Raw genomic sequence first — 288358 nt, forward strand, 5'->3', positions numbered from 1 at the left:
GTTCATGTCTCACCTATGTAAATGTCAGACAAACCTGAGAGTTAGGAATTACTCCTTATTTTATGTTTAATAATGAGAACTGAACCCAGTACTCTTGCAGTTAGCTATATCCTCAACCCTTTATAAAATGCTTTGTTTTAAGACAGTGTGTTGCTAAGTTGCTAAACTGCCTATACTGGGCTTGACGTGTGATTTGCTTGTCCCAACTTCTCAGAGTATTGAGATTACAGGCAGTTAGCACTACACCCACTGGGAGTTACTCTTTTATTCTTCTTCATTTTGAGCATTCAGAAAATTTCAAAATAGAGAGATGGTAACACATTGGAAAAAAGAAATACCTATAAGCAGAGGTTATTACATGGGCATAAATACAGAATACTCAAAGTTTATTTAAAGTTAAAATCCACTATTATCAATTAGAAAGGTTCACTGGATATAATTAACATACTGTATTTTAATAATTTTCTGTACAAAAAGATATGCAATTTTAACATTAAAAAACTATGTATTAATATTTAATATTAATTTTAATGGGCACAATTATAAGAATTGGAGAATAATACCAAAAACAAACAAAAAATAAAACCCAAATCCCAAACTCAGCATGTTAAATTTGGAGATCAGAATGTTACAGTTCTAATAAGAACCAAGAGAGATTATGTAAAGGTGCAAATTTCCAATGATGAATGTCATTATATTGTATACCTAAAATGTACCAATGATTAGAATGAATAATTGATAATGTAAAATAGGAAGAAAAGGTCCAAAGGGGTAGGGGTAGTGGGAGGGGCAGGGGAAAGGAAAGAAGGGAAAGGACAAATGATGAGAAATGGAAAAAATGGAAATAAAGTCTTTGTACATAGGGAAGGGTGGAGGAGGTGAAGGGAGGGCTAGGAATGGGGAAAAAATAAGAACCAAGATGCATTATGTAAAGGTACAAGTTCCCAATGAGAAATGTAATTGTGTTGCATACCTAAACTGTACCAATAAAAGAATTTAAGAAAAAATATTAGAATGTTACAATTCCAATTACATATAGCGCTGAAAGGAAAATTACAAATGTAAATTTGCCTGGAAATTAGGCATTCTCAACGTGGTTCAAAAGAATATTTCTTAAATATTACTTCTTTATTGTTTTCACACACTAGTAGTTTGATCATCTGGCCTTTCATTAGGATGAAAACTACAATATCCTGTTCTCAAAACCTTAGGGAAAATTCTTAATTATCACTACCAAAAATGCACAGTTAATTTACAGTAGAAGATTTAGGTATATCTGATGAACTTTGTTTGCTTACCTTTTAACCACTAAGTCATTTTCTAAAACAATAAAGGTTTTCTGCAAATGTAAACAATATACATATAAAAATAAATGCATTTTTCAATTTTTACAAGTATTGAACTTGATTTAGCACTTCACCTCCAGCACTGTGTAACTTCACACTTCCATTTAACTAGATAAGAATCAAATGCCACACTGTATTGCCAAACATCTCACATTCTGATGAAAGGATGACACTTCCTCCCATTGGCAAACTTGCCACCACTGAATGCTATGAAACTTGAAAAGTGTTACTACACATTAGAATTGCATTTTCATTCAAGCAATTTTCTTACAATCCACCAGAAAGATGCAAAAACAGAATTTAAATACAAGTCTACAAAATAATGTGAGCTTTGGTTAAAACATATAATGTGAAGAATCTTCAGTAAAAGAAGAAAGCAATAAATTTACTTTATTTCCATCTAGGGAAAAAGTAGTTAGAATGTAGTAGGCTTTTCCTTTATAGAATTATTTCTAGTTATAAGATACTAGAAATAGTTTTAATTCAGTAGAATGTATCATAAACATGTATTTTTTATCTATCATATCTTAAATAGGCAGGGTAATTTATATCACCCTCCAACAATTACTAGTTTAATATTCATAAATCAATACAATCTCCAACAACACTGAGCTGGAACAAAACTAGCTAAGAGGAATTCAGAAGGCACATACCACACCAAAAGAAAGAGCAAATTTTGCTTATAGAGATCTCAGAACACAGTGATGGTGATTTGCTCATGGCTACTCAGCTTGTCCAGAAAACAAGATTAAATACTAAATCTTTTATTTTCTTAAAACAGTGCTTTACTCTTACTGCTAATAAAAAAAAGACTAAAGAAATTTACCCAGGAAATCTCTCTTTACAACCTTCTCATTCCCTCCATTACACTCTTCCACACTGCATCCCTATAAATTAGTCAGACGTAGATATTATTTGTTTTTGAATAAGTGCTCCAATATATTTCAGCGATGAAGGCTCCACATGTCCTGAGTGCTAACGTAGGAACCTATTCACTTCAAAGCCACTGGAGGTGGCTGACCAAAAAGGTTAACAACACTGGCTCATTTTCAGGGTGAAACAGCACTGCAGTCAATTATTTCCACTTTTCAAAGTAATTTTTACCACTCTCACCTCTGGTTTTAAAATAAATTCTAAAATCTAAGGAGCAAAATACCATGAAGACAATTTCTTGTTAATGCCATTTGCAAAGCAGATAATCATCATTTTAAAATAAAGGTACAATAGCATCTGGGGCATGTGCAGATCTGTCATTAAAGATGCCAAGCTGACTGAAAAGCTGGTCCTTTCCTAAAGTAGATAACCCAGGGAACCTGGAGGATAAATGAGCAACACCTCTAACTACATAGTCAAGAATGCAGCACAGGTCACATTCCTCCTTATTCTACTTTACATTCCTCTAAAACAACTGGAGAGAAAAAAACATTTCAGCGTTCTCCTTAGCCAATATGGTGGCTGCAATACATTTCTCAGCAGGTAAGCAAAGAAGATTTCTCACCACTAAAATAGAGTAGATAGTCATACTAAATTGATAACAAGGTTCAAATGAATGTGCTGCTATAAGTGAGCAGATACATCATGAAGATATGAGAGAATACATGTCTTAATGTCTGCATTTATTAAGAAAGTTTTCATTCTCTGGGTGGAAGAATAGCTGTGAAGTCTGACGTTGCAAAGACAAAATTTTAATGAACAGTATATGCAACAGAAGCAATGCATGATACCCTGTTCTCTTTTATTGTTATGTAGACTAGAGTATTTAGTAGTGCCTGTTTTCATTTAATGTCAAGTCTTTTCTAGGTCAAATAGTAGCTCATCAAAGCTCTGTTTCTTACAGAAGCCTGATAATTCTAATCAAATATAAAGCTTTTAAATTCTAGTACTAATGAAAATGTGAAAGGTTTCCTAAAAGCAAATAAAGTACCACATCCTTTTATTTCTCAAATCAAATTAATGATTTTCCCACATTTGAGCCTCTTTGAAGAAATTAAGAGAAAAAAAAAGTAGAATTGCTCAGTCAGAGATTATGTGTAATTTTATGGCTTTTGATAGATTCAAGTACATGCTTGGGAAATGTTTTACTTCATCAATAACTAAAACTAAATCAAGGTTTGATTATTAGCCTGCCATCAATATGACAGGGCAAATCAGGCAAAAATAAACACAATGCAATACAAAAAAAGTATAAGTATGTCTTGATATATTAAATATTTTTCCTTTGATTATTTTTCTTTATTCCTTTGTTTCTCTGAACCAATTCTTAAATATGTCACCTAGTACCCTGTATTTAGAATATTACTATCTGTCCTAAAGAAATATTATTTAACTTCTGGTAATTTTAAAAGATCGATGTGACTCTTTTCCTTTTCTCTTTTAGTGGATTCTCCTATATATTGGAAAATATCTGCTTCTTTGTTTGGGAAAATTTAGTCTAGCTTTTGGAACTCTGGCCTTTGAAAATAGTATAGAATGAAATAAAGAAGTTGGGGCAACAGATGGCAAATTTAGACAGAGGGAAACAGTAAATTCTTACTATTCTGTCATGGATGGAATAAATGACAATTTCATTCCACTTGATTTCATTATTTCCTGTCTCTCTAGTTTTCACAAGGCTAACTCTTTTCTCCTGGACAAGAAGTAAATAATAGTCATGTAAACAGGTAAAAAAAAAATATTTATTTGTTAATATAAGCATTTCAGTTGGTACTTTAAAAGCTGGTAAAGTTATAACTTTAGTCTATGAACCTAAATTAAAACTGTGGGTTTAATATTTCCTAGAATCCTTACTACTATGTATTTTTTCCAATGCAAAGCTCTGGAGAATCTAATACCTTTGGCAAAATTATCAAGTTTAAAAACTGGTATCTGAGGGCCGGGGATTTAGCTTAGTGGCAACACGCCTGCCTCGTAAGTACAAGGTCCTGAGTTCGATCTTTGGTACTGGGGGAAAAAAATAAAAATAAAAACAAACTAACAAACAAAAAACTAGTATCTGAAAGTAGGTTCTAAAAGGCAAAAATAAGACTAATAATTTTAGAATCAGAAGATAGATTGGGAAGAATGTAATTTTCTGTATCTGCACCTGAAATTAATACTCTTATTTTCCTCCCAATACAAAGTAGAGATTTTTATAGAGAGATTCAGACTAGCAGGACTAGATAATTTATTAAATGTATCATTCAAGGGGAAGTGGAAAGAGTCTTTCAGTAGCAAAGATGAGAACAGTTGAGCACTAGTCTCAGCTATTCTATAAATTCAATAGATGTCTTAAAATAAGTTACTATCTCTCTTTGGGCATCAGTTTCCTCAACTGCAAAATAAAAATATTCCTAACTTCAGTATTTTATATTTCTGTAATATAGATGGATCTAGAAATTTTCTAGCTAGCATAAGTAAAAGAAAATGTTATGAGCATCAATTTAACGATTTGTCTGATTGGTTTGTTTAGAAAAATCACTAGACAGCTGGTATAACCACCCTTAAAGAAAAAATTTAAAAACTTTTTGTTAAAAGTTTCTCTCCTTAACGTAAAGATCATTCTTCAGAACCAGCATTATCTATTTATGGCAAAAGTCCTTTCATTGTCTAACAAGCCTCTTGCTAAGTATCACACAATTTAAATCCATTGACTTCTGTAAGTATTCAAAGATTGATTTGGGAAGTTACAAATAACATGGTTATATAAATTGTATCACTTTATCCTATACCTGGTCCACTGCATTTATTCCTTTTTTAAGTTTCTATAATAACACAGTTACCCAGCTGATATTTTCAAGTCACTAAATGAAGAATTACCAAGCATTTCATTTTTACATGAAATTATTTTTAAAAAGCAAACTAAGCAAAAAAAAAAAAAAGCAAACTAAGCTCCAAATGTACATAGCTATGTACTATGTGTTTACTTGACTACATGTGTGTAGTAATGTATAAGGTCTTTTAGTATTATTTATATGTAAAATCACAGTCTTCCTTTGCATAAATAAGGAGATCGAAAAAGACCAAAAACTAATGGAAGATACTAAATTCTTTGTTTTGGGACATATAAAGAGCATTCTTTGTCCACAAAGTGAATTTATTAGTATAATACTATAAAAATTTTATAGTTTCTTACAAAAGAAAATAAATGCATGAGTTAAAGTGACCTAGAGTGATAATCATTTCCCCCCAGAGGTGGTTCTTGCTATGAATGACTGTTTGTGGGCTCCACAAACTTATATGTAATGTGTTGTGTTTCACCCTATGCATGCTGAACGTTCTTGAAAAGATATGCTATCCAAAAAAGGTAAAGTACAAATAAGAAATCTAAACCTTAGCATAAGTCATTAGCCTGAATCACACAAATAGTCCATGACATTGATAGCACAAGAACCCAAATTCCTAAAATTATCATGCTAATATTCACATGAATTCTAATTCCAGATAAATAGATTGTGTTTCTTAAGCCTGCACTGTTTTGTGAACAGATGTTGCTGCTTTATTTGCTGCAAAAGTAAGGTGAGCTTATAAGACCTTTAAGGACACCATTTCAAATTTAATATTTATTGCTACTAAAATGAGTCACTTAAGACATTTAAGACAAGAATTATTGCCATGAAACCCCTCAAAACAATGCAAAGCTGTGTGATAAATGTGTGATGGCCGGGGATTTAGCTCAGTGGTTCCGCCGCCTGCCTCGAAGCGCAAGGTCCTGAGCTCGATCCCCAGCATGAAAAAATAAATAAATAAAAGCAAATGTGTGATGAAGATTTAATTTCATTCCTATCCATAGCAACCAAAATTAACTAAGTTTAACATTAAACATTTGAACATCTACTGGAATTTAGAATTGGAAAGGTTGTTCATCTAGCATAGCAGACCTGCTCTGAAATACCAGCTTATTGAAATTAGATGCTTTAATATAATTATACACATAAATTAAAATCACTAAAATGTCAGTATTGCACATCAAGCCTGGATAATTCAAGCTTCTTTTCACTAATTATTTCTGCTATGTTTTTTCAAAACAATTCTTGTTAATCTAGAAAGTATAACCAAGATGAACTGGCTATTAAATATGCCTTCAGAGCTAAATCTGTAGGAACATTGCACATTTCCCATCATTTTTTTCTGACTTTCCACAGAAGGGAGAAGAAGAAATTCCAAGGAAAAGAAGAAATATGGACAAGCAAATATGCTTATGGTCATTCAAAGCCAGGTGGTTTAGCATGCTTGATTGCTATTGGTGAGTCAAATAGAAAATGACAGCACCATTTATCATATTATATTATACACAAAATTTTAACAAAGGCAAGGCAAATCAGACTGCTGATTTCAGCGATATGATATATTTGATAGGAATTCATAGATGTGTACTACACAAAATCAATAAAATAAATGCCTTAATTCTTTTTTTTTAAATAAGCCCTGTTCCTTTTTTTTTTTTTTTGGTACTGGGGATCGAACTTGGGCCCTTCCGCTTGAGAGGAAGGCAGTGGAACCACTGAGCTAAATCCCCAGCCCGCCTTAATTCTTAAGGTAGAAAACTGGATTTTTTTTTCCCCCTCTGAGAAAAAAATATAGTCAAGGACCATAACCTCATAGGATCACACAGCATGGTCCCAATGATAACATTAGGCCTAAGAGTACTACAAAAATATTCTTTGTTCTAAGCTTAATTTGAATAATCAATAAAGTATTTGTTTTTGTTGAAAATAAAATAGCATGAGCCTGTTCAGGAATGTGATTACACTTTCAATATCTCCATTATAAGCTCATGTGTGACCAAGGAGAGAGAGCTTATATTTCAGTGCCTGCTGCCAGATATGTTGCTTTTTGGTGCAAATTAAAAGTGCAAATTACAAGAAACACTTTAACAACTTCAATACTAAGACAAACTATACCTTGGGGAAAAAGTGAAAAAGACAAAATGCTAAAAAACGGAAATAAGTCGTTGGCAACCAACAACTTATTTATAAATGATATATATGCGTCATTTTATAATTTATAGTAATATTTCCATTGCTATGCAATAGTAATAGGTTAAATAAATTGAAGATGAAAAGGACTTATTAAATCACTGTGTCTAATGCATGATATGGGAGGGCAGATTTCCCTAGACAGATGAAAGAGAGAGAGAGAGAGGAAGGAAGGAAGGAAGGAAGGAAGAGAGAGAGAGAGAGAGAAAGAAAGAAAGAAAGAAAGAAAGAAAGAAAGAAAGAAAGAAAGAAAGAAAGAAAGAAAGAAAAAGAAGAGAGAGAGAGGGAGGAGGGGGAAGATACTATATCAATACCTACAGAAGGTTCAATCAGCATACACTCTACAGACATCAAGTAGGGGTATTAGCATCAGTAGTGAGGAAGATTAGATATCAATACAAAGTACCCGTATGAATACAGAGTTGTATGCTGCATTTTCAAATACTGAATATATTTGCCTGGAGCATTTCCAAATTAAAGATACTATGCTTATATACAATGTAAAAAATATGAGTTTCAGTGAATTTTTAATTTTGTTCAACCAAAAACAATTTAGAGAGGACCACAGCTATCATTTTCAGAGTAAGCTAGTTCAGCTCCTCACTAGGGAGTTCTTGAATCTGCCATAAAAATCAAGTGTGCATCTAATCATGGTCTTTTAATTTGATCATCAAGAAGTGAATCACCACATCGCATAGTCTTCAAGGCCTCTTTGGTTTCCAGATTAAACATGTAATGTGACCTGTCATCTTACCACATTCTCTGCATTTTCATTTTAAATAATCATAAATAAGAAAAAACAACTGTCTGATTCAGCTGAGTTCTCAGTCTTAAAAATTGCACTTATTCTCTCTTTAGAGTCTTAGTTCAATCAGAATTTTTCAGCTGAAAGATTCTTTATTGTATTCAAATTTTGTCCCATATGAGTTGTTCTGGTTACTCAGCTTATGAAGAGTCTTGGAAATTGAGTTGGGTCCACAGCAGAAAACACCAACTGTTTTCCTGGAAAGAGAGCAAAAGAAGTGAGAAATCAGCAGGAAAATTAGGTAGAGCATAACAAAAGGAATGTTTTGTATGTATGAGTTTAAGATACTAACGAAGTTAATTTTTGTTACTTTGAATAAAGAACCCAATTTTCCAATTATTTCCAAATGTAAATAACCACCAGGAAAAAATGTTGTATTCATATCATGCTCTTCATATTAGAATTCAGAATAAAATTTTAAATATAACTCTAAGTACAAATTTTCTCATGGTCAGACAGAGACTGAGGAGTGTGCTTCAGTTTTTTTCTCATTACATGTTATTGGTAAGGCCAGAAACCATATAAAGAGAAACAAGTGATAGAGGCTAATTGATAAACACACTTGACACTATGTCAATTTTTCTTTCATTAGACACTCAACACATATTTTTTCTTAACTTTCCTCAAGGATTTACGTGAGCAATAATCAAAATGAGGTGAGAGAGAAAATACATCATAATTCGGAAGGATAATTTTAAATGACTAATTTATATTCATAAGGAAGTATAACATTAATCTGGAGACATTTACCTTCTTCTGTATGCACTGTAATAACTGTAACAAATGCCAAGCCAATTTTATTATTCTTTAACATAAAATTTTAGTAGTCAAATAACACATATCCCTAACAAATAGACTTAATAATTCTCAAGAATTAATAGTATTTCAAGCTGATCTTCCTCCAGAGTCTATTGATTTGCATTAGCTTCTTCCTATAATATCAAAATGATTAACATTTTCTTAGACAAATACAACATGTACTCACTGAAAATAATTGGTGCTGGGGAGAAAAGACAATGACTCCATTTAAATGCATATGAAAACTTTATATTAAATACTGAAAATATGTTTTCACCTTAAAAAATGAAACAGAAACTATGAAAACAATTTCTACTTATAGCCATGATGAGCAAATATTTATATTCTGCATTAAAAAAAACTAGACAAAGGGCTTGGGATGTTGTTAAGTGGTAGAGCATTTGCTTAGCATGCACAAGGGCCTGGGTTTCATTCCTAGAATGGCAAAAGAAAAACAAACAACAAGCATCACACTCCTAGAAAAAAACCTACATGAAACAAGTATTTTCAGACACTGGGGAAGAGACACCACATAACCATGACCACTGAGGTGGAGTATGGAGGGTTAAATCTCTACTCATGGCCTAGAGAAAATCTCCACACTACAGCATAGACAGGGAAAACCCAAGGACTTTCATTAAATTGAACAAAGAATGGAGTTCATAGGTTCACGGAGGCCAAAATAGCTAGAATCTGTGCGGCAGAACATGAAAGAGAAAGGGGAGCCATTGAAAGGAAGTCAAGAGTCCTGTGGAGGCTAGTCTTTGACTGAATATTGATCTGTTCATGGGTAAGAAGAGACAACATGAATTTGGCTACAGAACTACAAGGCTTGTACATGCACAGAACAAAGGTCATATGAAGAGGCAGCAAGAGGGCAGCCACCTACAAGATATAGAGCCCTCAGAGGAAACCATCTCCCTAGCACCTTGATCTTTAATTTCCACCCTAGAAGGTATAGGTAAAGTTGTATTTAGAAGGAAATTTATAGTAGTAACTATTTTTATTAGAAATGAGAGGTCTGAAGCCCATGATCTATGGTCTACCCTTAAGAAACAAATTAAAGTGTTAATTTAATTCAAAAAGAGCAGAAGAAATAAGTATGAAAATTAATGACTTTATATTTAATAAAACTTGGATTGCTGTTAAAACCATAGTGTGGTTTTCATTAAGATGAAGAAAGAGTAATTTTCTTTGTATACATTCTGTTACACTACCTAATTGCAATAAGGTGTCCTTATTTTCTTTGACAGGGTAATTTACAGTTATATTTTTTAGTTTATTTTTTAAGTTTTTCAGATTTCCTAAAAATCTTCTTTTAAATACTAGATAATTAAGTCATTATTTGTGAAACATTTGTGATGAGTTTTTCACATTTTCTTTTCAATTGTTTATATTTTTTTCTGTGATTTGATGAGTTCCTAAATGTCACTTTCACTAACATAATTAAATCCTACAACATCTTTAATATCTACAATTAATCTTTGCAATCCATTTGCACCATCTTTGCACTAGATTACTGCAGTCCAAGGATGATCTAGAAATTTATCTACAAAACTTCAATAAGAATGATGGAGAGAGATTCAAATATGAAGTGGAGAATGTTGTTGAATAGTAAATACTATAAATTAGTTTTATAAATGTGCAATATACTTGTGTATAATTTTCCTACTATGTCAATACTTGCATTTCCACATAGATTTGAAAATGTGAGATTTCATACAATGAGAACTTCTTTGCCCCAAAGAGAATATCACTCCTTGTATTACTGAGCCAGAAAGTTTTGAGTAACTTGTCCCAAGCTCAGGAGCAAATGTGAAGGGTCAAATCTCAATTTCCTTAACTTGTATTGATTTCAAAACACTTTGAGGCAACAAAATAAAGACAGTTTCAAACATTTTACCAAAGTTAATCTTTTCTTCCTTTGCATAATGCACACGTTCAACAGCTTAAAATATGATGCATACTATAATTACAAACAATAGAAAATTAAATTTGGGTTAGATATAAATAATTTTTGGGCAGGTTATTAAATACTAAGTGGTTTACAAAGCAAGAGTATATTTTTGAAAAATTAGTTATTAGTGCTTTTACTGTATTATAGTTAATATTCTGCAGCAATATAGTGAATGAGTTTCTTATAATGAGAGTTTCTTATAATGCCTTACTGCCAACCCCATCTTCCAAGACAGACACGAAAAATAAGATTAGCGATCTTTCTATGCCCTGCTATAAAACTCATATTGTACCTCCACTCAGGACATTTAGATTCAAGTCTGAATTCTGATGCATTAACTATAGCTTTCAATAACTCATTATCTTTTGGGGGTTCCACTTTCATTTGTAAAACAATGATGAAGGCAAGGTCACTTCAAAAGTTCTTTCACTTTCCATCATCATATAATGTCATCACGTAATTCATTTTCTGAGTTTAATACAAAAGGAAGGAATCACTTTTGTATACATGTAGAAAGTAAATTAACTTGTCTTTTTGGTTTGGATAGGGAAGTATTTAAGTGTACATATATTTTGAGCCAGTAATTCCATTGTAAGTTTCGAATCTACTATAATACTCTTATAGGAGAAAATCTATACAAAGATAGTGATTTTAGCACTGTTTATAAGTGTAAAGAACAAAAGGTAACCTAAAATCCATAGTTAAAGTAGCAATGGTCAGATTATTCATATTTTATACTATTGTGAGATAAAATTACATGGAACTTATCCATGATCAATATATACAGGTATCATTTAAAAGTAAGTCAAAGAATTGTAAACTGTAGATTCATTTAATTTTTTGTTCAAAAACTACAAGGTTTATATTTTTCAGATATATGTACCTATACATACACATATATGTATATAAACATACAAATCTTTACAAATAGGAATATATATTTACACATTTCTGTAAGAATACGTTATCATGAATTACCAGTTGCTTCTTTTGGACCCAGCACTCTTTAATTTAAATTTGTACTGTACGTAGTATACTAAATAAATGCCTACAGATTTAATAGTCACTTTCTTAAGATTAAGAATTGATGCCCAGCATACAGTATTTAAAAAGTTTAATTTATATGCCTCTCATCCTTATGTTTATCTCTATACGGTCTTTCAGCAATTTATGTGCATGAAGTTAGTCAAAATATTATATCATAGATGTAACTTTCTATTCATATCATACTTATTGTCCAATTAATGAAGCCTTAAGATATTGATCTATTCTTTTCCTAAGTATCTTATTCCTTCAAAAATAATGGACTTCAGGTGCTTATCCTAGAACAAATACACATAATGAAGAACTGTGCAAAATTTCAACAATAGATGGTGCACATTTACTCTTCTTAACTAGCTTTGTTGTTTGAAGAAAAAACAAACAAGCATGTAAAGTCATTCTAAAACATGATCCCTATAACAAATGAGAATTCTTACAAACTGACAAAAAACAATAATCCCAATCTCAATTCCTATAAGTGATTCTCTACCGTCTGGGCTTTGGTTTCAAAATTGAACAGTCTTGCCAAAGTTTTCTGCAATGTTCTATGAAGACCAATAAAAGAACGCTTATCAGAGGTCATTAAATGCCATTAAGAGGAACATGTTGGTGCTGCATAGCAAGAGTCAAATGAGCATGAAAGGATTATCCACCATAGGTACATGATACTGGAGAACGATGGGAAAAGAATTTAGTCAAAATTGGGTTTGCACTGTTTACTCTCTACAATTCACCTTCACTAGCACCCTGAATGTTACAGAAGATCTCTGCTTTGTAAATACTCCTTCTCTTCATCACAAAAAAGTTCATAAGAAGAGAATGCTATAGAAGTGGTTTCAAACACAGCTGCAAGTAAATGTAACTTTAATTCTTTTAAAATTTTTCATCTTGAACTTCACTTAACAACTTCTAAAACAAAATCTTTGAAGGTGGACCCAGAGGCCATCTTGAAACTGATCCTTTCGGTGTAAAAAAAATTTTTTTTCAATCCAAGAATTTAGGATTCAACACTTTCCATTTAATGTGCTGGCATGTGCATTTACAGTCAACCATCCTTTGATGTTTATTAAAATATATTTTAAAAATTGTGAATTGTTCACTACATTCATATGCTGCATATTCACATTTCATTCAAGAACGGATCACATATATGATGGTGGTCCTGTCTGATTATATTACTGCACTCACTGCCAGTCGCATAAAAGTATAGCACATACAATTTTGTTTGGTACATAGTATGTGGTAAGGATAATAAACAACTAAGTTAGTGGGTTAAGTATTTGCTATATTATACTTTTTGTTATTTTTAAATGTCCTATATATTAAAAAAAGTTTAGCATAACACAGTATGCTGCATTACACCACCATTCACAGATCTCCTGTTTACTGTGAATCTTATTTGCATCCTTATATCTTGATGTTGATTTAATCTAGTGTTGCTTGTTCAGCAAACAACAATAACTGCCAGAAGCAATAAGCTATTCTATATGTGTATATAATTAGGTACATACATAAATATTGATACTATATGTACAATATACTATACAGTATAGATATATAGTAGGCTATACCATTAGTTTTGGGTAAGTCTGTTCTGTGATGTTTACACAACAATGAAATTGCCTAATGATATACTTCTCAGAACATGTTTATGACATCAAGTGAAGGTATATACTAATTATCATGGTAATTCAAGTCAAAAGAAAAACAACCCGCGGGCTTTATGTTCACAGGTGAAATCATGTATGTGTATTCTTGTCACAGGATGATTAATTTACCAATATAAGTATGATCAGTTCAAATGTAAAAATACATTGAATATTGATAGACTTCTCTGGATTAATAGAATAGAAATACAAGTTCAAAAGAAAAAAATATGATGTACAATTTCCAAGTGCTAATGAGGAACCTATTTGTGCATCTTTACAATAAATGATGTTGATAACAAGTATGATATTTATATTCCAGGTACTATGTTTAAAGGAATTACTTTGACTGTAAAATACCAATATCTACAATATATTTGAAATATTTGCAACCATTTAAACTTATGATGAAACTATTTACATGTAAACTTAAAAAGCTGTGATGGGCATACAGTTTCCAAAATCCTTTTAGAATTCTTTTATATCACTGCTCTGAACTACGAAAATTTTACAGGAGATGAATGGGTTGGCCAGTGTGTGTCATAAAATAAATGCTTTTGCTTAAACAGTAATTTATTCAGATCATAAATGTGTAGTCCATAATGCTAAGCTTCTTGATATAGTTTCCAAGAAAAAAAATTATGTTTGGAAATATTTCTGCTTTTGAGACTTCATTTTACAGTGAAAAGATTTTTTCATTAATATATCATGATAATAAGGTGTGAATATTTAATTTTTAAATATATACACTGTTATATGTATAAGTGAGTTTGCCTTTTTGCCAATATGATTTTGAAGAGCTTTTCCGTAATTACCTAATATATGCTGTAGGAATCAATAACTATTTTAAATGAGTCTACCTAAATTGAAAAGTAAGAGTCTCATTCATAAAAATTTTACTATTTCTAAGGCAAATTTTAATTATTTGGCATTATACATATGTAGGGCAATATCTTGCTTTTTCTTTTGATTATAAGAGAGTATTTAAATGACTTTGTAATTTGTAAGTTTATTGCTAATTCATCTTTAAACACTGCATGTGTTGATTTTGTAATATTTTAATTTGATCATTAGCCACATGTCAAGTATTTTTGAACCATAGTACTTACCCTCTGTTACATTTTGCTATTTCCTCAAACAGAAGTCTCCACTGAGGACGTCCAACACATAGTCTTGAATTCAATGCATGATATTTTTCTCCAATTATCTTCTGCCAAAATGAAAATACTATGTTTTATATGATTCAAATTTGGATACACAACTCATTTCTCTAACATCAGTTTTGTTGGTGCTATATCTTCCTATCAAATTGCTGTGATAGAATTACCAAATGGAAACCTATTAAGAAGAATAATTTCAAAGCATTGTTTCCTTCTTTTCCTTGAAAATCCATTATCTTCTTGAATGCCAGTTTTAGAAATGGCTGATTTTCCTAGACTTTATTTATTTAATTTTTTTGGTACTGGGGATCAACTCAAGACCTTGCACTTTTGAGGTAGGCAGCAGAACCACTGAGCTAAATCCCCAACCCCCTTTCCTAGACTTTAGTTAGTTGCTTTATTTAAAACAAAACAAACAAACAAAAAAACCCCTGCAATGTATGATGGAGGATGCTTTCTACTTGGTCGCTCATTCTCAAAAGGCTCAGCACATAAACTTCACTGAAGTATTTTTGCACACAAATTACAGTTGTCATATTTGACTTATTATACCAGTAAATTACTACAAATTATTATCATAAATTTGGGGAAACAATCCTGAAGAAGACAGCCTGAGACAGCAGAGTTCCAAATCTGTTTGAGTCCATCAACAAATAACAGTTAATGGTCAAGTGTTTGCAATTACTAGAACATTAGATTGAAATCCACAATTCAAAAATGCAAGCAGACGAGGGGAGAGAGTTTCAGGCAGATAAGCTGAGTATCAAATATAATTTTACTCTGTAATTTAATTATAATTATACCATGAGGAAAAATGGTACTGACTTGCTTCATGAGTGTGGAAAAATGAAATAGTTTTTAACATTGCAAATAAGGTAGAAATCTGACTTGTTTAGAAGTAACTGACAAGCATTCATATTTTTATTCAAAACATTGTGAAAATGTATGATGGAAAATCCTATTATAAAATCTGGAAAGCATACACACCCAGATTTATCACTTTCCACAGCTCTTTAATATTGTCTCTAAATAGTTTCTTCATCTGCAAAATGGGGATAGTAATATTAACTGTTCAAATCTGTTGTGATTATACCACAAGGTAATGCACGTGAAATTTGTACCGAGTCTAGCAGAGTAAAATAAGTAATACATGATGGCTATTAATTTTTCTAGGAATTAACTATACTTAATTGTACATGACTCATCTCTCTCCAAATTTAACCTCTTACAGATGAAAAACATCACAAGGTTGTGATGATCTCCACAGGCAATAAACTTGAAGCGATAGTGAAGAGTGAATAGAGGGACTGCAAAGGTCTGCTCCAGACTGTGCTGAGGAGGACAATTGAAAGGCAGAATAAGTTTGACTTCAAGGACAAGCCAGGAGTTTGCTGAATGGATTCCAAAGGAGGCTTTCCTCAAGGAAACTCCTGCACAAACCACCTGCAGAGCTTTTCTTCTAGCGCAGCTCCTACAGAAAATCTTCTGTTATCATGAGGCTTGTTTAATTAACAATAACATCCAACACATACCTGTATCCCATCTGTTTGACTGAGGTACAGCTGGATATTGACATAGTCAGGTCTGTTCTCTTGCCAAAACTGAGAAGACATTAAAATGAATAAACTTATTAAAATTCTTTCTATATACCCAGGTTTTCTTCTTTTCTAACACATGTGATTCTATAATTTAACACATAAATTTGCTTACAGTGAACATTTAAAGCCAATGAAATGTATGTGTATATTTATGTATGTATATAGTATATGAATGTATATAATATGTATATAGACCAAGGACAAATTTAAACATTGATAACTTGTCCTACCTTGCTGACAAAAATTACTTACAATGATGGTGATGGATATAAATTTCTATCTTTATTGATACAGAAGTTATCATACTAATATTCACCTAAGTCCTTTCTAAATGTTCATATTTTATTCCATAAGGATCTCTAAATTTCAATTCAGGAGTAGATTACTCATCAAGAACATAAGTTTCTTTTTAAAAAGACAACACTGATATAGGATACAAATTCTAAAATTCCAAAACAGAACAAAAATAAAAATAAATACTATACATTTTTTTCTTATTCCTGATTTCTACTCATTCAACACTGATTTTCTTATGTAAAAATGTATGAGGCAAGAAATATACCTGCACAAATGAGCAACTTGGAAAAAATGTCAAACAATTTTCCATTTCTTCCTTCCTTTCTAGCAACCACCATTCTACCTTAAGTCACTGTGAGTTACATTTCCATAGGTGCCACATAAATAGGGATCATGTAATACTTTCCTTTTGTGTCAGCTTAACTCACTTGGCCTAATGTCTCCAAGATTCATCCATGTGGTAGGATGTGTCAGAATGTTTTTTTTTTAAGGCTAAATAATATTCTATGCTGTGCACATACCAAATTGTGTTTATCCATTCATCAGTTGATAGACAATTAGATTGTTTTCATTCTTGGTTACTGTGTAACCACCTTCCATAGACATCAATGTACAAGTATCTATTAAATTCCTTGCTTTTGACTATTCTAGGTATATGTCCCCAAACCATTTTTTTCTTTTACATAAAATCCAAAGGCCTTCTGTAATCTACTTTTCCCTGGAAAAGCACTCACACGCCGCCTCTCTAATTGCCCTTCTACTGTTCTTGCCTTTGCTCATTCTGCTTCATCTGCACAGACCTCCTTTCTCTTCCTTCAACATATCACACTCACTACTGCACCAGGGCTCTGTCCTGTGAAGTAGTTTCCTCTGCCTTGAATTTGACCCCCAAGGTACTTGACTTCTCTGCTTGTTCTCTCAAGTCTCTGTTTAAACAGTATTTCGTTTGGTGATCATTCCTGAACTCATGACATAAATGAACTTGCCTTCTACTGGTAGTACTGCTTTGCCCCTGCTTGCCTTTTCTTCTTTGTCCTACTCAAAATGTTAGAATCTGATACCTTGTGTATTTATTGGCTCGTTGCCTACCTCTCCCACTTATAACACTCAAGAGATCACAGACTTGGTTTTATTTTGCAACACGATGTATCTCCAGCTTGTAAAACAGTTCCTGATTCACAGCAGGCTATTAACAAATACTTGTTGAATGATAGCACCACTGACTGAATGAATTCCTGTACAAAGGGGCCTGTGCAATGATTCACTTCAGCAGTTTTGTAGTAAGGAAATATCCACTGTGAAGGAATTGCTAAATAAACTCGATATACCTGTATAATGAAATTTTCTACTGCAGTAAAAAGAATGAGCTAGCTCTATGTTTGCTAACACAAAAAATTTCAAGACATAGCAATACATTTATGAAAAGTAATTTGAAGAAAAAGTAAATAGCATAATAGGACACTCATAAGACAACTGGTTACACAGACTTGGTAGGAATATTAAGAGAGATTTTAATTTGAATTGCTTGTGGTATTTGTGGCAAAAATCAGTATGTACATTACTTGCACAATTTGAATATAATAAAGATAACTAAATTAAATGTTACAGGGATTTTTGAGTTGCTATAGTGTTTCAAGAAGTCTAATGATAGTTTATTGATTATATTAAATGCTAAATGAGTATTTTTATGTTAAAGTATATTAAATACACACATACAAATATACATATAAAGATATGTAAGCCTAATTATTAACCAATTTAATCTCATTTTCTAGATTTATGAGAATTTTTATTCTCAAACAAGAATATATTGCTTTTGTAATATAAAATAAAATAATTATTTTTAAATAAAAGTTGCAAAAATAAAATAAGTCTTAATATTACCTTGTCATAAAACATACAGAGTAAATCTGCAAACCAATGGAAGGATTGAATGTCTCTACACACCCAAATAAAGTACAGTCTTCTAAGCTTGTATGGTTTCCAGTCATCTCTTAAAAATTAAAATAACATGGTAGTGATTAGCATTATAAAAAAGTTACAGAGTTCCTATATTCTTGAAGATTTACTTTTCATTAAGGTAACCAGTAGAACAACTAGTCACATTCTGGTACTTGATATAGTACTTATTATTCTCAAATAAATGCAATATGCAATATACTAATTCAAAGGCATGGTATACATTATTAAGTGTTTTACTTCTGAATGCTACATGAATATCACCCATTTTCATCTGAAGACCATAAACTGAACTTTTGAATCAGAATAACCTTGGGCCTCGCATCTCAGAAAAAAAAGTTTTCTATTTTCAATAAATTCTACCACTGAGCAGGGATCCAAAGGTCATTTGGTCTTGTCCTTACTTTGAGGCAAAATGAACGAAAATCATTCCAGAAGCTTGGTTGTTTACCCCCTTTTTAATAATCATTAAAGAAAAGATTTCACAACCACCTAATATGTAATGCATTCCAGACACTCTTAATTCCAAGTCTGGTTTCCTATTTATAACTGAATAGACTTGAGGTTAAGAAAATGTTCTTCTTTTTTCATAACATTAGATGGCTAAATAACTTGCAATGTGTTGTCAGAAAAAAATGATTTCTGGCTTGGAATACAGTTATTTTTGTAAGAACCTTCAGAAAGTCTTGAAATCACTCTAGTATTGAAAAGTGAAATAAAATGTCATTAATACACATTGCTTCAACTTCTTTTTTGATAATCTATAAACATATTTCAATACAAATTGTGTTTATTCCATTCACATGAAAAGGAATAGATTAGAGAGCAACTTTTTGCTGTCAGTGTGTTTGTATTTTTAAGACAATCCATCAACTATTTGCTTATTATCCTGGAACTAAAGTACCATAAGAGTGTTTCCTAGTTAGGTAGTGTCACCTTTGAAATTTCTTCATTCTGTTGTAAAATTGCTAAGTAATAAACAAGGAATGATGTATTTATCTGCCATCTTCTCAAAAGCTTTGCCTGAACATGTGTCTACAATACCAATCCTTTATTTCTGTATCCTATTAATCTGTCTTCTTTTCCTCATAGTTCTAATATTTTCTGAAATAATTATCTTTATGAATTCTTCACTGCTTTATTTTTTACTTGCCAAATTTGAATGTAAGCTTTTTAAAATGACATACAGCAGGGTGTTGAGTATTGACGCAAATGGAGTTACTCCGATGCCTCCAGCCACACAGAGGCTGACCTCATAGTTGAGTGATTCCTCAAATGGACTTCCAAATGGACCATCGATGTATACCCTGTAGAGAAGGCAGACAAAGATTGGAAGACTCAAAATAAGTTAACTTAATTTTAGATAGTATATATCAAATACAATGAATCCAATTTCTAAGTATTGTGGTGGTTCAGGCTTTATTTTATTTTTTCTTACAGTGATAAGCCTAAAGAAATAAGAAATGTTACTGTATCAAAACAAGCACACACGTTTGTCAGCATACCTTTTCTGAAAGAAATTTTAATTAAAGTGTTGGGAAATAGAAATAGAATCACACTGGATAGGTAGGTAGGGACTGGTTAAAACTCTGATTATAGGGGCTGGGGCTTTAGCTCAGTGGTTCTGGTGCTGCCTTGCAAGCATAAGGTTCCAAGTTCAATCCCCGGTACCAAAAAAAAAAAAACAAAAAAAACTCTGATTATATTGTATTAGTGTAATTGACCTATTAAAATGCTCACCAATTTACTATGTTTAATTGAATGGTATTCCCTTCAATGGCAAGGTGTGTAGCAGAATTATTTCCTTACACATTTATTATGGGAACAGAAAAATAATAGGAAGAAAGAAAGTGATCTAACACTCTCTTCCCCTTGTCCCAGTTAGGTTTATAAGTATAGAAACAGCTGAAGAACAAAAAAAGTTAAGCTGTACTTACTCTACATATATTCAACATATGTGACATTTCTTTTATTTCTTTTTATACATTTTTATACATGATAAGAAAGCTCTCTACCCCAGAACTACATCCTTACCCCTTTTTAAATTTTATTTTGAGATAGAGTTTCATTAAATTGCTCAAGCTGGCTTTGAACCCATGGTCTTCCTGCCTCAGATTCTCAGGTAGGTGGGATTATAGCTATATACCAACGTATTTGGCTTGAAACTTTTCTTATGCAACAGAAATTGCTAACTGCTCACTTAATAGTCATCGTCCCTTTTCTTAGTAATACAACACTAATTTTATTCAGGAAAGCAAAGTGTCCAGCCAAAACATTCCATATCTTAGATTCCATTCATGTCTTTGGGCTATGTCTATGTTCGGGCCAATGTGATATAAATGGAAGTGCAATTGGAAAAACTGGATAGGTACTTTGGAATAAGCACTCTGAGATAAAAGTTGTATCTCCTTATTCCTCTATATATTTTCCTCCCTAGTGCCTGGGATATTGACTTTATTATGGTCTACCTTTGATGACTGTGGAATCATCATATGGACCACTTAGTTCCAGACATAAAAATCAATCCTTAATGTATAGAAGACACTGCCATTTTACTGTTTGATATCCATTATAAAAATAACTTTATTAAAAATTAGTGACATTTCAGAAAACTACACTTGTGTAGTAAGTCTTACAATATGCATGTTCTTCATGGTTAGGAGCCATTAGTAGATCAGTTAAGATTATGCATCTGTGGGCTTAGTATTTGATGACTGGTAAATGTTTTTTAAATGAATTAACAAATGGACATTCCTTTGGAATCTGACATTTAGTCTGTGTAACTATCAGTTGTTGGCAAATCTAATTTTCTCTCATTGACTCTGGAGGGTACACTTCACAGGCTTTTGAAATTTACATTGGTTCATATGTCTGGTTCCCACCATTGGGCTGTCACTTCCAGAATGGGGTAGGGAAAAGTTATTTTCCTTCCATGGGGAGCAAAAGCTGTGAGCTGAACCAGAAAAAAGGAACACTGAATCCTTGAAGCATTCTTACTTGAAGGACACTGTCCTAGGGATCCACCAGACTCACAGATAACACAGCATGAGCAAGGAATATATCTGCTTATTGTTTCATCACATTTTCAGGGATGTTCCAAAGTTAATGAGTTACTGAAGCAGAATTTAGTCTATCATGATTAATACATGTACATTGCATATTTAAGTCTTACAGAGAAACCTGCAAGGGTGTTAAAGTAGTATATATACTAGAACAATATAGTCCTTTCTTTTTTTTTTTTTTTTTTTTGGTACTGGGGATCGAACTCCGGTCCTTGCACTTGCACAGCAGGCGGCAAAACCACTGAGCTAAATCCTCGGCCCAAAATATAGTTCTTTTACTTCAAGGAACAAAAACTGAAGCTGATATGTTTAATGTAATGATGCAAACACAGCAGAAATTCAGTAAGTACTCATAGACCATACAATTACAAAATGTACAATTCTTATTGCATACATTTAATTCACATTTTAAAGCTCACTCATTTAAACATATACTTTGGGCCAGTTATTTGTGTGATACTATTTTCGATTCAAGAATAAAAATGACATCATATATGCCATAAAGAATTTTTATTGTGAGTTTGAACTACAGGCCAGTCTCTTTAATAAACACAGATGCAAAAGTTCTCCATAAGATACTTGCAAGCAGAATGTAGCAAATCATCAAAAAAGTCACACATCATGACCAAGGAGGATTCATTCCAGAGATGCAGGGATGGTTGAACATACACAAAGCAATAAATGCAATACACCACATAAGCATGCATGTTTATCTGAAAATCACACTAAATGGGTTAAAAGAAAAATGAGTTACATCAATGCATTGATCTTTTAAAAGATGAAATCTTAAAAATTTCATTGATAAAATCGATACATTATTGACCAACAAAAAATGAGAAAAGAAATGAAAACCATCTCTTTCTTACTTCTCCGCTTTCCAACAAACACCCTCCCCATTCCCTCCACAGATTTTCTTTGGTTTAAAATAATTTGGATTTGAAGACTAGAACTTGAAGTTTTAATCATTTACAGAAATGGGGTCACAGACAAGTTACTTGTCCTCTCTAAACTTTTCCTTCATCTTTATCAGGGTCAACAAGACATATTGATGCAAAAAACTCCTGCTAAGAATTATGGAGTCATATAAATATCATGATGTGACTGAATGGCTATAGTGCCCCCTCAAGCCAGGTGAGAGATTCAACAGATGGGAATGGTAGTTGGCAATTTGATTTGAAGAATCTTAGAGGACCAGCTGCTTTTCACTTGAAAAGGAAGAAGGAAAACAAAATTACTGCTAATTTATTACTCAGCAACTACTAGTTTTTTGAGAGAAACAAAAAGAAATGAAAATGACTTCAGTCATTTTTTATATATTTGAGTTGACTAATGTGCAAAATACATTGCCTTACATTTACAAACAATGAACTTATTTTAATACCTGGATTTCAAAAGAATGTTTTGTTATTATTGTTGCATGTGTCAAGATTACAGAAATCAAAAGCAACTATTCAGTCTTCTAACAGCATAGTTCAGATGAGATCAACTTGATATATTTTTAAATTTCTATTGGTAACTAATAAAAACTCTTTCGTAAAGATTTCAAGAAAATTCCAAGACAAGAGATATTCTCTTCCCTCCAAAGTATATAAACATATTTTGAAATTTTAATAAGTTTTCCCTTGAAAGCAGAATTCATTAATATTTTCTAAATTGGATTGTTTTATTGAGTGTGATTTGATTGTGAGAGGTCTTCTCTCTAAAGAAATTCATCAGCCAAAAGCTAATTCAACTATATTAAAGATCCAAGTTTTAGTTGGATATGATGGCACATGCATGTAATCCCAGGCTGAGGCTGGAGAATGGTTGTGAGTTCAAGGCCAGCCTGGGCTACACAGTGAGGTCATGGCCAGCCTGAACTACATATCGAGACCCTGTCTCAATAAAAACAATAGGTATCCTATCTCCCAACATTTGCTACCACCTCTACCCTAAACACACCAATATTATAAACACTAAAATAGGCAACATGAGGAGAAAGTTAATCACAGCTTTAAGAAAATATCTTAAGATTTTAAAAATAGCTACTAATTATACCAGTACTTGTTAAAGAAATTTTTACAAAACAATATTACAAGGGGTGAGGAAGTATGTCATGTTCAAATAAATTCAGAAAATCTATTAAACAAATATTTTAATGTTTGAAAATTTTATTTATTTATTTATTTATTTATTTATTTATTTATTTATTTATTTTGGTACCAGGGATCAAACTTGGGACCTTGCGCTTGCGTGACAGGCGCTGGAACCACTGAGCTAAATCCCTGGCCCAATTTTTAAAAATTTTAAAGGACCAGCAATGCAATGCTCCAAATTGGAGGGTGTAGTTATAGTAATGCAGCCACATAAGAGAAAAAGGGAGAACTACATTTTCTAGCCTTTCTTAAAAATGGTAGTGACATGAGTTCAGACTAGTGAAATGAAGTAGTATTTTGTGCAGGGTTTCTGAGGACCTTCTGTAAAGGGAGGCCAACTCAGCTGCAGGCACCTTTCCTGACCTTTGGCCCCAACTCACAAAGACAGGCACAAAATACAAAGTTCTTCTTCCAGACTAATCTTGCAAACACATCCTTTTGCTTCCAGCTATCTCTATCCCGCAAAACAATGATCCCCTCCACCTAGACAGAAGTGGTGAATTACAACAGCCACAAGGTAAAGACTTTCCCTTGCCCTGAGGCAAGACACTTTGAGAAAAGGCAAAACAGAGCTGATGAGGATGTTGCTGATGAGGATTCACTTCTTTTTGTAAAGGTCAGGTGCTAGGTAGGTGTTGTGGTACAAGACTATAATGTCAGGACTCTGGGAGGCTGAGGCAGGAGGGATCACAAGTTCGAGTCCAACCTGGGCAATTAAGAGATTTAGCAAGAGTTTCTTAAAATTAAAAAAAAAGAAAGAAATGGGGGAGTGTAGGACAGTAGCTCAGTGTAAAGGCCCTGGGTTCAATCTCCAGTTACACACACACACACACACACACACACACACACACACAGGCTAGGTGTTTTATTTCATATTTATTTAAATACAGTAAAGGTGCACAAAGTAAAATTATGCCAGGCATTATGGTACTCTCAAAGCAACAATAAAAGGAAAGGTGTCACCATTATTTCCATTTAAAATATAAGAAACAAAAGAAAAAGAAAAGCAGAAAGATTCTCCGAGAGACTTCCACTCAACCCTAATCATGAGGACAGTAAACCAGAATGCAACTCAGATGAAAAACCTTGAAATCACCTAAAGCCCCTTTTTCCATCTCTCTCATCCTCCCTTAACTAACCCAGAAGTGTCACTACATTCTGTTGATTGTGCCTTCTAACATCCTAAGACACCTATCTGATCTTTCATGTTACTATTAACACTTTATTGCTTCCTACCCTAACAGAAAATTGCCAGCTAGAAAATCGCCTGGTGTCATGTGGTACCTCATGTCTCTCTCTGGCTCTATGATAAATCTATGAAAATGTAGCTCTAACCTTCTCCTTTACAGTTCTCCACTGGCTTCACAACAAAGCCCAAATTCTGTTAAATGTCAATTCTGGCCTTTCAGGACCTGGCTCTATCTCCATTTTTCTTTGCACTTCAACCCCTTGAGTGTGCTTTTGTATATGTGCATTCACTGGCATGTATGTGTTTGCATCAACAAACACAGTTTTTGGTTACTTGGTGATGATCCCTCAATGATCTCTGAACTTTCATGGCTCTGTATGTTGTTAAGCTATCAGTTTTATCTTAAAATCCTCTTTAACTGGTTAATTTTATTCAAGAAAAAATTAACAGCATAAATAACTTAGATGAGCACTTTATTTTCTATTCTCCTGTAGAATTTAGTTTATTTCTTTGTGTGTACGTCTTAACACATTGCTATAATTTTAGCCACTAAACTCTGATTTTGCTTTTCCCCCGACAGGACACTAGGTCTCTCAAAGCCATTTCATTATGTCCTAGTCACTCTTATATTCCCAGTAACTGTAACTGCTTATGCTACTCGCTAAGTATTTGGTTAATGAGTCAGTTGAATGAGTAAATGAGAGACAGTATAAGAGAGTTAAGCATAATTTGGTGACAAACAGATCTGGGTTTGAGACCCAACTGTGCCATGTGATGTTGGGTGAGGGAATATTTATTCAAATTTCAGTCCTCTAATCTACAGAAGTGGAGACATAAAACTTCCTAACTCAGAGCAGTATAGTAAAGATTAAACAAAATAATGCATATAAAGCATATAGCACAATTTCTGGTATGTAGAGGATTCAATACACACTATTATTATTTCTTTGTTATTATAAATGAGGGTAACTTAGCTCAAACCAAGTACATTAAATATACACATATTGAACAAAAATTGCTGAAGAGAGAATAAGGGTATCTTTGCTAGGGAAGAAGAAGGAAAATAAGCTGGAGAATAGGGAAAATCTGGAAAGGTCATATGAGGTTTTGCAGTTTAAAATATTACCCAACATCACCATTTGAAACCATTCATAGCAGCCAATTGGAAATGAGACCGGGTTGGGACACTGTTCTTATTGTCCAAACAATCAACATTGTTCTTTGGCAGCAAACCAAGCCAAAGAAAAACAGTTCTAATTTTTGTTATGAATAGTATTCTTTTCTCTACCTGTTCTGATATTAGGCAGCTCAGAGAACTTGATACTGATCTTTGCAAAGAAAAAATATTTTATGACTCTGTTTTCACAATATTTTTGTACATATTTTGATTAAACTTTCCAGTGATACTGGGTCATTTTTTTTGGAATACTTGCCAAATTGTTGCATGTTGTATATGAGTAAAATTATGCAAAATGTCCTCAACCATCTTCTACATCCAAATTACATTTATAAGGATAAGAATATAACTGACTCGGCCAGGGATTTAGCTCAGTGGCACTTTGCCTGCCTCGCAAGCATAAGGTACTGAGTTTGATCTCCGGTACCAAAAAAAAAAGGGAATATAACTCTTCTAGTCTTCTAGTGTAAGTATATTATAAACCTGAGTCCTTCAGAGTTAATGAAAATAAGATCAGTATGGATAAGATCAGTATGGATGAGCTATAAAACTTGTTACTGTAACTCCCTTTCCATTGTGTAATTGCACAAGAAATAACAGCAAGAATTAACAAATGAGATTATATCAGACTAAAAAGATTCTGAATAGAAAAAAAAAAAAAAGCAAACAGTAAAGTGAAGAAACACCCCACAGAATAGGGAAAAAAATTTTTCCAGCTACTCCTCAGACAGAGGACTATTATCTAGAACATACAAAGAACTCGAAAAAAATTAAACCTTCTGAAATTAAAGAGCCAGTGAAGAAATGGGCAAAAGAAATGAAAAGACACTTCACAGAAGAAGAAATACAAATGATCAACAAATATACGAAAAAATGTTCAACATCTCTGGCCATTAAAGAAATGCAAATTAAAACAACCCTAAGATTCCATCTTATTCCAGAGAGAATGGCAATCATTAGAAAATCAGTAACAAACATTGGCACAGCTGTGGTTAAAAAGGAACCCTCCTGCGTTGTTGGTGGGAATGTAAACTAGTACAACCACTATGGAAATAAGTACAGAGATTTTTCAAAGAACTGAAATTAGAAATTCCATATGACCTAGCTGTCCCCCTACGGGGGCTCTTCCCCAAAGAGCTTAAACCATCATATTACAATGATAATTGCATACCAATATTTATAGCACCACAATTCATAATAGCTAAATCCTAGAAGGAGACTTTATACCCATCAACAGATGATTAGATAAAATATGGTATCTCGCATGGTCCTGAGTTCAATCCCCAGTACAAAAAAAAAACAAAACAAAAAACCAAAACAAACAAAAAAAGAAAATACAGTATCTATATACAAAGGAATTATACTCAGCTATAAAGAATGACAAATTTGAGACATTCGTAGAAAAATGGATGCACTGGGAAAATATAATATTGAATGAAATAAACCAGACACACAAGCTTAAATACAGTACAGTATCACTCATTTGAGTGAGGCAAAGTACAAATAAAGAAAATGATAAAGAATGGATAGAAAGGGTCAAAGGGAAGTCATCCAAAGAAGCAAGGGCAAAGGATGAAGAGGATGGGAAAGGGAAATAAGAAGACAAAAGAGGGCCAAGGATTTAGCTCAGTGGTATCTGCACCTGCCTTGCAAGCACAAGGTCCCGAGTTCGATCCCCAGTACCAAAAAAAATAAAGTAAAAGAAGATGAAAGATATGCCATGTAGAGGAACTTAATCAACCCAATTAGTGTAAACAAGATATCCCATAACATGAACTAAGACGAAATTTCTCCAGGGCCAAGCCACCTCCCTTTTGAATTCCCAGAGAAGCCCTGAAGCTTACTTGGGATAATTTCTAGATTGAATGAAGGGCAGAATCTCAGACTCTTGACTAGATGGAGGCAGCAGCAAATCTCGGAATCGTTCTGCCAAAAAAAAAAAAAAACAAGCTGTGAAAAGATAAAAGTCATAAAAATATTTTTGTGCATAATACTATACAGATAAGATTACAAGCATATACACACAGACACACATATATAGCAAAAACAAAGAAAAGAGATCATTTATACAGCTACCCAAACTATAAAAAAATCTATAAATAATATTCATGTATTTGAAATATTCTTTAACAATGATACAATGATATAAAAACTGCAGATAGTAAATGAAAATAAACAAAAGTCCTTGAATAGCTATCATGACTGTCAAAAACATTCACTTATACACAAAAAAAATATACAACACATAGCTTGAAATTATATCCTTCGTCAAAATTATATTTCTTTCATCATAAATTTCCAAATGTAAACAATAAGTTTTAGTCCATGATGGTATACAAGATTTTAAATTTTTTATTTATGAGAATAAAGATAAGTGATAAAAATAACCTTAGAAAAATCCAAATAAATAAAAAATTGTTTATATTTTATGTATTAGTTTTTCTTTAGTCTCTCAAGTTTCTTCCTGTCAGTTATTTAATTAGCATCTCATTCTTATCTGAGTCTGGAGAAAACTCCAAAATGATCAAGTTTTTACTTTGATTACTAACAAAAATTGTGGAATGCTCCTTTTCTTCAGCCAAATGTCAATCCAGATGACCTACTTTCTCAGCAGGCCAAAATTATTTCTTAAGACACTAGCACAGCTGTCCAATACTAGAACTGAATCCTTTCATAGGGCTTCTTAATATACTTTCATTAAAGCCAATGAAAAAAACCCAGGATTTTCTCCAAAGTGATATTGTGATGAGTTGACTGATACGATATCTGAACTTGACTTTTTACTAGTGTAGAGATATATCTTAATTAACACCTACAACTTTTGCAGATTTTCTTTCTCTCTTTCTCTCACTCAATTAACAAAAGGATTCTGAAGCTATCAGACGTAGATGATATACTACATACAACTACACTAATTTAGGTTCTTTGGACAATCAATTGTGAGACAAATATTTTATTATTTAAATACAAAGATAAGAAAAACAAAATACTCTTTTCAATTTTACTGAAACATTTTGGTACATTTACTGTGACCCACTTTCTTCATTTTTCCCTTAAAAAAAATTTTCCCTTTAAGAAAAATCAATCTCAACCCCCACAAACACAGAGGAGGTGAGCTGCTCCCAGGGCACAAGAGGAGGCTTCTGGGCTGCCATACCACCCCACAAGCATAGAGGAGGTGAGCCCCATAGGCACCAGCAGCACACAACTCCCTCCCCCAGTCGAAATGAGAAGACACATAAACAAGTCTCAAAACCAGACTTTCACATCACCTACAGCAATCCCAAAGGGAAAAAGAGATGGAACACTCTGATATTCAACCACTTGGACTCCCTGAACTGGCAACAAAAGAGGAACTGGAAAAAATGAAATCAGAAATAATTTCTCAGATAACAGCAGAGATTGTGCTCATAGTGCAAGACATGATTAATAAATCTAGAAAGGAGCTCAGAAACATGATGGAATCCCAATATAGAAAACAAATGAAATCCATAAAACAGATGCAAACAGACTTCCAGGAGATTAAAAACTCTATTGAAAGTCTACACAGCAGAATGAGCCAATGTGAGGACAGAATTTCAGATATAGAAAATAAGATGGCAATTAGTCCTATTTATTTCACTTAAGAGTATGGCCTCAATATGCATCTATTTAGCTATAAATGTCTCTAGTTTCTCATTCTTTATGGCTGAGTAGTACTCCATTTTATAAAAAACCTCATCTTCTTTATCCAGTTTCCAGTGGATGGGCACTTGGGCTGTTTCCAAGCTTTAGCTATTACAAACTGTGCCACTATAAACATAGGTGCGCATATATCACTGTGGTATGATTCTTTTAATTCTTTGGGGAAGATTCCCAGTAGGAGAATAGCTGGGTCAAATGGGACCTGTAGTCCTAGCTCTCTGAGGTATCTCCATACTGATTTCCACAGTGGTTGCACCAATCTACATTCCCACCAACAACGGAGGAGGGCTCCTTTCTCTCCACACCCCCACCAGCATTTGTTATTGATTGATTTCTTGATAGCAGCCATTCTTTGTGGGATGAGGTGGAATCTCAGTGTTGTTTTCATCTGCATCTCTCAAATGACCAGTGATGTTGAACATTTTTTCATATATTTATTTGGTGTTTTTACTTCTGTGTAAATACCGAATAGTTTCTCTAGTGTGAGAAAGTGAAAGTCTAAATAAGGATGAAAATGATTAAAATGAATAAGTGATAATTTGAAATAAGAAAAAGTCCAAGGGTTTGGGGATGGTGGGAGAGGAAGGGGAAAGGGAAGAAGGGAAAGGAAAAATTATGAGAAAGAAAAAAAAATGGAATCAAACTCTGTGTAAATAGGGAAGGATGGAGGGGGTGAAGGGTGCACAGGTAATGGGAGAAAAAATAAAAACTAAGATACATCATGATCTGGTACAAACACCCAATGATAAATGTAAATGTATTTTATACCTAAAATGTACTGATAATATATATATAAATAAAAAAATTGCAATTAGTGACCAAGAAAAGAAAAACTGCTTTAAAATTGTAAGGGACCACAAGAAATCAATCCAGCAGGTGCTAGACAATGCAAAGAAGAATAACATAAGAATTATTGGAGTCAATGAAGAGACAGGAGAGAGTGCAGATGACATAAAAAAACTGTTCACAGAAGTGATGGCAGAAAACTTCCCGAGCAGGGGAAAAGAACTTGACATACAGATAAGGGAGGCACATAGGACTCCAATTAGTCTTGATTTAAAAGGAATCTACACATAGGCATATAACTCTTAAGATTCCAGAAACCCAACAGAAGAACAAAGTTCTACAAGCAGTTAGAGAAAAGAAACAAATCACATACAAAGGAAAGCCCATCAGAATCACAGCAGACTTCTCAATGCAAACCCTCAAGGCAAGAAGAGCTTGGAGTGATGTATTTCGAGCCCTAAGAGAAAACAGCCTCCAACCCAGATTGATGTACCCTGCAAAATTATCTTTCAAAATTGATGGAGAAAGAAGATACTTTCATAATAAAGAGCACCTTAGGAACTTCATGAATACCAAACTGGCACTCCAAAAAAATTTAGACAATGTCCTAAGAAAAGACAATGAGGATGACAATCCCAGGAAGCACAGCAGAATAAATCCATCAGGCATGACAAGAAATTAAATGCAAAGGGGAGAAATCCAACAAAAAGAAAAAGTCATGACAATGATAAGTCAATACATATCAGTTATAACCATCAATGTTAATGGTCTCAATTCACCAATCAAAAGAAATAGACTGGCAGAATGAGACAAGAAGCAAGATCCAACAATATGCTGCATACAAGAAACATTTAATTCAAAAAGAAACTCACAGACTGAAAGTTAAAGGGTGGAAAAAAAAATACTGCAAGTGACAGGAACCCGAAAAAAAAAGCAGGAGTAGCTATCCTCTTTGCAGATCAAGTGGATTTCAAATGAAAATCTGAAACACTCTGGTCCCAAGAATGTCAGACAAGGGATAGTAAACTTGTATGTACAAATCTATTGTGAACATGAGTTTTCATTCCTCTCAAGTAAAAACTTAAGAACAGGACTGTCAGTTCTTAACAGTAATACAAGAAATTTCTGTTGTTTTCCAAAATCGTTTTATCATTTTACATTCACATTAGCAGTATTAGAAAGTTCTAACTGGTTCACACCTAAGCTGACATTGGTTCTTTTAAAACTTTTAACTTCATCTCCCTAATGAGTGTATAATTCAATCTTGTTATTGTACTGATTAGTATTTTTCTGATTCTAGTGTTGCACACATTTCCTTGTGCTGTACTAGCTATTTATCACCTTCTTGTGTCTAATTTTTAATTGGGTTGTCTATTAATGAGCTGCAAAATTTCTTTATATATTCTGGTCATAGGTTATATGCATTATAAATATGGTCTGTTTAAGGACTACTTTTCATTTTCTTAATGATGTCATTTAAAGTTCTAAATTTTGACGGTATCTCATTTATCAATTTTTTTCTTTTCTACATCATGTTTTTTACATCCTAGGAAATTCTTGCCTACCCTAAATTCATAAATATTTTCCCTTATAATTTCTTCTTAAAGTTTTAGTTTTAGACTTTCATATTTAGGTTCATTGATCCTTTCAAGTTATTTTTATGTATGGAAATAAAAGGTTAACATTTTATATATGAACGCCAGGTGTTCTAGTGCCATTTGTTGAAAACACTATCTTTTCCTCTGCTCCTGAATTGAGTTTATGTTCTATAAAATGTTAATATTCTATAAAATGGTAATGTTAAATCATCTTTCAAAACTCAGTGGACCATATATGTGTTGTTCTATTTCTAGATTCTCTGTTTTATTTAAATGATTTATATGTCTTTCCTTACACCAACACTGCCTTGATTACTGTAGCTTTAGAGGAAGTCTTAAAATTAGGTACTAAATGTCTTCCAACATCGTGCTTTTTTTTTCTTTTTACTTTTCTAGTTCCTTTCTACTCCTACTTAACTTTTAAATTTCAATATCCAATTATTCATTTATAGCATAAATAAACTTGAATTTTTATATATACCTTGTGTTTTCTAATCCTGCTAAAGTCAAATACAAGTTCTAGGGGCTCCTAGAGATTTCTCAGCATTTTCTCTGTAGATGATCATTTCATCTACATATAAAGATTTTACTTCTACCTTGCCAATCCTATCCTAATTGTGTCATTTTATTGCCAGACTATTTTGGTTTGGGCCTATGTTTCAAAGTTTAATGGACGGATGAAGAGTAGGCATATCTGCCTTTGTTCCCCACCTTAGGGAGAAAGCATTGTATCTTCTCCATTCATATAAGACATTTTTGCTGAAAGTATGAAGTACATGTCTTTGATCTGTTAGAAGGTTCTGTTCTACTCCTGATAGCTTTTACCATGAACAGCTGTCGAATTTAGTCGTATACTTTTTCTCCAACTATTGACAGGATCATATGGCTTTTTCCTTTCCTCTGTTACAATGATGACTGTTGGGGGTGGATCTTCCAGTGCTGAACCAACACTGCCATCCCTATAATAAAACCACTTTCTACATACTGCCAGATCTGACTTCTATTAGTTCGTTTTGTTAAACAAATTTCTCTCTATGTTCATACTTTTTTCTTCTATTATCTTTATCCAGTTTTAGAGTTAGCAAAACGTTGATTTCCTAAAATGAGGGGAGAAGTGTTCCTTCTTTTTTCTGCTTTAAATGTTTGATATAATTTATCAGTTAAAATGTATATGAGCCTGTTGTCATATAGGTAGGTTTTCAAGCTAGGAATACACTTTCTTTAATAGGTGCTATTCAAATTTTATATTTCCTCCAGAGTCAGTTTCATTAATTTGTCTTCCAAGGTACATCTTAGAAGTTGTCAAATTTATTTCAAAAAAGATTTTTGTAATATGCTTTCTATATCTTTTTAAATTTTGTAAAATCTGTGTTAATGTCTTCTAGATCTTGATATCATAATTTTTAAAAATGTATAATTGATATTGTGTAACAGGAAGAAAAGGTCTAAAGGAGTAGGAGAAGTGGGAGGGGTAGGGGAAAGGAAAGAAGGGAAAAGAAAAAATATGAGAAAAGGAAAAAATGGAAACAAAGTCTTTGAAAATAGGGAAGGGTGGAGGGTTGAAGGGAGGGCAGGGGAAGGGGAAAAATATAAGAACCAAGACACTCATGTAAAGGTACAAGATCCCAATGATGAATGTAACTGTATTTTATACCTAAAATGTACCAATAAACTTAATGGGAAAAAAAAGAAAGAAAAATCAATCTCTAAATAGCCCCAATATGCAGAACACACCAAATTCAATAATAATTTACATAACAACAAAAAGCATATAAATATACTGCCTTGGTGTCAAGAAAATAAAATCTATTATTGCAAAAAGAAAGAAAAAATAATTTAAGGGGACAATGATGCTAATTAATGTCATTCTTTTATAACCTAGAAGCCCTTTGCATCTAAAGGTGAACTCACAGTGGATGCTCTAATTAGTTTCCTCAGTTAACAATGCAAGGAGAGCTCTTGGCTGCAGAGGACTCTGTCTTACAGGCTTTTCCAACTCCATCATTGTTTTCTTGCATCTGATTCCCCATTGTCTCTCCATTGTATCTAGTATGTACATTTCAGTTACTCTAATTATTAGACTATCATGTGCAGGAAGAAAATCAGATAAATACCTCTAATGGGTGACAGTAGTGCCTTACAAATGTCTGAAATAATGTATTCACATTTTTATTAAAAGGTAGAAATTTTCTTTCTTTTAATCCTTTTATCATACTCAATTTGCCATTTTAATTTCTTTTCAGAAAGCAGCAAAACAAACTCTTTACGGGACATTAAACATACCTACAAGATTTAGTTTTAAAAAACAGCTAATATAATGTAACCTCTAGCATTATAAGTTATGTGGTTAGACATGCTATACAACTAAATCCTAAAATAAGTACATCATAATATTTTTATAATTTTACATTTATTGTGAAAAAGAAGCTGAGTACTATTTTATAATACTGGAATAATTATAAGTAAGTATAGATGATAAAATGACAAATCTTTTCTACTCAGAGTCTTCAGTACTAAGAAGCAACAGACGATAATAATAATAAAAAATGCCTAAGTCTTTTGTAGTCACTATCTATCAGCTTCTAGAAAACAACTTGCAAAAGATGGGATTGACAGACATCTACTTAGTACTGAGAGCTTCTGGTACATTCTTGGCTATACTGGGTGAGACACATGTGCATATAATTAAGGAAAGTTCATCAATAAACCGCTTCTCTTCTTCCAGCTTTATCCAGATGTTTCATAAATAGAATCTCTAGTGCATATGCAGGGGCTCATAGTTAAAACAAAGTCTTCTCAGACACAGGTTCCTTGGGACAAGTAACACCATCTGATATGGTCTGATGTAGGTAAAATAAGCAAGTATCCCTGCAGGCCACATAATATGTACTAGTTCATTGTGCCATGTCCAGTGTGGTACCTCATGAGATGCACACAGCCATCAGGTCTCCAGGTCATGTAGTCAGTGGAAATGTACAAAATTACAATATAGGTTGATGTGTAAAATGTGAGAAATACAGGCTATACAGTTTAGGCTAAAGTAAACATTCTTCTGCATTTATTATGACAATATAAATCACTTCAACAGCAGGAAGCTAAAAAGAGAATGCTTAATTTTTAAAAAAAACCTACACGTTAAATTTATCTTTCCCTCTCTCACAAAAGTAGATAATGAACAGGTGACATTTAAACATTTGAATAAAATGTTTGTCAATATTTCCCATTTTGCAAGATTTCCTATGAGATTTACCAACATGATTTCACTGAAGATATGAAAACACTCAAATTCTTGATGAATAATCAATATCTACTTCAAAAATGATTCATTATTTTATGAAAACTATTTCCAAAGACGACAGTTTATTACCGAGATACAGAGAAGAGAAATGGGTAGCAAATGTCATGAACATAAAAAAAAAAGTAACCACAATATATTAGGAACTAAGAGGCCTGGGCCCTGTGTAGAGGGTCCAGTTAATCACCATTCATTCAAAATAAAAGAAGACAATTCTAATATTATAGTACTACTCCAAAACCCCCATTAATATGTTGGAGAGTACGTGGAAGTGGGAAGAGAATGCATTCTAAGTGTCTACAAATATCCTTTGCTTGCCCCCAAGTCCTTCTCCCACTGACTCTAAACCTCAATATTTCTCAAGTAGAAGGCAGCAGCCACTGCTCTCTCCCCATCAAAGGCTGCTATTCCAGTTCATATTCTCAAGTTATGAAGGATAGACACTTCTTTCATTTCTCCTTATTTTTTCTTACACTTTCTCCCTACCTTCAGTTATCTGTTCTTAGAAAAATTCTCTTCAAATGAAAATTCCCCTCTTTGTTTAGTCACTTTTCTACCCATCCCTTTGAGTATACACCACAAAAAACCCAATCATAGCACACAAGGCTACTCTACCTTAGAAGGTGAATTAGGCAGAAGAAACTAGTTTGCACTTTATCAATTCTTTTTTTTAGTAAATGTTTGCAAGTACATAATGATTACATTCATCATAGTGTGATGGTACATGTACGTAACACACCTGAATACTTTTTACTTCTTGTTCTCTCCCTCCTTCCTCCTTCCATCTCAGTTCTCTTTCCATTTGCAAAAGTTCTATCTCCCTATTTCCTATTATGCATCCTTTCTTTTGCTCTTTAAATTACAGTATTTACATTTAGGGTTTCTCACATAAGAGAAATCATGTGATATTTAAGTTTGTGTGTCTAATTTATTTTACTGGATATTATGGTCTCAAGATGCATCCACTTTCCTACAAATGACTGAACTTTAGCCTTCTTTATGACACAGTAGTATTGTGCATAAATACCATATTTTCTTTATCCATTCATCTGTTGATGGACATATAGACCACATTCAAGATGTAGCTATTATGAGTTGTGCTGCTATAAACATGGGTATGAATGTACCTTTATAATATACCTTTAACTCTTGGAAAAAATCTAGAAGAGAAATAGCTGGATCAAATAGAATATTATTTTTTGTTCTGTATTTGAGGAATCTCCATACTAATTTTCATAATAGTTGTACTAGTTTACATTCTCACCAACAATGCAGAAGGGTTCCTTTTCCTGCCACAGCCTTGTCAGTATTTGTTATTATTTGATTTCTTGATAACTGCCATTCTTTCTGGAGTAAGACAGAATCTCAGTATTGTTTTAATTCACATTTCTCTAATGTTCAGAGATGCTGAACAGTTTTTCATGTACCTATTAATGATTTGTACTTCTGAGAAGTACAAAAATTTATTTCAGTTGTCCATTTTTTTAATCAGGCCTTTTCTTTGGGGAGGGTCTAAGTTTTTGAGTTCTTTATATATTCTTTCTATATTCTAGTCCTCTGTCCAAGGAACAGTGGACAAAATTTTTTTTTTCCTATTCTGTAAGTTATCTCTTCACTCTGTTAGTTGTTTCCTTTGCTTATGCAGAAACTTTTTGATTTGTTAAAATCCCATTTGTTGATTCTTGGTTTTACTTCCTGTGAAATTGGGGTTCTGTTCGGAAAGTCTTTTTTTTTGCCTATGTCTTCAAGAGTTTTACCTATTTTATTTTTTAGCAGATTGTTTTAATATTCAGGTATTTGACATATTTTTACATTACCTTAGTACATTGTGTGACACATGCATCTAGTTTCAAACTTCTGCATGTGTATAGCTTGTTTTCCTGGTACAATTTGTTAAAGAGGTTACCTTGCCTCTAGCATATGTTTTTTGTCTCTCTGTCAAACCATTTTAACAATTTTTATAGAAATATAAAAGAGTAGTGTCTTACTATGGAAGTTAAAGAAGAAACAATGTCACAGATGAATTTTTAAGAACGGCAATAAAATGGAAGATAGTATAGGAAAGATTGCTATTCATCTAAGAGTACATGTTAATAGTAGAAGAAAAGCATAAAGTAAAAGGAGAAAAAGGAAAGTGCATGGAAAGGAGATTCTGACAGTTGTTGAGTAGATTTTCTCTATGCATTCTGAAAATGGGGAAATAGCTGTGGGATGGATTTAGAAGCCACCTAGGCTTATGGTGACATCAAATTAAACCAAAACACAATTAATTTCCCTATAAGCCTCTGTGGTTACTACCCAACAATAGCAATGTTTTGCTTTCTAAGGAAATAATGACACATTAGAGAAAAGGTTAATTTTTGCAAAGACTGAATATATTTCTTTCTACAGGACACAGTTGAGTTGCTAGGCTATAGGTTGCTTTGGGAAAGGCTAAGAAGAGATTTCTGCAGTTCAATTTTTGACATGTAGAGGAGCCTTTTTCAAAAGAACTTTTACTAAAAAGGTTCAAAATCTACGAGATGGTTCATATCTGGGAACTGGACAATGTGCTGCAACTCTATTGAGATGATTCAGGCTATGTCTCTGTTGAACAATTCTAGAGTTTATTTCATTTATACCAATCAAGTAGGATTTTACTAGATTGTTCATTTATCTCGGTCTTAAGAACACCAGTTTTCAATATCAAAGATATGTACAGGTCAATCATTCTTCCAGTTATGCTACCCAATATGGTGACCACGTCCACTATTGCTCTGTCACTGAGGTACTACCCTCCTGGACCCTGCCCCTTGGGGACTGGATCGTCCCTTGTGATTCCAAGGAGCCTATTTCCATAACAGCTTCTCTAGCTATCATTCTCAGACTACAGGGAACTTACAAGGGTTTTGGAATGCATATCACCAGTGTATTTCTGAAAGTCTCTGTGAGAGGAGCCTTTATAGGAATTTACTTAGGGGCTGACAAGTAGTTACACATTTAAATTTTTTTCTTTAGTATTCTAGTCTCTGTAAATTGTTGGTAACTTCATCTGCAAACATCTAGGGAATATAAAATCTGCATCATTGTATATCAGTCAAGAATGAATATGGCAAGAATTTAAAATTGAGGGGAAAAAACATTAACTTTTTATATTCTACTTATTGCTCTAAATTTTATTTATTGTATCTTCTTTGAAACTGGAATTTTTAGTGCCACCTAAATGTTATGATTTGTTTAAAAAGTAGACATAGTACAGGATGTGCCCACAATAGCATGTGAAGATGCGTCTAAGGATAATCATCATATACTGGTTCCACATTATAGTTTTGCATTGCTGTCCACTCCTGTACCTCCTAAGGAAGACACCACACCAGTGCTGACGCACACGCACACATTCATGCATACAGTCATGCACACATACATAATGCTTGAATGAAACAGTAAAAATTAATTTTCCACAACACCTAGGAAGAACTCTTTAGGTATAAAAACCTAAAATGTGCACATGTAAAAATTATTTTTTAAAAACATTTATTGACCTGTTATGGTTTGTGTCTAGATGTCCCCACAAAGCCTCATATGCACATCGGTTTTTGCAGAGGTAGCTTGATCTACAGTGTGTCATGCAGTCACAGGTGGGGGGGAGGGTATTAAAAAATAAAATAAAATGAAAGGGTAACAATCAAAACAGGATGCCCTTCTGATTCATGCTGCTGGTGAAGTCAGTATTTTTGCTAATATTTTTGCTTTACAACCTACATTAGTGGCGATCAATGATCTCTAAAGGAAGAGAATTTAGAATTGGAAGTATGAGCGACACTTTCGGCAGTAGGAAATTTACCAACTAAGTCATATTTTATTCATTTGGTTACTCAACAAACTTTTATTGAGTAGCTATTATTTAATCATCCATTATGAATAAAACACATTTTTATCAATGTTCCTCTGCTTATCAAAAACAAATGCTAAAATACAAATGAATTGCAATGCCATTACAGTTATTTGAGGAAGGATTTGAAATGCAATTACAAAATTACTTAAAAAGGAAAAGAAGAACATTAATTCCTTGGTTTTAAAAATTAATGGTTTGTCAAAAGTTGATGTTTTATTTTCTTTAGAAAAAGAAATAATGCACATTAATCTTAGAAAAACAAATTACTGCAAACAATGAGAATTAAAGTACATCCATACTAATGGGAAAGCTGAAAAGTCAATTTTTCTCTTCTGAAAATTCTGTTTAAATAAAATGAATGTTCTTTATTACCATGGTAACTAAGTATTGAATAACAATAGTTGCTATTTAAAATATTGCTTTCAAAGTAACAGCAAAAGCATTCAAGTTAATACTACTTTAAAAAAAGCAAGAAATCTAGCTGGAGAACAAGAATATTTTCTCATTAAAGAAACAGTCAAATCATCTGTGACAGAATTCAAATGCAAAGTCTATAATTTTAGAAAAAATAATAAGCTGGAGGAAAAGGAATAAATATGAGAAAAGGAAAAAATGGAAACAAACTCTTTGTAAACAAGAAGGGGTAGAAGGGTTGAAGGAAGGGCAGGGGGATGGGGAAAAAATATGAACCAAGATGGATTATGTAAAGTTACAAATTCCTAATAATGAATGTCAGCATATTGTATACCTAAAATGCACCAATAAAATAAATGAATGAAAAAATATTTTTTAAATAAAGTCTTAGGGCAATTACAAAAATAATACGGTACATACTCTGATTTTTTAAAATTTTCTTTTCCACAAATATTAAGACAAATGTAAAAGTAATATAAATATATTTATATATATAAAATCTTAGTCTTATACAAGGAGAAAAACAAGCCTCTATATGCAACTTTTGGAAGATAACATAGTGTAGCAGGATGCATAACTAGAGCTATAAAAAAGCAAAGGCACTAACAGGAGGTAGGTAACAAAAACTCTGCACTTGGCATATGTTCCCCACAGTATTCTTGTGAGATTTTCTCAACTATACCACCATAGGTATGTTACCATTCCCATTTTATGTGGCATTAAATTATCCACATCCTAGATTACTTTTCTGTAATGATTTATAGTTTTACAGCAATAATGAGCTGAGAAATGAGGAAACAACTCCCTCGATTCAGTATTTTGCAGGTGAGGAAACTGAAAACCAGACAGCTATGACAGTCCCCAGGTAATGGTGGCTAGCCAAGGGCAAAGAAATTAAACATTCAAAACCAAAACACAACTCACAGTCCAGTGTCCATTCCTTTGCACCATACTGCCTCATTCTCTAGAAAAGATTGTACTCCTTTTCTCTCCCCTTTCCCTTTCCTTTTTTCTTGCCCAAGAATTGCATAAGAGAAAGTCCCAGCAGGGTCATACACAATCTGCATGCCTCAACACTTGGTACTTTTAAACAGTGTAATGTCAAAAGGTAGACAATGGAATATTATACAAAAGAAAATTATTTAATGGATCCTTGTATTTTCAAGGGAAGCAAAGTAATAAAAGTGTGTTCCTCTGACACTCATTATTCTGCTTCCTACTTCTTAAACATAGTATTTAAAAACTGAAAAACAGCTTTTAACTACAGACTACAGACTTCTTAGCCTCTAACTACATCAATGAATCAATTTCTACAACTGGCTTTCTTATAAAACAAAAATTCTCTTTTACTGCCATGGAAGCAAAGCTATAACAAAAATTGACAAAGAAAAAACAGAGGTTCAAGGAAAGTGAAAGCAAATACAGGAGGCATTTCTGGATGAAAACATTTTATCGCTACTAAGCTTTCCACTACACAATCCATCTCTTAAGGAAAATGCTATATTTTCATTTGTCACAGCAAATGCATTCTTTAAACAATGTTGGCGTTCAACAAAAGAAACACCTCAAAGTGATCAAAGCTCAGCTTGATACTAATTCAGTTCCTGCTTTCTGCACAAACTGAATACCCCCTAAATGCATACTGAAGGAAGAACAGGCAATTTTATCCAAGACTCAAAGAAAATACAGGTTTTTCTTTCATGCTTATATAAAGTTTTAACCTAAAATCTGGGCAAACAAAAGTAATGCCATGCAATCTATGTTTCCTTGAAAACTGTCAAACCCAATCATATCATGAGTCTTCTCTGTTCTTAAACAGAACATATCAAGGCCAATGATCTACCCTATGGAATATGTAAAACAGGGAAGAGCAACAATCAAGTAGATGAATCCACTTCCTTTGTTAGTTTTTTTTTTTTTGAAGTGGAATAGAAGAAATAAAAATAGGTAGAAAAAAGACAAAGAAAATTGTAATTTTAAAATTACATTTTTAAGAAGACTACAACTTTAGAAGTTATCCATGTCTATACTCCATATCTTTCTGCCTAGGCTGATATATTCTTTGTAGGCTTGTTTCTTTTCTTTTCTTTTTTCTTCTTCCATGCCCATCACACTCTATATTCCTTACAGAGAGCAAAGTTGACAATGTAGTGGTTAGAAACCTGACCTTAAAATAAAGAAGCAGATTAAAGGGCTCAAAGAATGTTTTAGGCAAAACATCTTAGACCACTCATTTTAAAAAAGATATAATAGACTGGGCCTGTGTCTTTCTCTCATAAAATGGCCCATCCTTGCACCTGTAAAGTGAGTTATTATTTTTCTACGTATGGACAAAGTTTTTTCCCAGTAAACCACACCCAAGCTTTTTATAGATTCACAAATTCCACAAATCCCCACCTCCCCAAACATATAAATGCTTCCAGCCTCAAACCATAATGTGCCTCTCTCGAGGGCCTGAGGTCTATTTTTTCTGAGTGTGTATTTTAATTTCTGTGCCTATCAATGATCATCTTGAATATCCCTGATGGAAATCAGGGAAGCTATACCTGATCCCTCCTGGTGGATTTCTCATCTCCACTGTGGAGAACCTCCTACAACCTCTCTGGAGACAGTTTCATTGGACATAACTGGGTTTTCTCTGACTCCTCTGATTTCCTGTTGCATATGTTTTCCCACTGTCAGGACCTTTGGTCCTTCACTTAACCAAATCCTGACCAAGATTTAAGAGCCAACTCAGGTACCTATTCCCTCAAAAAATCTTCACAGACTGTGCTAAATTTCATTCAACTCTTACAAGCTCACACTTATTTCATAAAGAGCCATTACAATACTCATGCACTGGAGTGAGGTTCTTCATCTGCCGTAAAATAGAAAATAAAGCCCAATTTCTTTGGCTTAATATTCTAAGTGTAAAGAAAATAAGAGCTGCTACACCTCTCTGCAGGCTTTTATTTCCCAATAGTTCTCCTTATGAACTCTATCTTTAGCTGTATTAACATAGTATTGTTTCCTAATCAGCATAATAATTTTAACATTTCCTTTTGATTCTTTAAGTTTCCATCTACTACATTATCCATCAATTCTTGCATGTTGTCTACTTTTTAATTATTAAAGTTCTTATATTACTATAGGTTTTTTAAATTCCTGGTATTGATAACTCTAACATTTCTACCATATTTGACTAATTTTGAACCTTGTTTTTGATGCTTCAAGGTTTTTACAAAATAAGCTCTATTATTATAGACAGCTAAGTTAGATAGAACTTAATATGCAGTCAGAGAGGGATGGGGCCCTTGGGGAAGTCAGCACAGAAGAGGAGACACACCAAGATTGTGGCTGGAGGTGAATCTGAAGAAAGCCAGGCCTCAAGATGGAAACACAATAACCAGGCCTGAAGCCTTCCCTAGAGGAAAACAACAACTTGAAATTTTACTGTAAGTAGCATCACCTGGTCCAGTGAGCCCAGACAGATGTCAGACACACAGTTGAGTGACCAGATCATCTAGACCCATCACTTTCCAAGAATGCCTTTGTTTTTTTCACAAACCCTTGCTACATGATTCATTTCCCTAGTGGCTCAGTATTAGCTAAGTGACTATACTTGTAAACCTATGGGTTGATTGTAGTTTGGCCCATGTTGAATCCATATTGTGATTTTTTTATCACATACGCGTGAGGAAGAGCTTCAGTAGTCACCCACTCAGAATCCCTCCCACATATCCAGGAGCTATTCTTATTATTTCCAATAAAACTCTTCTAACATCCTCCCTTGCTTTGAGACTTCATTTCTCAATGCTGTGAGATGACAAACTTGGGACATCTGACACCCTGTATTTCCAAAACTAAGACCTAACCATAAAATAATCAGCCTTGAAAATTGGAGATCAAAAATGTCACCCCCAATCAGCCTACCTTTACCTTACCTGTCATCACTATTCTCTTGCTTAGTGGCTACTCTGTAAGGCAGGTACCACAAGGGTAGGCTGATCGGGGCTAATATTTTTGATTTCTAGTTTTCAAGGCTGATTATTTTATGGTTAGATCTTATTTTCACGAAAACACAGTCTCTACTAGGTTGGGAGTTATTTTGCCCATAACATTATACTCTTGCTGAAAGCCAGTTATGATGCACTGGGTAAAAGGAGCTCTAGTCAACAGGCCTTTAATAATGCAGCAGCAAAGTATGGAGCGAAGGGAGAGTTCCTCAGTCCAATGGTTGGGTCTTTCTTTTGAGGAGTTGTTGTCTGACTGTAAATAAACTGTACCAGTGCTGCTTAGTACCTCCCCCTTCAGCTGGACAGGATGGCTGGAGGAGGCTTGTAAATTTCCCTTCTCTTGGATAATTAAGCTCTAATATAACTCCAGCAGATTAGTCTATGGTGAAACAGTTTCTCCTAAGGGCAGGCCTTTTTGTGAAAAGCAGGATGCTCCGGCATATTTAAAAATAGTTCCTTTTTTCCTCCCCTTGCCTGATGTCCAAGAGAATTTTTTCCTCTGATATTCACCAGGATGACTTCATAGAGTTCCTGAAGATAAAATTCACAGAAGCATGAAGGTTTTTATCTCTCAGCCTTGTCTACATGGAGCTTCTGTCAATGAATCAATTCCAGTTCCGGTTTTCCTACCCAGGCATTGGTTCCTGTGGAGGTTTCTGCTCGTGGGCTTCTATTCTGGGAAGTTATTATTCTCTGTATCCACCTACCTACTGCTCCAATTTTCAAGTGTCAATTTACCCTTTTACTTCACTTTTCTACAAGAATTTTTTGTTTTTCAGTGTTTCTCTTTTTACTTGTTAGGACGGAGCAAAGACTGCTAAGCTCCTTAAGTGCTAGATCAGACTTGACTGCCTTTAAATACACAGAATATAAGTACTATTTTTGGTTTTAATAATATTATTATCTTAGATATATTCATTTTGATGACCTTAAGAAGCTCAATTGCATCATTATCATCAATCAAGTTATAATTCTGCTTTAAAATTACAATTTTTTAGAGAACAAGTGCTCATTTACGTATCTTCCTTTATAAGGTGCTTTTTAGCAAGTGCATCCAAAAAAAGAGTACTTAAAAATATTTCTTATGATGATAATAATAATAGCACTAACTCTTTGATTTTCTGCCTACTTCAAAATTATTTAGACCATTAATAGTAGGCTGACTTAACAAAGTGCCAAATACCTTTTGGGCTATTCAGTAAATTATTGCCATGTTTTTGACACTGATTAAGAAATTATTACCAAGAAAATTCTTCATTATTCTCATTTTCTTTCACAATATATATAGTAAAATTAAGTAGAAAATATTAGAAAACAGAGTATAATTTTCCCTTAGAAACAGAAAATTGAAAATAAAAATATAACAATCCATGTAAACAAATCACTTTATTATACTAACAACTTCTAACTCCAGAAATTACTATTTTCAAGATGAAAGAGTAACATTTTTATTGGATATAAAACAAAAAGAAAGTGTTTTTCTCATTGTTTAGGGTTGGAAAATGCCTAGACTAGAATGAAACATAATGAGTAGCAAATTCTATCATTTGCTAAACAGTTTTTATATTGCTGTGGCATTATCTGTAAGCTATTACCAAAAAAAAAAGATTACACAGATGTTATGTTCAGATACTGAAAAAGCAATGGGAAAACAATTTGTCCTCTCTCCTGAGAACAAATGGTCCTTTAAGTTATAAGACACATACCATGTGCTTCTCATTTCCCTGACACAAACTTCAGTGGATTTCTTAGGCTGTAAAATACGGAATTCAAGCCCAGGTCACATTTATTGAATGGTTTATTATAAAAGCAAGTAAGTTGTGCTAAGTTTCATTCTATGTTAACTAATCGGTTGTCTTCAATGAATTCCACACAGACTAACTTGAAGCTAGAATTAGGGATTCATAATACAAATTACAGCTACTTTAAGATACGGTAGGTGAATGTTCTTCCTGACCCAGATCCACCTAGATATACACACAGGACATATATACAAGGTAATTGTATTTGTATTTATCACTTATCTGCCACTGCTAGTGATGGGCCAGATCAGTGTAATTTCAATCACTTTCAGGGTTCTGGGGAAACTTAGAGATAAGCCTATTTCCTATATGCTGCTTTCTGTACACTAACTCTCTGTACTTAATGCTTTCTGACTTAGTAATTCACAACCATCTGTACTATTTATTCCCCTCGCTCTCATACATTTTCCCTTTGAGATGACTTTTACCAGTAATTTCCTCCCATTGTTCTTGTTCTGTCCTATTTCACTGGAAACTATAGACAACCTCATTTTCAGAATTTAGGAGCTAAATTATCTGCTTTCTTGACACTGTGAGAAATATTTAATTTGGTGTTTTTGCCTCTAACCCGCTCTTCCTCCTTCCCATTGAGTAGAACATTGGCAGACGGATCCATATTAAGTAAAATTTGATTTCAGTTCCAATTTAAAACTCTTTAATATTTTACTAACATCTTTAGGTGAAAGATTAAGTTTGCAGCAATTCCCTCAAGCTCCTCACATCCTCACCTCTCAAAAGGACCCCTACCCGGACCCCAACAGCAGGACATTTTCCTGACATTTTATGATAGTTCACTCATCTGAACTACCAACTATTTCTCTCCCTGGAATAATCTCCCACTCTGGGAAAATCATACACATATACAGGAGTTCAACCCAGACAACTCTGCTAATCTCCCTATCAAAACTTCTGCATCTTGTATTTTAGAGAGTACTTACTATATTTGTTTATGTACCTGACCCCACCTCCACTAGCTTTTGAGTTTTCATGAGGTAGGATATGCATGTCTTTCGCCCTTCTTCCCTCCTTCCCTCTCTCCCTCCTTCTTTCCCTTAACAAATATTTAGTTTACAGCTGCTTTATCAGGGCCTTTAATGTAATGATGAGTATAAAGAGACATTGAACTCTAACATGATAATGCTTACAGTCTCCGATAGTAGACTCAGTACACAAATATTCACACTTTGTATAGTTATGAAAGGAAAGAGTGGTTTTAAGTATGGAATATATATGATGCTAGAATATACACAACACCTAACCTGAGGGCTGAGAAGTTTTTTTAGAAGTGATTTTTGAGTTGTGATTTAAAGAAATTGGGTATATATGTGAGTGGGATAGGGCAGGGGTGAAGATCAACATTCAAGATATAAAGGTCAGGACATACAGAGTGGGAGAAAGCCAGACAGATGAAAAGACCCAAACGCCAGTGTTACTGGTGGGCATAAAAGAAGTCAATCGGATCAAAATAAAATGTAGATAGGGCCAGAGCATAGAGACCTTTCTAGCCCATGATAAAGATTTTTGTCTTTATTTCTACAAGCAATAGGAAGCTATTAAAGGCATTTAAGCAAGATGAGTAATTTAATTTGATTCACGCTTTAAAGTTTCTATGGCTGCAGTGCAGAGGAATGAATTGGAGATGACAGCTATAATGAATTTAATAAGAAGTGGACCAATGCTGATTAAAATACCTGCTCAATTGCTAACCTGGAGCAGTGGACCATAACCATAAACATCACAATTATTCTGAAGGATCTCTTTAAATTTCACAACCCATACTAGGAAGATTACTCGGCACAATTCAGATCACTGTGCTTCAGTTATCAGTTTATTACTTCAAACGATACATTATACCTTCTTCCTTCATTTCAAAATTCTAACACAGCTTCTCTCATCCTCATTCTCAATGCAAACCTATTACATATTACAGTGAGAAAGGAGAAGGAACCAAAATAGAAATCCCATTTCTCCCAACGCAAATCCTCCAACCAACCTGGAGCCATCTTCTCTGCTTCCCTCCTGGTACAATGCATGAAGTACCCATGCTGCTTAGCCAAGGCTAGTTCTTCCACTGACCCTGGATCATACACTGGGATCCATTGCCTCCGAGGTGCATTAGAAGGAACTCACAGACTTTGTTTCTGTGACTACAGTCTATCTGTCCAGCACTATAAACTTTTCTCTGCCTATATCATTCTAATTATTCATGCCATTCCTCAAAATACATAACTGTTAGGTTATATGATTTTAATATACTTATAAGAATATAATAATATGTTCTTAACATATCTTTTTTTCAGCTACTGACCTATTTCTTACTTTCATTTGACATATACATTTCTTAAAATTTTTCCAGTGGTATTCTGGCAAGTTTTCTGGCATCTGTTTAGCCAGATCTAAAAATAAATAAATAATGACATTTTAAAAAGTCTTTCTTTACGGTTGTCTTAGGCCATTAGTAATGCTATGACAATATACCTTGGGCTAGGTAATTTATTAACAATAGAAATTTATTTCTCACAGTTCTGTAGGCTTGGAAGTCAAAGTTCAAGACTCCAGTTTTCTGTTGAAACTACTCTCTGCTTCCAAGATGGCACTTTGTTGTTGTGTCTGTACATGGTGCAGAGCAGTGAGATTAAAGAAGGATGAATCCTATGTCTGCACATGGTAATGCAAGAACAGAAGAGAGTAAACCCTCACAATCTTTCATTAGGGCCCTAATACCATTTCTCTCCTAAAGATCCCCTGTCTCTTAATACTATCACATTGGTGATTAAGTTTCAACGTGTGAATTTTAGGGGACGGCTTCACATCATTTCTGTGGAATAAAATGCTTCCACTGTGAATGATGAAGTGACCACACGACTTCACTGAACACAGAATTGGCAAGAGAGGCCTTTCTTACATGTTCACCTGTGCCAACCCCAGACCACTGGATTTCTCTATATTTATCAGCTCCACTTGCTTTATTACTGTCATTATTTCTTGAACTTACTTCAGTTATGGTTTTGTTCCCAGTGTGCCATTATTTAGTCTTTATTTTACTCCCCTTCTCAATAGCATTTGATGTAATGAGTCAACCCTTATGTCTTGAAGCACTATGCTGTGGTGTCTAGGAATCAAACACTGCTTATTCTTTTTTTACCTGATGGCCAGTCTGTCTTAGTCACCTGTGCTGAACATGACATGTTGAGATGTTTCACAGCTCAGTCTTCTGTTACATCTCTTTTCTAACTTTGCGCATTCCTTAAATTATTCTTGCTGGGACAGTGCCACCTTTTAAGGGAAGTTTTGAGGACTTGTGAAAGCAATTTTGTTCTCACAATGATGATTAGAAGTTACTGAAATTGACAGGGTAGGAGTCAGGGACACTAGACATCCAACAATGTTGTGAAGAATTCTATGCAATAAGTAATGTTCCCTCTTCTGCATGCTTTTCAAATGACTTGCTGGTATTCATGTATATATGCATTTACAAAACACAAAGTTTTGTATGATTTTAATATGTAATTAAATATGATTTAAATTTCTAGGATTACAACCCACCTGTAAATTGAAAGAATATTGTATTCTATTGTGCCCAAAACTATGCCAAAAAATGTGCACTATTATGGAAAATCATACATATCTTAAGTGCTAATTATGGTTTATATCTAGATGTCCCTCCAAAGCCTCAGGCATTCATAAGTGAGGCTTTTGGGAGGTGACTGGACTCAGCGATGGGTTACTCCACTGATGAGTTTATAGCTAAATGTGATGTTGGAAGGTGAAGCCTGGTAAGAGAAGGTGGGTCACTTGTGGGCCTGGCCACGAGTGTATTCTTACTTCTTCCCTTGATTGTTCTCTGCTTCCTCTCCCCATGCCATGAGCTGTTTCTCCTCTGCTATGCTGCCCTGCCTTGCAGCCAATTGGCGATGGTCTGACAAACTGTGACCCAAAATTAACCTTTCCACCTTTAAACTGTGCATGTTGGATATTATGTCTCACTGATGAGAAAGCAACTAAAACAAGCTGAGAAATGAATTTTGTCTTACCCCTCATCCCCACCATTTATATGTTGAAGCTCTAACCTCCAATGTGACTGTGTTTGGTGACAGGGCTTTTAAGAAAGTAATTAAGGTTAAATGAGGTCACAAATGTAGGGCTCTGATCCAATAGGATTAGAGTTGTTATAAGAAGAGACAGGAAGTAAACCATGGTAGTGCACACTGTAATTCCAACACTCTGGGAGGCTGAAGCAGGAGGATTGGAAGTTCAAGTTCAGTTTGGGCAATTTAGTGACTTAGTGAGACTCTGTCTTAAATAATTATAACTAAGTAAATAAATAAATAAATAAATAAATGAAAAAAACAAATGGCTGAGAATGTAGCTCAATGTGAAGGTTTTGTGTTCAATCCCCAGTACAGAGAGAAGACAGAGAGACATAGAGACAGAGACAGAGAAATAGAGATACACAGAGAGAGAACATAGAGCTTGCTCTAGCCTCTTCACATCTCACGTATGTATTGTGCCTCTCATGAGGGCACAATGAGAAGATGACCTTTCATTATTTGCATCTAAGTACCCACTTCATTATGACTTCTAGTTTAGTCATGCCTGAAAAGTAAAGTACTAACATAAATGACTCATAATAATTTATTTGATAAGCACCTTTATACTAAATTACAGCATTGTATTTTTAATTACAATATAATGTCTGCAAATTTAATTTTAAGAATGTAAAATGTGTATATAAAGTTTTATAGAACAAGGTGTTGGAGAGGATTTGAGAGCATAGAGAGTTACTGTAGTAGGGTATCCCATCCAACTTCAAGACATTAAATCTAGTAATGTATTTCTGTGGTTTAGAACTAGAATGTCCCCTTAAAGCCTGAGGGCTTCAAAGGTGGAGCTTTTGGAAGATCACTGGATCACGTGGGTGCCATACTCAACAGTGGGTTAATCTGTGGCTAAATCTCTATTAGGAGCTAGGGCCTGGCCACAAGAAGCTGTCACCTGGGCATGACCTGGATCTGTCTGCCTCCACTCCTACCTTCTCTCACTGCTTTCTGCCTGTAGCAATATGAGCAACTTTCCACCCCCAGGATCTTCCATGATGCCATTTTTTTCCCTTGCATCAGGTTGACCATGGATGGATCTCTGAAACTGTGAACCAAAATAAATTTCTTCTCCCCTCCTTTAAAGTGTGGGTGTGAGCAAGTAACTAAGATATTTACTAATGATTCCGAAATTTAGTTATAAATTTAGTTGTTAGTCCAGTCTTTCCTCCAACTTCCAGATGTACCTTGTTTCACTTTATTGCACTATGCAGCTATTGCAGTTTTTGATTTAAAAAAATGAAGGGTTTGGGGAAACCCTACACTGAGCAAGTCTATTCGGCCTCATTTCTCTGATGGTACATACTCATTGCATGTCTCTATGTCACAGTTTGGAAATTCTTGCAATATTTCACACTTCTTTGTTATTATTCTGTTTCAGTGATCTGTAGTCCATTATCTTTCTCACTGCTATCACTGTTTTCGGGCACCACAAAACACATTCTAAAGACAGCAAATAATCAACAAATGTGTGCGTTTTCTCTACTCCATTGGCCAGGCATTTCTCTCTCCCTTTCTTTCTTCTTGGGCTTCCCTATCCCAAGACACAACCATACTGAAATTAGACCAATCACTGATATTATAATTGCCTGTAAGTGTTCAAATGAAAGGAAGAGTTGCACATCTTACTTTAACTCAAAAGCTAAAAATGATTCAGCTTGGTGAGAAAGGCATGATCAAAACAGAAACAGGCTAAAAGCTAAGCTTCTTGCACCAAAAAGCTAAGTTGTGAATCGAAAAAATAAAAGTTCTTGAAATTAGTTAAAAGTGCTACTCCAGTGAACACATGACTGATAAGAATGTAAGACAGCCTTACTGCTGAAAGTTTTAGTGGCCTGAATTGAAGATCAAACCAGCCACAGCATTCCCTTAAATCAAAGCCTAATCCAGAGCAAGACCCTTATTCTCACCATTCTGTGAAGACTGTGAGAGGTGAGGAAGCCACAGGAGGTAAGTCTGAAGATAGCAGAGATTTCCTCACAAGGTTTAAAATGAGAAGCCACCTTTATAAAATAAGTGTACAGTGAAGCATCAAATGCCAATAGAGAAGCTTCAGCAAGAATCTAGGTCCATCCAGGTTCGATCCCCGGTACCAAAAAAAAAAAAAAAAAAAAAAGAATCTAGGTCCATAGAGGTCCCATTTGACCCAACTATTCCCCTGCTGGGTATCTTCCCAAAAGAATTAAGAGTCATACTACAGTGATATATGTGCACCCATGTTCATAGCAGCACAGTTTGTAATAGCTAAAGCTTGGAAGCAGCCTAAGTGCCCATCAACTGGAAACTGGCTAAAGAAAATGTGGTTTTTTTAATAAAATGGAGTACTACTCAGCCATAAAGAATGAAAAACTAGAGTCATTTATAGCTAAATGGATGCATATCGAGGCCATACTCTTAAGTGAATAGGACACACATGTGTAAATACTGAATAGTTTCACTAGTGTGAGAAGCTGATAGTGTAAACAAGGGTTAAAATGATTAAAATGAATAATTGATAATTTGAAATAGGAAAAAAGGTCCAAAGATGAAGGAGTGAAGGGAGAGGAAGGGGAAAGGAAAAGAGGGAAAGGGAAAACTATGAGAAAAGAAAAAAAATGGAAATGAAATCTATGTAAATAGGGAAGGGCGGAGGGGGTGAAGGGTGCACAGGTAATTGGGAAAAAAAATAAGAACCAAGATACATCATGTACAGGTACAAACACCCAATGATAAATGTAAATGAATTGTATACCTAAAATGTACCAATAAAGGAACAACAACAACAAAAAGAATCTAGGTCCAGCTAACATAATTGAAGACAGTGGCTACATGAAACAACAGATTTCCAATATAGATGAAATAATTTTATATTGGAAAAAGATGGCATTTAGCTTTTCCATAGGTACAGAGGAGAGGTCAATAGCTGGCTTCAAAGCTTCCAAGGACAGGCTGACTGCTTAGGTGGGTAATGCTGCTGCTGATTTTAAGTCAAAGCCAATGTTCATTTACCATTCCAAAAGTCCTAGATTCCTTAAGAATCATACCAAATGTATTCTACCTATACCCTATAAAAGGAAAAGCAAAGACTGAATAATAGCACATTTTTTACCACATAGTTTAATGAATATCTTAAGCAGATTGTTGAGGAGAACTGCTGCTCAGAAAATAAAATCTCCTTGACAGTACACTTAGTCATGTAAGAACTCTGATGGAAGCCTGGTATTGTGCCACACGCCTGTAAGCCCAGCACTTCGGAGGCTGAGGCAGGAGGAACACTGCAAGTTCAAAGCCAGCCTGGCCTATATAATGAGTTCAAAGCAAGCCTGAACTACATAGTGAGACCTTGTCTGCAACAAAACAAAACAAAACAAAACAAAACAAAAAAGAACTCTTATGGCGATATTCAATAGCATGTTGTATGCCTGCTAACACAACATCCACTCTGCAGCTGATGAATCAAGACGTAATTTCAGTTTTTCAGACTTTTTAACCTAAAAAATGTATTTTATAAGGCTATAGTTGCCATAAAGAATAATTCTTCTGGTGCATCTTGGCAAATTAAATTAAAAATCCTCCTGGAAAGGGCCCACCATTCTATATACCAATAAAAACATTACTCATGAAAAGAGATCCAAGTACTAACATTACCTACAGTTCATAGGCAGCTGATTCCAACCCTTAGAGATGACTTTGAAAGGGTTTGCCACTGCAGTGGCAGAAGTAACTAGAGATGTAGTAGAGACAGCAAGAGAACTAGAAGTGGAGCCTGCAGGTGTGATGAAATTGTTGTAATCTCACAACAAAACATTAACAAATGAGGAATTGCTTCTTGTACATGAGCAAAGAAAATGTTGTTCTGAGAGTGCATCTACATATGACAAAGATGCTATGAACATTGGTGAAATGTCAAAAAGGATTTAGAATATTCCAAAAACTTAGTTGATAAAGCAGCGGCAGGGATTAAAAGGACTGACTCACAGTTTGAAAGTTCTGTGGGAAAAAAATGCCATCGACAGCATCAAATGCTGCAGGGGAATCTTTTGAGACAGGAAAAGTCAACATATGCCGCAAACTTAATATTTTCCTATTCTAAGAAATCCCCACAGCCACCCATTCAGTAACCACCCTGCTCAGTCAGCAACCACCAACATGGCAGCAAGATCATCCACTAGCAAAATAGACTACTACTTGCTGAAGGCTCAGATGACCCTCAGTATTTTTTAGCAATAAAATATTTTTAAAACTTAAAAGTATATACATTTTTAGACAATAGAGTGCAATATAGTGTAGACATAACCTTTATATGCAGTGGAAAACCCAAATATTCATGTAACTCACTACTGCAATACTTGCTTTATGGTGGTGGTCTAGCACTGAGCCTGTAATGTCTTTGAGGTAACCCTATATATGCAAATATATATATATATATATATATATATATATGTGTATATAAAACCTCACCTCCTGAAGGTCCAAAAGATATCTCAAGCTTAATATGAGCAAAACTGAACTATGAATTCCCACTTATGCACCCTAAGTGTGCTATGGCTATTCCCAATATCACTAATGGCAGCACTAGCCACTTAATCAGCCTAAAAACTTTAGTTTTCTTGATTCCTAATTTCCCTTACATCCCAACTCGGAGTGTTAATTTTTATTTTGAATAAAGGTCTCTCTTGAGGGAGACCTGGAACCCCGGAAAGCACCGACTTTTAAAGAAAGAAAAGGAGACAGCCTGGGGGATGAACAGCAGTTTAATTCCTCTGGCACTATTCGACAATCACAAAGGAAAGAAGCAAGGCTTTTATACACATAGGAAAGCAGCTTAGTTATTCTGGCTATCATCTTTCTGATTTTAACCTCTGGTGACAAATGACTTTAAGTGACTCATAAAAGCTACAGGCGAATTCACAAGTCCCCTGTTTCCATTCACCAATCCCGTACATCAAAGAGCACACTGCAGCCCTCTTCTTATCAGATAGTATCAAGAGAGCAGGATTTCAGCCAAAATCAAGCCCACCAGCCCTCCATAAACATCACAGAGGTGCATAGGAGTCGTATCTCTCTTACCACCCATAGAGTCATTGGGTCGCGGTCCTCTGATCCCAGAAAGTGGTAAATGAGAAAACTAGGAAAATCTGTTTTTCTCCTGAGACTTTTACAAGGTCTCAAAGTTTTCTGGCATTCTTTTAACAAACAGACTTGTGGAATTTCCCAGAAATGACTTAATTCTCTTAGTTAACAAACTTCTTGTGATCTATTCTTACAACTAGATAGCTGAATTCTACCATTTCCCACAGGATGCATCCACAAAACCTGTCATGTATACCTGTAAAATCCAACCACTTCTCACTTTTCTCACTTCTAATCACTACCACCCTAGGTCAAACTAGTATTTTGCGGGGGGGCGGGCTAGACCTCAGCAAAAGCTTCTTTGAATTTACCTTCCAATTCTGACTTTTGCTTAGCCCTACCATACTATCTAATAGCATTAAGAGTTACCATTTTAAGATGTGAGTTATACTCAGCCTTAATCTTCCAATATATTCCTCTTGCATTTATAAGTTGTCCTACAAGTGCCTATGTGATCTGGCACATATTTCAGACCTTATCAACTACAACTTTATCATACTCACATACTCACCCAGTGTCAGCAACACTACTGCTTACTTGTCCTTAAACACATGTATTTGACTTCTTTTTTTATTATTATTTATGGTAATGACAAATAGAACCCAGTGGGTATATGACTCAGCTATATCCCTAGCCCGTCTTTTACATTTTTATTTTGAGAAAGCGTCTTGCTTGCTAAGTTGTCCAAGCAGGACTCCAACTTACAGTGTTCCTGCCTCAGCCTTCTTGAGTGTGTGTCACCACATCTAGCTTCTTGGTTTCTAATTTGCTCTTATTTCTGACTGATGTGCCACTCTCCCATATACTACTCTTCTCCATTCAGTGCTCTGTTCAGAGCGACTGGGAGACTTCCTTTATCTGTCCAGCTGCATTAATAAACACAACTCTCCAAAATTTAAATGGAAGAAATATGATACTAGGAATTAATAACTCAGCTGAGGGAAAACTGTAAAGTCAAGTTGAGGATAATGAAGAAATCTAGAGAGAAGCAAGAAGCTACTTCCTGCTACAGGATGGCAGGTCACCATATGTGGATGAAGTTACCTCCACTCAAAAAGCAGGATTATAGGGCAGGAGGCAGAAACACCATGAAAGAATTTCCAAAATGAAGACTGAACCCTCTCCCCCAAAAGTGTTGATCTATTCTCTCCAATGCTCAAAGAAATCACTCCTTTCACCTTTTTCTTAAACTCAGTTCTTTTTAATAACTCAACCTTCCAAATACTAGGAATAACAGAATCATTCAGACAGACTTCAAAACCAAGACTTTGACCTCAGATTAAAATCTGAATCATCCTCTAGCCTTTAGTACATGACCCTCACCCCACTCTCCTCTGATCTCATTGCCCACTTCTCTCCTCACTGTCTTCATTCCAGCTCCATCCACTGGCCTCTTGGCTCTTCTGATACCCAAATTTATTCCCTTCCCAAAGGCTTTTCCCTTGCTGTATCCTTGGCCTAAATCCATTTCTTCCTGAAATATTCCTGACTCATTCCTTCACCTGCCCACACAACTTTATGAAGTATATAACCCAACACCTTATCTAAAATAGCACAGCCACCCCATTAATTCCTGTTCTTTTACTTCTTTTTCTCTTCACTTCACTTATCACTATCTGACAGGGACTCTATTGATATTTGTATTAGCTATTGGAGGTCCTCACTGACCAGAATACAGTTTCTATGAGGGCAAAAACTTTGTTTTGGTCAATGCTGTATCTCTAGAAAGTAGCATGAAATCTAGAATATAGTAGGCATTTAATACACATTGGATTGGGCCAGAGATTTAGCTCAGTGGTACCGCACCTGCCTCGCAAGTGCAAGGCCCTGAGTTCAATCCCTGGTACTGCAAAAAGCAAAACAAAACAAATACACATTGGATTATCAGCCACAGTAAAAATAGTTTACGTATTATCTTTCACAAATGACTAGCCTCTATAATTCACAAGGCATAGCAACAACAAAAAGTGTACTTTCAGTCATACTTTTGTGGATGCAGCAGTTGATAATAAATATTCATTATGGTCTTAGACTAATGTTTACATGGTATGAACATGAATTATGTAAAAGCTTGACATTTTATACACTCAAATATGATTTCTGCTGTTCAAAGAAGTCAAACTGCTCCAACATATTTCAAATCTCCTTTTTCATGCCCTTCAAAATGGATTCAATATTCAATGGAAATACTGTCTCTCTCTCCTTTTTTTTTTTTTTTTTTTGGTATTTTGCAGGAACCAAAAGCTGTTCACAGTTGTATCCAGTGTACTGTGGATGATACTGTGGTCTAAAATATTTTATAACCATAAAATAATAATATTAGTGCCATTTAGTGTTGCCATGATTTGACCTTCAAAGAATGCCAAACAATAAAAATTTAAATACACAGTACATGCTTTGTTTTCATGTTTTCATGAAAATTCAGCTGGGCAAAGTTGGAAACATGTCTGGCTTAGAATGTGATATAGCAACAGAGAGAAACAGTTTTCACCACTTTTTTCGTTTTATTTTGGGCCAGTCCTTACCTAAAGCAGCATTTCTAAGTACTCTGCACTGTGAGTAATCAATATGCTCCGTGATCAAGGTAAATCCATGATGTTTTATGATCCTGTTTTCTCACTTCTAATTCTCAAAGTTAATCATATCTTAGGACTATAGACACTATGGAAGATTTATACCCCAAATCTAAGGATGAACCATCACGTGGCATGCAGAAGTCCTGTATTTTACCTTTAAGTACAATTATTGCCTATTAATCATTGAATGGGTCGCTATTTTAGATTAAATATACTTTATGTGGGTTTTATGTATATAATACTTTTGTATTAAAACTCAAACTTCTCCAGAATAAGCTGCTATTTAGACCACCAAAATAAACAAAGGTATAACACTACCTTAGACATCATTGTTGTAGACAAGACATTTTTTAGTAGTTAGAATGACAAGCCAACAGGCAGTCTGTGACAATATGTATGGAACTAGAAAACATGATTGATTCTAGATCAACAAAATATTAATTCAATTAAAATACCAGAGGGGCCCAGGGATGTAGCGCCTGCCTGGCAAGCACAAGGTCCGAGTTCAATTCCAGGTACAAAAAAAAAAAAAAAAAAACCCAGCATTACTGTAAGTACAATGGAACTTGTGCTTAAGGGGTTATAACAGTCTTCTAAACTTACAGAGTATCTCACACATAGATGAAACTAGAGGTCTGGTGAAAATAAACATCTAGACATTCATGAAACTAGCATGCCTCCCTGTCCAGTGCTATGTAGCTGTTTCATTGGCTTTTTGAGCACACAGGTATGTATAGTTGATTTGTGCTGAAAGCATCTTTATGGAACAGACTTGTACCTGTTCTTTGTATCTTATACACTGCCCATCCAGAATTTACTTTATTAAGAGAAGTCATTATTAAAAATCTCTAAGTCAGTTGAGAAAAATAACGTCTGTTATTCAAACTCTTAAACACCTCTTTTGTATTTCCCGTACATACTGCTCCTTTTAGAGAGAGGGAAGGGTACTGGGGATTGAATCCAGGGCCTTTATACTGAGATACATCCCCATCCCTTTTTTATTTTTATGTTTTATTTTGAGACAGGGTCTCACAAAGTCTCTAAGTTGCCCAGACTGGGCTGGAACTCATAATCCTCTTGCTTCAGTCTCCCTGAGTGTTGTGATTATGGGCATTCAGCACCACACCCAGCCCTACTGCTCTTTTGTTTGGTTGGGGGTTTTTTGGCTTTTTTGAGACAGGGACTTGCTATATAATTCAGGCTGGCCTTGAACTCACTATGTAGCCCAATCTGGCCTCAAACTCAAAGCAATCCTCGGGTCTCAGCTCCCCCGCCCCCCGCCCACCAAGTGCTGGGATTACAGGCATGTGCCACCATGCTCAGCCTCCTACTGCTCTTAATACTGAGTTTTCATCCATTTTTTAAATAATAAAAAGAAGTGACCTTTGATCTCAGAAGTAATTTTTCCTTCAATAATTGTAATCCTATTTTTTAAAAGCAATTTGGTCTACTTTTTAACTAAAGGAACAATTATTTAAGGATTCCCTGCATGAATACTTGACATTTTTTTCCCAAACAAACAAATATTTCAACAATAAAGAAATTCTATTAGTTGAAAAGCATCTGACTGGAACTTTACTCTCTGAATAGAATGATCTTGTTTTTCTCTCAATGAGACAGTACATTTAAAAAGTAGAATACAATTAAAATTATTACATATTCCTAATAGAGATGATTAAAATAAATGTGGAAGTAATCGTATTTTAAAATATTTATTTATTTTAATGAGCTACTGCTGACAGAAAATAACTGTGAGAAGAAACTCAGAAACAATAGCTAGTTTAAGCCATCATATATAGCTGCTACTTAACCTTATGAATTAAATTACAGATTCATTGTTCCTATTTTCCTTCAGATACAGCATTCTGTCAGTCTGCTGAACTAATTCCTACTATATTAGGATTCTTTTAGTTTATCTGCTTGCTTGCTTACTTACTTTTTTGAGGCTTGGTCTCACTTTGTACTTTAGGCTGGCCTTGAACTCACTATGTAGCCCACTTTAGGATGACCTTGAACTCATGGTGATCCTCCTGCCTCATCCTCTCGAGTGCTGGGATTACAGATGTGCACCACCACACTCAGTTATGTTGAGATTCTTACCAAAATAGAATTCCCCTTATTCTTTATTTTCCCAAGTAGTCCCAAAGCAACTGTTAATCAACTGATTCTGGACATATCATAAGAATTCATTATTCTACAATACTTTAGTGTTTTTCTATCGATGGACTACCATGTTTTCTTTTGAATGGTATTACATGAACATGTCTATTTAAGCTATTTTTTAATGATTCTAAGTCAATTATTACTGCTCAAAGATATTTTTAATTCATTATGTTATTTGCCCATTAAATCCCATGTTACAAATTTTCTTTATTTTTTGTCTCCAGTTCCAAGATATTCACTTTAATTACAGCTGCTTTCTAATTTTTAAATTTTTTCTTTTTTTTAAGAGAGGGTCTTGCTATCCTCCAGACCTAGGATTGGAACTCACAGTTCTACCTTCACCTCTTCAGTGCTGGAATTACAAGTATGCAGCATCATGCTGCGTAGCTAACTGCAGAGAATCTTATGCACACTATTAGTCTTTAAGTATATGGTATAATTTTCTTACATCAACTAGTTTTCTTCTCACCCTCAAATACTACTTTCTTATTATCTACCATTTCATCCTTCTCTGATTGTTAAATAAATTAGGTCCTTTTTTCCAATATTAACTTCTTAACTTATGTTCACAAATGTTATCCTTCCAATTTCCATCTACACCCCTCCACTACTTCTTTCCCATCTGCCTTCCAAGAACCTACAAATCTTCCTTGATTCTAATCCACCCAGCTACTGTAGGAACTTATTATTAGCATTTTCATCACAGAGCTTCAAATCTTTCAAATGTTCCCTAAAGCATCTAGGTTATTCTTACATCTTGTGGATGCACTCATAATCTTCAACACACTTGATCCCAAATGTTTTTTCTATATTATTTAGCAGAACAAAATCTTTACAGTTGTTGACTATTTTGTTTGGTTTTACTGACTTTGTTTTCATTTGATCTATTGTAGGTGGAGTGTCTCATCCTACAGATTATTTATTGCTTTTATTGATATTTGACAACACCAAATTTCATTTTGTTACCTGTATCTTTCTTCATTTTCTTGATTTCCAAGGTTTAACTCAAATTCTATTTTCTGTGTGAAGCTACTCATGTGGGCCTAGACTACACTTTTTTCTGAATTCCTGTAGATTTTATAAGGTGATTCCTTGTTTAGCATTAATTATAAAATCTATTTTAATTTACATTTTTATGTTTATATTTTTATTCGTTCCTTCAAACAACCTAAACAACCAACCAAACATCCAGTGTTTAGTGACTACTCACTTGTCAGTCACTGGTGGGTCGAGGCATCATAAGAATGAATAATGTTTATTTTATTTACTCAAAACTCAGTGTAATGCATCTTTCAGAAAATGTGATATATTTCTTGAATAGATAAGTATCACTGACAGTTCCGCTATTAAAAGTGATCATTCTCCCAAATATGTAGTAGTTACTATATGTACAGATCCAATGCACAAAAGATCATTCAGGAACGGGAATATTAACATGATCTAAATCTCAGGTGTTGATTACTCTTAGAGTCAAACCACCCATGAATTTTACAATCATGTTTTCAAAGAAGTACTTTTCAGCAGCCCCAGTATTGCCAGTACATCTGACAAGCAGGTAGAAACCTGCAATTTGTAAACACACTGAATAATACATTATTAATAATTACTAATATCCACGGTATTCTGATTCCAAAAACACATTTTACAAGAAACACTTAGATGTCAAAACTTAGATGTACAAGCAAAGGAAAAAATAACACTTTGGAACACATACAAGTCTCCATGAATGCCAGTAGTTCTAATATCCAAACACATACAAATTATTGCTCTATCCCATTACCTTCAAAGCAAGTATATTAAAACTTTATGTTCTACATACCTGTCCAGTCTCCTACTATTTTAAGATGGACCCCAAATGTTGCTTTGGTTTCAGTAGGGCACTGAAAGAAATATACATACTACAATCAATTCTGGTTAATAATTACATATTACAAGACTATGATTCCATTACAATTTTTATTCCCATAACAAACCAATTATTATAGGAAAGTCCTCCAAATCAATAATAGGAAAGAACAGACTAAAATCTATACAGATCTTCATTTGTAGAAGAAAAAAGAAACAATATCAATCAGTAAGTAAGACAATTATATTTGTCTAGGAACTCAAATATTTATGTAAAACAAAAAATACACAATCTAAAATTGCTAGGATGCTGCATTTAGCCACAAAATCTGGTAAAACATCTTCCAAGTGAAAATATATGAAGAACCATCTTCCTTCACAAAGGAAGAAAAGAAGACTAAAGATTTTTATGTCTTTTTCTCCCCAGATATATATACATACTTCACAGCTAGGCAAGATACAAAGGAAAATGCTCAATGTCACATTAATTTTCTATGCCCAGTTAAATATGTTTTTCCTTGAAACAGTTCTATTTCATTTCCTTTTAATTCTCAAAACAATCTGGGGAATAATTGTAGAGGAGAAGGAGTTTTGGAACTGAAAGTGAGTCTGTGGTCCCATATTTAAAAAAAAATTTAGAAAACACCCAGAGGGTCAAAATAAAAGGATACATTTTATTCTCCAACAAAAAAATGAAGAATTCCTTCTTATTTTCTAGATTCCCTACCCTTTACTCACAGTTGTGAAACTTAAAAGTTTGAATAATAAGTTCTTTTGTAATTCATTTGGTAGTACCTTCCTGACCTGAATGACAGAAAGAAGGCTGATTCTGCATACAGAATTCAAAGGAAATTATTCGTATAGAATACCCAATTTGTTAAAGTATGTTGAGTCACACTGTGCTGGAAAAATTAAGTAATGTATGGAATATGTACACCTGTTAAAGACCATACAATTCTGAATTCTGAAAATATATTTAACCTAAGGACTATGGATCATTTTCCTATGACAACTCAACATTTATCAAGTACCATCTACCAAGGACAATGTTGTTATATTTCCAAAAATCTCACAATAACCTTGTAGAGCTGTCTTTTATAAATAAGAAAACTGAGTAATGGAAACTTAAAGATATTAACCTGCCAAAGTCATACAACTAGCATAAAAACTTAAGATAGACTTTGTACTGGGTCTAACTGGGCTACATAACTACAAGCAAGCGTCTTCACTAAAGATACAGTAAAAGAGTGAGGATTACATAAAAAATCAAAAGAGTAGAAAGAAAAAATATACTTGTTGAAGAACAGCAGAACTTGTGGGTAATAGTACGAATTAGGGAAAAGAATGGAGGGGGGCGAAGGCACAGATTGAAAAAAAATAGCAGTAGTTCTGAAAAGCTCCGTAAGTAGACTGGGTTCCATCAAGGAAATTCAACACCTCGAAGTTCACCAGTTTTTTTGGTTTTTTTTTTTGCATCGGGGATTGAACTCAGGTCCTCCCGCTTGCAAGGCAGGTGGCAGAACTACTGAGCTAAATCCCCGGCCCAAGTTCACCAGTTTTTAATGTGAGGAGATAAAAAAGATAAAGCTACTTTGGAGGTATGTTAACTCACCAAAGAGGAAAAGAAAGTTGAAATCAGTGAAAAGATTAAATAAAAAGGTAGATATTAATCATCTGCTCATAATACATTATAAACAAGCCAAAAGCGTATGATCTATGTTCAGTTATGAGATTTACTGTAGCCTAGAATTTCCAAACTACTACTTGAAAGTTTTATTATTCCTAAGATTAGTATGAAATATTAAAATAAATTGAAATATTTTATAGACATTGTTTAAACATGACTAATATTAAATTATATGATAACATGTATAATTATGATTCTGTATTTATTTCATTTACATTCTGATTTTAATAATTCTGAGAGCAACCCATTTGGTCATTAGGAACTTTTCCAATAAGATAATATCATCTGTAAAAACCACCCACCATTTTTACTTCATACTACTTGAAGCTGGTCAAAAACTCTGTAATAAAAGTTGTAGCTTGGAGAAAGCAAGAATTTCAACAGGGTTCTGAGTATGATAATCTAAATTTCACTTGATGTTTCCTTCACTGTAAACTAAATCTTAGGTTATGAGAAGATAATGTAAGCCCAGAAGATATCAGAATAGGAAGCAAAAAAACTTCATTCTTGTGTGTTTGGCGTTCATCTGGCTTGATTTTATCTCATAATGCATTCTAAAAGAAAACGCACATTTTGCCAAATAGTCACATCCATGTTCTGTTCTTTCAGTACAGGAATTTAAATAGATAACTACATGTGATGTTTAACACCCCTTGGGTCTCTAGGAGACTGAAGACCTCCCTCTTCTAAGTGATGCCTTCATGTGTCAATGTAGCTTCAGAGACTCCTCTGGTTTTGAATGCATAAAACACAGTATTATTCCTCTCAACATCTTGGAAATGATACTTTTATAAGTCACTGATACATCTCCAGAGTAGCTAAGATTAAAAAGACAGACCTGAACATAATTTTTACCTAAGCATGTCAACTCATTTGAAGGGGGCTTTCACAGACTAACATACAACATAACTTTGGCATATGTGATACTAAAAAAAGGAATGATGATCTTAGAATTACATTTTAGTGTCTTTGCAGAAATAATATTCAGATTCACTGATAATGCCTAAGGAATAGTATGTTAGTTCTTTTATATTTTCTCAGTGATTTTTAATAGTTTTAGAAAACTTCTCAAAGAGAACAAAAATTGCTATCTTTATCTGTATTGTTTCTCCTAGAACATTAATAAAAAAATATGCCTATGACAATATTTCAGGTAAACAAATTACAAAAATATGTGTGGTTAAGCTCACATTAAAATAAAAAAGCTGAAATAAAATAAAAGTGAAATGACAAGGAAAAATAAAAGGCTGATATTCATTAATGTTTCTCTTAGGTATTTAAAAATTGAAGAGAACAATTAGGAATATTAACTCCTAGTACAATTGGATATAGAGAAAATGGGAAGTCTAATAATTATTTCATACACATATTTTTAATTTATCATAAGCTTTTCTATGTTTATAATTTTAAAATATTTAAAGGTTTAATTTAAATGTAAACATTAAAATATTGCTGCATCATACTTTAGTTTCTAAGTTGTACAGAATGGAGTTTAGCTCCTTTGAACCTTAATATAAATATCAATATATGTATCACCTAAGTTTAAGGATAGAAGAAACAAGTGCTAGAATATCAAGGAAATAACAGATCTATAGAAATGTGTACTTTGATATAGTAGAGAAAATCTCATCTTATGCTTCCAATTATTTGTTCAATAAAACACTGGGTTTTTAACTTGCACAAATGATTAGTGATTTTAAAAGTGTCACAAAACATAAAAAGATATTGTATAACTCTTCTTATGTTTGGGAATTAATGTAAAAATGATGTCACTGCACCAAGACCTGCTCAACACTTTTTGTTTTTAAATCAAGAGCTTTGCAATAATGAATAAAAATGATTCAAAAGAGTAACGTAAGTTTTCAATGTATCCAAATCTTTCATATCAGAGAAAATGATTACATGTTATTTTTAAATCATTGTTGACAGTTCATTTTATCTTTCTTTTCAATGTCTAATTTCACACTTTCTACTGTCTGCTAGACATGTCTACCTGAAATTTACTCTAAATTTAATACATCTAAAACTGCTGTTATCTAATTTCCTAAATTATCTTCTCTTCCAATCTCCCTATACCTGGGAATAGAACCTACATCTTTTTCATAACAGAGGTTCAAATAGCAGAATAATATCTAATTTCTCTTGCTGCCAGGATTCAATCAATTTTCAAGTGCTTTCATATAATCTTCCCAGAAAAAATGTTGGATCACAGCAATCTCAGTTTGATTAATTTTTTGTGTCCCCCTATGGAAAAACACCCATATTCTTTCTTTCCTATGACCAATAACCAAATATATCTGTTCCACATTCTTCCCAGCTTTATGTTCTATGTTTCACTTTCATTCCTTTTAATCCAGCCAAGCCAACTTTATCACTGAATTTCTTTTCCTATCTCTTCATCACTTCACTTACAGTCTACTCATTTAGAATGATTTCCATTTTTCATGTTGAAGTCTAGCAACTCTTTAAGACTTACCTGAATGTCACTGTTTCATGAAAACTTTTTGAATTCCCATTCCAATAAAATTCATTTCTCTGAACCCTCAGATTATCGGCGTGACTTTTACGCCACCTTATTGTAGTCTGATTTATTTAGTGAAAATTTTCTATATTAATAGACTGTAAATGGAGATCAAAAACTTTCAAAATCATTATTGTTTGTTCCACAACACCTTATTCATAAAAGTGTCAAGGGAATAAATACATATCAATTGAATAAAGTGAATATCAGTTGCATAAAATAGGGAATTAACCTAAGAATAAATAAGAACTTCAAAGTTGGAAATTAAATAAAGAATAAGTAAGAACTTCAAAATTGGTTCTATAATTTACTCATACACTCTTAACAAATATTTATTTCACATCCAAAATGTTCCAGAGAGTGTGCTAGGAGCTCATGTTATTTTACAAATGAGGAGTGTTCTAAAAACACAAAAGGAGATAATGAGCCAGGAGCACAGAATCCATTACAATTAAGGCAACATCATGACAGTAAAGATTTTGACAAATAGAAAATTTAAATGTTTACTTGAAAGTAAAAATACTGTGTACTTACTATATTTGTATGAAAATTACTGAATATTAAACCTCAAAATCTGGGAGAGATATTTAAGTGGAAATTTTCTTAAATTGAATGTTATATTTACCTCAAAACTTTCAGGAAAGCAAAATGCTAAAATGACTAGGTTAAGGACATAAAAATACAAACCAAAATGGCAAAGATAATATCGAGAGTGATAAGAACAATAGAGACATGTAACAAATTTTTGAAAGGTGAAATGATGGTTTGGGAACTGACTGAAGCTAAAATTCCACTACTTTTAGATAAGGACCACCTTGAGAAGCAAGTCCAACTTTTCATCGCAATATTGGAAATCTCAGGTGTCATAGGTAACACCTAGGGAAGAAGACTGGATTGGTGCTCATTACCAAATGTGTACTTGTCTGTGCATGCGTGAGTGCGTGTGTCTATGGGGTAATTTAATCCTCTGATTTACTTTACCCAGAGCACAAACTTGGCAACTACTACTCCACAAACCCAAAGTCAAGAAGAAATAGAGCAAAAAAGGATCTAGATGCAGAAATTACAAATACTATATATTGGAAAACAAGACTAGGATGCCAGTCATTCATTGGATAAATTTGTAATGCAAAATTCCAAAATTCCACCTCAAAAAAACATGGTCAAAACTGAGTTCTATACATTTCTTTCAGAACCTGCTCCCCAGAAACAGTCTTCCCTATTTTACTTAGTGGAAACGCTCAGATTTTGGAATCAACCCTGACTCCTGTTATGGTTTATACTGAGGATGTCTCCGAGCCCACATGATCTCATAGGCAGGACTTTTAGAAGAGGACTGGACCACAGGGGCACTGTAGCTGACTTGCTGTTAGGAGGTGCATCAGGTTGTGAGGCAGGTCCCTGGGGGCATGACCTGGAAGGATACATATATCCTTCCCCACTCCTCCCTTCTCTGTGATCCCTGGCTGCCATGATGTGAGCCGCTTTCCTCTGCCAGGTCCTTCCCCTCTGCCATCCTGGCCTTGGAGCCAGGTAACTAAGGATTGAAATCTCTAAAAAATATAAGTCCAAATAAATCTCTCCTCCTTTAAGCTGTGCCTATCAAGTAGTGTGTCTCAGGATCAGGAAAGTGATAAAATGCTTTTCTTTCATACTCTATATTTAATCTATGGAGGGAAACCTGCTAACTCTTAACTTTAAAATTCTGAGAGTTCTCACCACTGCCTGTGCCACCATCCTGGTCAAAGCTACCATCGTGCTTCAACAGCCTCCTAATTTGTTGCCCTGCTTCTACTCTTGCTCCCTTCATCTACTCTCAACACAGCAGCCAGAGAGATCCTGTTAGAAAAAAACAAGCCACATGACATCATTTCTCTTCTCAAACCCTCCAAAGACTTCTTTAGTGTCCAAAGTAAAAGCCAACACCTTAAATGTCTAGCAGACATCAGCTATATGGACCTAAATTTCAGGGCTGGAATCTGAGCTGGAAATGTAAATCTGGGAGATGATAGCATATAGATGAATCAGTAAAACTGGAGAGATTTCCAGGGATATGTGTACACCTAAAGAAGAAAAAAGGTTTAAAGAACAGACAATGGAGCTCATGGGGATGTCAAAGAACTACAAAAAGAAAATACTGAGTAATATTAGTCATAAAATTAGAAAAAAGGCCAGATGAGTGGATGTCCTGGAAACGAACTGAAGAAAATATTTCAATAAAAATGATCAGTACTAAATGCTGCTGATTGGTCGAGCTCATTAAGCACTGGAAATGAATGACCTGTGGATTTGGCAATAACATGGTCATTACTTATTTGGAAATGTTTTAGTGGAGTGCTGCTATAGGCAAAAAGTTGGTGGACTTAAGAGAGAATGAGAGTAAAGGAGTTGAAGGGCTGAGAAATGGGGTGGTAGCCAGAAGTGAGTCAATAAAGGAGCTTTTCTTCATTTCCTCTGGTACCAGGTAAAAAGAGGCATGCAATAGGGCTGGGGATTTAGCTCAGTGGTTCCACCACCTGCCTTACAAGTGCAAGGTCCCGAGTTCGATCCCTGGTATCAAAAAAAAAAGAGGTATGCAAAAACATCAAATGAATAAGTCAAGTTTAATATCAAGCAGATTTTCTCTGAATACTATTTAAGTTTATACTTACTCAGGCTATCATTAGGCACTGAGGTAATATTTTATTTTCCCTTAAAAATAGCTGAATTAGAGCAGTAAGATTATGTTTAATTGTTAAAGAACTTGGATGTCCTATTATTTTCTACAAACACTGGGGCAATCTCCATGACTGTGCCTGGTCTGTGATCATGACACACTGTTACAAATTCTGAGATTTCTAAGCGAAATACCTGTGGAACCTTAGAATAATGCGATTTTTAAGAGTTAAATAGATGAAAGTAAGACCAGAGATCAAAACAGCTGATGCAAACTTTCTGGATGTAGTTAATCCCACAAAATTAAGTAAATAACAACAATAAAAATTTTCAAGAGATCCATAGCTACTCTTGTCTGGTTTTCATTGAAAACTGGAAATAATATCCCCACAGAGACTGGTTGAGAGATTAAGAACCCAAAACAGAAAAATGATGGCAAGGGCAGGCGTGCTATGTAAGTATAGACAATAACAAACTAGAAGCTAGACTTTCCTCTGACTCATGGAAAAATATGTGAAGTCTGGTTATCCCAGCTTAAAAATAATAAATCACACAACTGAGACTACAGATGTTAGAAAAACATGTGTTTGTTCCTGAATAAAAGTAACAGTGGAAGGATATAGAGGTATCGAGTATGCTTCAATCAATCACTATAATTAAAAAGGTAGATTCTTCATTATTTCTATGATTGAGAATCCATGAAAAATATCAAAGAGCATAATGTGGACCTCAGCTAAATATGCAAGATGCTAAATTTTGGAGTACTAGATCTCATATCTTCTTTAATTTGAGCTATTACATTTTTAATACTGGGGATTGAATCCAGGACCTTCACACTGAACTCTATCCCTAGCCATTTTTAATTTTTCTGTTAAATTTTGAGACAGGGTTTCAATAAGGTTCTGTGAGGGACAGGCTGAGCTCAAACTTTTGATCTTCCTGCGTCAGCCTTCCAGATGCCAGGACTATAGGTCTGTTCCACTACGACCAGCAAATTTGGGCTTTTAAAGAGTCATCTCCGACTTATACTTCTAAATTTAGTGTAAATCTTAATAGGAGGTGCTTTTTGGTAGAAAATCTAACATTTTGGTAATTACCAAGCCCAGTTAGAAAACACTTGTCAAAGTTACATGAAGACAAACATGTAAAATTTAATACAAGTTTTAAGTCAACAAAGAGAAGAATCAAGAAACTTGGATTCTGGTTCCAAATGTGTTGTCAATGATATTATTTTGGTTACTTTGGTCACTTAAACAATATATGCTTTACACCTTTCTAATTACATTTGTAATTTAAACTACAAATTTTTAAATTTCAATGAATTTAGATAAGCTAGGATGTATGTGTGTCTCAAACTTAATTTCAAGTTTTAAAACCAGTAGAATTATCTCACAAAAGGAATATTTTTAAATGTCATTTTTTATGGACACAGTTGTGTACTTAAGATTCTCTCTTTCCCCAACTCTTCCTCACTTCCAGGATCAAAATACCCATTCATCACTCTCACAGCTGCTGAAAGTGCTGCCTGCTAATGATTCATTACTGGTATTCTTCCCAGAAGCTGCTATTCCCTGAAGAAATCTCCCTTCCCTATGTTTAAGTGCCTTGCTTTGGAGGCATCTCAAGTCCAAGGTCTGGGCAACTGGAAAGAGTAGAGGTTCGGCCCCCTAGCTGTAAGACAGAACACCTCTGAACTATCATTTCATCTGCAGAGCTTCTGCCAGAACTTCTGAGATCTCTGCTGGTACTACATCACACAGATCAAGTTCTGCCTGCATTCTTAGTCCCTCAGCCATTATTGATTGATGTTCTGAGCACACTCCTTAACAAACATCCTGTATAGAAATTTCTGACTCTGTATTTCTCAGAAAATCCCACCTAAGATACCATTCATCCTTAGGGCTAGGAAACCACAAGATCCAAACTGCTCACCTTTCAAGTGACTAATTCTAAACCAGTTTGTGGCCAGAACTTAGTCAACCATTACTGCAGAATGAGCGAAAAAAAATCGGTTTAATCCCTATCTTGGTCTTTAGTAACTATCTACGGCCACTACAGTAACAACATCTATTTACAAGAGCTTGATGTGCACCAAGCATTAGGCTCACCACTTGATTATACAATACATTAAATCCATAAAGAAATTGTTATACTTAACCACACTGTATGAAGTAAACCAAAGGTTAAGTGTGGTAACAATCATGCCCAGGGTCATAATAGTAAGTGGAGAATTCAAGTCTCCAACTCAGAATGTAGGATTCCGAAATCCATGTCTCATATTACACATTGCCCTCTGATGTTCTTGCACCTCATGACAAATGTGTGCTCATGGTTCACTCTTGACATGCAACAGAAAACAATGAAACCAAATCAGATGTGTTCTTTGTGCAGAAAAGTGGATGTTATGAGTAAGTGCTAAAGTATTTTAAGTAATCAAAATTTCAACCTTTGAATTCCTATTAAATCAGATCAATTTATCTTAAGTGAAATACTGTTTCTCTGCCTTATCTTTTGTGTTTTGAAGTGGTATTTTCAGTTTTAAAAGCTTTATCTCCATTTTTAAAAGTGAGGTGAAATTCAAACTACTAAAATTATGATAGTTGTATATTTTATATATTTGATACTTCCTAACACTGGCATAGCATATGAAAATAATTATTAGACCTCAAGCAGGCTAAGTTTTTTAAATTTCATCTTTCTACAAGAAGAGCTTAGTAGTGTGGATAATTCAAAATTGTCAACTGCATAATTCTCTTGAAAATATACTTTTATATTTTGATAAATCTCATGCTATTTCTTTGTTTTTTATTCCAAAAACACAGATATCCAAAAGGAATAGTAGTATTAGAAATATGAAAGTCATGAGCATTGATAGTTAAAGCAACAGAACTGAAATACAGAATAACTAATAGCAAGCTTTTTAGCCAAGGAGGTCTGTATTCGTATCTCTCCAAAAGGACCAACTAGCTGTGCGACTGTGTGTACACTATCTTCTCTCACTAAGCCACGTTATTTCCTGCATCACATAGAGCTAACAACACAGGTCCAGAGAAACATAGTAAGAATTAAAATATTGGCAAAAATTATTAAAGAACCTCTTAGGCACTTATTTAGATGAGATTATTAGGGCCAGGGATTTAGCTCAGTGGTTCCACCACCTATCTCGCAAGTGAAAGGTCCCGATTTCAATCGCCGGTACCAAAAAAAAAAAATTGATGGGATTATTACCCTTGATAAAGAGGGGATGTATGGCTATTTTTCTGTGGCAGCCATCATATGGGAAGTGGTTTTGTTTTACCTTTGGAGAACTATGCAAAGAAAATGTTGGAAACTATTTATGGGTAAGTGCCTTACAGAAATAATCATGCAAAAAGAAGGAAATGGCAGGAAAAGACAGTAAATTAACACCACAGTATAATAAAACTTAGCTTAGAAATGTTTCTTTTACTTAAATTCATTTCTAAGCAGCAGAAAGATTTGCCTGTTTTCCCGCTTATGAAAACAGAAATTCCCTGGAGGAATAATATGAGTATACTAGCTAACAAACCACTCCCCCAAATCTGGGAAGGCTAAAAACTATTTTGTAAGCTTAGGCATAGTACAAGGAAGACAGATGATTTCATAATAATTTTCTTTGCCTAAACCTTCTTTTGGAAGTCAACTATTCTAACCATTTAAATTCAATTAATTTTGCAATTTAAGTGTGACATGGTTCTTTCCAAAAAAAAAAAAAAAAAGCCTATACTGGGGCCGGGTATGGTCCCTGCGTGGGACGCAGGGCTCGAGCTCTGGCAGGTGGTTTCTGCTGGCGGGCTCAGGAGGAAGGTGTGGCCCGGAGCCCTGCGAGAAGCACTAGCAACTAAACTTCCAGAGATAACCCACACCAGCAAAGGATGTCATAGGACAGATGTCCTCACCTCTGCCCTTACCTGGAGCTTCATCACAGCTGAAGCTTCTACTTGGATCTTTGTTTTCTTCCGGAGTCCTGAGTGTTCAGAGCCCTTTGTGTGTGTGTATTGGCATGGAGGAAAAATGAACCTCATGGAATGCTTTTGAGGAAAGGCCAGGTGCTACTTTACCTCTGTGGCTGGAACTGTCAGACTAGCTATGAATGCGCCTGAATGAGAGCTTACATAGCATTTTGGCATAGCCAAATGAAATGCAAGGAACCGACAGTGACATAATTGAAGGCAGCAAAATCAAAATAAAATAGGATCATTGGTTAGGAAGACTCGAGAAACTCATCTGGTCACTCCATCTAGGCGCCCTCCAACCAACACCACTTGGCAGTCGTCAGATTGGCAGCTATGCTTGCTTCTGTGCCCTTGTACCACGAACCTGTGATGGAACTTTTTCAGATAATGTCAAGTTAAACTATAGTATGTGAACGGAAAATAAAGTGAAGCAGTGTTTTATCATGTATTTTTCAGCAGGTCTTCTTGAAATTTAAAAAAATATGACATCTTTTTCTTCAGACAGATGCTCTTTTCAGAACCAGTTACATCAAACAAATCAGCCTCTAGATGCTACTTTTCTGTTGTTCTTGATTGTACTTGGTAAAATATTACTAAATATCCTCACACTAGGAATGAGAAGAAAAAACAGCTATCAAAATTTTATGGAATGTTTTTGTGTTTCATTAGGATTTGTTGATTTTTTATTTTTGGTAAACATTTCCATTATATCCTATTTCAGGGATTTTGTACTTTTAGGTATTATGTTTACTAAATACCATATCTGTCTCTTTGCACAAATTATTTCTTTTACTTATGGCTTTTTGCATTATCCAGTCTTCTTCATATCTTGTATAGATTATGGCCTGAATTTCTCTAAACTCACCAAGTTATCATCTAAATGTCAGAAGGTGTTTTATTTCTTTGCAGTAATTTCGATTTAGATTTCAGTCCTTGCTTATGTTTTGGGAGAACGAGGTATCTACCAAAGTTTGAAGGCACAGAATATTTCTTACCAATGTCCTATCTATGTCAGCATTCAGAGTTACTGCCTGTCACTTTCCATGATGATAATTTTATTTATAGCTTTTATAATCTCTTGGTCAGAAGTTATTACCTTGGTACAGGCTATTCAAATAACTTCCTATATGAATGAGCCTATCTTGTATTTTCCTTCTCCATCCCTCCCTAGTTACATTGTAAACTCTAGAAGAATACTCTTGCCCAAGCTCATTGTCTGTTTTCTTGATGCCTGGTTACCATTTGTACTGCTTTAGGTATTCATTCTTTTACTGAAAGTACAGATTCCTGCATATATTGAGTTGAACATTCCCTGGTTGTACTTTGTCAGTAGTTTTCTCATTGCCACCATTTGTTGGTTTAATTGTCACAAGCTTTATTTAAGAAATACCTCATTACCCATAGATCCATTTGTCAACTGGAAATGTTGCTTCACTCCACTTACAATGCATAATTTTGGACAAATTGAAAAGCCTATATCAATAATAATTTGTTAATATGTTGCCATTTTAAAACTAAAACAATTACAATAAAAATCATAATCTTAGAAACAGGAAAGAATGGTGACTCAGGACATATCAAAAAGTGGCACTAAACTGAAGCTCTTTTTCCCCTCTAACCTTTTATACTTTTCCAGCATACTTTTGGAGTTATGATATAGTTTATTTAATGTTTTCTTTTAAAAACAAAATAATGCCAAGAAGTTCTTATGCCTAGTCAGGACTACCGTATAAATAAATTTGTTATTAATATAAAAGTGAAAAAAAAAGCCTATACTAATAGGCTTTTTTTAGTAAGACATAATCAAAACATGAAAAAATGTTTAAAATGTAAATGAATGTGAATATAAAACCTAAATTTGTAGAGTCAAGGTATATTTCAACCTACATATTGCTAGGCAAACCTAGGAAATATTAACAGCATTTGTCTGATGAGTACCAAAGTTAGGAAGTAATTTCCCACTGATATTAGCCCTGAGAATGGGGGAGGGTGGGCAAGGTGACCTCTATGTCAGACCAAAAGTGACCAATATGCTGCATAGGCTTGTCTTTGATGGTTCTTCCCCAACCACCTTTGCCACAGACATATTTCCCCCTTGTTTTCCTCTAGAAAGAAATTCACATCATGACCCCAGTGTTAAGATTCAGAACTTGACTGGCAAGTCTACTTTGACAGAACAACTTTGGCAATAAACATTTCTCTCTTCCCCTTAATCTCTTTAACTTTTCTTTTTCTCTAGCTTCATCTTCCAAGTATGAGTGCGCTTGAGAGAAATAGGAAGAAAAGAGGTACTGTCCATAAAGCATCTCTCAAGCTAAGTCCTAAACACTTATCATATATTATGTGTTTTTCATTTGTTCAACTAATATATATTGGGTTACTCTGTGTGCTAGACACTTTGCTATGAATGAATCTTTGAAAAGGTTTGTGAATCTTATGGTCTAAGAAGAACACAAGCAATAGCACCTAACTGAATGACACTGGTGTTAAAAGTGTTACACAGAATCTTCCTAAGAAGAAAAGGTCAAAAGAGCTTAATCTAGTAGGGGAAGTCAGTAAAGGCTTCTCAGTAGACATGATATTAAGAAGACACATAAAGGATAAGCAAGAGTTCCCAGTCAAAGAGAATGCATGATTTTTTGGGTGTGACTAAGGGAAAGACACTACTTGGTTCCTAGTATGATGAGATTAGTTTGTGCAAACACTCAAAATTAAGCAAGTAAGAAAGTGTTAAATAAATGAATGAATAAAATTTGATGGGACTATATTAAAGAATTTTTTAAAAAGTATCTTCCTTCCTTCCTCCTTCCATCTCTCCCTTTCTCCCTCCCTCCCTCCCTCCCTCCCTTCCTTCCTTTCTGCTTTTCTTAAAGAATTTTTGGAGAATGTTCCTTTAGGAGAAGTGAAGTGTCCATTTGTGCTTTACATACAATTATTATTCTTTCTCTTGTAGAAGTAAATGGAATAAGGTAAACTCTTCTCTTAATTGTAAAGAGTAAGAAGAAATGTAGTGGTAACTGATTTTAGGCCTCCAGCCTCTTTGCTTCTACCCAACGCTCTACTGCATGTGCATCTTCTGACACAAATCTGCACTGGACATGGAGGCTCAGAGCTGGGCTCACTGGGCCAAGAGCAATAGCCCTGTGCTGTAGAAGGCCACCTACCAGGAGACAAGGGAGAGCCCTGGGCCCTTAACAGAGCTTCAGGGAGGTGAGAAAAATGTTGATGTTCTCACCAATAGAAACACAGATCTTATTTCCTAAAGCAGACGCATTGTATTACCACACTTGGGGCTTGTATAGGAAAAGTAATAATTTTTATTTTTATTTTTTATTTTTTATTTATTTATTTTTTTTGGAAACGGGGATTGAACTCCGGTCCTTGTGCTTGTGCAGCAGGCGGTGAAACCACTGAGCTAAATCCCCAGCCCAAGTTATAATTTTTATAGAAAAAAATGATAATTATTCACTCAATACAATGTCAAGGACTTGAAGCTATCTTCATATCATCTTAACTCTTGATTAACTTAGATCTTTACATTGCTATTCTGACTTTTCTTTAATTCATATTTGGGAATTGATGACAGTAAAAATGAAAAAAGAATTCTGAATCTGAAAAGTAATCAAATTTTCTTTCACCATGTGACAGTACTCAGGAATTCACCATAAGCAAATTAATTATTATGGAATTCCACAAAGGGTTCCTGTTGAGTAAGCAAAACATATTTTTAGATGACAATGTTCACTCACAGGAGTCAGAATCCTCAGGTGCAGACCAGCTAAAAGTGAATAGCTCTCCTGATGTGGGGTTGGTGTCCCCAGAACGCAACTTAAGCATCCTCATCCTCCAAATTCTCTACTGCCTCCTCTGTTCTCTCCTCTCACAGTGGACTTAAGAAGAACACCAGAAAGCCATTCACATTTTAAGCTATGTTAGACAACTATCATTACAGCTCAGTGGTTCTCGACTAATTGATAGTGACATACAGAGGGCACCGGGCTATGTCTGAAGACATCATCTGTAGTCACAAGTAGAAGGTACTACTTGCATTTACTGGATAGAGGATAAGAGGCTGCTAAACCTCCTATGATGTGCAGTATATCCAAGAATTATCTGATCCAATATGTCAATAATGCCAAGGTTGAGAAATCCTGATCTAACACAAGCATCCTTACAAACACTCTTATGAGAGCTTTTTTGTAGTTTCCTGACTTTTTATTAGGATGTCTTAGTTATATTGAATCAACATTCATTTTCCCGAAACTTTTAATGTATTAGTTTTATTTATATACTTTGAGATCCCAGAGCAGGAAAGAAAATCAAATCTTTTATCTGCATGACAGATTTTCAAATGTCTGCTACTACTACCATGCCCTATCTCAAAAGCTCAACTGATATTCCCAGTGTTCCTACCAGATCAATATATGAGCACTATTTTGCAGATGAAGAAATTGAGACTTAGAGACATCAAGAGATACATTCACAGAACTAGTATAAGTGACAGAGCTGGGACTGAATTTTAAAGTTCATGCCTTCTATGTACATAACTACTCTAACTGTATTCCACGTATAATTTGGTTTCCTTCCTCAACTTTCAACTACCCCCATTTCCTTTTGTTCTGTTGATTCTCCTTTAATCCTCCCTACCCTCTGTGCTGCAAGTCAGCTACAGGAAGAGCATGTGTCTCAGCAAGGTGGTACTGAAACAAGAGTCAGTCCGCATGAGATGCCTGCTCAGTGTTCTTCTGGGTCTACACTCAATTTATTTTGCATTTCTCATTTTGCCACCTGATAACTGAAGAATATTAGATCCAGAGGGCTCTGGTCAGTGTGTACCAGAGGTAAAAAAAAATTCTTTTACTTTTGTTTCAGAAGAACGTGGAAGTTTTCAAAGCACATATACTGAAAAGGAAAGTAGATTCTATGTTTTTGTTGAAGTTGGTTGAGAGGTACACCATGGCTTATACTATTCTCTCTACTTTGAGGGTGTTGCAAAATATTTCATGGGGAAAAAAGAAACCCTCTCCTCTCTGCTTGCATTTAGCAATTGCCTTTACTGTTATTTCATATTCACTATTTAATGTTATGGTGGAAAAACAATTTGCAAAATACAATATTGAGCACAAGTAAAGATTAATTTCTGAAATAAAATTTTTATGACAGCAAGATTAAGCCAAATCTCTTAAGCTACTTAACTTTGTTTTCTCCCTTTTCAGTTCTTTCCTTGTTACATGTCTATATGCCTACAAATGGAAATACATCTTGCAACTGTCAGAATGAAAACACAATTTGGCCAAAAACCCCACACTGAATGGTTTAGTAATCAGATATATTCACTGAGCTTTCTGCTTCTCTCGTGGAACAAGATTAACCTTGTGAGATCTGCACTCTCCAGATGAATAAGAGACCTGATCTGGCCACTCACCTCCCCATAAGGGTAGTGTCCCAAGCACTCTCCAATTCCAATTTTATATTCCATATGCGCAACACAGTTTTCACTGTTTGTGATGACAACGTATGTCCCCTTTCACTCTCATCAGCTCCCCACACAACGCCAGATGAAAGTTTGTCCAGAGTCATTTATCATTACTATTGAGAAAAAAAACTATAACTTAATCCTGTCCCTGTGGAAGGTCAGAGTTGCCATCCTCCTTGATAAAGCAGAATATTGTCAAGCCAAGCACAGTGGTACATATCTGTAAACCCAGCTATTAGGGAGGCTGAGGCAAGAGGATTGGAGCCCAGTCTGGGCAACACAGTAAGAACCCCATCTCAAAAAACACACAAACAACCACACAACAAAATAGAACTATTTCACTAGATGACAAACTACATTTCTTTAATAATCTAGAAACAAGTTTGCTACATACAATTACAAAATTTGAAGGAAATAAAGGAAAACTACTGTTTTTTCAGGAAATCTTATTGACTGAATGACCTCTTACTTTGTTCTAGCCATTTGATTCTTTGTGTCCCTTTTGTTCTATCACTATACATTTTTTGGCCTAGCTTTCCTCATAAGTTCACGTTCTCAAGATGTAAACTCATACTGAAAACAAAATTTATGAGAGTTATTAACTTCTATTTATATAGATTGGACATTTTGGAGTATTCCAGAAAGTGTTCTGCATGTCTCACTTAAAGGAGTTCACGTAAACTCACCACAAACCATGACTAAGTACTGCTTTTATCCCAGCATTATACCAGAAATGAAATTCATGGAAGGTGAAATAATGTGTCCCGCTTTTAGAATCTTCAACTGAACTAATTCAATATACCCAATTTGAAAATGACTCCTATTCTGAGTAAAACCCAATCCCCAAATCTCAGCATTTGACTTTGGTTATTTTGTTGCCCCTTTCCTAATTATTATTCTTATGCCTGCATTTAACTATTCAGTTTTAATTCATATTTAGCTTTGTTATAAATGAATAAAACTGAACTATTCACCATTAATGGCAATATTAAAGTACTTTCCTACTGTGAAATATTATGTAGTCATTAAAAATAATGAGCCATATATAAATATAGTAGCAAGAGAAATTATCTGTTAGATATTGTTGAAAGGAGCCAATGACAGAACAATATCAGAACATATTCCATTGCTTCAAAAATAATTCAATATAAATGCTAATTTGTTCCACTTATATTACTAGTTTATCTCAGTTCGTTGAAAAGAAAGTTTTGTGTTATTTTCTGCTTGTTTCTTTTTTTGTAAGAATCTTTTTGGTTTATGTCTTGTAGTCTGAGTAACTGCTTTGAAGATTAATGATAAAGTATATTAACTACTGTTATTCTCTTATTTTGTTATGATATTTCATTTTATTTTTTCATAAAATAGAAAAATTAATTTTTAAACCCTAAAAGCATATATGCCAAATTTTGAATTGGGAGCCAAGGAAAATTTTTAAAAATTTCTATTTTATCTTACATGGGTGTGAATTATTGGAATTTTGTATAAGGGGCTCCTGTTATTTTTACAATATAAAAAAGGCTAAATATGCTCATAGACTAAGTGTATTTAATGTTGCCCATTTTTAAATAGCTCAACCTTCAATACTTATTCCATTTTACTTTGTTCAAATTTATTTTTCCCATAGATAGCCTGGGAGACAATTATAATAGACTGTACTTTCTCTAATACTCCATGGATCTTTAAATTCTTCCTCCTCAACCCACAGTATTCTCTTTTTCCTTAAATTCTATCTCTTTAAAGAAAACTATGGACATATTAAGATTTCCATATATCTTATAAAAGGGAAAGTAAAAAAATTAAGAAATTTATATATTTTGAATCAATAACAATAAAAATTTAATGCATTACTTATTGTAACGGTTTTGATCTAAAATATCTCCCAAAAGTTTCATGTGTTTAGAGGTGAGGCTTTTGAAGGTGATTAAATTATGAGAGTGCTAGACTCATAAGTGGATTAATCTACTGATAAGTTCACAGATTAATGTGCTACAGGAAGCAGGGCCTGGTTGGTGGAGGTGGGTTACTAGAGATGGGATCTGAAAAAGTATATTCTTGACCTCGAAAGACTTCTTTCTTTCTGCTTCCTGGCTGCCATAGGTTGAAGAGCTTCCTTTACCATATCCTTCCCTCATGATATTTCTGCCTTGGAGCCAGCTATCCATGAACTGACCCTTTGAAACTGTGAGTCAAAATTAATCCTTCCTCTTTTAAGTCATTTATACCAGGTATTTTATTTTGTCTTAACAACAGAAAAGTGACTAACAAACTTACTGAATTAGAATGTTATAAAATAATAAAGAATAGTTACAAAGGTTTTGAACATATTACTGTATTTCTTTGTAAAAAGATGGATAAATTAAACATTAAGAGTATTGTGAAAACCTCGACTTTTACAACTTTAAGAATGAGATAAAGCACCTTGCACAAACACACAAAAAGATGTATTACATTCTAAAATTTTCAAAATTCAAGAAACAATTACCTTACCATTGTGAGGGTAAATGGGTGGTTTTCTAATGCAGATACGCTGGGACAATGTAGAATAATATACTACAAAAGTAACAAAAAAAATTTAAATGACCAAAAATACACTTAACTATTTCAATAATGTTATGTCTACTAACTTTCAAAAATTACAGACAGTCATATGATAAAGGGTATTTTAAACATTGCTGTCTACTGACTCACCTGGCCAGGTCTTGCTTTAAAATTTTCTTTGACCATTCGGATTTCCATGACATCTGATGGATGACTAATGACTGAGATGATGGTAACTGGCTTATTGCTCCGGATACACCTATAAAGTCTTTCGGCACAGTACAGGCACAAAGGTCCGGAAATCCAAAGCCAAGTCTAAGGGAGAGGTTTTGAAAATGTACCTCAAGAAATATTTGGGTTGTAGGAATCTATATCTTGCCTGATTGCTTATTTTACACATTCCTGCGACAATATTTTACTGTGTCTTGAAAAACAAAACATACAGAAAAACGAATAAAAAATGATGAACACTGACTGAATCTCATTCAAACACAACTCAAGTATGAAACAAAAGATAAAATAATGGCAAGACCCAATCTCAAACCCACACACCCTGTGTAATAAGTAAATATTCATTCTTTCAACTTCTGTGCACACAAATATATGATGTGTACATTTAATGACTTTCAGTAAAGGAATAAAGGCAAGCTAAAACTTTAGCTTTTAGGAGAAAAAGACTACTGGTTTACCAATTTGAAGCTTCATAAAAAATAATCCTCTAGATATTTTCAATGCACATATGTATATGTATAGTGCCATACACAATATTCACATATTTTTTAAAGTGAGATATGATAGAGACATGTTTAAACTTACACTCACATAACATAGTATGAACAGAAAATAATATATAAATACTGCGATAATTTTGAACTGGGAAGATCCAGAAGCCTGCGAGGGCACCATTCTTCAACAAATGCACACTATACCTCCCTCATCACTTTGAGACTTCCAACTCACTCTTATGTTAATGGTCACTTTTAAAACCTTACTTACATAGTTTTTCCAGACCTTCCTCCTCCCAAACAGATCATCATGATCTGTCTTCTACATAAGTGACATTTAGCTGGCACAGTGTGTAGAGGGGGCTTTGTAGGACAAGTTCTGCAACATAGCAGGCTTGGGCTTTGGGACAGTCACCCTCTGATTATCAGGTCACATGTAAGTGGGAGCCATCGGACCTGCCTTTTCTAACCTTCAGCATTATGTGAAGTTTAGATAAACACTGAAAATAGTGAAATCTAATATGTATGCAGAGGATTGTTATAAATAGAAAACATAAAACTAGCACACTTACTCCAGAGTCACCTACAAATTTATTCTAGCTTTTGGTGTTTCTTTCTTCTCTTCTTAAAGCAGAATTTAACATCATTATTCTCTACCTTCCCTTGATATACTTAAAGTATAGGATGTGATTTACATGTCAGCAGTTCCAATAGCCACAAGAGAAAATTAGAGCCTTCAGTAAACTCTTTACTGAGAATTCAGAGAAGTTTTCAAAGAGCAAGCATTTTAGTTGGTAGTTGAATGCTCTTTCTACCACTTACTAGTTTAGAGGTTTTGGTCAAGATATTTTATATATGTAAGCATAATTCCTTCATCAGAAAATTGATTCAATTTTCTTCAAAGGGTCACTGTGAATATTAAAAAATATTATCATGCATACAGAACACTTCAGTACAGTGCACAATGCCTAACAGATAATATTAAGTATTAATATATGAACTTTAAAATTTATTATTAAAAATATAATATATAATACATTTATACTACAATATAATAATTTGTAGTATTAATTAATTAGTATTAATTGCTTTAGTACTACTTTATTATTCAAGCTGCTTTTCTCAATGGTTTGGTAAAATGTATTTGTTATCTTTCTGATAGTAAGTACTACCATCATAATATGCAAAGATCATATGACTGGTTTAAATTTTCTATGTTCTCAAATATAATAGATCTTTTGCCCTGAACTTTCAGATACCTATAAGGGAATAACTAGTACTAATTTGATATTGAAATATTCTAAAGTATCCTATTATGTATGAATATACAGCATCAAATATATGTTTAAATGTGATGTTGATCAATCTTACTAAATCACAGACTTTGTAAAGATCAAATATAGAATTAATCTGACCTGTGGAAAATTAGCTTGGAACCTGGGCTCTTCCACACAAATCTTCACCAATGTGTTTCGGTTAAGCTCTTCTGGGTTTGAAAATCCTCCAGGTAAAGGTTCATGAAAATGTTCTGAGAGAAGCTCTGGTAAGGAAACATCCTGATAGTGGGTTTGGTTAAGAAAGATGCAGCCGGGAGGGTGAGTATCTAAATTGGTTTGATACTTCAGCAGCCCTCTAAAATTAAATTGGAAACAAACAGGGAAATGAAAAAGAGATTGAAATCAGGGGACATAATAAAGGAAATAATCTCTTTCTCTTGCTAATTTTAAACAGCATTATCTCATAAGTGTTATTGGTGTTTCATATTTAAGATAAACTGAAATATCTTTAAAATTTTAATAAATTCTTCACAAAGAGACTAAGCAAAAAATATTCTGGCCTTCCAAATAAATACAAACACAAAGTAGGAAAAAACATATGCAATCTTTTCAAGTATTTGTGAAGTTGACAGCCTTTACTACAAGTCTATTAGGCTACACAATTATGGGTAAGTTTTTACTTCAATAAACACTGTAATGATGATTACCTTGCTATATCTCCAAACATAAAAGAAAAAATACAGGGATCACATTTTATTTAAGCTAAGGCAGAATAAACAGGCCTGGTGATGTACAGAAAAATCAACAAATAAAAATAACAGGAGCTAAAACCTTGTCTCTCCTATGATCAATCTATTCATAGCAATCAGCTCCTAAATCTGTTTACCTTTCAATCTTCCTATATACAAAATCATATGAAAATCTCAAAACAATGAATCAGGCAGGACAACCTAAAATCTTAAAATCTCATTCTTGGTGTTTCTTATTTCAAGACATTCTGGGTTGTGTTTTTGCATTTCCTATCAAGGGGTTAAGTAAAATCTACCTTGAGGATAGTTCATAAATGGCACATTGCATAGAGTATCAAGAATACCACTGCTGCATAAGCAAATCATGAAGAAAAAGAAAGATTTAGGAAAGCATTGAAAAAATTTAACTTTTATTTTGAAACAATAACTTTTTTTATTTCTAATTTTTTTCTTTCCTGGTTGGCTAAGGTTCTATTATTTTCAAATTACTCTTCACGTTGCCAAATAACTGACTTTGGAAGAAAGCTGCCTCACATTGGAAACAGGCTTAGGTGAGAAACAAATTAACAGATCCTATATAAATCTGAGTTTTGTCATTCACAGGGTTCTATTTAATAAAATTGCTGGAATGTAATACTTGGACAAATCATGCATTTGATTCAATTTTGAGTTATTTGCCCAAACCTGTTGCGCCTGTTGGCCATCCCAAGGGTAGTGGCTGACAGATGGAAGGGTAGAAAATTTCAGACCTTTATTCTGCTAACCATAAATTGAACAAATATTGGCATAATGCATGTAATACTATTCTAGGTGGTCTCTGGAGTTCAATGAAGAGTGAAACTTGATTCATAGCCCTTCAAAAGTTTTAAACCTAGCCAGGGATTTAGTTCAGTGGTTCCACCGCCCGCCTCACAAGCACAAGGTCCCAAGTTCAAACCCCGGTACCGAAAAAAAAATATTTAAATCTACTTTGGAAGATATCTTGAGAGAATCTAACATAAGTCAGATCACAGATAGTAACTGTAATAGACTGCTGCCACAGTCATTTAATAGTGCTCACCAAATTTTATATACAATTCACATTATCCTTGTAAAAAAAAAACTACATGAATTTTATTCCTGTAATTATTATTTTCTCTTCTTACAATTTGAAAAACTATTTTAAAAGACCGAACAGCACCCTCGGGTGTGTGAAATAGGTGGTAGAGCCAGGATTTCCATAATGGTCTCATATACTTTACAAATTCCATATACTTTGCCTCTCCTAATACAGACATTAGCACATAGGATCCTCACAACAAACCTCTGAAAAAGTTAGGGAAGGAGACTAATACTTATTAACAAAGCCTCATATCAGGAATTTTTAGAATATTTGTTTCTCAAATAAACTTCAAAACAAAATAAGCAGGGCATGATGGCATATGCCTGTAATTCCAGCTATTCAGGAGGCTAAGGCAAGAGGATCACAAATTTAAGGCCAGCCTTGGCAAGTCTGCATTAAAAAAAATATCTCAGAATGTAGCTAAGTGCTGGAGCTTACCTAGCATCCCCAAAAACCTAGGTTTAAACACCGGTAACACACACACACATAAACAAACTAATTCTATTAGGTAAATACTTTTATTCCCATTACACTGATGAAACACTATAAGCTTTTCCTTTGGCAAGAAATTAACTAAGTGGTAGTAAAGGCATGGTCTTCAGAAACCTGATCTCTCTCACTACAAGCACCCATGCCATACCAAGTAAATCCATTATTTAATGAAGCAGACATCAGAGAAAGGTTTTTAAAATAACCAAGTCTGGAAACAAGGGGTATGTGTGTGTGTGTGTGTGTGTGTGTGTGTGTGTGCGCGCGCACGCGCGCGCATATTGGAAGGGGGCTGCTTATAATTTGGGTTTTAACATCAGGCAAATGAATGTTATCCATCCCTTCTAAATCCTAACATTCAGTAGACACAATTGTGCCATGTTCAAGATCCTTACACTGTTAATGTTGTCACAACACAGTACACCTTTTCAGGCCCAGCCAGGCAAGGAACAATGCTGCTCTTGGCACATAAGGCAGTATACCATAACCTACAAGACCCTGTAATTTTGAGAATTCTGTGCTATTCTAAGCTATATTCAAAATAAATAGTACAGGCTACCTCCATCCTAACAACCCATTAAACACTTCCTTACTTAGTAATTGCTGCCATCACAAAAAAGTGGATGAGACAGAAAAGATATAAAGACAAACAGTGATAAAAATATCATTCATCAAAAAATCAAACAGGAACTCTCAAGTTATTGTGCCATAACTTAGTGACGAGAATAAAGGACTAGGAAGGACGCTGGCAAGTTTTGAGCTCAGTATTGAAAACTACAGGTACTGGGCCAGCCAGTCAGGTGCTTGTTGCTTCCATGACCATTTCTATAAACCTCATGACAAACCTCTGTAAGGATCAGTGGCCTTCTGCTACCCTGAGTGAACAGACGTAGAGCAGTTAGTAAAATGACCAATACAACCCTGCCAGTGCAGGTTGGGACAAATAATCCAAGTGGTCCGATTCCAAAGTTCACACTCCTTTCCCCATACCAAACCCACTCCCCATGCAAAATAACCATTCTGAGCTAGGATGTAGCTCAGAGCCGCCGCGCTTGCCTGGCAAGCACAAGGTCTTCAGTTTGATCCCTGGTACGAAAAAAAAAAAAAAGATTAAGTTACAGAATAACTATTCTACTTTATGGAAAATATCCTCAAATTGAAGACCAATGACTCCATTGAAAGAAAAATCTCATGGTTCTACATACTTACAAGTTTAGAAAAGGAGGTAATATGTTTCTATGAAACTAATAATTTTATTTTTTTAAGCTCAATTGATTGCAGTAACTTACTTTTTTATTGTCTCAGTAAAAAATAAAAGTGCCCATTTCTCTGGTACTAGTGAAGAATTCCCCAGAATTCTCAGAATATTTGTTCTTTGAATATATTTCTTTAAAATTATATTTCAAGTCCATTAAAATAGACTTTCTAAAGAATTTTAAAAACAAATGTATATTCGGTATTATGAATATTTGAATTGATGGACAAAAATCGAATATGATTTCTTTATCCACTTCCTTTACTCTATTTACTTTTGTTAAAATTTGTGGCATACGTTATATGTAGTCTTTATAGTTGTTTTGTGTCCCTATTACCTTTATTCAGAAAATATGAGTGCCTTTCTTTAGTATTTAACGCAATCTTCTGAAATACAAGAGTCCACTTTAATGTGAAATTCTGTGTCTATCTGCCAAAAAATGGTGATGTTGCTTCTTTTCCCACAGCACCACTAAGATTTACATCTTTCACAATTAATATTTTATCAATTTTAATCTTATTAATTTAAATTATGAAGCTCCTTGCCTTCAGGAAGTGAATAATTTAGTGCAACACTTTTCTGTGAACTTTCTGTGATGGTGGACATGGTCTAAATCAGTGCTGTTCTACATAGTAGCCATGAGCTATGTGTGGCTATTGAACAACTGAAATGTGACTTGTAGAAGTAAAGAACTGAATTTTTAATATTACTTCATGTTAAGTAATTTAAACTGAACCGCTACAACACAGATCTAATGGGTTTAATTAATCACAAAATTTAATAGGGAAAAGCAAAATGATCAATGATATATAGATATATAGTAACCTCTTGAAATGGTGTAGATGTATAACAAATTTTGGCTATGAAATTGTGGAAAGGGTTTCATTAAGAAGGAAGCAATTGAAGGATATGCAGGTTCCAATGCCCATAGAATTGGAGAATGACATCCCTTATATGTCCATAACCACTGCCAAATGCCACCCTCTCTTCAGCAAGTTTCTTGCACATAGTAGCTCTCTCATAAACTTCCTGTGAATTGATGTGAAAAGTAAGCAATTATGACATACTTTGTTTTAATACAGAAAACATGTCTAGGAATCAAAAAAAGGGGAAATTCTAATATGTATTCTAATACATATTAGAAATTCTAACAATGTTGTAGCTAAATAAATGATAAAGCATTAAATGCAAAAAAGGGAAAGGGAAAATATTTTAGTGAATAGTAATTAGAAAGTCTTGCCCAGTTAGGACAGTGACATGATGAGGGATGGAGTGGGGAAGTATGAAGACTACATGGGAATAGAAATGCTTACTACTAACTTTCAAGTTACATTGTATTATGTTCCTACAGAGAAACTTTGAAGTATCTGTGTAATGTTGAGTGCTCCTCTACCATGGAAAATAAAAGATTGTAAGACATATCAAAATTTATGGTTGCGAATGCTGCTGTTTTTGCATTCATAGGAATCTTAACATGTGCTTTCAACATTCCACAGTGTCTTAAACATGTAGGTTTCTTCCCTTTATTGCTTTTCTTTCCTTGAGAGACATTATAGTTATCCTATTGGATAATTTCTGTTTGGGCTTTTTGTATGTTTTTTTTTTTAATGCCTACATGAGAAATCATAGAAAGTAATATGGTGTATTGAATAAAGTCTGCTAAGTTACAACACACAAATCATAAAACAATTTCACGACAAAATTTAAGTATTACAAAATACCATACCTGCCAAAAGGACAATCACAAAATCATCCCTATTTTAACTTCATGTTAAAAATCTCTAATAAATGCAATGTCACTCGTGCAGGCTTTATGTTTACAGTGATTTTTATCCTTCTGAAAGAGAAAAAAATTCATCTTCCTTAGGAACCTACTTTTTCCCTAGAATTCTATAACACATTTTTTCTTTACAGTAAAAATATAATTTTTTTCCTGAAAGTTTACTTTACTTTTATCGAAGTAAAAAAAAAAAAAAAGAGCTTAGGTCAGAAAATAAGACAAAATTTTATATTTTAAAGTCAATCACAACCCTCTAGCTTCAGTGGAATCCATTAAAATGAAGACATCTTTTTTTTTTTTTTTGGTGCCGGGATCAAACTTGAGACCTTGTGCTTTCGAGGCTGACGCCAGAACCCCTGAGCTAAATCCCGGGCCCCAAAATGTATGCTCCTGAAGGTCAAGAGTTTGTCCTGCCCCCCTGCTATTTTTCTGATGTCTAAAACTATACCTATAACCTACAGCAAATATTTAATGAATATTCACTAAATGAGACACTAGAAGTACACAAATAATTTCTTGGTGTGATTGTTGTTGATACGTATGATTAAGGTGTCATCTGGTTTTAAAACATTGATTTTGAACTCATTTTCTACCTTCAAAATATATATCTAGTGGTTAGCTAATGGAATTCAAGTAAATTCAAATAAACTAAATGTACCATGCATTCACACTAGTCAATCTGGAACATAAACATTTCTTTTCATCAGTGAGCAAATCTCAGCCATGCCCAAAACCAGCTCTACCCTAAGCAGATAATTATCAAGAGAGGCAGGTTTACCTATTGGCGCACCTGAAAACACAGTGATTCCCTATTCCCAGGACAAAGTATGTCTCAGGGAATTAAGCCCTAAGCATCTGGGTAGCCACCTAACCACAGCTTTCTTGCCTCTGCAGTCTTCACTGAGCTCTTGCCACTGACACCTGAGTCTTCTAATCTTTCAGTTTAACCAGGACGTGAATTGTGTCATTTACTGGTGCCTGCTTAAGCTTACAAGACTGAGCTAGCATCATGGATTTGTGGTCCGTACAGGTGCACTAGACTGTGCTCTCAGAAGAGCCGTGTCATTGGGTCCATGCTCTGTCATCTCTCTGAATGATTAATGTGTTTTTTAATCAAGAGACTGCATTTGGATTTGCATTTGCATTTGCATTTGCATTTGCATTTGCAGAGGGCTCTGCAAATTAAATGGCCAGTGCTGCCACAATCCTTGTCTGGTAATTCTAATCCCAGAGAATAATGCATTGAGATTAAGACCTGAACATAGAGTATGTGAAGTAAAACATATCATTTCACTGTTTCCTTAGCTGAAACAGAGAGATATGCCTGTTCCTCCATATATCACAGGTGTATAGAAAGGGCTTTGACTTGTGAAGAAAAAAAAGTACAACATAAGTGGCCACTATTTCTTAGCATTTCCTCTGCTTTCAGGCTTTACTAAATTAGCAGTAGGGGATAAAAGAATTGTTCCGCAATTTGGAAAAACATTGACATACTGAATACACAATGGTACTTCAATTCACAAATACTTTCATTTGTAAACAATTTAGTTTGCAAACAGAAGCATTTGGCAAAATTTTGTTTTTGTTTGAGAACTTTGCATCAGGTGACGAACACGCCTGAAGACATCTTTCCTGTATGAACATGAACATAGCCATTTTTTCCAAAATCGTGGAACAAATTGAGTCCATGAACCAAGGTTCCACTGTATTTCTTAAACTTAATGCAACATTTGTTCCTTCTCTTTTCTCCTCATTTTTATCATCCTATAATTCCAGCCAAAATCACCTGTTAATATAGAAAAGCTCCCAGGAGAAAATTTGAGATTAAAAATTATCCAAAGAATTATTTGATCTGTAGCTTGATATTTCTATCCCCCAAATGAGAGAAAAAATTCACAATTGGTAAGATTAAAATTCATTAACACATGTAGCTTGTATCTTAAATGATTCTAGGTATATAAAAATGCTTTGTATACACTATGTCTACCTACATTTGCACACATATGTACATATGAACTACACAACTATAGGCATTCTGTTTGGTCTTGTTTTATTTGAGACAGTGTCTCACTATGAATCCCAGGCTGGCCTCTAATTGTAATCCTCCTGCTTTGGTCTCCTGAATGGTGGAATTTCTGTACAGGCATGTGCCACCACACCAAGCTAACTATAAGGCATTCTGATGGGAGAAAATGCCACATGGCCTCTGTCCCCACTCCCAACTGGCTTACAGAATAAAATATCAGCAAATGTAAGTAGACTATAAAACCTTAGTCTGTAACTATTATACAAAAAAATTATATTACCTAAAAATGAAAATCTTATGGTTGGGAAATGAGGAAATATAAACATATATTAAGTATCACAGTTGTATGAGACGTAGTGTTTACTAAAACATGAAAAGCACGCACACATTATGGGGAAGGAGGACCTGGATTTTATATAAGATCTCATTCCTCAAAGATTTTATTCACCCTATACATTTAAGTAAAAAAATTGAGAGCTAGGAATGTACCTCGGTTATAAAGCACTTTAGCATGTGTGAGGCCCTGAAGTTCATTCCTGGCACTACAATAAAGGAACAAAGGGAGGAAAGAAGAAAGCTCTGGGAGTTGTTATGAATCATTTCATTATTATCTTTTAAGTTAATAATACGATCGTCAAGTTGCCAGGTTAAACCTGTTCTCATTCTAGGAGCCTTCATGTGAGAAGAAAATTTCTTCAATGGCTTTTATTTTCCTCATAATCCAGTATTTTTTTAAACTCTGAATATACTTAAGGAGGAGATATGAAATGCATAAAGATAATATTATGTTTGGTTAAGATTTAGCTTAAAGGCTTTAGCTTAGAATCTTTATTGACTTTTTAAAACTTCATACAACTTAGGGAATCTAATACAAGCCAAGAGGCCCTTTCTTACACATAATGTATATATGGGTCTCAAAATTAAATATGTACATAAATACAAATAAATTTGTAGGGTGTGTGTATATTTCAGTAATTCATAGATCACTTAAATCCATTCAATGATTCCTAGAGATTATAAATTTGGATAAGGATTTTAAGATCCCTTACTCTATGGAAGAAATGAAACTTTCATAATAGAAATAACAGACATCAAAGTGATAATAAGAGGGAACCATGGCAGAGCGCTGGCAGCACCTGACCCAGCCTATCTGGGGCCTCCACCACCTGGAGTACCGAGCTCAGGACGCTGACGTCAGGGGCCTGACCACCCTGACCCCAGTGTCTGATAGCAGCAAGGTCGTCGTGGTGGAGAGTCATGTGACAGACACCCCGCCCACATCACCAGCTCCCCCTCTGGTAGCCATAGCAGCTCCTGCTTGACCCCCGCCCACCTGGGGGGGGGGGTTGCTTGGGGTGAAGGGAGGATGCGCTGCCAGTGCTAAAATTTTTTCCATTTTTAATAAAACGCCAAAAATATCAACCCACCAAAAATAGATGCCTCTCCCCGTGGCCCTAGACAACCTGCCCCCCCGCCCACCCCACCCCACCCCGCCCACCCCCCACCCCACCCCCGCACTGCTCCCTGGCCCCATCCCCCTCCCCATGCCACCACCCTGCCTGCCTCCCAAGGCTCTGCTCTGTGACAACTTCGGGTGGCCCCTCGGCCTGCCGGTAGCAGTGGCAGTCTTGGGAAAGAGGGGTGGGCGGAGGAGGGGAGGGGAGACCAGCAGGAGGAAGCCAGTGGTTCCACTGGACTAGACCACTCCCCACGCCTGTTCTGAAGATCCGAGAGCCTCGGTTCCCCGTGCCAGTCGCCACCACTCGGTGTGTGAGCTTGGGTCAGTGTGAGAGTGTGTGAGTGTGTGAGCGTGTGGAGAGGATGTGTACATCCCTATCTCTTAGCAAAGGCCAATACCAGATGTAAACGGTGCCTCTGGGCAAAGGAGGCTTGTATTTTGCACATTTTATAAAAACTTGAGGAGTGTGAGATTCCCGCTTGTATATTTCTAAAGAGAGAAGAGCCCAACCGTCCCTCTCCTCTCCACTCACTCCCTTCTTCCCTCCCAGCCCTTCCTCCCCAGCCCCTAGCCAAGGAGTGTGAATTTATAGATCTAATTTTCATAGGCAAAACAAAGCTTCAAGTTGCATCTCCTGTGGATGCGCGTGTGCAGCCCCGGCCTGGGGTGGGAAGGTGCGTGGGGCCTTGGGGTTCCTGGCCGCGCACCTGGCGCTCAGGCTTGCCCACACCCTGCCCCAGGGCTGGGCTCCCATGGCCAAGCTTCAGGCTGATGCCCTTTCTGCATCTCAAGTCTTCCGTGTAGCAGCTTTAACCCAGTCCGCGTCCAGTCATGGTCATGCCTGTGGCTCCCCTACATCAGACCTAAGCCCTGAGCCGAGGCAGGGCCGGGGAGGGCGCGGGCCTCCAGGGACGTTCTTACTGTGCTAAAAAGCCACTGCAAACATAGCAATAAAAACACGTCATTTTCAAAAAAAAAAAAAAAAAGTGAAAATAAGTACATCAGGTCAATTAAAAATTAGACATCAAAAGAGTATCAGAATAAGTCAACCATAGGAATGAAAAATACAGTAGTTTACAAAAGATTTAGCTACTATCATAAACACCAAATCCTCAACCTTCTATCATGATAATGGACATATAATTACAATCTCTAAAGTGAGACAAAGTTAAGCAAATATATACTGTGTATATCATTTAGAGTCCTGGCTCCAAATACCTGTGCAGATCCCCTATTTTAGCTACAGACTCCTTTTGTGATTCTGGCTCAAGGTCTACATTAAAGCCCTGCATCAGCCTCAATAGGTCTTTCCCACTGCCTAGTAGTAGGTAGAATAGCCATGTGTCCTGGTTTACCCACATCTACTGATTAATTATTAATATCAGCCTCTTCCATTATCAAAAATCTCCAGGGTTTTTTTTCCCCCATTAAGTTTATTGGTACATTTTAGGTATAAAATACGATTACATTCATCATTGGGATCTTGTACCATTACATGAGAAGAACTTGGTTCTTATTTTTTTCCCCCTTCCCCTGCCCTCCCTTCACCCCCTCCACCCTCCCTATTTGCAAAGACTTTGTTTCCATTTTTTTCCTTTTCTCATATTTTTTCTTTTCCCCTACCCCTCCCACTTCCTCTGCTCCTTTAGACCTTTATTCCTGTTACACAATATCAATTATACATTTTTAAAATTACAATATCAAGATCTAGGAAAAGTCTCCAGTTTTGACAATAAATTACGTAGTCAGTGCCAATTTAGAGGCAATATAAGGGAAACTGGAAAAAAGTATAAGGAAGTAAAATTTCCTCCCTCGGGGATAGAATAGGATCTATTACCATAAAACCTCTGGGCCTTTCTCTGGGATCCATTCAAATTCCCATCTGACCTTCTAAAAAGAGCACCTGCCTTCCATCAATAGGAGGATTCTCAGGTTTTTACTTCTGCCCTATCAGTGTAAATGAAAAGAGGTCTTAGTTAATATGGCTTCAAAAAGACAGTATACTTTGGAATCAGCACATTTTAAACCTTAAATTTATTCCATAAATGCCTACATGCCCTTATAGTATGGCCTTAACTTCCTTCCCCTGGGGCGTAATACAGGGAGGATATTTCAAGTCAGCACAATAAATTCACCCTCACAACATTTGTCTAACCCTTCTTAACTTCTTAATCCTAAACTGTGAAGCTGACACCGCCTGGGGTTCATTAATGTCACTGTTGACAAAGACCACCCACTGTGTTTCCGAGGTTTGAAGAATAACTTTTTAGCAACACACACACGCACGCACACACAGAAACCATCCTTTAAATTCCCTAAAGAACAAGATTCAAGTACACTGTAAATCAGGTTCTATGCTTAACTTTTGCCAACAAATACTCCCCATGGCAGAGAACTTTGCTTAAAAATTAACATATCAATTGTATGATCCAAGGATTTCAGCAGAGTTGGCACAAAAAAATTATTTACACTATAAATTTGCTCTCACTGTCATGAGAATCTTCCCTTCTATCTTTTCTAGACTTATCACATTACAATTTCACTCTCATTTAAATATAAACATAAAATACAATCATTACCCACATAGTACTTCTGAGCTAGAATCAGGAGGGGCATGGACCCTGGTAAGACTGTAGAAGCCAAGGTGCCAAATCTCATTTACAAGGCTTACTCCACCTGTCAGGTTAGGATCTGAGACTGAGATTCTGTGACAGTGATCATTTCTTTTCTCTTCAATATCCCTTTTATCAGTAAGTGAGAATACCAGAATGTATCTTCTCCTGATAAGTTTTTGAAATGGAAATGACGAACGGAACTTCCAGTTCCATCCATCTCTGGAAAGAAGCAATAGATTTGGCCTTACCCCCTCCCCATATGTCTTTGGAATTGAAATGTCTTTAATAAAGCACATGAATAACAACCATGTAGAAAGGTGTGTAAAGCTGGGAAAAAATCCACAGGGAAACTTGTTTTGCAAGTTGGAGGATAAATATTACTAAAATCAAGTGAAATTTAGAGCACTCATAATATTATAAGAATTACTGTTCTTTTAATGACTATTTCTGATGTGCTAAGCAGTTTTACCTATATGGCCATCAAATTACTTCGCTGATAAGATAGTCTGGCTCTTCAAAAGAACTATAACTTTACTTTTAAAAGCTTCATCCTTCATTTAAATGTGAAGTTTCTTCCATATACATCGATTATTGTTGGTGCTACTATAAAATTTTCTTTCTAATATTTATTAAATATATTTATATTTTGCCTACTTTGCTACATTCCCTGTCTAAACCTATTGACAACCTTATGATACAGCTGATTTTATTAATCCAATTTAATGGATAAGAAAAAGAAAGGTTGGGCCAGGAATTTAGCTTAGTGGTTCCAGAACCTGCCTCGCAAGAGCAAGGTCCTGAGTTCGATCCCTGGTACCAAAAAAAAGAAAGGTCAAATTTTCTGCGAGGAATCACTGGCTCTTAGGAGATGCAGTTCTTTTTTTTTTTTGGTACCGGGGATCGAACTCACGATCTTGCATTTGTGAGGCATGTGGCAGAACCACTGAGCTAAATCTCCAGCCCTAGGAGATGCAGTTCTTAACTACTGTGTCATACTGCCATCTTGGGAAAGTAAATTAATTTATTTAAAAAATACTATTGAACACTGAAAAGAAACATCTGAGTACAGTATATGAAATGTAGGTTTTTAGAGTGGCATGCAATAGATTTGCTTACAAATAATAAAAATAATTCAAAATATACATAATAAGAGTGAAAACCAGATTAAGCTAAGGGTACAGATAATCATAGGACAAGATAATTGAATCCTAAATAACACTGATTCCAATATTTGTAGTTTAAAATAAGACTTCCACTCTGCCAATATCACATTATACACTCCAACTACATTGCCTTCACTTAGTTTGGTTTCCAGCTTGAGAAGGGATACAGAGAAACTATGCCAAACCAGAGTGACCATAATGTACTGGTAGGGAATTTGGGTTCTGAAATCTTAATGCCTGAATTCAAACACAAAGACTTCTACTTACTGGCCATAACCTACAGAAGTTATTTCTGCTGTCATTGCCCCTGCTTTCTCTGCTGGACAATGACAATGATGAAGATGATGATGATGATGACGATGATGATGATGATGATATTATTTAAAGGTTGCTGGGTAGATTTAATAGGATTAAACATTAGTAAGATAAATGGTAAGCATTCAATTAATATTACCTGTTATTATGTCCAAAGGGGAGAGTTCAGAATAATGATGCAATTTGAAATATTATGTAAGGAACAGATGAACAGAATTTAGAAAAGAGGAGACAATTCTCATAGCCTCCAGATTCATGGGCTTTCAAATCACTAGACAGAAGTTATAGCAAAATGAATTCTAGTTGAAAAAAAACAAGCAAAAGAAGAAGAAGAACTTTGTGAAAATTAGAGTTTTGCCAAGTCAGAATGGACATTTTCAGAATTAAGACTTTTACTTTATAGTATATCATAGGGAAGATTAAAAGAGGCAATATATTTGTGATAATGGCTTTACTAATTAGACTGATTTGATCATTCTACAATATATACATGTATCAAAACAACACATCATATTCATAAATGTAAAAAATATTTGCCATTTTAAAAACTCTTAAAAATGTTGACAGTAAAAAGAAGCTTATTCAAGATATCCTTTAAGATTCTACATTAAAAATAATTTTTAAAATCATATGACGTAAACTCTCCTTTTACTACAAAAGTTTAAGTCAATAAAACAGCCAACAATATTTAATTGCCTCATCTTTGAAGCCTAACATCATCTACAATTTCTAACCATCATTGACTTTTCAGTTCTCTGAATTGCTATACTCTTGTAAGCAAATCATATCTACATTTTAAAAGCATATAATCTCATAATTATTTCTAGTTCTTTAGATTGATTTTTAAGTTCCAAACCAGTTTTCAGTGTTGGGACGCTAGAGATCACATAACATATTGTTCTTCTCTACCTTATAGTATTTAGCATACAGGTGGACAAAGTGGCCAGCAAATAGAGATTTTCCATTTGAACCTAAAGCATACTGTTTAACAGAAATCTCAATACAAATACAAGAAATTTGCTGTGAACAATTCCATTTAAAAATTAGGTATTTCAGAAGTAAAGATTTGCTTAAGTTCTTAACACCAGTATAAAAATTACTTAAAAAGACAGACCTGTATACTGCTTATTTATCATCAATAACAACAACAAAAAACACTTTGAGAAAATTGGGTATTTTATCAGTTGCAATTTTCCCATCCCAGCAGCATTATCTGTTGCTTTATTAAAAATTAATTTTCATAGAAAGAAATGTATATTATAGAGTGCCTACTGTATTATGCATGTGTTCAATGACATTTATTTCAGCATTAGAATAATGATTTTCTTCATTTCTACTGATAAATAAATAACTATGAAGTCAGTTTAATAATAGGTCAGTTATATAATACACTGTAGATGTTATTTTGTTATTTCTCTGTATGGAATTAAGTCACTTTCTGTCTATGACACTTGCTCTACAAAAGTAAAAGCTAAATTTAAATCTGCTTTCTTTTTATCTACCAAAAAAATGGAAAAAGAACTCTCAATATATTTCTGATTAAACTTATGATGTCTCTTTGAACTCCTGAACCTTTAAAAAGTTGACTCTATTTTGAATTGAAAAGAAACAGCTTTTTCAGAGTTCTAACTTAATAAAACATAAAGGCAAAAGAATGTATAATTAAGTATAAGAATAAATGAGTCCATTTTTCTCTTATCTGATAAGAAAGGGAGAGAAGGTAAGGGGAGGAAAAGAGGGAGGGAAGGGAGGAATCACAATCCCAGTTAAGTCTAGATGATATCTTTTACAATTTTTTTTTAAGATCAAATTTTGGAAGTACAAATCCATCACAAAATTACAGCCCGATTGTAAAACATAGGAGTTTTCCGGTGAAAACAGTTGAGTTTGAATCCAAAATCCATCTGTTAAGTAACATAATCAAGTTGCCTAATTTTTCTCAGCCTCAGTTTTTCCACTTGTAAAGGGATTTTTACAGTGTTATTTACCCTCATAAAATTTTGACCATTTGATGGCATAAAGTATCTGAAGCATTCTGAACTATACTCAGTAAATGGCAAGCATATGTAATTGTATTTTAAATTACTGCTATCCCTGGTTTTGCCACCTGCTGCGCAAATGCAAGGACCCAAGTTCGATCCCCAGTACCAAATAAATAAATAAATAAATACATAAATAAATAAATAAAGTACCGCTATCCTGCAGAGTATCTGTTTATTCATAGTCCACTTTATGGAAACAAGCCATGTGAAGAAGAGAATGGGACTCAAACTTTCTCTACCCAGTCTATGCTAAGGCCCCAGAGAATGTGTTTTCTCTACAAAAAGGAAAAAAATAGAACTCAGATCTTTGACCATAGCCTTCTTCCCAGTAAGGCAGGAATGCTCATTTGGAAGCTGGGATTATGACTGTAGCCCATGTATTTAATATCCTACAATTCTATGTTCTAGAACATCAGATCAAACAAAACTAAGCAGGACACATGGAATTAAATACTACTTAACACTGCTACCCTGACCAGAGGTCTTCAAAATCGGGGAGGGGGGTGTGTGTGAAAATCCCAACATTTTGAATATACACTCTGAAATAAAAATATAATAAATAAATAATAAATATATAATTTATGTAAAGTATCTACTGCATTGACAAATTACATTATAAAACATTCTGAAGAAAGATCTAGCAATGGATCTGAACCTTTTTCCAAGCTCCCCTTCTCTGGAAATATTCAGGGTAAGATAAATGGGGAATACCAGCTGTGTTTCTAGGTATACTGTTTATTATAGGTTAGTGATGATGAACCTTTTAGAGCTTTCAAAGATACAAAAACCCCACTGCAGCACAAGTACCATAGGTTTGCCTCACAGTTTTAGGTGAAGTACACCTACACTGGGACAACAGCTGAACTAGAAAATCATTCGGAGACTCAACAGACCTCGGCTCCCTGTGGGCAGTGTGTTCTTGTAACTGAGGGCATCTCTTGAGAGGACCCGGGGTGTTTGTTGTACGACACTGGTTCATGTGGAGCATAAGCCGTCCCCAAGGTAAGGGAGGCCATGATTTCCCACACTGTCTCCTCATCTTAAAACTGAGTTGCTCAGTGAAAAGACAAGGAAAGTGATTTCTAACAACTACAGGAGGCCCACTGAAGAAGTACTGACATTATCCTGTTAATTATTCTGTTTTCTGCTCCACATCTTTCTAGTAAACCAAGTGATCCTGATAGCAGTTAACAGCCTTTTGAGTCACATGAGTGTCAAAATCAAGCCAAAACTTTCAAGTCCTCTGCTGGTGGTCATGGAGACATCAAATATACAAAGACATACTATTTTTTTTACCTGTATCTCCATGAATTAACTTAAGGAACATAACTCTGAGATCACAGCCTGGTATATATGCTTTTCAAAATAGTTGCAATTTGGGTATATTCTTTGTAAAACACAAGATATTTTTCCCTTTTTTTCTTTTTATTTATTTATTATTGTAAATACCAAATTTTCTTTATTGATCATATGTTGATGGACATATAGGCCCCTTTCAAGATTTAGATATTATGAATTGTGCTGCTATCAACATGAGAATGCATGTATCACTGTAACATAATTTCTTTAACTTCTTCAGGAAGATATCTAGAAAGGGAATAGCTGTGTCAAAAGAAATTTATAGTTTCAGTGCTTTAGAGAAACTCCATACTGATTTCCATAGTAGTTGTACTAGTTTACATTTCCACCAAAAATTTGGGGACAGCTTTTTCTCCACAGCCTTGCTAGCATTTGTTATTATTTGATTTCTTTCTTATTTTATTCATTAAGTTTATTGGTACATTTTAGGAATACAATATGATGCCATTAATCATTGAGAATTTGTACCTTTACATGATACATCTTGGTTCTTATTTTTTTTTCCCCATTTCCTTGCCCTCTCTTCCATTCCTCCACCCCTTTTTTTGAGTCAGGGACTCACTCTGTAATACAGGCTCGTCTTGAACTCACTATACAGCCCAGATTGGCCTTGAACTCAGGGCGACCCTCCTGCCTCAGGCTCCCCAGTACTGGGATTACAGGCATGTCCCACCATGCCCAGCGCCCTTTTGTTTAATGTTTTTGGCAGATCTTTATCTTTGGGCATTGCAAATCTTTGCTTTAATTGTAACTATTATTTCCTCTCTGCCTTTTTAAACTAAAAACTGGTCATTCCATTGTTATAAATTCTTCAGAACCAAGAGTTTCTCAAAATAAAAGCACTAAAATATGTTCTTGAAGTTCTTCATTTCTTATTTTCTTAATTTAGAGGATATTAGGACAAATCTATAAGGTGTTTTAAAAATTATTCCATTGTAGGAGAATCAGTGTTTAATTTTTATATATTGTTATGTTTATTTCATTAAAATATGCTATGCTTAAAATACAGCCATGTCTTCCAGTCTTAACACTACACTAAATTCCAAGTCAAAAAATACTTTTACAACTTTCCATAAAAATTTCTATAGCATTATCTTCCTTTACTCCATTTTTAGGCACACATAATTTTTGTTTAAACTTACCCTGAAACATGCAACATCAGCAGCATGTAGAAGACAAAGAAGAGGTTATGAGTATACCAGAAGATATCATAATTGGAAACTCTGAAAAAAAACCAAACAAATTGGTTTCAATCCTCTTCTACATTCCATCTCACTAAAAAGAGTATGCATTACTTCAAACCTACATCACAATTTAAGAATACTAAAATATGAGTTTATCTGAGATTTATCTATTAATACCAAAATATTAACATATCAGACAAAAACAAATGAATTAAGCAGAAGTAGCACTTCTATCATTTTGAAGGTTCTTTGTATTTCAAATAAAATCACATGGAAAGAATTAAACTAAAGTGTACATTTTAAAGTTATGATGGAAAGCTAAGAAATGAAGAGCCTGATAATTTGTGTATTTGCTGTCTTTTTTAGTAACATTTCCAATATTCAAATGATTTCTAAGAAAAGTAATGTTTCCACCCTAATATACATTTTTGAGATTAGTTCAAAAGAAACTGCAATGAGGGCTGGGGATTTAGCTCAGTGGTTCCACCGCCTGCCTCACAAGCACAAGGTCCCAAGTTCAATCCCCAGTACCAAAAAAAAGAAAAAGAAATTGCAATGAAGAGATAATTAAAATAAATGTTCAAAGTTTTATACTCTTTTCTTGGACAGTGTAACCTCATAATCACACCTTAATGGATTTTTCTCTAGAGGAGAACAGTGTTTAAAAAGAAAGGGAATGATAAGCACAAACTATTGAATGTCTGAGAGAACTGCAAAGACTAACTGGCATTTTATGTCGTATGTCTAGAGTAAATGTTTATTTATTAGCATCTTGGAGGTGGAAGACAAATATTTGTAAAAGCTTCCTGGATGACTGTGGTACCTCCCCTAGGACCTTTCAGAACCTGTTATTTAAATAATAGGTCACTGTTGTATATTTTCTCCAATCAAAATATTTACCCGTAAACAACTTATAAAATATGCATTCTTACACATATCTGATTCTTTTTAGTCAAAATTACTAGCAGTAAAATTGTTACATCAAAGGATAGACAATTGTAATACTATTGATGCACACTGCCCAATATTCTCTAAAACTGCATTTATTACAAATATCCAGTGGTTGCACCGCCTGCTGAGCAAGTGCAAGGACCCAAGTTCAATCCCCGGTACCAAAAAATAAAAAATAAAACACAAATATCCAATCATAAAGTAGTGCTTGTTTCTCTAAAATCAAACCCCACTTCATAAGTTTACATTATTTTTATGCATGAGTATTATTTTATATCAATGTTACTTTCAAGTTTTCTGTAACTTCTCTCTTCATAATAATGACCCATCTCAGTTCATACTAAAGCCCCAACATGAGAAAACTATTTACATTTTAAGAGTGTACTGATTTGTGGTGATTCTAGCAGTTCTTCTCATATCACATTTACTTTTCAATTTTATATTGTATATTGATATGCAGAAGTTTTACTTTTCATATTTGTAAACAATCAAATATTTCCGCTATGACTCCTCATTTATTTTGAGGTCTGATAAATACCTACTTACAGTGTCTTAAAATTTGAATTTTATCATTTAATCTGTACATTATGCAGAATTCCATTTGCTTACACCTTACTTTCTTGATAAGCTTGTTATGGTGGCTGTACTATTGAGTAGGTTTTATACATCACAGGATACCTTGCAGGGCCTTCTATCAGCTCTGTTTCTTCAAACTTTTCTGCAAGTCTTACTTTAAATTACTGAAGCTTAATCATTTGACTGTTTAGTAGGGCACTTGCTTCTTTTATCCTCTTTTAACATAAACTTCATGTTTCCTGTACTGCTTTTAGAATTACTTTACTAAATTCAAAAAACAAGCAAAATAACCTGTCTGGGATTTTTATTGAAATTGTAACAGGCCTAAAATAAAGTTGAGGAAAAATTATGCCTGTATGGTGTAATGCCTTTATTCAAATTTCTCCATATTTCTCTTAGTGAACTTATATGGGGCTTTTTTCTATTCTTAGTTTCTTACCAAGTTTATTCTTACATATTTCATATTTGTTACAATTAAGAGTTGTATTTTTGTTTTATTCTGTTTTCAAACTGATCACAGCAAGTATAGAGAAGACATTTTTAAATATTTGTTTTGTATTTGACTACTTTTTTATTAATTATATTGGTACATTTAAGATATACAATATAATGACATTCATCATTGGAGATTTGCACCTTTACGTAATCCATCTTTGGGTTTATTTTTTCCCCATTTCCCTGCCCTCTCTTCAAGCCTTCCATCCCTCCCTATCTACAAAGACTTTGTTTCCATTTTTTCATTTTCTCATATTAATTCCATTCCCTTCTTTCCTCTCCCCTACCCCTCCCACTTCCCCTTCCCCTTTGCCCCTTTTCTTCCTATTTCACATTATCTATTATACCTTTTAGTCCTTATTTACACTTTCAGTTTCTCACATTAGAGAAACTATTCAATATTTACACATGTGTGTCCTATTTGTATTTGACTACCTTTTATTTGATATTTACAGTAAATTTTCCATATTTTAGATTTTCTGAGTAGATGGTTATATCTAATGTTATGAAAACGGTGAAAATAGAATGTTGCCTTTTTTCTAATAATTCCAAATGCTTCATTTCTTACCATATGTAAGTAAAGATTGAATTAAAACTATCACCTTGGCTTTATCTTGATTTTCTAAGGAGTATAACTACTGTTTTACTACTTGTCACCTAATTTTGCCTTTTATAATATTTCAATTCCATAAAGAAAAACCATTTAATTTCTAGTTTATTTAATGTGATTATTTTTCTTCATAAATTTCACATTTAAAAAATTGTCACTTTAAAATCTATTGAAATGAGAAAATTGATCCAATTGCCTTCGAGTAGGATATACTATTTTAAGATTGATTAAAAAAAAGACTGATAAAGATTGAACTTTCCTTGAATTAGACCACTTCCCACTATCAGAAATCAAACATTGAGGTGATATTTATTCACCTAATTTCTCTTGTTTTATTTCCTCATAATTAAAGAGAAAAGGTAGAAGATTATTCTATGGTCTATTTAAGGATTTCATTCTCACAACAAAGCCTGAAGAAAAGAAAAATAGGTGTTATAATCTTTAAACAAATCAGAAAAACTGAAGATTAAGATGAACTCAAGAATTGTTTATGAAAACAAATATGATAGCTCAGTTGAGACTAGAAGTTTGATTTTTATAATCTACTTAATAAATCTCTGAAGAATACTTTTTCTAGATGTAGCATATTCATATATGTTCATTCCGATAAATAAGTACACTCAAATAACTTAATTTTCCAAAATTAAAATTTTGGGCAAAAGTGCCCAAAACTAAAAATGTTTTTAAATAACTGCTTTCCTACATAAGAGAAAAATTCTCCCCAGACAATTGGCACTCTCATACACTTAATAATGTCAGTGTTTTGCTTTTCTGAGAGGCAATTTTTCTCATGAAAATTTAAAAGTGTGCTTACCATTTGAGCTGGTTATTCTACATCTAGGAATTGTTTCTTAGGACATAAATGAAAAAGTGTGCAAACCCATATGGATGAGGATGTTTGTTTCAGAATTAAATAGTGAAAAATTGAAATCAACCCAAAACATCCAACAGTATGAGACTAGGAAAATAATATATATCTATATGGTTCCTTCAGGAAAGAGGATGATAAAAAATTATTAATGTGGAAAATTTTTCATAAGCAAAAAGTAGGTCAAAAATAGTATAATACTATGATCTTCTTTTGATAAAATATATACATATATGAAGAGAGAAAGATTAGAGTGCAAGAGAGTAAAAAAGGAGGTAAAAAGAAGACAACAAATAAGCAAAACCAAGAGCATTAAGTCTATAAAAATAAATACATACTTAGTTTATAGTGTTAATCTCTGAGTTTCCTTGTATAGGCTCATTTGAGGGTATTGATGTGCAATTATTTTCAAAGTATACATATGTTTGTGTCTGTTTTCATTAAATTTCCCATAAGATTTTTGAAAATTAGAAAAAAGTTCTTTTCTTTTTGTTTTCTTGAAACAAAAAATTTGATCAGAAACGTAAGACACTATAAATACTCTGAAAAATGAAACTTATCTACCAGAAAAAACATATTAAAGTGCCCTTAATGATGTATTTCCAATTTTTTTTAAAGAAACAGGTTTTTGCTATGCAGTTCAGGCTGGCCTTGAATTCACTATGTAGTCCAGGCTGGCCTCAAACTAGAGGCAATCCTCTCCAGTGCTTGGATTATAAGCATGAGCCTCATGCCCAGCAAGTATTTCCAATTATTTTGGTAGATATTAACAAACCATGTCTCTAAAGCTATGCTTTGAACACTATTATACTACAGCAAAACAAATTTGCATCAGGAAATTAGCTATAAAATGAGTTTTTTCCTTTTTTTTTGGTACCAGGGATCAAACTTTGGACCTTGCACTTGTGAGGCAGGTGGCAGAGCCACTGAGCTAAACCCCTGGCCTAGCTACAAGATAATTTCAAGTCATGTCTTCTTAGGAATTAAATCCCAAAGCCCTTGTTGTGTGCAGTTGAACTCAATCTCATGTCCTACAGACATACACTATGCTTCAAAACGATGATCCTGAAGGACTCAAATTTCCTTGGTCATCAAATTCAGTCTCCATACACAACTGCTTTCAAACCCAGAAAATCTAACTAATACAAATACATTTTCACGAAAAAAAGAAATAATAAACAGAACTGTTTCTACTTCAGTCTTATTACCCAGAATAGTCCATTAACAAGGACACTGCATTGGTTAAATCCTTTGGTTAATCAAAACTTTTTTCCCCATACATGAAAACAAAGATAATATGAAAACATCTGAATATTATGAACTAGTAAAAGTAACAAAACAACAACTCTAACACTTACCTTATTGCATACGTGGAAGCTGTAATCATGAGGAACAGCACCACTACCATACAGACTCCTGTCAGGCCAGGAACTGTAAAAATGTACATAAGTGTACCTTTTAGCTTAAACCATACTGAGAAAAAACTACAAAAAATTACCTTAAAATAGAAAGCACTATGCTGTTCTGTGGGAAACCAAATTCAAACAAACCTTTTCAAAATCAACAGAGTTTCAACAAATTTAAGATAAGACAGATTTGTCCCTTTTTTTTCTCCCTTGGTTACCAGGGATGGAACTCAGGACCTTCCACTTGCCAGACAGGCGCAGCACCACTGAGCTACATCCCCGGCCCCTCTTCTCCTCTTCTATTGGAAGAGTTTCCAAATCATCTATGCAGAATGGCCAATCTGTTATTACTCCTAAGGGCACACACTATATTAAATGGTAGCAATTACTGCAAGGGGCCTGGGTTCACGTTCAGCATTGTGCTGTTTTGTTTTCTCCTCCTCAGTACTCAATCTCCCTTACTCCTCCTTTTATGGAACCCGTAACTCCATCAGTTTCATTAACTGTGTTTGGGCTTCACTATTTGGAATACTTTAAAGAAAACATGTTTTTAAATCTAAAGCTTTATAAAAACCAAAAGCATACCAAAAAAATGTGTATTTCAAGAAATAATCATTGTGCTAATGTTTCAAGAACACAGCTAACATATTTCTTCTTAGTATGGAAAACATTCTAAAATCAATGCTTCTTACATGGCACAAATTAGTTTGTTTTAAAAAAATAAGAAAATGCGAAAACATGTCAAAATTAATGATGTGGTAAATTGCTACAAATTTAGCACTAGTCTACCCAGCATATCCAAAAGAAATAGCTGTTACAACATAGTTAAAACCATGAAAATCTCAATAGAATCCTTTCTTACTCTCATATCTCTATGAAATTAAATATCCTGTGAATGTTACATTTTTCACTCTGAAAAAAATCACACATGCAACAGCGAGTCATAAATGCCCCAGCTAAAAGACTCCTAAATTAGGACACAAAGAAAGGCTGTTGGAACAAATCTTTCTTAAGAAGTACAGGCATCTCCCTCTTCTCTTCTTGAACTGCAAATCACTCAGAGAAGATTCAAATTGGGTCAGTGTAAGAGCAATACAGGTGTGCACCATTAGAATTTGAGCAGGCTTAGAATCATTGGAAAATAACAATATCAGAACTCTCCGTACAGTAACAACTAGTTCCACTTGTAAAGGGTCACACAAAAATAAAGAGTCTTTAGATTCACACTTGAGCACTTTCTCATTCTTCCCAATACACAGATTTAGAGCCCTAATACAATTTGCCCTTCCACGATATACCAAATCCAAATCCTAGCTTCTGTATACATCCTTTCTAGAGTACTCTTTTTCCCATTATCTCTTCCATTTTCTGCTGATGAGTGCTTACTTCCTAGGGGGTAAATGAAGAGGAAGGTAACTAATGTAGTTCACAATAAAGGATTACTAGTAAAGAAAATACACTATTTTTAAAAATAGCATGCCTACAAAATGATGTAGTTATCACACTCCCAAATGTTTACTCACAGAAAACAAAACACAAAAACTTAACCACAAAAGATTTGTTTGATTAGTCATAGCTGCTTTATTTTTAATAATCAGCATATAAATAACTCAGATACTCATCAACAAATGAATGAACAAATAATTATGATATTAACTGCACCTAGAAAATCAGTAGTCAAAGAAACTATGAATTATTGACATATTAATCAGTAATACAAGAACAGAAAATTATACGACTGTGTGAAAGAAACCATATTGCCTCAGCCCCAAAGTATAAGTTTTATAATTACTTCTTTATAAAAATCTATACGATTCATACCATTCTTGAATGATAGAAACAGATGAGTTTCTAGGAGGGATAGAAGACAGGATGTATTATTTATTTGTTTGGGGGGTTTTTTTTTGGTACCGGGGATCGAACTAGGGTCCTTGCGCTTGCGCAGCAGGCGGCGAAACCACTGAGCCAAATCCCTGGTCTGACAGGATGCATTATTAAGGGGTACAAAAACTTTGGGGAATAATGGAAATATTTGTTATGTAGATTTTGGTGACAGCTTGACATATATATTATATACTAAAACCAATGAAATTACATATTTTACATATAAGTGGGATTTAGTGAACTTCAATTATAATTCAATAAATGTGAGAGTCAAAAGGTTAGTTTCACTAGCTGCACGTAATTTTTAAAAGGCTTTATTTAATCAAATGAATAACTAAGCATGAAAACCCCAGATGGCATGAAGTCTATGGTTAGAGGGGCCTGCCTCTCTAAAAATTTTATTGGGCACTTATTAATGTTCTGCTATGTTTACATACAAGGATTCCTATGTGACTCTGAACATGCCAAGATTAGTGATAGAATGTCTGCAAATCATCTTATTGGTGTTAGAATAGTGCCACACTTTCCAAAGTTCAATACTTGAACATTAGTTCCTTGAGATATTAGTTTCTCAAACTAATCTCAAACTCAAAAAAGGCATAGCCATCTCTTGAAAAGTTACAGGACATATTAGTGTATTGAAGTACTGAAGTCAAGAAACCCATTGAAACTTTAAACATTTCCTCAAACTTACTTGACTACAGAATCCTTCTTTTGTCTGAGCAGAACATAGAAAATGTATTCAAAAGACGTAGAGGGGATGAAATGCTTGCTCATGGTAGAGAATTTGCCTAGAACTTGACTGGGTTCAATCTTCAGCACAAGAAAAGAAAATACTTTAATTTATAATGTATAAAGTACCACTTATTTATAAACTTACTTCTACACTATGCACTTCCTTCTAAATGCATAAAGCGGTAACTTATTATTTCACATTCCAAGGGTCAAGATAAGCAGTCTAAAACTACTGGACTAGTCTGGGCACTAGTTACTTGTCTAAGTGATTACATTTATTTTTCTGTGAAAGTTATGAAAACAAACATATTATTGAATTTTTAGAAAAATACAAGCTTATATATTTATTTCTATTGCTTTTTTATATATGCATATTAAACTAAATAGTCGCCTTTAAAATGAGTAACTGCACTTATACTGTCATTTCCTAATGAACTTCAGATACCATTTGTACCCATACCTGATGGATAAAATATACCATCTTCTATTCATTACCCTACTTTTTTGAACATAATTAGAAGCATAATTTTATTTGTTTATGCAGATTTTCTAACTGAAATTGGATGCCAGGCATTCTATTTTCACCAGCAAAGTATTACCAAATCTGGAGATATGTAGTATATAATCATTCCTAAATAAATGTTTGAGCAATCCAAACTCTCAAGCTTACTTTATAAATTATTAATTGAAATATTTGTACTATTTCCTATGTAGCCAGTCCAATTACCATATTTTGTCACTTGTACTTCTACAGACTTTTGTTGTTACAAAACAATCTTCATTTCTTAGTCCCAAATTATAGTTAAAAAAAAATTTAGCAGAGAAGAAAACCAAATCACATCAAACACACTAATATCCAAGAAATTTGTCAACTAATAAGAATACTCTCTGCCACTACAACTCAAAACATGCACACATTCCTTTACTAGAAACATAATTTTTCCTAGATATTGTGCCTAAGACTATTCGAAGATAGTTATGAAATAGTTGTAGCCACTGGTAATAACCCAAGATTGAATTAAGTCTATTTGTAGAAAACAGTACCTGTCATCGAACTATGGCTTTAGATTTCCCAGTGTTCTATCATCTACTACTATTTGGTGGGATTAAGCAGATGTTCTAGGAGCTCGAGATTCTATTAGGGAGTCCTGGGCCTGAGCTCCAGATCCAGGCTGATTACCTGGGAAGTAGATCGCTCCTGATGGCCAACACAATACTGCTTTCAGGAAATTATGTGAGTCGTGGCCACCAAAATAGTGCTCTCTTGTTGATTTTCAGTTACTGAAATGTTTTAGATTGACAGAAGCCCCACAAAAGAGAACTGCTATCAGCCTTGCATATGCTAGAAGCATCTCTACTGCATCCTGGAGAAGCTCACCTTCAAGTGGGAAAGACAGCACATGAAGGAAATTAACTATTCTATAACATAGTAGAATCGCAGCCTGTCAGCTGTGACTTTAAGGATGATCTGGCCCTGACCAGGTAAACAAAAAAGAGTTGGCTATTTCAGAGAAAAAGTGAGTAGTGAGAAAGGATGCCCAAGAGTACAATGAGCTTTTCCATGGAGGTAGAACAGTAGCTTCCAAAGTACCTGGGAAGGTGGGTAAAGCATTCTGCAAAGACTCTCCCTGAAAGACTCTAAAATAGAACCAGATCATTTGTGTTTTTAAGTTATCATCTCTACTTACTCCAGAGCCAATCATGAGGAACCCTAGGAAAAAACTCGTTGACAAAGTTTTATGGGAAGTGGAGAGTACACCTACCATATACTGAGTTGTCTTAGGGCAGCATCTTAGTCATGTAAGAAATCTTTTTAAATCTTTGTGAACTAGATTTTAAAGTATTTTAATGTCCCAAGGCTTCAATTAAACATTTGCAATAGAAAGTAATAATACAAAGTTCTTTATTTTTCTTAAATTAATTCACATGAACAAAAATACACTGATTCATACATAAGGTTTTGTTTTTCTGCTTTTTTCCCATTTTTCATCCAATTCTTGAGGCTTAAATAAAAACATGTTTCTGATGAGAAAATTTCTAAGCAAACTGAAACTGTGTTCCCAAAGTGCAAACTGTGAAATACTTTAAAACTGGTAAATATTGTAAATTTGTAGGCAGAAAAAAATATATACTTATAAATCTAATCATGTGATTGTGGCACAGAGGGTAAAGTACTTGAATTTTTGCTATTTTTCTTCATAAAATGGGTTCAAGCCAGGGATTTAGCTCAGTGGTGCCACCACCTGCCTCACAAATGCAAGGCCCTGAGTTGGATTCCCAGAACCAAAAATAAATAAATAAATAAATAAAATGGGTTCAAAAGGAAAACGATGAATTTGACAGGGTGATGTGGCCTCTGATCATTAATAGGTTATTACAGCTGATATTTATGTTAGATTATCTCAACCACCTCATCATCTTTGGGGCTAAAATATGTGCTAAAGAAATCCCCATAATGCAGTTTTCTCCTTTCACCTTTATAAATAAATATAAGGTTTAGAAAGAGTAGAAATTTAGAATTATCTATTGGGGAAATTATGAGATGTTCAAATGTGTTGTAACAAATGAATAATCTAGACTGAGATTTCACAGACAATAAGCTTGAGAAGGAAAACTAAATTACCAAGAAAAAGAAGACAGTTCAAAAAATGGCTGATTTTAATGATCTCCTCTTACAGGTTTTAAGATCGCAATACCCTACTAAATTACTGAATTGTAAGAACTACACTGACAGGGTATTTGCTGTTTCTTTCCAGCACCTGGAGAGCAGAAATCCATCTCCCACTGCATTTGTCACAACAGCAAGCACAAAGCAGGCCCCTGCTAAGCATGTGGGGTCACAGTGATTTTTCTGGAAGAACATACGACAGACAGAACCAACGGCTTACTTTTATTCTCCATTCACACACACTCCAATTGTTTGCCTTGTCCCTCTGTTTTCCCTGAAACATTATGCCTGGACTCTTAATATTTGTTCTCTTATGCAATCTTCCATATGTTATATTATAGCAGGCCTCTAACTGCTATGCAACTTGACAGTGCCTCTTTCCAAAGACGTTCCAAACTCTAAAGAAGGGAATGAATAACAACTTACCGGTTGTGAAGAGAAGTTTTCTAGGATCCTGAGAAAAAGGGAAAAGAAAAGATGTGACTGAAAAATAAAATATTGATGATATAAAGTTCTACATGAAGTTAGCAGAGTATAAGAACCAAGGATTGAACATGTAAAGTGCGATTCTTCAGTTTAAGTAGAAGAGATTTAATTAAGCTTCACACTGCTAGAGATTATAACGAGTATAAAATCCAATATAGAACTTTGTCCGTCTGAGAAAAGCAGAGCACTGAATGCATCAGAAGGCCTGGGTTTTAATCTTACTGACTACTTACCAGCCAGTGGCTATGGTCTTAAGGATACAGCAGACCATTCTGAGACTCAAATCTTTAGTTACACTGTGAAAATATTCATACACACTGTCTACTGCAAATGACAAACTACATCTTCAACACAGTGAGAATCAAAACTGATAAAATACGTGGGGGTTTTGCATACTGTAAACTCAGTGCAAAGATACCTAACTGAGAACTTACTGCTTTAAATACTATGGGACGTGGTATGGAAACTATGGAAACAAGAAGGATAGGTTTCTGCTACTTGAAAATATAAAACACTGATATTGTTATTATAATATTTACTTTAAATTATTTCCATCATTCTGTAATAGACTATAGTCAACTCTCTACCTTCCAGAAAACTTAGTTCAATCCTCAGTATATATGCGGATTTTTCACCCTCATGTGCTTAATATTGCACAAGCTTTTAAAATTTGTTCATTTTGCTTTGTTTCCTGCAGGGTTAGGAATCATACCCAGGGCTTTGCACATGCTAAGCAAGGGCTCTATCACAGAACTACACCCCTAGCAACCTGCACACACTTTCGAATTCTTTTCTTTATGGACCTTTGAATTTGGAGTTAGTCCAGGCTATAAGATGAGTGGCAAGCCATTTATGTGGTGTAATTTCTAGAGTCTTAAATAAGGACCACTTGTCTTGGAATAGCTCCTCACCTGCCTTAGGTCACATGACTTATCTTCCTAGTACTATAAAAATGGCCACAGTGTGATCTAGAGAAACTCAATACATAAACAGTTGTTAACAAAGAAAGGTAAGATGAATTGAGCAAAGTGGGAGTACTAGAAATAGGAATAAATTAATACAAAAATCCAGAAAGTGGAACAATTAGTATTACCAAGGGAAGATGGAAGATGAGAATAAAGGACAGTTTCACAGACAAAAAAATGAGGCAGATTTAATTGGCCCACCAAAAATACACAAGTCACAAGGTGGAAGATCGGTTACTCCAGGCTGAGCAAAAGCATAACACAAGAGCAAGAAGATACATGGCACAAAATCATCTCTGAAAGACAATTCACAGAATAATATATTTGTTTACACACGCATAAGCACGTGCCTCCACACACAAACACTTTTACTTTCATCTCTATTTAGCACATTATCCCATATTTACTAGGTGCTAAATACTTATTTACTAAAAGAAGAGGGAGAACAAAGGAAGATAGGTAGAATGAAATTTTAAAAAGGGAGGAAGAAAAGGAAAATACAGCATCTTAAAATAATGAGTTGTCCTTTTCATCCATTAGATTGTGGGGGGTGGAGACAAGACAAAAATAGGCATTTGGATACACTGTTGTTACGTGCATGTAAGCTTTAGAAAATGTATTAGAAAATTGTTTGTTACTGTCCATCAAAACCTAAAAATGCACATTTTAAATCAAAATTCTATGTCTACTAGTCTATGTAGCAGAAGTGTACAAAGTGATTACTTTACTGGAATGTGGTTTATAACAAAAAATTGGAATCAACCCAAATGGCTATGAAATAAGGAAAAGGCTAAAAAATAAATAAGAAAAAAATTTATGTGAAGAGAATGAGATAGATCTATACAATCTAACACAGTAAACCTATATATGTATATTTATGGAAACAAACTGCAGAGGAATAAGTATTAGAAGATATCACTCAAATCTTTTAGAAGAAACAAAATAATTAACTGTGGCTAGTTTGGGAGGAAAAGCTTTCACTTTTAATTTCATTTACTCAGTTTTAAAATATTTTGTTTAAGTGTCTATCACGCAACATAAAATAATTTTAATAACTAAAATCACAAAAAATATTTGGAAAATTTAAGCAAAGGTAGATTGCATTAAAAATAATAAAACATTATAGGTATTAAAAATATGAATTCTAAAAAGAGACAGCAAAGAAAAAAAGCAAGGGAAAATGTATAGCAAGAGCAGGAAACAAGTAACTGTAACAGACATGGGCAAAGGAATAGAGGCTAGAGAGAGGGGTAGATGGAACAGGAGGAGACAGGGAGGACTGGGGACCAGACCCCGAATCAGTATGCACTGACACCTGTCACTGTCACACTGAGGAGCTGGACTTTTCAGTGATTCTCAAGGCAACGTGCAGTCTATGATTACCTGGTAAGCTTAATAAAAACATCAATGCCTATGCCCAACCCAGACTAATTAAACCATATTAGTGTTTCTTTTAAAATATCAGCAGAAGTTTGTTCTTTTGGTTTTGTGATTTGTTTCTTGTTTGTTATAACTCTTTGTTTTGCTTTGGGATGGAGGTGAAGCTTATGCATGATTACAGCAGTATTAACCTCAAAAAGTGTGGTGGTATGTAAAAAAGAAAATGGAGCATGTAAAAATGGACAGTAATCATGTTAAGTTGCTAACAGCAGAAAAGGGCAGGGTCTAATCAAAGGAGTCACAGAATGGTTTAATTTTGCTGCTGTCTTGGTATTGAGGAAAAAAAGGCAGTCCGAAGACATATAAAAGTACCAAGCAATGAAGATCTACAAACCAGGGTTATGCATGTGCTATGCATCAGCACCTTGCACATATAATTTCATTTCATAGGTAGGTTAACATGGAAAAATGCACCCCTAAGTCAGTCACCTGCTGCACTACTCAAGGTCATCTATTTTCAGGATTTTTTTAAAAAAAGGAAGAATGAAAACAAAAAGAAAACGCATTCATTTTAAGGTAAATAAGTTGATTATCCAGTACCCATAAATAATTGGCCTGCTTTTCTGTCCCATTTCTCCAAGAACAGCATGCAAATTATTAAAGTATTTTTACCTATAATGGCACTGTCGACACTTAGCTGAATGATAGGAATTAGACAAAAGCTGTTGGGAGTCAGAAGGTAGGTCTGAGTGGCAACCATCTGAATATTGCAGAATATAAAAAGTAGACACTTTGCACACACCCATTTTCAGCATGAGAGACTATGAAATAGTAATTACCTATATTTCCCATTGAAAGAGAATAAAACTCAACTTGACAACTGCATTTTAAAAGCACTCAAAAGGAGCAGCAAGGCATAAATTTTCTGTGAAAATCACAGACCCTCATTAGTCATCTAATGACAAGTGAAAGGAAAATGGGAAGACAGAGACCACCCACCTCATTTTGGTATCTTGCTGCATTCAGTTCAACAAAATCTTCACTGTAGTTCACTGAGAAGTTGAGGGCGTTCACCAGATGGGCAGCCACGTGCACTCCTACAGAAGCAAACCGGGTATAAGTCAGTGGCATTTTCATATGTGCTCTAAGGCAAGAAATCAGTTTCTTGCCCTCAATGATACACACCTAAATTTTGACAGCTATATGAGCAACAAAATATTAAAATGAAAAGTGAGGTCTTAAAAACCCAGAAAGAAAAAACTTTGGACATGAATAGTTAATGGAATTTTCAAAGGCTCGAATGAAATAACCATGGTAAGTCAAGACAGGAAAGAAAAACACCTCCTCCCTATGTACATTTGCATAAAGTGTTTCTAACAACATGGACATTTATATATTTATTCAATAGCTCCTGGATATTTTAGGTATTCCACATCTTTCATCTCGCATAGCTCCAACTTTTCTATGTATCTTGTATACTTTGCTGCCACAAAACTAAAACATAAAGGTTTTAACCACTTGAAATTTTTTCATATTCCATACATAATATCCTAAACCCAACAGCAAGATTTTAGAAACTACTTCACAAGGGCCAGGGATTTAGCTCAGTGGTTCCGCCTGCCTCGCAAGCACAGGTTCAATCCCCGGTACCAAAAAAAAAAAAAGAAACTACTTCACGAAAAAATAAACTCAAGAAAATAAAAACCACCATTTGATAAACAACAATTCTATAACTGGCATGGAAAACAGAGTACTCAGCTAATTCAGAGCTCACACAAAAGATAAAGTGTTGAACTTGTTACAGATTTCAAGACAAACTCATGTTGACACAACCAGGGAAGAAAAAAATTATCTTGCGATTGAGCAAGGAAAGAGCAAATGACCTATGCAACTGTCCCCATGACACCCTCTTCCCATTGCCAACCTTTCCTTATAGGTTAAATGAGACATGAATGAACAGCACATTATAAGGTGTCAGAGACAACAACAGCTGAAAAATCTGTGATCTTGGTCACATTTTTCATCTACTAAGTCCTCAATTTATTTATCCATAAAATGTTGGTGACAGAAGTGAAAAGTCTTGAGATAAGTGCCCTGTAACTGCTTAATAAATCATTACAAGTTACAGTAATATATGGACGACTTGGCTCAAAGAAGACCGGGCCTAGAAACTACAGAACTCTATGATCCCCTACAGCCTAGAATATGAGCTAGTGAGAGATCAAGAGCTATTTTACTCACAAAGACCAACGAAACCAAGAAAGTACTGGGATAATAAAAGGCATAGAAGTTTATTTAAAAGACTTAAAAGGCAAGCAATCAAATTAGAGATGACAAAGGGGTCACATTAAAAGTAGAAATATTCAAGACTTACTCTAAGTTTACAGTACTCAAGAGAGTTGGTATTGGTGAAAAAACAGACAAATGGAACAGAATAGAGAGGCCAAAACCAGAGTCACATAAATATAGTTAACTGATCTTTAACAAAGGAGTAAAGACAGCATTTTCAATAAATGGTCTGCAGCAGCTGAACATTTACATGTAAAGAAAATGAGTCTAGATAGACTTTACATCTTTTATAAAAATTAACTAAAAATTAGTCATAAACCTTAATATAAAATCCAAAGCTATAAAATCTCTAGAGAATAAGATAAGGAAAAGAAATAAAAAAACTAAATGACCTTGTGTTTGGTTGTGACTTTTTTTACTCACTACAATCTATTTTATTCTTCATATGAAATTTAAACTGTTAATATTATTATCATTATACATATTTATGGGGTAGTGTGATAATTGAATACATGTATATAATACGTAATGATCAAATCAAGCTAATTAAATTGCCCATAGCAGTGAAATTTTTAAACATTTTATTAATGCATACTAACTATATATTTATGAGGTATAGTGTGATATTTCAACACGTGATACAATGTGTACTAATCAAATCAATTAATATTACTAGCACTTTATCATTACTTTGATTCTACACTTTTTCTTCTGCTCATAAAATATGTAATAAGTTATTGTAAACTATGGTCACCCCACTCTAGTTCAGAACACTACAACGTCTACATAGCTCTTTTGATGTCTATTATACAATTATTCCTCCATCCTTTTCCACCTTTAATAATCACTATTCTACATGTAGATTCACATTTTTTTAGTATTCACATATTAGAAAGAACATGGAGTATCTGTCTTTCTGTGTCTGATATATTTCATTTAATATTCTCCATTTCATTTTGTTGGATATTATGAATATTTATAACTGAATAATACTCCATCGTGTATATATATATATATATATATATATATATATATATATACACCACATTGTCTTTATCCATTCATCTGTTCATGGACATGTAGGCTGATTTCTATATTTTACATTTTGTGAAGAGTGCAGCAATAAACAAATGTTTATATCATTTTCTTTGAATATATACTAAGAAGTGAGGCTGCTAGATCACATAGTTAATCTATTTTTATTTTTTTAAGGAATCTCCCTACATATCACTATATGTATATATGTTGTGCTAACTTACATTTCCACCAATAGTATTTGAGAATATCCTTTTCTCCACATCCTCACCAGCATTTATTGTTTTTTGTCTTTTGGTAGTATTCATTCGAACTGGGATAAAATGATATCTCTTTATGGTTTTGATTCCCATGCCCTTGATAGCTAATGGTATAGAGCAGTTATGGCAAACCTTTTAGAGACGAGTGCCCAAACTGCAACCCAAACCCCACTGCAATTAAACCTGAATACTGAGGTTTTTAGATTAGAAAAAAATAACTCATACATGTTCAACATCACTGGTCATTTGAGAGATGCAGATGAAAACAACACTGAGATTCCATCTCACCCCACAAAGAATGGCTGCTATCAAGAAATCAACCAATAACAAATGCTGGTGAGGGTGTGGAGAGAAAGGAACCCTCCTCCATTGTTGGTGGGAGTGCAGACTGGTGCAACCACTGTGGAAATCAGTATGGAGATACCTCAAAGAACTTGGACTACAGGTCCCATTCAACCCAGCTATTCCTCTGCTGGGTATCTTCCCCAAAGAATTGAAAGAATCATACCACAGTGATATATGTGCACTTATGTTTACAGCGGCACAGTTTGTAATAGCTAAAGCTTGGAAACAGCCCAAGTGCTCATCAACTGGAAACTGGATAAAGAAGATGTGTTTTTTTAATAAAATGGAGTATTACTCAGCCATAAAGAATGAGCAAATAGAGGCATTTATAGCTAAATGGATGCATATTGAGGCCATACTCTTAAGTGAAATAAATAGGACATACATGTGTAAATACCGAATAGTTTCTCTAGTGTGAGAAACTGAAAGTGTAAATAAGGATGAAAATGATTAAAATCAACAACTGATAATCTGAAATAGGAAAAGGTCCAAAGGTATAGGGGTGGTGGGAGGTGAAGGGGAAAGGGAAGAAGGGAAAGGAAAAATTATGAGAAAGAAAAAAAAATGGAAACCAAGTCTATGTAATAGGGAAGGGTGCAGGGGGTGAAGGGCACACAGATAATGGGGGAAAAAATAAGAACTAGGATACATCATGTTCAGGTACAAGTACCCAATGATAAATGTAAATGTATTGTATACCTAAAATGTACCAATAAATATATATTTAAAAAAACATTTTTTGTCTTAAAAGAAAAACAAATAATGTGCATGTCATAGGTTTGCTACCACTGCAATAGAGAGCATTTTCTCATAAATTTATTGGTTATTTGAATTTCTTCTTTTGAGAAGTATCTATTCATATAATTTGATGATTTTTAAACTGGACTGTTCTTTATACATTCTGGATATTAATCCTTTGTCAGATGAATAGTTTGAAGAATTTTTTCTCCATTCTGTAGTTTCTTCATTCTGTTACTTATTTCCTTTCCTTTGCTTTTCTTAGATAAAACCTTGCTTGTCTATTTTTGCTGTGATTTTAGAGTCTTATCCAAAAAACAGATGTGTAAACTAATTGCTAGAAAGACTACAGAGAAACAAGAATTCTCATGCATTTATAGTGGGAATACAAATATCACAGCCACTTTGAAAAATAGCTTTGTGGTCCCTTACAATATTTAACATACTCTCACCACAAAATACAGCAACAGCATTCACTTGAACATACCCAAAAGAATCAAAAACCTCCATCCACACAAAAACCCACACACAGATGTTTATAGCAGCTTTACTCATAATTGGAAAAAAGTGGAAGTAATCAAGATATTCTTCAGCAGGTGAATGGATACAGCCCTTTTCGTTTCCTATCTTCCCTCTAACTTTCCAAGTAAAGTTTCCTTTTTTCTGTTGTTTTAGTTACTTTTCTCATTGCTGAGACAAAATACCCCACACCCAAAGTTAAAGGAGAAAAGGTTTATTTTGGCTCACAGTTTGTAGAGGTTTCAGTCCATAATGGGCTGCCTTCAATGCAGGGTGGTATGGCAGAGGGGCAATGCAGAGGAGAAACACTTCATGGCAGGCAGAAGACAGAAAAAGTAACAAAGCAGCAAAGAAGCAAGTCCAAGTGGCTTTAGCATTTTCTTTCTGCCCCTCTTATATTCTATCTAGGCTACCAGGTTAGGGCAGGCGTCAAACCAATCAGTAGATTGATTTAGTAATCACACACCCTTAATCCTAGCATCCTTAATCCTAGCACTGTGCGTGAATCAATCACACACTCTAGATCCAGCCACCTCTGGAAAAGCCCCACCTATGAACACATAAGGCTTTTGGGGAACGTCTAGACACAAACCATAACACTGGAAGGAAGAAAGAAAGAAAGAGAGAAGGGGGGGCGGGGGAGGGGAGAAGGAAGGAAGGAAGGAAAGGAGGAGACACAGAGAGAGAGAGAAAGGACTGTACTACACCTTCATCAACACTGAAATTTAAATTTATAGTTAAAAAATAAATAATCCAGGGGCCAGGGATTTAGCTCAGTGGCACCACACCTGCCTCACAAGTGCAAGGTCCTAAATTCAATCCCTGGTACAGAAATAAATAAATAAATAAATAAATAAATAAATAAATAAATAAATAAAAAACAATCTATCCTGCCATTTTGAATTAAAAGCTTTTATGTTAACTATATATTCTGTGGTTCAAAAATGTAAAAGCATCCTTTGAAGGATTTCCATTCTTAGTTCTCAGGGTATATGAGTGTATGTGTGTGGTGGGGACTCCTAGGTAAGAACCATATAAGATACATTCTTCAGGATATTCACTTTCTTTAAAAGGCTTTTAGGTCAAAAGAATTCAGGGCTTAGCTGGGAGGAAGGTACTTTGCTTAAATGTTCTCATTTAATTCTCACAGCAAAATGGTGAGGTAGACTCATCTCTATTTCACAGATAAGAAAACTAAGGTAAAAAAAGGTAACTTAGCCAAATTCAGACCACTCGTGAGTAGCAACATGTATGCTTATCCACAGTGATGCTCTACAATACCAGTCTCTAGGCTGTTATCTAATTGAACTAGAATATTTGTACACAATTACAATTTAGAACAAATCAGGTAATACATATGACAAATTTTCCTTATCCTCCTCTATTCTGACTTTTCATTCTCTCTGGCCCTAATCTATCCCCCAATCTTTACTGCTGCGCAGGTCCGAATCTCCTCCTGGCCCCCTACTTTGTCTCCAGCCATGAGCTGCACTAGAGTCCTAATGGCATCCCTTACCCTCCCTCCCCATCTGTCACCACCCTGGGGGTGGGGCATAGGTGGGAAATATTCAGGGATGAAACGGGGAAGGTGTCTGATAAAACAATGCTTGGTAATTATGTTGAAAACTTGGTTTTTGCTATGAAAACACTCCGGTCAAAATGGCCATACATAAACATCCAATAAAAGTGTCTTTATTATGAAACAGTTATGTTACATCAAATAATGGTCAAGTGAAAATACCAGGCAGAATGATACTGAGATATAACCCCCTGAGAGTATAAATCATGACTAATTCAGTTCTAAGAATTTTGTATCAATGTTCTCATTTCAGCCTGAAAACCACTGTAAATCCATTTCATAGTTTAAAAATTAACAAAATGAGGATCGGTGAGGCAATGTCATAAAACAAGGCAGAAGAGCAGTGGGGGAGAGAACCTAAGAACTTGTCTCCAGGTTCCACACAGAATCTCCATGCTTCCGACTTTCTGCTTCCACGCTTTGAAAACTATCACACAAACGCCCAGGACATGTTTTTATTTTTAAATGACTCTAAAAAATAAGAATCTCAATTTATATTTTTAACTTGAATTGAATCAGGATAAAATGCCACAGATTTTAACATCTTTTCTTCTACCTAAGTACAAAGTGTAATCAAAATATATGGTAAAAGTTTAAATTTCAAAATTTAACACAGTAAAACTCATACTGAATTAAAGTGCCTCAAAAATGCTCCCCCTCATTTAAAACACACTTATCACATCATTCTTGTCACTTTCTGAAACAGTGCTAGAGGAGGTCCTCTGTCATTTTTTTATGTGGTATGATCAAAAATATAGTGAATGCTGCTGCTGAGTGACATCAAAGGCCCAAAGGGAGTTCTGTAAAAACATTACAGTATATTAACTAGATCTGGCACTGTGCAACTTCTGGCTCTTCTCCAAAGTCAAAATGACCATGAAAGATAAATATTTTTAACTGACTTGGGACCTTGAGTCAGCTTCAACCACACAACTAAAGACACTGACAAAACGGATGACCAGAACTGCTCCAGAAAATGACAAGAATGGTGGAATAAATGTGTCTGAAGTGAAATGGAGTGTGTGTGTGTGGGAGGGGTCATAAGAATGTGTCTTTTCAAGAGAAGCTCAGCCAGTCCCACCACCGGGAAGAAAGTTCCCCTACCACCATCCCAAGTTCCTAGGGCAGAGAAGCTGAGCCGGTCCCAGAACCTGGAAGGAAGCTCCCCTGCTGCCATCCCAAGCTCCTAGGGCAGAGAAGGTGAGCTGTGTGGGAGCCAGGAGCAACCCCCTGCTGTGGAAATGAGAAAACACATAAACAAGCCTCAAAAACAGAGTTACAGATCACCTACAGCAACCCCAAAGGGAAATGAGATGGAACAATTTGATACTCAACCACCTGGACCCTCTAAACTGGCAACAAAAGAGGAATCTGGGAAAAATGAAATCAGAAATAATTACTCAGATAACAGAAAAGATTTTGCTCATGGTGCAAGACATGATTAATAAATCTAGAGAGGAAACAGATAAAAAAATAGAGGATCTGAGGAACATGATGGAATCCCAACATAGGAAACAAATGGAGTCCATAAAACAGATACAAGCAGATTTCCAAGACATTAAAAACTCTATCAAAAGTCTGTGCAGCAGAATGAACCAATGTGAGGATAGAATTTCAGACATAGAAGATAAGATTGCAATTAGTGAGGAGGAAAAGAAAAATTGCTTTAAAATTGTAAGGGAACACAAGAAATCAATCCAGCAGCTGCTAGACAATGCAAAGAAGAATAACATAAGAATGACTGGAGTCAATGAAGAAAGAGGAGAAAGTGCAGATGACATAAAAAAACCTCTTCACAGAAGTGATGGCAGAAAACTTCCCAAGGAGGGAAAAAGAACTTGACATACAGATAAGTGAGGCATATAGGACTCCAAATAGCCTTAATCAAAAAAAATTTACACATAGGCATATAATAGTTAGGATTCCAGAAATCCAACAGAAGAACAAAATTCTACAACTAGTGAGAGAAAAGAAACAAATCACATACAAAGAAAAGCCCATCAGAATCACAGCAGACTTCTCAATGCAAACCCTCAAGGCAAGAAGAGCTTGGAGTGATGTATTTCAAGCCCTAAAGGAAAATAGCCTCCAACCCAGATTGATGTACCCTGCAAAACTATCTTTCAAAATTGATGGAGAAATAAGATACTTTCATGATAAAGAGCACCTCAGGGACTTCATGAATACCAAACCGGCACTCCAAAAAATTTTAGACAATACCCTAGGAAAAGACAATGGGCATCACAACCCCAGGAAACCCAGAAGAATGAATCCATTGAGTGTGACAAATTAAACGCAAAGGAGGAGAATCCAACAAAAAGAAAAAGTCATGACAAGGCTTTTAAAACTTTGAACTTCATCTCCCTAATGAGTGTATAATTCAATCTTATTATTGTACTGATTAGTATTTTTCTGATTCTATAGTTGCACACCACTCCTTGTGCTATACTGGCTATTTATCATCTTCTTATGTCTACATTTTAATTGGGTTGTCTATTAATGAGCTCTAAGAATTCTTTATATATTCTGGTCATAGGTTATATGCATTGGAAATATGGTCTGTTTAGACTACTTTTCATTTTAATGATGTCATTTAAAGTTCTAAATTTTGATGGAATCTCATTTATCAATTTCTTTCTTTTATACATCATGTCTTTTGTATCCTAGGTACTTCTTGCCTACCCTGAATTCATAAATATTTTCCCTTATAATTTTTCCCTAAAGATTCATAGTTTTAGGCTTTCTTATTTAGGTTCATAGATCCCTTCAAGTTATTTTCATGTATGGAAAAAAAGGGTTGAGGTTAATTTTTTATATACAGATACCAAGTGTTCTAGTGCCATTTGCTGAAAACACTCTCTTCCTCGGCTCTTGAATTGAGTTTATATTCTATAAAATGCTAATGTTAAATAATCTTTCAAAACTCAGTGAACCATATATGTGTTGTTCTATTTCTAGATTCTCTGTTTTAGTCAAATGATCTATATGTCTTTCCTTACACCAACACTGCCTTGATTACTGTAGCTTTAGAAGAAGTCTTAAAATTCGGTACTAAACGTCTTCCAACACTGTGTTTGTTCTTGTTTTTGTTTTTAACTTTTCTAGGTCCTTTCTACTCCTACATAACTTTTAAATTTCAATATCTAATTCTTCATTTGTAGCAAGTATACATAGACCTGAATTTTTATATATACCTTGTGTTTTCTAATCCTGCTAAATTCAAATACAAGTTCAAGAAGTTCCTAGAGATTTCGTAGTATTTTCTCTGTAGATGATCGTTTCATCTACATATAAAGATTTTGCTTCTGCCATGCCAATCCTATCCTAGTTGTGTCATTTTATTGCCAGACTATTTTGGTGGGGACTAGGTTTCAAAGTTTAATGGACAGATAAAGAGTAAGCATATCTGCCCTTGTTCCCCACCTTCAGGAGAAAGCATCGTATCTTCTCCATCTATATAAGGCATTCTCACTGGAAGTATGGAGTACATGTCTTTAATCTGTTGAGAAGTTTCTATTCTACTTCTAGTCTCCTGATAGCTTTTACTATGAACAGCTGTAGAATTTAGTCCAATACTTTTTCTCCAACTAGTGACAGGATCATATGGCTTTTTCCTTTCCTCTGTTTAAATGATGACTTTTGGGGGTGGATCTTCCAATGCTGAACCAACACTGCCATCCCTATAACAAAACCACTTTCTACATCCTGCCAGATCTGACTTCTAAGAGTTTGTTTTGTTAAACAAATTTCTACCTATGTTCATACTTTTTTCTTCTATTATCTTTATCCAGTTTTAGGATTAACACAATGTTGAGTTCCTAAAATGAGGGGAGAAGTGTTCCTTCTTTTTTCTGCTTTAATTGTTTGATATAATTTATCAGTTAAAATGTTTATGAGCCTGCTGTTGTCATATAGGTAGGTTTTCAAGCTAGGAATATACTTTCTTTAACAGGTGCTATTCAAATTTTATATTTCCTCCAGAGTTAGTTTCATTAATTTGTGTTCCAAGGTACTTCTTAGAAGTTGTCAAATTTATTTCAAAAAAGATTTTTGTAATATGCTTTCTAGATCCTTTTAAATTCTCTAAAATCTGTGGTACTATCTCCTAGATCTTAATATTGTAATTTTAAAAATGTATAACTGATATTGTGTAACAGTGTTCTAAAAGAGCAGGGTAATTGGGAGGAGTAGGGGAAGGGAAAAAAGGGAAAGGAAAAAATATGAGAAGAGGAAAAAAATGGAAACAAGGTCTTTGCAAATAGGGAAGGGTGGAGGGGGTGAAGAGAGGGCAAGGGAAGGGGGAAAAAAATAAGAACCAAGAGACTCATGTAATGATACAAATCCGAATGATGAATGTAACTATTTTATACCTCAAATGTACCAATAAATTTAATGGGGGGAAATAAAAAAGAATGTGTCTTGTCATGTAATCATTTTTTTAAATTAAACATCCACCATATTTTTAAATCATACCTTGTATTAATATCAAAGAAACAATTCAAATGATGTTTGGGGTGAAATTACCTTTAAATGAACGTTTCCATTGTAATTTTCATGCAATTAAACTCATATCATAAAATTTATTCTCATCTATTTATTTGGACACAGGATTATGCTATATAATCCAGGCTGACCTTGAATTTGGGATTACAGGCATGCACTACCATGCCCAGCTTCATATACTATCATGACTTTTACAACATAAAAACCTGGTATGTTCCTCCCAATATTTATAAATAAAATTATTCACTTTCAGAAAACAATCCCTTTCTGGTTGGGGAGCCAACTTTTAGACATTATAATAAAAAAGTCATAAAGTCTACTTACTTATGTAGTTTTCCTAATAGCCCTCTTTAAACTCATGGAAGAATAAACTAAGATATATAATTTAAAAATCAAGTTAGTGACACCAGATAATACACAGACATTAAGGTTTTAAATTTAACATACAAAAATGTATAATTCTAACAAAATATTTGGTATCTCCTGGTTTTCTCACCTGAGAAAATACAAATAGTAACACCGCAGGTTATATGGAATGTTCTGCTTTTATCCAACAATCTTCTTGTTCTCCTGCTTGGAACCTAAATAAAAATTATTTCATATGGTAAAAACAATGCAATCAATAAGATACTGTATATGTACAATGCTTTTCACTATAGCATTTTGGTAATATTTAAATTTTGAAAATATAGCAGAAGCCTGGTAATCAAAAATTAGTAAAATTAATTCTGACATGCCTGGTAAATAAAATACTCAAACCATTAAAAAATGTGACAAAGTTATGTCACTGGCTTGAAAAAACTGCAAAATATATTGTTAGGTTAAAAAGGTTATAAAACATAACTATACTGTGATCCTGTATTGTTCAAAATGAGTAGCATTATATATTAAAGTCTCTGCAGGCATTTACCCCAAGCTATCATCTGTCATTGTTCTGACAAAATAAGATTAGCAGAAATTTTTCTGACTCTATTGCATATTTCTGGAATGTTTGAACTTCCTAGTACGTATGATTTCCTTTTCTAGTAAAGTAAGGTTATTCTTACATGAGGCAATCTTATCTATGGCCTTAAATGCCTGCCTGGTCTTGTAGAAAAATAAATGTCAAGCATCTTTGGATATCTGTGCTTCACACTGGGAAACAATTCTTTAAGACTTATTTAATACTGACAGACTTAGGTGGGAACTTTTCATTTCCTGCTACTTATCTTCTCTTTCTTCATGCTAAGCCAATGGCCAGCCCCAGGGATCAAAACCTAGCATTTTACAGTGGTAGGCAACCTAGCGAAGAGTTATTTCTACAAATTACTGCATTTAGAATAAAGAGTTTCAAATATAATTACATGAAAAGGTTAAGAAGTTTTACTTGAGTAAATCTGCACATGTGAACTTCACAGAGCATTATAACAAACCTTTTTTTAAAAATCATTATCTATCCAGCAGTGCCTCATTATTTTAGTGAAGAGTAAACTCATACACACATGTACACACACACACACACACACACACTTACACATGCACAAGAATAGAGACGGAAAAGAATTTCAGTAGTTTTAATAGAATAACTGTTGAAGGCACTTTTCTGTTTTCTTATATTCTCTAGTTTACAACCCTAATCAAGACATGTTTTCAAGTTCAATGGGTATGTGGTGTTAAATTGCTGTGAGCACTATCCATCTTTCCATACATTGCTCAAAGGCCTCAGGACTTTACTTTGCTCACGGAATTTAGCTAAGTGAAAATATAGGATCTCAAGAAGCCATAGTGTAGTAATAATAATGCAATACTAGGACCTTCATTTTAGTTTCAGCTGTGAACTCACAATGATTTAATCCACGATGAGCATAGTACTCCCATGCTCCAATCACCTTCCAAAAGTCCCACAGCTGAACACGTGACACTTTTGAGGGACATTTTAGATCTAAACCAGACACAAACAAAAAATGATTATAGAATCCATGAAAAGATTCATGATGGTGTAATGAAATACTAAGTATTGTTCCTAAATACAGTTGCCAATAAGTTTCTACAATCCTCTGCCTTTAATGTTGTAGAAGAGCCCAATGGTCATCTTGACAGTTAGCATGACCTTCACCATCATCCTTAAAGAAATCACTACAGAAGTCAGACCATGAAAACTAAGCAGAACTAGGCAGACTGTTACAGATGATTTTCATGTTGAAATTTATTACTAGGATTTTTTTTCTTACCTTCTGAGATCCTCGAAGATAAGCCAGCAATGTTCGGCACATGGGTAAAAGGATAAGGCTGCAATTGAGGTTAAGAACAGCTGCAGAGGCTCTGCTTAGACACAATCCTAGCTGAACAAACAAGGCAAGAGTCAAAACACAGTGAAGTACAAACATAAAATAGCCATGACTTGCATGTTACAGGTCTCTCCTTTCCTCCTTTAAGGATCATGGCAAAAGCCAATTCCTTCATAAGTCTTCAATAAGCTTCACTTTTCCTTTCACCAAAAAGCCCCTTAAAAAAACTAGTTTCTTTCTGTTTTGAATGTCAATAAAACTTAGAGCTCCTTTCATTTCTGCTAGTGTTATAATCACCTGAATATATATTCTTTCATCTCAGAATCCATTTCTGTTCTGGGTTTTAAGAGCCCAAGAGAGACTCAGTACTTTATTTTCTGTACCTCCATACCCATGCAGCATTGGACCCTTCATTCACAGACAAGGTCACAAGAGTTTTAAGTGAAGCATTCATTTGTGCTCTCTTTCTCTGGAATTACCTCAGCAATCACACAACCCATTCCTTTTCACACTACCATCTGTCTTCAAGCTCTTCACTTCTTTGACTCTAATCTTTCAGGTTTCAATTAAGCTTTGCTCCTCTTGAGTTCTTTCCTGACTTGAAAGCAGGAAAGATCCCACTGTTATAAACACTCATTGCTTCCTGTACTTTATAAATCAGAATGTCTTTTAACACTCTGCCCAACTGTCTCTTTTTAAGTTTTTTTAATTGAAGAATAATTACAGTACATATTTATGGAGTGTAATGTGATGTTTTAATGCATGAGTATATTGCAGAATGATCAAATTAGGCTAATGAAGATATGTCTCACTTCAAACACTTATCATTTCTTTATAGTAAGAACATTTAAAATCCATTCTTTTTACTATTTTGAAATATACCATACATTATCATTAACTGTAGTCACCGTATTGTACAGTAAATCATAACTGACTCCGACTGAAAATTTGTATCCTTCAACTAACTCCTTCTTTTTCCCCATCACCATCCCCAGTCTCTGATAACCATCACTCTACTCTACTTCTAGAAACTCATTCAACTTTTTCAGATTACAAACATAAATGATATTATGGGGTATTTCTCCTGTGTCTTATTTTTCTAAGTATAATGTCTCTTAGGTTCATGTGTGTTGTCACAGGCGACCAATCTTAATTAAGATGATACTTGAAAGCTGAGATACATATGTGTATGTCTTGGATATAATATGTACCAGCTTTTTTTGGCACCATTTCCATTTTATCAGAGTTAATTTAAAGCATTACTACATATAAAAGTAAATAGAGAATAGTACAGAATAGAATTCAAAAGTATTAGAAAATACACACAGATCTGTTCTTAGTTGCCACGTACTGTCTGGCTACTGTGTATTTTTTGTTAAATGTTAAATGTTAAATTTGTTACATGTTAAATCTCCTCTGACAACTGCGGGAAGTCATTCCACCAGGCACCACTATGTCTGTTGTAATTTCTTAAGGCAGCAGGATAAAACTAATACACTGAAATGGAGCTCAAACTTCATCAAGGCATTGTCAGAAATTTCAGGTCACATAATCAAAGACTTATTCCACACAGCCAGGATGGACTGTATACTTTGATTCTGCAGGAAATTATTAAAAAGGCAAACCTTGAATTCAGACAAGTCTTAAGCTGACTAACCAAGTTATAAACTTCTCTAAAGAACAGGACAAAAACTACTATCAATGCATTTCAAAATACAGGTATCATACCAATCATTTTCTCCAATAATGTAATCAATTTAGATGTTAGTAACAACACATAATTTAAAAGTCATTACTTCAATAATTTTTTTAAAACTAGCAATGTCTGCATAGCACACAGGAATTCTAGGTTCAATCCACCATACTGCAAAAACAAATAAGCAGAAAAAGAATGAACTTCTATTAGAAATACTGAGCTGGTGATGTAGTTGAGTGATAGAATGCCTGCCTTATATGCTCAAGGCCCTGGTTTGATCCTCAGAACAGAAAAAAAAAAAAAAAAAAGAAAAAAAAGAAAAGAAAAGAAAAAGACAGGATTAAAAGATACAAAAATAACATTAAGATTTGCCCAAAATAGGAAAAAAAAAAAAAACAAAGATGAAAGCATAACAAATTTAAATACCCTATAAACAAATTAATATAAATCAGAATAATATAGTGCAGTGGCAGGACATACAGTCAATATAAAAATGTGATAAAAACATAAACAAGAGCCAATATAAAAAGTGCATATAAAAACATAAATAAGTATCTTGCTTAATCTCTCATTACTGAGACAAAACACCCAAAGTTAAAGGGAGAAAAGTTTATTTAGCTCACAGTTTGTAGTTTATAGGTTTCAGTACATCATTGGCTGGCTCCAAAGCAGCGTGGTGTGGCAGACAGGCATCGCAGAGGAGAAAAAGTTCATGGTAGGCACAAGGTAGCAAAGCAAGCAAGAAAGGACCACAGCTCTTTTTATCCCTTATATCTTATCCAGGCTACTTAGGGTGGGGAGGACTCACACCCTTAATCCTAGTGCCCTTGAGTCTATCATTGCACCATGAATCAATCCCAGTGTCACACACTCTATATCCAGCTACCTCTGAAAAATCTCCACCTATGACTGCATGAGGCTTTGGGGGACATCTAGACACAAGCTGTAACAATTTCAAGCCATAACAACTGAATTTCAGAAGAAATCAAAAGGTGACATCTTATCTGTACATTTGTCCGAAATAAGCACAAAATTACTCTCTTTTAAGAATACTAAGAAATATATGACACAGATGCTTTTCTTTTGAATTTGTATACCTTTGAGCTCCAACTTAACAACAGACAAAATACCAATTCTACCATGAAGTATTTATTGTCACCATATGAAATATTGTTCCTGAAGGGGATACAGGGTGATCACTAGTGTTTGTGAAGAAAGCAATAATTCTCATTGAAAATTTTTAAAAGTAACTAATATATTCAGTCAGGCTATTTCTGCAATATGAGTTAGAACACTTTAGAGATACAGTTCAAAGAATATACTAGTAAGTGGACAAATATAATCCTCTCTGGACTATCTAATAAAGATGAAAAATATAATTTTCTCACCTCAATCAGTACAGTTACTATCATTTGAGAGTTAGGAGTTTTTGCTGTTTATCTAGACCTCCAGAGAAACAGAAAAATTGTTACTTCTTTTATCTGCCATTTGCATATGGTAAAATTTTAGCTTAGAGAATTTTAGACGACAGTTTTACTATGCATTTTTTTTTGGTACCAGGGACTGAACTCAGGACCCTGTGCTTGCAAGGCAGGTGAGGTGCCACTGAGTTAAATCCTCAGCTGCATTTTCAATATATCAAGACAGTAAGTTCATTTAAAATACATGAGCCAAAGCCTATCATGAAGTTCAGGATTTTAGATAAATAAATTGTATATCCTTTGGGGGTTCAGTGTTTTAAAGAAAATTCATATGCATCTTCATTTTCTAACTATTCATTTCAAATCTAGAAGTGTTTAATTTTTGTATTTACATTAAATAACACAGTAATTTAATCCAAAGTCCATTTAAATGTCCCCTTGGGAAAACTGGAGTTTATCACAGCATCCTACTTCTTCCTTATGATGCTGCAAACTCCAACTGGAAATGTTACCAATAATCCATTTTCTTACATGCTCGCTCCTGAATATACTTAGTTCTTTAAAAGAAGAGCAAGATTTCTTTTTCATTGGGTTCCCAGTGGAAGAGTGAGGAAAACAGAAACAAATCCATTTTCAAATGGCACAATTTTAACAAAACATTTTATCTCTGTACTACATGGATAATATTCTAGTAGCTAAGTTTTACTAACTAATATGTATGTAGTCAGTTAATCCCTGAGCTCTATAAGCATCAGTTATCTCAAATACTCACTAAAATGAAACAACTGTTCCAAGTTATTTGCCTTGCTTGTCTGTCTGAAATGGTTTTACCCTTCCATCGGGTCAGTTGTCACTAGAGGGCAGTGTTATTTTCACATTTCAAAACTCATCTGTCATGTTTCAAGTCTCCCAGATACATAATTAACTTAGAATTCTAGATATAATTTTTTAAAGTACACATTTATTTTAAATGAACAAGTATGTATAAAACACTGCTCATCCCTTGGTATGTACTGCATCTTGTGTTCCCCAAACATATTTGTTGAAGCCTTAGTCTTCAATGTGATAGTATTTGTAGATAGAGCCTTTGGGATGTAATTAGGTTTAAATTAGGTCAAGAGAGTAGAGTCACTCTAATAAGATTAGCGTCCTTATAAGCAGAGAAAGAGAATAGACCATGGTGTCTCTATGTCTCTGTCTGTCTTCTATCTTTTTAATCTTCACCACGATGCTAAGACAGAGCCAGAAGGAAGAAGGCAGCCAACTGCAAACCAGGAACAGGTCTTCCTCAGCACTGAAAAGTTGGCTGCCTGATCTTGGATTTCCTAGTCTCCAGAACTGTAAGAAGTAAAAGTTTAAGCCACTCGGGCTATCGTATTTCATTACAGCAGCCCAAACTAAGACAGCCCTGTAAAAATTATTTAAAAATCTGAAGTAATGCTATTTGAAGTAAATTATAAAAGAATATAACATCTGGGTAGAAGTGCTTGGTTATTTTCACTCAATCTCATATATACCTCCTTACCTTAAATTAGCTAAGTAATTAACCATGAGCTGTTCACTGATCATATCTATAAAGTTGAAAAGGATAAAATTCCCTTTATTTATAAATCTAAACTATTAGAATAGAATATAAATGACATGCAGTAAAAAAAAAATTTATAATATATAATGTAATAATAACCCTAGTTCTGGGCTGGGGATTTAGCTCAGTGGTTTCGCCGCCTGCTGCGCAAGTGCAAGGACCCAAGTTTGATCCCCAGTACCAAAATAAAAAAAAAAAAAACCCTAGTTCTGAAGGCTTTTGTAAAGGTAAAAACAGTCTAAAACAGCAAGAAGTATATAAAATTAACTTAGGGTCTCAGGGTTACCACATCACATCTCTTCTCTTATTTTTTTCTGTAAATCCATAGAAAAAGTTATTACCTGCTTCATTTACATTACTCATTCAACACGTATTTACTGTAACATGCACTCACAGGGCACTAAAAATAGAAAATGCTCTTTTCCTTAGACTGTTTATATTTTAATAGGGAAAAGAGATATTGATCAAATAGATACATAAGCAAATATAAATTATAAAAGTGATAAATGGTGTGATTTCAAAATACAGAGCATGAGCAAGTGCAACAGGAAATTAGATCTAAATGGAAATCAGTAAACCCTGCTTGATGAAGTGAATAATGAACTGAATTCTGTAGAGTGAGAATCAAAGTAATCTAGGAAAAGAACAGTCATTTTAGAAAAAAGTGGGAGAAATGGTATGTAGCAAATGTGAGCAGGGTGGGTGTGTGTGTGTGTGTGTGTGTGTGTGTGTGTGTATATATATAAATATATATAAATATATAAATTAAAAGCCAGCCAAGATGGTTGGATTGGAATGGAGAGTGAGTCAGCAGCAGACAGGAGAAGCAGGTAGTGTGGAACTTGCTGAGCTCTTCATCAGGTTATGAAACTCTCTTTCTCTTAAAGTCAACACAAAACACTTCAGTCTGTTTAAGATGCTGCAACCATAAATTGGGTGGGCTATAAACAATAAACATTTATTTCTCACAGCCCTGGAGGCTAAGAAGTCCAAGGTCAAAGCAGGTTCCAGTGAGGACAACCTCCTCCTCCTCAACAGAGCTTTCCTCCTATCGCAGGATAATGAGCTAGTTCAATGCAGCCTCTTTGATAAGGCTTCTAATCCTGCTCATGAAGGTGCTTCCCTCTGGGCCTAATCACCCAAGAGCTCCACCTTCTAACAGAGTCACCATGGCAGGTAGGATTTCAGCATGAATCTTGAGGGGAACACAAATATTCAGACTACAGAACAGTGACTATTTTAAGCAGGAATGTGGTACTGAAGAGATTAGTAGTATTTAATAATAATGATTCTCAAAGAAGAGTGGGAACAGATGAGAAGGAAACAATTTTGGAAATTATGTTACTTGGTACAGTTAATTATCACAATGAGGAAATTTTGTTAGAGACAAGGACAAACTTTTAGGCTAATTATAGCTGAGGTTTTGTATGTTTATTTTATTGAAGCCAAGGCCTTCACACTGAGCTTCATCCCCAGCCCTATTTATTTATTTATTTATTTAGAAACAGGGTCTTACTAGGTCACTACATGACTAAGCAGGATCTTCCTGCCTCTGCCTCCCAGTGGGCTGGAATTACAGGTGTGTGACCATGCCTGGCTATATACCTGAGTCTTACATAGAGAAAGTATTGAGCTTCAACCAAAGTAAAATTATTTTTCAAAACACTAAAATATATATTTATAAAACTGGAAAACTGAAAGGTCCTTGGCCACAACCCACCACCCTCCCAGTGTCTAAATCTCTTCTAAGATATTCCCAACTCAAAGGAGCCCACCTTCTGTTTGAATTCTTCCAGAGTCAGCAGCCTAAGCCATGGTCAAAACCTCTTTTTTTTTTTCTTACACTGAGATGAAATCAGTTTCTCTATAATGTCTACTCACAGAACTTCCTTGAGCAATAATTTTGCTAAAACACACCTTCAACAACTGAAGATGAAAGGAGGGTCTGATTTCTGAGCCCAATCTTGTTTTCTCCATGCTACACAACCATGCCTCTACAACTCTTCATACAATTTGAAGACTCCCTAATCATTTTTGTGGCACTTCACAATACACCTATATTAACAACACAGGTTAACAGCAGTAGTACTGAAGACTACTACCTCTCATCAGGATGCCATTTGCCAATACTAAGAATTTTATAGGTGGAATATGTCACAGCAGCTCCTCTTGAGTTTACAATGTATAGGTTCCCTTCACATAAACTGCTTTCAAGCACTGATGCTTCTTTCCTGTACTAGGAAGAAAAAACTGAGGAAGAAGAGAGTATAGAATTTAAGTTTAGCTAATTAAAGTATATTGGTTGAGAGCCCTATTTTCTGAACTTTTTCCCTTTCAACTTTGCTTCAGCAAAAAATTTTACATTCATGCTTTCTATATCTTCATCCAAATTTTTGACAAGGCTATTAAAATGTAAAAAGTCCTATATAGTAGTTGACTCTAGAGAGGACTCCCAAGCTGCCTTTCCTGGTAAATCAACTTTCAAATGAACATTTTAGGAATTTTCTGCACAGTTTGGGTGAATTTAGCATGAATTCTACATATAAATATCTATACAAAACTACTGTGCAAAGGGTTTTGGGAAGGCCAGAAAGATATTAATAGTAAGTTTAAATAACTCATCATTTTTCTAGCTTCCACTAGGTGAGTCAAAAATTGGCCATTTCCAGGAGGAGGCTCCACCGCTGCCATTCCACACTACTAGGGCAGAGAAGGTGAGCCAGTCCCAGCGCCCAGGAGGAGGCTGCCCCGCCGCCATTCCATGCTCCTAGGGCAGAGAAGGTGAGCCAATCCCAGCACCCAGGAAGAGGCTCCTCAGCTGCCATTCCACACTCCTAGGGCAGAGAAGGCGAGCCAATCCCAGCACCCAGGAAGAGGCAACCCCTCCACCATTCCACACTCCTAGGGCAGAAAAGGTGCGCCACATGGGCACCAAAAGCACTGCCCCCATCCCCGTGGAAATGAGAAGACACCTAAACAAGCCTCAAAAACAGACTTCCAGATCACCTAAAGCAAATCCAAAGGGAAATGAGATGGAACAATCTGATACTCAACCACCTGGACTCCCTGAACTGGCAACAAAAGAGGATCTGGGAAAAATGAAATCAGAAATAATTTCTCAGATAAAAGCAAAGATTGTGCTCATAGTGGAAGACATGATGAATAAATCTAGAGAGGACACAGATAAAAAAATAGAGGATCTGAGAAACATGATAGAATCCCAACATAGGAAACAAATGGAATCCATAAAACAGATGCAAACAGATTTCCAGGAGGCAGAATGAACCAAATTGAAGACAGAATTTCAGATATAGAAGATAAGATTGCAAATAGTGACCAGGAAAAGAAAAATTGCTTTAACATTGTAAGGGAACATGAGAAATCAATCCAGTAGCTACTAGACAATGCAAAGAAGAATAACATAAGAATGACTGGAGTCAATGAAGAAAGAGGAGAAAGTGCAGATGACATAAAAAAAAAACTGTTCACAGAAGTGATGGCAGAAGACTTCCCAAGGAGGGGAAAAGAACTTGACATACAGATAAGTGAGGCATATAGGACTCCAAATAGCCTTAATCAAAAAAAATTTACACGTAGGCATATAATAGGATTCCAGAAATCCAACAGAAGAACAAAATTCTACAAGCAGTGAGAGAAAAGAAACAAATCACATACAAAGGAAAGCCCATCAGAATCACAGCAGACTTCTCAATGCAAACCCTCAAGGCAAGAAGAGCTTGGAGTGATGTATTTCAAGCCCTAAAGGAAAACAACCTCCAACCCAGATTGATGTACCCTGCAAAACTATCTTTCAAAATTGATGGAGAAATAAGATACTTTCATGATAAAGAGCACCTCAGGAACTTCATGAATACCAAACCAGCACTCCAAAATTTTTAGACAATATCCTAGGAAAAGAAAATGAAGAGTACAACCCCAGGAAGCCCAGCAGAATGAATCCACTGGGTGTGACAAATTAAACACAAAGGAGGAGAATTCAACAAAAAGAAAAAGTCATGACAAGGCTTTTAAAACATTTAACTTCATCTCCCTAATGAGTGTATAATTCAATCTTATTATTGTACTGATTAGCATTTTTCTGATTCTAGTGTTGCACACCTTTCCTTGTGCTGTACTGGCTATTTATCATCTTCTTGTGTCTAATTTTTAATTGGGTTGTCTATTAATGAGCTGTAAGAGTTCCTTATATATTCTGGTCATAGGTTATATGCATTATAAATACGGTCTGTTTAAGGACTACTTTTCATTTTCTTAACGATGTCATTTGAAGTTCTAAATTTTGATAGAATCTCACTTATCAATTTTTTTATACATGTCTTTTGTATCCTAGGTAGTTCTTGTCTACCCTAAATTCATAAACATTTTCCCTTATAATTTCTTCTTAAAGTTTTATACTTTCAGGTTTTCATATTTACGTTCATAGATCCTTTCAAATTATTTTTATGTATGGAAATAAAAGGTTGAGGTTAATTTTTTATATACGGATACCAGGTGTTCTAGTGTCGTTTGGTGAAAACACTATCTTTTCCTCGCCTCTTGAATTGAGTTTATATTCTATAAAATGTTAATGTTAAATAATCTTTCAAAACTCAGTGGACCATATATGTGTGGTTCTATTTCTAGATTCTCTGTTTTATTCCAATGATCTATATGTCTTTCCTTACACCAACACTGCCTTGATTACTGTAGCTTTAGAAGAAGTCTTAAAATTAGGTATTAAATGTCTTCAAACACTGCTTTTTTTTTCTTTTTCTTTTTACTTTTCTAGGTCTTTTGCACTCCTACATAACTTTTAAATTTCAATATTCAATTCTTCATTTATAGCAAGTATACATAGACCTGAATTTTTATATATACCTTGTGTTTTCTAATCTTGCTAAATTCAAATACAAGTTCTAGGGGCTCCTAGAGATTTCTTAGTATTTTCTCTGTAGATGATCATTTCATCTACATATAGATTTTGCTTCTACCTTGCCAATTCTATCCTAATTGTGTCATTTTATTGCCAGACTATTTTGGTTTAGGCCTATGTTTCAAAGTTTAATGGACAGATGAAGAGCAGGCATATCTGCCCTTGTTCCCCAACCTAAGGAGAAAGCATTGTATCTTCTCCATTCATATAAGGTGTTTTCATGGGAAGTATGGAGTGCATGTCTTTAATCTGTTGAGAAGGTTCTGTTCTACTTCTAGTCTCCTGATAGCTTTTACTATGAACAGCTGAAGAATTTAGTCCAATACTTTTTCTCCAACTACTGACAGGATCATATGGCTTTTTCCTTTCCTCTGTTAAAATGATGATTTTTGGAGATGGATCTTCCAATGCTGAACCAACACTGCCATCCCTATAATAAAACCACTTTCTACATCCTGCCAGATCTGACTTCTAATAGTTTGTTTTGTTAAACAAATTTCTATGTTCATAATTTTTTCTTCTATTGTCTTTATATAGTTTTAGGATTAGCACAATGTTGAGTTCCTAAAATGAGGAGAGAAGTGTTCCTTTTTTTCTGCTTTAAATGTTTGATATAATTTATCAGTTAAAATGTATATGAGCCTGTTGTTGTCATATAGGTAGGTTTTCAAGCTAGGAATATACTTTCTTTAATAGGTGCTATTCAAATTTTATATTTCCTCCAGAGTTAGTTTCATTAATTTGTCTTCCAAAGTACTTCTTAGAAGTTGTCAAATTTATTTCAAAGCAGATTTTTGAAATATGCTTTCTATATTCTTTTAAATTCTGTAAAATCTGTGGTAATGTCTCCTAGGTCTTGATATTTTAATTTTAAAAATGTATAATTGATATTGTGTAATAGGAAGTAAAGGTCTAAAGGAGCAGTGTGAGATGTAGGGGAAAGAAAAGAAGGGAAAAGAAAAAGTATGAGAAAAGGAAAAAAATGGAAACAAAATCTTTGCAAATAGAGAAGGGTGGAGGGGGTGAAGGGAGGGCAGGGGAAGGGGAAAAACATAAGAACCAAGATACTTATGTAATGGTACAAAATCCCAATGATGTATGCAAATGTATTTTATACTTAAAATATACCAATAAACTTAAAGAGGGAAAAAAATTTTTTAAAAATTAGCCATTTCCAAAAAATAAATAAAAACAAAAACAACCTTAGAGCTTCATAAAATATTTTTGTATTTTGATTTGGTATTTGTATGTATTCAAAAATATGTAAATATACTCTCCTTTAGGTTAATCTTATTGGTTCTTCTCCCCAAGGACACATTTTAAATCAAACCATATGAAGCCTATTAATCATCCAATCCTTACACATTCTAGACTCAGAACAGCAGCCCTTCCTGGGCTTTCAAATCATCAGTCTGTCACCCTGTTTGTCTTTAGTTATTGGGAAGTAAGGAGGAAGCCCCACTCGCTTCATGCTCTGTCATTTTCTACTTACACATCATTCCCCAGAAGACAGATGTGTATTCAGGTGCACTTTGTCTAATGGTCTTTCAAAAATCACAACACTTTCGTATTCTTTACATTGTTTATACTTCCACCCAATAAATACGTTTTCCTGTGATTCTGTGTACAGTAAATCTTTCTGGGAGCTTCCCAAATCTGACTGCACATAGAAATTATCTATGGGTCATTTTAAAATAAACACAGTTTTTCTGCACTCTGAAATTATAATTCCTTAGATCTGGGTTGGGTCGCACAAGACATACAGCCAGGCCTGTCAGTCACAGTTTTAAAAAACATTCTCAAGTCAGACAAACCTAAGACCAAAGCTTCTTTACTAGTTATATAACCTGAGTTATTATCTTACTCTATCTCAGTTTCATTTTCTTCACTTGCAAAATGAAAAAAAATTAATAACAATAATAGTATGTGTAGCTATATTACTGAAATATAGAAAAAGTCAAGAGGAATTATTATCAAAAATTTTGGTCCCTAATCCACCACAAATCTGACCTAGTTTCAAATTTTGAATTTTCTTATGCCATGGCTTCCTGTAAATCATTCTTTCCATGCTGTCTCCATTTTCAGCTCTGTACAACTGTGTTCCAATTAAAGTTATGGAAGTTGAGCTTTATTTCACTCACCCATGTCATATTTAAAGAAAATTTTCCTAGACAATTAATAGATGTTTCGGAAATATATATGGATGAACAACTGAATGAGCCTAAAAGAAAATTGATCAATGCTCTTATTTTAGAGAAAGACAGCACTAAAATTGATTAGCAAAAAAATCACTTAGAACTCAGGATCCACTCTTTCCATTTTATGGTCTAAGGATAGCAAATCTGTCTTAACCCTCCACATCCAATTTGAAGAAAACTTTCACCACAACTGTAGCTCTTTAATAAGATGTAGAGGTGTTTTTTATTGTTTTTGTTTTGTTTTGTTTTTGGTCTCAAGTTACATTGCAAGTCTTTAAACAATATAAATTTGTAATATTAGGCCACAAGGTTATACTTTTTTCTTTCGTAGCTCAGTTTAGCTCCCAGACACATGACTCATATTAGTCTAAGTTTTTACTCAGTTCCTTCTCCCTAGCTCATACTATCACTCTCTGTTCTGTATTTGTGACAGCGTTTTACCTCTTCCAACCCCCAGGATTATACCAGATGAGTTCAACATTCTTTAGGTATCAGCACAAGGTCACGTTCTCCATGAGGGCTTCTTTAGGGCCCATACCTCCATTCCTACCCTCATTTACAACTTAAATTTCCCTCTTTTTCACATATTCTTACAAATTTGGAGCTTTTCTCTTAGTGTCTCATTTTCATCCCTCACAGCATCTTTCACGGAGGACTTAACTTTTTTATTGTAACAGCTTTATCTCCCTGCCCCCAGTAAGAAAGTGTAAGTAGTAGTACAGGTAAGTGGCAAAGCACAACTTGCCTCTTACTCTTGGGAACCTCAAAATACATAGTCATTTGAAAAGAAATTAATTTCCAGTAAGTATTCTTTGGAGTAAAATATGCTCTGAGCAACGCAAGCTAAAGAACAGTAGCCATGAGACAGATACATGGGGAAAAAAAGACCACTCCATAAAATTTATACAATTTTCCAAGGCAATGATAGGCCTTTTATTGTCTTTATAGTAATCAAGTGTCTATGGCAGAAAATCAGAACAATTCACTTTCCTTATACATATAAATCAAAATTACAGGCCTAATTTGAATGTTTATTGTGTATCAATAAATCCTAATAAAAATAGAAATTTAGAATATTACCAACATTCCATAGGAGCAAGGTTACACTTAGAATAAAAAAATGAGAACTGGTGATTATACCTTAGTGATGGGGCACCTTCTTAGCATGCACAAGGGCCTAGGTTCAATCCCTAGCAACACACATACACACACACACACACACACAGAAAAAATGAAATTTCAGTGAAGGGCTACTTAAAAAGCTGATAAACCATTTCCATAAGACTTCATATAGAAACAATGACAAAGATGTCATAAGTAACCAGAAAACAGTCTATAACAAAGTAATTATTTCTTTTTTAAGAAACTTAAACTAGCAATTCAGTGCTCCTGGAGTAGAACCAAAAGTTTGTGAATATCTCTTTGTGTCATAATAAATTTCGTTTCATTCTGAGCAATTGTAACTGGTTTCTGTCCACTTGTTGCCCTAGAGACTTTTAACTATGGTGTAATCTTTGATTCAAGTTGGTCCTTTTTCTCATCTACAAATTGCCTGAGAGACTAACAGACAGACAGACGGGGCAGAGACAGAAAGAAGAAAGAGAAAATGAACTGTCTCCAAAAGAAATTATTAGTTCTAAAGACAAAGCTGGTGGAATATTTTATAAACTAAAATGATACCCAAAAGTATAGAGTCCATTCTGCCTTTATATCGAAATTTCCTTACGCTTCTTTCAAATCTTTCCTATTATAAGCCATCATTCTTCTATCCTTTCTTAAAGTGAAGTTTCTTCTATTTTCAGTACAAATGTGTTTTTCTATACAAAAGTCTCTTACAAGTCAAAAGGACACGTAGCTGTTACCGAGAAAGAAAAAAACTAGATTACATTTTGTCTACTTTGTCTCTCTTCTGCCAAATGCACAGGGACAAGAGAGAGCCGCTTCTCAACTATGTGTCTGTTTGGCAAAGTTAAAGTGCAACATAAATGGAATTCAGAATTGCATACAAACATACAAACTGCCATGAGCTTCTAATGGTAGTGCTGTTGAGAGAACAGGTCACCAGATGAAAAGCTGTGAAATTTCCATCACAACCAACACCTGTGACCTCTACCAAATCCACTTGTATCCAGAACCTAGAATTGAAGAATTTAAACAATAATAAACACTGCCTCCACTTTAGCACACAGATTTATAGTAAAGGATAAAAATATACCAGAATGAAAGTAGTTTTATTTCTTTGGCTGAAAAGCGTTATTTAAGTGGAAATATTTTAATGTATTTAAACGCCTGTTTGGTATTTATGTCTATTCATTATACTCTATTCCTTTTTAAGGCACCAGAAAGCCTCCAGTTATAAAGCATTTGATTTTATATCACTGTTACATTTTTCCCTTTCAATAATAATGATGTAGGAAAGACAGTGGGAGTACTGTAGAATTTTATTTTGTAGAGCATGGTTAACTTGAAAGTTAAGGCAGGACTAGTTTCTCCTGCATCATGCGTCCAACACATCTGAACACAATTACCGAATGTTTAGTCACCTCTCAACATCTCCTCTTCATCAGAAATAGCCGTTCCAAAACCTTGCTTCATTCCTCCTCATCATTAAACCTTTTTTAATTTGTCAACATTCCTCCTAAAATTAGAAGCCAAACAGACACATGTACTTGTGGCCTGAGCATACAGAAGACTTTCCAAAAAGAAACAATACAGATAGCAATGATACTGTATCACCTAGTTAGGATTTTTTTCAATCAGACTTTCCCCAATGACATATATTAAAACTAACAGTGAATATAGGATATTCAACATCAAGATTTTTCTCTCATGTCTGCTAAATATATCCTACATAAACATAGTCTATTTCACTCCTCCTGAATTAAATCTCATTTCATATTAAGTCTTCCTAATTCAATCCGTAAAACTGTTTAAATTCTATTGCTTTAAAATACTAGCAATCTTAGCTAACAGTTTTTCTTTTAATTATTATTTTCAACTTTCATACAGGGCAATTCCTGGACTTTCTATAAGGAAAAAAAGCTGTCAATTCTAAGAGGAAGAACTCTGCGAGCAACAAAATGGTGAAAATACCTAAGAAGAGGTACTCAGTAAAGAAGGACTAAGTGAATGATAGTATGGTACAGTATATTTACCTAAACTCCTTGATGTGTCTTAAACTTCTCACAGGTTTTAACTGATCAGTGAGTGAACCACACTAGTTCAGTTGCCAAAGAACAATAAATTCGATCAAATGTAAAATGATACATTTGCTGAACTCTCTTTTCTGATTTCGAATTCAACACATAGTTTTCAAATGTTATAAATTAGGGTTTTACATTGTGAGTTGCCATTATTTCACAAAGGAAAAGGACTGCAATATAAGTGGAAATGTAATTCACATTTAATTTTTCCCCAAAACACTAAGTTAATATCACATTTTGAATTTAAAAAGAGAGGTATATTTCCAAGTGGACAAATAAATTTATATAAAGATATTCACCACATTATGATCTGTGATAACAATAAATTAATATAATTAAAATGTCCAACAAGTGAGAAATGGAAAATAAATTATGCTACACATTATGGATACTATGTAATCATTAAAGTAAAATAAGTTAGTCTCACATAATAAAATTGTAGTAATAATATCCTTGGCCTATTACTGAATTAACAATGTGTTCATCTACACATGTATATATTTACAGAGATGGAGATATAAATGAAATAGATTCAGGTGGATACCCATTAGACATAGAGAGAAATTTCTACTTTTTCTGTTACACTATTATTATCCAATATACAGAAACAAGCAGATATTTTAAAATTTTAATTGAGGAGCAAAATGGAAGATAAGTAAGTGGGGAGAGGTTCAGATGATTCCCTATTTTAATGTAAATGCTCATTTGTTTCATTTACACTAGTTTCTTTTAGCTCACTGAAGAGTAAGTGTTGCGTTAATTCTGTTTATTTCTTCTTTGTAAGAATCTTCTTTGTCCATATCATGTCTTGTATTCTACTTTGAAGATGATACACAGTGTATTAACTATCACAATTCTATTATTTTGTTATGAAGTTGTTTATAAAATAAAAAGAAAAAATTAATGTATTTTTACAACTAAGTATCAAGAATTCAATAAACAGTAAAAATTCATAATTCACGAAACTAAGTGGATTAATATACTTCTAAAATCCAATAACATATCCAAAGGACATAACTACAAAAGCAGAGGGGCTTCTCTGCACAATGATAATGATTATTTTTACTAAATTTTCTAGTTCAATGAAACAATAAAACCCAATTACAGCTCAAAACATATGGGAATATTCAACTTTTTAATTTATTCAGTGAAATATTCAAAACAAACAAGGTATGCTCAACCCTGAGTTTGTGCTAACAGAACTAAAATTAACATGTTTAATGCTACTTTTAAAAAAAATTAATGCTCTCTATTTTGTATAAAGGGAAAAGGGATTTAAAGAAAAACAAATTGAAGAAAAAACAGAAATAGAGCTTTTCCAAGCGGGGACAGGAAGGTTCGGAAGGAGGGGAGGGGAAGGAGAAGAAAGAGAATGAAGATGCATTACACATATGTGCAGATTCCCCATGATGTGTGGGAGCATGATGCACGGGAGCATGATGCACTGTGAACATGTGCTAAGAAAATAAATAGAAAGTTAGAGGAGAAAAGAAAGTGTGAGATAAATATTACTTTTAAATGCTGCTAATATGAAGCAATTTTCCATTTCTACTTTTACACATTTTTTCATTTTTGCGTTATTGCATGCATTATTTTCATATTGGAAAAATGCCTGATAAGCTTTTTAAATTACCTTGCAAATCTTTAATGGATTAGGGCGGAACCTTTCATAAGAGGAGCATTAAGCTACTGATCTTTTTCCTCCTAGACTTTTAAGAAATGACAATGTTAATTTACAGCACAAGACTCAACAAAATGGGACAGGATAGGAACAGGAAAAGAGGAAGAGATAATGAGTGATATTACGGCCTTCTAAGAAATAATAAGGGGTTCTAGATAATGTAAGGAAGAACTGCTGGGTAATAGGGTTATAAAACACAAAATTTCTGAGTCTCTAACAGTGGTACCCTAACATTACAGTTCATCTACCCTGCTGTGGTCCCCTAGTGATAGGTGCCATACCAGATTTCTTATGGCTCTGTTATCTTATATGCTGTTATTATACTTGGCCAACAACTTCTGAAAACAAAGTATTTCAATATATATTAAAATATCAATTTTAAAAATGCTAATTCTACCATATACAAAACAAAACACCTCCACTCATACTCCATCTCATAACCTTTTCAACTTTTAATTAGTATTGGGGGTTGACACAAACTATCTACTATGCTGTAAGGTTCAAAAGGTTAGGGTGAGTTATTGCTTTGATTTTTTATTTATCTTTTGAAAATATCCATCACCCTCTATGCAACTATACTTTTAATGTTCTCTCTTATACTTTTAATTCCATTTCCTGGCATTCCATGTATTAATATCATCTCCTTCTTTACCTTAATCTGACTAGAATCAACTGCTATACCAAGAAAACACAAAAATCCTGTATTTTGTTACAACAAAAACAACTTCATTTTGTTCCGCTTAAGAACTTAGTAGACAAATTCTTTAAATCATAAAATGAACAAATTTCCATTGTAACATTTATATTACAACATTACCTTTTATGTTCATCACGTTGTTATGTGATATATCAAAAAAATTAGAAATCATCGAAGTGTCCCTGTCTGGAAGAATGGACAATAAATGGTGGTAGAGGCAACGTATAGAATAGTATATAGTAATTAGGAGCAAGAAACAAAGAAACACAGACACAAGAGCAGACTTTGAAAACATAGTACCAGATGAGAACAAGTAAACTGAATGAGTCCTGTGGCACAATACCATTTTTTATGAATTAAGAGAAATATAAACATAAAATCCAAATAAAACAATGAATAGCACATTAGAAAGGTTGCTATTAACTTGATTCATTAGTAGGAAAATGGATGTACCTTGAGAGCATAATGTCAAGTGAAATAAATCAGACACACAAGCTTAAATAGCACATGGTTTCTCTTATATGAAAAACCCAAATTACAAATAAAAAGCAAAATAATAGGTTGTAGGGAGATAGATTTTTCTCAAATGGGAAGGAGATCAAAAGATGGAGGGAGGAAGGAGAGAGAAAGTGGATGAAAAAAGGAATTAAGATGTGCTATGTGCATGTACCAGCTTCCCACGAGGAATGTAAATACTGTGAATGACACACATGTACTAATAAAAATAAGTAAGTAAAAAATAAGTAAGTCCTATTATATACAGGACAATGAGACTGAAGAATGAACAATTACTGAACTACTGAATTAATAAATTAATTAAATGATGAAAAAAGCAGGAAGTACCACACAGACCCACGAGGTAGTGTGCTATGAAGTAAAGCATATACTTAAATAAATACCTTATACTTGACATCAAAATTATTTTTTTTAAAAGAGTTCTTTGTATATACAGAAAGAATTTACTGTCACATGTCCTCTCTGTGTCCTTCAATCTATGAATTGTTTGACAGAAATTTGAAAAAGGCCAACAAATTTGGAGCTAAAATTTAGAGACACTGCCAATTAAAAAGCAATTAACCATGAGCATAAATATTTTAAAATTATAATTAAGAAAACAAAAAATACATTTCCATTTGTAAAATATCCTTTCAAAACATTTCCTATTTCTTGCTTTACACTAAGTTAGGAGATGACATTTCTTTGTTGTTGGAAATTTTTAGTCATTAGCAAACATTTACAAATAGACTCTAATATTGAAATACTCTTAACTCCAAATGTTTCCTGAAAGCAATGAGTATTGGTATTATCATAGTTCTGTCAAATATATCTTGCTATTAGAAAGAAGGAAATAACTTTTGAGAGCCTTCTGATCATATTTTCCTCATTTTATTCAATCCTTTCCTCCACTCCTCCCACAAACAAAAAACAACCTACTATGAAGAGGTAAGTCATAGTATTTGAAATCAAACATTGGGTACACTAAGTTGCCATATTTATAAATCAACAATGTTTCGATACAGACATGTCCTTGTAATTCAGCTTAATAATACTTAATGTTAAATTGAGAAAATAGGCTTTGAAAGTTTTAATAATTATTTAAAGACACATTTGTTAAAAGGAAAAGTGAATCCCAGGACTCGAGAGGCTGAGACAGGAGGATCACTGTGAGTTCGAGGCCAGCCTGGACTACATAGTGACTGCAAAACCAGCCTGAACTACAGCGTGAGACCATGTCTCCAAAAAAGAAAATGAAATAAAATGAAGAGAAAGTGAAGATTTCAATTTAGATGTTTGTTCACAAAATTCATGTTCTTTTCACAACATCATACCACTCCTATTAATATTCCTACTTTTTATAGAAATTAATGTATTTGAAATTGGAGCTTAAAGTCATTCATGCCCAGGGAAAAGTGACTGTAGACATTTATTTTAAGAATAATCAAATCTAATGATATACAAGACTTTAACAAATTAAACTGTTTATATCTAAAATCTGTGAGTTAAGTCAAAGATATTTTCTACTTTTAGCAAGATATACTCAAGATTTAAAACCAGGAGTCTAAGACCAGTTTTCTTCAAGCAACAAAAATTAAGGAAACTTTATAGATCTATTATAAGCCTGAAATGAAACTCTTCCAAGCCTTTTATTTGACTCATTCTTTCGCTCTCTTACACTTTAAAAAATGCACAAGAAGAACATAGCTAAACAGTTCAGTGACAGGTTCCACACAGTCCAAGCCAAGCCCCAGTGCTACAGAAAAATGCCATGGAATGTAACAAATGGAACACAGACCATTCCCAAAAGCAAATGCCATTCCTCAAGTAGGAGAACTTTCATGTTGAAGCTCTACATTCTTGTGGTTTAATATGAACGATTTTTTTCCAGTTGGAATCCATTAATATAGACCACTGATGATATTTTCTAGGTTTTCCCTCTTTAGACATCCTGAGCTATGGAAAAAAAAGAAAAAGGAAAAAGTACTTTTCACCTTTTGTTTGTATAACTCAATGCACTTTTACAAATGTGGTTTTAGGTTTATGCTTTTCAAAGCCAAGAGAACTGGCAAAACTCAAAAGTCCAAAGTAACTCACAAAGCAAGACCAAGGAAAAAAGCACTCATCACCCTATTTCAACAGCATTCTCAATTGGTTCTTTTTAGTTCTTCCACAGCTCTCTCCTTAGGACACTTTCACTAATGTTGAAATCTGCACTCCTATATGAGATGGGGCAAGTAGTTTACTCAGGATAAGATACTAAGAAGAAGGCATAAAAGGCAAAGCATATTGGTGGAAAGGGAAGCTAACAAAGAAAACCAAAAGTACAGCATAGAGAAAAATTAAACTTGTTTGGATCATTGCCATTCCGGACCCTTCCAATGGGCCTGAGCTTTGTGTTAATGAAAATATGAAAATCTTATCATGGAGAAAAGGAATGTAGTCAAAAAGTTATTCATCATAGGTTATTTCTTAAAATTTAATAGTAAAATGTCTCTTTTGGTTTTTTCAATCTCAGATATATAAAATGCCTTCACTTTGAGTACATAACTCCTCTCTTTTTGCCTTAAACTATTTCAGACTTTTAGTAGTTTTGATATAAGTCTGTGGATCTTGGATAATTTCTAAATCTACAAAATCCATTAAAACATGCAATTTTCCCATATAAAATATTGTGTTGGATTCACTTATCCATAGATGACAGCCACTGTCAAATTCAGCTTTCCTATTTCTAAATATGTACACAAATAATCTTGATGAAATTCTGTATCTTCTTAATCTATTTGTCCTTTAGTCTCATTGCCAAAACTGAAAAGAAACTATTTTTCACAAGGCACTAGCTTTTTACTGTAGTATTTAAATTTCATCACATTGCAAAGTTTTATTAAGATGTAAAACTAGGCCCAAGGAGTGGCTACTCCCATCCAGATGATTTGTTCTTCTACATTAGTGTCATTATTAGTTATGATATGGCACAGGCCGTCAAGATCCTCTTCAGTAGTCAGCCACTGTAAGTGTAAAATGTTTTGGATGTTAAGAGTTGACTACTTTTTCATGATGAAGACAAAATCACTCTCACATTACTTTCTTCAAATTTTCCTTAATGACTTCCAGGACAGCCATGTCGTAACACCATAGCTAGTACTTCAAAACCTTGTTGGAATAATAGGAAACAGAAACGTATGTAACAATCATCTTTACCATCTGTGACACTTTCAATTCCTCAAAACTCATCGTTAACTTTTACAACATAATCCTTAGCACGTAACTCTGAGATGGTTGGGTATTTTTGCTGTGTTTTCCTGGGGTACAAAATAATAATGTGAATTATTATTTAAAGTTAAGAAGGTTGAGAGTAGAGAAAATAAAAGAAGAAAACTAAAATTTTAAAACCTCTTTCTAGGTAGTAGGTTTCATGCTAGGTACTTTAATCAACGGGAAATTTACTTACAAATCCTGTTTTTTTAAAATTTCCTCTTAAGATAAGAACTCATCTTGGAAAAAAGTGAGAACTCTGACACAGAACATATCAGGAATTTAACATGATATTAAGCCCACGAGTATAGTTCAATGAATGTTGCTCTATTATTTCTTCTAATTTACCTTTAGGATTCATGATAATCTCATAAGATAGATACTATTTTCCTTGTTAAACTATTGAAAATTTCAAGTTCCAATAAAGATTAATAAAAAGCTCTAATTTATTTTTGAATGAAATGTATTCTACCTCAGATTAAAGTTACACTCAATTATCACTTTGTGCCAAAGACAGATAGCAGCATGTACCCTTCTTGCTCAAGAAGGGTCAGGGAGGCAGACAGGACTGAAACTAGAGAGTTCCAACTAACCAGAAAACATACAAGCTCATCATCAAACATCTATTTATTAAGCACTGTAATCACAGAATAAAGCACAAATGTCCCTGTCATACATGCCATCTGGACATGCCTGGCAAATCCCTTCTATTTTATATGTCTCTGAATTTTTTAATACACTTATAAACACAATAATTTATAATATAATTTACTACTATTCATAGAATTAATACCATTAATACCAAATACCACTATTTAATATGTATAGCAAAAGTAATTTTCTGATTGTCTATGTAGCAACCACTAAACATTTCACCTACATTTCCTCACGCAATACAACTAAACTAGGAGTAAAGTTAAAATCTTATTTCAGTGATTAGTTAAATTTAGGCTCAGATAATTAGTTTGCTATAGTCATAAAGAGAAAGGACCTGAACTATGACTCAAACTCATATATATATGCAATATGTATATATAATATGCATATATGTGTGTATATATATATGCATATATATACATGGCTATACATATTGCTCCAAAACCCATGATCTTTTCAGTAGAAAATTGTAGTTGATTTTCTTCTCCAGAATTACCAAGGCAATTTTAAAAACAGCTTCTATGACCAACACAATGTTTACCATGATGGACACGAAGAAACACTGATCAGGGATTGGATGACCTACAATTCAACTCAGCTTTGCTCTGAGTATAAATAGAAGGCATCTGACTACACTGTTTATCAGATAAGATAAATGGACTAGAACAATCTACACGGTCTAACTTATCTTAGTTCTACAGGATCCTTACCCTCCAAGCAGAGTGCTCCCCAAGGAAAAGTAGGTGACTGCTATGATTACAACAATGACACCATTACTGGCTTCAGCAATGCCCAAGATAAAATAGCTCCTCAATATTCACACTGTGTTCCTCTTCTAGGAGGCAGTTACCTGAAGTCATACTTTTAATGCCATGATTTAAGCACTCAAGATGAAATATTGCCTCTGTTCTTCATGGGGTGCTAATGTATCTGATATTCTTCTTCGAAGCATGGAAGGGGTGAAGAATGTGTACCCACAATGTTCAAAATAATTGTAGGGTAGGACTAAGGTTATAGTTTTACAAATAACTGAGCTGGAGCATCACAACCTTTCCTAGATGGGCCTGGAAAGGCTCTTGTGTAATGTCCTTCCGGAATGCTAGCGCTCAGCTGGGACTCTAAAATTAAGGAGACCAGAATCATATTAATCTCAGATTAATTCCTCAAAATTCATGCTTAACTTGCAGAAGACTTAGAAATATGGTAGATGTTACAAACTAAGTATTATCCCCAAAAATTCATATGCTGAAATCTTCATGTGCGGTATCTTTGTGGGGCTGTATTTGGAGATGTAATCGTTTTTTTTTTTTGGAACCGGGGATCGAACTCGGGACCTTGTGCTTGCGAGGCAGGCGCCAGAACCACTGAGCTAAATCCCTGGCCTGGAGATGTAATCTTTAAAGAACTGATTATTGACATCATTGGAATGGATCCTAATTCTACAATCAATGTCTTTAGAAGAGGAGATTGGGAAACAGGCACAGAAGGAAGACCATGTGAGGATATTAGAAGAGAACCATCTATAATCCAAGGAGAGAGGCCCTCAGAAGAAACCAACCCTGCTGAGAACTTGATCTTTGACTCCAAAACTGTGAGGAAATAAATTCATTTTGTTTTAGTATCTGTGGTACTATTATGACTGTCTTAGCAAACTAATGCAGTAGATAAGGTGAGGCAGACAAATCTGACTTGGATTTAAGAACAATCTGTGTTATACTCTTACCCTTCATTCTGGTCAAGTATTATTAATAGATAAAAAAATAAACAAAAAAATAAAAATAAACAAAAAGATAAAAAAATTAAAAAATAAACAAACACACACTCATACACACACACTCAGTCTTATTCAGGGGCACTGTGATAGGAATCTTAAGTAAGAGTAAGAATTCCAGGTTCTAACATTAGCTCTCTGAACCTGCCATGTAAAGCAGAGCGACAAAGCACGGTCTCTAGTGTCACAAGATATGGGTTTACACTGGATTTGTTGGCTGTGTGACCTCAAGAAAGTTACTGAATCACTGAGAATCTGTTTCTTAATCTGTTACTTAATCTGTTGTATATAAAGCAATTATTTCTATATTCTAAGATTGTTATAAGTATTAAATATGGGGAATAAATGAGTTTATAAAAGAGGCAGCAATTGCATCCAACACATTGTATGCAATCAATAAATAGAGCTGTTATTAGACTGCACAATACTAAATGGCTGATATTTGATTTTTCTAATCTACCAAAATGGCAGTTCCATATGGTTCAACCTAACAGTAATGTTCCATAGACACAGAAGAGCACAATGGTTCAGCATATAAGTCTGTCCATAAATGAATGAAGAAAATACAGTGCATATACACACAATGAAATATTTTTCCAACTTGAAAAACTACAAGGATATCCTGTCACTTGTAACAACATTGAAGTACTGTGGGGATATTGCGTTAAATTGAATAAACCAGACACAGAAAGAAAAATACCACATAATCTCATTTATATATGGATGTAACAAAGCTGAATTCCAAGAGGAGTGCAATCCTGGTTACCAGGGTTAGAGTGGAAGGGTAGAGTTGGAAGATGTTGGGCAAGGGATACAAACTTTCAATTAGATAGGAAGAACATGTACCAACTTTCCACAAGAAATGTAAACATCATGCATTACAAACATATACTAATAAAAATAAATAAGAGATCTGTATGTCATGGTGGCCATAGTTAATTACAATGTATCATACTCTTAAAAATTGCCAAGAAAGCAGATTTTAGGTGTTCTGACCACAAAAAATAAGTACATGAGATAATACATTAGTTCTCTCCACTTACCCATTCCATAGTATGCACATATTTCAACATTATGATGTACATAATAAATATACACAAATTATATTTGTCAATTAATTTAAAAATAATTTAAAATACAATACAAATACAACCTGGAACCAGAATCTTTGGGCAGGAGTCTTGCCTCTGTCATTCACTAGTAGGTTACAAAACCCCACTAACTCGGTTCCTCAACTGCAAAACAAAAAAACTGGAAACATTTATTATACAAGATAGATAAACAGATTAAATAAATTAATGAACACAAAGCTCTTAGCCTAGTACTGAGCCAGTTCTCACTGAGGCAGTAAGCCAGTATGCTATTAATATTTACATTACTCTTTTTTTTTCTTTTTGGAACCAGGGATTGAACTCGGGACCTTGCGCTTGCGAGGTACATTACTCATTTTTAAATAAAGGGAATAGCTTTGAAAACATCTGAGATTCAACTTCCAACTCCATGGTACTGAGTGGCACTGATAAAAGGAGTTATGCAGCAGATGTATAAAAAAAGATGTTAGGGCTGGGGATTTAGCTCAGTGGAGACACCACCTGCCTCGCAAGCACAAGGTCCTAAGTTCGATACCCAGTACCAAAAAAAAAAGATGTTAAACACTGAGCCCCAAATTTTGATAAATAGTAAAATCAAATATAATCTAAATAAAAATGTCTGATATTTCTTTTAAAAATTATCTGAGAATTCAAAAACAATGATAATGCTGAAAATATACTTTTTTTTTGGTACTGGGGATCGAACTCAGGACCTTGAGCTTGTGAGGCAGGTGGCGTCTCCACTGAGATAAATCCCCGGCCCCTGAAAATATACATTTTATCTTGAGGATCAATCAACAATTTTTCTTAACACTTAAAACTGCTAAACATTTTAAAATATTGTTTAATATAAAATGAAAAGCTAGCATTCCATATAATGTAGAGTTTAATATTTTCCAGAGGAAGAGGGGCTGAATGGAGAGAAAGGGAATGGGAAAAAGAAGAAGAAAGATATACCATGTACAGGTACAAATTCCCTATGATGAATGTGATCATTGTGCATATTTAAAGCGTACCCATAAAAAGCATGTGAGAGGCTGAAGCAGAAGCACTGCTGCAAGTTTGAGGCCAGCCTGGACTACACAGTAAGTTCAAGACCAGTCTGAACTGCATAGCAAGACCTGTCTCAAAAAAAAGAAAAAACAGAAAGAGAGAGAAAGAAAAGAATATAATGTGATCTCTTCAAAGTAATATAACCCTTTTCACCTATCAATAAACAGAAAAGAAAATAACTGTTTCAAGGAGTAGCATGTTAATAAGAGTAAATAAAAACTAACAGTTAAGTTAAAAATAACACTCCCTAAACTGAAACCACAGTGCATACCTTGATAATTCTAGTTAATGATTATTATTCTGTGCAATAAAAGTAAAGAGTCAATGATCAAGCATCCTTCTGAAATTCACTAGAAACATATATTCCTCACAGCAGAATCAAAACTGCCCAAGTCAGTGTAAAACCAACACTCTTAAAATCTTAGGTCTTATTCATTAGACTCCAACCTCTGACCTTAAGCTAATCACATGACATCAGACTTCTGTCTCTGTAAAAAAAAAAATGTTGTGATATAACTCCTAGGACTCATGAAAGGGTAAATCAGTTAATGATTTCTAGAAGATAATGATTGACAAAGAAATATCTTCCTTGTGTTTCACTAGAAAGTAAGAATCCGGTCGCTCAAAATTTCCTTCCAAATATGATACATATCTCAGCATTTCCAAAGGAGGAAAATTTTTTTCATGACCATGCTGCAGACCTAAACAACATTTCTGAGAAAAAGCCAAAAAATTTAAATTCTCAACATGGCATCATTACTAGGTTGAAATTGAATATACAAATGTTAGTTTGAAGGGGAAAAATATATAAAGCCAAAATGCATTGAATCTACTAAGACAAAATTCATAAAGTATTTATGTCAATTAAATGATTTTTTAATGTCAAACTACAAACTACATCTCAAAAACTGGGTAACGATGAATACAAGGGCTTCCATAGGCAAGATTTTCTGTTAAAACTGTCTCAACATTGAGAAAAACAGAAAATTAATTACTCAAGATGCCCCAACACAGTATTTTCTATTAAACAGTAACTTATTTTCCATTCTTTAAAATAAAAAAAACAGATTTCATCTCAACCAATGATGTCTTTTATTTAAAAGATTGCTATAAGAGAGTAGACGGGTTGTTAATTGCTTTGTATGTTTTGATGCTTGTTCTGACTTTCCCTCAAGGCATTTTTTTTCTCTTACCCCATTATAGATTCCAAAACTCAGAGCATGTCCTAATTAAACATCTCCTAGAAAGTGTACAATCTGATTAGTACATTAACTCAGGCATAAACCAACCGTGACCAAATGCCTCCTACTCTAGATGGTACCAGTCTGGCAAAGAATATTCATGATACATGTTACAGTACATAACGATTACAATCATCGTGGGGAATTGGTACATGTGCATGACACAATTTCACACTTCATTTTTAAAAGACCTCACCCCCAGAAAGCACAGAGAATAAGGCGTAAGTTTGAGAGGTTTTTATATTATGCCGCAAATAGAGCCCACAATTTTCCATCTAATAATATCAACTCATATTTTGTAGAGGACCAAATATCTATATCCTGATATATTTTTTATTGAGCTAGTTGGCTGGTTAGTTGTCCACTTGAAAACAAAATAGCTTTAGATGGCCATACAGGTGAGGTGAGAATATCTTTCCCAAAACCAGTATTTGAGTTGTCCAAAATGAAAGTTATTGGCCATACACAACCATTCAATATGTTAAATGTACCTATGGTTATCAAAGAACTTAATTTTTAGGTTTAGTAATTTTAATAATTTAAATGTGTGTTTGTTTGAAACAGGGTCTCACTGTGTTGCTCAGGCTGGGCGCAAATTCTTTGACTTAAATAATCCTCCCACCTCACCCTCCAGAGTAGCTGGGACTACCTGGAACTCATTTGTATTATTAAATGATGTTGAAGCACATTAGGTATGTATGTGAATCTGCTTTTTCACTCGTAAATTTTATGAGATTAAAAACAAAGATTTGGAGGGCTAGGGATTTAGCCCAGTGGTTCTGCCACCTGCTTTGCAAGTATAAGGTCCTGAGTTCGATCCCTGGTACCAAAAAAAAAAAAAAACCAAAGATTTGGTATTCCTTGTAAAAATTTAGTGACTTGAATTGTTATATGTGTGGGAATAAAAATACATAGTGTATTCCAAGTAATTAATAGAAAAAATAATGTAAAACATCTTACTAATTTTTAAATAATGACTATATATCAAAATAATAATATTTTGGATATACGAGGTTAAATGTAGTTTTTAATGAATGTCTCCAGCTTTCTTTTACTTTATGACTTACATTATATTTTTATTGGGCAGCAATGATATGGAGAAGTATTAATCAATGCTTGAGTACCTGAGATGAGCCAGTGAAATGGTTTAAAAAGTGTACATTAAGAGAGAAAAGCAGAGATCAGAAAGGACTGCATTTACATTCTGTTTTTGGCACTGACCACCCAAAACACTTCAGCAAGTCATACACCTTTCTTGACCTATATTTCTTGATACATAAAATGAGAATTGTTTCTTGGCTAAAGCAAAATACTTGTAAAATGCCTGGCATATGATAGGTTCATGTAAACAGTTGAATGACTAATTGTTTTCAATACCAAGCACAAATCTCAGGCAATTACAAAAAAACTTACTGCTTCTCTATTTCTATGTCTCCTTGCAAATGAGATCTACTCTGTGGACCCTTCCAGTATTAGGGTAACTTTGTTACCACAGTACACTTTACAGATAGATGGCAATAACCTTTACACTTAATGCTATTATCAAAATGTCCAGAAAACAGATAAATGTATTATTTTCATTTGTTTTTAAATGGTACAAATTGATTTCCAGAAATATCATCATGATTTTGTAAAGTTTCTGTGGATGTAAAAGAAACTTACCATATCAGAATATTTATATCCTCTTCAGGATTTCTACATTTCTGTCATAGTCAAACTGAGTGTTTGATAAGCTCTAATATGCACTGCTCTAAAACATTAAACTAACACTTTATAGTTATTAAAGAAGTAAAACACGGGGACCAGCAATATTTATTTTAAAATTAACTTATCTCTTTGTTGCACTGCATTTTTTTGCAATTTGAAAAGTGCTTGAAAATTGTTATTCCATACCACAGCTATAAGATTAGAAATATTAAAAAAAAAAGATTAGAAGTATAAGCCAAAAATAAATAGATACTCTTTCATAAAGCAAATTGTAAAAGTACAGGAGTTCCTTTTTTACTAAAAAGTATATATTAATTGAAATATTTTAAAATGGTTTAGATTAATTGATGACTAGAAAATTCAAATGGGAAATTTCTCGAAAAGATAGAGTTTGAAAGTCAGAAATCATCTCTCAGCATGATGTCAAGAAGGAACATCATTCCTCTTCACAAGTACTCTCATAAAATATTGAATCCTCACTAGATGGCTTGAAGATCACCTCACTTGATTAGTCTTATGTTTCCTTGAAAAGTAACTCAATGCCCTTTCTATCAGTTTGTTGCCATTTTTGCACGTGGACCTTTTATCAGTATCCTTCTTCATTCACTTCATTAGTATTCACTGAGGCCCCAGTGTCAGCAGTTCTTGGGCCTCCCCTGCTTGTCACACCATCGAAAAAAAAACACTAAAGTAGGATGGAAGAAGAGGGGTAGAAAATATTTTTAAATGTTTTAAAAATTTATTGGGCCGTGTGTGTGTGTGTGTGTGTGTGTGTGTGTGTGTGTGAATGCACATATGCATGTATATATGTGTAATCTTCATCTTATCTGACTTGTAACCGCAATAAATTTGAAGTTACACAGCATACAAGCTTATAAAAGTTAACTTGTTTGTTTCCAACATAATTAGTCTTCTTAAAAATAAATTTTTATTTTAGCTTATATTGTGCTACAGAGCTAAAATCCAAAGTTCAACTAGAGCTTTCCAAGTTATTGCAATAAGATTCCAATTCTTAGATTTTATATTAACACAAATACCTACTGATCCAGAACAAATTTTACCACTGTAATTCTCAAAAGTTTTCTTCAAGTTGTTCATCAAGTTATATAAGAAGTCAGATAAATTTTCCATTGGAAAAAAAATGTTCTGTTCATTAATTCACACCACATGGCAAATTTCCAGGAAATAAAATAAGAATGATAGGCTAGCAGACCTAGTAAGTTTATTAGAAAAAAATTCTTGCTTTTTGAATTATAACTGCTTATTCATTGGTTTTCCAATTAAATTATATGCAAGTAGAGGGGAGGAATAAGGTTTTATTCTCTGTGCCATTAGAAAAGCATAGGTTTCAAGCCCACTATAGTGGCCCATCCCTCCCTGTAATCCCACCACTCTGAAAGGCTGAGGCAGGAGGATTTGAACCCAGCCTGAATAATTTAGTAACTTAGCCAGAGTTTGTCTCAAAATTACAAAAAGAAAGAAAAAGGGAGGCTAGAGATGTAGCTTAGTGCAAAGGCCCTGAGTTCAACCCTCAAAACCAAAAAAAAAAAAAAAAAAGTACAGATTTTATAAGTTTCTGGATGGTTGGACAGAAATTAGATGGATGAAATAAGTGTTTAGATTTCATAATTTCCAATAAAATGAGTTTGTGTTTAGACTACTTTGCCTCAACCCATAGCTGAAAACACAGGTATGAAATAATTAAACAATAGTGTGACTATTGGTGATGAAAAATGGCATTGTGTTGTTAAAAAAAATCAATTAATATTAATTTAACTGAAACTTAATGCAGGCTTACTATGTGCCAGTCACTATTTGGGGTACTGAGATTTAAAGGCAAATAAACCTTCTATATGTAAAAAAATGAGAGCTAGTTCCATTAAATTAATCTGAAGTAATTTTAAATAGTCACTGAACTATGGAAAACAGCAATATCTCTCCTCTTTAAAATGTGTTTTCTTCCTCCATGAAAAAAAATGACAAATCTGCTTGTTCAGATTCCCTAATCTTTTGCAATATATTTTAGATTTTTTGCTTGTTGCAATCTCCTATACAAAGTAAAATGTCATCAGTTAAGCTGTCTTTTGATAAGGGATCAAATAGGAAATGGCAAAAAAGAAGGATGAGATTAGAAAACAGGATGAGATCAGAACAGAGAAAAGAAAAATATCTACATGAAGAAAATCAGAGCCAAGTTTTGCACAATGTCTTTCTCATTATTAGACCAAAATACCTGAACCACAATCAGCTGCTAACCTAAAGCAAGCAACTGAGAACTACCCAGAAATGAATAACTGCATTCAACGTGTACTTTGTGAGAACCCTCAGTAAAAGAAAACAGTGTAGAAATCCTCTGGATAAACTGATGAGCAGGCTGAAAGCCTTGATAAGTGAAAACTAAAAGCCCTCACGGGTTGATCTTCCAGGGAAGCAAAGCCTCCAGGGCACTTTAGAGTTTTGAAAAAAGCAACTTTCTCAGGCACTAATAGCCTGGTCTGGCAGGTTCATTCATTTCACTTTAGCAGATGTTATCTTTAGCCTTTTCAAAAAGAATCAATCTTTCTTACCTAGACAAGAGTGAACTGACAAATCAAGAAAACTTGACTATGTTAGAAATCAACAAAAGTTTGTGAAGCGTACAACAAATGTTTCTTTGATGAATAGGTATAACCTATGTCTTGTGACAATGTCTGCTGCATTAAACCCCTTCCAACACATCACCCAAGTTCCACTTACGCCCAACATCTGGTGAAGGTAGTGATACTCTGGCCCTTGATTGTACAGCAGGAAGGTTTTCCAAAACAGCAGGACATTCAGGGAGAGCCAAACAAGCTAAAAACAATCAAAAGGACGGAGAAAACAAAAATTAAAAATAACATCACACGAGGAATGAGGCCACCAAACACATTTTCTGGACATAGTACTTTTAATGCAACAGCAATAGGTGATGGCAGAAAGCATTCCCAATTAAGCAGAAAGCTGGAAACCACTCAGGAAGAATTGGCCCTAACCAGTCCCTCCTACCTAAGAATAAGCATTTGGGTGGCAACTGCCCTTTCCCATCTCCCAAATAGGATGATCTGCAGGTATCCCGTGAAGCACAAAATAAGACTTCAAATGAGTGGCATCACTCTGTCCTAAGCAAACCATTCTGAGAAAAAGAACAAAGGGGGAAAAAATATCTAAAGGGTTAAGGAAAAACTGTGTTCACTTAAGTAATCTCTTCTCTCCTCTACATCTATACATCCGCTCTCCCATCTATGTGTAAGGAAGTTCCCAAACATAGGGAATGCGGAGGGGGCGTCACTGTCATCTCTTGAGTTTTAACAGCAAAAACTTTGTTAGTTGAGAAAGTTCGAATTGGAGACAAAACTTCCACTTCCAGCTGCCCACCCGCGCGCGCTCCCGGAATTCATCAAGTCGAGGCGAGAGACAGACAGGGGCGCCCGGCCCGCCATCCTACCAGGCAGAGGTGTTTAACCCCTTCGTTGGCCAGCCAGCTCCTCCAGGACACAGCCATGCCGCCCCGTGCTGCGCGCTCGGCCCGCCGGCCGGCCCGAGAAGAAGCGGTGGCGGCCAGGGCCGCGGTGACGGCGCTGCGGCCTTCGGGGGGCAAGAGACTGCGGTCAGAGGGAAAGAGCGGCTCCCCAGTCCGCCCCGGCTGCACCGCGCCGCGCCCCAGCCGCCCGCCGCGCTCGGAGCGCGTGTCCGCAGCGCCGTGCCGCCCTTTGTCTGCAGCGGCTGGGAGCTCGGGGGCGTCCCCTGCAGCTCGAGCCTGCCTCGCCCCTGAGGGGACGCCCAGGTGCAGAGCGAAGGGCCAGCTGAAAATGCGCGCGCGCGCACACACACACGCACACATGCACGCACGCACACCAAGTTCTTTTGGGCTGGTTGTTTTCCCCCAAAAGAGTTCAACTCAAATGAGCCTTCGTAGGGAAAGTTAAGCCGGAAACAGCCTGTGGTGTGCTACAGTCCCCTTTGTCCCGGGCCTCAGCTGCGCGTCCTACCTGCGGACAGCCGCCCCTGAAGTCCCTTTGCAGACTTCTCCCTCCCTTATCCCCACAGCCACCCCACCTGGGCTTGGTGGACACTTCTAAAACACTGCTGAATACAAGGAACCCCGGGAGTAACTGGTTAATTCTGACGTAATTCTCAGAGGCTTTAGAGAAGTTCAGATTTCCTCTATTTCGGAACTTGTGTTTTAGTACCTAGTTTCAAAGTCTTTATGGCAATAGGAAGCCTCTCAGCCTTGATCAGAGGCCCAGTGAAGGATGAGACAAGTGTAGAATTGACACAGAATACCTAGGCTACAAAACATCTCCATCAATATTAGGGAAGGGAGGGCACATCATTCAATCATTCATACAGAATGATGTCTGATGCTTAATAGGTGTTTGATAAAGATTCATTAAAACAACAAACAAGTGACAGAAAAAGTTTACCACTAGCAACATAATCGCACGACTTTTTGGATATACTAGGGGTAGAACAAAGAATACTTTATCGGAGCCTTTTTGTTTTTTATTTTGAAACAGGGTTTCACTAAATTGCCCAGGGTGGCCGCCAATTTACAATCCTGCCTCAGCCATCTTCATAGCTGGGATTATCGTGTGCACCATGGCACCTGGTTTAGCTCTTTCTTTGGTGAAACAAAACTACATTTAGCACGCTATTCATGACCACACTCCATGCAATGCAATCATCACAATTAATTTAATGAACTGGTTAATGATTGCAACTTTCAAAATGGGCGTGGTGGCACCCGCCTGTAATCGCAGCACTGGGGAGGCTGAGGCAGGAGGATCGCTGCAAATTCAAGGCCAACTTTGGCTACATAGTGAGTTCAAGGCCAGTCTGGACTGCATAGCCATACCCTATAAAAAAAGCCAATAAATAAATAAACTTTCAGTTTGAAAAGTTACAGTGAATCCAAAATAAGTTCAAGTTAAATTTCTCAATTTCCTAATAGTCTGTCAACTCATTTTACCTTTCTGTTTTCATGCACGATCAAATTTAAAAATTAACCCAACTCTTTCTAAAGCTAGAGAGTATAATATTCATGAACAATACTGTGATGTCATTGACCATATGATGCCTAAAGGAGATGGAGAAGAGCTCATGAAAAAACAAGAGTATCACCATAGGACAAAGGTTAAATACTGGTGCACAGTAGTTCTCCTAGAACTTTAATTTCAGTATATGGAAACAAGAGTGTTGGTTGCAAAATAGATGGATTCCCGCAATGTACTGACAAGAGTAAGGCAATTGGAGAATAGTGCCATAAAAGACAATTGCTAAAAGTTGTGCTACTTCCAGAAAAATGACAACAAAACAGACAAAAGATAAAAAATAATGGATCCTAGACAAGCATGGAAGCACACACCTGAAATCCCAGCACTCTGGGAGGCTGAGGCAAGAGGTTCGCAAGATTGACCAGTCTGGACAACGTAGTGATTTAGTGAGACTATGTCTCAAAATAAAAAATAAAAACAGGGTTGGGGATGTAGCTCAGTGTGAAGGCCTTGGGTTGAATTTCCAGTACTACCACTACTACCATAAATAATAATAAATAATAATAATTAATACTAATAAATAAACTGATCCAGCTATGAATATGTACCTGCTAAGTATCAGGTACTGACTTTGATATTTAGTATATAGAAATTACAGTTCTCAAGCAGTTCTTCAGATATTAGTGCCCTCCCTTTAAATGTAAAAAACAAGCTAAAAGAGATTAAGAAATTTGCATTTTATAAAATACTTTAATAAAATAATAAAATGCAATATGATTGTTGATTACAATATTTATCACTATTATTTTGTATTCTGTAAAGAAAGCCCAAGATCTGATTGCATCTGTTGACTTACGTATTGGTCAGACTTTTCATTGACTGGACAAAATACCTGACATACATAATTTAAGAAATTCATTTAGATTCATGGTTTCAGAGGGTTCAGTCCATGGTGAGCTGGCTCCAAAGCAGAAATGGTGTGGTGGTTAGAGGGACAAGGCAGAAGAAAGCTGCTCAACCTAGAACAGCCAAGAAGCAAAGAGAAACGAACACAAACTTCCAAGTCACCCATCCAGTGACCCACCTCTTCCAATCAGGCTGTACCTCTAACAGCACATTCAGCTGTGAACTTATCAGTGGATGACTCCATTGATGAATATGGCACCCCTGTGGTCCAATCACCTTCCAAAGAATTACTTTTGACATTTGAGATTTCAGGAAGACATTTTAGATATAAACCATAACATTTTATTAAAATCCTTTAGTAAAATAATCAAATTCATACAAATGTTGATTATATTCATCACTATTATTTTATAGCTCCCTGAAAGGAGTCCAGGTTCTATTTATGTTGACATGCAAAGAAAGAGTACTGCAAGCCATCTTCAAGGGACAGAGGTATTGTAGTATTACGAAGAAGCATTCACTAAGGAGGTTTTATGCAATATAATTTTCTCTAAGCCAGATTATTTAGGGTAAGTAGTGTCTTTCCTGAGCTAGGTATGGGCATTCTTTTTCTTTTTTTTTTTTGGTACCGGGGATCGAACTCAGGATCTTGTGCTTGCCAGGCAGGCGGCAGAACCACTGAGCTAAATCCCTGGCCCAATGAGCATTCTTAAAAGTAATGAGAGAGTCCTGTAGCAGTATCAGTATATTTCAGATACTATGATGAAAATCACTCCTTTGCCAGGAAAGGAATTCACATACATACAAAAGAAACCCTCAAATGACAAATATCTTTGCTCTTGGTTGAAATAATGATAGCTTATAATGTAATATTGATTATCATATGCTGATTATAAACTGTCAATTAGATGTTCTTGACCTACTACTTGTTACTCAAAAAACACAGAAGCTATTGAAAAAAATTTTTGTAGAAAGGGTCTTTCAAAATATGAAATGCATGGGATAAATGTGAAGAAAGTTTACCTGATCCGCTTGCTTTATTCCTCCATTTTTTCTGTTTCAGCTCAAGTTCATACCTTCCTATGAAGCTTCTTCTGACCCACTCTGCCATATACACACAGACTCACCCTTTAGTGTGATCATAGTACTCTGTATGCACAATTATTACTGCATTTTCCATATACTAATTACGTGCATGTGTCTGTCTAATTTGATTAACAAACTGAACTTCTTAGGGTCAGCCTACTGTCTTACTCAGTTTTTTTTTTTTTTCAGTACCGGGGATCGAACTCTGGTCCTGGCACTTGCGCAGCAGGCAGCGAAACCACTGAGCTAAATCCCCGGCCCTCTTACTCAGTTTTTATTCCAACACTCAGCTTTATGGTTATTAACTGAATGATTCGTGGTTAATATATCATCCTTCTTTCTGTGCCTTTCTCAAATTTCAGTTTTTTAAGTGTAACTCTCCAGTAACACAAGAAGTGTCTGCTCAGCTTGCTAAATCAACTACTAGAAAGGGAAGAACAGAGTGAGCACACAATGATCCAGGTGACACCTACCACATAGGTCTAATGATAAACATTTGAAGAAAGTGGGCACTTGTGTTAGTTTCCTGAGGCCAGAGTAATAAATTGGTATAGATTTCATGGTTTAAAACAACAGATATTTATTCTCTCACACTTCTGAAGTCCAGAAGTCCAAAATCATCAGTATCATTGGATCAAAATCAAGATGCTGACAAGACCACAATCTTTCCCAAATTACTCAGGGAGAATCTGTCACTTACCTCCTCTGGCTTCTGCTAGCTAATAGCATTTTTGAGCTTCTGGCTACATCTCTCTCATCTCTGTCACCATGGTCTGATTGCCTTCTCTTTTCTATCTGCATATCAAATCACCCTTTGTCTCTCTCCTCTAAATACACTCTTGTCATTGTATTTAGGGCTCACCTGAATAATCTCTTGTCAAGATTCTTAGTTTAATCTTATCTGTTAACTCCCTTTTTTTCTTATATGAAGAAGCATTTACTGACTCCTGGGATTAGAACTTGATATATTTCAATGGCTATTATTCAGCCAGTCATACCTAAATTAATTTAATTGATGTCAATTTTCTTTTTCTGATTGGGTATGGCAGACTTGGAAGAAATTCTCTTTAGGGAATAAAAGTTGAGGACTTTTGAATGTTTAAATATGTATATTTCAGGAATTATGTCTGAAAAGTTTATAAGTTGATTGAGTTTATCAGTTTTATTGTCCCATATCTGGTTACCAGGAAAGACTAGCATTCAAACACAAAAGCAAAGAGCCTGTGTGATTTTCTTAGGAAGAGAAAGGAGAAAACTCCATTCCAGTGAACTGCATAACTGGTAGAGAATCCTAGAAGTCTAACTAACTGACAGAGATATGAAAGAGAAAAGGAAAACTACCATGTCCCTGCAGCCCTTGGTATGCAAGACAGTTCCACCTAAGGCCAAGGAGAAGTGGTCCAAAGGCTTCATATTTACAAGTCTGGGGCCAAGTTCCAGACAGTGACTCACTGTCAATTCTGTACAAAAATAAGTATAAACCATCATCTGATTCAGTCATTTAGGAATGTCTACTGTGCACTCATGTGGCTTGGTCAGCTCCTGAAGAAATACTGGAGAAAATGGAGAGAAGTTCTTATGCCCTCATGCACCAGATGCTCTGTTGAAAAACAAAGCTTGCAATATGAAGACAATTTAAGGACTACAGAATTAAGATCTTCAGTAAAAACTTCTTGAGTAAAACTGAGTTAATTATTGCAGATAGTAACTTAATTAGATATCTTGTAGGCAGTTAGACAGGGCCCGCCCATCAGGAGCCAACATGGAGGACAATCAAGACACAGAATTATAAAAGGAGAGAAACTACCACACCCATGTAGGATGAATAGCAGTGATTGATATTCTAAATAAGTATCAATCACCAGGATGGGGGAAAAAGATCTTTCAAGATCCCTGACTCTCTCTTTCGACCTAAAATCCTTGCTCATTTCTTCTATGCTTGCTATGTGACTGACTTGTTTCCCCATTGGATCCCCATTTAATCAATATTATCTCAGCAAGTATACTTATCATAATCTTATTGGTTGGTCATAGTTTTATTCACCTTGTGATTTCTCATTCAATCAAACATTATCTAAGCAACTGTACTTGTAATCTTATTAGTTGACTACAGTTTTGTCCCACCTTGAACTCGACTCACCTCATAGCTTTGTCCCATAAAATACCTTTGAGAAGTTGGGAGAGTAGGCAACCTACTTTCTGGTCCCCCTTCTGTCTCTCTTAGACAAAAGCTTTCTTTCTCTCAATAATTTTCCCTACTCTTAAATTCCGGTTTTCCTGATAGATTTCCCTCACCCTAACATGGCTACTATATATAATAGCTGCCATCTTCCCATAATGCCCTGCTCCCTACTTAAAGCCACCCCAAGATTGCTTCTCCCACCAAAGGACAACCTTCTTCTTCCCAACAATAGGGATTCCCGCCCAAAGAGTAACCTAATACTTGTTCTCCTCCTAGCAACTAGTGACGTCACTGGCTCCTCCAGTCCCTAACCACTACCTCGCTCAACCCGACCCTAGCACCTACAAGCCCCACCCCAGCTCCTACAAGCCCCACCCCAGCTCCTACAAAAAGCGTTCCCTGTCCTGGCCATATTGCTTTCCTCTCTCCTTTGTTCTTATCGTCCCTGCAGTGAAGGCTTGTTGTGGCCTGGTCTGGTCTTGATTTTTGGCTTTTTTATCTGACAGTTCCTAAAATTCATTCTTCAATTTTAGAGAACACAAACTCACATTTTAGATACCTAGCAGGTTTGGGAGTTACATCTATTCCCCCTATACTGTAATAATAAGCTTTTTTTTTTTAAGATTTGCCCTACATTAAACACTTTTCCAAACTTCTGGATTCCATAGATGAAAACAATTCTAAGAAGAAAAAATATACAACAATTGTTTCATAACATATATGTATGCTGAATTATCCAGTTGTATACCATAACCATATACAACAAAATATCAATGATAGGCATTTCAGTAAAACTTTTTAAAAATAAATAAACCTACAAAAGTAAATAAATTGCAGCAAAGTTGTATCTACTTTTGTTCATTGTTATTTCCCTAGAGCCAAGCATACAGCATGAAACATGAATGGGTTCTCAGCAATCATTTTGAGTGAAAGAAACAAAATCTATAAGAAGAATCTGAGTTCTCCAAATTCTGTTCCAATAATTATTTCACATTGATATTTCTTGTCTATGCTGCTTCTTTAATTATTTCTATTCTCTATTCATTCCTGTTTTCTCACACTAATATAGGGGGAATAGATGTAACTCCCAAACCTGCTAGATATCCGAAGCACAAATTCATGTTCTCTAATATTGAAGAATGAATTCTAGGACAATGGCGGTTAAGAGTAGAAAACATTTATTGGGGAGAGACAGCTCCTGCCTGAGAGGGACATGAGGGGACACTCGGAAGGGGGTTACCCTCCCACTCTGCTTCTCAAAAGTGCTTTATGGGACAAAGCCACGAGGTGAGGCAGGTTCAAGGTGGGACAAAATTATAGTTAACTAGTAAGATCGCAAATACAGTCGCTTAGCTCCAATGAGAAATCACAAGGTGGACATGAGGTGGGACAAAACTATGATCAACCAATAAGATTACAACACGTATAGTTGCTGGTAATATTGATAAAATGGGATTGGGATCAAATGGGAAAGCAAGTCCATAGTGAGCATACAAGGAATGAGCAAGGCTTTTTCAGTAAGGGGTGGGTAAGGGATCTTTCTTGGAAGATCTTTGTCCCCCACCCAGGTGATTGATACCTATTTAGAATATCAATGACCACTATTCATCCACACAGGGGAACCACACCGGTGTAGTAGTTTCTCTTCTTTTATAATACTGGCCTTCAGGATCATCAAGAAGATCATACACCCTGATCAAGTGGGATTCATCCCAGGGATGCAGGGATGGTTCAATATATGCAAATCAATGTAATACACTATATCAATAGAGCCAAGGACAAAAACCATATGATTATCTCCATAGATGCAGAAAAAGCATTTGACAAAATCCAACATGCATTTATGATAAAAACCCTACAAAAAATTGGAATAGATGGTCTCTACCTCAAACTGATAGAAGCCATCTACGAAAAACCAACAGCCAATATCATACTAAATGGTCAAAAACTGAAATCCTTCACACTAAAATCAGGAACAAGACAAGGATGCCCACTATCACCACTCTTGTTCAATATAGTTCTGGAAACATTAGCCAAGGCAATTAGACAAGAGAAAGAAATAAAAGGAATAAAGATAGGAAATGAAGAAGTCAAATTGTCATTATTTGCAGATGACGTGATACTCTATATAGAAGACCCCAAGGACTCCACCAAAAGTCTTCTAGGCTTAATAACCAAATTCAGTCAAGTAGCTGGTTAGAAGGTCAACACACAAAAATCAATAGCTTTCCTCTACATGAGTAACAGACTGACTGAGAGAGAAATAGGGCAAATAATTCCTTTCAGAATAGCATCCAAAAAACTGAAATACCTAGGAATCAACCTAATGAAAGAAATCAAAGACCTCTTCTCTGAAAACTATAGCACTCTGAAAAGAGATATTGAAGATGATATCAGAAAATGGACAGACATCCCCTGCTCCTGGGTAGGAAGGATTAATATAGTGAAAATGGCCATACTTCCAAAACTGCTATATAGATTTAATGCAATTCCAATTGAGATCCCAGCAGCATACTTCATAGACCTCGAGAAAACAATCCCAAAATTCATTTGGAACAAGAAGAGACCCAGAATAGCAAAAGCAATTCTAGGTAACAGAGACATGGCAGGGGGTATCACAATCCCCAACCTGCAACTCTACTACAAAGCTACTGTGATAAAAACAGCATGGTACTGGCAAAGAAACAGACTTGAGGACCAGTGGAACAGATTAGAAGATGCAGAAACAACACCAGACACACTCAGCCATCTCATCTTTGACAAAGGAGCCAAATACCCTCACTGGAGGAAAGATAGCCTCTTTAATAAATGGTGCTGGAAAAATTGGGCTTCAACTTGCCAAAGATTAAAACTAGACCTATATCTCTCACCATGCACTAAACTAAAATCAAAATGGATTAAAGATCTAAATATTAAAATAGAAACTCTGAAGCAGTTGGAACAGAGGTTAGGTAGAACCCTTGAAGACATCGGTGTAGGAAAAGATTTCATGAACAAAACCTCAGTTGCCGGTGAAGTAGCACAAACAATCAACAAGTGGGATCTCTTCTTATTACAAAGCTTCTGCACAGCAAGAGAAACCAGCAGCAGTGTGAAGAGACAACCCACAATGTGGAAAAAAATCTTCACCTGCTCTTCCTCAGACAAAGGTCTACTATCTCAAATCTATAAAGAACTTAAAAAGATGAGACCTCCCAAATGTGATGACCCAATCCAAAAATGGGCATCTGAAATGAACAGACATTTCTCAGACAAAGAAGTAGAAATAGCAAATAAATACATGAAAAAATGTTCAACATCACTGGTCATTTGAGAGATGCAAATGAAAACAATGCTGAGATTCCACCTCACTCCAGAAAGAATGGCTGCTATCATGAAATCAACCAATAACAAATGCTGGTGGGGCTGTGGGGAAAGAGGAACCCTGCTCCACTGCTGGTGGGAATGTAGACTGGTGCAAGCACTGTGGAAATCAGTATGGAGATACCTCAAAGAACTAGGACTGGAAGTCCCATTTGACCCCGCTATTCCACTGCTGGGGATCTTCCCCAAAGAATTAAAAGAATCATACTACAGTGATATATGTGCACCCATGTTCACAGCAGCACAGTTTGCAATGGCTAAAACTTGGAAACAGCCCAAATGCCCATCAACTGAAGACTGGATAAAGAAAATGTGGTTTTTAAATAAAATGGAGTTCTACTCAGCCATAAAAAATGAGAAATTAGAGACATTTATAGTTAAGTGGATGCACATCGAGGCGATACTCTTAAGTGAAATCAATAGGACACACATGTGTAAATACCGAATAGTTTCTCTGGTGTGAGAAACTGAAAGTGTAAATAAGGACTAAATGTATAATAGGTAAGGTGAAATAGGAAGAAAAAGGGCAAAGGGGAAGGAAGTGGGAGGGCTAGGGGAAAGGATAGAAGGGAACGGGATTAATATGAGAAAATGGAAAAATAGGAACAAAATCTTTGTAAATAGGGAGGAATGGAGGGGTTGAAGGGAGGGTTGGGCAAGGGTGAAAAATAAGAACCAAGAGAGATTATGTAAAGGTGCAAATTTCCAAGGATGAATGTCATTATATTGTATACCTAAAATGTACTAATGATTAGAATGAATAATCGATAATGTAAAATAGGAAGAAAAGGTCCAAAGGGGTAGGGGTAGTGGGAGGGGCAGGGGAAAGGAAAGAAGGGGAAGGAAAAATGATGAGAAATGGAAAAAATGGAAATAAAGTCTTTGTAAATAGGGAAGGGTGGAGGGAGTGAAGGGAGGGCTAGGAATGGGGAAAAAATAAGAACCAAGATGCATTATGTAAAGGTACAATTCCAAATGAGAAATGTAATTGTGTTGTATACCTACAATGTACCAATAAAAGAATTTAATACAAAAAAAAAATATTGGCCTTCAGTGAATGTGTCCTCCACATTGGCTCCTCAGCTGTCCTCCATGTAGGCTCCTCCAGGGCTGGCTCTGTCTGCCTACAAGATATCTAATTAACTTCCCTATCTACAATAACATCTCCACCCATATGCTCTTGCTGTCCCTGCTTCATGTTACACCTGACTTGGTGATGTGTGCTTAGTCTCTAAACAGGACAAGCACACTTTCTTCTCAGAAGTCCACAGGAACTCTTCCCAGCTGGGTCAGAGTCCTTTTCATTTGTGAGCCTTTGTCCACAAGGCTCTGTCTCAGAGCAGTTATCATTCTAATTTAGTTAATGTAACTTCCCAGTTGTGTCTCCATTTAGACTGTGAGTCCCTTGAGGACAAGAAAATTTTTTTCTTTATCTAGAGCTCGTTATATAGTAAGTGCTCCAAATGTATTTTATGAAAAGTTAGTGAATAAATATCTAACATACAATCACATTTTGAGTTAGTTTCAAAACAAAAAATCAATGCTCATCAATTCTTATTATAATTGAACAAAATTTTTAGATTAAAATTTTTTGGAGAACTATTTCAAGAATGAGAAAGGAGGGAGATAAAACACAAAAGCTTGACCTTTGTCTTGTCTACTTCCTCACCAACTTCCCAGGGAATTCAACCTTCAGCCAAGGTTCTTTCCTCAACTGCAAGCATTTGAGGCTGGAGATTTCAAAGTATTTTGAGAGCTCTTTTGGAGGTTCTAGCAGGGGGTATACTCCTAACCAAGAAACAGTCCTCCTCTACCTATCAGGGGTAGTCGCTCTCTTGGACCACAGCTTCACAGCTTGGGGAGCGATGAACATGGAGGGGTGAAGGAGAAGGGGACATTCGGCTGGGCAGCCAGATCCAGTTCACCCTCACATTCCAGAGTATTTTGTTTTCATTCCCATCTTCACAATTTGATTCACTCTTACTTAATCAACAATACAGTTTAAATGTCCCTAATATTAGTACATATCACACTGTAAAATGCAGATTGGTTTGTCTGTTTCTTTTGTGAAATCAGACTCCTTGAGCATAAGGAAATTGTACAATTCATCTTCGTAATTCCATGACCAGCACAATCCCTGACTCATGCTCTACTCAGTGGATATTTTGTAAATGAAATAATATTTAAGTATTTCTTTTAGATTATTCTTCTAATTCCCAAATCCTCACACTTTGGAACTATGTGACATTTAGAGAAAAACTATTATTGTTATAAAATTTTGTCAGAAACATAGATTATATTCATGGAATAGGATGTAATAGCTGTACTTTATATGTTATATGTCCTGTATTTTATTACTGTTCCTCCTGAGAATTCACCTTCCATACTTACCTGGCAGGGGAGATACCATGATCACAAGAATTCACCTTCCAAAATAACAACCTCATATATGAATAGCAGAGCTTATCAGAAGACATATTTAAGATCTTAGAAAAAATAATGTATAGGATCAATGTTAAAATGAAAATGACCTTGCTTCATAGATTTCCACATTCTTCCACTATTAAAACTTTTGGTTATAAAGACAGATTTGCATGCTTAATTCCTTTATACCTTCTATTAATTCTTTAACTAGAGCCTCTATTGATTTAATATCCCACAGTAGGCAGTACCATCCTTCTTCTGGTCCTTCAAAATCTTTTATTAAAATTCATATTTAATCAGTTACTACACTATGGTGCAGTTTTTTGCTACCCAAATGCCTTCATATGCATACATTTTTTTTTTTTTTTTTTTTTTTTTTGGTACCGGGAATTGAACTCTGGTCCTTGCGCTTGCGCAGCAGGAGACAAAACTACTGAGCTAAATCCCCGGCCCCATATATGCATAGATTTTTTAATGGAACAGAGCCTATACATCTTCTATCATTTGGCTCTTCTTCCTTCTAGTAATAAAACATCTAGCGCTTTTGCCGGGGATTTAGCTCAGTAGTTCCGCTTCCTGACTCACAAGCGCAAGGTCCTGAGTTCAATACCCAGTACCAAAAAAAAAAAACACCAATAGTTTCAGATGTGTCACAGCTGCCCAGCTAACAATTACGTGTCCCAGACTCTCTTTCAATTAGGAGTGGGAATTAAAAATGTTTTGATAAATGAGATGTGAGCATAAAGAGTGTGTATATCCCTATTACAAAGGAAATGGTTTGCACTCCACTTTTTTTCTCATAGGCTAGAAATATGCCTGGAGTATAAATGTAAAGATAATACTCTGAAAGATAGTGAAGAAATAAGACACTAAAAAATCTGGATGACCTTGAAGCTGAGTCCTATACAGAGCTGACTTCTTGACTCTCAAGAGAGAAAAAAATAAAATTCTGCTTCATTCATGGCACTTTATTTTAGGTTACAGCTGTTTAACTTATATTCTATTATAGAAATTAGTTCCTAGAAATGAGTTACTTTAATAATGAAAAAAACCACCAAAAATGCATGGTATTAGTTTAGCATAATAGGTGATGGGTAGAGAAGACAACACTGTAAGCTAGAAAGTGATGCCCTTTAAAATGCCATTCCAATAAACATGCCCACTTGGAAATATAACACATTACTACCAAGTATAAGATTTTCTTTAAATATAAGATTTTTAAAGGGGATTTAGCTTGGTGGTTTCTCCGCCTGCTGCGCAAGGGCAAGGACCTGAGTTCAATCCCTGATACCAAAAAAAAAAAGAAGATTTTTGTTGTATGTTGGCTGCCTCTTAGAATTTTTAGCAAAATGCTACAATGGGCATGAGATAAAGTTAGCCAAGAAATGACCCACTTCTAATAGAAATGTAAAGAAATAAATCTCTGCTAATGGAAAGTACTTCTTCATGTGATCTACAATGTAATGGATTAAAATTCCATGGGTTTGGGACTTTAGGGGATAAGAAGGCTGTTTCTATATCCCAAAGATCATGATATCACCTTATTCCTCAGAGTTAGCCTAAGAATAAAGATGAATAGTTTCAGAAAGCATTAAGGTAGTGATATTAAGAGAAGCAAATGAGCTGGAAATAGAAGACAATAAAGAAAATGGGTGAGTCTTTAGGTTATGTAGAAGTTTTTCTAAAAGATGTCGTTGTGATTACTTTCCATGGCACTATTTGGATACAAGTAGGCAAAAATCCTCCTAAGGTTTTTTTTAAAAAATTATTAATGTAGAAACCACAAGCTGGTATCAAGGACCTATACCAAAATATTTCATCCCCCAAAGCTGCACCAAGGAGAGAAAACTCCCTCTCTCCTTCTGATATAGACAGCAGACAAGGAAGAACTTCTCAAACACAGAAAGTCAAAGCTTCAAGGAAGCAGTGAAACTGGAGTTAGAGTAGCCCAGGACCACACAAGCAACATGGATGGTATTTACAATTCCTGCCCAGGCAAAAGGAACATTCACTATGGACCAAGAACTGTTGTGAAACTATCATTTTCTACATTTTGAAATGGGTGGGGTTTTTTTCATTGCAGTTATCTTGTTCTTGTTCCACCATTACATTTTGAGGGTAGTAAAGGTATGTAACTTGTGTTGGGTTGATGCCAGATCTCAAGGAGCCACTTCCAGATCTGGTAGATAAGACTACGTTTAACTCCAGTTCTGTATTTGCAGCTGCAACCATAACTGAATGGACCTTTAGATGGGTTCCCCTGAAGAATTTGAGTGTATTTGTGAGGGAAGATGGTGCATGGATTTTTGGGTAGTTAGTAGGGTAAACTGACAAAGATAATTTTCCATGGTCTTTCATTCTCTCCTTGCTACTCATTTTGCCCTAGTTCAATTATTTAAAAAAACACCAAGAAGATTAACTGAGTATAAAATCTCCCACCTAGATAATACATCTCTCAGCCTACCTTGCAGGTAGAAGTGGGCATATGACTGAATTTTGACCATCAGATATTAGTAAAAATAATGTGTTAAACTTTCTAGTCACATCCATTGAAAAGGAAATTGCTTACTTTTCATCTTCTTGCCCTGTTCACAGGACTGGAATAAAATTATGTGCAGATGAATACCTTTCACAGGAAAAAGAGGACCATACTCTTGGAAATACAGAAGATAGTTAACAACTCCATAGGAGAAATTGGATCCCTGGATGACCTCCTTGAACAAAGTGTCCTGCTAGCCAGTATGAGACCATCTCCTTCCTTCATGACACAGAGAAAAAACTACCACCTTGATAAATCCACTGTATTTTTGGAGTTTTTAACATTATAATAACTTACTATATACTCTAAATATTGTAACTGGATTATGAAAATACAAGACAATAAAGAAACAATCATATAACATTCTCAATGTTTCCATCACATCTTAAGTTATTGGTATGTTAAAGATTATATCTTTATCTTTATCTTTCTAGCACTGATCCAATTGACTGACGAGGTAATCAGTCCATATTTCTTTCTCTAAATAGCCAAGTTATTCACATAATGACAACAGCAAACTAATAATGGTTGTAGGATTCAAATAATTTTCAGTGAACATTAATTCTGCCTCCGCTGCCTATTAATTGTAATTGCACCCTACTATCTCTGAGTCTTCTCATCGAGTTTTAAATTGAGCTGTTACTCATCACATCTATCCTTTCTGAATGAAAAGTATATCTGATCTCTATTTGTCATGCAAAATTCTGATTATTTATTTTAACACCAAGTCTGAAACCACAGCAGTAATAGACTAAGCACTTGTTAAATGTGGAGATGTATTTGTTAGTGGCTGATTTAAAAATTCTTTTTCTGTATTTTTAGAACCCTATAGCCAAATTTTCAGGGGCAATTTCCATATTACATTGTAGTACTCTCAAATATTATGAGGTCACACAGAAATAAATCCTCAAATAAACCCTCCCACACAGACTTAATTTAAATAAGAAAAAGTCTAGCTCTGTTTGTGATAATTATCTGAGTGGCAGTATTCATTAATTAGATTTCTAGCAGAATATAAACTAGGGATGTGCATGGAGAACACTGGAGTAATACAACTGTGCCACGATATTCAACACAATGAAAAGAAAAACTTGCCATTAATTTTCTTCTTGATTATCAAATTACATTTCCTCCCTCCAGCTCATTAGTACAGGATATTGCATTGTCTTCTTCAGAAACTGAAAAAACAGATTTTGAAATTAAAAGCGCTATGTTAGGAAGACAGTCTGAGATACTGAACAAAGCAGTGACTTGAGAGTTAAAAGACCTGGGTTCCACTGAATTCTGTCCCTGCCACTAAATTTTTTATTGACTTCAGATAAGTTATTTACTCTTTCTAAGCCTCCAATTCTGCATATATAAGATTATTGGGAAGGGGTCAATGATAACTAAAGTATTTTTTGTTCCAGAGTTCTATGATTATATAACTTTTCTAATTCATCACATATTACTAATATCTCATCCAACATATACTGAGCAATATACTTTGTGCTAAACATCATGCTAAGTCACAGCTGCCATAAAAGGTCACCATAGACATGATCTACTGACAATTAAGTGAAAAGACATAGATCATACAAATAATTATGACCCTAAATAATCAATTACATTTATAGGAAATGCTTTCATAGAGAGTGGGCAATTCTAAAGTAAGCCATACCTTTTTAGAATGTCTCTTGTGTTATATTTTGCCTTATAATAGTTATATTCATTTGCTCTTTTGCTCTCATTTTCTGAAGTGCCCAGGTTTGTACTTTGCATATGGTAATATTACATAATAGTTGAGTTCAGGAGAAGTAAACGTCTAGAGGAAATTATTTACTTCTAAGGACAACAGTGATGGGACTTCAAAGACAAAATGAATTTTCAGAAAAATTGCAGTTTAATTCAAAGGTCAAAGCATCAAAACAAATAGGAAGTAAAATCAAAACAGTTAAACATTCTCTCTCAGCTAAACAAATTCAAACCTTGCATCTGCCTTCATAGCTTATATAAAGGGAGATTTATTTTTATACTAAACACTCACTCTTTTAGACTATATATGATGAAGAAGATCAAAGAAAAGTGCTTTTTCAAATGGTATAAAGTGCAGGGCACACTGGCATATGCACTTGGGGCAGGAAGATGGATAGTTGAAGGCCATTCTGAGCTAATAGCAAGGTCGAGGCCAGCTTGGACTGCATAGTGAAACACTGTCTCAAAAGCCAAAAAGAATCAAACTATTGGTATGGAAATTGACTTCCTGTGACTCTTGAGATACTGTTAGATAGAAGAGCCTTATATCATGTTGTGTTATAGGCTATCTGATCCAAACCACCATTATACAGAAGAATAAACACATTCAAGAGGTGACCCTCCCAAGGTCCCATATCTGGGACTATGATACCGGTCCTGCAAATGAGCTGTAGTTTTCTGACAAGCACTGCTTTCTGGTTGTTCTGCAAGGAGACAACCCAGTCCAGAAGTATGCTTTTTCTTCAGGGTATTTCTTTGCCAAAATGCATTATGGGAAATTTTTTTTCTTTTCGTTTTTATTTTATTTTATTTATTTATTTGTTTATTTATTTTTTGAGACAGGGTCTCACTGTGTAATTCAGGCTGGCTTTGGACTCACTATATAGCCCAGGCTGGTTTGAACTCAGGGCAATCCGCCTGCCTCAGCCTCCCAAGTGCTGAGATTACAGGCATGCCTGGTTTAGGGAATTTTAATTATCATCACCTAAGAACTATTTTTTCCCATAGCTTCTCTAAGACTATTCAAATTGAGAAAATAAAAAGAATTATATTAAAACAAAACTGTGATATTTGTAATGTGCATAGGGCCAAACCAGATTCTAGCTCCTGAGATCAGACCTAGTTGTATGACAAATATGTCCTAGATCATCATATTTTCAGGGTTATTTCTTTGGGAAAGGTGAGAAGGAAGCCATGGGGAGAGGATGAGAGTGAAAAAAAGTCATACTAAGTTACTTCAAACTCCTAGGCACCATGCCAGGTCTGTTATAGGTGCTGTCCTATGTCATACTCCTAGCACTTTATAAGGTAGCAGTCATTGATCTTATGTGGAAGAGTGAAAAAACTGTTTAAACCATTTGCCAAGTTCACAAGCAGCAAAGTGACAGAGTTGTTACTCAGACCCAGAGCTCTGTAACTACAGAGGGTTTCTACTCTCCTGTACAGCCTCACAGAGAGAAAAATCCAGCAAAGGTAAAAATTTGGTATTTTTATTTTATTCAAGAAATATAACACGTATCCTAATTCAGATCATGATGCTACTGATGACTTTATGAAGATATGACTCTCATACCCTTTATATTTTTAAAATGACAAATGGATGTTTTTATTCCGCAAAAAAGAAAGAGAAATAATAGAATCAAAAACAAGAAGCAGAATGTATTTGTAAAGAATAAATCATACTTAGGAAACCTAATTACTTTCTTTTTCAAACAGAAGTACATGGCCAAAAAGATAATGAAAGTAACAAAAGTAACTATATATCTTGATTACTAATAGAACAAATCGTGTCTTTAGACATTAGCACAATTAATTAAAATAGCCTCCCCATAGAGTAAAAATTGACTTCGTGGGAACAAAAGGGCAATGCCAGACACCAGCAGGGTCAGACCGTGCTGCCTGTCTTGCCCAGCTCCAGGGCGCACACATAATTGCACTTGCAGGGGTAGCAACTGTCTAGAATCACAAAGCAGACAAATCCTTCTGTCTAGTGCTGGCTCTTCCTGTTTAGGAGACTCATTTTGCTTTAGATATAAAAGCAGGAAGCTACCAAGAAGTTACAGGATATAGAAATGAATAACAATTGTAAAACCAACACACAATGATTCAGGAAAGGAATGTGTGGAATCACCTTCAGAGCCCTGGTACATCTAAAACAGCATTATTGAATTTTTTTGTTGTTGTTGTTTTGTTTTTTTTGTTTTGGGTACCAGGGATCGAACTCGGGTCTTTGCGCTTGCACAGCAGGCAGCGAAATCACTGAGCTAAATCCCCGGCCCCTATTGAATGTTAACAACTGACTTTGGCCACACATCTGAAGGAAAAAATATATCAGTTATACAGGAGATAAGTCAGCCTTAAAAATATAGATAATGCAACAACTGAGACAGAAAGTGAAGCATTTTAGACTTACTATGTTTCAGTAACCAGACCAAGGACACACAGTTATTAGGGGTGGGAGGGAGAATTAAAACACAGTGCATCAGTGTCACTGATTTTAACCATTCATCAGATGGTCTTCTACTTAAAGATGAACAATGTTGACTCAAATTTCTCTGTTTCCCCTGTATCAGACACTGTCAGCCCTCTCATGTCAAACACATGATCTTGAGGTGCTTGGTAGAAGAAATATAAACATCAATAATGGAGGGAATGTGAACATACAGAGCGGTACATAGTTTCCTCCTTTTTTCTCGGAATCTGTGAACACGTAAAAAATTATGTTTGGCTTAATAAGAAGGCATGAGAAGGCTACTGTGCAATGCAGCTGTGGGGTATCCTGACAGGAAAGAGATGCCAGCTTTCCAAAGGGGTGACACTAGTATACTATGCTTACCCTGGAAAGCACACTCTTCTATCAGATTTTATACAACTTGAACTACTTACTAAGAAGGCAAAGAATGTACCTCATCAATCATACAGAGGAAACTATTTACATTTGCTGTTTGGAGGTTAAAACATCTCCAAATGATAGCTTTTACCTGCCTGAGCTGAACACAGCCACCCTAGGCAAAATTATGAGATTTACAAAACGTTTTTCCATATACCTAAAATCCTCTTTTACATACCTTTGAATGTGAGAGACTGAGAATACTACAACACCAAATCAATAATCCTCAAAATTGCTTAGATGAGAGAATGCCCCAAAGTCACAGAACTTCTTGGAAAAAAAAATGAAAGATTATATTTTTAATTACAGCAAACCCATTTAACTTTGTAATGAATCAGATGCCACTTTAAACTTGAGCATGGTATTCATGTATAATAGAAGATACCAATAGTTTAAGAAAACTTCAGAAAAAATGAAAAAGAGGGGTTTTTTTTCTGTATGAACTAAACTGTTTGGTAAATTTTTCTGAAAAAGGATCATTTTTGCATCTTAGCATCAACATGCATCTCGCTTGCATGCCACATATGGATATAACTTGAGAAATATTGGGTTGAATCCAGGAATGGCCAATTCACAAAAACTTTATTCCAGGATTTAGACTTCCTTCATTTGCAAAACTAACCTACAAAGGAATGCCTCCCACTGGGCTTGTAGTCCATTCTCTTCAGTATCTTAGGGCAAATAAAACTACTCCTAAATTTAGCACAGCTTTTCTGTGTCTGCTTCAAAAGACCTAAATAAATATTTTCTTAAATAGTTGATCTTGCATCAATTTTCTAAACATAATTCTGTCATGTTATATGTAGCTATGCTACCATGATCCTTTAGAGTTTGTAAAGCTTTTTTTAAAAAAACTAGTTTTAATTGACAAAATAATAATTATATATATTTGGAGGGACAATGTGATGTGTAGATCTATGCATATGTTGTTGAACAATTCAATCAAGCTAATTAATATATCCATCACCCCACCAACTTTTAATTTTCTTAGTATGTTGAGAACATTAAAAATCCATTCTTGGTGGGCCAGGGATTTAACTCAGTGGCCCATGCCTGCCTTGCAGGTGCAAGGTTCTGAGTTTGATCCCCAGTACCAGAAAAAAAAGTCCATTCTTGGGCTGGGTTTGAAGCACAATGGTAGAGCATTTGCTTAGCATGCTAGAAGCCCTGGATTCAATACCAAGCACACCATATCACACACACACACACACACACACACACACGCACAATACACAAATACACACACATTCTTTTACCAATTTTGAAATATACAATACATTATTACTAACGGTGGTGACCATGCAGTGAAATAGACCATAAAACATTTTTCTCCAGTGTAACTGAAACTTTGGACTCTTTGATCATCAACTTCCCTTCCTCTTCCTTGGAATTCTTTCCCCACCTTCTGGTTACCACCTTCTTACTCTCTGTTTCTATGAGCTCAACTTTCTTAGATTACATATGTTAATGCGTAATTCTGGGAAGGGTTACTTGGTAGATATTTCATAAGTCAAGGAAATTATTGAAGGTTGATCTTTTCCCAACTACCTAAGCACTAACAGATATTCTGATGGCAAACATAGGATACTGATAACAATTACCTGTGTATCAGAAAAGATTCCAAGTCCTCTCTCAATACTGGATTTAGATAATTTCTGACACTGGAGTAGAACATTTCAAACATTATTTCATTAAACCAAATTTAAGGGTTTATAAACTCCTCCTCAAACTCCTTTTCCTACATGTGTTTCCTCAGAAGCTTTCATTTTTCTGGCCAAAGCGAAGACTTACTTTTAAAGGGGAAAAACTGCTCTTCAGATTTCCTGTGTGGTGCACACATATTTCACACTTGTGGTCAAACTCATACTACTCCCCTTAAAGCTGGGGTAATTTCCTGAACACACAAACATTTTAAAGAAATAAGCTTCTCACCAAGACCATCAGTCTTCTCTGTTTGTGTATTACAAATGTAATTAGTAATTTGTATTCGTGAGTATGGCCTTGAGTTCAACAGAGCAATTAAAAAAATGTTTAGCTGACATTACATAAATTTGCCTTACATATTATATTTGTTTTCTCTTGGTTATAGCAACATGTTAATCATTTTAACATCTTTATTGAAGTGTAACTAAAACACCAAAAGAACACATATTTAACCTGTACATTTTGATGAGGTTGGACAAATGCAAATACCCATGAACTCACAATCAAGGTAATAGACAGCCATCCTTTCCAAAGATTTTATTTTGTGTCTTTTTTCACTTTCTTTTAAAAAAAAAAAAAAAAGTGGTAAAAACACTTACTAAGGGCCGGGGATTTAGCTCAGTGGTTTCGGCACCTGCTGTGCAAGCGCAAGGACCCCAATTCGATCCCCGGTAGCAAAAAAAAAAAAAAAAAAAAAAAAAAACCCTTACTAAGATCTACCTTCATAAAAAATTTTAAGTGTGTGATAGAATATTTTTAAATACAGGCATTATGTTGCACAGCACAATCTCTACTATTTATTCATCTTGCATAACTTATGGTTTATACTAGATGACCAACAGCTTTCCATTTTCCCTTCCTCACTCCAGCCCCTGATAACCATCATTCTGTTCTCTGTTTCCTGAGTTTGACTTTTTACATAGCCTCTTGTAAGCAGACTCATTCAATATTTGGCTTTCTGTGACTGGCTTATTTCCCCCAGCATAATATCCTTCAGGTTCACCCAGATTGTCAAAAATGGTAAAAATTCCTTCTTTTTTAGACTGGATAATATTGCTCTCACTATGTATACCATACTTTTAAAATCAGTCATCTGCCAATGGACAGGTGAGTTATTTCCATATCATGGTTATTGTGTGTAGTGTAATGAATCTGCAGCTCAGATTGAACATCACAGAACCAGTCATTTTTGCCCTTGATTGTGTCATGAACTTTTTAAAGCATCCTAAGATTTCTTTCCTCATCAAACTAGGACTATAATGTGTACACCACTATATTCCAACATCTAGCAGAATTCCGAGAACATATTAAACAGTATATATTGAATAAGTGAGTTAATTAATTGAAATCTCTGGAAGGATAGTTTTCAAATTCTTTGAAACTCTGTTATAATATTCCCATGTTCATGGAAAGAATTTCAAAAGAACACTGTCTCAACTCACTGGATTCCATGGAAACACTGGTTTTAAATCCCAATTAAAAACAGACAACAACCAAAAATCCAAAACAATGAAAAAAATCTCTAGCCAGTGAGAATTGATAACATGTTACAAAAATGAAAGGATCTGTTTATAATATAAAATTTCAAACATAAGCACAATAATTTTTGCAATGCATTCAGCTGAAACAAAAGAATTAACCTCCAGAAGAAATATAGATTAAAAACCTCTGTTTATGTTCTGGGTGATTACATATTGATGTGTTAGTAGAATTAAGAATGCGGAGTTGAAATTCTGTTCAAATAATGGCAATATTTGGAAAAAATGATCCTCAAATTTCTTTATAATTCCTTAAGTAGATGGACCACAAATTAGCTTCATAAATTCCATAAACCTGAGCAAAATTTTAAGTCTAAGTACTTTTACTAAGGGGAGATACCAAGGACCCCCTAATCCCTAACTCAAAAATGCTTAAAATTGCTTTAATAAAGTCTAAGAATCAGAGTAGCAAATAATATTACCTGTCCTGGTCATACCAATTATTCATGTCATTTGGATCTCAGAAATTTTGTGTCATTTTCCAAGTACCTAGGTCCAGAGACATGAGGATCTTCCAGTATTCTTTACAGTGTATACAGGTGACTGATCACAAGGTATAGGTTGTTACCCTGGTGACATACAAGGCAGAGGTAGTACTACATATTAATGTAGTATCTATAAAGATATCAGACAAGGCATCTCTCATTAGTTTCCTTATCCAAAAGACTGGAACCTCTGTAGATCCCTCAATATAACAACTTGCATTACTGCTATTCAAACTCAGCTGTGGTAGTTCAGTGTGAATTTTTCACTAAGAAACTTCTTAATCATCATACATGGAAAATAGCAAAACTTCTTTATAAGAATCTCACTATAAAGTCATGTTCAAGGCACTAAAAGATGTAGTTACAATAATGTAATTTCATATTTTCTGAAGAATATTTGGCTTATGGTGGTAAGAGGAAAAATTTCATGCATTTTTCAGCCATTAAAGCATTAAAGCAATTCATTTTAAATTAGAAGTTCTAATTAAAGATCTTATTTTAAAAAATTATTTGGATGTTGGTTAAAAGTAAACTGTCCTGGGGAGCGGCGGCGGGGGGGCGGGGGGGCGGTTGGGCAGCGTCGCTCCTAAAGAGGAGGAGGAGGAGGAAGGAGGGGAGTGGGATGGCGGAGTCTGGGCTCCTGATGGTGACTTATGTAACCTCATTACACTGGATGTAGCTCACAATCAACCTAAACACCTCCCAAAGGAGACTGGCAACTGCACACAGATTACCAACCTGGACCTGCACCACAATGAACTGCTGGACCTCCCTGACACCATAGGAAACTTGTTCAGTTTAAGTGGTCTTGGACTGAGATATAATAGACTGTCAGCAATACCCAGATCATTAGCAAAGTGCAGTGCACTTGAAGAATTAAATTTAGAGAACAATAACATTTCTACTTCACCAGAGAGTCTTTTATCCAGTCTTGTAAAACTGAATAGTTTGACCTTAGCTAGAAATTGCTTCCAGTTATATCCAGTCGGTGGTCCATCTCAGTTTTCTACCATCTATTCCTCAACATGGAACACAATCGAATCAATAAAATCCCATTTGGAATCTTCTCCAGAGCAAAAGTATTTAGTAAGCTGAATATGAAGGACAATCAGTTTACATCACTTCTTTTGGATTTTGGAACTTGGACCAACATGGTGGAATTGAATTTAGCTACTAATCAGTTTACAAAGATCCCTGAGGATCTTTATGGTCTAGTTTCCCTTGAGGTTCTAATATTACCAAACAATCTTCTAAAGAAACTTCCCCATGGTCTTGGGAACCTTAGGAAATTAAGAGAGTTGGATCTAGAGGAGAACAAATTGGAATCCTTGCCAAATGAAATTGCTTATCTTAAGGATTTACAGAAATTAGTCTTGACAAATAACCAATTGACCACACTTCCCAGAGGCATTGCTCACCCCACCAATCTCACACATCTGGGCCTCAGAGAAAATCTGCTGACTCATCCTCCTGAGGAAATTGGTACACTGGAGAATCTAGAAGAACTGTGTTTGAATGACAACCCCAACCTGCACAGCCTTCCCTTTGAGCTAGCTCTCTGCAGCAAGCTTTCAGTCATGAGTATTGAGAACTGTCCACTCAGTCACCTCCCCGCTCAGATTGTTGCTGGGGGACTTCCTTGTATCATTCAGTTCTTAAAGATGCAGGGTCCATACCGCACCATGGTCTGATACAGATCTGCGTGTCCTATACACTGTTCAGAATCAGACTGCCGTTCATGTTTCACATCTATATCTGTGTCTATTTATGTAGATATTGATATGTATGGCAGATTTATAAAGACTGCATTATGTATTTCTGCTAATAGAGGAATCATAGCCATTTAGATTTTTTTAATTCTGTAAAAAAGGCTTACATAAGTTTTCTTTGCTGAATTTGATGGATATTTTTCTGTTGTGTAATCTGATATGCCAGTTTGCTTAAAAAATTGCCAACAAATTATGAATTTATTAAATTTACAGCACAGAGGTAGTATAGTTACATATACATTTCTCTTGGAAAAAATAATGGCAAATGAATTTGTTGCAAATTTTCGTAAACATTTTCCCCTTACCAATTGTCAGATCTTTATATATGATAAACCCTGAAGGGAGAATGTTTCTTTAACTTATTTTGAAATTTGAGATTTAAACTTTATGTTTTTTGTTTTTTGGTTTTTTGGGTTTTTTTTGGTACTGGGGATTGAACTTGGGTCCTTGTGCTTGTGAGGCAGGCACTGGAACCAGTGTGCTAAATCCCTGGCCCTTGCTCTGTTTTAATTAGTCACAATTAGAGTATATATCCTCTGTTAAAAAATTTGCATCCGCTGATTTAAATATAAAATATTTGCTTATTGAAACAACAGGCAAAATGTCAATATATAATGAAAACTCTAAAATTTCTTTAATTTTACATCTCTGATGAGTTGTGGAGCAAAATCTGAGGTAAGTCTTTGCATAGGGATAGGGTATTGAAACCTCCTCTAGTATAAATATGTTTTCTTAAGTTTGGGAGAATAGAAATTTGTAGTAAAAAGGATTTTTTTCCATTTCTGAAAGTTGCAAATCCACAAAAACTAACAAATTTGGCAAATTATACATAAACATTCTATATATGTATATACAATCCTATATAGATATGAATTTATTATATCATAAACTACAATAGGTAACTATAAGGATTTTTCTCCCTATCCTTGTATAATGAAATGAATGCCTTTCTTTGAAAACTGCACTATATGTACGTTTCGAGGTTACTTAGCCGTGTACTATGGTTTTATATCTTGACTTGGCTTGCACATCTTTCAGTTCTGGAATATCTGTATCTAAGCACACTATCTTCATGCTGTGCTGTATTGCTACTGAACTAAACGCACTTTTCCCCATTTGTGGGGTATGGGCTTCAAACAATTCAGTTCAGTACCATTACTTTTAAACTCATCTTTCCTTTCTTGGTAGTTGGTAATACGGTTATGGAAAAGAGGCAGATTGCATAGAAGCCATTGGAAATTCCATGGAAATAATGTAAGATGTAAATGTACTATTTGATATATTTTCTTTCTCTTTACTGCCTTTAAGGCTAGCAGAATTGTAATTGTGTGCCCCTTATGTAGTGCTCTTACTTTTGGTAGTGTTGGTATAAGTCATTTTATATTGAGGAGATGGACAGAGCAAGTGCAGTCTAGATATCATACAAAAAACACTTTCATACAGTGAATAGTATATATAATTGCATATTGCTGCTTTTTCTCCCATTTAGTTGGGCATAAACAAACCTTTTTTTAAAAATTAAGGCTATAATATTGAAAGAAATTTGGAGTGTTTTGCTTTCTCTGGAACTCCAATTCAGGACTAGACTTGAGGTTAAACCTATATTCACAATTGGCAATTTTATAAGGAGCAACTAAGAAATGGAAAGGAGGTGAAGATATAAAACCCTAGAATGCTTAAATGTGTTGTAAAACTATTGTAGATGTCACTGGATTTTACCAAGTAATATCTTTTCTTCTTTTCCATCTACTGTGGCTTTTCAGTTAAAATTTTGTTTATAAAAGGAATTTGTTTATTATAGCTCTACCTTGAAAAAAAAAAAGTAAACAGTCCTGAAATTTTTTTAAAAACCTAAAGAAAAAAAATACAGTTATAGCTCCCACCTATTTGACATCAAATAAGTAAGCCATTTTAAAATTCTATTTGTTTAATCCTTAGAACAAACCTTTGATGTATATATTATTATTCCTTTTTATTTTATTTACTTATTTTTTTAAACAAGATCTCACTACATAGGTCAAGCCATCCTTAAACTCCCTATGTAGCCCAGGCTGGCCTCAAAATCTCAGAGATCCTCCTGCCTCACCCTCCTGAGTGCTGGGATTATAGGTGTGTGCCCCAGTTATTGTCCCTATTTTTAAGGAAAAAAGCTGAGAATGGGTAATTTGTACAACAAAACTGCTAAATAACTATGCCAGGAAATAGTGATACAAATTTATGTCACTGACAACATATTTAATTTTTTTCTTGCTACTAATTTCACTTTTTAACAATAATAGTTGTAGGAATATAATTTCTGTCCAATAAACTGCACTCATTTTAATAGTTCAACTGACAAAATTTTGACAAATGATCTACTCATAGAACCACCACCACAGTTAAGATACTTCCGGAATAATATTTTCAGAATATTTACAGTACCTCCATAACTTTTACTGTGTCTTTGCAGATAAATCCTTACTCTGCTTTAACTCCAGGAAATCAGTAGGGAGTTTCTTCCACTTTTAAATTTTCCATGTTAATATAATTCACACACCATAAAATTTAATGTTTTAAAATATATGATTCAATAGCTTCCGTGAGTTCATGGAGTTGAACAATTAACTTATTCTACTTCCAATGCATTATCACTATTACAAAAAGAAACTCCTTTCCCATTAGCAGTCATTTTCTGTCTTTGCATTCAACTCCCCAAGCCCTAGGCAAACACTAGTCTATCTTTACACAGTTTTCTTTTTCTTTGGAAGATGCCTAGAATCATATTTCTAGTTTCCAAAGTGCAACATGTAGGGAGCTTGGACGTCATCGCTTGTATTCGTATAGCAAGAAAAATGTTGAACAAACTAAAAATCAGCAATTTTTTTAGATGCATTAGATAACTAAGGTCACAGAGCAAACCACTGTCCCCACAACTGGAGAGATAGGCAGGCAGATATAGAGTCTCAACTTGTTGGAACAGAAACCCATTACTAAGGTCTTTGAGAACCAGTACAAGGGTACAACAAAACCAGCTATTGTGAATGTGCCCAGAACACTCTGTTCTTAACATGGCCTACCCTCAAAAAAAAGTATTTTATCAAAGTCTAGCCATTTGTGCGTTTACCAGATGTTAGCCAATCTGGGGGAAGGAAAACACCGAGGTGTTACCTGCTCTAGCCCTCCATAAGGGAAGAGAAGCATCCAATTTCAGCCTCCTGCACCATTTTCTCTCAACTAAGATGGAGCAGAAAGAGAAAAAGAGTGCTTCTGAAGGCCATATCTAAGACACGAGTACACTGACTGACTAAAACTAGATTATAGGGCTACAGATGCTTCCCCTCCTTGACACTTTACCATCAGATCAACAGGGCTCCTGTACACTAACAGCAGAATAAAACTGAAGGAAGTGCATTTCGTAGGCCTCATTTAAGGAGTGTCTAGGCAACCACAAAGCTAACAGGAAGACAAGAAAGATACCAGTAGAAATTTCAGCCTCTGACACTAACAGTTAGAGAAAACAGCAAAAATACTCAAAGAAACATGAAACCTCATAATAAAAGATACAATTACCTCAGTTTCTTTAACCCAAGTTAAAGAAACTTGCAGTTTCTCCCACAAGTTGAATATCTTCTTTAGTGAGTCTTGGGGTTCTTTTTTCAGCTAATGGACATTCCACTAGTGACACAGTTAACTTTTTAGCACATAGACATTTAAACTGGGGCCTGGATGTTCCCATGGACCTGACAGGTCAAACCGAAGAACCTAAGATTGAAATCCAGCTTTCCCTATGTTTGTATTAGGTTGAATAATTGTCTTTTAGAGAATAGATTTAAGTGGCTTACCCACTGAAAAAACTCAGCTATTTTGTTGACACCCATCACTATTTTGTCTTATGCTTAGCTATATTTAAATCTAGAATTTAATAGGGTCTAGTGAAAAAATCAGTAGAACACATGAATATAAAATACATATAAGGAAAAGGAGAAAGTAGACTAGAGTGTAACTCTTCCACTAACATTTCAAAATTTATTAGTTGCTTAATGGTGTGGCTGTGTAGTTTACAAATGTCTATGCACTGTATTAATTAAAAGATTGTAGAACATGTCAGCAAATTGGCTAAAGTTATTGAAGTTTTTTACTGCAGTTGTCATTGTAGAAGAAATTGTTACATTAATAAAAAATGGGTAAAACATGGAAAAAAAATGTCATGTCTGGCTTTCAACAAAAAATTGCTAAATATAGTAAAAGACAAAAAATATACTTTAAAGAGATAGCACAAGAATCAGAAGCAGACTCAAATATGGTAGAGATATTGGAATTATTGGACTAGGAATTTAAATCAACTGTGATCAATATACTAAAGACTCTAATGGAAAAAGTGGACAACACAGAAGAGCAAAAGATAACAAATCAGAGAGATGGAAATGCTAAGAAAGAATAAAGCAGAAAGGCTAGAAATTAAAAACATGGCCAAATAAAAATTAAAAATTAAAATAAATAAAATTAAAATTAAAAATTAAATACATGGTCAAAAAGAGAATCTGAGCTTTAAAAAATGTCAGTAGAAAGGAAATGCAATAAGAAAAAAGAGACAAAAACCTCATAGTCAATAACTGAGGTACAATTATAAGAGGTTTAAAAATATAAAATGAAAATACCAAATGAGAAAGAGAGAAAAATTTTAAAAGTCTATGAAATATTAGTGACTATAAATTTCCCCAAATTAATGATAAAAACAGCATGGAATTGCTGAGTCACACAGTACCTGTGTTTAACATTTGTTGTTTTCTGTTTTTTTACGATAACTATTATAACAAATATGAAGAGTATCTTATTTGTATTTCTCTAACCTTTAATAATCTTTTTATGTGGTTATTGGACATATATATGGCACCTTTGTTAAAATCTTCTTTGGAAAAAGGTTTTTTTAAATCCTTTGCCCATTTTTAATTTTAATTTCAAATTCTTTGTCCAGTTGCCTTTCTATATATGAGTATGAAAGTTCTTTGTATATTCTGAATGTCATTACCTTATCAAATATAGGACTTACTAATATTTTCTGTAAGCTGTATTTTCCTTTTCTTTATGGGATCAATTTTAGCATATTTTAAAAATTGGTTGTAGTCCCATGGATGGATGTATATCTGTATTTTTGGCCAAGTAATCCTTCCCTTACTTTTTTATTTCTTTATATGCTTCAGAAACACCCTGTATCCTTTTCTAGTACTTATCTCCTTTATATTTACTTTATTATACATTGCACCATAGAGTAAGCATATGCCAGTCTTGTGTACCACTGCCTTAGTCTATTTTCCGTTGTTATAAATACATGGCACAGACTGAGTAATTTATATAGAACAGAGTTTATTTAGCCCTCGGTTCTGGAGGCTGGGAAGTCATGAGCACACTGGCAGCACCTTGTGAAAGCCTTGCTCCTGCACCCTAATGTGACGGGGCACCGCATGACAGGCACCACACAGTGACACAGAGCAAGGACATTAGCTTAAGTTATCTCTGTTTGATAAAGGCACTAATGTCATTCTGGATCCTAGCCTCATGATCTTATGTAATCCTAGTCACATACAAAAGATCTCACCTCCAATTCACCTTTACATTTGAATTTGGAGATTAAGTTTTTAAAACATAAATTTTTGGTCAATACCTTCAAACCATAGCAAGCACTTTATGATGAGCACCCTGCAATGAGCATAGAACATGACAGTAAGCAACAAGACAGTAAGTAAGCTATATGCTTACTTAATGAATAAAGTGAAATCTTTGAAAGACTATTTGAAAAACTCTAAATGAAAATCATCTCTAGCCTTAAAAAAGCAATTATAACATTGCATTCATGTTATAAAACTATGACTTTAAATTGTATTGGAAAATAAATACACAAACAAAATCTTTAAATTATAAAGATTAAATGAAGTAGCTAAATAGAGTTAGGATTTTCTTAAACATTGAAAAAAATTGACATAGAAATCAGTGTCCTTAGCATTTGCAGCTAGAAATGAAAATAGAATAGAAATTAAAAAAAACTAAAACCAAACTTTTTTGGAAGACACAAGCATTTAATAAGAACAAACTCCTTGTACTTTAACAAGAACATACTATAATTCATAATAACAAAATTTGGAAATGTTTCCTGGACAGCTAATGAAAATGATAACAAGAATTCAATGATCAAAATTTGTATAGTGACTACAGAAAGTCAATAGGGTGGTAGTGGGAGGCAAAAATACTACTTGCTTTTGATGAAAAATGGTAAAATCAAGCTGGTGTACACCTGTAATCCCAGCACACAGGAGGCAGAGTCAGGAAGATGACCACAGGTTTGAGGTGAGCCTGGGCTACACAAAGTTCAAGGCCAGGCTAAATTACAGAGTGAAACCCTATCTCAAAAAATCAAAATTAAAATAAAATAAATCTTAGGGCATTTATTTATTTATTTATTTATGGGGGGGGGTACAGGGGATTGAACTCTGGACCTTGCACTTGTAAGGCAGGCGTCAGAACCACTGAGCTAAATCCCTGGCCTAGAGCCTTTAAATACCTTTAAAAATGCTTACAAAAAAAATAATAAATAAAAATGCTTACAAAATTGATTCAAGGAATTTTCAAAAGGTATTCCACAAAATGTCAACTCTTCCTTTTTAAAAATATGACAATAGTATCTACTAAGAAAAGTAAATCCATCTGTAATAGTTTATCTACAGTTTATTGCAGGATAATTGTTAGGCAATCACAATTATCCAGAAGGTAGAAAGAAAAGGTCTTTCAAAAAAAAAAAAAAATCAAACATGCATTCATAGAACTTTTGCTTGTGACTCACTCAGAATGTCATCCTTTTATATTAAAATCAGTTAAAATTAACAGCTCCGTGAACTCCCGGAATAAGAGATTACACTTAATAGATGGGAAAGTAGAAAATTCTTTAGTGGCAAGTATATTGATAACTACAAGGAAAACTACAAAGAACAAGAAACAGCCCAACAAGAAAAGATATGAATGATAATATATGAAAATTAGATTGCCAAAGATGGAAAGAATGACATTCAAGCAGATGAGTTCAAAGATTTCTTTCTCAATCATTACATTTTGTTATGTAGAAGATTCATAAGCAGGCCTTGTTATTTAACTCTTAATTATTTAACCATCCTTCTCTATTAATTTTTTTCTCTATGGAGGTTTAATTAAGAGCCTTTCACTCCCAGGTGTTCAACAGGGAAATAAAAACTCTTGCCCACACTAAAGAACTGCACATATGTGTTTATAGCAACTTTATTCACAATTACCTCAAATTAGAAACAGCCCAAGTGTCCATAAACAAGTGAATGGATAAATGAATGATTTATCCATACTAAGAAACCTACTCACAAATAATTGGTAACAATCTACCAGTATATTAAATAACATGGATACTCAAAGCAAAACAAATCATTATGTCAGATTTCTGCAGTCTCATGTTCATTTCAACATTATTCACAATAGTCAAGAAATGGAAACAAGTGTCCGCCAAATGATTAATGGATAAAAATGTGCTATGCTACATAATTAATATTATTTGAACATCCAAAAGAATGAAATTCTGGGGGCCGGGGATTTAGCTCAGTGGTTTTGGCGCCTGCTGCACAAGCCCAAGGACCCGAGTTCAATCCCCTGTACCAAAAAAAAAAAAAAAAAAAGAAATTCTGTCATTCACAGCATGAATGGAATTGGAGATCATGAACATCATTCAACATGAATGAAATAAACCAGGCACAGAAAGATATGATCTTGCGTATATGTAGAATGAGAAAGTGGATCTCATGGCAGCTAAGAGTGGAATGTTGATTATCGGAGGCTTCTGAGAGTTGAGTCAGGGGTGGGGAAAAGTTAATCAGTGGTGTGTCAATTTTCCATTACTAAACAAATACCTGAGATAATCAACTTAAAAAGAGAGACATCTGGGCTGGGGATTTAGCTCAGTGGTTATGCTGCCTGGCTTGAAAGCGCAAGGACCCAAGTTCAATCCCTGGCACACAAAAAAAGAGAGACATCTATTTTGGCTCATGTTTCAGAGGTTATCAGTTCATGGTTAGTTGGCTCCACTGTTTTGGGGTATGTGGTGATTCAACAACAACATAGATGAAGCTGCTCACTTTATGGGAACTGGGAAATTGAAGGAGACAGAAAGGGGCGAGGATCCCAATACTCTCATCAAAGTCCCATGATCAGGAAGTCTCCCACTACACTACACTTCTTAAGAGTTTCCACCATCTCTTAATAGGACCTAGGTCATGGAACCAAGGCTTTAACACAGGAGACTTCTTTGGGTAACACTTATCTATACCATTGAAAATTGGTACTAAGTTGCATTTAGAGAGGAATAAGAAGTTCTGTTGTGTTGTTGAACAGTTAAGGGGACTATAGATAGCAGTTAAATACTATATATCTGAATAAGATATAATCATAAGAGGAAAAGATTTTGAATGTTTTGTTCATAAAATTAATGATAAATATTTAAGGAAAAAGATATGTTTAACCTGATTACACAATATATACAGGTCTTAAATTACAACATGTTAACCCATGAATGTGCACATTTTCATTGTTTTATAGATCAGTTAAAAATAAATTCAGTTTAAATTTTAAAACTATTATTTATTTTCTCAATTGTTTCTACTTTATAGAATGTTATTGATTTTGTAGATAATCATATCTGGAGCAAATAAAAGAGCTTTGTTTCTTTTTAACCTAATACATCTTTTATTTCTTTTTTTTTTCTTTAATCTACGGCTAAAACCTCCAGTAAACTTTGAACAGAGGTGTAAAAGAGGACATTCTACCTTGTCCTTGTTCTCAGAGGCTATTCAATATTTTACAATTATGAGTGATGAAAATACTGAGGTTTATTTTATATTTGTGTGTATGCGTGTGATAATGACAATTGAACCCAAAGGAACTATGTCCCCAGGATCTTGCTAAATTACCCAGGCTGGCCTTGAACTTTGATCCTCTTGCCTTTAGTGTCCCAATATTTGGGATGACAGATATCCACCACTTCCAGTTTTAGATACTTTTTTTCAAAGTTAAAAAAAAGTTCCTTTGGGTCAAAATTGTTTGAAGAGATTTAAGCATGAATGGATACTGAATTTTTTTTTTTTTTTGGTACTGGGGAACAAACTCAGGTCCTTGCGCTTGCGCAGCAGGCGGCAGCACCACTGAGCTAAATCCCTGACCCTAGATGCTGAATTTTGTCAAATATTCTTTCTGTACCTCTCGTATCTGCTGAGATGAATTTTTTCTTTTGGCTATTCTATTCATTTGGTAAATTACATTGATTGATTCAAAATGTTACAGCAACCTTGAATTTCTCAGATAAATCACACTTTAGCATCGTATTTTGGGCTTTTTCTGTATTGTTTGACATGTAATAGTTAGATGTAGTTATAATCATTTGAGTTCATTTATATTTTCTCTTGTGATGCAGATGTGATATCAGGTGCTTTATTTCAGACTAAGGCAACATTGAATAGAGGATTCACTTGCTTTGGATTTAGTGGTAAAACGTTGTAACATTTTTATGGTTTACTTTCATTTATAGTTATATAATTGTTCCCTTTCCTGATGTAGGAATATTCTTCTATCCACTACGCCCATACACACAAGTTTGTGACTTGAAAGCACAGGTCTAAAGACCTTATTATGATGTGCTATGAGATGTGAAATATGGTGTAGTTATTAAGAATATAAAGTTTTGAATCATACAATTTTGAGTTGTAATACTATCTTATTGCATTCTAAGTATGTGACAGTAAACATGTTTCCCTGAACTGTGCTCTCATTCTTTAAAAAAAGAGGTAAAGGACTGGGGATTTAGCTCAGTGGTTCCAGCGCCTGCCTTGCAAGTGCAAGGTCCTGAGTTTGATCCCCAGTACCAAAAAAATAAAGAGGTAAAAATACCAACTTCTGAAGTTTGATATATCTATCTGTGCATCTATCTATCATTATTATTCCTATGCTTTGAATTATGTTGACTGTTATTATTATATAAGATAAATATTAAACTACAATTATTATACTTCTCTGCTTCCTTCCTTTTATGAAGAGTGGTATCTGATGAAGATGATTTCTGTGAACAAGTGGAAGATGAGTTACATATAGAAGAAATCATATCCCAGAACATGTTGAGTATTTTTAAAGGAAGGTATGAGTACAGTATAACTGTCAGAAGTGTAAACTCAGGGGATAGTGTTTATGCATAACTGCAATTCTTAGAAAGCTTTATGTTTGATGTACTAGCTAATCCCTTTCTCAGTGTTGTCAACAGGATCTCAGTAAAAAGTTACATTCTTCTTAAAGAATTCTTGAAGGTAGATTTGTGTTTGTGTTTAAAATGACTTTGTGATAAGAAAGTTTCAAGGAAAATATAGATGTGTTCAATTTGTAGCTATAATCAAGTTAATTAAAAACTGAAGTATGAAAAATGTTTTAAAAACCAAAGTGTGAGTACCAGGGGAGGCAAACAGGAATGCATTGGGAGTGTCAGGGATCCTCATTACAATGTACTAAAACAACTACACTGGAAATGACGTAAGCAGGTATAAAATCTGGGAACAGACTTTACCCGGCCCTGAAGCCAAAGGTTATTTGTTAAAAAGTCACAAATATAATGTTTGGATACTTTATTCTAATTCCAGTTGTATTCCAAGATGTTTATAAACTCAAGATTCCTTAAAAATCTATCAGAAGAACCAAAGTTAAAATTTCAGCCACTAATCACTTAAAAAGGATAAGCTATGGCCAGAGGAAGTACACAAACTCAAAAATTTTGTCTTCAGACAACTTAAAGATTTTTTTTTCAGTGACATACTGGAAAACCTTCACTAGAATAGTAAATATATCCAAGAGCTAAAATAAATCAGAGTTGTTTATCAAACTGGATACAATGTACAAAGATTGAATTTGAAGAACTTTTGTGGATGAGAGCACAATGTCTATCATTTTACTGAATTTTGAAGTTTCATTGGCATGTACATTTTGTTGAAAATAGAGCTATGTTCCACACAAATGGAAGACACAAAAGAAATAAAAATATCAGAGAATTAAATATCAAACTGGGTTCTTCTAATGGCTCTTCTTCACACTGCATATAATACTCAGTTTTATTGTTTGGTTCTTATCATTTGGACATATGGCTATTTCTGACAGTGTATAGAATAACTACAAATTTTGAGAGAAAATTCTTTAAGATCCCTGATTGTAACCCTACCCCATTTTGACTGTCTTGGATTTGCATGTTAATTTCATAAAACTGAAAAGTGACTTAAAATAGAGCTTCTTTTTAAAAGTTTTACCTATCTTTGCAGCCTTGGAATGTTTTTAAAATTTTGTTGTTACAGTTAAGATAATATAAAAACATTGTAAGGAAAAAAGGAAGAGGAAAAAAAATTCATTCTCAGCCCCTAAGATAATAAATGTGTGGTATTTTCTACTGTCTTCAGTCATTTTTTATGAACAAAACTTATAGAAAAATTACAATTGCATTTACTATTCTTCTTAAGTTGAATTATATCTAACTTATCTCATTTCGGGTTTTAGTCATCTGTTTGTTCTTCAACTGCTGTTCACATTAATGCTTCAATCAAGAGGCATAACGGGCCGGAGATTTAGCTCAGTGGTTTCGGCGCCTGCTGCGCAAGCACAAGGACCCGAGTTTGATCTCCGGTACCAAAAAAAAAAAAAAGAGGCATATCAATGAGGCATATCTAAGGCACCCTCAGTGATACTCGAGGCCAGGTAATCAGGTAATCATCCAATAAACAGCATTACCTGACCACTAATGGAATCAGAGACTTCTCTCTACCTTTCCCGTGAAGGATCTGAGCAATGAACCACCAAATGTGCTACTACAACCTTAATCAAATTGTTAATGTAATTTATCACCTCTGTTTCTCCTCTTATCTTCTCTGCTTTTTGCTTTCTCTCCTCACCCTGAATTTTTTTTCCCCTCTATCTCTTACCCTCTAAGAGTATGTTCTCTGCTAATATCTGAGGATACAGAGATAAGTAAAATAGAATTTATGTAAACTTTCAACTGAGTAGTACAATATTTAAGTAGACTTCAAGTTAATAAAGATCTTTTAGAAACCAGATAGCAGCAATATGAACAATTAATTATACCTAAGTGTAAGGCCTTTAATTCCAGAACTCTGGGAGCCTTAGGCGCAGGATCATTAATTTCAAGCCCAGCCTGGGAAATTCAGTGATTTAATGAAACCCTGTCTCAAAAATAAAAAGTAAGCCAGAGATTTAGCTCAGTGGCTCCATGCCTGCCTCGCAAGCACAAGGTCCTGAGTTTGATCCCTGGTACCAAATAAATAAATAAATAAATAATAAAGATAAAAAGTAAAAAGAGGGCTGGGCACATAGCTCAGTACAAAGGCCCTTGGTTCAATGCCCAATACTGCAAAATATTACAACTACTAATATGTATAATAGTTAATTGCACATTTAGTCATAGCACATAGCATAGTTTTGGAAAACAAAAGAGTGTGCTTCTTTCATCTATGGAGGAAGCTTCCAAAGATGGAAGCACTGCATGAAAAGAAAAACACAGTATCTGAATTCAAGTGTGTTCTTTATTTTATTGGGGAAATTTTACTAGAACTTGCTGTCAAGCTGCTCTCAGGTTTATCTTTCTCATCACATCACTCTCATGTTCAGTCACTTCTGGCTGATCCCTGTCATTCATTCAACAAAACCCAGTGTCCTCTGTAGTCTTTCTTAATCTGGCTGCTCCCTAACTCTGCAGTTCCATAATACAAGACCCCTTTGCCTTTTCCCCCAGTTTTTCTTCAGTTACATAAAGGCCTAGTCCTGTATGGTGGCTGAAAGTAGTAAATGAATTTGCACACTATAATTATTTAAATGGCCCCTTTGTGCATCAGAGTGACTGATAAATGTTCCTGTAAACCTTATTAATATTACTTCCACTGCTATTAGTATAGTTACTACTGCTTCTTCAACAATGGCTCCTCTTCCTTTTCCTACTCCACTTTGTTATTATGGTTATGATTACGGCAATGATTATAATTTGCTAGATACTCAAGTTGACATAAAATATATATTATCATGTTCATTTTTCACCCAAGGAATTAACACTGGGATAGGTTAAATTAAAGCTCAAAATTAAAAAGTCAATTTTGATGTCAAAATTCAAATCCAAACTGTCTTGTCTGACTAAATTTTCACAATCTTCACCATTACATACACACTATAACCTTTTCTTTGGGGGGAGGGGGTGATGAGGATCCTGGGTTGAGGATCCAACCCAGGGCCTGTGTGTACTTGGCAAGCACTTCATCACTAAGCTACATCTCTAATTCTAATCACTTTCAATGAGAAGCCTGTGTTATAGGAATCCTCATTTTGAAAACAATGGCATGGTTCTTGAAGATCCTAAAGTTGAACATCTGAACTATGGAAATGGGGCTCTGCACCCTTCTCAAATTAACCGTCTGAAAGTAAGCTGTACAAATATTTGACTAAACCCCAAAAAACCAAGGCGTATCTAAAGCCAATAAGAGCAGCTTGGATCTTCATATTTTGATTTTTTGCCATTGTTTAAAATTACAAAGACAGAATGTAACATGTTGGAAATAAAATGTCAGCCAATGTCCTTAGTCAAAACTGGGAGTTGGTTTATTTTTATGATGTTCAAAGATGATGTTATGGAAACGTTATGACCTACTGAATATATTATTTGATTTTTTTCATATTGGTCATTAAAGTATTAATGAGATGTTTTAATTTTAAAAGTATATTCATATCTGTAGGGAAAATATCCCTAGTATTGTTATTTTATAATACTTATAAACACCCTTATGTATATGCCATTAAAGGAATTGTACTAAAAATAGACATATTTTATTTGTTCCCCACTTGTCATATTATTTTGAATTGCAAGTTTTCAGAAAAAGTAAAGCATACACACTCTACCCCTTCAAAGTTAAAGTGCTTAATGTTAAATCTAGTCATGTTACTTATTGATGTTTATCTATCCTACTGAATTTTTAAAACTCTATTATATGTACTGACTCTTACCTTCTAAGGTTAATTCTCAATTTCTGAATGGAGTATGCAGACCACAATGATATTCTCTTCCAGACTCATAATCTTTGTACAGTTTCCTAATCTTGACTTTGGTTAACCAACTACATATGCCATAGAGAAGACCAGTTGCAGTTCTGCTTTTCATTCCTAACTTGGACTCAAATCTCAATTTTCCTATAAGTTTCCCTAGACCAACTTGCCTATTTTGAGAACATCTGTTTTATTTTCTCCATCTAATTTTAAACCAGAACATAGTTGGAGCAACTTTTGACAAGTTTTGTTCTATTCCTCCAGACTCTGCTACTTTTATTTACAAATCTACCATGGCACTTGGCATAGATTGGAGTGCACCCTCATGCTGAATGCCATAAATGTGAGGAAATTTACTCATTTGGGGCTGTCTTTGTGTGCTGAAGAAGTTCCAAATTTGCCTGCATTTATTTGATTTCTATAGCCTTTCTATAATTGGGTGTTTTTATACATATTTTTTGTCTAGAGTTTACAACTTTTATTTGTAAGCAGAGTAATATGATAAGAGCTATTTTCCATGTCCCAAAAGCAAAACTGCACATTGTGGTTTTAATTTTCACTCTTTTTCTATCAGATTTTTGACTATCTTCATCAAAATTTCAAACCACTGATTGAATTATTTTAATGAGTAACCATTAGAAGCATCTGATGACACTGACATAAAACTGTGAAATTTTGCTTTTGGTAATGAAGCCAATGTGTTAACAGCTAGAGAGCTTCACTCTTCATACATGCCCAGGAAAATTTGGAATTGAAGTATAATTAAATTAATTTGGACTACTCATTTGATCTAAACAGAAAAGGATGCTTCACAGAGCAATATGCAAATGTCCTTTTCCATCTTCTGGTTTTGGTTTGATTATGTATCACTGTGTAATAAATTATTTCAAAACTCAGTACCAGCTGCATTAAAACAACAACTTCTTTTTCTTGTTTTTTTGTTTGTTTGTTGTGTTTTAATTTCACAATTTCCTGGATCATGGACTAAGCACAAAGCACAGCAGGGACAGCTTGTTTGTGCCTCATGCTATCTGGGGCCAGGTGTTATAGACTGAATGTTTGTGCCCATACCCCCATTCACTTTTTGAAAGCCTAATCTGCAATGTGCTGGTGTTATGAAGTGCAGCTTCTGGGCCATAATTAGACTTAGATGAGGCCATGATGAAGATGTGATCCTCATTATGAAATTAGTTCCCTGGTAAGAAACGGCCAGATTCTGCCCCTCCTTCCCTTGCTCTGTGTATGTTTACCCCTTACTTCTCTCGTCATCAACCCAAGTGAGGGCATAGCAGGAAGAATACCATCTGCCAACCATGAAGAAAACAGTCAACAGGAATTGAAAGAGCTGGCACTAATATCTTGGACTTCCTGACATTCAATACAAAAATAAATGTCTGTGAAAAATAAATGTCTGTTGTTTAAGCCACCTAATCTATGCTGTTTTGGCAAACTAGAGTAAAATAACAGGGCTCTCAGCCCTGGGCCTTTAGACCTTCCTACCCCCGCCCCTTCCTTCCTCTCTTCCTCCATTACCAGCTCCTCTTTCTAACAACATGGAGGACTTAAATTTGATTTCTTACAAGGTGACTTAGGACTTCAAGAAAGAATGTTTTAAGAGACAGGAAGCAGAAGCTGATAGATTCCTAAAGCTTGAGACCAAAGGGTAGCACAGCATCATTTCTTCTGTGTTCTCTTGGCCAAAACAGTTAACAGATCTCACTAGGATGAGGGGAGTAATCACATACTCATCTTCCAATGGGAGGGACATTAAAGAATTAAACCAGTTTAATCCATTTGAATCTACTCTCTGATTACAAATTACTTATATCCTCCCTGAAAAATGCACCTTTTTCTTCTGAAATTCCCCTAGATTCTAAACTCATTATGGGCCTGGGCTCAGGCCTGAATCTGGTCCACATGCAGATAAAGCACCTTAGGTATCAGTTATATCATTGTCAAAACTTGTCAACTAAAACACCAAGGCTCTGTCCCTGTACCCACAACAAGGCATGATGAGATAACCGAAGAATAACCAGAATAGACAGTTCCATTCAGTAAGTAGAAGAGGAAGCCATATAGAAATACATAGTCTATAATAATTCTGAAATCTGTATGTTGTCCATTTTTTCACCAACAACGTTTTGTTCCTGGAGATGAATCTTCATGCCTCTTAGTTTTGCCAACCAGGAACTTGATTCCATCCTCTGAGTCCTTCTTATATCCTTGTAAGAAATTGTCAGTACCTGGAATGAAGTAGTTTCTTTAGCCAGTTTCTTGCTTACAGTAGATCGAGTCTGAAATGGCCATTTTTCATTTTGAACTGTTACTGGCTTTCTGTGCAATGAGGATAATTTCTTTAAAAACCTTGACCTCCTTTGAATCAAATTATAATGCATCCTATCGGACAAGGGCTTCACCCATTTTTCTTTCAGAGCTAAGTCTTTTTCTCACATCTCCATGAGGAGTTCTACTGGTTAACAATCAGGTACCTAGGGGCAGTCTTCTCAAGTAATTTATTTAGATCTTATTTAGAACTTACAATGCTTAATATTAAGGCTTCAGCAGAGATTGTTGACTGGGATCCAAGATACATTCTCTTTTACTTCAATAGTAATAGAATACAAATAAGACTGGGCAACAGGGTGAGGGATACTTCCAGGGAAAGGACATGCTTAATACTGTGATGTCATCATCACTGTACACAGCGCCAACAAGAAAACTACTATTTTGGATCAATCAAAAACTTGCAATTTCCAATCCTTTATTTTAATCTGGAGCTGTTCACAGGATCAATCAGAAGATGCTCTTTTTCAACCTCCAGCTGCATGTAGGTACAGCCAATCAAAAGACATCCTTCCTGCTCCTTCATAAACATGTAACAAAAAGACAGATTTTTTTGTTTTGTTTTGTTCTGTTTGAGACAGGGTCTCACTATGTAGTTCAGGCTGGCCTTGAACTCACTCTATAGCCCAGGCTGGCTCCAAACTTGCAGTAATCGTCTTTCCTCAGCCTCCTGAGTGCTGAGACTACTGGTGTGTACCAGCACACCTGGCAAGAAGCCAGATTTTGATAGAACAGTTTATAAACACGCTGTGATGCCAAGTGTAATGACTTATTTACATAAAGGTGAGATAATCTGGGAATTTGGGACATAAAAGTCCTCTTTTCATTATGGGCTGGGATGTGAGCCTTTTCACTAGTCTGCTCTTACTCTGTGGAGCATATATTTTTTTTCCACTTCCAATAAATATACACTTCCACTGTCTTTTCTCTGTCTTGTCTAATTCTTTGGGTCACAGTAAACCTGGAAAGAAGCCTCATGGGACCTTCCATCTGGTACTATTAAGTCAGACAAATGTTGTGAAGAATTGAAAACAAAGTCTATTCCCTTCATGTCTTGAAGCTGGGTGTGGCCAAGAGAGTAAGCTCTAGTCAGTGAAATGTAAACTAAAGAGTCACAGGGTAGCTCTTGGGAGAGCTCTGTGCTCTCTCTCTCTTTTTTTTGGTTCTGGGGATCGAACTCAGAAATTTACACTTTCAAGGCAGGCGCCAGAACCACTGAGCTAAATCCCCAGCTGTTCTTTCCTTTTCATCCTTTTCTTTACTGCTCTGAGCAAGGATGTTGTCTCCTTGTCCCATACAATGAGTGTCATGTCTGAAGGAACACATCTGAGTCTCTAGTTACTGAAATTTTAAGTAGTAAGTTTTGAAGCAAAATAAAATTAATCACTCAGAAATTTTACTTCTCACACATTCTTTAGAAAAATAACAAAAAACAAACTGTAGCACAATAGGATTTTTAAAAACTTTAAGCAAGACACGAGATCCAAGAATACTGCTAAGTGTGTAACTCAGAAAAACACAAAAATTCTTGCAGATCAGACCTCATTGAAGTAGAAAGTCATCACTCTATAAAAAAATGCCATCATACACAAGATTAATTCTATACCTTTATGATACTGAGACAAGAGAAAAGCTAAATGATAAGTAAAGCATTTGCTAAAAATTTAAAAATCAATATATTATTTTAGAGAATTATTCATTAACACATGAATAGGTTAAAAATGTAGTATTTATCTACAACAGAATACTACTCTACTATAAAGAAGGATAAACTTCGGGCCGGGGATTTAGCTCAGTAGTTTCGCCTCCTGCTGCGCAAGCGCAAGGATCTGAGTTCAATCCCCGGTACCAAAAAAAAAAAAAAAAAAAAGTAAATACTCCTCAGTAAGAAGGATAAACTTGAATCACTTGTAGGAAAATGAATGCATCTTCAGACTATAACATCAAGTGAAATATATCAGACACAGAAACTTAAATATTGCATAATTTTTCTTATCTAAAACACCCAAAGGATGAAAAAATTAAAGAGCGAAATAAATGATGGATAATAGAAAACAGGGAGACAGATCTTCTGGAAAAGAGACCAAGAGAAAGTGGAGTGGAAAGTGGGGAGAGAAGGATGGAGAAAGGTATGCAAAAAGAATTAAGATATGTTATGTACATGTACCAACTCCTCATGATGAATGCAATTATTATATTCTGCAAATATGTGCCAATAAAAATATAAATTTAAAAAAATTTCAAGCTAACAGAGGCAAATGAAAGTAGATGAATTTTTGTTTAGGAAAAACATAAATCATCTTTTCTCTCCTCAAAATAGAAAAGCATCACACATTCCTGACATAATTTTGGGGGGAGGAGGAGGAAGAAAAATGACAGAATTATAACTACTTCAATTTTGTAGTAAAGGTATCATAGGATGAAGAGGAGCTCAGTAATTTGCCTTTGGGCACACAGCTAAAAACACAGAGTCAAAATTTGAAAGTGTAACTACCTTATTTCAGAGCTACATTGTAACTACATTGTCCTTAAACCTTTTCATATTATCCCATGACATTGCCTAAAAAGAAAATGCATATCCTGTTATCCTATCCAATTACTGAATGTACCAAAAATATCAAATATTACCCAGTCTAAATGCTGTCTCATTTTAGTAAACAGGTAACGTATTTTTTTTAGCAAAGTCTCATGAACTTTTACATTTAAATGGGCTGGTAATTTTTGCTCTGGCTATTGTGATCTGTAACTTGATAATAGAAGAAAACTAAAATTACCTTTTTTATCCTATTTCTGTCTGCACATAACATGGCAGTCATTGCAGAACAAATATTGTTCCAAATAATCTCTCAGAAAAAGGTCATCTTATCAGGTGCTATGTGTTTGCTTCTCAATGTGTCTCCTTGTCTGGACAACAATTGTGGAAATGAGGCTGCTTTTGGGGGGGGGGGGGATCGAATTCAGGACCTTGTGTTTGTGAGGCAGGTGGCAGCACCACTGAGCTAAATCGCTGGCCCTGAGGCTGCTTTTATACACTAGAAACTTTTGAAAGATTGTGTTCAGAGTCTAAATTTGGAACACTAAAAATGACTGTCAGTTTTTTTATTAAGATTATTGGAACATTTTTATATACATAATGATCACATTCATCATAGGGAATTTGTACCTATACATGATATATCTTGGTTCTTATTTTTTCCCATTCCCCTTCCCTCCCTTCAACTCCTCCACCCCTCCTTATTTACAAAAGCTTTGTTTCCATTTTTCCTTCTTTTCTCATTTTTTCTTTCCCTTTTCCCCCTCCCTCGTTCCCCTTCGAACATTTTCTTCCTGTTTCACAATATCTATTATATATTTTGGTCCTCATTTACACTTTCAGTTTCTTACACCAAAGAAACAATGTGGTATTTAAACATATGTGTCCAATTTATTTCACTTAACAGTATAGTCTCAAGGTGCATCCATTTAGCTAGAAATGTCTCCAGTTTATCTTTCTTTATGACTGAGTAGTACTACATTGTATAAAAAAAAAATCTATGTCTATTCATCAGTTGATGGGCACTTGGTCTGTTTCCAAGATTGAGCTATTACAAACTTGCTGCTATAAACATGGGTGTGAATATATCTCTGTGGTACAATGCTTTTAATTATTTCAGAAAGATACCAAGAAGAGGAATAGCTGGGTCAAATGGAACCTCTGGTTTTAGTTTTTGGAGAAAGCTCCACACTGATTTCCACAATAGTTTCACCTGTCTACATTCCCACCAACAGTGAAAGGGTGTTCCTCTTTCCCCAAAGCCCTGCCAACATTTGTTATTGGCTGATTTCTTTTTTTTGTACCAGGGATCAAACTTGGGTCCTTCTGCTTGTGAGGCAGGAGGCAGAACCACTGAGCTAAATCCCTGGCCTGATTTCTTGATAGCAGCCCTTCCTTCTGGAATGAGATGGAATCTCAGCATTTTTTTCATTTGCATCTCTTGAATGGCCAGCGATGTTGATCATTTTTTCGTATATTTATTTGTTGTTTGTACTTCATCTGAGAACTGCCTATTTATTTCAGATGCCCATTTTTGGATTGGGTCTTTAAATTTGGGTGAGGTCTGATTATTTTGAGATCTCTATATATTCTATATAGTACTTCTTTGTCTGAGGAAGAGCTGGTAAATTTTTTTTCCATAGTGTGGATTGTCTCTTCACTCTGTTGGTGGTTTTTCTTGCTGTGCAAAAGCTTTTTAATAAGATGAGATTCCAGTTGTTGATTTATTGTAATAGTTCTTATGCGACCAAAGTTTTGTTCATAAAGTCTTTTCCTATGCCAATGTCTTCAAGAGTTCTGCCTAACCTATCTTCTGGTTTTTAACTTATGAACTTCTTCTCTTTTGAAACTCTTAAATAGATATCATTGGCACACACAATTTCAGAGACTGCAAAATAACATTTCTGGCTGAGTGCAGTAGTCCACACCTACAGTCCCAGCTACTTGAGTGGTGGAAGGTGGAGGATCCCTTGAGCCTAGAGATTTAAGGCAGTCTGGACAATAGTAGCAAGACCTCATCTCAAATAAAGAAATAACAAGTTAACATTTCTAATTCTCTGCAAATTTGAAAAATAATATATACTCAGAGAGAACATTTTTTCAGTACTTTTAATAATATACCAATGGTAATTTTTTTAATAACCTTCATAGATGATAATATCACCTCAAATATAAGTATGGTTGAAGCATTGCAGTCTTTGCAGTAGGCATAGTTTAATCAATACTCAAATTTGGATAGTAAAAAGTTTTAAAAAGACTTTTACCATCATTAATTCATCTCTTTGCTACAACATCACTATCATGATGAAAAAGGGAATCATATTTAACCTTTATCGTGCCCTTGCTTTTGCAAAAGAAATCTGAAACTAATGTTCTGACTTTAAAATTGGAGCTTGAGACCCATTCCCTAATCTGTTTTGTGCTTGCCTGGTCTGAGATGATGATGCAATTTACAGAACACCCATACTGTGCTATGGTTTAAGTATAACAAGGGTGTCCCCCAAGGGTCCATTGTGATTAAAGCCTCAGTCTATTGTGTTCTAGATATTGTGTTGAAAGTGCTAGAAATGAAAAGAAGAAACAAGACATATTCTCAACTCTTAAGTAATATCATTAATAAGCCTATGAAATTATACCAATTCAGGGGAGGAATCCTAAGGGTTATCCAAGCCTCTATTTTTCTTTTTCTTTTTCTTTTTTTTTTTTTGAGACAGTCTTTCATGGTACCCTTGAACTCACTGTGCAGCCCAAACTGGCCTTGAACTCATGGCAATCCTCCTGCCTTAGCCTCCTGAGTGCTTGGATTATAGGCATGCATCACTATACCCAGTTCAAGCTTCCATTCTTGCTCTATTCTGTATTCTTCCTGCTAATGAAACAAAAAATTTTTGTCTTTCTGAAACAAAACTGTTTATCATCTCTCTTACATTTTAAAAGTTGTTTTTGACTCTTCATTGAAGTTGATAGCATTAGTAAAAACAGGGACTCAGAATAATGATGTAACCTTGTAACCATGTGAACTGAATCAAGTTACTAATCTTTTCTGTTCCTTAGGCTTCCTAAGCCATCACGTCTATAATTTTCATCAGTCCATCTCTCATGGACTTGGTGTGAGAATTAAATTAAATAAAGTATACAAAGCACATAGCAAAGTGAGACATAGTAAGAAGGCAATGAAAAATACCATCACTACTCTCTGAAGAATGAGCCCTCAACCCTTCCTTAAATCCTGGCTACAATGGGCCATACTGAATTAGTGATAGGCCTTGCACTACCTTTGCTCTTTCCTCTCTGTATCCTTGCTCATGCTCTTTCATTTTGTTCTCTTGCTTTACCATGTGGCTCTTACACAACTCTAGAGATTGAACTAAGGAATTACCTTCACTGAAGGTCTACACTGATGTGCTAGGTGAGTTTGATTCTCTTCTCTACTCCCAGAGAATAAGAAATGAAAAAACATTTGAAGTTTGGAAAGACCCAGTGCTTAATCCAGGATCATTCAGCTGAACTAAATCTGGAATCTGAGTTTCCCGGTTATTAATCCTGGACTCTCTTTATTGGATGTGTCTGTCTCTCTGGAATAATACACACTCTCTCATGCACTATATATTGCCAAAGAACTGCAATAAATATTGTTAATTTAGTTAACCAAATTTAGTATAGCAAGGTAAGGTAATTTTTCTAACATAGCAAGATGTTCTTTATGTTATAGCATTTGTTTTTTCAGTACCTAAAACAATATAGTGCTCATAGAATAATGACTTCTGCTGTTTGGGGTTGGAATAGAGAAGGGCCTATTTCTGAAAGACAATAGACTAGTAAAATTTGATTAATTTTAAATAGTCTAGACACTTGTTATTAGAAATGTAGTTCCAGGGCTGGGAATTTAGCTCAGTGGTGCTGGTGCCTGCCTCAAAAGCTCAAGGTCCTGAGTTTGATCCCCTGTCCAAAAAAGAAAGAAAGAAAGAAAGAAAGAAAGAAAGAAAGAAAGAAAGAAAGAAAGAAAGAAAGAAAGAAAGAAAGAAAGAAAGAAAGAAAGAAAGAAATGTAGTTCCTGAACCAAATGATTCACATCTCTTAGGGGCTTCTTAGAGATCTACAATCTCACTCCAGACCTACTGAATCAGAATTTTCATTTTAAATATAATTTTCAGGTGATTTACATACACATTAAAGGATGAGAAGGATGAGAAGTGCTGTCTAGGTCAGCAGTTGTTGAATTTGGTCACACTGGAATCAGTTGAGCAGCTTAAAACAAAATGATCAAAGCCGACAAACAAATGGGATTCAAGTCCCATAAGCAGAGGCTCTGATCTATTTGAGATGGATTTAGACATGAGTAATGTGTAGTCTCCCAAATAATTTTAATATACAATTGTGGTTGAGAATCACACCTGGGAGAGTACAGGTATACAAAAGATCCCAGTATTTCTTCACACCCTTTTTTGCAACAGACCCAAGAATTTATGGCTCTTTCTTAACACACTCTATTCCTACCCTCTGCAAAGTAAAAAGTAGCTATCCAGAAGGAAAGAGCCTCAGAAATTTAATCTCTAAATTTAATAATCTTGTGAAACACTAAATGAGATGGGGGAAGAATAAATATGTATAATTTTTGTAGAATAGGGTGACTGATTCTAGAGAAAATCAAGAAAAAGGAAAGAGGTAATACAATGGGCTGAAAGTTTAGAAACCTCCCATTCATGTGTTAAAACCCTAATCTTTTTTTTTTGGTACCAGGGATTGAACTCAGAACCTTGTACTTTCGAGGCAGGTGGTGGAACCACTGAGCTAAATCCCAAGCCTAAAACCCTAATCTTAATGTGAAAGTATTTGGAAGTAGAGACTCCAGGAGGTAATTGTCGTAAGGGCTAAGCCCATTGAATGGCGATCAATGTCTATATAAAAAAGATGAGACAGCTACCTCTCTTTTTAGGCCTTGTGTAGATACAAAAAGATGCTGGCTATTTGCAAACCAGAAGAGTGTCCTCACTAGAATCTGACAATTGTGGCAACATGATCTCAGACTTGTAGTTTCTAGAAGTATGAGAAATATTTGTTACTTATAAACCACACAGTCTATAGAACTTTGTTATAAGAGCTTTGCATGACTGAGACATGTTGACACGTGGTAATAAAAAAGTGCTACAGACTGGAGAGTACAGAGAGGAGGTCAGAGAACTTGCAGATCAACGATGGTATATTGGGTCCTTCATGGTAAGGTCCCGGCTCTGAGGCTTCACTCTAACTGGGTTAAAGAGAATGAGGCATTCAGTTTCCTCTCTGTCCACTTGTCCCAATCTTCCCTGCTTATACTTTCCATGCCATGCCCACCAGACACTTTTGGATAATTATTTGAATACTTTTTAAAATCTTCTCTAAAATCTGTGGTTTTATGAAGCAATGGGTTAATGGAATCTGCACCGGAAATTATTTGTCCTTTTGCCACAGACTGGAGCCTCTGCTGTTTGTAATTTGTGGATACCAGCTGGAGAAGTAATAAAGTTTATCTGCAGACTCACCCTCCCCCTTGAGAACTGAACCAAAGGACTCTCTTGGATGAGGAGGGGTGTCATAAGGCTTCACATCCTCCAAGTAAGTAGCATATACAATGAATTCCAAACATGTAATTTTTTTTTATATTTACCTTTGGTTTATTATTTATTTTTATTAGTACATGTTGGTAGTACATAAAGTTTACATACCTGGGGAGTAATTAGTACATGTACATAACACATCTTACACTTCCTTTTTATCATCCCCTTTCCCTCTCCTCCCACCCCACCCTCTCCACCTTTTGATCTTTTCCCTGTTTAGAAAGATTTATCTCTCTACTTCCTATCATCTATCTTTATTTTGCTCTTTATTTATACTTTGGGCAGGGGATTTAGCTCAGTGGTTTCGCCGCCTGCTGTGCAAGTGCAAGGACCCGAGTTCGATCCCTGGTACCAAAAAAAATAATAATAATACTATACTTTAGGTTTCTCATACAAAAAAAATCCATGTGATATTTAAGCTTATGTGTCTGATTTATTTCACTGAACATTATGGTCTCAAGATGCTTTAATTTTTTTTACAAATGACTCAAGTTTATCATTTCTTATGGTAGAGTAGTACTCAATTGTGTCTAAAAACCACATTTAATTTATCTATTCTGTTGATGGACATATAGGCTGCTTCCAATGTTTAGCTATTATGAATTGTGCTGCTATATACATGGGTCTGCACGGATCACTGTAATGTCTTTAACTCTTTTGGGAAGACATCTAGAAGGGGAATAGCTGGATCAAGTAGAATTTCTAGTTTCAATTTTGTGAGGAATCTCCATACTAGTTTTCAGCCCACTTGTCTCTGCTGGATATAGGCCACAGGCCAGGGGTTCATGTAGGCTGTTAGGTTTAATGTCCTTTGTCATAGAATCTGGTGGTTCCCTTCTCTCTCTGGTGTTGTGCTGTCCAGGATCAGATTGGTTGGTTTTTCCTTGCCTCCTGATTCCTTGTGACATGCTCCCCCGGGGAGGGGTGCTGCTTGACTAGTACAGGTCTGCTTGCTCCCCTGCTGGTGAGAGCCACTCCTCTGGAGCAGGTGTGCTTGCTCATGTAGGGTCAGACACTGCTCCTCTGGCACAGGTCTGCTCTCAGGTGAGGGTGGGATGGTGCTCTTCTGGCACATGTCTCCTTGCTCACCTCAAGTTGAATGCTTCTCCTCTAGGGTGGGTCTGTTCTCTCTGCTGAAGCCCAGTAGGCAGCGGTTCAAATGTGCCACCCCGAAATCAGCTCTGTCTTCAGTGCCTCAGCCACGCGCTGGTGTAACTCCCCGGCGGCCCCGGGGCGCCAGTCCCTCAGCCACGTGGGACTGCACCTGCAGGCGGCGCCGCAGCCGGGCATCCGACCAGCGCAGGGGCGTCAGCGTCCGTCGCTGACTGATGGAGGGGGAGCTCCCTCCAGCTGTCCAGCGCTGGCGCCACACCCTCTTTCCCAAACATGTAATTTTTTTAAAGTGGAAAAAAATTCAAAAACAATAAAATGCAAATGTAACTATTTTACTTTCTAAAGAGCAAATTCAAAGGACTGAATCTAATTTTCATTATTTTCTGTTCAAAAATTATCTTGTGTTTTTTTCCCCATGATTAGTTTTCTTATATACATTCTCATCATTTAACACTACAAAGCAATATTACTGTATATGTTTGTTCTTTTTGTTTTGATTTTTTGTTTGGTACTGGGGATCGAACTCAGGTCCTTGCGCTTGCGCAGCAGGCGGCGAAACCACTGAGCTAAATCCCAGGCCCTACTGTATATGTTTTTATAAATATTTTTAGACTAAGTCCATGTTTTGTAGAAATCACCTTTGATTTTCCTCAAGTTAATTATTTCCCAAACCGATAACTATCCCTCAGATTGTATTTTCTTTGTTCTTTGCTATATTTCAGACCACTAATCATGTCATCCTTCAAACCCTTCTCCCTTAATTTTTGTGAAACCTTAGTCTCGTATGTGGTAGAGTCATCTAAAACACTCTGCATGAGTTAAATAATGCTGCATTCTCAAATTCGCCTTTAATACAATCCATAAGAGTACAGTTTTGTTTGTATATCAATGTTTCTTTCACAAGCACACTCAAACACAAGTAATAAAGTGTTATAAAATAGCATGCTTTCTGTTTGCGATGTATTATATCTTTTTCTTTCAAATTGTCTGGGCTGGATCTGGGAGTCCCCAAGGCTAAAATAAAGAACTCAAGCCATCCTTTTTGTAGAATAAGTTTGCAGGTTTGCTGACTCTTATCTCAGAAGAGGAATTTTTAGGATGTGTCAGTAAAAGGCCAGAGAATGGTTTATTAAGGCAGAGACATAGTAGGTACTCAAGAGCACAGCGCAGGTGCTCAGAGAAATGAGACATGGTACATCTGGGACCTGGGAGTCTTTCATGAATTTGGGGTGGTGGAAATCTGTGGAATTTGATAATTTAGTCTTAGTCTTGTCTAGAGGTTGAGATAAGAGTCCAGTTATATGGGAAATCCTAAAAGGTGGTGAGTGAGGACTATTTGTAAGTAAAATGGAAATGGACAAGCCCGTTTGTATGTTCTGGGAGGAGAGAAAGAGGAAAAATATAAACTGGACTTCTGTCCTGAAGCTGCAGTTCTTCTTAAAAGTACAATTTTTAAAAATCTCAATTTCCTTGTCTCCCTTTTCCCTAGTTTTTACTGCTTCTCTCCTACCTCAAAATGACTCTTATAAGAATGGTATAATTTGCTCCAAATTAATTGCGTAAGCAATTTGACAGTTCACAAGCCATGACCTATATTTTGTAAAACACTAATCTCATAATAAACTTTTGAAGTAAATCATATTAGTTCTATTTTATACAAAAGAAAACTAAAACTAAAATGAATCATGTAACTTTTGAATCTAAAAAATGGTAGATCTGGGATTCAATTCAGGTCTCAGTTCTCATGTTCTTGACTTTGTTTTGGTACCAGGGATTGAACTCGAGTCCTTGCGCTTGTGCAGCAGGCAGTGAAACCCTGAGCTAAATCCCTGGCCCCAACTTTTTTATTTTTTAAGAGATGTATTTTCACTATTTTGCACTGGATTGGCCTGAACTCCTGGACTATAATGATCTTCCTGCTTCAGGCTCATAAGTAGCTGGGATGACAGGCACCCAGCTTATTTTTATGCACTGTACTGTATTGTATCCATCATTGGTTGTTGATATCTCATTTTAATTTATCCTTTTCAAGTTGTTACCTGTGAGTCTTTAAATTTGTTTGTCCCTCTTTTTCTATGTATAATATGATTGAGGAATGGCAGAGTGGCTGGGGAAGTAGCCATGGACCTATTAATTACAAAGTCTCAGGATACAAGTGCAGAATAGTTCCCAAAGCCCTGCATGTGGAACCATGCTATTTTTAATTCTTCTCTCAAGAACTCCAGTGAGATTTCAATAGGAGGCCTAGACCTGATGCCATCCTAAGGAGTGGGAGATACGAAAGACAGTCAGTCACCACTGAGCCCTTGCTTACATAGTAGACTGTCTCATGAGGCAGAGTATATGTTTTCCTACATTTACTTGGCCCAGACTTGCTCTGTAGAGCTTGTTTCTTTTCCTACCCTTAATAAATGTAAAACCTTACAACCTTCTGCAAGTGTCTTGCTCAGGACAGAAAGAACCCAGAAACTACCTCTAGAAGAAAACTACAGCACCCCAAAACCCAGTAACATGCTGACCCTCTTAAAATCCATTGTCTGACACTCCAACTACCACAGGAATTTCCTTAACTGTTCCTCCTACTTTCAGATCTATCTACTCCCATCTCTCCTAGGTGAATTCCACCTAGCTTAAAGAGAAAGAACAATGCCCCCTTACATCTATTGGTGTTTTCTTAATCCCAAGCACAGATCTAGACTCAGAGTAGATATTTAACAACAATTTAAAGGTTGTTCCTTGGAGTTCCTTTGAGTCAGTTCAGTCTTTGAGTCAAAGTCTGCAGGGTCCAGACACTTCATCAGATTTACTGGAAGTAACCTGAGAGGAATTTAATCTTTGATCATACTATAAGAATTCTGCTGGGAGAAAATAAAGTGAGTTTGCAGTATTGTAGACAACTAAGTTAATTAGATATATTATAGGCAGTTAGGTAGAGCCAGGCCTTCGAGGGAGTCAATACAGAAGACAATTGAGGCCCATTTACTGAGGACCAGGATTCAAAAAAGAGGAACTACTACACACACATAGTTCCCCCAGAGATGAACAGCAGTAATTGATATTCTAAATAAGTATCAATCGCCTCTGGCAAAACGTCCCTAGCCCATTCCTTCCTGGAAATCCTGCTTGCTATGTGACTAGCTTCACCATTTGATCCCCATTTAATCAATATTACCTAAGTGACTATACTTGTGATACTATTGGTTGACCCTAGTTTTATACCTACCTTATGATTTCCCATTGGATCAATATTACATAAGGGACTGTATTTTTAATTTTATTAGTTGGGTATAATTTTGTCTCACCTTGAATCCACCTCACCTTTTGCTCAAAACACCTTTGAGAAGCAGGGTTGGTGGGCAACCCACTTTCCCAGTGCATCTTCCCCTCTCTCTCAGGCAGGAGTTGTCTTTCCCTCAATAAGTATTCCCTACTCTTGACCTCTATTGTTCCTAGAATTCATTCTTCGACTTTAAAGAGCATGAACTTGGCCTTTAGGATATCTAATATTTCCCTTACCTTATTTGGAGGTTCTTTATCAGAGGACTTATATCAGTAGGACAAACTATCAAGTGCTTGCTTCTGAATCCAGATCACTATGGTAGCAGAATTCTCAAGATTTACACATTTTTATTACAGATTTTACTATTAATCCATTGTAGCTGGGCATGAGACTAGGACCCAAAAACAACATGAGTGACACCATTTTAGCTCAGTTCAAACTGCCAGTAAGAAATTCAAGAATCAGCATGCTTGGTTTTAATCCTAGCTTATAGATGTTTCACCCTTACTCACTGTAAACCAAAACACATCAGTCTGCCTCCCCCACATCCATCCCACCGTGTCCACCCCACACAGGGGACCCAGTCAGAATTATAACCCAAGTAGGAGATTATAAAACCAGCTATTTACATTAGCAATGTTAGAGAAACATAATTACAAACAAAATATCTCTCAATCTAGAAATCTTTTTCACAGTTGGTAGAAAAACAAAGAAAAAATCTTGTTATTGAATATACATTATCCCAGAAAGTGATGGGTACCATAGACAACTAATAAAAGATTGCAGAAATGAACAAACAAGCAATCCGATCTTTTTTATATAACCAAGCAGATCCAACTCATTACATCCATGTTTTCAAAGTAAAAACTAGTCCTTGACTCAGGATTGACAGTACCATCCTAAATTCAACTGGTAATTGGAATAGTCATTAATGATACATAATTCGCTTTACGCAGAGAAGAAATAAACTCATATCTTAAAGGCAAGAAGTACAGTAGTTTTGCAACTTGGAACAAGGCATCTTCATAAATCAAGCACCCACCCTCTCAAAGAAACTGGGAGATAGCTATCTTTCTTAATGCTTACACTTCAAAGACATGATCCTCAGGGCATGAGAAAGGCTTTTCAGGGTGATCAAGCTAACAAAAGGCTTATCTAGATTTCAAAAGAATGCAGATAGTTTTCAAAGAGAAGAGAAAGGACTTTGATTACAAGTTTTTTGAAGTACTCTAAATCCTATAAAAAGATGGAAAAGGGAGTCTTGTTTTCAACAAGGAGAGTTAAATCCTTTATTTTAAATTTCATTTGATACACATATTCGTTGAGATATATGAGGAGAAGCAGTAAACAAGGAGAAATAACAATTTTTTTTTATATGTCATGAACTATGGATTTATCTTTAAGGTTTTTTTTTTTTTTGTACTGGGGATTGAACTCTGGACCTTGTGCTTGTGAGGCAGGCAGAGGAACCACTGAGCTAAATCCCTGGCCCTTTAAGGGTTTTTTGTTTTATTTATTTTCTAATGGCTACTCTGGTGTTGTTCTAATGATATAGGGCAAATGATAGAATGAAATATCACATTTGTTATTTTGTTTTGTGTTTTTATATTTTTGACACAGGGTCTCTATATATAGTCCAAGCTGGCCTCGAATTCATGGCAATCCTCTTGCCTCAGCCTTCTGAGTGGTGGGATTACAGGCTTGTGCCATCATGCCCGGCCCCAAAACAATGTTTTAGCCATAAAAGAAAACAAAAAATAAACTGACATTATTTGCAAGACTCAGAAACAGTTTGGTGTTAACAAACTTCTGTGAAGGCAGCTGCTGTCCCAGAAATTTAGACCCTTTCCTCAAAAACAGGGTAATTAGCAAGGGTTTACTTACATTTTTAATCAGCTCATTTTTATTTACTCATGAGAACTTGAGATGCAGTATCCATTCTACTGTAAACTATGCATGTAGTAAACTTTCATGAACTGAATAAACAAAAAATCATATGGGTAAACCAATATAAGCAGAACCCTCAGTCAAAGAGAACATAATGGAGACTCTGGGAAGAAGGTATGAAAGGAAAAAAAAAAACAAAAAATCTGCATCTTCATTTGTGATGTCACAAATTCAGATGGAGCTATTTTAAAGAAGACATTCTAATAGGGGGAGACATAAGATAATGAATAGAACAAACTATTTACTAGATGAAATGGGAGGGTTACTTCAGTTCAAGGAAAAAGTAATTGGCAGGATTAACTGCACAGACTTAGAGTCAGGTCTATATACATATATGTTAGACTGTGAATACAAATCAACTTTCATCTGATAGAGATCATTGATAAATGCAGTGAACTCTAAAATCTTGGCTTTGAAATATGAAATCACTTGGGATTACTATGGCATGGGGGTGAGAGGAACAAACTCAGCAGCAACAATGGTCTGGGAAGAGTTCACGCAAATGTGCATGATATTTTAATGGCAATATGACATCCCCAAAGCTAACTTCACATATGCAGTCACATTACCATGACAACCAGTAGCTCTCTAGAGTTTAGATATGGAATAATGACTTGCTTATACCTGAAACTTTATAGTTTTTCATGCTCCTAACAAAAATTAAACAGAAAAAGCACTACAAGCCAAATCTGACATACATGGAAGAAATTCATTTCTGAAAACAAATATCTAAACTAATTTCTGGATATATTAGTTTCCAGACTAAATTCAAAGGTGTGCATTACTACAAAAGCTTGGCCTATGAATTGTTTGATGATGAATGCTAGATTTCCTAAATGAGGATGATTCTGCATCATGAACTTGAATATTAATTATAGCCAGGCAACTGCTCTGAGAAAGGAAAGACCCAAGTGGGGTCAATTAATTACATCTCTAAAGAAACCTTTCCTCCTGGAAGACTTTTGTTTTTAATTCATACCACATCATCAGCACATCACAGAACAGTAAATCAGATCCTTTAAACACTTAACATGTTTCCTGGCCTTTGGCCTGCCTTCAGTAGACTCTTTAAATATAAACAACTCCTAGGTATTGATATAATTTAAAAGACAAGAAAAAACAGGTTTGCTTGTTTGTTTTTTGTTTTAATTTGTTTTTTTACTTCTGAGACTAACCAGGTTGAAGGCACATGAAGAAAAGTAGCTGTATTTCATGTTTCCTGAGCTTAGTCTTTCTTGGCACCCACCCAAGATGCTGAAAAGACACTTCAAGAGTAATACATGATTTAGGGGGCCTTAAGTGGGGGCCATGGGCAAAGAGAGTAGGGTATAGGATTCTCAGTTATCCCACCCTAGTTTGGAAGGTGTTTTAGGGAAAGGGCTGATCTACCTGTCTCCAGGGGCAAGAAAATCCTACTTGATAATGGAATGGGAAAGATAGTAGAAGGATGGAAGGGAGGAGTCTTTTAGGGACAGAAATTAACATTTCTGATAGGCTCTGTGATTCAGGAAGAGTGTTATAAGAGCTCATTATAATCTTGTTAAATCTTTACATTAGCCCCGGAACTCAGAGATAGTTGTGCAGTTTATTTCTTGTATTTGTAAGTGTTACGGCTCGGATCTAGATGTCCTCCCAAAGACTCAGGTGGTCATAGGTGGGGCTTTTCACAGGTGGCTGGATCTATAGTATGTGATGTTGGGATCAAGTGTGATACTGGGATGAGGGTGTGTGATTACTAAATTAGCCCACTGATTGGTTTGACATAGTTCTGAGAGTGGATAATGGGAAGGCCCCTCCACCTGAATGTGAGTGCTGTCCACTGTAAGGGTTTGCAGCCTGGACAGAATATAAGGGACAGAAAGAGGGCTGCTATGGTTGCTGCTGGTTTGCTATTTCACTGTTTTACTACCTTCCTATCTTCTGCCCATCATGAACTGTTTTGCTTCTGTGCTGCCCCTCTCCCATGCCACCCTGTCTTGGAGCCAGCCAACTATGGACTGAAACCTCTACAAACTGTGAGCTACAATAAACCTTTCTTCCTTTAACTTTGGGTGTTGGGTATTTTGTAGAGGTTTCAGTTCATAGTCAGTTGGCTCCAAGGCAGGGTGGCACACATTTAAAAGGTAAAAAACTGTGGAGCAATTTAAGTGTACTGTTGAAGGCCACTTGGTAAATGGTTAATTTTCATATCTTACTATGACTACTTTTAAGATCTCTTCTGTTTCCATCCCAGTATGCTTTCTGTATATGGCACTTTGGTAACTAAGTCTGGGGTTGGAATGAATTGTCTCTTAACTACAAGGAATACTGCTACCCATAGATATTTTCTTTTAGTCTGAAAGATAGCAGTAATATCTAACCCCTCTTCTGTCTCTACATTATCACTCAAATTCACTAGTACCCTGGAGAAACTCGGCTGCTTTAACCTAGTTTTGAGAAGACATTTATTTATAATGACTGTGATGAGTGCATCTTAATTTCATGCAGCTCCTTAAGTTGAGGTTACTCACAGTGTTTCCCAAGTGATTCCTTGGGACACTCTATGAGTCACTGTCAATGTTATAATCTACTTTACATTTTTTCTTTAATTGCCAGGCTCTCTGACTAGAAAAGCTTACTACATTCTAGGAATCTTTCACTAGGTAGGTGTCATACACCTCTTTGTTTACTTCAGTTGTCCCATCCGATTGGATGATAAATGCTCACTATCACAAATCATAAGTAGTACAATGTTGCAGGAAAAATAGATAGCAAGGGATTAACTCTAAGTTTTCACCCAAACAAACTAGACATCTTAGCTGAAATGAGACTCCCTGCCTGTGGTCATGCCTTCACATTGCCCCCTCACAGGTCCAGTTTGGTTGGCTCTCTCATTCACACATTCTGTGTGCACAAATTCAACCAATTGTGGATAGAAAATCTTTGAAAGAAATTGTCTTTATGCTAAGTAATATAGACTTTTTATTTCTTGTTATTCTTCCTTAACAAGTAATGCAGTAGAACAACTTTTTACATAGTATTTACATTGTATCAGCTATTATAAGGAATTTAGAGGTGACTAAAGTACAGACTCAGGATGACATGTACAGGTTAGGTGCAAATACTGTCACTTTATATAAAGGAGTTGAACATCTGCAAATTTTGGTATCTAAGGAAGGGCCCTGGAAAGAATTCTCTGTGGACTCCAAGGGACAATTGTATTTTATCTCAACATTTTGATAGTCTACTCATTCCTCACATGCATCACAAATAAATGCTGTACTTCTATGCTGAAGATAAGCAGTAATAATAAAAATGTCATGATTCTTGTGCTCAAGAAATTTAATTCAGTGAGAAAAATTAAATAAATACATATATAACTGCACAATTACAAAATATGAGCAAAATATGAGCCCTAGAGAAATGTTAATAGAAACTAGGGAAAAGAACAATAGAAGGCAAAGTTTCAGTTTAGATGAGTGCTACACAAAGCTGGTCTGAGGAAATGAAAAAGCCTACAGGAAGTGCTGAGGCCACACACTGACATCTGGTTCATGTTTAAGAGCTTGTTATCCATGGGAAAAAAGCATCCTGATATTTAGCGACAGCTGGTTTTTGTGTTATAAATACTTCCAATGTGGCCAATTTCAAACTGCCAAGGTGATATCATGAACACTATATTTTGTATTTTCACTGTGCATATATGTTAGATGAAAATAACCTAAAGAACATAGATAGATAGCTTCTGCACTGCAAAAGAAACCACCAACAGAGCTAACAGACAACCTACAAGATGGGAAAAAAATTTTAGCAGCTGTACCTCAGACAAAGGACTACTATCTAGAATATATAAAGAACTGAAAAAAATCAGACCCCCCAAATTCAAAGACCCAATTCAAAAATGGGCATCTGAAATGAACAGACATTTTTTCAGACAAAGAACTAAAAGCAGCAAACAAATATATGAAAAAAGGTTCAACATCACTGGTCATTCAAGAGATGCAGATGAAAACAACACTGAGATTCCACCTCACCCCAGAAAGAATGGCTGCTATCAAGAAATCAACCAGTATCAAATGCTGGCGGGGGTGTGGGGGGAAAGGAACCCTTCTCCATTGCTGGTGGGAGTGTAGACTGGTGCAACCACTGTGGAAATCAGTATGGAGATACCTCAAAGAACTAGGACTAGAGGTCCCATTTGACTCAGCTATCCCCCTGCTGGGTATCTTCCCAAAAGAATTAAAAGAATCATACCACGGTGATATATGTGCACCCATGTTCATAGCAGCACAGTTTGTAATAGCTAAAGGTTGGAAACAGCCCAAGTGCCCATCAACTGAAAACTGGACAAAGAAGATGTGGGTTTTTTTTGTAAAATGTAGTACTACTCAGCCATAAAAAACGAAAAACAAGAGTCATTTATGCTAAATGGATGCATATTGAGGCCATACTCTTAAGTAAAATAAATAGGACACACGTGTAAATACCAAATAGTTTCTCTAGTGTGAGAAACTGATAGTATAAACAAGGGTTAAAATGATTAAAATGAATAATTGATAATTTGAAATGGGAAAAAAGGTCCAAAGATGAAGGGGTGGTGAGAGGGGAAGGGGAAAGGAAAGGAGGGAAAGGAAAAACTATGAGGAAAGAAAAAAAAATGGAAATGATGTCTATGTAAATAGGGATGGTCAGAGGGGGTGAAGGGTCCACAGGTAATGGGGAAAATATAAGAGCCAAGATAAATCATGTACAGTACAAACACTCAATGATAAATGTAAATGAACTGTATATCTAAAATGTACCAATAAAAGAACTTAAGGGGGAAAAAAAAGAACATAGATAGAAATCAAGTGTGGCAAAGTAACTAGAAAATGGTGAGTTGTGAGACTGTTTTGTCTGAATTTAAATTTAATTAATTATGTTTTATGTAATTTAATTTTTAATAATTGTTGCATTTAACAACTGGCTTCTGAAAACTTAGCAACTGGCTCTAGCTCACCACTGAAACTTGAACAAATAGGAGCAGAAAACTAAAGCACTGTGAGAAGACAGCAAATGCGAAGTTTCTCAGTTGAAAACAAATTTGGGGGAAACCCACACTTAGCAAACCCACCATGGTGATGCTATCCACTTGTCATAGGTTTCATCCTAAACCCCATAAGATAGGTTAAAGTGCTAATTCCTGGAATCTATGAATGTGACCTTGACTGGAAGTTGAGTAATTCCAGAGTAATCAAGTTAAGATGAGGTCAATGAGGGCAGCTCAAATCCAGTAAGACTGGTGTCACGAGGAAAGGGAAAAGTGGCCACAGACACAGAGCGGACCATGTGTGTGAGTTAGTAGACCAAATAGGGAAGACACACACACTTCCAATGTGAACGGATGCGATCCAATTGGCTGGGGGCACTCAAATGGCTAAAAACCAGAAAAAATGTTCCTGAATTCACTCTCTCTCTCACTAGAGAACCCTGACTAATACAGCAGCTCTCTGGGGGACATACACCGTTTGTCAAAGTTTGTTCTAGTCTATCCACATTATCTCTTATAATAATTTTATAAAGTATTAAAGTATTTTTAATCAATAGCTATATAATGATAATTCTACACTTATTCACGATATGAGCAGAAGGTAGAAGAAAGCAAAAGCTATAAGACAGACGAGTAAATTGCTAGGAAACATGGAGTCCATCCAAATACAACAAATTACTTTTTTGTCAGAAAATTATTCCTCTGCCCATTAGATAGCTGACCTTGAGCAATCTATGTAACTACCTGGAATATCCATCTTCAGTATTGCTGTGATGAATGGAATAAATCCATATGTCAAAGCCTAGGTTTGTAAAAATGGAGCTAAAATAATGACAGTGATAATAATTGCTAATGTTAGGTTCTATTCAGCAATTTGATTGATTTGTCTAGACTTTCCTTTCTTCATATGGACTCCTCTCTCTTTCTCTACATTTGATAGGTATATTACTGATTCATTTACTCCATAAATGTCCCCTGCACAGCTATGCTGTAACCGGCACTACCTTGGTGCTAGAGACATGCAGTAAACAGAACAAGGTCCCTGCCTTTGTGGACCTTGCAGGTCCATGAGACAAACTGATCAGAAACAAGAAAATACATAGAATGTAAGATGACAGTCAGTGTCATAAAGGGGATAAAAAAAGCAGAGCAGGAAAAGGCAGGATTGAGAGTGAGCAGTGGCTTTTGCCATTTTATAAAGCACGATCAGGAACAATGTAAATCTGGAGAGTAGGAAGGAATGAGTCACAAAGATATTTGACAGAAGAACATCTCATACAGAGGGAACAAGTACAAATGCTACGAGCTGAGGCAGTACCATCTTTGGTAGATAAAGCTTGTGGGGGTGGTTGGGATTGAGATGAGTTAGTTTCAAAACCCTGTAGGTGTTAGGATACCCTTATGCAAAGCATTAACTAAAATGTAGTCATATTTCACTTGATATATGCTGAGTATTCTCCCTGTTAGATTAACTATAAATTATCCTCTTGATAAAAATCTGATGACAACAGTAGTAATGAAGATATAAGTGCGTGTGTAATAAATAATTTGAAAATTGGAAAATAGAATTAAAATTGGAGGAAATGAGAATGTGCCAAAGCAAGGCTGAAACCTGTCCCATGTCTAAATTCCATGGACACTTTCATGTAGGAAACAGAAGTGAAATCTCATTGGCTGAGAAGAGAAAGACTCCTGGGCAGCCTCTTTCCATCCTTCTCACCTAAGAGCTCATCAGCTTCAATCAATAAATCCTATGAAACACTTGTCTCACCTTGCCTTTCCTCTCATCCTCCTTTTTCCTTCTGCTTTCCCTTCCCTTTCCCCTTTGTCTTTTCCTCTCCTCCCTTCCTAGCTCTTCGTCTTACCTTGCCATTCCTTTATCATTACCACTAGCCCAATTCAGGTGCTTGGGAACCATTAAAATAGCTTCAGAGATAGTTTACTTCTCACCCACCATTCTGAATTTATTGCTGTCTATACTGTTTTAGATAATTATCATTTGTAGACATGAAAGATGTGGAGAAATGGCAGCATGCAGAATGTTTAAACTTCTAAAATAACTGTGATGGAGGCCAGTGTTTTTCTAGCACAGCAGGAGTAGAACTTCTGGAGCTCTGGCATCCAGTTCTGAGAATCACAATGGCCAAGTGAGGGTGGTGGAGTTTTAGTGGAAGAATTTCTTCAATTGAATTGAGTATTGTTTCTTTCTTTTCTGTATATATTCTCTTTCATGGGCTATTTCTCAGTGAAATTCTTTTACCTGGAAAAGTTTTGAAAAGAAAAAACTTCCAAGCTAGGGTCTTCAATTTGCATTAGCCTATTTGTGGTAATAAAGATATCTCAGGACAGTAGATAGAACAGAACAGGACTCAAACTCCAATAGCATGCTGCCGGCTTGGTAGATTATCTTTTGTTTCTCAATTTTTATTTTTATTAGTACATGTTTGTAGCACATAGACTATTTATTAACAAGAAGTAAAGACTCTGAAAGTTGCAGATCATCTCAGCTGTTGCAAAAGGAGTTAAAAGAATGAGTTTTTGTCCAGGTCTGGGTCAATGTATTAAAAGGAGAGAAGCTAAAGTAATAATGGTAGCAGCAGTGAATTAAGCAAGACAACTTAGAAGATGATTCTCAGGGAAACTGAGAGAAAGCCCAGCTCTACCCAGCTGTAAACATTAGAGTTTATGAATTATTTCCTTTTCATGCTAACCAGTGTCCTTTAGAGTCTGGGCATCTTCCAAATCTATCCCACCCACTATTGCCTGCCCTATTTCTTTCTTAATTTAAGAATCAATTGATTTAGTCCTACTAGTATCAGCCTAAAATACTTAATATGGCTTATAAGCTTCATCAAATTGTGGTCTCTATTTCTGATGCTGTTTAGTTATCCTAATGAAACCCAGAAACTAACCATATGCAATGATAGCCTTGTCATCTCTCAGGAGCCAGCTCAAAGATGCTTTTCTGAAGATTTACTTGACATCTTTGCATAACAGACCATTCTTTCATTCAAAATACTATGGCACTAATATTATAGTGATATTATGGAACTTTAACCTATGTCTTACTTATAGGTTTATGATTATGTCTCTCTAACTAGATCATAATCTTCTTGAAAAAGGCCTAATGTTTTCTTTTCAACATGCTAGCAACAATTTGCTTGGTTCCTGGAAAAATGTTGGACCATGACATATAATTTCTATGTAAATTATTATATAGAGATTAGTTGGGTATGGCGGTGCATGCCTGTAATCCCAGCATTTGGAAAGCTGAGGCAAGAAGGTTGCCTTGATGTTGAGCCTGCACTACAAAGTGAGACCTTGTCTCAAAAAAATATTCTTATATAGAGATTAATCTATTGCAATAAAAAAATTACTGATCTTAAATCAGACAAGCACAGGTCAGAGAGCAGGAAAAAAAAGAAACACCACAAACAGTAACCTTGAGAAAAAACTAAAGAAGGGCACTCTTTGAGAAGCTAGAGATTGAAAATAGACAGTTAAATCTTTAGTATATAACAGATCACTGGGAGAAATAGAAAAAGAGCATCTCAAAATTTAGTATCCCTGGCTATCAGCTTTCCTCATGATAGCCCACCCTGTGTCCTCCAGGGAGTACTTTTATCTTGCTTTTCCTTTTTCACTCAGCCCAAGCTTGCTCTGCAGAGCCAGTTTCTCCCTCACTCTTCACTTTTACTTTTTCAAATAAACTTTGCCACTGCTTAAAAAAAAAAGATTTTGTGCCAATCTGAGTTCTGCCTTGGTTTCCAGGTCCTGAAACTAAGCAGCGGTTGCTTTGGAGATTAATGTACTACACCCTTATCAGTTATGTCTCCCTCTGAATCCTAAATATTCTTTCTCTCTCTCTCTCTCTTTATATTTTTGCCTTTCCATATGTTTCCTGACAGAAAATTTCTGAAAATGAAGAAAAACATATTTCCTCGAATTCATTTTAAAAAATCTTCCAGTCTTTAAATTATTGACGCCAAATTTAGTGACTTTGATAGACAGCCCGATCCCTCTTTCACCTCCAAACTTTTGACATATAATTTAATTTTATCTGATTATTATACAAAATGAAAGTACATGGGATGAATTATAACTTTGAATGTTTATAATACGAACTGTTAAAATATTACTTCTTTTAGATCTTTTTAGAATTTAGGTTTGATGGCTAATTTTGAATAAGAGATGGCTTTGGGGGAAGGGTTCATTTTTCTAGTTTGCCATTCCAATATACAGGATGGGCTGACAACTCCTTGTGCAGCACTTTTGGAGAGCCTGCAATTGCCCTTTCTTGCTGCCCATCTAGAACTAGATCTTCAAATTGCAGTCCAGTATTTCTGATCTAAGGGGTATAAGGAATATGGCAAATGTGGCCATAAGGGCTTGGAGCAATGAGGTGCAGTTGTAGGAGGTGTGGTTTTACCTCTCAGTTTTACTGGCTATTTTGTCAGTCAAAAGCAGTAAAATTTAAGAATCATTTGGTTTCCACAAAAAAAACCCATCCCCCGAGATTTTTTGCTTGGATAGAACCAATACACATATACTCAATTTGAGAGCAACTGGCATTTTACAGTAGATCTGCTCTATAAACATGTGTTATTCCCTTTATTTAAGTCTTCCTTAACTATAATTTATGAAAGACTTCTCAATTGCAGTTTATAGTTTTCTATGTTGAGATTCTTGTCAGTCTGCTTTTAGGGTGATGGTGTCTGATATGCCAATGTTATTATGACTATTTCTTAAATGTTAATTTCAATTGTTTATTGCTGGTTTATAGAAATAAAACAAATTTTAGCATGTTACCTTATATCAGCATACTTGCTAAACCTCTTAATAATCCTCATAATTTATTTGTAGATTCATTAGCTACTCTATACACATAATCATACTATCTACAGTTAGAGTTTGATTTCTTCTTTTCCAGCCATATAATGCTCTTTCTTTTATTTACTATTTTGACTGTGTTGCACAACTCAAGAAGAAAATATATAGTAGTGTGCTTTGTTGGCTTTGGTTCTATATTTCTAATCACAATGAAAAAGATTTTAATATTTCATATTAATGTTACCTATATGAGTTTTTGCACAAATCCTCTATTAGACTGAGGAAGTCCCTTACTTTTTAGCAAAGCCTTACTTTGCTAAATGTACTTTATCATAAGTGATTATTGAATTATACCAATAACTTTGTCTTATATGATTTTCTGCTTTATTTTAATAAGTAAGTTACACTGATTTGTTTTCTATTATTAAATCAACCTTCCATTCTTGCAATAGAGCCAGTATAGTTATGATATACTGTGCATTTTATATATTGCTGGATGCATGGCTAATAATTGTGTGATATTTTGTTATTAGATCTCTTCTTTCCATATTAGTGTGCCTGCTCTGAGATATGGGAAGGACATTTTATAAAGAATTATATCATGTGATTAAAAATAAAATCATTGGGCCAGAGATTTAGCTCAGTGCTTCTGCTGACTACCTCGCAAGCTCAAGGTCCTGAGTTCGATCCCTGGTACCAAAAAGTAAAACTAAAAAAAAAAAAAATTGAGATTTTCTTTGCTTTTGGTCCTTGTATAAGTTTGGAATGCTGCATCCTTTAAAAGTATGTATTTGTTTTGTCTAAATTATGACACATATTGGCATAAAATTGCTCAAAATATTTTCATTTTTTAGATCTATAAGATTTGTATTAATATATACTTTTCAGTTTTGACTTAGAATACTTTTGCTTTTTTTTCTTTGATAGTCTTGTTTGAAGTTGTGAACTTTAAAGGAGATTTATCTTTTAATTTAGTTTGTCTTCTCTATTGTATATAAATCTTGTATGCCATTATTTCTGTTCTTATCTTTATTATTAAATACATTACCTTTTTACTTTTTATTTTACCTCTTGATTTCTTTTCTAACTCACTAAAGATGAAAGAGTACATCACTTTTATCATCATTTTTATTTTCTAAAATATGTGCTCATAGCTACAGAACTGTCTATGGGTACTGATTTACCCACATTTCACTAGTACAATATGTAATAGTTTCATTTTTATGCAGTTCAGTATTTTTTTGTTTCTATTTTTTTCATATTAGAGGCCAACTGAAGTCTTTTTAAAAAACTTATTTCACTGTATTAACCAAACATATCCGAAGCAGATATGAACATTATAATATTTAACATAATAGTAATACTAATACTAATAACAATAACAGCTATTATTTTTGAGTATTCACTATGTGCCGAACACTGTTCTAAGAACTTTGGGATTTTTTGTTGTTGTTGTTGTTTGTGTTTTGAAGCAAAACATTAATTGGTACATTTTAGATAAACATAATGATAACATTCGTCATAGGGAATTTGTACCTGTACATAATATATCTTGCTGCTTCTTTTTTTTTCAATTCACCCAGCCCCTTTTCCTCTCCATATTTACAGAAGCTTTTTTCCTTCTAGTCTCTCTCTTTTGTCATGCCCCTTCTTCCTCCCTCCCACCTCCCTTGTTCCCCTTCTCATTTACACATTGTCTTCCATTTCCCAATATCTATTATACATGTTGGTCTTCATTTCTTCTTTCAGTTTCTCACATCAGAGAAAAAAATGTAGTATTTAAACATGCGTGTACAATTTATTTCACTTAACAGTATGGTCTCATCTATTTAACTAGAAATGTCTCAAGTTTAACCTTTTTTATGGCAGAGTAGTACTTCATTGTATAAAAAAAACCCCACATCTTTATCCATTTTTCAGTTGATGAGTATTTGGGCTGTTTCTAAGATTTAGCTATTATATACTGTGCCATTATAAACATGGGTGTGTACATATCACAGTGGTATGATGCTTTTAATTCTTTCAGGAAAATACCAAGAAGGGGAATAGCTGGGTCAAATGGAATCTCTAGTTTTAGTTTTTGGAGGAATCTCCACACTGATTTCCACAGTGGTTGCACCAGTCTACACCCCCATCAACAGTAGAGGAGGGTTCCTTTTCCCCACAGCCCCACCAGCATTTGTTATTGGTTGATTTCTTAATAACAGGCATTCTTTCTGGAGTAAGATGGCATCTCAGGATTGTTTTAATTTGCGTCTCTTGAATGACCTGTGATGTTGAACATTTTTTTCATATATTTATTTGCCATTTGTACTTCTCCCTCTGAAAAGTGTCTGTTAGTTTCAGCTGCCCATATTTGGATTGGGTCTTTAAATTTGGGAGGTCTGATTTTTTTGAGTTATATATTCTTGATAGTACTCCTTTGTCTGAGGAACAGCTGGTAAAAAATTTTTTCCCACGTTGTAGGTTGTGTCTTCACTCTGTTGGTGGTTTCTCTTGCTGTGCAAAAGCTTTTTAACCAGTTGTTGATTCTTTGTGATGATTCCTGTGTGATAAGGGTTTTATTCATAAAGTCTTTACCCACACCAATGTCTTTAAGAGTTATACAAAAACAAGAATCAGAAAAGAGAGAAAAAAAGAAAAAAAGAAAAAAAGAGGAAAAAATTGTCCACTTCAAGGTGTGTCTCTGCTGCCACTGGTAAACAACATCCAGATCCAAGTTAATTGATTCCAGCAAGTCAGCTGTAGATTTATGGGAGTTTAGTGGATAATCCCAGCAAGCCTGCAACTTTAGTTCCACTGAAGTTCAGGCTGGTTTCTGGCTGTGAGGGTGAAGCCAGATTTGTTGAGCCTGTAACAGTCCATTTGCCTCCTGCCAGCTTGAACTGGGCTCTCTGCAGGGTTGAACTTGATCTTGGCAGACACTCTGTGAGATGGGGAGCCACTTGATGGAACTGGCTCACAGCTGTTCTGAGTTCTGAGCTCAGTTGACCCCTCTCCAAGGTGGCTACTAGCCAATTGCCCTCTCCTGAGGAATGTCTGAACCCGAATAACTCACCAGCCACTGTAGTGCACTGCATCCACTGTCCATTCCACTGGTGCATTTCTCTGTGGAGGCCTCTGGGCTCCCCAGTAGTCACAATGTGTCTTCAGGTTTGAGCAGCCCCTCCCACACAGTGAGTCCAGGAAGAAAGTAACACTTACCACCTCCTTCTTTGTTGAAGTCTCTCTCTTCTCTCTCCTTGTGGGCCTCAATTCTCACTTCAAATCCTTCCTAGGTCCTGGGGATCCCTTTATCTCCTTTTTGACTCCCTCATGTTGCTACATTCCAGTGTCTGGACATCAAATCTTGGAGAGGCTCTTTCTCTGCTGCTCACCATGCCACTATCTTCCCAGAAGTCTCTTGTTTCTATTTGTGAATTATTTTTTCTTTTAATTTTTATTTTTTATTAGTACATGTTTGCAATATATTACAGTCTTCATGGAGAGTTGGTACATACACATAACACATTTTTTTTTCATCCTCCTCTCTCTCCCTATGATTTACTTTTGACACCTTTTTTTTTTTAATACAAGACTGTTGCTTAATGTAAGGACTGTTTCTTGGAGGTTTTATTTGTTTTTGCTATGAATCTCTAGTAGAATTTAAGTTTTCAGTCATTTGAATTGAACAGGTAATGACCAATATATAGTACATTGCTGTTATTATTCTTTGGAGGAATAATAGTAATCTACTATGTGAAGAATTATATATTTTAAGTCTTCCATATATGTCAATGAAATTAAAAATTTTCATGTGTCTTTTCTCATTTTTTCCTCTGAATTTTCAGTATATTTTACATGTATCCTTTTTAAATAATACAAAGTTAAGTGATTTTTTTTTTCATCTGGGCAAGTAACAATTGTTCAATATTTTCCATGTATAGGTTTACATATACAACCTCACTCTGCATTTTAAGTTTTTGTGATTGGTCCTATATTTTCCTCTCTTTTCTTCCTTTCATTTAGATTGAATTATTTTCTATTTTTTCCCAATATAACTCAGCATTTATATATCTCTTACTATATGTTAATGGTTTTCCCGAGATTATAACATGTGTTAATTAACTGATAGGCACTTTTTTCTCAGACAATGTGAACACTTTAGAAAACTTTTCATTTGCAAAACCTATACGTTTTTCATTTAATTATGTATTTGAAACCCCATGAGAATTGTATTGTATTATTGTATTGTATCACTAGTCACTTAGATTTACCTACATATTTTACCATTTCTGTAGCTTTAACCCAATTTCAGGAACTGACTTTGTTTACACAGATGTCTGTTGCACATTTAACTTAGAGTACATAGATGCTGGTTCCAATCTCTAAAGAGATTTACCAAGCCTGGCATGGTGGTGTATGCCTATAGTCCCAGTTGAGAACCTGATGCAGGGGGAATGCAAGTTTAATCCCATCCTGGACAATTTGGGAGATCCTTTCTCAAAATTGAAAATAAATAAATATGTAAATGGGCTGGGAGTGTAACTCTTTGCGAAGGTCCTAAGTTCAGGAGAGAGAGAGAGAGAGAGAGAGAGAGAGAGAGAGAGAGATTATTTAGAGAAGCCACATTACTTCCAACTTAATTCTCCCTAGATCCAGGAATCCTCCAAAAGTGCTGCTCAAGCAGTCAGATACCTTTTCCAAATTGACAAATGCCCACAGAGCAGAAGCAGTTTCATATGTAGTTTTTTTGTTTTTGGTACTGGGGATCAAACTTGTGACCTTGCACTTGCGAGGCAGGCAGCGGAACCACTAAGCTAAATCTCTGGCCCCCAGAAGCAGTTTCAAACACCAGGCTTTTGTCTCTGTATGTCTATTTTTTTCCGGATGTTTACATTATTTTCTTCTTTATTATCTACATGATGGCATTAAGAAAATAGTTGAAATGTTTTGCTTAATGTTTTTGTTAGGCTTTTCTAGAAGTTTGGTCCAAAATATTTAGTTTGCCATTACTAGATGCCTGTAATTATTTTCTTCTCTCAAATATATTAGTTTCCTAAGAAGTATCTTATTTTCTTCACACACCTAAGTACCTGACTGTCAGTTAGTAGGCAAGAAGTTAAATAAATCATTCACCATACTCAAATAGCTCCAAGAAAAATATCACAGTATATCAACAGTGCTATTTCAAAACCCCATACATTTCATGATGAGTCTTGGTAAAGACAGGTAACATGCTTTATGGCTATGTTTTAATAATTCTTGTAATTATCTGGTACACCAAGGAGTCATTAAAGACATTGCTAGCAAGAGCTGGAATTTACATTTCTAATAAAAGTTTCTAATCCTGCTAGCAAGAGCTGGAATTTACATTTTCTAATAAGGAGGGTGTATCATAGTATCTATTAAATTCTGTACTGACATTTCAAACTAGACAAAATCAAATAATTTTTTCTTTTTTGGAAGTTACCACAAATTTGAGTCATCCCAAAAGAAGTTTTATACGAAGCTTTCAAATCTGTACTTTGGTGAATAAAGATGAATAAAAAACTAAAATGGAGTAGCATCTCTATTATAAAGTAGAGAGAAATTGAATGAAATAATCTGATAATTTAAGAGAAGTATAAACGTGTTGATTCAACTCAATATGCACACCACAAAAGTTATCATTTGTTCTGTATAGATGCAAGAAGCTAGAATAATCAGATTTGGCCCTGTTTAATATATCCTCCTCTCTCATTCATTTCACCAGTCCAAATACAGTGAGAGCAACTCTTTTCTTTACCTTCCTTTCCTTTTCTTTCCATTTCTCTCCCCTCTTTCAACTGTTCTTCCTATCTCCTTTCCTTATTTCTTTTCCTCCCCATTCTTATCTTCCTTTTCCCTTTCCTCTTTGTATTTTTTCTACTTTTTCTTTCCCCTTTCTTTTCATCTATTTTTCTTGTCCCATAATACCTTTAAGTTTTGAAAGCACTGGGCCAGGGATTTAGCTCAGTGGTTCTGGCGCCTGCCTCACAAGCTGAGGACCCGAGTTCGATCCCTGGTACCAAAAAAAAAAACAAGTTTTGAAAGCACTGGCTCCCTGTGCCAATCCAGGTGTTATTAGTTGATCAAGTCTGAACATTTCTGTTCATAGGTGACTAATTTATAAAATAAAGCCTAGAAAACTAATATTTAATGTGTCTTCTTGTTTTAAGAATCTATAAGTCTATGAATCTTCCATGTTCTTACACAACCCTAAACCTATTCTCTGGCCACATTTCTGGCCTGGTTCTGGACTTGACCCAAGCTGAACAAGTGATTCTCTTCTCTGAAATATTTGGACTCAGAAGGAGAGATAGCAGCAGTTAGTAACTGGTAAAGTGTAGAATGTAGAAAGTATTTATCATGATGTTCCTGCTAAAGAGAGAAAGTCTGACTGAAAAGAAAAGGAAAAATAAAATGAATGTCCAAGGACAGACAGAAATGAAAACACAAGAGTCTCTGAGGTCATTTGAGTGAAGGATTCTTAGTGTTTCTGAGGTCCAGATGCAACACTACTTTATTTCTAGTTTGTTTTTCCTAACATGCTGTTGATTTTCCATAACATGTCACTTTGTATACCTTACCGTTTACAACTGGCTTAATAATCTCTTTGGGAGTATAGGAATAATACAATTAATGAAATAACTCAAATATATACAAATTTAATTAATAGATTGATAAAAAACTTAAAATAATGCAGTGATTTTTTTAATGTTATGTTTTCCTTGAGATCCTTGAAGTGAGGTTTTTATTTCTTTAAACTTAAAAGGTGTTGTCAGGGATTTAGCTCAGTGGTACTGTGACTGCCTTGTTAGCGCAAGGTCCTGAGTTTGATCCCCGGTACCACAAAAAAGAATTTAAAAAATAAAATTAAAAAATAAAAATAATAAACTTAAAAGGTATTAAAATCATAGGAAAACAATAGTATATTTTAACCATGGTAGTTGCATTTTTCTTGTGAAATTTTATTTAAATTTAGCTTTCTCATATTATACTTTTTGATGATTATCTGCTTGTATTTTCTGTCTATTTACTTCAAATTCATACTGCTGATATCTCAAGAATACAACCCATCTTTGTCTTTAGTGTTATTTCATTCAATTTTCAGGCAATGTCAATATTTCTGAAGAAATTTTGGTTTATAGGAAACTCCTTCAATCTTTAATATGTTACATTTATATACTTTCATACTTAATTCTACATATGAACATAATAATAATTTGTTTAGTTTTATAAATATTTCCTAAGAAGATTTTTAGGTAATGGGTATATATGAGATATAGCAGTTGCAATCACCATAATAAAAAAATCAGCTATTTGTTACAAAACAAATATTATATATACATAAAAGTATGCTATGGATAAATTACAAAATTATAGAGGTCCAACAGTGTGCCTTTTATGTACTATGAGACATTGCATGATGTATCAAATGTCAGAGGATGGGATTCCTTGTCATAATACCTCCATTTCTCATTTTGTAACTTAGACTAAGTTTAATGTTCTCAATTTTTTTTTCTGCAATATGATATTAATATATTTCCTATTTATTAAAAAGCTGTGTGCAAAAGTTCTCAGTCAATGGTATGTGACACTAAGTTTTATATTATTAACTTTTTTTTACTAGCATAGAGGATTACTCAAGCATTTTAAATTTCAATTTTATAAAAACAATTCTACAGGCCCGGGATTTAGCTCAGCGGTTCTGCCGCCTGCTTCACAAGCGCAAGGACCTGAGTTTGATCCCTGGCACAAAAAACAAAACAAAACAAAAAAAACCAATTCTACAGGTTGGGCAGCCTATTCTTATTTCATTCTCAGGGATGACATGTAAGAAATAGTTAAATCTAGAATATTAAGTCACAGTATATACAGAAAAATTTGACTTAAAAAATCTAACATATGAGCCAATTTTCTTAAGCCACTTACATATCTTGCTGAAAAATTGGATACTAGAAAGGGCTCAGATAAAGGATTTAGATAAAAGGATCCAAACAAGAATGACTATTTGAAGCTTTTTATTATGAATCAGGAACTTTACAGATATCACTTGAAATTCATAAAGTAACCTAGAAAGATAAGAATTACTATCTCAATTTTGAATAGGAGGAAATTGAGACTTAGAAAGATTAAATCAATTTTCAATTTCATATAGTTAATCACTGTTCTGGGATTCAGCTTCAGCTTGTTATCACTAGCGAAACCAAATATTTTTCATTCTGCAACACAACACTCAGCGAGTCGCTTTGTATACCTTACCATCTACAATTGGTTTAATAATCACTTTGTGAGTATAGGAATAATACAATTAATGAAATAACTCAAATATATACAAATTTAATTAATAGATTGATAAAAAACTTAAAATAATGCAGAAAAATTTACTTTCCCAAGAATTATACAATACTCTGTGAATTGGAGTATATATGATTTTATAATCACCTAATTGCATATTTATATGCAAACAATTTAAAATTATACATTAACACACGTCTGCCAATTTTGTGACTTTGCCTGGTAAGGTTAATTATACAACACCCCCCTTTTCTTGGGACTCTGCAAGGTGGTTGTTTGTGGTGCATATGAATTTTATGTATTTTTTTTTAATTTTATTTCATTGGTACATTTTAGGTAAACAATATAATGACATTCATCATTGGAAATTTGCACCTTTATGTAATCTCTCTTGTTTCTTACTTTTTCTGCCTTCCCCTGCCCTCCTTTCAACCCCTCCATTCCTCCATATTTACAAAGTCTTTGTTTCCATTTTTTTATTTTCTCATACTAATTCCATTCCCTTCTTTCCTTTCCCCTACCTTTCCTAATTCCCCCTCCCCTTTGCCCCTTTTCTTCCTATTTCACATTATCTATTATACCTTTTAGTCCTTATTTACACTTTGTTTTTCACACTAGAGAAACTATTTGGTATTTACACATGTGTGTCCTATTTATTTCACTTAAGAGTATCTCCTCAATGTGCATCCATTTAGCTATAAATGTCTCTAATTTCTCATTTTTATGGCTGAGTAGTACTCCATTTTATTAAAAAAACACATTTTCTTTATCCAGTCTCCAGTTAATGGGCATTTGGCCTGTTTCCAAGTTTTAGCTATTACAAACTGTGCTGCTATGAACATGGGCACACATATATCACTGTGGTATGATTCTTTTAATTCTTTGGGGAAGGTACCCAGAAGGGGAATAGCTGGGTCAAATGGGACTTCCAGTCCTAGTTCTTTGAGGTATCTCCATACTGATTTCCACAGTGGTTGCACCAGTCTGCACTCCCACCAGCAGTGGAGCAGGGTTCCTCTTTCCCCACAGCCCCACCAGCATTTGTTATTAGTTGATTTCTTGACAGCAGCCATTCTTTCTGGAGTGAGGTAGAATCTCAGCATTGTTTTCATTTGCATCTCTCGAATGACCAGTGACGACGAACATTTTTTCGTATGTTTATTTGCTATTTCTACTTTGTGTGAGAAATGTGTGTTCATTTCAGATGCCCACGTTTGGATTGGGTCTTTAAATTTGGGAGGTCTGATTTTTTTAAGTTCTATCTAGATTCTAGAGAGTAGACCTTCGTCTGAGGGACAGCAGGTGAAGATTTTTTTCCCACATTGTGGGTTGTCTCTTCACACTGTTGATAGTTTCTCTTGGTGTGCAGAAGCTTTTTGGTAAAAAGAGATCCCACTAGCTGATTGTTTGGTGCATATGAATTTTAGAAGTTGGATGTCCTGATCCTGCTTTTGTTAACATGCTAGGAATTTTTACTCCTTTTCCAATTTATTGAGTAATTGCTTAGAGAAATAGCTATTATTTACTATCATTACTACTCTTTACAAGCCTGAAACATAGTACTCTACATAGGGGTAAACTAACATGGAAGATTATCTTCATGAGGCCATATACTTGTAAATGGTGCACTAAGCTCATAAACACAAAACCAAGGCAAGGACGTCATAGCCTCAACCTCAAAAGATGCATGATTCATAGAATTATTGAGATCGACAAAGAAGCTGTGTGTAATAGATGTAAACACATTAAATCAAATTCAGTAATTATTTCTGAGAGTATGATCTTGCAATTGTACATATTACAATATAATATGAATATAAATATGGTAAAAAAAGTTTATTTAAAATACAAAACCATGGAACATACAACATGAAAACCAAACCTAAATATAAACTAGAGACTTTAGTTAATACTACCTTATTGATATTTGCATTATCAACTCTAATAAACGTGCCACACTAATGCAAGATGTCAGTAATAGGGGAATCTGGAGAGAGTAAGAGGATCTATGAGTAGCTTGTATGGTATTTTCTCCCTTCTCTCCATTTTTGTAAACCTAAAACAGCTTTAAAAAACAAAGTATATAAATTTAATAATGTAGTAGATGCTTTTATCATTCATATTGTGAGTATACATACACAGATCAAATAAAATATGACTGTTTGGAAGACATGTGTCTTAGTTACTTTTCTTTCATTGCTAAGACAAAATACCCAATATCCAAAGTTAAAGGGGGACAGGTTTATTTGGCTTACAGTTCATAGAGCTTTCAGTCCATAATCAGCTGGCTCTAAGGCAGGTGGCAGAGGGGCAACAGTTCATGGCAGACAGACAGTAGCAAGGCAATAAGAGACCTTAAGAGCATCTTTCTGTCCCTTTAATCCCATCCAGATACTGGGATTAAGGCAGTGTCAAACCAATCACTCACATGGTTTAGTAATCACACGCCTTTAATCCCAGCAAAACATGCTCTAGATTCAGCCCCATGACTTCCTGAGGCTTTGGGGGACATCTAGACACAAGCCATAACAATATGCAAATGGGTTATGCTGTCTGAAATAAAATTCCTGAAGTTATGGGAATTACATATTCAAAAACGCTTAGATTGCAGTAAAGTTGATGTAGTCTGGAAAATAATATGATTATAAATGTAGTTTTGGCAAAGATAAAAATCTTAATGATTGGTCCAGGGATTTAGCTCAGTGGCACCATGCCTGCCTCGCAAGTGCAAGGTCCTGAGTTTGATCCCCAGTACCAAAAAAAAAATCTTAATGATAGAGTTTCATGTACAAATTTGAGTAAATTTTTTCATGCTGTATGAAAGAGAAAAATGCATCATTTTAAATTATCTTACTGTTTGAAGATATAGGTGATTTAAATATGTAAGTGCAACTAATTTAATAAATTAAGCATTATAAATATGTATTAGAAATCCTATATACATTTAACTGATAAGTGCATGGATATTATTCTTGGGCAAAGGAACTATCTGCAAAATACTCAACAGGAATATGAAGGTTCACATTTTGATAGGGATCATATTATATTGAGGCATTTTTTTTTTTTTTTGGTACCAGAGATCCAACTCAGGACCTTGCACTTGCGAGGCAGGCACGGCACCACTGAACTAAATCCCTGGCCCAATTTTTGACTGCTTACCATATGTTGGTCTCTGGGTTGGGCACTGTGAAGTAGATATAAAATAATCAAGATACTAAGATACAGTTTTTTCCCTCTGACTCCCTAAATTATGTTCCTATGGCAGGGATCAGATGGAAGTAATTCAAATATAACTCTAATGTATTCTCAGTGCTTATAAGCAACAGGTGTGAAACATGAAATTTATTAGGCCCGTCTCAGTGAGGGTGAATTTGGCTTTGAAGAATCCTAAAAACATCTATAGGGAAGATAGTATTTTTATGAGCTTCAACAGATTTGAAAGATGGAGAGCAAAAAGTAGAAATTCTAGGTTGAAGGAGTTCTGCAGACCCAGATAAAAATGCAAATGGTGAATCTTGTATAGGGTTGACAGTTAAGTCAATTTTGTTAGATCAGAAGGATGGGAATGCAAAACAGAAGGGAAAGTTCATATAGAAATTAAAGGTGAGGGTTAGTTGTGTAGTGATTTGATATACGAAGTAAAATAATTATTCATTCATTTGGAAATGGATGGAAAGATAAATGAAGATCCCAGGAGTTTCTGAGCAAGAGATATACTTTAGAAACTAAATAGTTTGGTAATTATTTTAACTACATTATGCTTTTACCAGATCTATTTACTTTCTTGACTATGAGATTCCCTTTAATGGTATAGAATAAGATGTCATACCTTACCCATCTTATTTCCAGCACTCATTACAGTGTAGAAACTATGAATGTTTATTGATGAAAATTGAATTACATTTTATTAAATATTTTAAGATAACTTTTATTAGTACATGTTTGCAGTACATAATGATTACATTCTTCCTGGGGAGTTGGTATGTGCACATAACACATCTTGATTTCTTTATTTTCCTTCTCCTTCCATCTCATGATCCCCTCCCATTTGAGAAAGCTCTATCTCCTTACTTCCTATTATCTATCTTTCATTTTGTTCTTTATTTATAATTCGGGTTTCTCATATGAAAGAAACTATGTGATACTTAAGCTTGTGTGTCTGCTTTATTTCACTTAACGTTATGGTCTCAAGGTGCATCCATTTTCCCACAAATGACTCAAATTTCTCTATGGCAGAGAAGTACTCTATTGTATAGAAATATCACATTACATATAGGCTGCTTCCAAGATTTAGCTATTATGAATTGTGCTAGAATAAACATGAGTATGGATGTATCATTGTACTATGATATCTTTAACTCTTTCAGGAAGATATGTAGAAGGGGAATAGCTGGGTCAAATGGAATTTCTAGTTTTAAATGTTGAGGAATCTCCATACTGATTTGCATAGTGGTTGTACTAGTTTATATTCAAACAGTAGTTTAAAAATACTCAAAATTGACTTAATACTAATAACTATTGATTTACTACCTCTGGGCTCTTCTTCTAATCCTTTTGCCTGATGTCTGGAGTTGATAGTGAAGGAACAGGAAGAGATTTAAAGTTGATGATCCAAAGAGCAACTAAGCAATAAGAAATAAATTACTGCTTTACTTTTCTATGAATAATATTTTGTTGAGTTATGATTGATATATGTACACATATTTAATGTTTTCAACTTGATAAATTTGGAGATAAAGTGTTTCTCCATGAAATTATCACTATAATCAAGACCATAAACTTATCCAGCATCTCCAAAAGTTTCTTCCAGTCCTTTGAATTTATTTATTTTCTTCCATATTATTTTTCTTTTGTGGTAAGAATACTTAACATAAGATCTATGCTCATAAATGAACATTAAAGTATGAAATACAATACTTTAAAGTATAGATCCTATGTTTTACCATAGATCTCCAGGACATATTCATCTTGCATAACTGAAACATTGTACGTTCAATTGATGCTTCCCCATTTCCACCTCCCCTTACTTTCTGATAATAAATATTCTACTAAATGGTTCTATTTTTGACTACTTTAGAGTCTTTATAAAAGTGAATCATGCAGTGCGTGTTCTTTTGTTCCTAGATTCATCCTTATTATTGTGAATAGCAAATTTCCTTATTTTGTGTAGCTGATTATATATGCATTATAAGTTACATATAATATGTATATAACATATATATAACATATATATATATATATTTTTAATCCACTCATCAAGAGTGGATGTTTAGGCTGACATGGGCCTGCTGAATCAAATGATAATTCTACTTTTAATTTTTTGAGGCCTCAGCATACTGTTTTCCACAGTGGTTACAAAAATCTACATCTCACTAACAGTGTAAGGGTTTTATTTTTCTTCACATCTTCCCCAGTTCTCATTATCTTTAAACTTCTGCTTTTCTTTAAATCCAGTGTTCTCTTGATAATATGAGACCTGGCAAGTGGATCTTTGGATTCTCTCCTGTGCTTACAACGTCTTTGTTATGGGCATCTGTTCCCAGTAGCTGGGACAATGGTCTGTTTTTTCCTCCAGGTTTCCTTTTGGGAGTTAAACTTCAACCTTGAATCTCAGCAAGCACCTGGATTCCAGAGAGCCATCTTCCGACAGCTGTCCCGCTCAGGTCGTTCACCTGGGCTTCTGAATGTTGTCACATCTAGAATTTGACATGAGCACATGCACCACCAGGACACTACCCCAAATGCCACATTCTGTCCTCATGCACTGTGAGTCCTCTCCACTTTCGCCACAAAGATACTCTCCTCAGAACTTGCTCCTCCTTTCCAGGGAGATTTTGTTCTAGGTCTCACCTCAGCCTGCTATAAATAACTAAGCCACATACACACAACTCCAAAGACTTTACTAAATAGAACACTAAAGTAATCTATATTTTCACATATAAAAAATGCACAAGCAAAATAACAAGTCTTTTTACTGCCTTATTGATCTAGCATAGCAATATGATTTACCTTTTTGGATTATGAATAAATCCGCCAAAATCAGAAAATGTATACCTGAATCTAATTAATTTTTAAAATATGATAAAACACCTTAGCAGAACCAGAGAAGGAATTCTGATAAAGCACACTCTGTGTGTGTGTGTGAAGCCTTAGCACTAAATACCCTCAGGTGAAACTTAATGTTGTTTATTTTTAACATTCTAATGATTATTAACTAACAGACTGTCAGCACTGGGAGAGACTTCAGAGGTCAGCAATAATTTCCTTTTTGAATGGGATAAGGGCAGTAATCTTACAACCTTTCAGAAATAAAACTGATTAGCTAAACTAATTCCTTTTCCACATTGCAATGTTATGCAATATATTTGAAAATCTGTATAGCTTCAATTTTTGCTTCCATTTTTGCAAGAAAGTTTTCCTTGCTTTAATATCCTGGCACTCTTGTTACTACCAAATGCTTATTCTAAAAGGGGCACCTAATATTTTCTAACAAAATAATATTTTTATGAATCTGTTACTAAAAATTGCCTCTATGATGAAGACTGTCCTGACCAGTGCTGATAACTTTCATGTCCCCACCACCCTTGGACAATCTCTGTCCATCCCTGAACTAACTCTGTGGCTGCATCCCTCCAGGATGGCACGGATCCCTCTGAGGGGTGTCCACCACCTGGGTGAACATGCTGAGCGAGGCTTACATGTCTTTGTTCACTGAAATTTATTACTGTGCTCTTCACATGGAAGTAATTCAATACATATCAAAAAATAAAGAAATGAATTAGTAAAGAAGCAGAAGATGAATAAACTATTTATATCCATACACAATCTCACATAGATCTGAAATTAATTAAGTAACAGTTAAAAACCAACTGATACCTTTGAAAAATAACGTGATTTTCATCTTCTTATGTTCTCTTTGGTATTAGTACGGTAACAGTAACACAACCAAATGAAAATTTGACATTCTTTGTGAAGTTTTTCCCACTCCTTTAGGCAACATTTTATTTCTGTTCCTATTATTATTCACCCTACTATTTTTTCACTTTCTCCCCTAGAATTATCTAAGCCCTAAATGAAAACTAAATATGAGTCTATGTATCATTACAAGGTTATTCACTGTGTTTATTTACCTCTGGATTTAAATTCACTGCCCTTCACACATTCTTAGTGTTCTTAGATATATTTCATGGATATCCATATATTTTTACTATTATCAGTTTCACACTATAAATAATTGATTTGCTTTACACCTTACTATTACATAAAAAACTATTATTACAGTGTAGTGACAGAGGTCTGAAAAGTGATAAATAGATTTATGTGTGTGGCATAGATAAATGTAGTGCTAAATTGTGACAGTTTAGTTGACATGGAATTCAAATTGTTTGAATATCATTAACCATAGACAACATTAGCAGGCTGTGGTAACTACTGACAACAAAGCACTGAGTATATTTTAAATAGTACAACTTTAATTTCCTTTGTTCTAAGTAAAACATACAGTTTAAGATTCAACATGCAAAATGTTTCAAATAAAATTTTTCACCAAAAATGTCTAAAAATACATCATAGGTGATATATAAATATATATTCCTATATAAATTATATATTCTTATATAATTCTGTTTATAATATATAGAGATAAGTCTTCCTTCAGCTGTCTATCTTTCTGATTTTTTTTTTTTGAGACAGAGTCTGCCTAAGTTGACCAGACTCAGCTTGAATTTGCAATCCTCCCATCCCAGCTTCCCAAGTGGTGGGATTACAGGTATGTACCAGTATTCCTAGTGCTGTCTATCTAGAATCTACATTGTGAAATAAAATGGGAACTTGCTCAGATACCATGAGCTATTTTTCAATTTTAGTTTCTGGTCTGGGGACATGCAAAGCCTTGTAGCCAAGGAATTTTCAAGTTCTTTCTGGTACAATCATTTTTTCCATCCCTTAATGCACTCAGTTTATAATCTCAACCAGAGACTCACTGTTATTAGCTAGCCAAATGCTCATCATCAAGTTCCTGGCATTGCCTAAGGCTTTAGGTTATACGGCTCTGAGAGAACTTGACACCAAAGTCATTTTTGGACATTGATATCCCATTAGGCCTCTTTAGGCATGCATATAAATTTTCCCCCAAGATAAGCCCTCTGAAGAGCCTTCATTCTCATACTCCCCAAAACTGCTTCTCAGAATCATTTAGTTTCTCTTGCTTCTCTTCTTTCTCTCAAAGTTCACCATACTTTCTGAAACCTATTATCCTTGGTAAATATTTTCCATTTCATATTGTGAACAAGACATTAAGTAGTTCTTCAATTCCTGGTGTTAATTTAATCCTAGAATACATCAGAAAACATTGATTTGCCTGTGAACTTCTAAAGCATGGTAAGCAAAGCTTTTCTGTAAAGAGCCACACCTCAATATTTCTGCTGAAATTAATCAGTTCTTTCATGCAGCGAAAGACAGCCATAGAAATATATATGTAGCCGTGCTTCAGCGAAGCTTCATTCATAAACTAGGAAGTGGGCCAGATATGGGAGCTGTAGTTTCCAATCCTTGTTCTAGAGTACAAGGTGCTCATCTTCCTGTGCATTATTATTATTATTCTTTTTTTTAGTAAAACAAGTACTGGAGTCAGAAGCCTTCTAACTTTCAGGTCACTGCTCCCATGTCCTTGAATAAGTCATTCTTTATCCCATTCTTATTACTGTTCTTTCTCAATTTTGAAGGCCACACTTGAACATATTTTGAAAATTCCAGTGATTGATTTATATTATTTCTTTTAACCCAAGGCCTATCTGATGTCTAAAATTTCCATGGCAGCCATTTAATGTACAAATGAAATTCAATATCATAACATTTAATTTTCCCTTGTTCACCTCAACTCTGATTATCATTCCTTATAATCCATTTCCACTTATGACCATATCTTGTATCTTTTCATAAAATTTAAATACTCTTTAGAAGAATACTAAACTGCTGACAGAATATAACATTTTACTAACTACAACCTCTTTTTCTTTCAATTCTGTCTTTACTTAATTTCGACCCAAACTTCCATTGAATCCATTTAAGCTTTGCTCTCTTGACCCTTCAATTTTCTCCAAAGCTACTGTATTTTACAACTCTCTACTTCCCTTCTCATTCAACTTAGGCCTTATAATAGTAGACACACTTATTAAATGTTTATTTTAGACTATGTGCCCAGCATTTTAGATGTATTATTATTTAGGTGCCAACCCTATGAGATAGGTATAATTATCTTCAGATGAGAAAATGTGATTGTGGGAAATTAAGTAATTAAAGTCACACAACTGATGTCAGGGTAAGATTTGAGTATAGGCTTGTCAAACTCCAAGATACATTATGCAAAAAAATGCAATTAACTCACTTAAGATAAATGTAGTTGGTGCTTATTTTTAGCACTGAGAATATAATTGAAAGGAAACAGACCACTCCCTCAAAAATTGAAGTTCAGTGATAGAAATCTTCATACAATTAAATAATCATAATATAACATAATACAATAACAAAGTACAAGGTAGTATGGTAGTATAGTGAGGTAATGGCTTTCTTAAGAAAAATCTTTACAAACAAAACAACAATTTAACTGAATCTTAAACAATAATTTGAAATTTATCAGTGAATAAAATATAAAGGGCATTCCAGGAAGAAGAAACGTCATGTATGTAGAGATGGAGATACATTTGAATCTTCATGATCATCTAACATAAGTAATCAAAGTGAAAGGACTGAGATGGTGAGGAGATGAAAGTCACAATTAAGTGGAAAGCATATCTTCAAAAATATTGAATGAATTTTATGTAAGCTTTATATTGTTCATAAGAAATGGATAGATTTTAGAGATTTGTGACCTAACATACATTTAGGAAAAAGGAAGTTCAAGAATACTGGAAATAGTGAAGTTTAGGAACAAGGAGACAGAGACAACCAGTGAAGAGAGACTGAATGAACACCTGTCATCATATGGACTCAGAGAACAGAGAACTAATTCAGGAAAAAAATCACAAGTTGAGTTGTGACTATGTAGAAATATATTGTATGTCAGATTATGGAAAGGAGAGTAAGAGAGGTATCTTGGTGACTCAGATTTCTGTCTGAGAAAACAGCTAAGATGATGCCACTACAGAGGTAAATGAGTGAAGAAACAGGGAGCTTAGGGGCTAGGGATTTAGCTGAGTGGTTCCACCGCCTGCTTCGCGAGCACAAGGACCTGAGTTCGATCGCTGGCATCAAAAAAGAAAAGAAAAGAAAAGAAACAGGGAGCTTGAGACATCATAGTTTGCTCACTTTTGAAGTGATGAGCTCCAGATGGTTAAGGAGGATTTCTAGAAATGCAGATCCTGAGATTCAAGAACTAAAATAAGTTCATTAGTAGGAATGTGTGATGAAAAGACAGACATCTAAAATGCAATGTGGGAAGGCAAAGGATCAAATGGGGAGACTGTAAAGGACCTAGATAAAGACACAAAGGAGAAACCCAACCAGGGCTCAGCAGTGAACACTAAGCCAAAGGAAGAGAACATCTTTAAAAAGAGTAAAAAAGAAAAACAAAAAGTCTTAAATGAGGCATGAGCCAATGACACTGTTGTACTAATGGCTTAGGAACATTTTCTGGAATTGTGAAAAGAGAAATCAATTCATGATTTACTGAATAGTCAAAACTAGTTCCACATGTTTCATATTGTTTTTTAAATGTTACCTTGTGATTTGCTATTAATCTATGTATATCATTACTAATATTTTTCATCTATTTTTGGAGCATTTTTTGAAAGCTTACACTATATTTAGATTTTGAGGATACTGAAAACAGAGGGCCACATTTTCTTTTGTTTGTTTTTGTTTTGTTTTTTGGTACTGGGGATCAAACTCAGGTCCTTGCACTTGCGCAGCAGGCACCAAAACCATTGAGCTAAATCCCCGGAGGGCCACATTTTCAATATGCTTATTTGATAATAAAATCTTCAGTAGCTTTATTTTTTTATTGGAAAATTTGTTCAGATTTAAGAAAAATGAATCAAAAATAATGTTCTTATTATTTCTTGTAATTTTCTCCTATGTGTTCTATTTCCATGTTAGGATTCTACATGATTATTATCAGTTATTTTCTCAGTAATGATGAAATATTCATTTGCTTTTATTTTACTCTGCTAAAATATACCGTGTTTAGCAAAAAATGTCCCACTTGTATACTTTTAAATTAAAAGAAATAAGTATAAACTTTTGTTGCTTGACTTTTCTGATTGAAAAAAATTAATGTTTATAGTAAAGAAGAAATGACAATTATATAATAAATGCCACTTACTTGTCAATAGTAGGGAAAAGCAGTCATTTTAAGTTAAAAGTAGTTATTTTTTTTTAACTTGGTTTTCAAAAAATATTGTATAAAAATACATTCCAGAAATCACGCACTTTAGGCTGTCAGTGTTTCTTATTCTGAAAGGATGGAAACATTGATGATTGTGCCCATTTCAAACTGGACAGGTCATAAAGTTCTTTTGCAACCATGCATAATGAATTACTAATTAATAACAAGAACTCACATCTTCAGCAAGGCTTGCCTGCTCTTGACACAGGTCAATGCAGGATAAAACTTCTCACTCAGTGTTGGAAGCAGGTTTCCACAGTGAGGGTATTAATAAAAAGTTATTTCTTGAAATTTCTCAACAGTGATTTTTGTGAAATAAAAGCAATCTTTGTTGCCTGATTTTAGTCTATCTCTTTTTGCTTAGGAGGTTACTTGGGGAGTTAGGAAGGAACCTCTCATGAGCAGCATTTATTTTTATGATCCTCTGAATGAGTTGAACCTCTGAGTTTAATGTCAACAATGCTTATTTAGCATAAAAAATAAATACAGCACTGTGAAAGCAGGAGGCAAGCTCCTTCCCACACAGAATAAAGATTATAGTGTCAGCAGAAGAATATATACACCTGAAGTTAGCTAAAAGATATTTAATTTCAGAGGGATCCTTCCATGGTTTAAATGTGTCCCTTAATGTTCATGTATTGTAAATTTAACCCTGAAATTCATTATTTTAGTGGTATTTGAGGATAGGGCCATTGGGAGGTAATTAGGATTCTATGGGTTTATGAGGGTGGGATCTCTGGGAAACATTAGTAGTTTTATAAAAGAAGAGAGGCCTAAGCTAGCATGCCTGCTCAGTATTGTCATGTAGACTCTCTTTCTTAGAATCCAGGTGCCATGCTATAAATTGCCTGAATCTTGTGATATGGCCATGTGGAAGAGAACCAAGGCACTCTGCCCAGGAGCCCTACTTGAGGTACCAGAGAGGTGCTATCACTAGTTGCAGCCATTTTCATGAACTGTCTTGGATTTTCTTGCCCAATAGAGTCTCCTGGTGACTGCAGAGCCAGCTGACCTCTGATTCAGGATAGCAGAAGAACCATGTAGCTGAGCCCAGTTAACACAAAATCATGAGAGATGATTGAATTTGTTTTTAAGCCACCAAATGTCAGGGTATATGTTACACAGAAATAAATGAGTGAAATTGAGGCAGAAAAAGCTGCCAAACATAACTTGGAATGGATAATGATTGTAAAATATTTGTTAATGAACTCTGTATTAAAACCCTGTTTGAAACTTGTTTGAAATTTGTCCCTGTTTGAAAACTTTGGGTGGCCCTTCTCCTTCTTGTGGGCCAGCCTGTTCCTGGAGAGATTAGAAACTAGCCTTGAAGTGTGTTTATCTAAGCACCCAACCTTTAAACCATGGAAAATTGCCTAATGCTGCTTTGTCACATCTCTGCCACATTCTGCTGTGTAACTGCAACTTAAGCTACCCTGTAAAAGGTATAAAAAGGAGAAACTGTCTTAACTCTGAGTCAGCCTACAAGGACTCGTTTTCTGAGGCTGTCCATTGCCTGGCAATAAACTTATTTTTATTTTACTCAACTCTTCTGTCTCTAAAGATCGTTTCAACTCCTGGTTTGCCACAACAAAATGTTACTACCCGAGTATTTTGCATATTAAATTACTTATGAATGTTTGCTTGCAGTAAATTATTTTATTTATCATTTTTAAATTTTATTTTATTTATAATTATTTTAATTTTTATGAAATTCATTTGCTAAGAAATAATGGACTTTACAAATCATTAAAACCTTGTTAAAATAAAGACATTAGTAACTATAAGACTTTTGACCATGTATTCAACTTCCTTAAATCTTAACTTCCATCCTCTGTAAATAACACCTACTTCTTATAGTTGTTACAATGATTAAGTGAAACAATCTGTAAAAAAAAGAAAAAAATAATCTTAGCACCATCTGATCCATCTTAGATACTTAAAGATATGTTTTCTTGTCCATTACTAAACCCACAATATGGTCAAATTTTATTTTTTTCTCTTTCTCTTATTTCAAACTATACATATTATACATACCTCTGTCTTGTTACCTCTCAGCAGACCAAAAAAGACAACTCCAAACAAACAGATAAACTAATAAGCAAATTATTATCTTTGACATTTTACATGTTGTCAGGCCATACATCCAAATTCTCTTTATTTTAAAATGTGACTCTTAAGACTCTCAGTCCAGGTGCCAATGAATTCCACAAGAATAAGCCTAAACTGTAGATCATTACAGCACCAAGTGGCCCATGAAGGGAAAGTATGACATGGCTACCAATTGCACTTTCTTCCTCACCATTAATAGTTATTCATTAATTGTTTCTCTCCACAATCCTCCATTCACAGCCTCACAAGCCATTGAAAATTGCCTTGGTAATTTGATAACCCAAATATTGCTGCTGATAGTTTTTCCTACTAAGAACATACTCCTCCTCTGATATCTGGAATTTCTTGCCTCAAAAAAACATTCTTCCCTTTTACATAGTATTTCAAAATCCAATATAATTATCCATCTCTTTTAGGAAGCTTTCTAAATACAGTCTATTTCATGTTAATTGTTCTTTGAATTCTGGAGATGTAAGTTCCAGAAACTGAATGTGGTGATTAGTATGGTACTATTTTGTGATGTGTACTTTGTTGCCATGTTATAATGCAATAATTCTGTATTGTTATTTACCTAACCAGATTGAAAGCTTATTGAAAGTAAATTAAAAATTTACCAAGTGTGTGAGAACAAGTTTCTTAAACTTTTGAATGGAGAGGATGGGAGTTAAACTATAATTTCCTTTTTTAATTCAGCGAAAGAAACATGTAAAATGTGTATTCTAACACATAATTATGTTCAATATAAGCTCATTGGTTTATTTTTTGTGTACTACTGTGGTATTCAAAAATATGGTTAATATGATGTCCAAAAAATTCATTTTGGGCAATGGATTGAAAGACATGGCTTTTGCTGGGTGTGGTGGCTCATGCCTCTAATCCCAGCACTGGAGAGGCTGAGGCAGGAGTACTGCTGTGGGTTTGAAGCCAGCCTGGGCTAGATAGTGAGTTCAAGGCCAGCCTAAACTACACAGAAAGACCCTTTCTCAAAAAAAAAAAAAAAAAAAAAACAAGATGTAGTTTTTGATCAAGCTCCTGTTGTGCTCATATGTAAATTAGCAAGTACTGCTGCACAGGGTTGATCTAATGTGTATGCAAAAGAGGTCCCTGATATGTAGATGATACACAGAATGCCAGTATCCACTCCTTGGTTTAGTAATTGTTTCTTCCAGGAAGATCCTTATAAGATCAAATATCCTGTGAAGTTATAGCCTCTGACTATTAAAAACTTCATTCTGATTGTTTTAGTTCCAACACAGGAAATGAAATCACATGTGTGAAATGATGTTTGGCTTTTGGATACAGGCCTAAAAAAAGGATCCTGGGCAGATGAGATCATGAATAAACTAAAAACATCAATAAACACTGATAAAGAGGAGGGAAATAGAGCTGATATGAAGAGTGGGGGAAAGATAGACTGGATAATCTTTAAGGTCAAAACTAAGTTATTTTATAATTTTTGTAGCACAAAGTAGTCTCAGGTTTGAAGTGAATCTAACAATCATATAATTCAACTACCTACATTATGGTGGAAGGATATATTATTTTTATAGAAAAGGAAGCCAAGAACATCTTGTGTGAAAGTCAAAACAAGTTGCCAGGGGCTTGGCTGTCTTTTCAGGGTCCTCTGTATTAGCTTCCACACATTTGTTCTTGGTTCACTTTCTAACTTTAGTGGTACAGTGTAAGAAGAAGAAAGCCAAACACTATTGCTTTCTTAGTGAGAACACATGAATATAGCATGGTCTTTTGTGGCTCAGTTTTACATGTTCTGTAGAATCAGCAATCACCCCAAAAGTAAAAAGTTCACTACTGCCTGATTTTTATCTTTCCTAGATAGCATAAATTGAGCCAATGAATATTAAATTTCAACAAAACAAGTGTATGTTCTTTATCTCATCTCAGACACTAATATTATATTCCTAGTTACAAATGTTTAAATTTATATAAGTATATTAAGCTTTGTGTACTCATAGGTGGGGCTCTTTGGAGCTGGCCAGATTTAGGCCATATGACACTGGGAATAAGAGTGTGTGGTACTAAATTAGTCCACTGATTGGAATTACCATGGTTCTCTGTGGCAGATGGTTGGGAGCCTGGATGTGATAAAAGGGAAAGACAGGCTAGCCGCTTGCTGCTGCTGCTGTTTGCTGCTTCATTGCCTCCTGCTAGCTTTACCTGTTTCTCCTCTGCTATGCCCCTTTGCCATTCCACCATGCCTTGGAGCCAGCCCAATATGACTGAAACCTCCATAAATTGTGAGCTGAAATAAACCTTTCCTCCTTTAACTTGGGTATTGGGTATTTTGTCTCAATAACAAGAAAAATAACTAAGATAATATAAAAGAGATTGAAGCCCCTATGAAGATTATCAGGATTTTATATTCATCACATGAATCTTAGTTGAGCAAGAGACAACAAAACACTGACCAAAGTATCCATAGTACTCAAAGGTAACTTTTTTTTCATTTTAATCCTTTTAATTCTTATTTACACTTTCAGTTTCTCACACTAGAGAAACTATTCAGTATTTACACATGTGTGTTCCATTTATTTCACTTAAGAGTGTGGCCTCAGTATGCATCCATTTAGCTATGAATGTCTCTAGTTTCTCATTCTTTATGGCTGAGTAGTACTCCATTTTTTTTTTAAAAAAACCACATCTTCTTTATCCAGTTTCCAGTTGATGGGCACTTGGGCTGTTTCCAACATTTAGCTATCACAAACTGCTGCTATAAATATGGGTGCACATATATTGCTGTGGTATGATTCTTTTCATTCTTTGGGGAAGATATCTAGCAAGGGAATAGCTGGGTCAAATGGGACCTCTAGTCCTAGATCTGCTCAAAGGTAATTTACAGAAAGGTGCTTTGAGGTTTTTATTTTGATGGTGGTAATGGGGAATTTGTAGACAAAGTAGTTCTATAGTAAAGTAACTCTAATCTGAGAAAGGGATGGTCAAAGTTGATAATAAAGTTGACAGTGAGTCAGTCAGTAGCCCTCTCTAAAATATGAGTTTTGAGTTAGGTTAAAGCAGTTTATCTGTGATCTTATCTTAAAGCTGAAGGAGGTGATGTTCAAACAATTTTGGGTTTATAGAGTTTGAGTTGCATGCAATGAGTTAGTGCAATTTATTTGATATATAAATGAAAGTGCAGTTTGTTTTATAAATTATTGTTACTGTTTTAACTTCTCAGAATATATGTAACAGGCCGTTAAAAGAGACTTTCTGGCTCACTGAAGTAGTGGATTTCTAATAAGAGAGAATGAGAAGAAAATTACTTCTCTGTTTGAGTGGAAAGATTCTAACCATTTTTAGAAAAAAAAACAATGCTGTTATTACTTTACTCATGCTTTCCAGGTAACTTGCTGGGGAAATACCTAGGGTAGAAAAACTCACCAGATATAGACAGACTGAAGGCAGTTTTTATTTCTAGAATACATTAGATAAGTTTTCATACAGAAATCATTTCCAGGCCTAGGAATTAACCTAACTAGAAAGTGAAAGATATCTACAACAAAAACTACAGTACTATGAAAAAGGAGAGCAGAGAACATCAGAAATGGAAATGTAACTCTTGTTCCTGGAGAGGCAAAACTAATATAGTCAAAATGGCCATACTTCCAAAACTGATATACAGATTTAATGCAATCCTATTCAAAACACCAATAACATTATTCATGGAACTAGAAAAAAAAATCCAAAAATTCACATGAAGCTAGAAGAGAACTGGAATAGCAAAACTAATTCTGGGCAGTAAGAGCAAGGCAGGAGGAATCACAATTCTGGACTTTGTGTTATACTATAAAGCTACAGTGATTAAAAGCAGCATGGTATTGTGAAAAATAAAACAGACATATGGATTAATAGAACACGGTAGAGGATGCAGAAACAACTCCAACAACATTCAGCTATCTGAACTTTAACAAAAGGGCCAAAAACTTACATTGGAGAAAAGACATCCCTTTAACAAATGATTCAGAGACAACTGGCTAGCCACACACAGAAGACTGAATCTAGAGCTGTCTCTCTCACCATGTACTTAAATAAAATAAAAATGAATCAAAGATCTAAATGTTAAAACAGAAGATAAAACAGGTAAAACTCTAAAACACATAGGGATAGACAAGGACTTTATGAACAGAACCCTAATTACATCAGAGGAAACACCAGGAATCAATAAATGGGGCCATATCAAATTAAAAAGCTTCTGTCCAGTAAAGAAGACAACCAATAGGGTGAAGAGACAACAGAATGAGAAAAAAATTTTTTGCTAGCTTTTCCTCAGATACAGAACTAATATCTAGAATATATAAAGAACTCAAAAAATAAAGAAGAAACTTAGTCTCCTCAGAAAAAGAAATACAAATGGCCAAAAAAAATACATGAAAAAGATTCAACATCTCTAGCTATTGGAGAAATGTGAATTAAAATAACACTCAGATTCCATCTTACTCCAGAAAGAATGGCTTTCATAAAGAAATCAGATAACAGGTTCATTCCTGCTCAGTACCTAGAACAGATCTCAATAAATATTTTGAGACAAGATAAGTAAGACGAATTCAGCTACTGAGGTCCTGAGTTGCGCGGAAGATGCCGAATCACCCCACTGCAGGCAGGTGGGTCTGTGCAATCCCTACCAAGGTCCCAAGTCACGTGGAAGATGCCAAATCACCCTGCTGCAGACAGGCAAGTCTGCTCACACCCTACCAAGGTCCTGAGTCGCGTGGAACATGCTGAATCAGCACGTGCCACAGCAACAATCCACTGGACTCCCCCCACACTCATCTGTACAGCCACCTGGTTCCACACTACAAAGACACAGAGGACACCAGAGGACCAGACCACGGTACTGAGTCCCACTGCTCCTGGTCCAGAGGAAGGGGCTTGCCATTCACCATTCCTCCCACTGATCCCAGCCCAGAGGAAAGGGCTTTTGGGCCACCTTCTGACCCGCTGCTCCTGGCCGAAAGGAAGGGGCTTCCGGGCCAACATCCCTCCCACTGCTCCTGGGCCAGAAGTAGGGGCTTCTGAGCCACCATCTCACTGCTCCTGGTCCACAGGAAGGGGCTTCCCGGCCACCACCCTTCCAGCTGCTCCCAGCCCACAGGAAAGGGATTTTGGGTCACCATCCCTATTGCTGCTCCCGGCCCCTGTCCTACCTCTCCCAGCTCAGAGGACTTAATCTGTACAGGTGCTAACAGCACCTCCCCCCCATCCAAATGAGAAAACACGTAAATAAGTCTCAAAACCAGACTTCCAGATCACCTACAGCAACCCCAAAGGAAAATGAGATGGAACACTCAACCACCTGGACCCACTGAACTGGCAACAAAAGGGGGTCTGGAAAATATAAAATCAGAAATAATTTCTAAGACAACAGGAGAAATTGTGCCCCTAGTGCAAGACATGATTAATAAATCTAGAGAGGAGCTCAGGAACATGATGGAATCCCAACATAGGAAACAAATGGAATCCAAAAAACAGATACAAATAGATTTCCAGGACATGAAAAACTCCACTGAAAGTCTACACAGCAGAATGAGCCAATGTGAGGACAGAATTTCAGATATAGAAGATAAGATTACAATTAGTGACCAGGAAAAGAAAAATTGCTTCAGAATTATAAGGGAACATGAGAAATCAATCCAGCAGCTTCTAGATGATCCAAAGAAGAACAACATAAGACTGATTGGGCTCAATGAAGAAATAGGAGAGAGTGGAGATGACATAAAAAATCTCTTCACAGAAATAATGGCAGAAAATTTCCCAAGCAGGGGAAAAGACCTTGACATAAAGAAAAGTGAGACATAGGACTCCAAATAGGCTTGATCAAAAAAAATTTACACATAGGCATATAATTGTTAAGATTCCAGAAACTCAACAGAAGAATAAAGTTCTATAAACAGTGAGAGAAAAGAAACAAATCACATACAAAGGAAAGCCCATCAGAATCACAGCAGACTTCTCAACACAAACCATCAAGGCAAGAAGATCTTGGAGTGACATATTCCAAGCCCTAAAAGAAAACAGCCTCCAACCCAGATTGATGTACCCTGCAAAACTATCTTTCAAAATGGATGGAGAAATAAGATACTTTCATGACAAAGAGCACCTTAGGAACTTCATGAATACCAAACCAGCACTCCAAAGAATTTTACACAATATCCTAGGAACAGACATTGAGGATCACAACCCCAGGAAGCAAAGCAGAATGAACCCATCTGGCATGACAAGAAATTAAATGTAAAGGGGGAGAACCCAACAAAAAGAAAAAGTCATGGCAATGACAAGTCAATACGTTTCAGTTATAACCATCAACGTTAATGGTCTCAATTCACCAATCAAAAGAAATAGACTGGCAGAATGGGTCAAGAAGCAAAATCCAACAATGTGCTGCATACAAGAAACACACTTAATTCAAAAGGAAACTCATAGACTGAAAGTTAAAGGGTGGAAAACAATACTCCATGTGACAAGAACCCGAAAAAAAAGCAGGAGTAGCTATCCTCTTTGCAGATCAAGTAGATTTCAAACCAACATTGATTAAGAGAGATGAAGAAGGGCGCTACATCCTTGTAAAGGGAAGAATCCAAGAGGAAGAGATGACAATCGTAAATATCTATGCACCAAACACTAGTGCGCCCAAATATATAAAACAAATACTAATGGACATGCAAACTCATATATGCACTAATACAATTGTAATGGGGGACCTCAACACCCCACTGTCACAAATAGATAGATCAACTAGACTAAAAATAAGTAATGAAATACTAGAACTCAATCGAACTCTTGAACAAATGAACTTAACAGATGTTTACAGAGTCTTTTACCTCATAAAATCAGAATACACATTCTTCTCAGCTGCACATGGGTCATTCTCCAAAATAGACCACATACTCACACATAGAACATGTTTAAGTAAGTGCAAAGGAATTGAAGTTATCCCCTATATATTATCAGACCATAGTGAGATGAAATTGGAGATCCATAGCAAAAGAAACTCAAAAAATGTCATAAACACATGGAAATTGAACAACACACTTCTGAATAACCAATGGGTCACAGAGGAAATTAAAAAAGAAATGAGACAGTTCCTTCAATTAAATGACAATGACAATACAACATATCGGAACCTATGGGACACAGTGAAAGCAGTCTTATGAGGGAAATTCATAGAAGTGAATGCACATATTAGGAAAACAGAATGAGGCCAATTAAACAACATGATGCTGAAACTCAAGCTTCTAGAAAAAGAAGAACAGGACAACCCCAAAGCTCATACAAGGGAGGAAATTATAAAGGTCAGAGAAGAAATCAATGCAATGGAGACTAAGAGAATGATACAAAAAAATCAATGAAGCTAAGAGTTGGTTCTTCAAAAGAATCAACAAAATTGACAAACCTTTAGCCAACCTTGTCAGAAAAAGGAAAGAAAAGGCCCAAATCCATGCAATTAGGAATGAAAAGGGTGAAATTACAACAGACCCAGCAGAAATCCAGAGAATCATCAATACCTACTTCCAGAACCTATACGCCAATAAGATGGACAACACGGAAGAAATGGACAGATTCCTAGATACATATGAATTACCAAAGTTGAGCGAAGAAGACCTAAAAATTCTGAACAACCCAATATCAACCAATGAAATTGAAAATGTAATTAAAAACTTGTCAACTAAGAAAAGCCCGGGCCCTGATAGCTTCACTGCTGAATTCTACAAGACATTTAGAGAGGAACTGCTGCCACTACTGTTGAAACTCTTCAATAAAATTGAAAGGGAAGCAATACTCCCTAATTCATTCCTGCAAGCAAGCATCACCTTGATCCCCAAAGCAGAGAAAGACCCAACCGAAAAAGAGAACTATAGGCCAATCTCACTAATGAACATAGATGCAAAAATCCTTAATAAGATAATGGCAAACAGAATGCAGAAGATCATCAAGAAGATCATACACCCTGATCAAGTGGGATTCATCCCAGGGATGCAGGGATGGTTCAACATATGCAAATCAATCAATGTAATACACTATATCAATAGAGCCAATGACAAAAACCATATGATTATCTCCATAGACACAGAAAAAGCATTTGACAAAATCCAACATGCATTTATGATAAAAACCATCCAAAAAATTGGAATAGATGGTCTCTACCTCAAACTGATAGAAGCCACCTATGAAAAACCAACAGCCAATATCATACTAAATGGTCAAAAACTGAAATCCTTCACACTAAAATCAGGAACAAGAGAAGGATGTCCACTATCGCCACTCTTGTTCAATAGACTTCTGGAAACATTAGCTATGGCAATTAGACAAGAGAAAGAAATAAAAGAAGTGAAGATAGGAAATGAAGAAGTCAAATAGTCATTATTTGCAGATGACATGATACTCTATATAGAAGACCCCAAGAACTCCACCAAAAGTCTTCTAGACTTAATAACCAAATTCAGTCAAGCAGCTGGTTACAAGGTCAACACACAAAAATCAATAGCTTTCCTCTACACCAATGACAGACTCACTGAGAGAGAAATAGGGCAAATAATTCCTTTCACAATAGCACCTGAAAAACTGAAATGCCTAGGAATCATCCTAATAAAAGAAATCAAAGACTTCTTCTCTGAAAACTATGGCACCCTGAAAAGAGAGATTGAAGATGATATCAGAAAATGGACAGACATCCCCTGCTCCTGGGTAGGAAGGATTAATATAGTGAAAATGGTCATACTTCCAAAACTGCTATATAGATTTAATGCAACGCCAATTGAGATCCCAGCAGCATACTTCATAGACCTTGAGAAAACAATCCCAAAATTCATTTGGAACAAGAAGAGACCCAGAATAGCAAAAGCAATTCTAGGTAACAGAGACAATTCCAGGGGGTATCACAATCCCCAACCTGAAACTCTACTACAAAGCTACTGTGATAAAAACAGCATGGTACTGGCAAAGAAATAGACTTGAGGACCAGTGGAACAGATTAGAAGATGCAGAAACAATGCCAGACACACTCAGCCATCTCATCTTCAACAAAGGAGCCAAACACCCTCACTGGAGGAAAGATAGCCTCTTTAATAAATGGTGCTGGAAAAATTGGTCTTCAAGTTGCCAAAGATTAAAACTAGACCTGTATCTCTCACCATGCACTAAACTAAAATCAAAATGCATTAAAGATCTAAATATTAAAATAGAAACTCTGAAGCAGTTGGAACAGAGGTTAGGTAGAACCCTTGAAGACATCGGTGTAGGAAAAGATTTTATGAAGAAAACCTCAGTTGCCCGTGAGCTAGCACAATCAACAAATAGGATCTCTTCTTATTAAAAGGCTTCTGCACAGCAAGAGAAACCACTAGCAGTGTGAAGAGACAACCCACAATGTGGGAAAAAATCTTCACCTGCTCTTCCTCAGACAAAGGTCTACTATCTCGAATCTATAAAGAACTTAAAAAGATCAGACCTCCCAAATTTAAAGACCCAATCTGAAAATGGGCATCTGAAATGAACAGACATTTCTCAGACAAAGAAGTAGAAATAGCAAATAAATACATGAAAAAATGTTCATCATCAGTGGTCATTCGAGAGATGCAAATGAAAACAATGCTGAGATTCCACTTCACTCCAGAAAGAATGGCTGCTATCATGAAATCAACCAATAACAAATGCTGGCAGGGCTGTGGGGAAAGAGGAACCCTGCTCCATTGCTGGTGGGAGTGTAGACTGGTGCAAGCACTGTGGAAATCAGTATGGAGATACCTCAAAGAACTAGGACTGGAAGTCCCATTTGACCCCGCTATTCCCCTGCTGGGCATCTTCCCCAAAGAATTAAAAGAATCATACCACAGTGATATATGTGTGCCCATGTTCATAGCAGCGCAGTTTGTAATAGCTAAAACTTGGAAACAGCCCAAATGCCCATCAACTGGAGACTGGATAAAGAAAATGTGGTTTTTTTATAAAATGGAGTACTACTCAGCCATAAAAAATGAGAAATTAGAGACTGTTATAGCTAAGTGGGTGCACATTGAGGTGATACTCTTAAGTGAAATAAATAGGACGCACATGTGTAAATACCAAATAGTTTCTCTGGTGTGAGAAACTGAAAGTGTAAATAAGGACGAAAATGTATAATAGGTAATGTGAAATAGGAAGAAAAGGGGCAAAGGGGGGCCGGGGATTTAGCTCAGTGGTTCTGCCTCCTGCCTTGCAAGCGCAACAACCCGAGTTCGATCCCCAGTACCAAAAAAAAAAAAAAAAAGGGAGGGGGGCAAAGGGGAAGGAAGTGGGAGGGCTAGGGGAAAGGATAGAAGGGAATGGGATTAATATGAGAAAATGGAAAAATAAGGAACAAAATCTTTGTAAATAGGGAGGACTGGAGGGGTTGAAGGGAGGGCTGGGCAAGGGTGAAAAATAAGAACCAAGAGAGATTATGTAAAGGTGCAAATTTCCAATGATGAATGTCATTATATTGTATACCTAAAATGTACCAATGATTAGAATGAATAATCGATAATGTAAAATAGGAAGAAAAGGTCCAAAGGGGTAGGGGTAGTGTGAGGGGCAGGGGAAAGGAAAGAAGGGAAAGGAAAAGTGATGAGAAATGGAAAAAATGGAAATAAAGTCTTTGTAAATAGGTAGGGGTGGAGGGGGTGAAGGGAGGGCTAGGAATGGGGAAAAAATAAGAACCAAGATGCACTATGTAAAGGTACAATTCCCAATGAGAAATGTAATTGTGTTTTATTCCTACAATGTATCAATAAAAGAATTTAATACAAAAAAAAAAAAAGAAATGGAAGACAGCATACACACAAAACCTAGGAAACACTACATTAAATGCTGACCGGCAAATTGTAACTCTACAGAGAGAATAGTTATTGCAAAGAAATGAAATTTTAATCAAACCTTAATGTGCCTTATGTCATATTTGATTTGCTGAACACTTTGATTTCTTTGAGTGTACATATTGACATTTTATTCACCTAAGCACAAAGGTGCTACACTACATTTTTACAGCCATACTTTTCTTCTTTCAGTGAGATTAACGTTGAAAGAATCACTGCTTCAGATGCATAAAAGATAAAAACCATTGTTAAAATATTCAATTAAAACAATTCAATTCACAATGGTAAGAAGAAATCGTAATATTTGAAAATAAAAACAGAAATATAATGTTTCTATTTGTTTCAAGAAGAATCAGAATTTGTAACTGCTATATGTTACAGTGACTTCATTTTATTTTGGTTTAATTCTACCCAAATGCAGATGCTAAAAGGTGAATGTGAATTCTCCTTCACTGCCATTGACCAAGGACCCCATCATGTCTTTTCAGACCTTGCAAATGTCTTGGGAATCTCAGATGTCCTCAGTATGTCTCATGACAGAGCTGAGCAGCATTTCTGTAAAAAGTTCTCATGCACAGAACAGGTAAGGGGTGATGGACCACTACAAGCCTTCTTGTGATGTCCACATAACTTCCTGGTATTGATAACCAGTGTGTGCTTGGCAGTCTCAATATAGTCCTGTTTCTCTCCTTATACAATTCCTTTCTCCTCAGGCCTTCATGTCTTCTTTCAGGGTAACTTTCTATCCCTATTTGTTCCCTCCTCTATCCACCTATAGCTGGGATGGAAATTTCATCTAGCTTTCCCCCAGGAATGGGGCTAGTCTAAGATTTCCCTAAAGAAGAAAGCATGGCAAACAAATTTCACCCACTATCAGAATCTGGCTTTATCAAGAAATATTTCAAATTTAGCTAATTCCACCTAGGTTAGTTTCTGTCATATTAATCTCCTATTGAATTGTTCCACTGGCTCATACTTTTGCTAAAAGTTAGTGGAGGAGGGCCAGGGACTTAGCTCAGTGGTGCCAACGCCTGCCTCAGAAGCACAAAGTCCTGAATTCCATCCCCAGTAACAAAAAAAAAAAAAAGGAGTTAGTGGAGGAAATAAATAGGTGGAGTAAAATACTGAAGGAACTGTTTCCCACAATGAAAATTATTGAGATACACTATGTACACAAATGTTTTACACTTGTGTGGGATAAAGCCATACTAAAATTGAGAAAGAGCTACTCTCTTTACTACTCCATAAAGAAAAGCAGCCTTATTTCAGATCACTGACTTTGAGGACAAAACTTCACCACTTTGGTGCCTGTAGGAACCCATTGTATCTGTGGTACGAGATTCAGTAGTGAGTACTCATTACACCTAACATATCCAGGAAAAAAGAGGTAGATCATGAAAAGTTGGGAAGGGAGGAAGAGAATTTCATTGATTCAATGAAAGCAGATGAGCAAGTTTATGGCGTTTCGAAACAAAATATCTATGGGAACTTTATCGAGAGTTTGGCTGATACCAGTAGCAGATGAAGGCAAGACAGAAACAGATTGTATGCAGGTAAATAGGAGAAATGAGTAAAAGATGATTAATGAATCTACAAATTGTGAGCAAACTGAAGCAATAACAACAAATAGAACAAAAGTAGGCATTCAATCCCAGTGCAAATCTAGTGAAAATAATTATTTTGAGGGGAAAAGTGGATCTTAAGGATATGAGAATTTGCTTGCTTGTGGCTGATTCCTGTTGAAATATAGCTTCTGTAGAATGGGCTTGCCAAAGATAGATAGAACAACAGATAGAATTTAGTCTTCTGGGATGTACTGCCATTAAGAAAAATAGAAGTACTTTTCAGATACTATCCTGAAAACTTATGGTCCTGTCTGTGCTTAGACAATGAAAATACAAAGGCAACAACTTTTTCCATGAAGATGTACCTATTACGGAAGTATAGCACAGGACATAGAGAGCTAGCAGACAACCCTACTGCTCTAGAAAATGTGCACTCACTGCAAAAACAACTATTCTGGGCTGCATTGTGTTCAAAGGGCAAAAAATGTCTGCATGCATCATAGGAACTGAGTGTTGGGCATTTAAATGTGTACTTTGATTTGAAGTCTGAGGATTCTAACTCCTGACTGTATGAAGAAACAAGTGCTCACCATTTCGTCATGACATACGTGTGATTAAAGCTCTTCACTGATTGTAAGCCTGTCACCTATTCCAATGCTAGCCTAGGGTTCATAGAGTTAAAAATATTATTGTTTAGTACTTCTAATTTTTGTGATTAAAAAAAAGTGGTGAAAGCAAATAAAAACAAATGTCAGCATAAAATGAATGTAATGAAATGTTGAACTACAATACTTCTGGGGAAAATGTGTAGAAATACCCAATAAAGTTTTCCTGTAGGAAAATGAGGTTAAGAGCTATTGAGAAGAAATGTTCCTAAGAGAACTGAAAAGAATTTTTTTCACTAAAAATAAACAAACAAAAATGGATGAGGGAGAAAAGAAGAGATTACAACTAGAATAATAAGAAAGGCTGTTATTTAACCTCTTGTGATGTTGGAGGGTGCTTTGCTCATGGACTGCCTATTTTGAGAGCACCTAAGGTCATTGGTAAACAGCAGAAGACTACCTAGTAAGCAGGGAATTCCTGGAATGCAGGAGGTACAGAGATCAAGAACACCCAAAGGATCAGTAGGGGAGAGATCTCATTCATCAGGTGTATGAGAAAGATGGTGTCAGCAATTTTAATGTGGACAAGAAAGACATCTGCTGCCTTGCTGTGTTACAGCAACTCCCAAGTTAGTTGACTCACAGAGTCAGCATTGTCACAGGAAGACTGCAGAGGTGTGAGGGAAATGGGGAAAGGTTATGGATTGACTTTCCATGTAACCCACTGAGTTAATCATGGAATTCATGTGTTTTGTTTCAAGCATACTGATTCTTCTCTGAGCCTGTGGTGTGTCTTATATGTGCATCATACAAGAATACTCCCTAGTTTCTGAAGTATGTACACATATACTACTAAATCACAATCCAAAGTAAGATTATTTATGAATTTTCCAGTGTGATAACTTCAATTTAATAAAATGAGGAATAGAAATTATAAAAACAATTCAAATAGTCCCTCTGCATATTTCAGAAATTTGTGACAAGGAGCTAATACTTTACCCAAATTACTAAAGAAAGTAAATTTCACCCAATATACAGATTAAACAAAGAAAATTATTGGTGGAATGCCACTAGTTGAGTTCCCTGGTAAGCATGTTTTGAGAAGCAGTTTAGCTGCCAAGATATTTAAGAAGTGCCACCATCCTCCCCAAAGATAAGTTTTGAGGAGATAGATATGTTTAACCTGATTTGTACAAACACAGTGTCAGTTGGGTGTGGTAGCACATGCCTGTAGGCTCAGCATTCTCAGAAGCTAAAGCAAGAAGATCACAAGCTTAAGCCCAACTTGGGCAGCATAGTAACTTAGTGAAACCATGTTTCAAAATAAAAATGGGCTGGAGAGGTAGCTCAGTGCAAAGGACTTGCTTTGATCCTCAGTAATACACACACACACACAGTGTATATATGTATAAAAAAAGGATAGTTTTTGCATCAATGAAAAATACACTTTTAAAAAATTGAGGAAAAGGGAAGGGAGCTCCCCAACTGCCATCCCAGGCTCCTAGAGCAGAGAAGGTGAGCTAGTCCCAGCATTTGGAAGGAAGCTCCCCACCACCATCCCAGGCTCCAAGGGCAGGGGAGCTCAGCCAGTCCCAGTACCCGGAGGGAAGCTCCCCTGCTACCTTCTGAGGCTCCTAGGGCAGAGAAGCTCAGCCAGTCCCAGAACCTGGAAGGAAGCTGCCCAGCTGCCATCCCAAGCTCCTAGGGCAGAGAAGGTGAGCCATCTGGGCGCCAGAAGCAACCCCCCCCCTCGTGGAAATGAGAAGACATGTAAACAAGCCTCAAAAACAGACTTCTGGATCACCTACAGCAACCCCAAAGGGAAATGAGATGGAACAGTCTGATACTCAACCACCTGGACTCTCTGAACTCCCAAGAAAAGAGGATCTGGGAAAAATGAAATCAGAAATAATTACTCAGATAACAGCAAAGATTTTGCTTATGGTGCAAGATATGATTAATAAATCTAGAGAGGACACAGATAAAAAATAGAGGATCTGAGGAATATGATGGAATCCCAACATAGGAAAAAAATGGAATCCATAAAAAAGATACAAACAGATTTCCAAGAGATTAAAAACTCCACTGAAAGTCTGCACAGCAGAATGAACCAATGTGAGGATAGAATTTCACATATACAAGATAAGATTGCAATTAGTGAGGAGGAAAAGAAAAAATGCTTTAAAATTGTAAAGGAACATGAGAAATCAATCCAGCAGCTGCTAGACGATGCAAAGAAGAATAACATAAGACTGATTGGAGTCAATGAAGAAAGAGGAGAGAGTGCAGATGACATAAAAAAACTGTTTACAGAAGTGATGGCAGAAAACTTCCCAAGGAGGGGAAAAGAACTTGACCTACAGATAAGTGAGGTATATAGGACTCCAACTAGCCTTGATCAAAAAAAATCTACACATAGGCATATAATAGTTAGGATTCCAGGAATCCAACAGAAGAACAAAATTCTACAATTAGTGAGAGAAAAGAAACAAATCACATACAAAGAAAAGCCCATCAGAATCACAGCAGACTTCTCAGTGCAAACCCTCAAGGCAAGAAGAGCTTGGAGTAATGCATTTCAAGCCCTAAAGGAAAACAACCTCCAACCCAGATTGATGTACCCTGCAAAACTATCTTTCAAAATTGATGGAGAAATAAGATACTTTCATGATAAAGAGCACCTCAAGAACTTCATGAATACCAAACCAGCACTCCGAAAAATTTTAGACAATACCCTAGGAAAAGACAATGGGGATCACAACCCCTGAAAACCCAGCAGAGTGAATCCATTGGGCATGACAAATTAAATGCAAAGGGGGAGAATCCAACAAAAAGAAAAAGTCATGACAAGGCTTTTAAAACTTTGAACTTCATCTCCCTAATGAGTGTATCATTCAGTCTTGTTATTGTACTGATTAGTATTTTTCTGATTCTAGAGTTGCACACCTTTCCTTGTGCTGTACTGGCTATTTATTATCTTCTTATGTCTAATTTTTAATTGGGTTGTCTATTAATGAGCTCTAAGAATTCTTTATATATTCTGGTCATAGGTTATATGCATTGGAAATATGGTCTGTTTAAGGACTACTTTTCATTTTAATGATGTCATTTAAAGTTCTAAATTTTGATGGAATCTCATTTATCAATTTTTTCTTTTATACATCATGTCTTTTGTATCCTAGGTGGTTCTTGCCTACTCTGAATTCATAAACATTTTCCCTTATAATTTCTTCTTAAAGTTTTATACTTTTAGGCTTTCATATTTAGGTTCATAGATCCCTTCAAATTATTTTCATGTATGGAAATAAAGGGTTGAGGTTAATTTTTTATATATGGATACCAGGTGTTCTAGTGCCATTTGCTGAAAACACTCTTTTCCTTGGCTCTCGAATTGAGTTTATATTCTATAAAATGCTAATGTTAAATCATCTTTCAAAACTCAGTGGACCATATATGTGTGGTTCTATTCCTAGATTCTCTGTTTTATTTAAATAATCTATATGTCTTTCTTTACACCAACACTGCCTTGATTACTTTAGCTTTAGACGTCTTAAAATTAGGTACTAAATGTCTTCCAACAACTGTTTGTTTGTTTTTTTAAACTTTTCTAGGTCCTTCGTACTCCTACATAACTTTTAAATTTCAATATCCAATTCTTCACTTATACCAAGTATACACAGACCTGAATTTTTATATATACCTTGTGTTTTCTAATCCTGCTAAATTCAAGTACAAGTTCTAGGGGCTCCTAGAGATTTCTTAGTATTTCCTCTGTAGATGATCATTTCATCTACATATAAAGATTTTGCTTCTACCTTGCCAATCCTATCCTAATTGTGTCATTTTATTGCCAGACTATTTTGGTGGGGCCTAGGTTTCAAAGTTTAATGGACAGATAAAGAGTAAGCATATCTGCCCTTGTTCCCCACCTTAAGGAGAAAGCATTGTATCATCTCCATTCATATAAGACATTCTCACTGGAAGTATGGAGTACATGTCTTTAATCTGTTGAGAAGGTTCTGTTCTACTTCTAGTCTCCTGATAGCTTTTACCATGAACAGCTGTAGAATATAGTCCAATACTTTTTCTCCAACTAGTGACAGGATCATATGGCTTTTTCCTTTCCTGTGTTAAAATGATGACTTTTGGGGATGGATCTTCCAATGCTGAACCAACACTGCCATCCCTATAACAAAACCACTTTCTACATACTGCCAGATCTGACTTCTATTAGTTTGTTTTGTTAAACAAATGTCTATATATGTTCATACTTTTTTCTTCTATAATCTTTATCCAGTTTCAGGATTAGCACAATATTGAGTTCCTAAAATGAGGCGAGCAGTGTTCCTTCTTTTTCTGCTTTAGTTGTTTGATATAATTTATCAGTTAAAATGTTTATGAGCCTGCTGTTGTCATATAGGTAGGTTTTCAAGCTAGGAATATACTTTCTTTAATAGGTGCTATTCAAATTTTGTTTCCTCCAGAGTTAGTTTCATTAATTTGTCTTCCAAGGTACTTCTTAGAAGTTGTCAAATTTATATCAAAATAGATTTTGAAATATGCTTTCTATGTCCTTTTAAATTCTGTAAAGTCTGTGGTAATGTCTCCTAGATCTTGATATTGGAACTTGAAAAATGTATAATTGAGATTGCGTAACTGGAAGAAAAGGTCTAAAGGTACAGGGGAAGTGGGAGGGGTAGGGGAAAGGAAAAAAGGGAAAAGAAAAAATATGAGAAAAGGAAAAAAATGGAAACAAAGTCTTTTCAAATAGGGAAGGGTGGAGGGGGTGAAGGGAGGGCAGGGGAAGGGGAAAAATAAGAACCAAGATACTCATGTAAAGGTACAAGTTCCCAATGATGAATATAACTGTATTTTGTTCCAAAAATGTACCAATAAACTTAATGGGAAAAAAATAATTGAGGAAAAAGAAGTTCTCATGGGGTCCCTATTTGTTGAAGGAAAAAAAGAAGCAAGATAAAGCAGAGAAAAGCTGTTCTGCAGGGTAAACTCAACAACAGCCTCAGATGACACTCTTGGAAGCTCTGTAGTCTCAGGCTATAGAGTGTTATCCCAGCTTAGGCCAACAGAGCAAGGCCTTTATGCCCGTAGATGTGCCTGTCATCATGGGGACCACCCTGGGAAGTGTGTGCTTGGTCACAGAAGCTACAATGTTGGGACCATTGACACGCTGGCTCTAGAGCATCAAGTCCCTCATTGCTGGAGGATCTGGAAAGCACATTCAACTTTCTGCTCACCAAGATGTCTTTGCATCCAAGCCTACAGTAGATAATAGGGAGAAGATAGATGAGTAGCATATTTAAGATCTAGCTTTCTGTCTCAAGTAGAGGAGTAAGAGACTATGTAATTCACAGTTCAAGAGGAAGTGGAACGTATTTGATATCAGTGGTTCAGACACTGGCAAGCTGTATGAACTTAATTAACTCTTGTATGCTCAAATTTCCACTTGAGATAACAACTGCATTGGTCTCTATGGCTGTCATAGCAAATTATCACAAAATTAGCAACTGAAAACAACAAAGATTTATTATCTCACACTTCAGTTATACATGGCAAAAGCCTAGGTGGGACCAGGTGTGATGGCACATGCCTGTAACCCTAGCTCTTGGGGACCTGTGACAGGAGTATTCCAATTTGAAGCCCAGGCTGAGCAATGTAACTTAGCAGACCCTGTCTCAAAATAACAAAGGGATGGGGATGTAACCCAGTGCAAAGGCCCTAGATTCAACCCCCAGTACTGAAGACAAAGAAAAGCAGAGGTGAGTTTTGTACTTCAGGTCCCATAGGCTGAAATCAAGGTGTCAGCAGGGATGCATTTCTAGAGGAGGATCACTTCCTTGCTCGTTCAGAATGCTGCCAGAATTTAGTTGCTTGTGGTTGTAATACTGAGATCCCTATACCTATTACTGTGCTGGCTGTTAGTTGAAGGTCACCCTTAGCTTCTAGAGGCCACCTCATTTCTTTGCTTGTGGCCCCTTCTTCATCTTTAAAGCCAATCACACTGCGTCTAGTGCTTTTTCATGCTTCAGATTTCCTCTGCATCTTCTTCTGTCATATCTCAGATTTTCTGTTCTATTCTTCTACCTTTAAGTACTCATGTGATTAGAGTGGACCCATCTTCAATAGTCCAGTATGATCTATTTTAAGGTCTGTCACTTAAATCTGCAGAATTACTTTTGCCGGGCAACAGAGCTACAAATTCCAGGGATTAAAGTGTGAGCATCCCTTTGGGAGCAAGTCATAATGATGTGTCTGGAGATAGTGGTAATGCCTGTCCAGCTGGCACAGAGCAAACCTCAATAAACAAAGCTCCTGCTAGGAATCTGGAGTAGGAGACTGATTAATATCCACTGGAGTCATCACTAAGAGCTCTGTGGAGATAAAGGGCTGAGTCTTGAAGGAAGAAAAAGATTTGGATGAAGGAAAAGACAGAAAAGAGTGCACCATGCCAAATGTAAGTGGAGAGACAAACACAAAAAAATTCTAGTACTAAGACTCAATATTTGAAAGCAAATAGACCTGAATTCTGGCACTCACTCTGGTCATTGTGAGGTTTATCTTAAGCATTATAATAAAACTCTCTGGGCCTCAGTTTTTCTCTTTTCTTTTTATTTATTGCTTGTCCATGTTCTGGAAGAAAAACAAGGCATTTTAATATCCTCTTTCTGTTTCCTCAGCTTATTCCCCTTGGAAAACCCACATTGTCTTCACAACCATGTTCCTACTTACTCCATGGTGCTGAACAGATTCACCTGTAGTCTGCATGTCTCTTTTAAAAACATTAAATGAATAGCACTGCAAGGTTCATGAGCATATGAAAAGAAAGTCTATAGTGGAAATCTCAAAGCCTCTTCGATGCTTTATCCTCTTGGTGAAAATTCTGGAGAATGTGCTATATAGAAATAATGAATGTTCTAACCTTTTATATTCAATAATAATAAACCTAAATTGTACTAAAGTGATTTTAATTATTGATAAAATAATTATTAATAGATGTATTAATATATTTCTTTTCCATTACAATTGATTATGTTGCATATCTCTTAAAATGCCTTTGGAGTAGTCTTCCTGATTTCAGACCAGAATACCATAGTGTTCGCTTCCTGACACATCTACTCCTATCACACTTGCACTGTGTACAGCCTACCATATCATCCCTCTTTTTGACTTGGTCAAACCATTACACTATGTACCTAAAAAGGATATATTTGGTCTCATGGCACAAGATTGAACTGGGGTGCCTTCTACTTAAGATGCCCAAAGAAGTATATAGTTTAAGAAAACTTTTTCAAACAGTTCCAATTTTCCAATCAAGAATTCAGTGAAACTTGCTCAGGAAACTCTGGAGATTAGGAAGAAAGGTACAGTAAGGCCAGCTCCGTGTGCATTTCCCTGGGGCCAGCCCAACATGCTGAACCACCTGAGTGCCAGTCCCCAGTCGCCGCCAGGTTGCTGACACTGTGGAGTGGAAAGTCTTTGGGAAGCACCACCTGTGTCTATTCCACTAAGGGTTGTGTTCCAGTAGTTCACACATCTTTCCCAAGGACAAGTCTGAATCATGCCTTCATTTGTCCTGATTCTCCTTTGTCAGCATAGATTATGACTTCTATGTTTGGATTGGATCCTTCTAGGTATCTTTCCAAAACAGGGTATAGTCTTCTCCCACATCATAATGTGAGTGATGAGAATCAGATTTTGGAGAAATGTTTAAATTTAACGTTCTAAATGAGTCATTTTAAAAATTTTTTTGAAAAAAATCACAAGATTGTATAACAAAGGTCTTGTTCATGGATTGACAGGGTATAGAAAATGGTGGCTTTGAGTAATTGGAAGTGAAGGGTTCAGAATTATGTCAGCCAATAATAGAGCCAGGCTATGATGAGATATACACATGGGTCCCTTAACTATGTCCTTATTTGAAATGAGGAAAGAGAAAGTGGTTTACAATACTTATCCAATATGAAAAGAGTGTGTAATATCTGCAGTGCAAACTGTTAGATGCTATTCTTCACTTAATTAGAAAAATACACTTGAAAAGGGAGTTTAAAAATTTGATTATGAATATATTCTTTTAGAAATTCTGACTTTCCATCATGCAACCCACTATGGGGACTACAAAGGAGATTTTAAACTAGAATTAGATTATTAAGTAGTACTAAGAAAGATATGACAGGGCAGTGTTTTGAACTTAAATTTTAAAAATAACTTGTTTTGGTGCTGGTACTGCTACCAATTGACTGTGTTATTTGGGGCAAACACTTGGATATGTAATTTTCCCAGCTATAAAACAGAGGTATTCACTATATAAATCATAAGATTTCTTCTCATTCTAGAATTCTGATTGTAAAATTTAAGTAATTCTTGAATTCAGGGAAGTTCCTTCTTCTATTTATTTTTAAGCATAATTCTTCAACCACTGCTGATTTTCATGTGTACTTATATTTTTTAATCTATGCATGTATGAGCCTATCTTATCCTTTTAAAGAGATACCAGATGATGAATTAATTGTTATTTTGTATTTAAGTGTAACTCAATAGAAATAAAATCAACATATAATAATTATTTCTTAATAAAAACCCAAAAATGGTCAAAATTATATTTTCCACTGGAGTTATAGGGTTACAATATTATAAAAAGAATAAGAAATCTCCAAAGTAAAGAGGTTAAGTTAAATGACTCAAAAATTTGCAGAAAGGGGTGAGTATAGTACATGTAGGAGGATAAGAGGAGCAATGATCTGTTGTGGAGAAAAGCTTTAGTATAGGGAAGTCAGCAATTATGCTTATCTGAGCCTGGACTGAGTTTAGAAAATTATGCTTAAACATGACTATGTCCTCAGGATTAACAACATTTGCATCATATAATGGAATTACAATCCAGGAGATGCAGAAAGTGCCCTTTTTTACCATACAACAAGTGCAATGGGAATTATCACTGCTTCCGCCAAGCAAAGAAACAGGCTGACACTGACTTACCATTTTTTCAAGTCTATTTTCTCTAAGCAAATAATATTTTGGTGAATTAGAATAAGCACAGAGCTCGAAGGTTGTTTTTCAATTTTTGTTCTTTATTACTACAAGTTTGCAGGACATAATGACTACAGAACTCCTGGGGAGTTGGTACATGTACAGAACACATCTTAATTCTTTTCTCCTCCCCTTCATCTCTCTTCCATCCCTCTGCTCCCTCCATTTCTTGATCTCCTCACTTGAAAAAGATTCATCTCCTTATTTCCTATGGTCTATCTTTTATTTTGCCCTTTATTTATGTTTTTTTGTTTCTCATATAAGAGAAACCATAAAACATTCTGGCTTGTGTGTCTGATTTTTTTAACTTAACATTATTGTCTCAAGGTGCATTAATTTTCTGTATGCTTGTATCACTGTAATATAACATCTTTAATATATCGCTTTCAGGAAGATACGTAGAAGAACAGCTGGGTCAAATGAAATTTTTAGTTTTAGATTTTGAAGGATTCTCCATACTGAATTCCATAGTGTTTCTAGTAGTTTACTTTTTTTTTTTAATCCCTGCCCCACACCTCTGTTTTCATTCTCAGCCAATCACCTCACTAAAAGACTGGTTCTCACTAAGAGAACTGCATTTTCTGCTTCCCACTTATGAACAGGTTCACCTATACACACACTTTTGCTCAATTCCAGCCCATTTTGTTTCAGTGGAAGAGGGAACCTTCTCCCATCCAAAAGGGGTCCTCTGGTTACCACTGCCTCTTGCTGCTGTAGCCTTTCAGTCAATTCATCATCCTGCCTTTATCCTTTACCTTCAATATCTTCTCCTGACTTCCCTGTTCTCTCACATATGGATGTCCTCAAAGATTACCACCTCAGAAAAGAAAACAAGCAATCATCCATGAACTTATACCTCAGACTGACATTGCAACCCAGTCTTTGTTACCAACTCCTTTTTTATTCACTCCTCAGCCCCTACCACTGATGTTTGCTGTAGACACAGATGACCAGTGCCCTTCATAGTTGGTGCACTAAGTGGTAGCTCTTCAGTCTTTGTCTAGGTCTCTGCAGTATTTGCTTATGGCAGATATACCCTATTTTTGAAACTCCCATTTTTGTTTTTCCTCCATCAGACTAATTGCTCCTTTTCAGATTTCTCTTTCTTTACCTATCTCTCAGATGCTGACCCTAGGATTCTATTCTCAGGCTTTATTCTCAACATTCTTCATAGATGTGACATTGCCCATGAACAGTGCTTCAATAGCCATCGTTACCCCAATGATCAGGGGAGGAAAATCTACTACCTGGGCTTTTCCACTGAATTTCAGACTTGTACAAAGACCCCAAAGGCACTTCTGAAATCATCATTCTGCCTGTTGTGAGGCTACTCCTGAAGTAGGAAACTATTCCAGTGCATTATACCATTCTCGGTGCTTTCCATGCTGGAAGCTTTCATGGCTTTCCTCTCCTGTGTCCTTCTTGCTTTGTCCATGACCAAGTCCTGTCGATTGCATGCCTTTAGTTTCTTCTGTGTGCATTGCCTTCTCTCCATCTGAATCACTGCTGTCTCCATTAGGCTTTTTTCATCATTTCATCATTTCCACAGCATCCTGACTGGTTTCTCCAGTTGCCTGCTCTGGTCCATTCTCCATTTTGTTTCCAGAGAAGTCTTTGTACAATCTAAATTTGACATCACCACTTCCCTGCTGGGAATCCTCAAATGCTTTACGGCTTCTTTCCATGGGAAAGCATAGAAACCAGGCCCTAGTAGTCTGTCAGCCTCTTTAATCTCCTTTCCCTATTTCCTACCTCATGTTTAAACTGAAATCACAAAGAATTCCTTGCAAGAGCGTAAGTCATTCTGCTGCAAAATTTACAAACTGTCTATGCAGATGCAGTCCCTTCATCTTGTTCTCCATATCCTTACCCACATGTCAAATTTTAGAGTTTTTTTTTTCAGTAGTAACCTGGATGCAAATGATGTCTCATTATTTTAATTTATTTTCCCCTATTACAGTGCAGTTGAATAAACTAATTTTTGGTCACCTTATTTTCCTCATTTGTGAATTTCCTTTTCATATTATTATTTTGCTCACTTTTCTATCAGTGGTTTTATATTTTTATGATGTATTATAGGTGATTTGGGGGTCCCTGGCCCCCTGCTGGGGCACCACCTGTGGCTGGATCACCCAGCCAGACTTGCTCTGGGCCCCAGAGCCACTACTTTGTTCCTCCCTGAGCCAGGGGCGAACAAGGATGAAACAGAGACATGGAGTCAGCTCAACATGTAGGCGGCAAGAGGACTCTCAGCTCCAGTAGGCAGAGGAACATGTAGTAGTTTACTTTTGCTCCAACAATGTAGAAGTGTTCCTTTTTTCCCACAGCCTCATTAGTATTTGTTATTATTTAGTTTCTTGATGATAGCCACTCTTTCTGGAGTAAGATGAAATCTCAGTGTTGTAATTTATTTTTAAATATTGGCATTTCCTTTTAAAGCTAAGTGATTGAGGTCATAAATTCTTTGAACTTCAATATAACATGGAATTAGTGATAGAATGATATGACTACTGTGTCTGATTCGAAGGATGTGGATATGACACAGGATACAATAAATTGGTTGATTGGGAAATTATATTAAACTAAGCTTATAATGGTTTGATTTATTATTAGGATAAAATAAAATAATATAGATAAGTGATATTTATTGTATCAATTCAGATTATAGTCAAATATTGTGAATTAAATTAAACAAAAATCAACCGAAGCATAACTCTACCTTTAAGGATAATGTGGCCAGGTGAAGTGGTGCATGCCTGTAATCCCAGCACTTGGGAGGCTGAGGCAGGAGGATCACTAAGAGTTTGAGGCCACCCTAGACTGCATAGTGAGATTCTGTCTCAAAAAACCAAAGGAGGGGAAAAAAGGAATAATGTGATCTACCTGTGAAAACATAGATAAAAGTGCCTAGGCTTGACCCACTGACACTTCAAGGGTGCATGTAAATCTCTAAAACTCTCTCAGATGCAGTTTTTTCAGCTGTAAAGAAAAAGAATTGGCTTGGTGCCCCCCCCCATGTTTTTTTGAATTCAGGAGAAAGCTGATTTTTGAAAGTGAGATTCAGCATTAATGCCACTCTTGCATCTTCCTTAGTTACAGATACAAGAAACAAAGTCACCTTCCATCTTAATGAGAACAATAGTATCTTTATATCATACCCTTTTCTAAGAACAATGGGTAGATCTTAAGTGAAATAAATAGGACACAGATGTGTAAATACCGAATAGTTTCTCTGGTGTGAGAAACTGAAAGTGTAAATAAGGACTAAATGTATAATAGGTAATGTGAAATAGGAAGAAAAGGGGCAAAGGGGAAGGAAGTGGGAGGGCTAGGGGAAAGGATAGAAGGGAATGGGATTAATATGAGAAAATGGAAAAAGAGGAACAAAATTTTTGTAAATAGGGAGGGCTGGAGGGGTTGAAGGGAGAGCTGGGAAAGGGTGAAAAACAAGAACCAAGAGAGACTATGTAAAGGTGCAAATTTCCAATGATGAATGTCATTATATTGTATACCTAAAATGTACCAATGATTAGAATGAATAATCGATAATGTAAAATAGGAAGAAAAGGTCCAAAGGGGTAGGGGTAGTGGGAGGGGCAGGGGGAAGGAAAGAAGGGAAAGGAAAAATGATGAGAAATGGAAAAAATGGAAATAAAGTCTTTGTAAATAGGGAAGGGTGGAGGGTGTGAAGGGAGGGCTAGGAATGGGGAAAAAATAAGAACCAAGATGCATTATGTAAAGGTACAATTCCCAATGAGAAATGTAATTGTGTTGTATACCTAAAAGGTACCAATAAAAGTATTTTTAAAAAAAAGAATAATGGGTAGAATGATTGACTAAATATCCTTCAGAAAAACAGTACATAATAGTGACTTGAAAGTTTATGACAACTAAAACCCTATGTTGTCAACCTATAGCAGCTTTCTTTAGAATAGGCAGGGCTATTAGACTCTTAACTTTTGTACATGTACTCTTAAAAACTCACAAAATGGGGCTTGTACTTTTCGCATTGCCATATTTAGTAAGGAAAGCACTAAAACTTGGCAAAAAGCATCAAACCTAGGCTGTCAGGGAAAGCAAGGCACAAATGCTCAATTTTGAGAGGGTAGAAATCTGCATTTTTCAAATCAGGCTGTAAGAAAAATGTCTCACAAATGATTTTTTAGATTATATAATGCTTTACACATATCACCCCTGTCTCATTGCTGGGATAAAATACCTGACACATGTGAGTTAAAGAAAGAGAAATTTATTTTGGCTCACAGTTTATTGTAGAGGTTTCAGTTCATAGCTGGCTGGCTTCAAGGCAGGGCAGCACGGCAGAGAAGAAACAGTCTCTGGCATGGTAGGCAGAAAGTAGAGAGCCATCAAAAGAGGAGGAGGGATATAGTATGTGTACACTCTTCCAGATCACCCCCACAGTGACCCACCTCTTCTCACCAGGCTCCCCCTCCATGATCCAGTCACCTCCAAAAAGTCTCATCTATGAGGGAATGAGGCTTTGGCGGGACACTAGATATAAACCATAATCTCTTACAGTGTTGCCAAGTAGACAGCAGAGGTAGACTAATTCCCCACTTGTGTAGATGAGAAAATAGATATATATAACTGAGGTCATATAACAAGCAAATGGTGAAGCTGTAGCTAGACCTTATGTTCTGTAACCTACACTCCATTCTTCTGTTTTCTCCCTCCTCCAGAATTGTCAATAATTATTATGGCAATCTTTACAGAGCACTTTCTATGCATCAAGCACTTTGTTGAGCTCTTTGAATACTCCATTTCATTTAGTCAAATGTTTTAATGCTTTTCATTTTGTCCAAGAGAAGGAATTGTTGTTACCTGCATTTAAAAATCAAAGAATCTGAGTCAAAGCATCATGCTCAGGGTCACCTAGCCACCAAGTGGTGGAGCCCAGACCCACTACCTGGCTCGGGCTTCTCCTAACCCTTCTCCCTGGCAGCTGCTGTGTCTCCGGCAGGTGCCATTTCAGAAGCTTGCCCTGCTAGGAGATTTTATTGAACTGAAAAGTAACTTGACAAAAATAGCAAGGCAGCATAATAAAAGATCATGCACTGTAGCCTTTTAAAGCATGTCTACATCTAAGGTCAGAATTTGGTATCATTTTATATAACTTATACATGATGAGTTTAAATTCCATGCCCAATGTTTGGAGTACAGCTCTCCATCAGACAGTTTACCCCAATTTCTACCTCACAGAATACATGTAATAACAGTGTGATTCATTCTCTCTCTTGCTCTCCCTCTCTCTCTCTCTCTCTCTCTCTCTCTCTCTCTCCTCTCCTCTCTTTTCCCCTCCTCACCTCTGTTTCTCTCCCTTCCCCTCCCCTCCTTTATTCTTCTTATTTCATATGCTTAGGAGTCTGCATCCAGATAATGACAAATATTATTCAAAAATGTTCACACAATTCAGACTAATTGTGTATATATTCATTTTATATATACATGCAATTATATATACGTATGTATTCTATCTCCCACTACATGCATTCATTCATCCCTCTTTTCTTTTTAATTCCTTTGAAATTTCAATTTCTTTCCTCCATCCCCATGTTCTTTTTTTTTTTTTTTTGGTACCGGGGATCAAACTTGGGTCCTTGCATTTGGGCAGCAGACAACAAAACCACTGAGCTAAACTGCCCCCCCCCACACACTCAGTGTTCTTTCTTCTTTCTTTTCTTTCATATGACAGAAATTCAGTGTGGCCACTGAGCACAGACATGACTGGGGGGAACTCACTGTCTAGTGAGGTAAGAGACCATAAATGTGTTAAACAGCTATCATATAAATACAGTACTATGTACCATAGATTATAAATAATGTATTTATGTAAATTCACAAAGAGGATAAAGAAAGTTCTCTAAGAAACATTTGAACTCTTGAATAGAAACAAAATACGTAGAGAGGAAGGAAGACTCAAAGAGAATATTTTGTAAATTTAAAAAAGAAATCAGTAAATATTAATCCAATCTTATCTCCAAGCAAACCATCCCTCCCATTTCTTAATAACCACAGACCATAAGCAATTCTGCAGGTTAGTATGCAGTCTTGTAAGTCTTTTTCTTTGCCTCTGCTGCCCCCTCTGCCAGAACAGTGTCTCAAACTCCTCCTGTGCAAACCTTCCTGACTGTGAAAGTCACCTCAAGGATACTCGAGTAACTTCCTCTGTGAGACTGAGCTCGCCTCTCACAGTGCTTTGTACATCATTGAAGTGTAACATTCGTCACTTGGCTGTGGAAATACCTGCCAGGCTGCATATTATTTGTTGTCTAAATCGCAAAATATCAACAGTGGAGAACACCTAGTAAATATTCAATCTATGCTCCAAGAATGAATAAATTCTATAAAAACATTGTAAACTTTGTCTATATATATAATTCCTGTGGTAAGATAGGAGCTGTGTTAGAGATTGCACCTAATTCAGGTAATTCTTTAAAATATTTACTCTGTGGCTTAATCATAAGTAAAAAGAATTGCAAAGGAAATTGTTATGAATGTGAGAACCCACATCAAGGAACAAACTATGCACAGTGTAAACAGCTAAGTGAAACATAAATACAGACAGAAAGAGATAAATGAGGTATTCATACAACAACAGTGTGTCTGCGTCTACCAAAAGTGGGTTATGATTGCAGGCCACTGCCTGAGCAACATGAATAAAAGATTAAGCTGTGTATATTTTAGGTAGGTGGATGGGTGGGAAGTACAGAAAATTGGACAGAAAAAGAGAATATTCAGATTAGGTATTCAGAAATATCTGACATAAATAATTCATTTTGCACTGACAGTCAAACCCCCAAAATGAGAGTTCCCAAAAGTATATTCATGTGACACCTTAAAGAAACTTTGTTCACTCTCCAGCACTGAGGAAAAAAAAGAATTTGTGTAACTTTAAAAAAATCAAAACAGAGCCAGAGCCGTGCATGCACCTTCAGTACCTGCTTGGGAGCAGGAAGGCACCAGAGAATCCACCGAAACTCCAAAGCAGAAATCAGGCCTGACAGAAAATTTAACTGGACTGAGGAGATGGCCAGGAACACCTAAGGCAAAGGCCTAGCCTCTAGGAGATCTTTCTGGTTTCCAAGAGCTCTTCCAAATGCGGGGCCATGCCAAGGACCCAGGGATTGCAGACAAAACCCCCAAACACTCTTCAGATCCCAGCCAACAGTGGACACCCTAACAATCAGAGAGACGTCCTAAAACAAATATAGGAAAAATGGATGCCAAAGCAGAGCTTTCAGTGGTGAGAAAACACTGAGGAAAACCACGCACACACAGGAAGCCATAGATGATAAAGACAATGAAGTGATTAAGGAATCTGCCAAGCAAAAACTGGACCCAGCAGAAAGTGTAACTGGCAGCAAGAGGCTTCGAGGGACCTGTAAGGAAAAGACCCAACTGCTAGAAGATCTGGCAGGCTCCAAAGAGCTAATCCCAAACCAGGTTACAATGAGGAATCCTTGAGGGATGAAAAAAACTACAAAAATGCCCTGGAAATCTGCACAACCAGCACCAGCGGACACTGCAACAAGCACAATGAGGCAACTCAGGACAAGACTTGGGAATGTAAAAGAAGACTCTTGGTTGTGGCATTCCAACACGAATGTCATGGGTCATCACCCACACTTCCAAAGTGCCAGAAGGTGATCACAAAGACATCAAAGCCTTTAAGGAATCTTTAGAACAGACACTGGACCCAACCACTAGTGTAACAAGCAACAGGAGATACCCAAGAGCAGCTAACTCAAAGTCTCAAGTGGAAGACCTACTGTATTAGATACTTTTCTCTCATTGTTGAGAGAAAATACCAGACACCCAAAGTTAGAGGGAAAGGGGTGTATTTGGTATACAGTTTGTAAAGTTTTCAGTCCAAGGCTGGGATGGCAAACAGGCATCAGAGGAGAAACAACATGGTCTGCACAAGGTAGCAAAGGTAACAAGAGAAAGCTACCATCATCTTTCTGCCTCTCTTATCTTATTCAGACTACTGGGATTAGGGCAGTGCCATGCTAATCACTCATATGTAGTGGTTTAGTAATCACACACCCTTAACTCCAGCATCACACATTCCAGATTCAGCTACCCCTGAAAGAGAAAGTCCCACCTCTTCTGCATGAGGCTCTGGGGAGACATCTAAACACAAACTATAACACCTACCTATCCCTAAAGAAATAAGCCAAACACCAGACCATACTGAGGAGCAGGTAAATAATGTTCATAGCCTGAAGAGCATTCTGACTGTGTAAAGGCTCCAGAATCATTTAGAAGGCTTCTTAGCATCCCCCAAGAAAAACCCATAGATTTGGTGGACACCAAAGACTGTAGCATCACAAAGCAAAAGTAACATACTGCTGGCCCCCAAGGGGAAATCTGGGCAAAATAGAGGTATCTCAGAGACCAGCGCTGTGTGATTACATCACAGCACACAGTAGAGGAGCATCTGGTATACAGTAAACAGAGGACCACTCCCAGGGAGAGTTCCACATCCCCGGCTCCCGGAACATAATGAAGAAATGTGTGAGAGTTGTTAGAAACAAACTGAATCTGTAGAAGAACAAACCAACAATATGAAATCTATCAAAAAAGAACACACAGTGTAAGACACAGCCAGTACAAATAAGGGAATATCCTTGCACTCCACAAAGAATATAACTGATGTAAACCAGCAACGACATGAAATTCCTCTATCAGAAAAGACCAAAAAAGAGGCATGAAAAGAAATTCATGAAGACATCCGAAGAGACAGACCAACAGAACCCAGGTGATGGAGGTGGGAAACCTACATCTACGGGCAAAGTCGGTGGAAACAGGACATGCTTGAGGTTTGGAAGACAAGAGTAAGACCTCCAAGCCTCGTGTAGCACAGGAGGATGTAAAGGAGAAAAGCACAGAAATCCCTGTGAAGAACCAGAAAGAAAAAGAAGAAACCAAAAATTCAGAACCTGAGTTTGCGATCCAGAAGGGCTAGAATTCAGCCGAGAGGAAACTCTGGAGAGTGGCTCTGAGCAAAGAATAACTCGAGGTGCCAGGAGACGTGTGGAAAATCCAAAGAAGGACAAGGATGCCAGGGGCACCACGAAAATAAGAACCAGAAGTCATCGGAACATTGAAGATAGTTAGCAAATAAATTTAAGACAGAGAAACATTAAAAAAATCAAAACAAACCATACACTAAATGAAAAAGATACTTCCACCATGTATTGCCAAATACATGGAGAGTGTATGGAAGTGAGGAAGCTTGTCCCCAGCTTCAGGGTAATGTCTAGGATGTAACAGAGGCTGAAAGGTTCTCAGGATCCTCAGCCAGTCTGCTTTCCAGGCCACCCCATCTGGTGAGCAATGCCTGGGGACTAAGCAGTTAGTGTGAGGAGGAGATAGATTGTCTTTGTTTGCCATCCTTCTTTTTTTTCCCCCATTAAGTTTATTGGTAAATTTTAGGTATAAAATACAATTGCATTCATCATTGGGAACTTGTACCTTTACATGAGCATCTTGGTTCTTGTTTTTTTTCCCATTCCCTTGTCCTCCCTTCACCCCCTCCACCCTTCCTGATTTGCAAAGACTTTGTTTCCATTTTTTTCCTTTTCTCGTATTTTTTCTTTTCCCTTTTTTCCTTTCCCCTACCCCTCCCACTTCCCCTGATCCTTTAGACCTTTTCTTCCTGTTACACGATATCAATTATACATTTTTTAAATTACAATATCAAGATCTAGGAGACATTAGCACAGATTTTACAGAATTTAAAAGGATAAAGAAAGCATATTTCAAAAATCTGTTCTGAAATAAATTTGACAACTTCTAAGGAGTACCTTGGAAGACAAATTAATGAAACTAACTCTGGAGGAAATATAAAACTTGAATAGCACCTATTAAAGAAAGTATATTCCTAGCTTGAAAACCTACCTATATGACAACAGCAGGCTCATAAACATTTTAACTGATAAATTATATCAAACAATTAAAGCAGAAAAAAGAAGGAACACTTCTCCCCTCATTTTAGGAACTCAACATTGTGCTAATTCTAAAACTGAATAAAGATAATAGAAGAAAAAAGTATGAACATATATAGACATTTGTTTAACAAAACAAACTATTAGAAGTCAGCTCTGGCAGTACGTAGAAAGTGGTTTTGTTATAGGGATGGCAGTGTTAGTTCAGCATTGGAAGATCCATCCCCAAAAGTCATCATTTTAACACAGGAAAGGAAAAAGCCATATGATCCTGTCACTAGTTGGAGAAAAAGTATTTGACTATATTCTACAGCTGTTTATGGTAAAAGCTATCGGGAGACTAGAAGTAGAAGAGAACCTTCTCAACAGATTAAAGACATGTACTCCATACTTCCAGCGAGAACACCTTATATGAATGGAGAAGATACAATGCTTTCTCCTTAAGGTGGGGAACAAGGACAGATATGCTTACTCTTTATCTGTCCATTAAACTTTGAAACCTAGGCCCCACCAAAATAGTCTGGCAATAAAATGACACAACTAGGATAGGATTGGCACGGCAGAAGCAAATCTTTATATGTAGATGAAATGATCATCTACAGAGAAAATACTAAGAAATCTCTAGGAGCCCCTAGAACTTGTACTTGAATTTAGCAGGATTAGAAAACACAAGGTATATATAAAAATTCAGGTCTGTGTATACTTGGTATAAGTGAAGAATTGGATATTGAATTTTAAAAGTTATGTAGGAGTACAAAGGACCTAGAAAAGTTTAAAAAAAAAAAAAGCAGTTGTTGGAAGACATTTAGTACCTAATTTTAAGACGTCTAACGCTAAAATAATCAAGGCAGTGTTGGTGTAAAGAAAGACATATAGATTATTTAAATAAAACAGAGAATCTAGAAATAGAACAACACATATATGGTCCACTGAGTTTTGAAAGATTATTTGACATTAGCATTTTGTAGAATATAAACTCAATTCAAGAGCCGAGGAAGAGAGTGTTTTCAGCAAATGGCACTAGAACACCTGGTATCCGTATATAAAAAATTAACCTCAACCCTTTATTTCCATACATGAAAATAATTTGAAGGGATCTATGAACCTAAATATGAAAGCCTAAAAGTATAAAACTTTAAGAAGAAATTATAAGGGAAAATGTTTATGAATTCAGGGTAAGCAAGGACTACCTAGGATACAAAAGACGTGATGTATAAAAGAAAAAAATTGATAAATGGATTCCATCAAAATTTAGAACTTTAAATGACATCATTAAAATGAAAAGTAGTCCTTAAACAGACCATATTTCCAATGCATATAACCTATGACCAGAATATATAAAGAATTCTTAGAGCTCATTAATAGACAACCCAATTAAAAAGTAGACATAAGATGATAAATAGCCAGTATAGCACAAGGAAAGGTGTGCAACTCCTTCTTTTCAGACAAGGAAGCCTTTCAGTATCTGGAAAGATGAAACATACCAGACAGACCAAGACCTAGAAAATGGCAGAATTGGAGGTAAAACTCAAGATGCCTAATTCCCAGTCTAATCCTCTTTTTCTTACACTAGACTATATCAAAACCCCCTCTAAAATACTAAAGCTACTAGGCTTAACATTTTAAAAGTTTCTACAAGGAAATAGATCTGCTCAGTGTTTCAGTATCAGGTCTTTGTTTCCTTGTTTACAGAAAGAACATAGATTATGGTCTCCTAGTGACATCTGGAGGCTAAATTGGGTAATGCCAAATGTAGGAAGAATAAATAAATTTCTATGCATCTTTGTTTTTGGTGAACACTTCTGTAGGAAAAATAAATCCAAAACTTGGAAGAAATATTGTAATTGTTTCATGGTTAATTTCACATTCACATGCCTATAAGTAAAGCAATGTTTTACAGAAACCCATTTTTGTAGTAACAGTGAATTATTGCTAATTTTGTGCCACGAAAGGCTAATTTTTATAATCTCTTCAACAAAGATTTATGAGAACCTATTATGTGATGGAAGAAATTATAACCACAAGTGACATTACAATTCCTTTATTCATGATTCTCACACGTTAGTTGGGAAAATATACCCTTCACAGGAAATTATAAAATCATGTGATAATGGTTATAATTAAAATATGTACAAGTATGCTGGGGAATGAATGCTGAGCAAGAAGTGATTGGGAATTCACTATTGTCTGGGAAGTCAGGAAAACTTAGAAAATTAAACTTGATTTCTTTTCCATTAAGTTTATTGGTACATTTTAGGTATACAATACAGTTACAATCATTATTGGGATCTTGTACCTTTACATGATGTATCTTGGCTCTTACTTTTTTCCCCATTCTCCTGTAAACTTGATCTTAATAAGTGACGTGGAAGTTCAACTGAATTAAAAAGCAAGAGGATCTGAGTTATTCTTTAAATGTATCAAAATCATCTAAACATAAATATGTTTTATTATAGCCATTTCATGAGTATGATTGTCACTGACATTTATTCATTACTGATTAACTTGTTCCTTGTACAGAAAAAAGATGTATTGCTGCTTCTGGTCAGCAACATAGCAATATTCTCAATTTCTCCTATTTCTACTTCTAGTAAGTAGATCTAGGGGAAGGAACTCAGAGTCATCTGACTATGAAGTATTCAAATGTCACTGGTTTAATGCCTTTTACGTGTCAATAATCTTCATGATGCTGGAAATAAAACAGTGAGCAAAAATCAAGCTGTCATAGTATTTACATCTAGAGGGGGGAAAGGTCAATCAATGAATAAGTATAATATAGAGTATATTAGATGACTGTACATATAATATAGAAAATTTGTTCAGGGATGTGGATATTTCATGCTAGAGAACATTTTAAATATGTATCCAGGTGAAACTGCCCTGAAAACGTTGGTGTTTGAGGAAAGGCTGAAGGAGGTGATGGGGGATACATGAGGGTATTTGAAGCACAGTGCCCCATTGGGGAGCATTCAGAAGGAAGACCTGGTTGTGGGAATGTATTTGGAGTATGAAGCACTCTGGGAGAACAACATGAGTGAGTGAGGCCTGGAGATAGTATAAGAAATTAAGTCTGAAAAATAAATGAGGAGCAGCTCTCTCAGTTTATTTTAAAGAGATTGGTGGGAAACCATTAGAGAGTTTGGAGTACAGAGAAGACAGGACCTGATCTAACACAGCTGCTATGTTCACAATGGATAACACGAGGGCGAGTGCTGAATCAGAGTGACTAGCAGTCAAACACTGTATTTAACATAAAACAGGTCGGCCACCTGGAGAAGAGTTAGAAGTGAGGGAGGCCTAATCAGATTCTTTATACACTTTGAAGGTATAACTAACAGGATTTATTGATGGATTAAATATGCAGGAGTAAATGAGAAAATTGCTTGAAGGGTTACTGAGTTACTTTAGCAATTGGAAGTTATCAACTTTTAATGATATTTGGAAATGTTCAGGAGTGTGAACAGGTCTGGAGGAGCAGAACACCAAGAACCCAAGTTAGATATATTAAATTTGAGGTATCTATTAACTATGCAGTCAAGATATCTAGCAGTAGCAATTTAATAGAATCTCAAGTTCAGGGAAGATAGCATTTGAGAATCATCAAGATCCAGATAGTATTTGAAGTCATAAGATTGGTTGATGTCTCCTTGGGAGTGGGTGTTGGTAGAGAAGAAATCTAAGGACTGAACCAATCTAAGGACTAGAGAGATGAGAAGAACTAGTAAAAGAAACCTAAAGGAGCATCAAAGCTGAATGGAAGGACTAAGAGTAATTCCCAAAGGTCAACAGATGAAAGTATTTCAAGAAGGACAGAAAGAACCATTAAATCAGAGTAACTGAAAGGTTAATTAAAACACAGACTTAGTATGAACTGTGGAAGTCATGGATAATCTTGAGAAAAGTGTTTTTTTTGTTTTGTTTTGTTTTTTAAGTATGCTAAACCTTTTGGAGTAGATTCAAGTAAGAAAGAGAGGAAAGAAAGGGAAAGAGTGAGAGTATATGTAATGAACTCAGGAGATTTTGTATCCAAGGGACCAAAGGAATCAAGTAAGAGTTGAAGGTTAAAGAATGGGGTTATTGTTTTACTTTAAAACATGTTTGCACAATTATGAAAATTATTTGGTTGAAATGGAAAATTATGGTGTAAGGAATAGTGAGACTCTAATTGCTGTGAAAGAGAATGAGACCCAGTGCATCAGTGTTACCAAATAGGATCACAGGCAGCCTACCTAGAGTAACAAGAAAAAAGAGAGAACACACATGTCCAGGTAGGACAGTCAGTCAAGGTGGTGGTGGTAGGATGTGAGAGCTATCTACACATGGCCTCTACTTCCTCAGTGAAATAGGAAGAAGATCATAAACTACAGTTAAGAGGGGTAAAGCAGCTTTGGAGGTTCATGAAAATAAGTGTAAGAAACAGAAAGAATTGCCAGGGAGTACAGGGAGACAAGTCCAGTTAAGGCTTGAGAATTTAAAATGAGACCAGTAAGTGTTTCTATTTCAGTTTAGCTACAATCTGCATAGGCTCAGGCACAGAGTAAGTGGGAAATTGAAATTAAATAACAGAATCCAGCTTTTACAAAACTAAAACAAGTAAAGGAGAAGGGTTGTTCACAGAGGGATGATAGATTGTAGAATATTAAGTAAGAACAGACTTGGGGATTTTGGGAGTATGAAAGATTTGGAAGAAGTGCAAAAGCTAAAGAATTGTAAATACTGTGGGAACAAAGAATGCTTGGAGCCAAAGTACTAGAGGCAAGAGCTGAAAGGTTAAGAGATTTTGACTGGTGAATGATGTGCTGGAAATGAAAATATTTTACAAAAGGTGGTGGCACATACCTGTAATTCCAGCACTGTGGAAGTTTGAGGCAAGAGAGTCACAGGTTTGAGTCCAACCTGAGCCATTTAGTCTCTTAGTGAGACCTTCTCTCAAATAAATAAAGAAAGAAAGAAAGAAAGAAAGAAAGAAAGAAAAGTAATGTATGTTTTTTAAAAGGGCTGGGGATGTAGTTCAACGCAAGGGCCCTGGGTTCAATCCCTAGTACCAAAGAAAAAAGAAGGAAATGAACAGAAGATTACAATTGTCAGTAATGAGACATTCTAAGCTACAACCAGGGACCTGATGAGCTGAAATAGAATGGAAACTCTGAAAGGGAGAGAGAGCATCAGGTATTTAACAGGCCCGAGTTTTGGAAATTCAATCCATTAACATTTACCAAGATTTGTGCCAGGAGTGCTGTTAAAAGATTAGCAATAAAATACACAAGATAAAACCTGAAGCAATGAGGAAGGGTTGTACATAGTAAAATCAGGTGCCATGAGCATCACAGCTGAGAGATTTCTAGAAAAGATGGGGGGATGATCTGGAAGTATCAAATAGGAGAAAGGGCAACCTCTATATCTCTAGATCTAGTGATTCAAGAGGCATTGGAAGCAAATTAGCCACCTCTTGAGAGCACATATCCCCCACATTTGTTATTGCTATTTATATTTCAGCAATAATTATCGAACTGCAAGCTCTATTCAGATCAAGAAATGTGGGCCTCCTAAATAAGGACTCATGTATGATACCGCCATTTATTTTGATAGGTTCTGACCCATTCACATCTGTTGGCATCTACAGATGTTTTAGAGAAGATGGGCATTGGTATCCCTCTGTTTTAGACAATTTCCAGTGCAGTAAAACACAATGTCTTTGTTCTCTCTCTCGTTCTCTCTCTCTCTCTCTCTCTCTCTCTCTCTCTCTCTCTCTCTCTCTCTCTCTCTCTCTCTCTCTCTCTCTCTCTCTCCCTCTCCCTCTCTCTGTGATTTTGCATTTGTGGGGATAGTCCTCTCTTGTACATAAAAAACAGAGCTTTGGAATCTGAGATCGAATTTCAAATTACAGTTATGCCTAGGAATAAATATAGATAGCATGTAGTATAATATAATAACCTGAGTTCAAAGCAGTGGTTAAGTGAGGCTCAATATTATCCTGTGCAAATTGGAATGACTACAGGGGTCCTCAAAAATATGAGGATAGAGCCCACTGCAGACAGGCAGGTCTATGCATGCCCTACCAAGGTCGTGAGTCCCACAGAAGATGCTGAATCACCCCGCTGCAGACAGGCAGGTCTGCCCATGCCCTACCGAGGTCCTGAGTCGCACAAAACATGCCGAATCAGCCCGCTGCAGACAGGCAGGTCTGTGCACACCCAAACGAAGTTTTGAGTCACGCGGAAGACCCCAAATCACCCTTCTGCAAACAGGCAGGTCTGCCCACACCCTACCGAGGTCCCCAGTTGCACGGAACACATGCCAAATCACCCCGCTGCAGACAGGCAGGTCTGTGCACACCCTACCGAGGTCCTGAGTCCCGAGGAAGACACCGAATCACTCCGTTCCAGATAGGAAGCCACCTGATTCCACACTACAAAGACGCAGAGGACACCAGACCACCAGACCAAGGTACTGAATCCCGCTGTTCCCGGCCCAGAGATAGGGGCTTCTGAGCCATCATCCCACTGCTCCTGGTCCAGAGGAAGGGACTTCCTGGTCACCATCACTCCTACTGCTCCCAGCCCAGAGGAAAGGGCTTTTGGGCCACCTTCTGTCCCGCTGCTCCTGGCCCAGAGGAAGGGGTTTCCCGGCCACCATCCCTCCAGCTGCTCCCAGCCCACAGGAAAGGGCTTTCGGGTCACCATCACTACCGCTGCTACCGGCCCCTGTCCCACCTCACCCAGCTCAGAGGAGGTAATCCGTGCAGGTGCTAACAGCCCCCTGCCCAGTTGAAATGAGAAAACATGTAAATAAGTCTCAAAATCAGACCTCCAGATCACTTACAGCAACCCCAAAGGGAAATGAGAGGGAACACTCTGATACTCAACCACCTGGACCCACTGAACTGGCAACAAAAGAGGAACTGGAAAAAACGAAATCAGAAATAATTTCTCAGATAACAGGAGAAATTGTGCCCCTAGTGCAAGACATGATTAATAAATCTAGAGAGGAGCTCAGGAACATGATGGAATCCCAACATAAGAAACAAATGGAATCCATAAAACAGATGCAAATAGATTTCCAGGACATGAAAAACTCCATTGAAAGTCTACACAGCAGAATGAGCCAATGTGAGGACAGAATTTCAGATATAGAAGATAAGATTGCAATTAGTGACCAGGAAAAGAAAAATTGCTTCAAAATTAAAAGGGAACATGAGAAATCAATCCAGCAGCTGTTAGATGACGCAAAGAAGAATAACATAAGACTGATTGGGCCCAATGAAGAGACAGGATAGAGTCCAGATGACATAAAAAAAAACTCTTCACAGAAATAATGGCAGAAAACTTGCCAAGCAGGGGAAAAGAGCTTGACATACAGGTAAGTGAGGCATATAAGACTCCAAATAGCCTTGATCAAAAAAAATCTACACATAGGCATATAATTGTTAAGATTCCAGAAACTCAACAGAAGAACAAAGTTCTCCAGGAGGTCAGAGAAAAGAAACAAATCACATACAAAGGAAAGCCCATCAGAATCACAGCAGACTTCTCAACACAAACCATCAAGGCAAGAAGAGCTTGGAGTGACATATTCCAAGCCCTAAAAGAAAACAGCCTCCAACCCAGATTGAAGTACCCTGCAAAACTATCTTTCAAAATGGTTGGAGAAATAAGATACTTTCATGACAAAGAGCACCTTAGGAACTTTGTGAATACTAAACCAGCACTCCAAAGAATTTTACACAATATCCTAGGAACAGACATTGAGGATCACAATCTCAGGAAGCAAAGCAGAATGCCCCCATCTGCCATGACAAGAAATTAAATGTAAAGGAGGAGAACCCAACAAAAAGAAAAGGTCATGGCAATGACAAGTCAATATGCTTCAATTATACCCATCAACGTTAATGGTCTCAATTCATCAATCAAAAGAAATAGACTGGCAGAACGGGTCAAGAAGCAAAATACAACAATATGCTGCATACAAGAAACACACTTAATTTAAAAGGAAACTCATAGACTGAAAGCTAAAGGATGGAAAACAATACTGCATGCGACAGGAACCCGAAAAAAAGTAGGAGTAGCTATCCTCTTGGCAGATCAAGTAGATTTCAAACCAACACTGATGAAGAGAGATGAAGGACACTACATCCTTGTAAAGGGAAGAATCCAAGAGGAAGAGATGACAATCATAAATATCTATGCACCAAACACTAGTGAACCCAACTATATAAAACAAATACTAACGGACATGAAAACTCATATATGCACTAATACAATTGTAGTGGGGAACCTCAACACCCCACTGTCACAAATAGATAGATCAACTAGACTAAAAATATGTAATGAAATACTAGAACTCAATCGAACTCTTGAACAAATGAACTTAACAGATGTTTACAGAGTCTTCCACCCCACAAAATCAAAATACACATTCTTCTCAGCTGCACATGGGCCATTCTCCAAAATAGACCACATACTCACACATAGAACATGTTTAAGTAAGTGCAAAGGAATTGAAGTTATCCCCTGTATATTATCAGACCATAATGCAATGAAATTGGAGATCCATAGCAAAAGAAACTCAAAAAATTTCATAAACATGTGGAAATTGAACAACACACTTCTGAATAACCAATGAGTCACAGAGGAAATTAAAGAAGAAATCAGACAGGTCCTTCAATTAAATGACAATGACAATACAACATATCGGAATCTATGGGACACAATGAAAGCAATCTTAAGAGGGAAATTCATAGCAGTGAATACACATATTAGGAAAACAGAATGATCCAAATTAAACAACCTGATGCTTCTAGAAAAAGAAGAGCAGGACAACTCCTAAGCTCATACAAGGGAGGAAATTATAAAGATCAGAGGAGAAATCAATGCAATGGAGACTAAGAGAATGATACAGAAAATCAATGAAGCCAAGAGTTGGTTCTTCAAAAGAATCAACAAAATTGACAAACCTTTAGCCAACCTTGTCAGAAAAAGGGAAGAAAAGGCCGAAATCCATGCAATTAGGAATGAAAAGGGTGAAATTACAACAGACCCAGCAGAAATCCAGAGAATCATCAATACCTACTTCCAGAACCTATACGCCAATAAGATGGACAACACGGAAGAAATAGACAGATTCCTAGATACATATGAATTACCAAAGTTGAGCGAAGAAGACCTAAAAATTCTGAACAACCCAATATCAACCAATGAAATTGAAAATGTAATTAAAAACTTATCAACTAAGAAAAGCCCAGGCCCTGATGGCTTCACTGCTGAATTCTACAAGACATTTAGAGAGGAACTGCTGCCATTACTGTTGAAACTCTTCAATGAAATTGAAAGGGAAGCAATACTCCCTAATTCATTCCTGCAAGCAAGCATCACCTTGATCCCCAAAGCAGAGAAAGACCCAACCAAAAAAGAGAACTATAGGCCAATCTCACTAATTAATGAACATAGATGCAAAAATCCTTAATAAGATAATGGCAAACAGAATGCAGAAGATCATCAAGAATGTCATACATCCTGATCAAGTGGGATTCATCCCAGGGATGCAGGGATGGTTCAATATATGAAAATCAATTAATGTAATACACTATATCAATAGAGCCAAGGACAAAAACCATATGATTATCTCCATAGAAGCAGAAAAAGCATTTGACAAAATCCAACATGCATTTATGATAAAAACTCTACAAAAAATTGGAATAGATGGTCTCTACCTCAAACTGATAGAAGCCATCTATGAAAAACCAACAGCCAATAAATATCACACTAAATGGTCAAAAACTGAAATCCTTCACACTAAAATCAGGAACAAGACAAGGATGTCCCCTATCACCACTCTTGTTCAATATAGTTCTGGAAACATTAGCCACAGCAATTAGACAAGAGAAAGAAATAAAAAGAATAAAGATAGGTAATGAAGAAGTCAAATTGTCATTATTTGCAGATGACATGATACTCTATATAGAAGACCCCAAGAACTCCACCAAAAGTCTTCTAGACTTAATAACCAAATTCAGTCAAGTAGCTGGTTAGAAGGTCAACACACAAAAATCAATAACTTTCCTCTACACCAATGACAGACTCACTGAGAGAGAAATAGGGCAAATAATTCCTTTCACAATAGCATCCAAAAAACTGAAATACCTAGGAATCATCCTAACAAAAGAAATCAAAGACCGCTTCTCTGAAAACTATGGCATTCTGAAAAGAGAGATTGAAGATGATATCAGAAAATGGACAGACATCCCCTGCTCCTGGGTAGGAAGGATTAATATAGTGAAAATGGCCACACTTCCAAAACTGCTATATAGATTTAATGCAATTCCAATTGAGATCCCAGCAGCATACTTCATAGACCTTGAGAAAACAATCCAAAAATTCATTTGGAGCAAGAAGAGACTCAGAATAGCAAAAGCAATTCTAGGTAACAGAGACATGGCAGGAGGTATCACAATCCCCAACCTGCAACTATACTACAAAGTTACTGTGATAAAAACAGCATGGTACTGGCAAAGAAACAGACTTGAGGACCAGTGGAATAGATTAGAAGATGCAGAAACAATGCCAGACACACTCAGCCATCTCATCTTCAACAAAGGAGCCAAACACCCTCACTGGAGGAAAGATAGCTTCTTTAATAAATGGTGCTTGAAAAATTGGGCTTCAACTTGCCAAAGATTAAATCTAGCCCTATATCTCTCACCATGCACTAAACTAAAATCAAAATGGATTAAAGGTCTAAATATTAAAATAGAAACTCTGAAGCAGTTGGAACAGAGGTTAGGTAGAACCCTTGAAGACATTGGTGTAGGAAAAGATTTTATGAACAAAGCCTCAGTTGCCCATGAACTAGCACAAACAATCAACAAGTGGGATCTCTTCTTATTACAAAGCTTCTGCACAGCAAGAGAAACCAGCAGCAGTGTGAAGAGACAACCCACAATGTGGAAAAAAATCTTCACCTGCTCTTCCTCAGACAAAGGTCTACTATCTCGAATCTATAAAGAACTTAAAACGATCAGACCTCCCAAATTTAAAGACGCAGTCTGAAAATGGGCATCTGAAATGAACAGACAATTCTCAGACAAAGAAGTAGAAATAGCAAATAAATACATGAAAAAATGTTCAACATCACTGGTCATTCGAGAGATG

General features: G+C 35.4%; 2 protein-coding genes and 1 pseudogene across 6 annotated transcripts; 2 read left to right on the forward strand and 1 right to left on the reverse strand.

Moving 5' to 3' along the window:
* Positions 1-250: 250 nt before the first annotated feature.
* On the reverse strand, positions 251-158728 carry Nox4 (NADPH oxidase 4). 5 transcript variants are annotated; one of them, XM_004868204.3, is made up of 18 exons: positions 158463-158728; positions 157736-157831; positions 126259-126369; positions 124545-124629; positions 113780-113877; positions 110376-110403; positions 104615-104687; positions 99715-99795; positions 82357-82573; positions 80367-80531; positions 80166-80228; positions 61340-61400; positions 27969-28050; positions 19749-19868; positions 18487-18595; positions 16240-16308; positions 14657-14757; positions 251-8302 (listed from the first exon to the last, which is right to left on the reverse strand). In XM_004868204.3, exons 1-18 carry the CDS (start codon positions 158517-158519, stop codon positions 8182-8184), a joined length of 1737 nt encoding a protein of 578 aa, XP_004868261.1. In that variant the 5' UTR covers positions 158520-158728; the 3' UTR covers positions 251-8181. The 5 variants fall into 5 exon arrangements, with proteins under 5 accessions (XP_004868261.1, XP_021102858.1, XP_021102856.1 ...); XM_021247199.2 differs by having other exon boundaries at positions 126259-126365; positions 158463-158480; XM_021247197.2 differs by lacking the exon at positions 80367-80531 and having other exon boundaries at positions 158463-158709.
* On the forward strand, positions 72685-73698 carry LOC101726142 (putative G protein-coupled receptor 160; annotated as a pseudogene).
* A 22878-nt stretch (positions 158729-181606) lies between the features above and the next one.
* LOC101722879 (leucine-rich repeat protein soc-2 homolog) lies at positions 181607-182553 on the forward strand. The gene has a single exon (XM_087212233.1). It carries the CDS (start codon positions 181888-181890, stop codon positions 182551-182553), a length of 666 nt encoding a protein of 221 aa, XP_087068359.1. The 5' UTR covers positions 181607-181887.
* The last annotated feature ends 105805 nt before the right edge of the window (positions 182554-288358 follow it).

The sequence above is a fragment of the Heterocephalus glaber genome, unplaced genomic scaffold (assembly GCF_053883595.1).
Source record: "Heterocephalus glaber isolate CG9 unplaced genomic scaffold, H.glaber_assembly_v1.0 deba00001429, whole genome shotgun sequence".
In the NCBI taxonomy this organism is placed as follows: domain Eukaryota; kingdom Metazoa; phylum Chordata; class Mammalia; order Rodentia; family Bathyergidae; genus Heterocephalus; species Heterocephalus glaber.

Excerpts from the sequence above, each read along its gene's own strand:
- Nox4 (XM_004868204.3), bottom strand. The coding sequence starts at position 158,519 with ATGGCTGTGTCCTGGAGGAGCTGGCTGGCCAACGAAGGGGTTAAACAC. Across the intron at positions 80,532-82,356 it reads TCCAAGCTAATTTTCCACAG|ACTTGGCTTTGGATTTCCGG; the intron begins GTCAGATTAATT and ends CCTCTCCCTTAG. Across the intron at positions 28,051-61,339 it reads AATAGTAGGAGACTGGACAG|AACGATTCCGAGATTTGCTG; the intron begins GTATGTAGAACA and ends TTTTTTTGGCAG.
- LOC101722879 (XM_087212233.1), top strand. The coding sequence starts at position 181,888 with ATGGAACACAATCGAATCAATAAAATCCCATTTGGAATCTTCTCCAGA.